Source organism: Erpetoichthys calabaricus, chromosome 11 (assembly GCF_900747795.2).
Source record: "Erpetoichthys calabaricus chromosome 11, fErpCal1.3, whole genome shotgun sequence".
Taxonomy (NCBI): Eukaryota; Metazoa; Chordata; class Cladistia; order Polypteriformes; family Polypteridae; genus Erpetoichthys; species Erpetoichthys calabaricus.
The window spans coordinates 22,428,426-22,716,783 of NC_041404.2; the positions used below are offsets into that span (position 1 = coordinate 22,428,426).

General features: G+C 40.2%; 3 protein-coding genes across 5 annotated transcripts in view; 1 reads left to right on the top strand and 2 right to left on the bottom strand.

The window, feature by feature from the left end:
- Positions 1–4,949, top strand: part of LOC127529561 (uncharacterized) — a 315,715-nt gene extending 310,766 nt beyond the window's left edge. Inside the window, exon 2 of the mRNA XM_051933475.1 lies at positions 4,259–4,949. Within this exon, the coding sequence (XP_051789435.1) occupies positions 4,259–4,901 (643 nt within the window). The 3' untranslated portion in view covers positions 4,902–4,949. The remainder of the gene's footprint in view (positions 1–4,258) is intronic.
- Positions 4,950–76,286: 71,337 nt separating this feature from the next.
- Positions 76,287–120,551, bottom strand: LOC114660239 (prolyl 4-hydroxylase subunit alpha-2-like). The gene is made up of 14 exons (XM_028812795.2): positions 120,323–120,551; positions 106,721–106,817; positions 104,350–104,501; positions 94,885–95,022; positions 89,570–89,809; positions 89,306–89,487; positions 87,523–87,699; positions 87,042–87,112; positions 86,615–86,714; positions 86,472–86,525; positions 84,692–84,754; positions 79,668–79,736; positions 76,678–76,774; positions 76,287–76,582 (listed from the first exon to the last, which is right to left on the bottom strand). Exons 1-14 carry the CDS (start codon positions 120,489–120,491, stop codon positions 76,512–76,514), a joined length of 1,680 nt encoding a protein of 559 aa, XP_028668628.1. The 5' UTR covers positions 120,492–120,551; the 3' UTR covers positions 76,287–76,511.
- A 27,315-nt stretch (positions 120,552–147,866) lies between these two features.
- LOC114660240 (prolyl 4-hydroxylase subunit alpha-2-like) lies at positions 147,867–214,975 on the bottom strand. 3 transcript variants are annotated; one of them, XM_051933472.1, is made up of 16 exons: positions 214,875–214,975; positions 200,393–200,508; positions 198,313–198,409; positions 195,872–196,023; positions 191,679–191,816; positions 188,147–188,386; positions 185,657–185,856; positions 182,967–183,143; positions 180,084–180,154; positions 173,718–173,817; positions 171,100–171,153; positions 169,930–169,989; positions 169,792–169,857; positions 167,247–167,315; positions 151,058–151,154; positions 147,867–148,285 (listed from the first exon to the last, which is right to left on the bottom strand). In XM_051933472.1, the coding sequence occupies exons 2-16, from the start codon at positions 200,475–200,477 to the stop codon at positions 148,215–148,217; spliced, it is 1,677 nt and encodes a 558-aa protein (XP_051789432.1). In that variant the 5' UTR covers positions 200,478–200,508; positions 214,875–214,975; the 3' UTR covers positions 147,867–148,214. The 3 variants fall into 3 exon arrangements, with proteins under 3 accessions (XP_051789432.1, XP_051789431.1, XP_028668630.1); XM_051933471.1 differs by lacking the exon at positions 169,792–169,857; XM_028812797.2 differs by lacking the exon at positions 169,930–169,989 and having other exon boundaries at positions 147,872–148,285; positions 214,875–214,973.
- Between the last annotated feature and the right edge of the window lie 73,383 nt (positions 214,976–288,358).

A 288,358-nucleotide genomic window follows, 5' to 3' on the forward strand; every position in this document is an offset into this window, starting at 1 on the left:
GTCGCGGGGGCAGCAGCTTGAGCAGAGATGCCCAGACTTCCCTCTCTCCGGCCATTTCTTCTAGCTCTTCCAGGGGAATCCCAAGGCGTTCCCAGGCCAGCCGAGAGACATAGTCCCTCCAGCGTGTCCTGGGTCTTCCCTGGGCCTCCTCCCGGTTAGACGTGCCCAGAACACCTCACCAGGGAGGCGTCCAGGAGGCATCCTGATCAGATGCCCGAACCACCTCATCTGACTCCTTTCGATGCGGAGGAGCAGCGGCTCTACTCTGAGCCCCTCCCGGATGACTGAGCTTCTCACCCTATCTTTAAGGGAAAGCCCAGACACCCTGCGGAGGAAACTCATTTCAGCCGCTTGTATTCGCAATCTCGTTCTTTCGGTCACTACCCATAGCTCATGACCATAGGTGAGGGTAGGAACATAGATCGACTGGTAAATTGAGAGCTTCGCCTTGCGGCTCAGCTCCTTTTTCACCACGACAGACCGATGGAGCGCCCGCATTACTGCGGATGCCGCACCGATCCGCCTGTCGATCTCACGCTCCATTCTTCCCTCACTCATGAACAAGACCCCGAGATACTTGAACTCCTCCACTTGGGGCAGGATCTCGCTACCAACCCTGAGAGGGCACTCCACCCTTTTCCGGCTGAGGACCATGGTCTCGGATTTGGAGGTGCTGATTCTCATCCCAACCGCTTCACACTTGGCTGCGAACCGATCCAGAGAGAGCTGAAGATCACGGCCTGATGAAGCAAACAGGACAACATCATCTGCAAAAAGCAGTGACCCAATCCTGAGCCCACCAAACCAGACCCCCTCAACGCCCTTGCTGCGCCTAGAAATTATGTCCATAAAAGTTATGAACAAAATCGGTAACAAAGGGCAGCCCTGGCGGAGTCCAACTCTCACTGGAAACAGGTTCGACTTACTGCCGGCAATGCAGACCAGGCTCTGGCACCAATCGTACAGGGACCGAACAGCCCTTATCAGGGGGGCCGGTACCCCATACTCTCGGAGTACCCCCCACAGGATTCCCCGAAGGACACGGTCGAATGCCTTTTCCAAGTCCACAAAACACATGTAGACTGGTTGGGCAAACTTCCATGCACCCTCCAGGACCCTGCTAAGGGTATAGAGCTGGTCCACTGTTCCGCGACCAGGACGAAAACCACACTGTTCCTCCTGAATCCGAGGCTCGACTATCCGACGGACCCTCCTCTCCAGGACCCCTGAATAGACTTTTCCAGGGAGGCTGAGGAGTGTGATCCCTCTGTAGTTGGAACACCCCCTCCGATCCCCCTTCTTAAAGAGGGGGACCACCACCCCGGTCTGCCAATCCAGAGGCACTGTCCCTGATGTCCATGCGATGTTGCAGAGGCGTGTCAACCAAGACAGTCCTACAACATCCAGAGCCTTGAACTCCGGGTGTATCTCATCCACCCCCGGGGCCCTGCCACCAAGGAGTTTTTTGACCACCTCGGTGACCTCAGTCCCAGAGATGGGGGAGCCCACCTCTGAGTCCCCAGGCTCTGCTTCCTCATTGGAAGGCATGTTAATGGGATTGAGGAGGTCTTCGAAGTACTCCCCCCACCGACCCACAACGTCCCGAGTCGAGGTCAGCAGCGCACCATCTCCACCATATACAGTGTTGACACTGCACTGCTTCCCCCTCCTGAGATGCCGGACAGTGGACCAGAATCTCCTCGAAGCCGTCCGAAAGTCGTTCTCCATGGCCTCCCCAAACTCCTCCCACGCCCGAGTTTTTGCCTCAGCAACCACCAAAGCCGCATTCCGCTTGGCCTGCCGGTACCTATCAGCTGCCTCCAGGGTCCCACAGGACAAAAGGGTCCTGTAGGACTCCTTCTTCAGCTTGACGGCATCCTTCACCGCCGGTGTCCACCAACGGGTTCGGGGATTGCCGCCACGACAGGCACCGACCACCTTACGGCCACAGCTCCGGTCAGCTGCCTCAACAATAGAGGCACGGGACATGGCCCATTCGGACTCAATGTCCCCCACCTCCCTCGGGATGTGGTCGAAGTTCTGCTGGAGGTGGGAGTTGAAGCTACTTCTGACAGGGGGCTCTGCCAGACGTTCCCAGCAGACCCTCACAACACGTTTGGGCCTACCACGCCTGACCGGCATCCTCCCCCACCATCGAAGCCAACTCACCACCAGGAGGTGATCAGTTGACAGCTCCGCCCCTCTCTTCACCCGAGTGTCCAAGACATGTGGCCGCAAGTCCGACGACACGACCACAAAGTCGATCATCGAACTGAGGCCTAGGGTGTCCTGGTGCCAAGTGCACATATGAACACCCCTATGCTTGAACATGGTGTTCGTTATGGACAATCCGTGACGAGCACAGAAGTCCAATAACAAAACACCGCTCGGGTTCAGATCGGGGGGGCCATTCCTCCCAATCACGCCCTTCCAGGTCTCACTGTCATTGCCCACGTGAGCATTGAAGTCTCTCAGCAGAACGAGGGAGTCCCCAGAAGGTATGCCCTCTAGCACCCCCTCCAGGGACTCCAAAAAGGGTGGGTACTCCGAACTGCTGTTCGGTGCATACACACAAACAACAGTTAGGACCTGTCCCCCTACCCGAAGGCGGAGGGAGGCTACCCTCTCGTCTACCGGGGTAAACCCCAATGTACAGGCTCCAAGTCGGGGGGCAATAAGTATACCCACACCCGCTCTGCACCTCTCACCGGGGGCAACTCCAGAGTGATAGAGAGTCCAGCCCCTCTCAAGGAGATTGGTTCCAGAGTCCAAGCTGTGCGTCGAGGTGAGTCCGACTATATCTAGCCGGAACCTCTCAACTTCGCGCACTAGCTCAGGCTCCTTCCCCTACAGAGAGGTGACATTCCACGTCCCAAGAGCCAGCTTCTGTAGCCGAGGATCGGACCGCCAAGGTCCCCGCCTTCGGCCACCACCCAACTCACACTGCACCCGACCTCCTTGGCCCCTCCCATAGGTGGTGAGCCCATGGGAAGGGGGACCCACGTTGCCTCTTCGGGCTGTGCCTGGCCGAGCCCCATGGGTGCAGGCCCGGCCACCAGGCGCTCGCCATCGAGCCCCACCTCCAGGCCTGGCTCCAGAGTGGGGCCCCGGTGACCCGCGTCCGGGCAAGGGAAAACGCCGTCCAAAATTGTTTTCCATCATAGGAGGTTTGTATAACCGCTCTTTGTCTCATCCCTCACCTAGGACCAGTTTGCCTTGGGTGGCCCTACCAGGGGCATAAAGCCCCGGACAACAGAGCTCCTAGGATCATTGGGACATGCAAACCCCTCCACCACGATAAGGTGGCGGTTAAAGGAGGGGGGCAGTAAAGACAGTAAAGACCACAATAAAAATGAGTGTCCTTAACATCTGTCATTTCTACTTGAATCATTGTCAACTGTCAAGGCTGTGAGGTATGCATGAATAAACCAGCATTTAAAAATACACTAGCAGCGGATTTGTACTCTGCTTATTGGATGGCACAACATTTAAAGTACCACCAAGGTGTACCTGCATGTGATACACAAAAAGGAGTGTTGAGAATACCATGAAAATAAGAAAGCACAAAACAGTGTGTTTTAAGCAACTGACCTTTAATTAGTCAACACTAACTGATCTGTTTGATAAACAGAACTTGTTTGTAATCACAACCAGATGCAAATAAGACACAAAGGGTGAGATGCAACAATGCCAGCTTTCAAGCTTAGGAGATATTGTATAAGTCACAAGTGATTTTAAATTAACCCCTCATAATGTATAATGTTTAATTGAACTGCCCTCAGAAGTGTTTACTACTTATAGTAGGTTGTGGAAATATGGAGTTTTCTTACAGAAATAAAATTGGTTGAAATCTAAGTAATAAGGTGCCACATGAGAGGTTGGGCATCAAATTAAAAGAGGTGGGAGTTCAGGGTGATGTTTGTAGATGGGTGCAGAATTGGCTCAGACACCAGAAGCAGAGGGTGATGGTGTGAGGAACCTCATCAGAACTGGCCGATGTTAAGAGTGGTGTTCCACAGGGGTCAGTGCTAGGGCCGCTGCTATTTTTAATATATATAAATGATTTAGATAGTAATATAAGTAACAAGCTAGTTAAGTTTGTAGATGATACCAAGATAGGTGGATTAGCAGATAATTTGGAATCCGTTATATCATTACAGAAGGATCTGGATAGCATACAGGCTTGGGCAGATTTGTGGCAGATGAAATTTAATGTCAGTAAATGTAAAGTATTGCACATTGGAAGTAAAAATGTTAGGTTTGAATACACAATGGGCGGTCGGAAAATCGAGAGTACACCTTATGAGAAGGATTTAGGAGTCATAGTGGACTCTAAGCTATCGACTTCCCGACAGTGTTCAGAAGCCATTAAGAAGGCTAACAGAATGTTAGGATATATAGCACGATGTGTGGAGTACAAGTCCAAGGAGGTTCTGCTCAACCTTTATAATGCATTGGTGAGGCCTCATCTTGAGTACTGTGTGCAGTTTTTGTCTCCAGGCTACAAAAAGGACATAGCAGCGCTAGAAAAGGTCCAGAGAAGAGCGACTAGGCTGATTCCAGGGCTACAGGGGTTGAATTATGAGGAAAGATTAAAAGAGCTGAGCCTTTACAGTTTAAGCAAAAGAAGATTAAGAGGTGACATGATTGAAGTGTTTAAAATTATGAAGGGAATTAGTGCAGTGGATCGAGACTGTTATTTTAAAATGAGTTCATCAAGAACACGGGGACACAGTTGGAAACTTGTTAAGGGTAAATTTCGCACAAACATTAGGAAGTTTTTCTTTACACAAAGAACGATAGAAACTTGGAATAAGCTACCAAGTAGTGTGGTAGACAGTAAGACGTTAGGGTCTTTCAAAACTCGACTTGATGTTTTCTTGGAAGAAATAAGTGGATAGTACTGGCGAGCTTTGTTGGGCTGAATGGCCTGTTCTCGTCTAGAGTGTTCTAATGTTCTAATAAACATAGAGCTCAGCCTCAACATTTGCAGTGCAACATGAAGTACACATGTGGTATGGGATTTCTTAATAGCTGTGTTAATGTTTTTGATGCACCATCTGCTGGAAATACATTTGCAATGCATTTCATTACTAAAAATCCACTGTCTTTTGTAATAGTAATGACAGAGACCAAACAGCCCTCCTCTTCACAACGTGAGAGGCAGAGATGTGAAGTGGCTGCTGCATAGCGCACTCCGGGTTTATGGGGAGGGAGGGGGTGGGCGAGCAAAGCGAGCAGGGGGCACCCCCCTAGTATAGTGAAGATATAGATATATATATATCTTCAAGACTCACATCAGGTATAATCTGGGGTAACAGAGAGCAGGGTGACACAGCTATTAACACCTTTCCCTTATTTACTCATAGAATGGCAGACAAAATTAAGGCACACCTCTGGCAGTAATTCCTTCACAGAGTTGGAAGTTCTTCATCCTGAATGCCTGCACCACCCCAGAAGATCTTTACAAGAACAGGAGGTGTGAATTCTGCAGCTTCAATGCAAAATAAATAAATAAATGAATAAAAACAAGTTGATAACTCTTCAGAAAATATGAACTCCTTTGGTATGTTGTCTCATTCCAAAAGTGAAATGTAGCGATCATCAGAGCTGCGTTCCTGAGACAGGCTCAGACAGGTCCAATCAGACGGGCAAAGTCTCTTCACTTCAGAAGTGTGATCTGTACCTTGATTAATTTAAGAGATTTACTGAATGGTTTTACACAATCTATACTTTAAACCAGGAGCTTTTAGAGGTCAAGGATTATGATTTTCTCATTTTTTTGTGTTCAAGAATTTATCTGTTATTCTGTGATACCACCTTTGTTTCATTTGGCCCCACTGTTTTGAGGCTGTCGCTGTTGTAGCAATCCTCTCACAATTCTTGTGAGTTGTGTGCCACTTGTGACATCATCTGAGTGATGGTTTAAAGTTTGTTCTAAACATCTCCATAGTATCCAGGTTTTACAGATAGAACTTGTGCTTTAGTCTTTCGAAACCTTTCATTCCTTTTGACTTCCTTCTCTTCATTCTGTCTACTGATTTTTGATTACATTTCTAGTTTATTTGAAAGATAGCACTGATTTTCAGTTTATAACGTTAGCTTGTGACTGTACATATCTCCCAGTCATCTACATTGAAAACATTATTGTCTCACTCTGAGTAAGTATAAGAAGCAGAGACTTCTAAAGAACCTGCGGTGGACTGGCGCCCTGCCCGGGGTTTGTTTCCTGCCTTGCGCCCTGTATTGGCTGGGATTGGCTCCAGCATACCCCCGTGACCCTGTAGTTAGGATATAGCGGGTTGGATAATGGATGGATGGATGGACTTCTAAAGAAGGGTAGCACAGTGGCACAGTGGTAGCGCTGCTGCCTCGCAGTAAGGAGACCCGGGTTTGCTTCTCAGGTCCTCCCTGCGTGGACTTTGCATGTACTCCCCGTGTCTGAGTGGGTTTCCTCCCACAGTCCAAAGACATGTAGGTTTGGTGCATTGGTGATCCTAAATTGTCCTTGGTGTGTGGGTGTGCCCTGCGGTGAGCTGGCGTCCTGTCTGTGTATGTGTGAAAAGTGATGTATTTCAAGACATATTTTGTTCATCATGGTACAAGATAGTGGTGATGTGCTTGATTCGACAATCAAGTAAAAAATTCACTGTATTCTGTACTTGTGTCAATACTACGAGTACTACTACTACTGTTATCCACCATAATAAAAAGATAAATGTCTGGGTGTCTATCTGTGTGTCCGCCTGGTTGCTGTGTCTGTCATTCCAAAAGATGCCACATCAAATACATTTGTTGCAATAAAATGCATTGCAAAATGGCAAATAACAGAGATATACAGCATGCATTACATGGTGCATCACAAACATTAGTGCTAAGATCTACATTTATTATGTACATTTCAACCTATCTTAGATGGGTCGCATGCTAGTTTTTCACTAAAGAATAAGTTTTTCCTGTTTCTGAATATACAACACTAATGTGTCTATTTTGTTAAAGCTTTTTAATAAATACATTTGCAACATTTTGGGATCAACCATCTAACTTTGCATGTGATCCCATCTAAACGACAAGGGCCACAAGGCATGCAAGATCGATAAGCAATCCATGTTCTTCTTCTAAATGTTCCAAATATACCAGTCCTTAAAAAATGAAGCAACATGGACTACTCAGTTGTGAAATTCTTTTGTTGTGGAATAGCCAGGGCTTTGTTCCTGGCTTTGGTTTCTTTTTTTATATGATGTATTTCATATTTTGTGTTTCTAAGTTTGCTTTGTTTTTATTTATATTTTATTGCTTGTGTATGAATAATTATGTATTTGGTAAGAATCTCAGTTTAGTTTTTTGTATTGTGTGCCATGTGTTTTGTACTGTTGTAAGAAATGAGTAAGAGATCTCTTTTTCATGCCCATCCAGGGATACCAAATCAATGTAGGTAATGATGAGATAATATAAAAAGGAATTTATTGATCGATATTAATCAGTTAGTTGATTAATAATCAGTTTTTCTTTGGCAATGACAATAATTAATTACATAATTTGGTAAGGCTCCTAATTTATTTTCCTTACCTTTCTCTCTAGGAGGAGGTCTCTGGCTGTTAGACTTATACTTGAAGCCTGCTCATTTTAGGAAACAGACTAATACAATTTATTGATAAGCACAAACATTATAAAAACATAACTGCATATACAGGTGCTGGTCATAAAATTAGAATATCATGACAAAGTTGATTTATTTCAGTAATTCCATTCAAAAAGTGAAACTTGTATATTAGATTCATTCATTACACACAGACTGATGTATTTCAAATGTTTATTTCTTTTACTGTTGATGATTATAACTGACAACTAATGAAAGTCCCAAATTCAGTATCTCAGAAAATTAGAATATCAATTAAGACCAATGCAAAAAAAGGATTTTTAGAAATGTTGGCCAACTGAAAGGTATGAACATGAAAAGTATGAGCATGTACAGCACTCAATATTTAGTTGGGGCTCCTTTGGCCTGGATTACTGCAGCAATGAGGTATGGCATGGAGTCGATCAGTCTGTGGCACTGCTCAGGTGTTATGAGAGCCCATGTTGCTCTGATAGTGGCCTTCAGCTCTTCTGAATTGTTGGGTCTGGCGTATTGCATCTTCCTCTTCACAATACCCCATAGATTTTCTATGGGGTTAAGGTCAGGCGAGTTTGCTGGCCAATCAAGAACAGGGATACCATGGTCCTTAAACCAGGTACTGGTAGCTTTGGCACTGTGTGCAGGTGTCAGGTCCTGTTGGAAAATGAAATCTGTATCTCCATAATGTTCGTCAGCAGCAGAAAGCATGTAGTGCTCTAAAACTTCCTGGTAGACGGCTGCGTTGACCTTGGACCTCAGAAAACATAATGGACCAACACCAGCAGATGACATGGCACCCCAAACCATCACCGACTGTGGAAACTTTACATTGGACCACAAGCAACGTGGATTCTGTGCCTCTCCTCTCTTCCTCCAGACTCTGGGACCTTGATTTCCAAAGGAAATGCAAAATTTACTTTCATCAGAGAACATAACTTTGGACCACTCAGCAGCAGTCCAAAGGCGAGATGCTTCTGACGCTGTCTTTTGTTCAAGAGTGGCTTGACACAAGGAATGCGACAGCTGAAACCCATGTCTTGCATACGTCTGTGCGTGGTGGTTCTTGAAGCACTAACTCCAGCTGCAGTCCACTCTTTGTGAATCTCCCCCACATTTTTGAATGGGTTTTGTTTCACAATCCTCTCCAGGGTGCTTTTTTCTAGCACATCTTGTCCTTCCCTTCGCCTCTCTATTAATGTGCTTGGACACAGAGCTCTGTGAACAGCCAGCCTCTTTAGCAATGACCTTTTGTGTCTTGCCCTCCTTGTGCAAGGTGTCAATGGTCGTCTTTTGGACAACTGTCAAGTCAGCAGTCTTCCCCATGATTGTGTAGCCTACAGAACTCGACTGAGAGACCATTTAAAGGCTTTTGCAGGTGTTTTGAGTTAATTAGCTGATTAGAGTGTGGCACCAGGTGTCTTCAATATTGAACCTTTTCACAATATTCTAATTTTCCGAGATACTGAATTTGGGACTTTCATTAGTTGTCAGTTATAATCATCAAAATTAAAAGAAATAAACATTTGAAATACATTAGTCTGTGTGTAATGAATGAATCTAATATACAAGTTTCACTTTTTGAATGGATTTACTGAAATAAATCAACTTTGTCATGATATTCTAATTTTATGACCAGCACCTGTAGATATATATATATATATATATATACAAGGCAGGATGCAAAACAGACAAGACAGGCAAACATATAACACAGACGAAGCTGCTGTTTAATGCTGTTTAGAGTTCTAAATTAACTTGGCATAAAGAAACAGTTTTATGATACCAGGGCTTTAAGGATGACGTCCGATGCTGTGTGGAGCGGAGTGTTATTGTTGTTGCTCTGGGTTCAGGCGGAGGACTCTTCTTTCTTTGGAGTGCACTCTTGTGTTTGCTTCATGGTTCTTTGTTCATGGTGTGGCTGTTAGGCCTTCTACTGTGTACTCTACAACTTCATAGGGAAAAGTGTTACACTTTCTGGCTCAAGAGTGTAGGTGCTAAAGTTCCCTTCTTGAAGTAATGGCTGCTTATCAGCCATTTCAGACTGGGCTCAGTCGCTGGCACAGAGCTTGGGTAGAGAGATTGGATCTTAGAGCTAATTCAGGGAGTTCAGGTCCCTGAAACCTAACAGTGTGCAGCGATCTTCTAGAGAGATTGCGTCATGCAGCACTGGAATCTGGAAGTTTGACATCTGAAACTCTACGCCTTTTTAAAATTATGTCAGTTGTGTAAACAACAACTAAAAGTATTCTAAACACAATATATCAAATCTCTCATCCCCCTTGAAATAAGTATTGTTAATGAGATGAACTGTTCAGACCAGACTTTTTTCACCCCAACAGTACAGCTGTGTGTAAGTAGACGGGCCTCCATTTTCACCAGACTCTGTTAATCTTTAGTGCTGACTTCTGCTTGCACAGTGCCACCTAGTGACAAAAAAGGGATTTTTCTAGATTTATTTGCACTTCTTGCCTGCCTCATCACCTAAGACATCAAATCAACATGTACCTTGATGACAAGCCACAGATTATTTATTATCAGCAAATGTAAACCCTCAAGATTATAAGTATATAAAACAACTAATTGCTGTTATGGACAGACAGAATGTCTGAAGATTATTTTGGGCATAAAAAGAACAGAAGATGATAGAATTCCATTAAGATATTATCAACAGGAAAAACAAATGCCAAATTATCAGGAATCCAAAACAGAAAAAGCATGTTGAATAAAGTCAAAGTAAAAAAACTGAAAATCAAAACCTGTTGCTAGTACCTACTTGACTTCAGAGGGAACTGCCACTAAAGAAATTGAAAATTTGTATCCACCAAGGGATAACCTGAATGCATTATTGCTACTCTATTTATGCATAGCAACATGTGATATACCATGTGACCATGTAGTCACATGACCAGGACTAAGGCATTGCGCAAGTAATGAAAATCAGAGCTGCAAAGCATTACGACATTATTAATTACAATAAAAACACAAAATAAACATAAGAATTAGTTTCTACCTGTGAAAAACAACATACTAAATACAAAAATAATGCATAGAATTGTGTGTTAATTACAATTGCAAAAATGTTTTTTTTTTTTATCTTTCTATGCCACAGCTATGAAAATGCATTTTTATTAATTTTTACTAAATGCCTATTACTAGCTTCTAATTATTGTATAAATCTATTTCCGACAGTCTTTGTTTGATCCCATTTTTTATATAATAATGATAATAATAATACTACTACATTTTACTTAAGTAGCACCTTTCCTATGTCTGAAGCATTTCACAAATAATCAGAAGGGTCCAGTAAGTATATAACTGAAAAAAGGCTCAAAAATAACATTGGACAGAAAATAGCATCAAGGCATCAGACAACAAATAAAATATAAATATGTGATGTCCAAAGTTTTGTGTTAAAAGAAAAAATAATCAACAGGAATAATGCACAAAATCTTAGAAGACCCTGAGCAAATAACATCATCTGCGATGTGGACAGAAAGAGAGTGAACGGGGAGAAAGGAGAAAAATGTCAGGTTAAGTTAAATGCCTTCCTGAACTGAGGTCCTTGAAGTTACCTTTGAAAAGAATATATTGAGTTGGTGGGTGGAATTCTTTTAGAAAGATTGCTCCAATGTCTGGGTGCAATAACCCTATGTACAGTATTTCAGCCAGGGCAATTTTTTTGTTCATTTTTCATTATTTTGTATATGTTATTATTCTTACTTTTGTTATTTATTTGCATTATTCTTTGTTCTGTTAATTTATTTTGTGGTTGATTTCATTTCTATGTGTATGTGCATGTTCTGTTATGTTTCTTGTACCTTGTGGGTGGCTCCTTAAGAGGCGGGGCCACTTGTCTGTCTCTGACATGGGAAAGGCTGACAGAACAAGCAGTCCCTGGTGTTGGTTAGCTTGTGAGATTTTTGATTATTGGCTCTTTATTGAGGATAGACTCGATTTCCACTTGTGATTTTCAACATCTCTTTCAATTTGTGTTTTTTGGGACTTGTTCGCTACTCATTTGCATGCTTCACACAACTCCTTTGGGGCTTTTTTGTGCTCCTTGGAGAATGTATTTTTGAAAATAAATTATTTATAAAAGATTCTTTGTTTGCTCCTTTTGGCTCCAAGACGAGGATAGACTCATCGTTCCACTTGTGGGGCTTTTTGCTAGTTTTCTGAAACATTTGTGCTTAGGAACTCTAAGCTCATGACAGAATGTACTACCAGGGACTGCTTGTTTGCTTAACCTTTATAATGTTGAAGGACATCCCTTCACCGAAATGGACAGGTGGCCCTGCATTTTGGGGAACCACCCAAAAAACACAAGGTGACATTATAGAACAAACAGAGATTCAAAGAAATTAAATAATATGTAAACCTAATTAAGAACACAGAATAATGCAAATAAATAACAAAAGTAACAATAATAAATTAGAAAAAAGAATCCAAAAATATAAAACAGGAATTTGAACCCCAGCACACAGCAGTTACTTGGGTACATCAAGATTGATGACCTTTTAGAAAGGGGTTCTGATTGTCAATATTGTAACCATAAGGTTTGAAAATTCAAAACATTTTGACTTTCACAATGTTTTTATTTAACTATATGTACAAATAGCAATATGTCTCAATATGTCTATCTACAGTACAATCTATTCATTTTAAAGTCTTTTCATCTAACAATTCTATCATTCTTGATGTATTTTCCCATTGAGTATGTACTAATTTGTCATTTTATTGTATTGCTACATTTTATTAGAGCAAATAATTATAATTTGTTCTTCCAATTGAACTGATCATCAAAGATTTTGCCACAGAACAAAATACGATGTTTTAAAGGTCATGCTGATTTCAGTGATGTACTCTAATTTTTTTCTATCACCCATATTTTTTGAGTTATGTCCTTTATTAGGCAATCCATTCAGTGTATAAACTCTTATTAAGGTTGTATGGGTCTTCTAAAGTTAATTTCAGGATTAAAATGGTTGTGAACATTTTATAACTTTCCAGAACAGCATAACATAAGTTTGTTGTGCCAAAGTTTTCAGGCTGTCACACATCTGGGCACACAGCTCCACACAAGCTGGTGATCAAATGTCAAAGTGTAAACCTCAGTATGTTAGCATCTTTAAAAATGTCTTTCTTAGAATCTCATCTAGACTTTTTTGCTGGAAATCTCAGAGCGGTCAGTGACAAATATCGCAAACAGTTTCATCAAGACATTTCTAAAATGCAAAAGTGATACCAAGGCAAGTGCAGTCCCAGTAACGCTTGCTGACTACTGCTGGACCCGTGCAAGTGAGTCTAATTACAACAGAAAAGTGTACACGTCTACCCTTTTGGTGAGATGTTCCCGGCATATTATATATATACATTGGAACCTCGGTTTGCGAGTAACTTGGTTTACGAGTGTTTTGCAAGACGAGCAAAAATTTTTAATAAATTTTCACTTGATAAACGAGCGAGGTCTTGCAGTACAAGTAGTTTTTCTGCTGAGCGTCATGTGATCACAACTGAGCTGATGGTTCTTCTCTCTCTCTCACTGCGGGATTGTGGGCAATCGTCTCCTATTCTCCGTCTGAGTCGGCGTGCCTCACTCATATAGTCAATGAGCGTATAGTGTTTACTACAGCATTAGCATTGTGACTGTGTGTGCACGCGCGCGCTCGTGTGTGTGTGTGTATGTGTGCTCGCTCGCGCGTGCGTGTGTGCTGTGACGTGCGAGTCCCCGTCTTGCACCCTAAAACATGAAGCTGAGTCTTAGTACTTTAGCAACACAAGCTTTATTCAGCTTGAAACAGCAACAGCCCGGTTATTTATACACAGACACAGCAGTCAGGCAGGGCCCTGCACATTTATAATGTTCCTTGTTCCTTGTATCACCCATTGATGGCAGGCGCTTATAGCATGTCCACGATCTTTTCGGATTCGCTTTTACGGAGAACTGCTACAACACTGGGAGACTGCGATTGCTTTGGGATGCTCTTCCGCGTGTCATCCTGTTGGATGCACTCCCACAAGAGTTTAGAAACTCACTCACACCAGCCATGATTCTTTTCAAAGGTAAAGTGCAAGTTAATTTGATTTATGTATTTTTACTTTATATTTTGTATTAATCATTTTTATATGAATAGTTTTGGGTTGTGGAACAAATCATCTGAGTTTCCATTATTTCTTATGGGGAAATTCACTTTGATATACGAGTGCTTTGGACTACGAGCACGTTTCCGGAACGAATTATGCTCGCAAACCGAGGTTCTACTGTATATGTATATATATATATATTGTGATGGACGGCCGGCTACAGACTCCGGTCGCCACCCCCAGGCCGCCAGGAGGAGCCCTCCAGACAGCATGATCGTGCCCCGAGTTCCAGCAGGGCCTCATGGACTTTGTAGTTTGTATACACAGCCCTGCTGGATACCTTGGGGGCCACCGGGAGTCGCTGTAGGGGGGCTAGTGGGCTCTTATGTGCCCTATAATCCAGGAGTGCATCATCATCACGTGACAGGAAGGAACGACGTGCTCCCAGGCTGAAGAAAAGGACTGGTTACCCTGACCCGGAGGAAATAAGGACTTGTGGGTTTGGCCGGGAACCACTTCCGGGTCAGGGGATATAAAAGGACTGTGGGAAAGCCCAGACACTGAGCTGACCTGGGAGGTAGGAGGGCGAAGTGTCTGGGCGAGGAGGAGTGGTTAGAGAGAGAGAGAGAATTGTTTATGAATAGTGTGGAGTGGAGGGTGCTTGGTGCACTGCGTTATAGTAAAATAAATAATTATTATACATTCACCTGGTGTTCAGAGTGGTACCTGAGGGTTCAAGAGGTGGACCACGCCTCTATCTGTTACAATATATTATATATACAGTATATATATATATATATATATATATATATACACAGTATATATATACAGTGGAACCTCGGGTCATGACCGAAATTCATTCCAAAACCCGATTTGGTCGTGACTCGAAGTAATTTCCCCCATAGGATTGTATGTAAATAAAATTAATCCGTTCCAGACCGTACGAACTGTATGTAAATATTTTTTTTAAACATTTTTAAGCACAAAAATAGTTAATTATACCATAGAATGCACAGCGTAATAGTAAACTAAATGTAAAAACACTGAATAACACAGAAAATCTTGAACAGAGAAAAGTAACATTGCACAATTCACGCTATAGCCTTACGAACCGCTCAGCTGTAAACACTTTATTTAATGAGTTTTAAGCACAGGGAAAAAATGAACATTTGAAAAATCCGTAATTTAATAAACAACCAAGAAAAGTAACATTGCAACAATTCACGCTATGAACCAAAAAATGAACATTTGAAAAATCCGTAATACAAAAACTAACCATAAACTAACCTTGCATGAGTTGAGTTCTGGCATGAAGTAAGTGAGGAGGAACTGGGTGGAGAGGAGATTACAGTTTTGAGGTAAAGTCTGTGACGATGCGGGTTCGCTGCATGCTCCCATCTCGCTTCCGGGAGCCCTTAAACCTCTCACCGTCGGTAATGTTACCGATGAGCACGACAGTGAGGCACTACACTGGAGCAAACGGATGATGCAAAAAGTGCCAAGTGCTTTTATTAAAAACAACAAAACAACAATCAAAAACAAAGTCCAAATTAAATAAAGTGTAGTGCTTTCAGAATCCTTCAATAAATAAATGATCCCATAAAAACAGAAATGAAGTGGAGGTTAAAATCCAAAGAAAAAAGTCTTCATTAAATACAACGAGTTTAAAACAATGCTGAAAGCAGTCTCTTTAAAAACAAGCATTATTTAACTGCCTTCTCAGCCTTACGCGGCAAGCCGTCTCTCTCGCACTCTCTCTCGCTCACTCTCTCTCTCTCTCTCACTCGCTGCACAGGGAATGTATAGGGAGAGACTGAACACATGCGGAAATCATTGGTAGGGAACCGGTAGGGAAACTGGCTTGCTCGTCACCCGAGTGTGTGGTCGTGAACAGATGCAAAAGTTTGGCGAACTTTTTGGTCGCATCCCGATTTGTACGGGGTCCAAGACGTTCGTGACCCGAGGTTCCACTGTGTATATATATATATAGTATATCCATCCATCCATCCATTTTCCAACCCGCTGAATCCGAACACAGGGTCACGGGGGTCTGCTGGAGCCAATCCCAGCCAACACAAGGCACAAAGCAGGGAACCAATCCTGGGCAGGGTGCCAACCCACCGCAGGACACACACAAACACACCCACACACCAAGCACACACTAGGGCCAATTTAGAATCGCCAATCCACCTAACCTGCATGTCTTTGGACTGTGGGAGGAAACCGGAGCGCCCGGAGGAAACCCACGCAGACACGGGGAGAACATGCAAACTCCACGCAGGGAGGACCCGGGAAGCGAACCCAGGTCCCCAGATCTCCCAACTGCGAGGCAGCAGCGCTACCCACTGCGCCACCGTGCCGCCTATATAGTATATATATTTATATATTGTCACAGAAGGCTGGGGGTGGTACCGAGCTGGGATGCCCAGGAGGACCGGAGGAGGACTTACACCTGCCCCAGACCACGTGGGGGCGTGGTGGGTTTGGGGACCACAGGAACAGAGCTTTGAAGCTCAACCCTATAGGGGCCCTGGTCACCACCAGAGGATGCTCCAATGCCTATGGAGCCCTGGCCCTCAGCACTTCCGCCACACCCGGGACACAACCACGGACACCCGGAGTGCTTCTGGGTGCACAGCCAGTACTTCTGCCACACTGGGGAGTGCCGGCAGAAGCTAATCGGGAGGCACCTGGAGCACATCTGGGTGTGTATAAAAGGAGGCCGCCTCCCTCCATTCGAGGGCTGGAGGCGGGAGGATGAGAGACGAAGTCTTAAAGGAGAGGAGTGGAGGCGGACCAGAGAAAGAGAGGCATTGTGGGGCCTGGACTTTGGGGGAGTTTTGGGGGTTGTGTGCACGTGTGTAAATATTAGTAATGTATAATAAACGTGTGGTGGGTGATTATACGATGTCTGCCTTTCTGTGTCCAGGCCATACTCCACAATATATATATATATATATATATATATATATTAGTGCAAAGATATGTTTATTGTATTTTTACTTGTGTGTCCTTGCATAATAGGAAAAGTCTGAATAGATGTTTGAATTCAACATGAAAAATACTGTAAGATTCCCATACATTAATCCTTGTGAAAACAAAAAATGTTGCTCTTGTTATTATAGGTCTGGTGTTATTAGGCTGCAGAATGTTTTATTTTCATTTTTTATATCTTTTCTAAATTTTCTGAAAGAAATCCTGTTTGCATACAACAGCGGTTCTGAAACTGTGGAAGTAACAAAAAAAGGGGGCACGAATGTTGCCATATGTGGCGTAATTTCGCTATTCGTAGGGAAATTTTAAACTTGTAACGGTGTATCGGCAGCTAAAAATATAGGAATAAATTTTATTAGGGTGTCAAAAAACATTAGGGGGGCGCGATTAAAACTGTTATGAAAACTCGGGTCGCAAATACTTAAAGGCTGGCATACAAGATATTTTGATATTACCCCGATGGGAGTACTTTGTAGGAACAAGTTTATCTTTAAAGCACTTACTACCTCAAATTTATTTTGTAATTAAATTTATGATTTGGCTTAATCAATTATGTGACACGCACTTACTTCGTGCTATGCACGTATCATAGGCATGGGTTCAGTGTTTTCATTTTTTTACGCTTTGTTTTCATTGTCAGAAATTAATACCTTTATGTAGGGTTCAGCAAATATGCTTAATAATAAGTACATCACTGTATTTTAATTGCTTATGCAAACATCCATATGATTTTACTATATTTGTAAATTTTACAGATTTACCAGGCAGTTTTTTTTCTCATTTTACTAAACGGGTAGTGTACTGTGCCAATTAATAATATATCAACAAAGTGATATGAAGGCAGAATCTACATTACTATGCTGCTGTTATCTATGGTGTCTTCGGGGTTTAACATCTGAGTGCTGTCTTGTTGGAAGTCATCATGCCATCCAACCTCTGGACTTTTTCCCCATACTAGGCAACTTGGACATACCTGTGTGCTGGCCAAAGAAAATGGCATTAGTTCCTTTTGAACCATAAATTGTTACTTGATTATGTTAATATGCTATGTTCATAGTTTTGTTTCACTACGTTAAACAAACGTTAATAGTTACTGTAAGATAAGCGCCTTTGTTTTCCTAATATTTATATGTTTGCCCTCCGCCATATGTTTTGAGGTGTGTGTGGGTGTTTGTAGGCTAGCATTAAGCTTTACATAAAAGAACCTAAATTTCTGCTAAATACACTTAATTATATAAAGGATACACGTAAACTGTAAATTGAAACAGAAGTTGCATTTGATGCAGACATATATGCCTGTTCTCTCCTCCCCTATCTCAGCTGTGATCCCACTGCTGCCACCTGTCTGTCTGGAGGTCCGTGAGCCTCATTCTTCTTGGTAAGAGGGTCAGGCATACTTACCTATTTGCAATGAGTAGTAGCAGCACCAAATTCCAGAACATTTCATTTTTCACAAGTAGGCTTAATGTTACTGCTATTATTGTTAACTATACAATGTTTTTAAAAATACGTTATTTTAAAAATCCACTCATACCTACACACGTGGGACATGATAGCTTTTGTGGTGGTGTGCAATTTGATTGCGTTTTGTTCACTCTAACTTCAGTCCATTTGCATGAAAACAAAGTGACCGTCTACTTTTTCATAATCTTCACTTGCTCTTCTGGACTCCGAATCCTGGAGTGATTCTGCCCTCAATTACATTATCCCCTAAATGCCTGTTTACATGGGTTACTTCATTCGTGGCATTGCTTTTAAAGAGAAGAAAAGAGCAGAAACGAAGAACTGGCATACTCTACATTCTATAAATAAATCTTATCAAGTTAATTAACTTTACCCAAGACCACCGCTCAATCCCTGAGGATTCAAGTGTGATAGAGAGAGGACGTTGGCAGATGAGCCATGACGTACAGCAGGTAATCATCCCTGATGTGTTTGGGACAGGGAGAAGGTGAGGTGAAACACATCTCGTCTGGGTGTTTTTGTATTATTTACATTGTTTTTATGTTTTATTTTTAGTTTTATGTTTTGTTTTATTGTTTATTGTTTAGGTTGCATTCCTCGATGCCTTATAACTGGCCATGGACTGCCTCGAAGTTTATTTTCTTAAGGGATGCTACTGACTGACATTTTTGTTTTATTCTCTTCCATTATCATCTGGCCATTGTTTAACAATTCATTAATGGACAGTTAGTGCTGGGCTCCGTTTATGTCAATCATTTTCAAACTACTTTGTTTTCCTGTCTGCTTACATAAATCTGTGCCTTTATGTGCACTCATTATGTAATTAATAAAGTTTGTATTTGTAGCTACTGGTGAACTTGCAATCAGAGAAAAGTGCTATACAAAAACAAGGTGATTGAAAGCTGAAATAAAACTAAACACTATTAACTGCATTGAAAACATAACAGCATCCAAAGGTTCAATACATCATCTGCTCTCAAGTTTGCTCACTCCTTTTGAAAAGCAGGAGCTGTTCATCTTTGATTTGATGGATCATTCAGTATTTTTGATACTGGCAGGTCTTCATCCACCTACTCATTGAACCTTTTTATTCAGAGACAGAGGATGCAGACGCATTGAATGTAAGATGGGACTGTCATGAGCCCTCATGCGTGGAGCCACACTCACTTATGTGGGCTGATTTAGAAATACTAACCTAAGTGTACGTCTTTGCAAGATAGGAACAAAAATTGAAGGCCTTCAGGAAACACCATGCATCACTAATCATAATCCAAAAGTAATGGACAATTCATCTTGTTACTTATGTCAATGTATAAAAAAAGTGAACACCCCACCAGGTTGCAGATAGAATAAACGGATTGCTACCTCCAGTCTTCTAAAAATCAATCATGGCCAATCTGGGCCATCCCTTCTGTACATAAATTATCAATGCAGACCTCATGCAGGCAAGGAGCTTTATATTGTAAGTAAATGACATTTCTGAGGACTTCTATACCAATAATATAAGCTTGTTTCCGGATGACATATAAGCACCAGATGACCATGAAGAAGCCTTCAGGAATGAGTTACAAGTGGAATGGAAATTCTGTTTGCTGTCAAGCTTGGTAGAGCTGCGGCGATGATTTGGGACCCTTTACCAGCTGACATCAAACGCAGATCGGCATCATGAAGGGAACATAAATTGAGCTTTGTAGTAGAGAATTTAGCAGGGCAGTGTCAGAGCATCTGTCAGGCAGCTGACTCGCTCCAAAATCTACAAGCCTGGTCACAACAACTAAACGGCAGATCAAAGTGCATAAGGAAAGTGTGACAGGATTTGAAATGAGCAGTTGAGGCCAGAAAGCCTTAAAGAGATTGTGAGCGAAATGGCCAGAGCTCTGCCATGTTTGATAACAAAAACTGCAGGAACTACTGAGTTACAGTTAAAGGTGAGCAACGTAGATTCGGATTCTAAGGATTCATTTTATTTACCAAGTGGGGAATAATGAATTTCAGTGTGTGGTCAAACCCAATGAATCGAATTCGGGATTGCTGTGCTCTGAAGCATATCCTGAATCATCTGGGGTAAAGCAGGGAACAGCCCCGGATTGGACAGCAGTCTGTTAGAAGGTAAATTTACAATCTACATTTGAAATAAAATGCAAGTTTTTGAGAGAAATAAACACACAGACACAGATGGTAACCAGGCAGAGACTGAGTCCCAGGCTAACAGAGATGTGAGGCAGAAGGCTAAACACAAAGCTACCATATAGCCTAGTCCAAAACACTGGACTGTCATTTGCTGTTTTTATGTCACATTTCCCAGTAACACCATCAAGACAAATGTCATGTTTCTTTAAAAAAGGAGACTAAAAGGTATTTTACACCTTGCTCATTTGACAATGTAACTCTTAGCCTAACTGGTAGTGAATGAACATGAAAGAAGGATAAAAATGAGGAATCGGTTGTTACCTTTTTTCTGTTATTACGATATGGATCAATAGCTGTCAGGATTACATATGAAAAAATGAATACACAAAGGACACAAACATTTTCATTGTGGTGTCATGGCTAAGGCATTGAACTGTAAACCCGAAAGTTGACTATTTAATTCCAGCCTGAGTCATTTAACTTGTCTTTGTGGGAGCTGCAAGAAAAATACTAGTAAACACTTACAATGTGCTGTGATCTTTTAGATTTCCATGGTAAAAGTTAACTGTAAGTAAGCTGATAAATCCCAGTTGCTACCCTTAGAGGGCAGTCTTATTCAATGGTATACAGTGCCCTCTATAATGTTTGTGAGAAAGACACATTTTTCCTTGATTTACCCCTCTGCTCCACAGTTTAAAATTACAAATCAAACAAATCAGATGTGATTAAATTGCACACTGCAGACTTTCGTTTAAGGGTATTTGCATACATGTAGAAATTACACTTTTTATAAATGGCATTTCAGGGCACCATAGTGTTTGGGACACAAAAATGGCAGGTCTAACAAAGCAGTCATATTTAGGACTTTGTCTCATATCCCTTGCATTCAATGACTGCTTGAAGTCTGCGATTCATAAACATCACCAGGTACTGAAGATCTTCTCTGTTGATGCACTACCAAGCCTTTAATGCCACCATCTTGAGTTCCTGCTTGTTTCAAGGTCTTGACCCCTTAACTTTTCTCTTCAGTATATGGAAGGCCTGCTCAGGAGGATTTAAATCAAGTGACTGGCTTGGCCATTCAAGAATTTTCCATGTTTTAGCTTTGACAGACTCCTATGTTTCCTTAGCAGCATGTTTCAGCTCATCATCTTGTAGGATGAAACACTATCCAATGTGTTTGGAGGCATTTAGTGGAACATGAGCAGATCAGAATTCATTGTGCCACTGTCATCAGCAGTTCCATCATCAATGAAGAGAAGTGTGCCAGGACCTGTGGCAGCCATACATCCCCGAGCCATAACACCCCCAGCACCATGTTTAACAGATGAGGTAGTATGCTATGGACCTTGGGCACTTCCTTTCCATCTCCACACATTGCTCTTGCCACCACTCTGCTGCAGGTTCATCTTTGTCTTGTCTGTCCACAAAACCTTTTTTCCAGAATTCTGAAGGCTCTTTTAAAGACTATTTTGCAAACTGTAATCTGGCCATCATAGTTTTGTGGTTAACAAGCGGCTAACAAGTGTTTTGCATTTTGCAGTGTGGCTTCTGTATTTCTGTTCATGAAGTCTTCTGCAGATTGTCATCTCCGACACATCCACATCTTCCTACTGAAGACTGTTTCTGATCTGAAAGGCATTTGGGCATTTTCTTTACCATAATGAGGATTCTTCTGTCATCAACAGTGGAGGTCTTCCTTGGCCTACCAGTCATTTTGCGATTATTGAGCTCACCAGTGTGTTCTTTCTTCTCAATGATGTTGGTAATCCTAAGGTTTTATCAATGCCTCAAGTGGTTTTATTCTTGCTTCTCAGCCTCAAAATGGCTTCTTGACTTTCACTGGCACAGCTTTTGTCCTCATTTTGAACAATGGCAACCACAGAATCCAAAGGTAATCTGTAGGTAGAAAAAAGCCTAGGCAAACTTATGGCTGCATTAATGAAGCAGTGAAACACACCTGAGTAGTCACAAACACCTGTGACGCCAACATCCCAAACATTATGGTGCCCTGAAATGTATAAAAAAGTACTGCCATTTTTATGTGGTGTCACCAAAATGTGTGCAAAACCCCTTAAATTAAAATTTGTAACATGTGTTTGATTTGTAATTTTAAACTGTGGAGTAGATGGGTAAATCAAGGAAAAAAGTGTCTTTCTCACAAACATTATGGAGGGCACAGTATATTCAATATCAAAAGAAAAAAAAATCAGCTAGCATTTCTTTTTTTCATCACAAGCTTATAAACAATTAAACAAAAGTAAGTACGATTTTAGTAATAATTGAAGATGTGCATTCCAAAATCTGCTAATTACACCTTTTGGTAAAATTTAGTGAACACGTGATTCTGACTTTTCATGCAGTTGGTCATGCGCCGAAAATATGTTTGAGCTTCAAAACCTGCTAATTGCAACAGTGTAGCGCTATAGTTTTAGGGATTTAGTTTCAAAATCTGCTTACGGACCCAGATTTTCCTATTTGTCTCCAGTACTAGGGTGTTGTACCGTGTTAGCCATTATGAATGTAGAGAAAAGCCAAGCAAAATGACACCTTTTATTGGCTAACTAAAAGATTATCTTTTTAGTTAGCCAATAAAAGTTGTCATTTTGCTTGGCTTTTCTCTCTATTTATCTCCAAAATTTATCTTTTGTACTTAGCTGATTTTGGAACTGAGCTCTTCAATTAAGAAAAGAACAGAAAGAAAATGAATAAAGAAAAATATATGTATGAAATAAACAAAGACAACTAAATCCTGTAGCTGAAGTGGGAGCTGTTTATGATATTTTTTAAAAGTCTGGTGGAGACAAAGAATGAGCTTATTGCTTAGCTAACCAAACAAGTCTGAATGATTGAATAGTTGCCTGGTATTTTTATAAAAGTGTGAATATTTTATAATCTTTAAAGCAGTATTCTGTTGGGGTCCTCTTTTTTGCCTGGAAGCATAACAAATGTATACAGTAAAGAGAAAACAGCAATCAATCTCAATTGAAATAAATATAATTAAAAACAAAAAGACACTGACATCCCTACCCACGTTGGTCCTTGTCTTGCACGCATTATGGCTGAAGTAGCCTGTGCCTCTCTTTACTAGAACAAGCCAGTTCTGAATTAATTGTAAAGATAAAAGGAAAATCCAAACATGACATGTGAGTCACACTGGGCCTTCTTAGTGTTTTATTCATACTTGCCAGCAGGCAGCGCTAGCTGACCTTTTACCTCACACATCTTCTTCTACTTCCTTAGCTATTCCACACATCTGAAGCTCTTTTTATCTCATGTAGGACTCTAAGATGAGCAAATAATTTAAAAAGTACTTCTTCTGTCATAAGATTATCAAACTCAAATTTTCATTCAAAATGAAAACTGTTTAGTCTTTCCAAAATGGGCATTCAAATTCCTAAAGTGAGAAGTTTCATGGTTAAATCCAGAAAATCTAAAGCAAACATAACATTCTTAAACCTGTTTAATCCAATTTAGGATCACGGTGGCAGGGGTCAGGCACAGCCTATTACAGCAGCATTGGGCAGAAGGCATGGACAAACTGGATCGGTGTCACTCAATCAATTAGAACTGGCAATAAATCTAAAACATACATCTATAATCTGTGAGGGATCTGAAGAAAAAAGTCATTCGGACACAGCCAGGCTTAGGGTTTGGACTCAAGGTGCTGGATCTGTAAGTTGACAGCCCTAAACCACAACAGCACTCTAGCATAAAATAACACTCTTTTCCTAACAAAAGATTTAAATCCAATCACCTTTTCCTCACCTAAGTTGCCCTTAAACCCAAAATTTTCTTTGCTTTCTTAATACACATTTTTCCAAATGCTTTTCGGATTATTCATTGTCTTCTAAACACCAAAAATATTCTTTTCTTTTCATCAGCAGTATTGATTTTTTCTTCCTTTGTTTCTGGTTTTATAACCCATGATTCTTCTTCTTTCTTAACATAAATTTGTCATTGGCTTAGAGCCTTGCCTTGTTTTCTTTGACCAAAGATCTGATGAGGAGGCTCCATTCACCAGATACTTAATAAAAGAATGGTGCCCAAGATGTGACCCAAGCCCATGTCACATTAGACAACTTTCTAGTGATTTTCAGACCTAGTCTTCATTTACATAATGTTAGCGAGTCGGAGATGGCTGATCATGCACTCACTCCAATGCATTTGCCTAGTGTGACAAAACCCAGTGACTCCCTCCAGCCAGACTACGACTCAATCTGATAAAATTAAACAGGTTTGATTTTATCTTTAGTTGTAGGGGTGGGCTGTGCGTACAGGAGAGCTGACAGCCAATGAATGCTAACCCTGAAGGACAAGGCATAAAATTTAGTGATAAGGAACAAGGAATCTTACAAACAGAAGACCCATAATACACATCTCATCTTTTATGTACTAAAATAAAATGGAAAAAAGATTATGTCTGAATGTTGCTGTATCTCTTCACAAAGCGCTGGATTCATCAAGGAGAACATTATTGGCTGTCACAAAAAGCATTGAGTACAGCTGTGCCAGAAGGTCAGTACACAGTCATCAATTGTGACATGGGCAGTGATTTTTATTCATGTAAATTGATGTCAAAGTCAAAAGTCAAAGTCAAAGCAAACTTTATTGTCATCTCAACCGTATACAAGTATACAGATAGACGAAATTGCGAAGCTTACCAGACCTGGTCTAGTGACAAGATCAGCAAATGTGGTCAGCAAATCTGGCATTACCCCATGACTAGTAGATAGATAGATAGATAGATAGATAGATAGATAGATAGATAGATAGATAGATAGATAGATAGATAGATAGATAGATAGATAGATAGATAGATAGATAGATAGATAGATAGATAGATAGATAGATAGATAGATAGATAGATAGATAGATACTTTATTAATTCCAAGGGGAAATTCACATATTAATTCATAGTAGTTGTGTAATGTGACATCAGCTTTAGCAACAATGCACTCCTGGGGACATTATCAACTTAAAAATACATCAATTGAAAAAAATTAACAAAAGAAAAAATAAATAAAAGAAACTGCTCAAAAAAATTAAAGGAACACTTTGAAAACACATCAGATCTCAAAGGGAAAAAACATCCTGCTGGATATCTATACTGGTATGGACTGGGTAATGTGTTAGGAACGAAAGGATGCCACATCGTTTGATGGAAATGAAAATTATCAACCTACCGAGGGCTGAATTCAAAGACACCCCGAAAATCAAAGTGAAAAAATCATGTGACAGGCTAGTCCATAGTGCTGAAATTTCAATGCAGCAACTCAAAATCTTACTCAGTAGTTTGTATAGCCCCCATGTGCTTATATGTATGCCTGACAATGTTTTTTTTTTTTTGGGGGGGGGGGGCATGCTCCTAATGAGACAACAGAAGGTGTCCTGGAGGATCTCCTCCCAGATCTGGAGCAGGGCATCACTGAGCTCCTGGATAGTCTGAGGTGCAACTTGGTGGAGTCAGATGGACTGAAACATAATGTCCAAGAGGTGTTCTATTGGATTTAGGTCAGGTGAGCGTGGGGGCTAGTCAATGGTATAAATTCCTTCATCCTCCAGGAACAGCCTGTATACTCTCACCACATGAGGCCAGACATTGTTGTGCACCAGGAGGAACCCATGACCCACTGTACCAGCATAGGTTCTGACAATGGGTCCAAGGACTTCATCCCGATACCTAATGGAAGTCAAGGTGCCATTGACTAGGCTGTAGATGGCTCCCCAGACCACTACTGACCCACCACCAAACCGGTCATGCTGAATGATGTTAGAAGCAGCATAACATTCTCCACGGCTTCTCCAGACCCTTTCACGTCTGTCGCATGTGCTCAGGGTGAACCTGCTCTCATCTGTGAAAAGCACAGGTGCCAGTGGTGGACCTAGCAATCGAGCTCCACTATGCCAGGCGGTGAGCACAGGGCCCACTAGAGGACATCGGGCCCTCAGGCCACGCTCATGAAGTCTGTTTCTGATTGTTTGGTCAGAGACATTCACACTAGTGGCCTGCTGGAGGTTATTTTGTAGGGCTCTGGCAGTCCTCATCCTGTTCCTCCTTGCCCAGAGGAGCAGATACCAGTCCTGCTGATGGGTTAAGGACCTTTCTACGAGGGGCCCTGTCCAGCTCTCCTAGAGTAACTGCCTGTCTGCTGGAATCTCCTCCATGCCCTTCAGACTATGCTGGGAGACACAGCAAACCTTCTGGCAATGGTACGTATTGATGTGCCATCCTGGAGAAGTTGGACTGCCTGTGCAATCTCTGTAGGGTCCAGGTATCGCCTCATGCTACCAGTAGTGACACTGACCGTAGCCAAATGAAAAACTAGTGAAAAAACAGTCTGAAAAGATGAGGAGAGAAAAATGTCAGTGGCCTCCACCTGTTAAACCATTCCTGTTTTGGGGGTCGTCTCATTGTTACCCCTCTAGTGCACTGGTTGTTAATTTCATTAACACCAAAGCGGCTGAAACTGATTAACAACCCCCACTACTACTTAACTGACCAGATCAGTATCCAAGAAGTTTCATTGACTTGATGTTATACTCTGATTAAAAAGTGTTCCTTTAATTTTTTTGAGCAGTATATATTCACTCACAAAGAGACAAAAGGACGACCCATAGCCCGTGACATAATGTATCTTTTTCTGCTTCTATCCAGTTAGTAGCTTCAGATTACTGATCTGAAAATTCAGTCGTACATCTTTTCATTTACATGTAGTGGTTGTCTTGATGCTGCAATCAGGAATTATTTAATCTCTAGTATTTTGACAGTGCTTACACCATCACTCAATATCAGCACCTGGTTCTGCAGCAATGGTTTAATAGATTCATTCGCTTTTTTAGCTTGTTCATCTAGCTCTGGGTCATTGGGTGAGGCATTTAGCTTGGCAGCATAGGACAAAAGGTGGGAACGAACTCATTAATTCATAATTGGGTCATTTATTAGGTTGTGAAGGGGCAACCTGAGGGCCTTGAGGAAAACCTTCACAGTCAAAGTTTCTTTGTCAGTGACACTGTGCATTCTATAAAGACACTTGTCTCAACCACTTTTTGAAATCTGTAAGTAGCTCTGATACCCTGTTAGTGCTGCATTTTATGTGAGGCATATGAAATGATTTGTAACCTAGATAATGCTCTAAGTTTTCACCAGAATATACCCATAGATATCTATGGATGCGTGTTAGTATCAGTGAAAACATCAGTTTGTGTAAAAGTAACTTTGATAAATTCTGCCTGCTAGTACTAATGGAGAAGCCAATCGCAGGACATGTTAATAGCACTTAAAAGTTTGAGTTCCGAAGGAGCACTGTCACAGATAATGATGACATTGCAGTTGCAAGATTACACATGGGGTGTAAATTAAAATCAATAAAGAAATGATCATTTCAGGAGTAACTGTGGTGATTGTGTTATCATTTATGTTTTTCTTTAATTTTTTTGTGGTTTTCTACTGTTTTATTAAGACAAATTACATGTCAAAGCAGGGGGATTTTTTTATTCTCAGGAATATAATTCTGACATTTACTTCCCTCTTAAAATGCTTTCCAAGAAACTGAATATTATTTCATGTTATTCCGCAAAGCCATTTTGTTTTTTCGTGGGCACCACTATTTTCTGGTGTTAGCATAGTCTTCCACTGTGGTGACATTACCAAGAGTGGTCCAGAGTGGCATGTGTGTCATACTATCAGAGATATTCCAACAGATTATGATCCTTGATAAAATGTGAGATTAAAGCAGAGTTCAATACACATGTAAAAATCCCCTGTATTGGTATATGAGAACTCATCATGAAAATGAGTGTAAGAGGTTTTGTCATAAACATTTTAGGATCCATTTTGTACATATATATTATACAGGATAAATGTAATTTAGTTCAACTTCCTAGCCCCCTTAATATAATACTAGGTTTGACATTATTTCAGCAGTTATGAAGAGGATTGTTTTATAAATCACTTCCCCTGGATTTTTCACCACAGTTGATAGACTTTGGTCCATAAAATCCCTTTTCAAGTTCATCCTGACTATTTAAATGGACCTCCTGCAGGGACACTAACTGTTGCCTTTAAATAACTAAGATGTTATGTGAAAGTGCGAAAACATCTGCATTAGTGTGGAAGTTCACCTGATTGTTATTTTGGTTCATCTATGCCACACACTTTAGCTAACTATAGACTGTGAATATATATACACAGTCATAAGAAAAAGTAAGTATACCCCACAAAGGGGTTTTCTTTTTAAACAGTATAGGAGACAGCTGGCAGCTCAGCCCGGCCGGGATGCCCCTAAAGTGGAAGGATGGGGGAAGGCAGCTGCTTTAGGACACTGCCTACCCCAAGATGCTAGTTGGTAGCTTCCCTGCAGCATAGTGGTGTCCCGGATCCCCGCAGGGCACCATGGGATCTGGAGTCGGCTTCACAGCCCTGCTGGATGCCATGGGTGCCGCCAGGAGACGCTGCAGGGAGACTGGGGAGTTCCTACTGTATGCATAGCCTGGAAGTACTCCAAAGTCACAGGGACGGAAGCACAGAAGTACTTCCAGGCTGAAGAAAAAACAAGTTCTCCGTCTGACCCAGAAGTGCCAAAAAGTCAGATGAGAAGGATAGTAGAAGCACTTCCGGGTTAAGGACTATATAAAGGACTGTTGGGGACCCAGCAAGCAAGCCGGAGTTGGGAGGTAGTAGGACAGAGCTTGCTGGGAGGAGTGGAGGAGATTATTGTGTTTATTTGTTGTGCTTATTGTGGCTGTGGTGCTTTGGAGGCACTAGTACAGAAGAAGAAAAAAGACGAAAAGTCTTCTGAGTGCTTTTAACCTGTGTCCTGCATCTGTCTGTTGGGAAAAAGGTGGGCAACAGTGTCACCAAGCGTCCATTTACTTACAGTGACTATATAAAATGCACAATAATATAACAAACATCATTCCACATATACATTTCTTGGCCAATTGTATAATACTGTATAAATAATCATAAAGGCAAATTTTGCATGTGGAAAATGTAAGTGCACCCCATATTTTCACTCAGCTACCTAAAACTAGAATCAAGTGCAACAGATCAGGTGCACATGGTTAAAATATGATTGGAGAGGGTCTTGGCAGAACTTGGCTTAATTAAATCTCAAAAATTTAAATTTGGTTTTCTCTTTGTTGTTAAAGGATGTGGTATTACCATACCTAGGTCAAAAGAACTTCAGAAAGAAGATTACAGACGTCAATGAGTCTGGGAAGGGACCTGAAAAGATCTCCAAACAATTATAAATCGACCATTCCACTGTCCTGAAGATCATATACAAGTGGAAAGATTTCAAACAGCTGTCAACTTGTCCAGGCTGGGCTGTTCCAGCAAGTTCAGCCTGAGAGCAGAACGATAGATGCTGAAAGAAGTCGTTTAGCACAAGGCCTACAGGTGGCTCTTGCCAGTGTTGATGTCAAAGTGCAGTAGTCTACCCTAGAAAGAGGATTCACAAATTAGATCTACATGAGATGTGTGCCAGGAGAAAACATTTGCTGTCCAGTAAGAACATCAGAGCAGGACTAAAGTTTGTCCATGAACACTTAGGCAAACACCTCATGTACTTTGCACAGATGAGGCAAAGACAGAGTTAATTGACTACCAGCCAACGCCCACCATAGCATACGGTGGTGTAAGAATAGCAATGGAAAACGGTGAGAAAGGAATTCAGAAATCAAGAAGAAATACTGTAAATACTTCTTGAAAGACGCAGTGTGCATGTAGAATTTCCGGCCAAGCAGGATTACATGTGAAAGTGATAAATAAATCAGGCTTTCCGAATTTACGTACTATGGCCATGGCATCCTAATAGTTTTGTTGCATATATCTTGGACTTCCTGGAAATGTGGACGGTAATATGGTCATTTTGCCTACACGTACGTTGTCATTTGCAGCGTTTGCTTGCAGTGCGTCTTTGTAGTTCCACGCGCAGATCTTGTTGATGTAATCTGAGATAGATGAGACGAGCACCCTCTGTTTTAACATACGCATCTACGACGTACTGTTGGAATAGTTTCCCGCTGGAGTGCAAAATACTAAATGTATTCCTCATTGCTAATCTGTACGCGTAAAATTGCCATTGAGTAAGCCTTATTCACTTGGCGGTTCTTTTATCGGGAACATGTTGTAAATCTTTGTGCCAGCCAATGTTCTCCGTAAGGGAAAAAAAGTGGGTAAACCATAGGATCGCAATTCATATTGAGCGTGGAAATCTGTTTACAGGAGTTGCCTATGGGATAGATGCAAATGTCCCTTTCGGCAGGCGGTTCACCATCTTATCAGATGAAAATCGCTGCAACATCGGTGTGACATGTCGGGGCATTGTATCATCGTAAATCCTGCCTAGGGTTTTCCTTGAAAAACATTTGTACAGATGCTGTTGGATTGGACTGAGCGATTTCATGCATGTGTTTGTATGATTTAGCGAAGGGGTTGATGGTTCTGAGCATGGAATCTAACTGGAGAAGTACATTTTCGCTGCATGTAGAGTTTGCTTTATTTTGTAAATGTACTTCAGTAGCTTGCGCTGTGTCAGAAACATGCAACTGTCCATATCCTGGAGAGGCAGAAGTGTTAACACATAGTGGTGAGATTTGGTGATAAATTTGCCAGTGTATTTTAAAACAGTATGGTCCATGGCCAGGAGGTTGAGTTATCTGTGCACCCATGGAAGCAAACGCTAGAGAAGACTTGTATTCTTGAATGTGTTCACGATCATTTTTAGCTTCTGATGTTTGCTGTGTAAGAAGCTGTTGTAAAGACACAGGTGGTTCCCGCAAAGGTGGCAAAGCTACTTTACCGCTGTGGCAGCACCTCGAGTACTTGTTGGCTGTATTACGCTCAGCAGGCCAGTATACTGCATGACATGGAAGAGGACGAATAGGAATCGAGAAATGCCACGTCGGCTGCGTGTGGGTGGGACCGGTTTTGAAGTGGAAGCAGGACGAACCAGAAGAGAAATATTTGGCATACTTGTTTGGCAAAAACCAAAGACAGCATTGGAGAAGAAGAACTACAAGGTATGGTGTTGGAAATGTTATGGTTTGTGACTGCTTTGTTCATGCAGTCCCCACTGCTGAGCACTGCAACTTGTGTCTGCCAAACAGAAGTGTGAGCACAGAATAACGGATTTGATGATCTTGGTCTAGCTCCAGAACTAATTACTGAGATTTCTCAGACTGATGAAGGTTATGGGAGATTGCCAAATTCTATGCTAGATAAAAACAAACATGTCATTTCAAAATAAATGAATCTATTGACCACAGCAATTAAGTCATGCTACTCTTACTGCAAACATGAAGGCTAATAAGATTTTAGTTTAACAAATACATGAAAGGGATGTTCAGAACACAATTAAAGAGAGTGGTAATGCAGTCGAAACTAAAGTTAGAAAACAAATGGAAATAACTTACATATTTAAGGAATATTATAAAACTTTGTACATTGTGTTCATTAGAGGGTACTCTCAAGTCAAATCCCTCACTTAAAATGACCCACAGACACCTCACAGTCTAGTCATGAGGGTTTTTGTTTATAGAAAGAACAGTCCCAGGGAGGTGCACAGTGTACAGCTTACATAGAACAAACACCAATTTCCACTTTAGAGCCAATAGTGTGTCCCTGGCCTATTCTTCTCCCCCTCTCTCCTGTCTCCCCAAGGATATTGGTGGATTTATCTAGTCTTTCTTAACTTTCTTGCTAGGTGAGCAGCTGCCTCCACTTCACTCCCAACTCTGAGCTTACCTGTTTAAGAGAAGGAGGCTTCTTTTAAAGTGTACTCCTTGACTACTTCCATGGTCACGGCCTATTAGATGACCAATTGTTAGTGGTCATTCCTGGTGCTTCGGGAAGTATGCCTCCATCTATTTAAATGGACAGGTGCACCTATATGTGGCTGCAACATGGGATTAGCTTCCTGCTGCTCCCTCATGACTGGGAGGACTATAAGGTGCTCTTATCCTTTGCTCACCTTCATTACTTTGTCTGTGACATCACAGCAGGACTAAAATTTGTCCATGAGCACTTAGGCAAACACCTCCTATACAATGGACAGATGAGGCAAAGATAGATAGATAGATAGATAGATAGATAGATAGATAGATAGATAGATAGATAGATAGATAGATAGATAGATAGATAGATAGATAGATAGATAGATAGATAGATAGATAGATAGATAGATACTTTATTAATCCCAGGGGGAAAGTCACATACTCCAGCAGCAAAAAATATTAAATTAAAGAGTAATAAAAAATGCAGGTAAAAAACAGACAATAACTTGTGGAATTGAAGAGTCGCATAGTCTGGGGGAGGAATGATCTTCTCAGTCTGTCAGTGGAGCAGGACGGTGACAGCAGTCTGTCGCTGAAACAGCTCCTCTGTCTGGAGATGACACTGTTTAATGGATGTAGTGGATTCTCCATAATTGATAGGAGCCTGCTGAGTGCCCGTTGCTCTGCTACGGATGTCAAACCGTCCAGCTCTATGCCAACAATATAGCCTGCCTTCCTCACCAGTTTGTCCAGGCGTGAGGCATCCTTCTTCTTAATGCTGCCTCCCCAGCACACCACTGCGTAGAAGAGAGCACTCGCCACAACCATCTGATAGAACATCTGCAGCATCTTACTGCAGATGTTGAAGGATGCCAGTCTTCTAAGGAAGTACAGGCGGCTCCGTCCTTTCTTGTACAGAGTATCAGTATTGGCAGTCCAGTCCAATTTATCGTCCAGCTGCACTCCCAGGTATTTATAGGTCTGCACTCTCTGCACACAGTCACCTCTGATGATCACGGGGTCCATGAGGGGCCTGGGTCTCCTAACATCCACCACCAGTTCCTTGGTTTTGCTGGTGTTCAGTTGTAGGTGGTTTAAGTCGCACCATTTAACAAAGTCCTTGATTAGGTTTCTATACTCCTCCTCCTGCCCACTCCTGATGCAGCCCACGATAGCAGTGTCATCAGCAAACTTTTGCACGTGGCAGGACTCCGAGTTATATTGGAAGTCTGATGTATATAGGCTGAACAGGACCGGAGAAAGTACAGTCCCCTGCGGCGCTCCTGTGTTGCTGACCACAATGTCAGATCTGCAATTCCCGAGACGCACATACTGAGGTCTGTTTGTAAGATAGTCCACGATCCATGCCACTAGGTATGAATCTACTCCCATCTCTGTCATCTTGTCCCTAAGGAGCAGAGGTTGGATGGTGTTGAAGGCTATAGTACCAGAAGAACATGTCTGGCAAAAACCAAAGAGAGCATTTGAGAAGAAGTACAAGGCATAATGTTGGAAATGTTATGGTTTATGGCTGCTTTGTTCACGCAGGGCTTGGGCAGCTCATCATCACAGAATCCATTATCAATTCTTTATTATACCAGAGGGTGAGTGAAGATAGTATGAAACCATCCCCATCAGAGGATTGAAACTCAACTGAAAGTGGACCTTGCAACATGACAATGACCCTAAGTATACAAATAAATCCATCAAGGAAAGACTGAAAAGAAAGAAATACAGGTTTCTGGATTGGCCAAGTCAATCCGTGGAACTGAATCCCATCAAGCTGCTGTGAGGGGATTTGAAGCAGGCTGTGCAAGCAATATACCTCTCAAACATCACACAGCTGAAAGAATTCTGCATGGAGGAGTACGAAAAAATGTTCTTTCAGTCAATGTCAGAGACTGATAGACTTAAGTAAGAAACACCAACTTGAGGTGGCAACACCAGCTATTAGAGCCAAGGGTGGACTCACATATTTCATAGATGGACATGACGTAACTTTATTTTTCATGGAACAAATTACTGCAAAGTCAAATTTTCATTTTTTTTCATATACATCACTTGCTCTAAAGACACCTGAAGATAAAATATAGATATATGCAAATTTGTTTAAAAAATTGTGTATTAAAAATTAGTTTGAATATAAAATCTGTGCTAGTCATGGATTGTCCATAACGAACACCATGTTCGAGCATAAGGGGCCAGGATGCCCAAGGTCGCAGCTCGATGATCGACTTTGTAATCGTGTCATCAGATCTGTGACCTTATGTCTTGGACACTCGGGTGAAGAGAGGGGCTGAGCTGTCAACTGATCACCACCTGGTGGTAAGTTGGATCAGATAGAGGGAGAGGCTGCCGGACAGACCAGGCAGACCCAAACGAATAATGAGGGTCTGCTGGGAACGTCTGGCAGAGGAACTGATCAGAAAGATCTTTAACTGCCACCTCCGGCAGAACTTCAACCTCATTCCGAGGGAGGCGAAGGACATTGAGTCTGAATGGGCCATGTTCGAGCCTCCATTGTCAAAGCAGCAGAACAAGGTTGTCGGTGCTTCTCGTGGCGGCAATCCACGAACCCGGTGGTGGACACCTAAGGTTCAAGAGGCCGTCAAGCTGAAGAAAGAGTCCTATCGGGTCTGGTTGACCAGTGGGACTCCAGAGGCAACTGAGGGATACCGGCGGGCCAAGCGTGTGGCGGCATTGGCTGTTGCAGAGGCAAAAACTCGTGCATGGGAAGAGTTTGGGGAAGCCATGGAAAACGACTTTTGGTCGGCACCAAGAAGGTTCTGGCAAACCGTCAGGCGCCTCAGGAGGGGAAAGCGGTGCTCCACCAACACTGTGTACAGTGGAGATGGGGACCTGCTGACTTCAACTGTAGACATTATTGACCGGTGGAAGGAATACTTCGAGGATCTTCTCAATCCCACCAGCATGTCTTCCTTAGAGGAAGCAGAGCTGGAGGACTCCAGGGGGGGCCTGTCCATAACAGGGGCTGAGGTCGCTGAGGTACTTAAAAAGCTCCGAGGTGGCAGGGCCCCTGGAGTGGACGAGGTTCACCCTGGGTTCCTCAAGGCTCTGGGTGTTGTGGGGCTGTCCAGTGCCTCTGGATTGGCAAACCGGGGTGGTGGTTCCCCTTTTTAAGAAGGATGACCGGAGGATGTGCTCCAAACATAGGAGGATCACACTCCTCAGCCTCCCCGGTAAGGTCTATTGAGGGGTGCTGGAGAAGAGACTTTGGTTGATGGTCGAATCTCGGATTCAAGAGGAACAATGCGGATTCCGTCCCAGTCTAGGAACACTGGACCAGCTCTACACCCTGGCCAGGATCCTGGAGGGGGCATGGGAGTTTGCCCAACCAGTCCACATGTGTTTTGTGGATATGGAGAAGGCATTTGACTGTGTCCCTCGAAGCATCCTGTGGGGTGTGCTCCAAGAGTACGGGGTACAAGGCTCGTTGTTACAAGCCATTCAGTCCCTGTACAGGAGGAGCAGGAGCTTGGTCCGCATTGCGGGTAATAAGTCGATTTCGTTTCCTGTTGAGGTTGGACTCTGCCAGGGCTGCCCTTTGTCACCGATTCTGTTCAGAAGTTATATGGACAGAATTTCTAGGAGCAGCCAAGGAGTGGAGGGGGTCTTGTTCGGTGACCTCAGAATCTCGTCTCTGCTATTTGCGGATGACGTGGTTCTGTTGGCCTCATCGGACAGTGACCTCCAGCTGTCACTGGAGCGGTTCGCAGCTGAGTGTGAAGCAGCGGGGATTAGAGTCAGCACCTCTAAATCCGAGGCCATAGTTCTCAGCCGGAAAAGGGTGGAATGCTCTCTCCGGGTTGGGAACACATTACTGCCTCAAGGGGAGGATTTCAAGTATCTCGGAATCTTGTTCACGAGTGAGGGAAGAATGGAGTGGGAGGTTGACAGACGGATCGGTGCGGCATCCGCAGTAATGCGGGCTCTGCAACGGTCCGTCGTGGTGAAGAGAGAGCTGAGCCAAAAGGCGAGGCTGTCGATTTACCAGTCAATCTACGTTCCTACCCTCACCTATGGCCACGAACTTTGGGTAGTGACCGAAAGAGCAAGATCACGGATACAAGCGGCCAAAATGAGTTTTCTCCGCAGGGTGGCTGGACTTTCCCTTAGAGATAGGGTGAGGAGTTCAGTTATCTGGGAGAGACTCGGAGTAGAGTCGCTGCTCCTCCGCATTGAGAGGAGTCAGTTGAGGTGGTTCGGGCATCTGGTTAGGATGTCCCCTGGACGCCTCCCTGGGGGGGTGTAACGGGGAAGCTCCACTGGGAGAAGGCCACGGGGCAGACCCAGGACATGCTGGAGGGATTATATCTCCCGGCTGGCCCTGGAACGCCTCAGGCTCTTCCCAGAGGAGCTGGAGGAGGTGGCCGGGGAGAGGGAGGTCTGGGCTTCCCTGCTTAGGCTGCTGCCCCCGCGACCCGACCTCGGATAAGCGGTGGATAATGGATGGATGGATGGATAAAATGGGAAGTCTGAAAATTGAAAGTAAACCTCATGAAAACCTCATGATTTACTGTAGATGTTATAGTGGACTCATCACTATCTATTGCCATAAAATATACAGAAACCATTTAGAAGGTTAACAGACTGTTAGGCTAAATATGTGGAGTTCAATTCCAAGGAGGTTATACTGAAGCTTTAGAACACACTGGTGAAGCCTCATCTGGAGTACTGTGTGCAGTTTTGGTCTCCAGGATACAAACAGGACATAGCAGCGCTAGAAAAGGTCCATCGAAGGGCGACTAGACTGATTCCAGGGCTACAAAGGATACATTATGAAGAAAGATTAAAAGTGTTGAGTCTTTTCAGTTTATACTAAAGGAGATTAAGAGGAGAAATGATGGAAATGTTTAAAATTATGAAAGGAATTAGCACAGTGGATCAAGACTGTTGTTTTAAAATGAGTTCATCAAGAACACAGGGCCATAGTTGGAAACTTAAGGGTAGACTTCGCACAAACATCAGGATGTTTTTCTTTATACAGGGAACCATAGACACTTGGAATACGCTACAAAGAAGTATGGTAGACTTTGGGGACTTTTGAAATTCAACTTGATGTTGTTTTAGAAGAACTAAGTGAATGGGACTGGCGAGCTTTGTTGGGCTGAATGGCCTATTCTTGTCTAGATTGTTCTAATGTTTAATGTAAAAAAAAGCAAAAAAAAAAAAACATGGGTGTCTTTACTTTTCAATATGACTGAATGTGTGTGTGTGAATGTGAGTTATATCTGCTTTACAGTGCCCCAAATATACAGCTTTACCCATACCTGGACAACTGTTATAAACAAATTAAAACTTCAGTGTAGCTGCTTTATAGCACCATACAGCTCTATACACATCTGGACCACTGCCTTATAGCACCCATTGTGTGAGGCTTCACCGACATGTGAACAGCAGCCTCAGGAATAGAAATGTACTGGCTTAGCACGAGAGAGTTGTCTCTCTTAAGCACACTTATCATTGTAAATAATGGTTTATGTGTATTCTGGCAAACAACATCAGATGTCGCTGCTCCACCAATTGACTCTGCTTGTGGTGAAAAATTAATTGCCCTTTAGGCATCAGATTCAAGGATGCGGATTGCCTAAATTTATGTTGCTATGTGGAAATTTTTTATCAGCGATTGGCTGCTCTGCTGCAATAACTGGGCGATTTTTCTAGTGCCTACAGTGGGCCAGATGAGATATTGAGATAGAGGAGATGAATATGAAGTGAATTTCTCCCAAACATAATTAACTATTATTTATATATTAACACGATATTGCTCATTTTAAACACACATATTCTTAAAATTTGTTATTTATTATTTATTTTAAAAATGCATATTTTAGAAACAAAACTCAATAACACTTTCCAGCAAGGAGGGCAAGGAGGTAAAAAAGCAAAATGTATGAAAGACAGTTAAAAAGACAGCATCAAAAGCAGATATATTAAAAAGCATGCATCCCAAGGTTAACAGCTTCTCCCTACATGGAGTTCACAACGATTACATAAATGATTGATAATCTTAAAACCATTGTCAAATGTACATGATAAAACTGTGTTTTTGCATTTTCCCCCTCAGACTGATTAATAAGGACATTTTGAAGTAAAAGATCCAAAGTTCAAATCAACAACTATTCAAAGTTTAAATCAATACCTAGGAGTTTGCACTACTATCACGTAGCTAAGAGATTGTTAAATGTAACTTGTTCGAGTTTGAGCAAACAGTTTTCATTATGGCTGCTCTGTGAACTTACAGTATCGCAGTTCAATAGGTTTGCTTGATAAGCATCAGTGCAGCTTGTCTTATTAGAAGTAGTTAATCAGTTTGCACTTCAGGTATGACTTGTATGAGAATTTATCACAGTGCTGCAGTTTGGTTATCAGTCTTCTTCACTCTGTTAAAGTTCTCATTTTATGGTATTTTTAATTAGGAGTTCAGAAGAGCAGGTTTGCACATTTAATAAAACAGTCTCTAGTATGGCTTGTTTCCATCACTATGCAGCAGCTTCTTCATCTTCTTAGTTTCATGATTAAAATGTTTAATGTTCAGCTTACAAGATTAAATTATATGTGTTTTGCATTTAGGGTTACATTTTCAAAATTGAAACAGAAAATATGTATGTTTAGATTCTACATGTATTCTCCTCCTTAAGTATTTCTTTAGAGTTTCTACTGCCGAGCCCTGCAACCTGTGGTGAGACCAGCAATGTCCGCCAAACAGAAGTGTGAGCACAGAATAACGGATGTGATGAACTTGGTCTCGCTCCACAACTAATTACTGAGATTTCTCAGACTGATGAAGGATATGGGAGATTGCCAAATTCTATGCTAGATAAAAACAAACATGTCATTTCAAAATAAATGAATCTACTGACCATAGCAACTAATGTTTTAAGTCATGCCACTCTTACAGCAAACATGAAGAAAAAGCTAATAAGATTTTAGTTTAATGGATACATGAAAAGGATGTTCAGAACACAATTAAAGAGAGTGGTAATGCAGTTGAAACTAAAGTTAGCAAATAAATGGAAATAACTTATGTATTTAAGGAATACTATACTATACATTGTGTTCATTAGAGGATGCTCTCAAGTGAAATCCCTCACTTAAAATGACACACAGACACCTCACAGTCTATTCATGAGGGTTTTTGTTTATAGAAAGAAGAGTCCCATGGAGGTGCACAGTGTACAGCTTACAGAGAGCAACAACCGATTTCCACTGTAGAGCCAATAGTGTGTCCCTGGCCTATTCTTCTCCCCCTCTCTCCTGTCTCCCCAAGGATACTAGTGGATTTCTCTCGTCTTTCTTAACTTCCTTGCTAGGTGAGCAGTTGCCTCCACTTCATTCCCAACTCTGAGCTTACCTGTCTAAGAGAAGGAGGCTTCTTTTAAAGTGTACTCCTTGACAACTTCCATAGTCACAGCCTATTAGATGACCAATGGGTAGTGGTCATTCCTGGTGCTTCGGGAAGTATGCCTCTATCTATTTAAAGGGCGAGGTGCACTTATTTTGTCTGCAACATGGGATTAACTTCCTGCTGCTCTCTCATGACTGGGAGGACTATTAGGTGCTCTCTAATTATTATTTGCCCACCTTCATTACTTTGTCTGTGACTGGATATCCAAATCCCAGATCTCTCTATTGTGTCCCACCCAAGCACTGGTCCCAACCAGCTCCCAGATAGCACATAAGTTTCCAACCAGCTCATGGATAGTCCAAAAAAAATCCCTACATTGTGATTCTGCATCCGGCTGACCTTCACAACATATTGGAGTGTAATGAATGTGAGACTCTGATCAATGATTTATTTAATACAAACAATCTCCAAAATTCAAGATTCAATGTGTCCCCGTCAAAGCGGAAAAGCCATCTGTCTAGATGGCTCTCCACAAGAATTTTTAAAAAACAGCTCCATTTTAAAATAACTTCATTAGTGTTTGCTTTGTTTAATGAAAGCAGAGATAACATTTTTTCCAAAAACGCAATGCTTGGAACGAATTAGTTTTTTTGAAAAAATAATAAATACTCCAATGAATGTGCATCCTACAGATTGATCTCACTTCTGAACAACAATATTAAGATCCTGGCATTGTAAGAGGCAAAGAATATATAAAGTGCTCCCTTTTATTGTATCAAAAGGAAATTCTCATCTTTGGCCTTAGTTTTGGCTGGCCACTGGTAGACAGAGCATCAGGATTCTGGATTTCCACCACTGGTCCGTCACGTCAATGTGCAAAGGGGTAAGGACAACATTGGTCTTTCTGAAGCTGACAGTCATCTCTTTCGTCTTGTGTATGTGAAGAGACAGACTGCCACATTTGCACCAGTGTGTCAATCATCATATCTTGATTCTGTAAATGGACTCATACGTATTGCTAATGAGATTCAGCATCATTATGGCCTCAGCACACTTAAAGATGGTGTCAGATCTGCAAGCAGCTGTAGCGTCATGGGTCAGCAGAGTGAAAAGAAACGTAAATTGATGAGTGAGAGTGAGTGTGCGTTCTAATGGATCAACAATCTGTCCAGGGTTGATTCCTGTTGAGGCCTCAGTAAACTCTGGATCCTAAGACCCTAAACTGAGCTAAACAGGTTCCACAATGGACAGATTACCCTGTAGTGCATTTTTCCTTTTGCTTTATTGTGCAATCATATGTCAATTTTGCTTGAGAAGCTTCTAATTTTTCATTCTATTATGGAAGTGAAAGCTCCATTTGTTTTGTTGATTCATTGGTTTGAGAAGACGCTGTTAACATAACTACAAAGATGAAGAAAACATTTCCTGCTGAGTCATGCTGAGAAGCTGCTTTACGGAAGAAATACATTCTCTATGGTGGGAAGAAAATAATTTTGTACTTGTAATAATACATAAAGCTAAAAATCAGTGGAAATTTGAATAAATTGATTTCAAGTTAGAACCACATAAGTATTAAAATTCATATCCATTCAAAGAGTTGTGTTTCTTACAGTTTTTGGAAGATTTTAAAACAAAGCAACACCAAATCCAATTTTATGGAGGGTCTATTCAGGCATCATCTGTTGGAAGGCAGGAACCAACATGGAAAGGGTGCCACACAGTCACTCTTGTATGAGGCTAATTTAGAGTTGATAGTTTACTGGACACGCACATCTGTGGAATCTGGGAGTAAAATCAAGCTACCCAGAAACACATGCAGGGGAATCAAGTTAAAGAAAAAGAATAAAGACAAATTTAGCCAGAGGAGAATGTTGTTAATAGGCCACGGATACAAGGAAAAGTTTCTTTCCATGATTTAGTACCGGGAGAACAGCCACCGTAGTCCAACTTGTATAAGCACGGCAGGTAAATTACATAATGGAATCCATTATAAAAGACAAAATGAAAAAGCAGCACTACAGTGCCAGTGTGAAACTATTGCCATAGGTTTACACAGAAAGCAGTCTATTTTACTCATGTGCTGTGGTTGTTTGAGGTATCAATTAAAACATCTGATAGAATTTTATCGTGTTATGTTCCATGACATACAAAAGGCTTTTCATAACGAAGCCCACAACAGACAACAGGAGTGTGAGGATCAGAAAGCAGCATGCAGAAGGGCACAGAACTAATCTGAGCTCAGGCAACAGTAAGCTGTAGTGTGCAAAACCTCCTACAGATGAGGTGATGGCAGAAAATGGGACCCTCAATAACCAGTTACGTAGATAAAAATACACTAGAAAATGAAGCTGCACAAAATTCACGTCAAAACAACACTATGTTGTGCAAATGTACATTCTAAATGATTAAAGGTGCCAGAAGTGGTTCTGCACAGCATTGTCATAAGGGAACCCTAGAGCAGTGGTTCTTAATGTTCTGTCCTTGGGGACCCCCTGTGGCTGCAGGTTTTTGTCCCGTACCCCCCACTTCTCTTAAATTGGACTCCAACCTTAATTAAACCATCAGTTATTTTCCAGTTTCTGTTTCCAGAAATTACAGACTGGTTATGCTATATTTTTACTGAATGAGGCAGGAATTTAGTGTTCTTTTTTCTTTTAAATAATTTTGCTTTTTTTTTTTTAAAGTTCTTGTTTTTTAGACAATTATTTACTACTAGCTGTCCCCTGCGACTTCCGCCACATAGTAGTGAAACAGGACAGTGAGGAGGGCCCTGACCGGCTCCCTACTTCTAACGCCATGCTTCCCCCTCCCCTCGGCCCACAGCCTCTGTCTCAGATTAGTGCAAATATATCGCTCCTGTAAGCGAACTCTGATTTTTTAGTTTGATAAGAGAATTCGCAAAATCAACCAGAATGTTCAAGCAAATTCTAGAAAAAAGCCTGACTTAAATCCGCTAAGTAGTTCTCTTGTTCACTAGCTAAGCGAATGTAAGATATGCCCCGAGGCTTGCGCGAGAGTGAGTGAGGAGAGCCTTTATTTAGATCCATAACAGGCTTCATACATAACCATGAATAGATGACAACAGATTTGACGCTCATGACTTTAAAGGGAATCTTGCTGCATACAATAACTCCGGCTAGATTCAGGCTTTTGTGGGATGTTGAATCCTAATAGGAGGGCTGTTATACATTAATGATTTTGTCCACACATTAGCAAGCATTTCAAAGCCTGAAAAACAAACTTCATATGCAAAGAACTCTTCATAGAATTAAACAGTTCTTTATCAAACAAGGGTTCCACAAGGATCCACACAACCCAGTGCCATTTTAGAAACATTATTTTTAAGAGTGGAGTATAATGTATTGTTTTAAATATAAAAAGCAAAATTACACATAAAAAAAACCCTAATTGTCCCGATGGGCTCCTCATAGTCCACCAAAATTGTACCCCAAAATGGACATAGGTGGGAGCTGCATCCTGTCACAATCTACAAAAAAATTAAAAAGAACCTACACTTCCTATACTCTAAAATTATCGCAAAATTGGTTATGTGATATACCTTTGTATATTTCTATATTCCTACTGCAAACAATTTCACAAAAATTAACCAAACCAAACTGGACAGTGTTCAGATTTACTTCCAAAGACTGAGGAACTATTCAGCTTTAACTTACAAGAATGACATAAAAGGAAGCCCAGAGTGGAGTTATTAGACTCATATCATGATCTTTAATCTTTAAGGTTTAAGTAAAAGGAGATTAAGAAGAACAGCTGAACATCAAGGGCCTCATGTATAACGCCGTGTGTAGAATTCATACTAAAGTATGGCGTACGGGCAAAAGTGAAAATGTGCATACACACAAAAAAATTCAGATGCACAAAATCTTGCGTAAGCCAAGTTCCATGCACTTCAGCTCTATAAATCCTGGTCAGCATGAAAAGTAACACATGTGCCCCTTTGAATATGTTTATCAATATAAATAGCCCATTACGTGCAGCATTTTGTGAAAGATAATGGCAAAAGCACAGAGAAAATAAAAACACCTTCAGCAAATGTGAAGTGGAGGCAAAGAAAAACGGACTATTTGTTGGCTTAAGCAGTGTTATAAGCAACAAAATGAAAGTGATGGAGTGATACAGTGTGGAGGAGACACTCAAAAGTTCAAGTTCAGAAAGTCACACAGTGCCTGAAATAAAAAAGAAAAGTGATCATATGTCAAAGTCGAGGTCAAAAGGCAAGTCATAGCCCACTGTCAGAGTGTCTTACTGAAGTGTATTAGGGCACAGAGAAAAGAAAAAAAAGGTAGAAATGTAGACTTTAATCTCAAAATTTGCACTTTAATCTCGTAGTTTATTTTGTCATTTAGGTAGAACGTTGTAAACTTCATCTTAACATCGATGTTTAATTTACTAGACTTTCGCAAATCTCATTGTAACTAAAGTAACATGCGTTCCCCGACCCAGTCATTAATCACTACAAGCTTCTTAAACAGGCTTTCTCTTATGCCGACAGGAGTTCGCAGGCACAGATCTCCATACAGAATATATTATATTCACGATATTACAGCTTTCTAAACATTTTAGAATAGTAAGATGTATACATGATATCACTTTCATGATGAAACACTTTGAAGCATGTATTAAACATGTGGCAGCACGGTGGCACAGCAGTAGTGATGAGCTGGCAACCCGTCCAGGGATTGTTCCTGCCTTCTGCAAGATGCTTGCTGGGACACAGCGCAACCCTGAATGGAATGATTTATTACCGCAGTACTGTCTCTGTCAAATGTACCAACCCCCAATTCCTGCCTTTCTGTTTTCTTTCTCCACATAACCAATCACCACCCAATAAGCTCCGTAATAAATGTAAAGCCAGTTGTAAGCTTAGAACGCCAATTCTTCAAAACTTTTATGGAACATTGAAAAATCTTTGTTATACATGTTTAATTATTCCATCCATCCAGAGTTGCACCAGTCCCAGCAAGTGTGAGGCAGGAACAAGTTCAAATAGACTGTGGCATGGCTGAGTGAAAGTCATAGAGATGCTGGTGACTTTCTTTAGGCAGCATGTGCTATAAATGTCCTCCAGGGTCGGAAGCTGTATCTCGATAATCCTCTGCGCTCTCGACACAGGCTGCCGTAGAGCTTTCCGATCAGCTGCTGTGCAGCTATGATAACCATACACACATACAATAGGTTGAATTACTCTGAGTGGTGTACTGAGAGTAACAACGCTAAAGTAGCTATAGCATTTGGAACAGTTTGTTCATTCCATGCACCATTATAATGTTACAGAATGATTACAATCAAGTGGATTCAATTTGTAACTGATATGCAGTTAATTTTGATATATTTGATAAATCCCACATCACTGATGCAAATCTGGAAAAAGGGAGACCACAGAGAAACAGTAGCACTGAGAGGGAAAAAACTATTTAAAAATTAGTTCAGGGCATTAGCTTTTTCTACATCCCCTTCAAGCACCTCAGGCCTGGATTGCTTGAGCCCAGTGATTATGCCCAGTCCTTTCCAAACATCTTTCATGTTATTCTGAGTGAGTTTATTTTCTATTTTAGAATTTTGCTTTTTCTTCACTCAGCATGTTCTTTAACCACTTTGCTGTGTGTTCTTCAGAGCCTCTTTGTCTGGTTTGGTAACAGACACATAGATGAATGGTGTTCAACCACCCTCAAAAGGTGATCTTCAAAACATGATTACAGTACAAGCCCACATGTTATTAAAACACAAATGGCATCAACACAGAGGCCTAAAAAATACAAAAGAGAAATTTTCTCAGTTAGGAGTCAACTGACACAAGTGTGTGGTCAGCAGGAGGTCATTTAGGCTGATGGGGCCGTTTGATAGTGTTAGGAACTAGTGGAGGATGAAGCATTCAGCTCATCCAGAGTCTTTCATATAATGAAGTGACCCAAAGTGGACCCATTTTTTAAAAATAATTCACACTAGCAGATGTCATGCATGTGTGTCTGAGGATCACCTTGCTGGCCCTGTTCAGGTATGCAGTACCACCCCAGAGCAAGAGGGGAGACTGTGGCTAACTGTCTTGTCTCTTCCCTCTGCAGTTCCGAGAAGATGACCCAGGACACCGATCGACCATGCCCCATCATGACCCATAAGTCCAGCCTTTTCTGGGCTGAAGCATATAAAAGTGCCCATCCCTAGAAGAAGGTCTTTCTTTTGTGACTCAAACTCTCAGCTGGACAGAGCTCCTAATCAGACATGGAGAAGATAGAGAAATGCTGCCCAAGCACTTACGTTATACTTTACCGTCATTGTGAGCCTGTTTATTTTCTTGCTTTCTGTTTGCTATGTAAAGAAAGTCAATTAAATGGGGTGGCACCTCAATTATTTTTTTTGGACTCCGTCCTTCTTTTTATACCACACAGAATATACAATTTTTAAATACATTATCAGTTATGTAAGCTATGTATTTAATTTCACCTCTAAAACTCTTCTGTGTTCATGCTTCACACATAAATTTAAAAGCAAATTGGTCTAGGGTAACCACTTGCTTTCTACCCAGTTATCCTTAGATAAATCCCAGTCAGAAGCAGCCCTAGACCAGGTGCCCATCTGTCCCACTCATACCCACTTGCTCACACTTCACACAGACAGCGACCAGTCTGGGATTAAAATTGACTCCCCTGAAGCTGTTAGGCAGCAGTTCTAGCCAATGCACCACCCTGTGCCCGATGCTACTATGAGGGGTTATAACTTTCCTGCCACATCAAAGACAGATTATGCAAGTTCAGTAAATGGATGATTGGGTATTAGATCCTGGACACAGCTTTCTTGGCAGCATTTAATATGTGGGCCTCATATAAGGTCAGTGTTTATGACTGCATGAGCAGGAAGACAGTAGGCAAAAAAGTGGTGGTCCATGGTGGTGAAGGCAAACATTACTGCTCCCCTAAGTAGAATATAAACGCTTGTCTGAAGATTGTTAAGATGCATCTGGATGATCCTTGGGATTTCAGGAACAGTATTTTAAGGGGTGCTCATTTTATTGACATCATCATCATCAGGGCCAAACATAAAATAGACCACCCAAAATGGTATCAAAATAAGTGGTAAAATATGGTACATTAAAAAAATCTTGAATCTATTAAAATTTTCTCATATGTAGTGTAATAAGGAGAAAGCAAAGAAAATAAAGAGTCAACGCACCTTTGTGAATCCCGTATAATTGAAAAAAAATGAAAGCAATAAAAAAAAATTAGACAATATATGTGGAGATGTCTTGTTCAGAGACTGTGAGACTGGAGTTGAAAATGGCAGTGGATCCAGTTTTTTGGAAAATGAGGTGGAAGAGGTGGGATCAGGAGGCCAGTGGTTTGCCCATCAATCATCTGCTTTACAGGAGGAGGAAGAGAAAAGGCATTAAGTAGCAATTCCAACCCCTGGCTAGGAGTGAAGTTACCATGAGACGAGCCCCGAAGTTGTCTCAGTTTCGCACGTGTGTGGCAGTAGACATATCCTCAAGTTGAGGTACTTACATTTAACACCGTAAAACTTTACAAGACCTCACTGTGTCAGACACTTTGGAAGTTATTTCCTGTAAAGAAGACATAAGCAGTAATTGATTTTAATGGGGGGGGGGGGGGGGGGGGGACAATTACTTTTATACATTAAGCATTCTTTGTTGGACAGTTCAGACCCACCAATTCATGTAAGGCACACATCTTTCTCTAATATTAGGTTAGGGTTGATAATTTGATTCTATTAACTGTGCAAACTGTACAGAATTTAAGGTGGGGGCCAGCACTACACTTTGGGTGCATTTGAATTTTTGCTGTCGGTTAGGATGGCAGAGTCACATAAAAAATATGTTGTAATGTTACAACATACTGCTTTTACCAAAAAAGGTATAAGGCTAAAACAAAACAACAAAAAAAAAACACACACCGGAAACCCTCCAGTTCCTTTCCATCAAGGTGAACACTAAGATTCAGTCATAGATTGTAGGAATTTTTGTCAGTCATACAGCAAAGAAAATCTCTAACAAATTCAAAAATGAAAAGTAGATCACAGATAACTTTAAATCGATAAGTTGAGATTCAATTTCAAGTTTAAGTGCATAGTCAGCATTTTTTAATCTTTTGACCTTCAGGAAATTTAATATCAGCTTCCTGTGACAGCACGGATGTAACATCTTAGAACGTATTTCAGAATTTACTATTCTAATATTAAGGTGCATTACATCACTAATAAGGGATTACAGTAATGACTCACAGTAAGTGAAAGCGTATTATTCAGTATCTTTTTGTCTCTCTAGCAAATACGTTTTTAAGACAAATATTTATGAATATCTACCCTAATTACTATACTGCTCAAAAAAATTTAAGGAACACTTTTTAATCCGAGTATAGAATCAAGTCAATGAACCCTCTGGGCTATTGATCTGATCAGTTAAGTAGCAGAGGGGCTTGTTAATCAGTTTCAGCTGTTTTGGTGTTAATGAATTTAATAACCGGTGCACTAGAGGGGCAACAATAAGACGACCCCCAAAACAGGAATGGTTTAACAGGTGGAGGCTACTGACATTTTTCCCTCCTCATCTTTTCTGACTGTTTTTTCACTAGTTTTGCATTTGGCTACGGTCAGTGTCACTACTGGTAGCATGAGGCGATACCTGGACCCTACAGAGGTTGCACAGGTAGTCCAACTTCTCCAGGATGGCACGTCAATATGTGCCATTGCCAGAAGGTTTGCTGTGTCTCCCAGCAGAGTCTTAAGGGCATGGAGGAGATTCCAGGAGACAGGCAGTTACTCTAGGAGAGCTGGACAGGGCCGGAGAAGGTCCTTAACCCATCAGCAGGACCGGTATCTGCTCCTTTGGACAAGGAGGAACAGGATGAGCACTGCCAGAGCCCTTCAAAATAACCTCCAGCAGGCCACTGGTGTGAATGTCTCTGACCAGACAATCAGAAACAGACTTCATGAGGGTGGCCTGAGGGCTCAACATCCTCTAGTAGGCACTGTGCTCACAGCCTGGCACCGTGGAGGTCGACTGGCATTTGCCATAGAATACCAGAATTGGCAGGTCCACCACTGGAGCCTGTGCTTTTCACAGATGACAGCAGGTTCACCCTGAGCACATGTGACAGACGTGAAAGGGTCTGGAGAAGCTGTGGAGAATGTTATGCTGCCTGTAACATCGTTCAGCATGACCGGATTGGTGGTGGGTCAGTGATGGTCTGGGGAGGCATATTTCCCATTGGGATTAATAAAGTATCTATCTATCTATCTATCTATCTATCTATCTATCTATCTATCTATCTATCTATCTATCTATCTATCTATCTATCTATCCATGGAGGGACACACAGACCTCTACAGGTTAGACAACGGCAACTTGACTGCCATTAGGTATCGGGATGAAACCCTTGGACCCATTGTCAGACCCTATGCTGGTGCAGTGGGTCCTGGGTTCCTCCTGGTGCACGACAATGCCCAGCCTCATGTAGCGAGGGTCTGGAGGCATTTCCTGGAAGATGAAGGAATTGATACCATTGACTGGCCCCCATGCTTGCCTGACCTAAATCCAATAGAACACCTCTGGGACATTCTGTTTCGGTCCATCCGACACCGCCAGGTTGAACCTCAAACTGTCTAGGAGCTCAGTGATGCCCTGGGCCATATCTGGGAGGAGATCCCCCAGGACACCATCCGTCGTCTCATTAGGAGCACATGGGGGCCATTCAAACTACTGAGTACGATTTTGAGTTGCTGCAATGAAATTGCCACATCATTTTTTCACTTTGATTTTCAGGGTGTCTTTGAATTCAGCCCTCTGTATGTTGATAATTCTCATTTCCATCAAACGATGTGGCATCCTTTCGTTCTAAACACATTACCCAGTCCATACCAGTATAGATATCCAGCAGGATTTTTTTTTCCCATTGATATCTGATATGTTTTCAAAGTGATCCTTTAATTTTTTTGAGCAGTTTATATATAGAAAATACCTTTTAAATTACTTATTCCTTTTAACTTAGTATCTAGGGCAGTATCATGTTAAGAAAATTAACTTTTTAAAACAATTTTGACTTTAGTATATTAAGAAAAGATGAAGCAGAGGTTAGAACTACTAGCTCAAGGATTCTGCATTTTGGGCTCAAATGTTTGGATGTTGCCTGTGTGGAGTTTGCCCACTCTCCCAGTGTCCATGGGGGCTTTTCTCCAAGTACTCCAGCTATCCTACCAAATCAAGGCCAAGTGTGGGTATTGTGGCTATGTGTGCCAAGCAACAGACTAGCATCCTTTCTGGGACTTGGACCTGCCTTGCAACTGATGCTGTTGGGATAGGACACCATCCTCCATTGCCCGATTTGAAATGTTATGATATGTTATGTTACTCACTAAACAATTTTTTGACTCCACGCTTTCAAAGCTTGCATTTACAAGTAAACGTAGGGTCCAAGTGTATATGTAAGCTTTTTCATTAAGTCATGTAGTTTTATTGTACACAATTATATTTTTTATGTATTTTAATAGTTGTGTAGCGCAAGGATGAAGAACTTTGTACATTGCTTGTATGAACATTTGATTGATGATCAAACTTGAGTTATAAGGGATTTGAAAGGGTACTCATTTTAGGCAGTTAAAGACCCTGAGGTTGTGGGTTTAAATCCCACAACTGTGTGACCTCGAGCAAGTCACGTCATCTCCCTGGTTACCAATTGAAAAAACAGAAAGAAATGTAACCAGTTGTATCTTAAATGTTGTAAGTTGCTTTGGATAAAGGTATCAGCCAAATAAGTAAGATAATGATAACATCTTACCGCAGAGACCTGGCTTCTTCATTGCCTTTGATAATAATTCCCAAATCATTGACTAAAGGATAAAAAGCCAGTGCCAGGGCTTCTGGATTACCTCTCAGTTTATTCATACATTTGGTATGGCTGGTATCTGCCAGCCACACACTGAATTCCATCTTTCTTTGGTGAAAGGATCATATTGAGTGAAGGCGGTGTGAACCCAGACGTTCTCCCAAGCTGTGGCTGTTGATTTCCAAGAACACATCCAGGTCTTCTCAGAGTCCGATCTGGACAATGTGGCTTTGAGGGCAGCCTTTCACCTCCATCTGCTTTTTCAGCTACTCCAGGACCAGTCTGTATTATAGCCTGTGACAGTATGTCTATAATAAATAGCTTGACAGGTTGAAAGGTTCAAAATTAACAGTAGACCTTTGCAAGGCTTACTAGAAAATCATACTTGTAAATTTAGGACAAGTGGATTATTACCAGGATATCATTTCAAGGTAGAAAAGCACTTAACCGTTCCTCCTATACATGATTTCTTTTGTTATTTGATATACTTTGTTAATCCCCAAGGGGAAATTGTGTTTTTGCATGACTTTTTGTGGCTTACAGAATGCATGATAATCACCTTTACCAACCTTTTATACATACTAGGGTTTAAGACACTTGGTGATCCTTATATTGACAATGTAGTTGTGTCTTCTGAACAAGTACGCTCTAATTGTAACTTTTCACTTACCACTTTTTTTCCTATATGCAAATCAGAACTTTTGTTAAAAGAAAACTACCAAACTTTCCACATCTTGCACCCATATAAACCCCAGAGGCCATACCAGTTAGTCTGGATGGTCTACGACTCGGACAGCATTTCAATAACATATAAAGATATTCTGAAGACTCTACCCGTCAAAGATCTTATGAAACAGTGGGAAAGTCACCTTATAATTAGCATCTCAGAAAAGGAGTGGAACTTCATCCATAGACTACACTTGAATTCTGTATGTGCCAAGCATTCCATAATTCAACCAAAGGTATTTCATGGATCAAATTTATCTCAATTAAATTTGTACAAAAATGTACCAAGGGCAAGACCCAGTCTATGAGCATTTGCCATCTTGGTCCAGCTTCACTAGGCCAAATGTTCTGAGAATGCACCAAATTAACATCATTTTGGACAAAAATCTTTTCATACTTCTCAGAGAGCCTCACCCCTAATCCATTAAAGCAATGTATGGTGTGCTCTCAGATGGCATTAAAGTGCATAGGGAGAAATCTATTATACCACACTCCTAGCACGCAGACTTATTTAGCTCAAATGGAAGAATCCTAATCCATCCGCTACATACAGCTCAGTGGGTAAGTGACATCTTGTAAGAATTCAGTTCTCTTAGTTTGATGTTTAATTTTTTTTTTTGCCTTTCTACTCAAGTCTCTTCTTTTTCTCTTGGGTGGAAGTTGACTTTTGTTTTGCTTTTCCCCTTCTGTATTCAAATGTGTCTATGTTATTTTCTATAATCAATTAGTTTCAGTATTTTAAGAGGGTTCTCTGTTCTAAAATCTTCTGTCATTCTGAGGCATGCTATCAGCTTTAACACAAATCTCCCTTTAACAGTTAAAAGTTAATAACATTTTTTGGTTTATAGAGGTATTATTACCTGCCATTTATCACCTCTGAAGTTAAATCATTGCACTACAATATAATCTGGAAACAAACATGTCAGAGGTCAATCATAAGGTGTTCACTGTCTAGTTATTTACCCCAGTTACATCTAAAGCTGGATTTTCATCTGTCATGAAAGCCGATCCTGTTCAACTACAAAATTCTGCATGCTTTGTGGTGGCGACTGTTGTGAAAGATGCTGCGTGAAATAAAACAGGCATCCTGGCAAAGATGGCACACATAATTTATACACCCTGGGGAATCCTAGGGGCACCCAGAAGATAAGAAAATAAGAAAAGTTCTAAGGAGAAGAACCCAATTAAGGGAATTATAGCTGGACAGTTCCTATAATTACCCTCAACAATGCTGAGTCAAAAGTGACAGACCCTAATGTGGTAATTTCCATTATAATTTCTGGGAAACTTCTTTAATGGACCTGCAGTTATTTGTGTGAAATATATTTCTAACATTTCTATAGTAGTAGGGTATTGTACCGTGTTAGCCATTATGAATGTAGTAAAAGGTCATGCAAAATGACACCTTTTATTGGCTAACTAAAAAGATTACAATATGCAAGCTTTCGAGGCAACTCAAGCCCCTTCTTCAGGCAAGATGTAATCAATCTTCAGACACCTTGCCTGAAGAAGGGGCCTGAGTTGCCTCAAAAGCTTGCATATTGTAATCTTTTTAGTTAACATTTCTATTAAATTTCCACTTAATCTTACCCTCCTGGTGAAAATTTGATTTACAAAACTTGCATATACTTTTTGTAAATTAAAACACTTTTTATGATGTCTTCTCTTAATGTCTGCTCAGTTAGCCTAGAAATATTTGACTGAATGTCTCTGGACGGAAACCCTGGGAGGACAGAACACATGGCACAGAAGGCAACTCCAGCAGGGGCTCCAATGATGACAGGTGAAATTTCTACCATCAGCATCACTGTGTTGTTCATCTGGGCTATTGATGTATTATATAGCTCCTTTTCTATCTATTCTATAGCACCACTATCTATCTATCTATCTAATATTTGAATATGGAGTTGCTGGAGTTTTGAAAGTGTTACAGAATTGAAGTTAGTTTTCACTTTCCAGTTTAAAAGCAAGTCTCTTTTTATGGGTCATACTTTTGGTGTTTTATTTTTTATAATATATTACAAAACTATGGTGTTTTTTGTTAACATGTATATATATTTTTAATTAAAATGTCTTTAAACATTTAGCTTTAATCCCACACACACACACACACACACGCACACACAAACCAGAAAACCCCAGCACTTACGTTCTCTGATGGACTTGATAAGACAGCCTTTAAGAGGTCTTGCGCTGATCCTGGCTCCATCGGTACACAAGAAGGATATCACCATGCAAACACAAATCAAGCTTCTCTTTTTCCTTTTTGCTGTTTGTGCATGCAGAAGTTCAAGACCAATAAGAAATGAAATAATCCATGATTTAAATAAAATGAATTGTAATGAAGAGCTGGAGAGAGCAATCCATGGCAACTTCACAAAGGTAAGAAGCTAAATTACCAGATAGAAAAAGCATCTTTAAAATGTTTAATTTTATGATAGGAAAAATGTGAAGATGTTTAGGGTGGTCCTATTTATTTTATTTCATTTGTCTCTTTACATTGTGTACTATTTGTCTTCAATGTTGTTAAAAATGTTAGAATATACAGGTCTTGATAAGGTGGCTCACTATGACTGGCATTGTATAAGTTGATTGGCGGCTAGTGCTCTTTTAAGAGAGTAGAGTGTGTAACATTACAAGGCAATTGTTTTTATTTTTGTAACAATTAAATTAATCAGATGCTTGTCCTTTATTATATCCTCAGGATATGAATTGCACCTTTGAAAATTTCCACACTATCATCAATCATGCTAAAATGAACTGCACCTCTCTAATCAGAACTAGTAAAAACTTAGAAGAACTGAACAGCAATGAAACTATGGGTGATGTAAGTATTCTCTTTTAATCTAATATTTATTTTTACCAAACACCACAACGTCTGAAACAGATAACTGCAAAAATGTACAATATGAGAAACTAGACAGAGAAACAGAGCAGAGTGGCTTGTTATGGTGGCCCAACCTGGAGAGTGTAGCGTCCAAATGATTTCTATGCCCAGGCCTATAATACAGAACTCTGGCTCTTGACCAGAAGATTTGTAATTTTCCTTAATTATCCTCAATGTTTTAGTTTGCTAGTGAATGGCATCTGCTGTCAAGCTACAGACTCTTTCCCTTGTGCAGCTCCTGGCAGCTGCAATGAGTTCCATCCAAACTATTGACTCCTTCAATGTGATTAAGAAGCATGTGAAGACCCTCTTGTTCTGTGAATATCTAACTGATAATGGTTTTGATAGGGTTAGGTTTAGAGGAAAAGCAGAGTTCCCATAGGGTGTATTGAAGGAAAACAAATCAACTGGTCTTGTGTTGATCTGTTTGGTTTAAAGCTGTACAATTGTGATTGTCACTTTTGTCCCTAAACAGTCCCTCATGCTGATGTTTACTTGATTATGTTGAGATCTTTTATTAAGTCACTTTGGATAAAAGTATCTGTCAAGTGAATTCATATAAACGAAAGTGTTATATCTAGGAAATCCATCCATCATCGAATACAAAAAACTTAGTACAGGATCCTGATGAAATGGTATTGCTGGACACCATGCAAGGACACAACCCTGGACTGGACTCCAGTCTGTTGAGTCTGGTGCTGCACACCCAGGTCTGGGCCCCCACCACACTATCACAAGACAGACAGAGAGACCGATCAATACTGCAATTCAAAAAATGTTTCTTTTGTTTTCCAGTATTAGCTCTAAAGGAAATATTTCATTGTTTCTTCTTTTTTGTATTTTAGATACCCTGCACACTTAATGGGACTGCAGAAGCATTCAAGGACAACTTGAAACAGCTGTTACAAAGAGCAAACGCTGGGCACTGGTTGCTCACTAAAATCAAATCTACTTCGTCCGCACCATGGAGGCATTAATTTTGAAGAATTAGGGTTAATGTTATTTATCAATATTGTGGCCTTTAGTGTGTTTATTTATTTTCTGTATTTTATTTAAATAATTTATTGCATTTTTTTAAATATAGTAGATATTTAAACATATAAAATATTTTTATTTATTAATTTAATGCTTCTATAATTTAATATATGTTTAGCTTTGTCAAATTTTTAATGCTACTAATAAAAATATATAGTTTGAATTATGCATGTTGCCAGTCTATCGTTTTATTGAACAAATACAGAGCATTCAGAAAGTATTTAGACCCTTTCACAATTTATCATGTTGTAGATATAATTTTGAATACATAAATTTGCCATTTTTTCTCCAACATTTTACACTCAATATCCCATATTAACAAAATGAAAGCAACGTTTCAGAAAGGTTTGCAAATTTATCAAAAATGAAAAAACTGAAGTCTGTCACTCATATGAGTATTTAGACCCTTAATTGAGTATTTTGTAGACACCCCCTTAGCAGTAATTACAGCTTTGAGTTTGCTAGGCAAGCTTTGCACACCTCTGTTTGGGCTGTTTATCCTTTTATTCCTGACAGATCCTCTCAAGCTCCATTAGATTGGATGGGCAGGGTCTGTAAACTGCCATCTTCAGGTCTCTCCACAGATGTTCTATGTGGTTCAAGTCTGGGCTTTGGCTGGGCCACTTGATGACACTCAGAGGTTTTGACCTGAAGCCACTCCAGTGCTGTCTTGGCTGTATGCTTCAGGTCATTGTTGTGCAGTCTCACACCCCACTCTGAGGTTTCGTACACTCTGGAGCAGGTTCTCTTCAAGGACCTCTCTGTATTTGGCTACATTTGTCCTTCCCTCAATTCTGACCAGTCTCCCTGTCCATGCCACTGCCACTGAGAAATACGCCCATAGCATACCACCATGGTTCACCAGATTGATGACATAAGGAAGGTGATGAGCAGTGCCTGGTCTTCGCTAGATATACTGTAGTGCTCAGAGTTCTGCCTGAACAGTTCAGTTTTGTCTTATCAGTTCTTTTCCTCATGCTATCAGAGTCCTTTATATTGTCATATGCCTTTTACTCAAGAGAGGTTCCATCTAACCACTCTGTCATAAATGCCTGATTGATGGAGTGCTGCTGAAATCATTGTCTTTCCAAGAGGTTCTCACATCTCCACAGAGGACATCTGAAATTCTGTTGACCTTTGGGTTCTTGGTCACCTCTTTGACCAAGGCTTATCTTGCACATTTACTCAGTTTGGCCAGCCAGACAACTCTAGGAAGAGTCCCGATGACTCCATAATTCCATTTCATAAATATTAAGGCCACTATACTCTTGGAAACATTAGGAATGTTTTCATCCCCTTGCCCCCATCTATGCCTCACCATAAATTGATGATGGAGGTCTACAGAGGTCCTTGGACTTCATGGCTTGACTTTTGTTCTGACATGCAGTGTGAATTGTGCTACCTTCTAAAAACAGGCATGTGGATTATAAAAGCGAACAGGATGCTCCTGATCACAGTATGGAGTGCCACAGAAAAAGGGTCTGAATATTTCTGTGAATGAGAGATTTCAGTTTTTAATTTTTCATAAATTTGTAATCCTATCTGAAAACATGTTTTCACTTCGCCATTATGGGTTACTGCATATAGCTTGTTGATTAAAAATGGCAAATGTATCCATTTATAAGTAAACCTACAACACAAAAAAGCGTACACAAAATGAAGGGGTCTGAATTCTTTCTGAATCCACTGTACTGATCCAGTACAACATCCTGGGCCCACCTGTCCTCACAGGCTTTCTGTAGGGCGGCACTGAACAGGTTCAGCTCAAGACAAAAGGCAGAAAGATGGAGAAATCTCGAAGGGCAATGCGAGAGCATTACTATACCTTAGTGTGGGATAGTAGGCATTGAAGTAAAGCATTCAGAAAGAGAAAAAGATAGACTTGGGGTATGGGTCATGGAGGGCTAGCAGGAGATGTACTGTAAGGTACTTCAAGGTGTCCAGACAGAAAAGTTGAGATACTGTTGCTTTCGTGAGGGTGAGGAGTCCACTGCTTAACCACTAAGGTGTTATATTGTAGGTCATGTTCCTTGACTGCAGCTGTGCAACTATGTTGACCCCTTAAGACCGCAGACTGTTAAAGGCTACCAAGCAGTCAGAGGTGCAACAGGCAGCTGTTATAAGGAGATCTTGCTTAGAGGCTCTTTAGCAAATGACAGCTACTTCTGATGCTACAAGTGATTTCAGGGCTTGTACTTCCTTGCAGATAGATGACTGTGGGAGATTTCATAACAAAAGTTCACTGATAAATGTAAGACAGACCAAGGTCTAAAAAGAATGGGGAATCAGTACAGTGCTTTATCTGTAATTTGGAATGAAAACAGTAAGAAAGAAAGGCTGAATAGTAGGCTGGGGCAGACAGAGCAGGATTCCACCTGATGAATGATATGCTGTCGAAGTCCATCTGTAATGGTTCAAAGCATTCTAGAATATCTTTCAATACACCATGTTTAGTATCATGGTGCATCATCTGCAAACTTAACCAGTTTGTTACTTATATTCCTATCCAAATCATTTACAAGTATTTTAAAAATAGTAGCAGCCCCCAGCACCGAGTTTCCATCACACTTCACTTACACTTTGATTTTTTTTTCCTTTTAACTTCTTCGCCTTTGTTCTTCAAACAGCAATCTGTTTCATTAAATTTGAGTTGTGATTTACTTCATTTATTTTTTCCCCCATTTGCCAAAATGAACATTAAATGTGTATTTTTTATATTATTGATATATACACTTTTCAGAGAAGTTCAAGTATCCTTTAAGAATGAATATATTATAACTAGCTGTGTAAGCCCGGGCTGTAAAAAGCCAAGAGTCCTAGAAACTATTGAAATCGTCAGAAAAAAAACTGAAATGTAGAGATGTCAGGTAATTGAATGGAACTACTCTGGGCATCTCTCTCCTAAGAGGACTCATTTTGCCGATGTGCTCTCATCGCTTGTGTTATAAGCGAGTTTACTGTTTCCTCGGAAGTGGAGCCCTTACCTCAACTCCACCTCTCACTTCCAGGCCGGACAGACACACACACTTCCACGCATAGACATTTATATATAAGATATGTGGCAACATACTGTAACAGATCTTATAGAAAAGACGTGGCACCCTGTCCAGGGTTTGTTCCCTGCCTTGTGCCCTATGCTAGCTGAGATAGGCCTCAGCAGACCCTTGTGACTCCGTTCTGAACATAGCAGGTTAGAAACTGACTAACTGACTGACAGAAAAGACATTTAGTAATACATTTTTCAAAAGTAAATACATCCATACATCCATTATCCAACCCGCTATATCCTAGCTACAGGGTCATGGGGTCTGTCATTACCAGTATGTTGCTTAGTTTCTAATTTGTAATGAAAAGCAGTCCATTTCTAAATATTCCGATCCAAAGCCTCTCGTCAACATTACAATCCTTAAGACATATGCTCAGCATTGCTATTTTATTTAGGTTATTAATGAAATAATATGTGTTTGTGTGTTCATCCAGTTGCTATGTCTCTATCATTCCAACAGAAGGCACATCACAAACATTCTTAGTAATAAATGCTAACACTGCTTTTACAGATGCCATACCAAATGGCATACAGCAGAGACACTGCAAACATTAATGTGGAGGTCCATGTTGATTACTTAGATTACAACCCATCTGATATGGGTAGCACAGCTAGCCCACCTTAGTAAAAGGATGCCATATATACTTGCGTATAAGTCAGGTCTTGAAACCCGAAAAATCAATCATAAAATCAGACCCCGACTTATACACCCGTTCAAAAATACGACACTTACATTGTTAATTTTTTTTTTTTAACATCTTCTTGCTTCCTCCAATCTCGCATCAGTTTCTCAGACACATCAAATTTTGTTGCAGCAGCGCAGTTACCAGTTTCTTGCGCCACTTCTACGCCTTTTAAGTTAAAACCAGTTTCATATTTTCTTCTGATCGAACACTCGTAGATAAGGTGTATGAGGGTGTGAGATACAAAAAACACAAATCAGTGCAAACGTTGCTTCAGAATAGTCCAGGTATTACCGTGTGGTCATGTAGGTACAATTCACAGAAAAAAAGGCAATGTGTTCTGTGGTTACTCTCTCAGGTGGGCATTAGCATATCGTAATCTTTTGGACCAATAGTGCAAGTTTTCCAAATTTGACTTATACAACCGACATTATAAAATACTGGAAATTATACAATAAAATCAAGACTTATCTGCAGGAGAACTTAAACGTGAGTATATACGGTAAGTACTGTATCTGTTTGTAAGTCTCCGATTACTATGTCTCTGTCATTCCAAAAGACTGCACATCACAGACATTTTTAGTAATAAAATGCATTGCATTTTTCATTCCAACTGAGGGCGCATCACAAACATTAACACTGCTTTTGCAAACCCCATACCAAATGGAGTACAACAGAGAAAAATGCATTACATGGTGCACAATGAATATTAACGCTGAGGTCTAGGTTGAAATCTGAGTAATCAACATGTCTTAGATGGATAGCACAGCTAGTTATATAAAAGCATTAGAACTTATGTACTTTTACACATAAAGTCTATATGGTAGGATGCTTTGGTAAACTTTAAAAAATAAACAGCCTTACACGCATAGAAAAAAAAAATTAAACTGATAACAAATAGACATCTGTATCTCTCCAAATTGTATCAAGAGCTTATTAATTTTTTTAACATTCTTGCTTTTCACAGCAAGCTTTGTCAACATGTTACAAATCAGTTTGTTGCTTTGTATTTTTATATACTATATGTTCTCTAGTAACTGATTCCAGTGTCAGTGGGATCTGGTGAAAAAAATTGGGGTAGGGCACAGTTTTTTTTTTGTGGGGGGCAAACTGAAGCAGCACTTCATAACTCAGGAGAATAGAAAAGAAAAGAAAAGAAAAGAAAAAAACACACACATGTAAACTGTGCTGACCTGTATCACTACTTGAATATAAACTTTGCCCCTCTTTCCTTCAGGCCTGAAAATTTCTCAGTAACTTTCTGATTAAATTGAGTCATTTCTGTCACCAGTCTCTTTTCCATTGACAGCATGGCCAATGCATTCAGTCTCTCCTGAGTCATGGTGTTTCAGAGAAAGCTTTTAGGTACTTTGAAAAACTTTCTAATATTTAGAAAACTACCTAAATCTTTAATGTTTGATAGGCTGCAGCAGTGGCATAGCTAGGGGCAGGTGAAGGGGGCGGCATTATTGGCCAAAAGGCTCAGTACAATTTGTGTGTAAGCAGCAGAGTTCGGGAAAATATCACTCATGAATGAAAAAAAGTCAAATTCTCTGATTCTTATCCACAAATGTTTCAAAAATAATTTCCAGGCTGTCCTTCTATGACGGCATCAGACACAGCAGTTGAAATTTATGAGGCAATAACAAAAATAAACATTACACCGATAATAACTTCTAGGAAGATAAAGAACTAATTTACAATTCATAATTTTGTTTCGCTATCAATCCAAATCCATTCTTGCGTTGCGCAGAAAACGTCCCCACCTATCACTTGTACATTACACTGGTTCAGATTTTTGCAGCGTAATTATATTAAACTTATAATTAGAACACGGCTTAACGTCTATGCTATATTCTTGTCTAGTTGATGCTTATAAATAATTATATGTGAAAAATTATTGCTGTTTCTCTATATATGAATACATCTATGCAAATATATCTTTATTTTTCTCTATACGTCATTTTAATTTTCTATTTAAATTAGTTAACATATTGAGATATGGTGGAGGGCGGCAAACTGAAGCACCGCCCCGCCCTGCCCTGCCCCGAGCGGCACGAACTCGAGCTACGCCGCTGAGCTGCACGACACAAACAGGTAAGGAGTTTGAATTTTAGGCTTCTTAAAGAGTGGCAGACGAACCATTAAAAACAAACAAAATGCGTATATTTGGAGTCACATCAGACAATGAACAGATTTACTTCCTATCACGTTGCATAAATGTTTCATAATACTGTATAAAGTTAATATACACCAAATCTCACTTAAAACAACATGTTTTGAATTTCTGAAAAGTTACACAAGTTCCATTAAGGATATTGAAATGACACTTTTTTTGGTTTACTTATTGTACTTGTGGCAAAATCAACACCTTCTTAGTTTTTTTAAGTAAGTAAAAATATTTATAAAGCGCCTGTCACAGACAAAAGTAACAAAGCGCCGAACAGTAAAACACCGAATAAAATTAAATATTTAAACAAAATACAGAGCAATCTATTTATGTAAAAGTCAACGTATCTGTGTGTATGGGTGTATGTTCCAGCATCACTTCGGAACGACTGGAGCGATTTTCATGAAACTTGGTATACATGTTCCTCATTGGTCGACTAAAAATATTGTAGAGTGAAATCAACCCTAACCCACCCCCTTCTGGGTAGGATGAGGGTGATCTTGCGCTCTAGTATGCATGTTATCATCCAGTTGACATTCAGAACGACCACCAGAGGGCGAACTGGAGGTGACTGCCAGCATTCTTTATGGTTGAGCACAACCGCGCCCCTGTTGCTTTTGAGATTAAATAGAATTGGCCGGTTCCGAGCGTCACCTGGTTGATAACATGCTGTAGCGACCTCCGCGTCAGACTCGAAAAGAGAAGAAGTTAAAAAAAAAAGACAGACGTACTAAAGTCTCACAAAAGTTTTACTTGAACGATCAAGAAAAAGAACGCCGACTTCGTAACCCTAAACACAACCTTCTAGCACCCTCTCCAACCCCTCCTCCCGTCCCGGGTCCCGCCCCATAAATTCCCCCACATCAATCAATACCCCCCTGTAAGTGTTCCGTGCTGTACTCCGCCTTCCCTCAATAGGACCTAACAGTCACTCAAAAAAAGGCTTCAACCTGGCTGGGACGCTACAATACAAAATAGACCACAAGATAAATACATTAGCAAGTCTTAATTGTTTGTTAATTTATTTTTATTTTTAAAGTTGTGCATTTTTTTAAATATGTTTTTCTCAAACAATTAAAAAAAACACTTTATTTTCCTCCCGGAAAACGCTGAGTATTTCAGCTAGTGACAATATAAAAAACAACAGATGACAGCGCTACCCAAATGTGATTTTTTTTAAATTAACTTAGAAAATGCATGCACGGCCCCAAGTGTTCTGGGGAGTCCGAAAGCTCTTTCTTTATGGTAGTTGAAGTTCTCTTAAATACAGTGGCGGGCATTCTCAAGGTGCTCTTTCAACACTCCATCGCGAGAGGCAACAAAATCAATCAACCAACCCACGGGAAATCCCAGCCTTACTGGAGATCCCACTCTCATCATGGCCACGCAAAACCTATCCAAATGCTCCACAAAAAGATGACACATTCTATTAATCTGGACAGGATATGTCGATTTGTGGTGATTTCTTCGTTGTGAGTTCTAATGCAGATTCCTGTAGCCTTCATCTAGCTGTTCAGCAATAATATGCCTGCCAAAAAAGGAGTTTAAATTTCGTCTAGAAGACTGGCTACTTTCATGATGCCTACATTTTTCAGAAAGATGTTTTAGGTCCCGTACCATCCCCCATCGCTGTCCACAACACCTCAGGAATAACACTTTGAAACAGCAGACAGGCAAAAAAAAGGCATTACTTACACTACAGTACATCCAGTTAGCCAACTCCATTTGTCATAACAAGAGCAGGAAAAAGTCCGTGTGTAAGCTAGTCCTCCATCAGGATTTATGAAGGGGTGTTTCATTAAAGACATAACCAATTTTTTTTTTTATTTCTGAAGCTCCACTTGAAGTTGCCATTGCTGTAAAGTCGCATACCCTCATCTGTAGTTGGTTCTATTCAATAAGGGCGCGCACAAAAAGGCGACCTTCAAAAGGGCGACCTCAATTGGGCGCGGAGAATAAAAGCGCACATAAATAAAAGCGATCTTCAAAAGGGCGACGTCAATTGAGCGCCGAATAAAGGCGCGCGTAAATAAAGGCGAGCTTCTAAAGCAGGGGTAGGCAACGTCGGTCCTGGAGTGCCACAGTATGTGCAGGTTTTTGTTCCAACCCAGTTCCTTAACGAGAACTCACTTATTGCTGATGAAGCACATATTGCTTAAGTGACATTTTAATGCTTCATTTTAGTGGTCTCGCTTGTTAAGGTTCTCCAACCTTAATTGCTTATTTCAATCTTAAACTGCTGCATTCAGTGTTTTAATTGCTCCTTATTAGCAATAAGATATAAAAGACAAAGCAGCCAGCAGTTCTCCAGCTAGCTTTTTTCCAATTACATCTGTGTGTGTTCATCATGCACGGTTTGATTTAATAAAACACTTAATAGAAAAATGTGACAGACTGAAAATGATCTGTTTTAGGCTTCAAATCATTTGGATGATATCCTTGGAAAGGAAAAAAATCTACGATATAAAAGCCTTACATTGCACAGACTAACAAGCCATAAAATTAAATAAGGTCTGAGATTGGCAATGACTGGTTTCTAATTAAGCAATTGGGTTGAATGAAAACCTGTAGCCACTGCGGCTCACCAGGACCAACATTGCCTACCCCTGTTTTACATCTTATTGCTAATAAGGAGCAATTAAAACACTGAATGCAGCAGTTTAAGATTGAAATAAGCAATTAAGGTTGGAGAACCTTAACAAGCGAGACCACTAAAATGAAGCATTAAAATGTCACTTAAGCAATATGTGCTTCATCAGCAATAATTGAGTTCTCGTTAAGGAACTGGGTTGGAACAAAAACCTGCACATACTGTGGCACTCCAGGACCGACGTTGCCTACCCCTGTTCTAAAGGACGACCTCAATTGAGCGCCGAATAAATGCGCGTGCAAATAAAGGAGCGCTTCAGAAGGATGACCTTCGGAGCGAATTAAATTAATTGTCCTTGATTATGCTAATAGACCGCATCTCGAATATCTACGTGGCATTGCACATAATCTACAGCTTCAAGTGTAACTTGCTTTCACCTTTTTATACATTCAGTCATTGCCTTAATCTAATTTTCTGTAATTTTGAAAACAACGAAATATAGAGAGCTTTAGAAATAGTTCGTTAGAAGTAGTTCGTTAGAAGTTCATGCATTAATTAATTGGATGTTTTAATTTTCTTGCTTTCACCTTTTTATATGTTCAATCATTGCCTTTATCTAATAAATTTTCTGTAATAATTTTGTTGCGTTTGCCTTTATTCGCTGCGCCCAATTGACGTCACCCTTTTGAAGCACTCCTTTATTTATGTGCGCAGTTATTCGGCGCTCAATTGAGGTCATCCTTTTGAAGCACTCCTTTACTTACGCGTGCCTTTATTCGGCGCTCAATTGAGGTCGCCCTTTTGAAGCTCGCTTTTATGTGCGCGCCCTTATTGACGGATACCATCTGTAGTTACGTTAATGGCGGTTGTGATCTGTGAACTTGACATAGTACATCGACAATTGTCCTATAACATTAGATTAAAAAACCTAAAACAATACTAATTCGCTGCCAAAACATGTGGGCGTGTCCAGGGCGCAAGGAACTGAATCCCCGGGAAAAATCTGAAAGCAACCAATTAAAGGACAGCCTCAGGTCACCTGCTTCCCAAAAGATCAAGGACTTGCATCGACTGTCATTTTGCCGGCGCCCTTATAGGTATTCACACAAAAAGTACAAGTCGGAACCAATTTTGAGTGGATGTTGATAGGCACTGACATAATGATTATTTTGCATTACCTAATTGAGTGGAGTTTTTAAAATATTTTGGGGTGGTGATGCAGTGCCCTAGCGCGCAGCATTACAAACAGCCATTGTTAAAATTCGCATTCTGCAAATTACATATTGTCTAGTAAAATTTTGCACAAATTGTAACTTCTGGATTGCATGTATTTATCCTAATTATTTAATTTTGCGCCATCAACTACTTGCATGTATAGGTAGATGTGCTGAAGTGATGGCAATTCCAAATCCAACAGGAGAAGGTCATTGTTCAGTTTTACTGCCTAATTTTAGTACCTCAAGCAGCTACTTGTACAATTTGTAGTGAATTTCTGGGGGTTCAAATTAAAGTGCAATTATGGGAAAGACTCAGTTTAACTTTTACCAGATAAATATAAAGGTACGCTAAACAAGTGAATGATGTGTTAGAAACAAAGTACTATATACTGCCTATACATATTATATTTGGAAATGTATTTGAAAATAAATGTAATTATATTGTATTTTAATATAATATTTTAAATACATGTGTCTGAACAAAATATATTTTACATTATACTGAAAGATATGCCTTCATATTTTTCTATTGTAATATATTTCGTTTTTCGCAAGGGCGTAAGCATAAAAATGAAAAAGAAAAATTTCTCGAGTCAATCAAAGATCTGTTTAGCATCCTCACCAACCACATTTGTGACCACCCCCTCAAAAATATCAACATTTCTTGAAGCTGTCCATGTGATTTACTCAAAGCAGACTTGTGTGGTTTATCAATCTTCTCAATAACCCTAGTCTTTGTAGCCTGTAAGTGGCAGGAACCTGAAAGTTTACCTTTTACTGGTAACATTTATCTTTTCCATTAGGTTTGCCAGTCTCTGGTGCCATCTCATGCCTCTGCCTTTATCTGATGCAGTGTTCCAGTTTTGGCTTTAAATAGGCCAGGCTGAACTCCTCTTCAGTTTAGCCAAATAACAGTTATCATGAGGTAATGGAATAAGCAGTAATAATGAAAGAATCACAGCATTGTTGAAAAAAGAAAAAGAAATTGATTAGGTAGCTCTCCCAATGAAAAACAAGAAAAAAAGAACAACAGGTCCTGTGTCATTTATCGTCGGCTACTGACTCGCCGTGTGTATCTGTTGTGTTGCTTTTTTGTGTTGTTTTTTCTGTTATTTTGTATTGCTTGATTGTTATGAGTCGATGGGTAAGTTGTTGGACTTCATTTGTCATGTCCTGTAGCAAGTCCATTATCACCTCCAGTATACAGAGTGTGCATTTCTTGTTGCTGTTACGATGAGTGTGATGGATTCCGGTGCCTATGCAAAATATTCAGGCCCCATCAGATTTTTAAACATTTTGTTAGGTTGCAGTCTTACACTAAATCATTTAAATTATTTTTCCTAAACCAACCAACACTCAGAATAGCATAATTTTAGATTTTTTTGTGAATTTGTTAAAAATAAACAACTAAAATATTTCATTGACTCAATTACTCAGGCCCTTAACTTAGTAGAAGGACCTTTGACAGCCTGGAATCTTCTCGGGTATAAAGTGACACCTGGATTTTGAAATATTCTGACATTTTTTCCACAGATCCTCTCAAGCTTTGTCAGGTTGGATGGAGACCGTCAGTGAACAGATATTTTCAGGTCTCTCCAGAGATGTTCGATTGGGTTGAAGCCTGGGCTCTGGCTGGGCCACTCAAGGACATCCACACAGTTGACCCTAAGCCACTCCTGTGTTGTCTTTGCCTTGTGTTTAGGGTTACTGTCTTGTTGGAAGGCCACCCTTTGCCCAGTCTGAGGTTCAGAGAACTCTGGAGCAGGTTTTCATTAAGGATATCTCAGGACATTGTTTCTCTCTGCCCTGTCTAGTCTCCCAGTCCTTGCTGCTGAAAACCAACTCCATAGAATGATACTGCCACCACAATGCTGCACTGTTGGAAAGGTGTTGCCTGGTTTCCTCCATATGTGATTGATGCTTAGAATTGAGGCCAAACAGTCAAACCTTTGGTTCATCAGACCAGAAGAGCTTGTTTTTTTTCACAGACTGAGAGTATTTTAGGTGCCTTTCTGCAAACTCCAAGTGGGCTTTCATGTGTCGTCTGGCTACTCTATAGTAATAGAGTGGTTGACTGTTGCAGTACAGGTTGTCCATCTGAAAGTTTCTCCCATACAGGTTTTCTGGAACTCAGCCAGAGTTATTGGTCATCTCACTTATTAGGATCCTTCTCCCCTAATTTGCACAGTTTAGTCAGGTGGCCAGCCATAGGAAGAGTCATGGTTGTTCCAAACCTCTTCCATTTAAGAATTATGGAAGTCACTGTGCTCTTGAGAATGTTTAATGCCACAGGAATTGTTGTGTAGCCTTCCCCATCACTGTGCTTTGACACAATTCTGTGTTTAAGCTCTGCAGGCTATTCCTTCAACCACATGGCTTGGTTTTTGCTCTGACAAACATTGTCAACTGTGGGACTTTCTATGGGCAGGTATGTGCCTTTCCTAATCTTGTGCAATTGATTGAATTGACCACAGGTGGATTCCAAACAAGGTGAGGAAACATTTAAATGATGACCAATAGAATATGATGCACATGAGGCAACCTTCAAATATCATAGCAGAGGGTCTGAATACGTTTTGAAGGCACTGGATTTCTTCCCTCTTCCCCTTGCTTTGTGCAATTTGCTGTTGTCTGGAAGTTTCCATGTCTGCTATATGTGTGATAGTGGCCTTTCCAATATGTTCATCTGTTGCTGCTAATTTTGTTAATACTCTAGTGTGAAAGAAAAATGAACTTCTTGCAAGCTACTTAGGATTAATAGCTGACAAAGCCTTTTTGCTATAACGGCAGGTTATCCATACAGGCGTCTGTCATAAGACAGGGTGCAAGCTGACATAGGACAATTTCCATTTTGTTTAGGAATGTGTCTATTTGACACAGGAAAGATGATCTTTCCTTCTTTAGGGTCTATCTGACAAGTAAAAAAAACATAAGAACAGATGGCCCATTAGCGTAATAAAATGAAATGCTTAAGTAAACAATATTATATTTTTTTCGATAAATAAGGGGAAGGGGGAGGAAGGAGAAATTATAAAAAGCCAATCAAAGAATGGAACTTTGCTCTTCTGCCTTGCAACGTAGTATCCATGTACTTATCTGTCACTAAATAAAAATCTAATTGATTAAACTATTCTTGTCTTCATCTGGAGGTTTCTTCCACACTAGTTATTAAGGATCTTCCTAGGCAACCCTTTTGGACACAATCGACCTGTTCTCTTTAAATGTCATGAGTCTTTTATTAATAATCACTACTATCTGTGAGACCCTCCCCAACGCCAAAACGTGGATGACATTTCCGTCAAAGGTTTCTTGTCTGCTGTGGAGGCAATAGCAGGTGAGTGGCACAACTGATGCAACTACTGTACAAGTTCACAACATTGCCATCAACCGAATGCTGATGCGGGGAACACTGTCCTGGCCCGCTCTTTTCTGTCTTTGTCCGTTCCAGAATGACTCGAGCCCCTTGATGAACTTCCGCTGGCACTTCCTGGTGTTGCAGAAGTGCTGGCTTCCAGGGCTCTAGGATCCACCGGGCACCCCCTGACAGTGGCCACGGACCCCTATAGGGTTGAGCTTCCCAGCTCGGTTCCCGTGACCCCCATAGCAAGTAGGGCGGCTGTCCTCTCGTGGCCCGGAGGAGGTATAATCCCTCTCCCAGTCCTTCTAGGTGTCCCGGCTGGGTATGGCGCCCAGCTGCCCACCATAAGTGTTTTTGCTTAACGGTCACAACTGTTCAGGTGGGTATCAGAAATGAATTTTTGTTATTTTTGTAAAGCCTTAATTTGCAAGTAAACTCTAATATGTATTATATAAATCTCATTATTCTTTTGGTTTAATAATGACAAATATGTTCTGAAATATTTCAGTTAGGGAGACAGAATCTTTGAGGCTGTTAAACTCAATAATTGTGTCGCCACGTATTGCATGTTGATTAGCACATCAAGTAAGAACTTCATTGTATTCTGTACTTTTTTTGTCCTAATTCAATTTTATTTCATATCTCATTAAAACCAATATGAATTTAAAATCTCGTTAGCACTTTTTTTTTTTTTCGGCTTTCTTTCTTCACTCCGAGTACAGTCCCTCGAGCAACATTAAGGTATGCCGATTATATATAAAGTAATTCCCATTTTTTTTTTAACAACTTTAAAAACATGACTATTGAGGCTTATCCTACCTTTTAGGTTTTCTTATTGTTCGGGTTGTCCTTTTCATAAAACGATATATTTTCTGTTACCATCTGTATTGATTTCTGTAAGGAAAACACTTTTTGCTTATTGGTGAATTCACACCTAGCCCTCCATAATACCCCTTTTATTATACTTATTCTACCCCAGTCTTTTCCCCCTACTTCTCTTTTCCCAGATCTGCCAAAGACCACTACAGTATATCCTTATCTAGTTTGGCTTTAATTAATGCATCCTGCTTTGCTTTTTTCCATACTTTGTTGGCTATGGGGCACTCCCACAAAACATGACTTACTGCCTCATTCTTGTTGCATCCTTCTCTAGGGCATATAGGGTCTCTGATCCTTTTCCTTTTATTTAAATTTAAATTAGTCTCTAAAGCCTCGTGGGCAGCTAGCCAAGCTAAATCTGCTAACTTTGAGGTTGGAAATTTTTTCCCAAACCTTTCCCAAATCTTTCTTGATTCTTTTCTGGTTTTTCCTGAAATTGTTATGGGTCTCTGTTTGTCCTTTATCTCTTTTACTAGATCTTTCCACCTTTTCCACACTTCCTTTTCTCCCTTCAAAAAATCACACTCCTTAATACAAGCCAACATTCTCCTATATATTTTTGGAATTCTGAATTCATATGGGCTATTGTTGTTAGTTTTATAAAGACCAAACTTCCTTACATGCCCTCCCATCATATATCTGGCCATTTCTGCCCTTCCTTTCCCGTTTTGCATTAGTGCTATATACACTGCTGTATATTTCATTCTTAATAATACCCTTAAATCTGGAAAATCTTTTCCCCCTTTCTTTTTTGGTTTCTTCATCTTCTCCCTTCCTATTCTTTTGTATGTCGACCCCCAAAAGAAATAGAAACATTGCCTCTCAGTCCTTTTTAAAATGTTCTTCGTAGGTAAAAAGACTGTCGCCAAAAAAAACAGCCTTGGCAAAATCACTGCCTTAATCAGCAAGATCCTGCCTTCATACGTTAGGTCCCTTAGCTTCCAAAGACTTGTTAGTTGTCATACTTTCTTTTCCATTTGTTTCCAATCACTTTTCCCTTCCTTATCTTCCCCGAATTTTATTCCCAAGATTTTTATTGGGCCTCTTTGCACCTTTATATCGTGCCCAAAATCCTCTGTCCATCTGCCCTGCAGATGGGACTCCGTTTTCCTCTTGTTTAATTTAACTCCCGCTGCTCCAGAGAATGCCTCTACTTCGTTCATCGCGTTTCTTATGGATGTGCAATTCCTACAGATCAATGTGATATCATCCATATACAAAGTACATTTAGGCGATTTCCCTCCACTTCCTGGTATTTCGACTCCTTGGATGTTTGGATCATCTCTTATCCTTCTTGCTAATTGCTCTATACATAGCACAAAAAGAATGGCAGAGAGGGGGCATCCCTGTCTAATTCCCCTTTCTATTTGTATTTCTTTAGACAGATGTCCATTTAGAAGAATCCTTCCTGTTGCACCAAAATAGCACTTCCTAATAGCCGCTCTTAATGATTCAGGGGTGTTCACCACTTCTAGCACTCTCCACATAAAATCGTGATTAATTGAGTCATATGCTTTTTCCAAATCAATGTTTATCAATCCGATCGCCATCCCTCTACTCTTTACATATTCGCATATGTCTCTAATTAATATATGATGTTGTGCTATCAATCTTCCTGGCACAGCATACACCTGCTCTGTTCCAATGAGGTTTCCAATTACTCCTTTCATCCTATTTGCTATTATTTTACCCCATAATTTGTAGTCTTGACACAGGAGGGTTATTGGCCTCCAGTCTGAGATGTCTTCCGACTCCTTTTTCTTTGGAATTAAGGTGATGATTCCCTTTTTCCATGTCTCAGGTACTTCTCCTCCCTCCATTACTTCTTGAAATAATTCCACTACTTCTTCTTTCATTAACTCAAAGAAGGCTTCATAGAATTCCAGGAGCAATCCATCCATTCCTGGTGTCCTTCCTTTATTGCCCTGCTTTATAGCCTGCTTAATTTCTGTTACTTTAATATTCTCCTCCAATTCTTTTTGTTCTTCCCTTAATTCTTCTTTTGTCCCCTTCAAAACTTATTGTTTAGCTGGGTTAGTGCTTTGTCTCTTGTTCATTGTATTCTGTACATGTGACAACAATAAACCTCTAAACCTATAAATGACTTCTCCTGCCCACAACTCCTACTGGACTGACTTTATAACTTCTCCTCTGCTTACTGGTGTGCTTATTCTCAAGGACCACCTCTTTTCTCTGCTAAAACTGAACGTTGTACATGCTACTGTATGCATGACGAAATGTCAGCCATAAGAAATGCATGCAATATAGAGAAATGGCTAATGATGTGGCCCCTAAACCACAAGGAGAGAGAGGGGTTGGGAGCATGCACTGATACAGCACGTTGCCACACCCACCACACGATGGACCACTTGGATTGGGACCACAACTGGAACAGAGTGAGGTTTTTTACAGTGGCTGGAGTGCCAATCCTGTCACCAACCCTCAAGTTTTCCCTGTAAGTTGGAGGACCTGCTTGTAAGGGCTGGATGCAGATTAATGTCATACCCAGGATGGAGCAATAGCAGGTTAAGGGCCTTGCTCAAGAGCCCAGTAAAGTAGAGTCACTTCTGGCGTTTATGAGAATCGATTGCCAACGCAGATGAACTTGCCTCAGAGCCACCACAAGGCTGTTGCTTTAACTTACACTTCTGACTCACTGTGTGACTCTGAGCAAGTCATTGAACCTACCAGAGGTTCAAATTGTTAAAAAGATTTGTAAGAGTTGTATTAAGTATATGTACTTGAAAAGTTCTTTAAGTTGTTCTTTGCCATTGGAGGATGATGTAAAAAATAAAGCTGTTTTGTTTCGACAAAACCAAGACAGAAAATGTAAAAGTCAAAGAAATGAAAAAAGTATTTAAAATGGATGGTTTCTCTTGTTACTCCACTTTTTCCCACCCAAGTCCCGCAGATGTGCACATTAAGTTGTGTGAAATGTAAATTTGGGTGTGTTTGGGGGGCTTCTCTTTCCGGGTTGTGGCTGCCTTGCATCTGATCCTATCCTATCCAGGCCTCCCATCATCTCGCTTTGAAAGGGACACGTTTAAAAAATGGATGACTGGTACCAGGATTGTGTTTACATTTTATGCCGCTTGTGTGAGTGGCATTTTGCAAAATGTTTGTCTAATCTGGGATTTGAAGGGTTCATTCTTTAACTTACAATAGGAGCATTTTAAAACATATTGAGAGAGCAGGAGATTCAAATGTGTTGTATGATTATATCCAATACTAATATATTTATATTTAATTTTGAAGTATTACACACTTGTTTATTTAAATGTTAACTGAAAGTGTTCATTTCAGGTATTTGTGTCTACTGTATCATTCTAGCATGCACTGTGTTGTTCTTTCATGCTGCTGAGGCATGAGATTAAATACAACTGCTTTCTTAATTAACTGTAGTGAGAGGTCAAGCAAAACGACACCTAATAAGATTATAATATGCAAGCTTTCAAGGCAACTCAGGCCCCTTCTTCAGGCATAGATGTAATCAATTACAATCAATCTTGCCTGAAGAAGGGGCCTGAGTTGCCTTGAAAGCTTGCATATTATAATCTTATTAGGTGTCGTTTTGCTTGACTTGTCACTATATTTATAATGGCTAACACAGTACAACACCCTAGTACTACTGTACTAAATTAATTGTACTATAAGGTTTAAAAAAAAATATATTGAGCAGATGTTTAAATATAAAACAGTTGAGGGTGTGTGGTGTTACTTCATCATCCATTGTCTTCATTTAAATTGTGCTGACATACAGTAGAGGTTTGAATTATACTTTTTTAAAGTGCATACACATTTTGCATACCTGACAGTGTCATTTATTGTCTCTTGACTGGTTGTACATTCTGTGTCTGCTTATTTCATACAAAAGTCTTAGAAATGGACTTTCACTTACCTTCTGATCAGATTTTCACTTAGATTCCACGAAGTAGTTTTAAGTGATGGCTGCCATGTTTAACTCCATTTATATACTGTGTTTCTTGTGCCTGATTTCTTTCTGTTACAGAGATGCTGTAATCTGCAGCGCTTTCTGGCAGCATCTAAAGTGAGAGACGAAAAAGCCCTGGATGGAGCACCCAAATGGCAGGACACACTCCCACACACCTCCATATCCACTCAGAAGGATCAAAAAAATGCACATTTTAGAAAGTCATTTTCTAATCCGCTTAATCAATACCAAGCTCATGGTTGGTGCTGGAGTCTAACCCAGCTAGCATAGTGCACAAGGCAGGAGCAAACCCTGGATAGGGTGCCAGTCCATCGCAGTGCAAGCACACAACACACACATACATACTGGGGCCAGTTTAACAGAGCCAGTCCACATAACCTGTATGTCTTTGGACAGTGGGAGGAAACACACATACACATGGGGAGAACAAGCAAACTCTATGCTGAGAGGATCCAGTACTTGAACCCTGGTCTCCTGCCACTGTGCCACCCCTTTTAATAGACACACCAAATACCAAGAAAAAATTCAAACCGATACACAGAAAACATGTGAGCTTCAGAGAAACAATGGCTGATCTGAGATTTGATTTTCAGAGCTCTCACACCAGTGATCTGCCCCAAAATCCTCCCATGCAAAAATATTGGTGTACTTCACAGATTTAGGTGTGCTGAATCCATTTCTGCAAGCTGGAATTTCTCTGCTACGAAATGTTTTCATGAAATATCAGATTCAGAGAAACAATATGTTGGTTTTATTTATTATTATTATTTTATTGTTATTTTATTATTATTTACCAGACTTTATATTAACTTCACCTGTTTGTTGTCTGGTACAAATCTTGTAATCGATATTTAACCCTCTTCCTATTGTCCAAATGACTTGAAAATTTGCACACTTACTCACTTCCGATGACAATGCATGAATCAATAATCAGTTTCACTAATTGATCAATTAATCCATGTTAATTAAGAAATGAAATTTTCATATGAAGAATAGTTCAAGATTACACCAATAGATGGCACTAGTAACAGATAGAACTAAAACAAACCTAAGACTAAAAAGTTGAAAATAATATATATATAAAAAAATATTTTTTAAAAACCATACTTATATTAAGTTAAAAAGTGTACTAAAAAGTAAAAGATAAGTGTCTCATATATCACTCGTAAAATAAAAGCATGGGCGCTTTTCATCAATCAACATTCAAAAACACTTCTTGAAAAATTTTGGCAAAAGCGCCTCACCTTTTATTTTATGAGTGATGTATGAGAGACTTATTTTTTACTTTTTAGTTAACTTAATATAAGCGTGGTTTTTAATTTTTTTTTTAATAAGTTATATATGTTTGATGGGATAAGAATTTTTCATGCTCAGACACATTATTTGAAATATACTTTGAGCTCACAGTCTTTTTCTTCTCTTACATTAGTTGTGGTGGAAACAACCCATAATTAAGTATTTGCTTTACATTTTGTTTTGCTTTCAATCAGCATTTTTTTCTCTTCACTTATTCCATAGCCAGGAATCTACATTTGGAAGGTTAGAATGATGTCTTAATTTTCCAGAAGAGAAAAAGTTGTTGTTTAAATGGTTATTACAGAGATAGTATGCAAAGTCGGGTTGATCCATCCATTGTCTTACCCAGGTAGCAGGTAATCAAATGGTAAAAGAGAACACGGGAGCAGACTCTGATGAACACAGGGAGAAGACTTCCACCAGGGCATCGCTCAAGTGGAGAGACATTACGGTGAAAGGTGGCGTGTTAGCCGACTTCTGTTGGTCATTCCACTGTGAAACACCTTCAGTGGATTATAACTGGAAACAACTACCAAAGGACTGCTTTTTGTAAGTAATAATTATTCTTAAAACAAATATTTGTGCAATTTATCATTTTTTCAAGTTGAAAAATGTCTGAATTAGCGTAAGCCAATCTAATTAGGGTTTTATAAGAATTGTAATGATTTACTTAATGAGGTGGAAGTACATAATAAACAAGAATACTTCCACCAGAGATTTGAAATGTTAAAAATGTGTGCTTCAATTTAAATATTTAATAATGTTAGAAATTTGTAATTTGTTTCAGCCCTCTGATAGAGGTCCATAGGTGGCTAGATCCCTATTAAAGGATCAAAAATAATGTGATATTCATAATCACTAACATTGAAATAGTATAAAATGAAATCCCACATGCCTATGTTTGAAATTCGCCATTTGTAACCTTCTGGGAGTGGCCCTTAGAGGGCTAGGTGCAGCGGTAAAGAATTAAATATCAAAAATATTATAATTGTCATGATTGACAACCTCGAAATAGCATTAAATGATAGTCCACATGCCTATATAACTGAAAAGGAGTAACTTTGGCCTCTCATATCCCATTAGGGGGTCGATTGATGACCTACACATCTTCAAGTCCTTCTGATCATTTTTCTGAAGACAATTATTAGTTTCCTATTGACATTTTATATAACTAGGCAAGTTTTTTCTTCATAAATCATTTTTATAATCTTGCCACTTAAAGCCATTATTTATGGTATTATTCTTAATACAAAAGAGTCAAGATGATGTTAAAAACTCTAAGGCTTTAACAGAATCAAAATTGAGTCTAAATCCTGCAAGGATACTAATAAAGAGGCCTTAGTGTTTCTAAGATGACTTGAACTGCATATGAACATCCATCAACAAATCAGCGTAGTACAGCTGAGGATCATGGAGCCTGTTGGTGTGGCATCAGGGAGAAGGCTGAAATCAACCCTGGAGGGTGCGTCACCCAGTCAAAGTGCACTCCTGTGCTCTCACCCACACAGGACATCATTCAAACCTGCCTTCTGGGGTCTGTATTTATACAGCACCGTAGTTTTAATAAGACATTATCAAACCAGATACTGCACCCAATTTTTTTTTTATATGTTACTTATCCCGTGTGGTTTGTATTGAAGGTGGAGAAGCATTTTTAATCTCATATTTTCATGGAGAACAGAGATAGTGAAGTTTCTCGTAGAATAGAAGCCAATGGTGTACACTGCTGGACCACAATGGAAAGGGGAGGCAAGACTGAATCCAGACTGCATGGAGCCCATCTGCCCTGGGTGATGAGCTCATGCAATGGAAGACAATGGATACAGACAGATGTGAAGGACTTCCACAAAACACAATAAAGATCAAAGCTGCGTCCAAATTTGTGAGATATAAGGAATAAAATGTGGTTGATGTTTCATTGACTTTTTCAAACTTTACCTTTACATTTTTTCATATTTTTTCTGTGAATAGGATAATATTTCTTTAGGTGCTTCTTATTTTTGTAGTCACATTTTGCAAAATTATAAAACCACTGACTCAAGCACAAAACATCGCGCTCCTCTTTTTAGAAACAGTGCACAGTTTATCTGTCCCGTGTCTTCTCCACTCTGCACCATTCATACACAAATACTAACCAGTGGTAGAACATGGTCACTTTTACCAGTCCCTTACATCAAGACACTCAATTAATAAGCTGAGACGTTTTTATTGATTTCATCACCAGCAGACTACTTTCATTTCAGTGTACTAATTTACTGATTTCTCGATTTTTAAATGGACTCCTCCAACCACAAGGAGGAGAGACAGATGTCACTAGTAAACTGAAGAGAATGGACACCGCATCAGCACTCCTAAATTTCACAACCTGTTGTAAACATCTCATTCCGTTTCTGATAAACCACATGGTCTTCTGAATTCTTGTCCCCGGACTCGGATCCATTTGTTAGAAACTGTTAATGGAAATCTGAGAGTCAATATATCATGTCCAAATAAGAGTTCTAATTTCTGAGCCATACATTATCTCCAATGGATTGAATAAACTTACCCCACTTACTTCCCACCAGAACAGGACAAGCACCATGCAGTGTACTGTAATCATCCTCGCCATTTTTCAGCACATTGTACCAGAATACAGCTGTGCCCTTCAAGAAAATTATTTGGGGATAAAAAAAGCCTTAATCTGGAACACTTAAAACTCCAAAGATATCTTTCATTGTAACAAAGCCTTAAAAAAGACATGACCTTACATTAAACAAGGAATCAATACATTGTCATACTTTACAAAGTTTATAAAGTATAGGATGACACTGAGGTTTGCACTGCTGCTAATCAGTTGTGGTTTGGCCCACTCACTGGCTCTGTATAGTTTGTGTCCTAAAGATGGGCCTACACTTACCGTTTAATTTAAAACTGGCCCAATTAGCTATGCATGTTTCTGTGCATGTTGATTTTCTTCCCTCATTTTAAAAGGAACACATTCGGTTAAATAGCAAGTATAAACTGGCCAGTGTGAGCATATGCGAATGAGTGTGGCCTCCCATAACTTACAGCATCTATAAAACATATTCACCCCTTGGAAGTTTTCACATTTTATTATTATATAACATTGAATCACAATGGATTTAATTTGACTTTCTTGATATTAATCAACAGAAAGGGACTCTTTAGTGTCAAAGTGAAAGCAGATCTTTAAAAAGTGGACTAAATTAATTACAAATATAAAAACGCAAAATAGTATTCACCCTTCTTAATATGGCATACCTAAATCATCACTGGAAAATCCATTTGGCTTTAGAAGTTCCATAATTAGTTCAATGGAGATCACCAGCCTGGGGATTGCATTGATTGTAGTTTAAATGCATTTTATGTGGGAGCACCAGCTTGTGACGAGTTAGTATGGTGGCCTAACCTATACAATGAAGACAAAAGAACAATCCAAGCAACTCGGTGAAAAGGTAATTGAAAAACTCAAGTCAGGGGATGGAGATAAGAAAATATCCAAGTCATTGAATATCCCTTGAAGTCCTGTTGTATCAGTCATTAAGAAATGGAAAGAATATGTAACCGATACAAATCCACAAAAACTGAGTGATAATGTTGGAAGGAGACTAACGAGGGAGGCCACCAAGAGGCTTATGAGAACTCTGAAGCAGTTACAAGCTACAGCGGCCTAGATTGGAGAGACTATACAGACAACAACTGTTGTTGTGCTTCACTAATCTCAACTTTGTGGAAGAGCGGCAAAGAGAAAAAACTAATTTGATATCTCAGCTAGAGATTGCCTGAAGGCACATGGGAGGCTGTGAAGTTGGTAGAAGGTTCTGTGGCTTAATGAGACCAAATTTGAGCTTTTTGCCCATCAGACTAAACACGATGATATTCTGCACATTATCAAAAACACAGCATCCCCAACATGAAGGATGGTGGTGGTAGCATCATGCTGTGAGAATTCTCTTCTGAAAATAGGTTCTGGAGGGTTTGTGAAGGAAGAAGAAAAAATTTAGACATGGGCATCAGTAGGGTTTGTGCCCTAGGAACCAAGCTACCCGAACTGTTCTGTAACATTTCAGTAATTATTTGCCACTATGATGCTGATCTTTCTGATCATAAAATGGGTCATTATGATAGCAGTTGACGAGAAGAATTCATATTTAATTACAGACTTACAGTATTTGAGGGTTCCTCTAGAGTGACTCTTTCTCTTGCACGACTTGGCTCAAAAAATAATCAGCACATCGTCATCTCATAAAAGGCTTAAGTTCTGAGTTTGGTATTTTTCATCCAGCTGTTTCAGCTGTAGACCATCCTCAAGAAACTGTGACACACAGGCACACACAACAGACAGACAGACACACACCTATCATTGAGATATCAGTGTTTTTGGGATCAGGGGACTCTAAAACATTGAGATCCATCGCAAACTGGAGATCACATTTTTTGATGAATCTAAAGCTTTCGCTCCTTCTCCATATATGATAGGTTATGGTGGGGTAGGGCACAAAGTAAAAATGAATGAAGCAAATGCCTGGGAAATCTCAAGGAAAACCTGATGCAGTCTGAAAGAGTCCTGCAGCTTGAAAGAAGATTTGTTTTAAAGCAAGACAACAAAATCAAGAATAAAGCCAAATTTACTCAGTAATGGGTTCAAAACAACACACAGGTGCCCTACGTGTTCTGACAGTTTTGCAAAGACGAATGGGGAGAAATTACAGTGTGCAGATGTGCAAATCGAACAGAGGCCTGAGCACACGGGATCAAGGCTGTCATGGCTGTTGAAGGCATCTATTGCAGTACTGTAAATACTGACTGGAAGGAGGTTAATACCTATGTGATTGATTGTTTTGTGTCTTATATTTGTAACTCATTTCACCCACTCTGCAGAGATCTGTTTTTTGTTTTTTGACATTGAAGAGTATTTTCCTGCTGATCAGCATAAAAATGTCAACATAAACCCACGGTGATTCAATGTAGTGTAAGGGGTGAATGCTTTAATAAGCACTGAAACTTAAACTCAAGGCTAGGCCACTAGGCTAGCCACTCTGGATTAGGTAAGTGGGTTAGAAAATTGATGGAAATTTATCTGTGTAAAGTGAAACCGATCTGAACCTTAAAGTGGAAATCCTAACTTCTCCACTTCAAATTAATTGTCAAATGTATTAAATATAGTGAGATTATTACTTTCATGTCCAACCAATTTTCTGGTTACTATCAATGTTTTTATGGATTTCCTTTCTCATGAAGGCAGTATTCTTCAATAACATCCAACTGCAGAGCCACAGCACCACACATTACCGCAAATTTACACAAGCATTTTCATGGCCAAAGTTATGGTTAGGGCTTAGTGCGGTTATCATGAAGTATAAATGGTTAAGATAGGGGTTAGTGTCACTAGTTTATAGTACAGACCTACGGTGACGTCACTTCAGCCATGAAACATCTGGTGTAGACTTGCATTGCCATTCTGCAGTTGGATGCTTCTCATAATATTTGTAAAATTAAGCATAAAGGGTAAAGCACTTCTGTTTTTAAATTTACCTTTATTGGCTGAAGAGCCGCTCCAACATCTGGAAAGACAGTTGCTCCTCCAGCTTCAACATCACTCATCTGTAGGCAGGAAGAAACAACTGAATTATAAAACACAAAATGTCAGGTGTGAACAGGTGGCTAAAACATTGGGTTGTAAATCCAATGGAGGCTGACTCACTGTATGACCCAGGACACGTCACTTGATCTTCTACTGCTCAGTGCTGTACAAATTTAGGAAACGGTTGTTTGTAGGTCATTTTCAGGACAGCTTTGTCTTTACATAAACTAATATAAAGAGCTTTGTGACAATGAAAAAGATGTTAGTAGCTAAGTCCCATTAATGTCATTTTATAGAAATAGTTACATCTGACCATTAGGAAAAATTGGCCGACATATTGTATTCAGCACATGCTGGCCTTGGGTAACCTACTGTTCTGTGAATTCACATTTATAGAACATACCATTGTTAAATCCCCTTAATCCAATTCACAGGTGGTGGGCACAAGGGGGAACAAAGTCAGACATGGTGCACAAGCCCATCACAGTTCATATGCGCGTGCACACACATCCACGTATCCAGTTTAGAGCTGCTAAGCAACCAAATCTGCACTGTTGTTGGGGTGGTGGAAACATCTGAGTAGCCCAAGGAAAGCCCAAACAGAGAAGGAGAGAATGTGCTTACTATACAGACAACGCCTGGCCATGGGATTTGAACTGTGAAGAAGCACCAGCATACCATGTGGTATTTACTGCATATAATCCCATGAAATAACAAAACATTGTGAAGCCCTTACAGTAGAGCCTTTAGAAACACCAAAACATCAATCCATCTGTACAGTTCTTTATTGAGCCCACTTATTCCAGTTGCAGGATTACAAGAAGCCATCCTGGCAGCACTTTACACAACACAGAGCAGAAATCAGCCCTGGGTGGGATTCCAGTCCAATGCAATACAGTACATTAGAAACAATAAAAACTGTTGTGGGAGGAGAAGACAATAAAATGATTACCACTTCAGGAGACAAACTGAGCAGTTTTCAAAAGCCAAGTTAAGAAGCAGTGGCCTATATCTCATACCTGAGTATATATCCTCAAGGTTCTCGACACCCTAGTTTGGTGTCATTTTACATCCTGCCTGTTCAGGCCTGTGCAGGCACCTTGGTGCTGAGTCATCTTTTACGCAGTCACAGCAAATGGGTTTTGCCAGTAAAGATTGTATCAAGTTAGAAATGTTATAGAAGAATTCGTCCTGATCTGGGCATGAAATCCCCCACCACTATCAGGTGACCGATGGTTGTAAATGTCACATTTAAAAAACAGTTATCCCTACAAATAGAATTTCACAAACAAAATCAGATTTTTATTTATTAACAGTAACACAGGGGTTTGTGCTTCTATCTCAAGGGGAATGATTTTCAGTTTGGTCATAATCTGTGTGGTGATCGCTTGTTCTTTACATATGTGGGTTTTCACTGAATAATTCTGTTTTCCTTCTTTTCTTTGACAACCAGTAGAATCAGCAGATTGGTTTAATGCACCATTATATTCTTCTAAAATTCCCAATAAAATGTTGTAGCGCCACCTATGGAACATGTCTCTATTAGGGCTGGATTATTGGACACTACGCTTTCATTTCCCCATCTCGCGCCACCTTCCCCTATCATAACAATATAATACATTTATGCTTTGTTAACTTCTAATTAAATTTGAAGACAGGACCTTCGTATTATAATTATGATTAAAACATAAAATTCAACGGATAAATAGGGAGCAAACTAAAAAAATGTCCATAGAGTGGATGTCCAATAGTGTCTCTTGAGATGATCGTTTTCCTTTCATCATGGCCAGATGATCAAACTAACTTAACCTTCACAACATCTTTGAGTGCTGACTCCATGCTGTACCTTCATTCTGACACCCCTTTGTAAGTGTCATGGATGTCAGTTTTTTCATCTCAAACCTATTTTATATTGATTGACCATCTTAACTGGTAGTAGTGATGACCCAATGTTTTATAATATGACATTTAAGTGGTTTTTATGAAATGTAAACAAACAAAAAACCTTAAATGCAGCTAAAATCAATTAAAGGACATGGCAGAGTTCAAAATGAGTAGCCCATGTACAAAAATGTGACTTTAACTTTTTGCAAAATTGGGTCACTTTGCTAAAAGTCTTAACATCTCTCAGGCTGATAAGACACCATTTATGTGTTTTTTGGTGGGTTGTGAACGAACACACTACCCTAAATGTAGTGGATAATTTATTAAAGTCAAAAATGGGTCAAAATTAACCTGAAAAACATGGCAAGGTAAGCATTTCTTAGAAGCATTATGGAAAATTCTACTTTTTTGTAGTAGTCATTTTAAAAGTCAAAAAGTTTCTTCCTCAATCGATAAAACTTAGGGTGATTTTGCAGAGGGCAGCACGGTGGTGCAGTGGTAGCGCTGCTGCCTCGCAGTAAGGAGACCTGGGTTCGCTTCCCGGGTCCTCCCTGCGTGGAGTTTGCATGTTCTCCCCGTGTCTGCATGGGTTTCCTCCCACAGTCCAAAGACATACAGGTTAGGTGCATTGGCGATTCTACATTGACCCTAGTGTGTGTGTGTGCCCTGCAGTGGGCTGGCACCCCACCCAGAATTTGTTCTTTCCTTGCGCCCTGTGCTGGCTGGGATTGGCTCCAGCAGACCCCCGTGACCCTGTTTTAGGATATAGCGGGTTGGAAAATGACTGACTGGCTGACAATGACTAACAATAACTGACTGATTTTGCAGATTTCAAGCATAAAAACAGGACAAATGTGACCCAAAGACATTCCAAAATTCCAAAAGCAAAATAGGTCATATAAATAGGCAGATTTAATTTGGTCAGTTAACATCAACATGCTGAAAGCCTCCTAAAATCTAATTACCTCACATACAGTATATAACAAATATATACATCCACAACATTCAACAATCTGTTGTTTTAATATATCACAGAAGGAATTATTAATAAGATGGTTTTCTTGTGCCTATCCATTTCTCATTTGGACCAACTTTTCACTTACTGATGTTGCTAGAATAGGTTGTAATTGAAAAGGTGGGTTCAAGAAATGGATGGATGGTTAATGAAAAAGACGGCACAATAGCCAAATAGTTTAAGGTTGCCTTTTTTAAGAACACAGTGATCTTAAATGAGTTTGTTCAATTCATATTCAAAATGTAACTTTTAGGAGTTATATTCATTCTGTCTTGTGTACAAATAAACATCAGTTGTTCTAAGACAACATAATCCACCTTAATAGAAGGACAAATGCCCGTGTGTCTGTCAGCGTGCCCACACAGTTGCTGTGTCTCTGCTATCCAACAGATGGTGCATCAAAAACATCAGTAGGCCTACTGCTTTTATAAATCCTCTACCAATTGGTATGTAACAGAGGCACAGAAACTGACTGGACACACTGTTCTGTAAACCTGTCTTCAAAGGTCTGCCCATAGGAATGAAAAATCCAAAAAAGAGATCTCCTTAATATCTTTTGGTGTCTCCTAGAACAGGGGTCGCCAACTCCGGTCCTGGAGAACCACCGTGGGTGCAGGTTTTCATTCTAACCCTTTTCCTAATTAGTGACCTGTTTTTGCTGCTAATTAACTACATTTGAATTCATTTTATTTGACTTGCTCTTGAAGACTCAGACCCCTTAATTGTTTCATTTTCCTTAATTAGCAGCCAAACAATAATGAGATACAAAATGAGCCAAAATATGACCAGCAAACTGTTTCCATTATACAATATCTGAGAATATAGAAAGAGGAAGGTCTCAGGAATGCTGATCTGCTCAGGTCCACAAAACATTTTAACAGAAAAGAGAAAATCAAGAATTTCAGAAATGTCTGCTAATGCACCACGAGAGCAGCCACAAGCCATGGAATTAAAGAACTGGTTTAATTAACAACAACAATAGGCACCTCATTAAGCAGCTGGTTGGAGTGAAATTGGTTAGCATTTGAGGCCCTGACTTAGTTGGTCTTCTGTTAGCTCACTCACTTCACATTTCATTTCTGTTTGGGTGCCATTTAAAGAAAGAAATGAAGAAATTCAGAAGAACAAGGAAGAAATTCAGGGGAACAAATCTGAAAAAACAATTCAATTAAAATGAATTCACAAGAAGTTAATTGGCAAAACAAACAGGTCACTAATTAAGAAAAGGCTTAGAATGAAAACCTGCAGCCACGGTGGTCCTCCAGGACCGGACTTGGCAACCCCTGTCAGCAATGAGATCAGAAAGAATTAAACTGGAGAGATTTTCTTTTATCTCATACTTATGCTGAGAAAAAACAAACAGGTATTCTCATAAGTGTCTCTTCTTGAGTTTCAGCAGGGAATCTCAGCAAAGTCACACAATGGCCTCAGATTTTCCAAGTAGTGTCTTGACGTTATATGCTCAGTAGTATCTGGTGAAATGTATGTTCAGTTGTATGCAGTAATAAAACACTTTACTATGATTACAAAACTGTAGTCCTTGTTTCTGAATAATACTCTAATTTATATTGTTGTGCTCCAATTAGATCATACTCGTTCTGGAAGAAAATGGAGGCTAGTGGATAAGACTTTGGACTTTAGTCCCTACGGTTATGACCCTACTACTGACATGACCCTTAATGTATGACCCTTCACATCTCGTATTCCAACTGGAAAAACAAAAGAAACGTAACTAATCATATTTGAAATATTGTAAATCACCTTGGATAAAGGCATCCATCCAATAATAAGGAAAAAAATGAAAAAGGCTTCAAAGAGCTTAATACAAGACTAGAAAAGGAATCTCACAAAATACAACCTGTTTACAAACCAAATTCTCAATTTTTGTCTTCTTTTTGTCTAAAGTTATATCTCCTAAGGAATTTTAGGAGATTCGTCTGTGACAAAGTTGATTTGTAAATGAAACATAAATGAGAATCTCTTTTAAATCTCATGAGTCACCAAAGATCAACCTTTGCAATGGGTGCGTTGATTATTTGGATTACAACCTGTCTTAGATGCACTGCTAGTACTCACATAAATTAACAGAGTGGCTATTCGGCTTCCATTTAGCTTGAAAACAGTGTCGTTCACATGTATCTGAGAACAAACCAAAAACAAAATACAGCTTCAGTTTATTTTTAGAAATTAGTAGTTTAACTTTTAAGCACAAATGACAATAGTTGTTTGAGTTATGTAACACAAGACTGACTCGATTACAACTTTAAATTCTTTCTCAAAGAATTCACTGAAGCCTGGCTTCATATTTGTGAAATTAGATCAAAGCAAAGGTAAAAGAGAGAGTGACCGTGTAGATGAAGACATTTTGCATGTGTGCAGTGTTTTTCAAGACTCTTAAAGCACTTTACATGGAGACAGTAGAGCCATTTCCACCACCACCAATTTGTAGCATTCACCTGGATGATGTGATGGCCGCCATTTTGTGCCAGTATGCCCACCACTCATTAGTTATTAGGTGGTGAAGTGGTGAGAGAGATAGTTATCCAATTAGAGACATGGGATGATTAGGGGGCCAGAATGACCAGACCACGATGGCCAATTTAGCCAAGTGGCAGGTCTAGTGCAAAGCCAGCGTTTCTCAACCTTTAAGTATTTGCGACCCGAGTTTTTATAACAGTTTTAATCACGCCCACCTAACGTTCTTTTGAAACCCTAATAAAATGTATTCATTTATTTTTTGCTGCCAATACACCGCTACAAGTTTAAAATTTTCCTACGAATAGCGAAATTACGCCACATATGGCAACATTCGCGCCCCCATTTTTGTTACAGTTTGAGAACTGCTGTGCTAGGCTACATCCACATTTCTACGTTGGTGTTTTTAAAGGAATACTAAATCCAAAAATATATATTTTTAAATGTTACTTACCCCACGTAGTTTATAGTAATGGCCAAGACACTATACATGGCCAAACAATGTGAAAAAAGTCCACGAAAAAAGAAATTCTTACTGAACTTGTGTCACATAATTCACAGGTCCGACATGCTTTTGTAAATGCATTGTGTGCATTTTTTGCTTAAATATTATTAAGTTACTTCCAGAGAAGCCAGCTTTAAATATAAACAAGCAAGATGTCATTTCCATAATGTGGTGCATTTATTAATGTAGAGACCTGTCTTAAATTCATTTACTATTGTCGGAAAGTTCTGTTGTGCCTAACAGCAACTCCAGCAGATAGGCTGCCTGTACTGCTTGTGCAAAGTGACACCAGTTTTTTAGGAAGAATGGAATCAGAAGATGACATGGTCATAACCAGGAGGATAATAATTAAATACTAAAACCCAGGATTTGGAGCCAGAATCTTAGTCAAAGAGCAAAGCAGCAAATTCTAAGTCAAAAAGCGTAGACGTAGCCAGAGCCAAGACACACACAAGACATAAATTGTAATCAGAGGGCAGAAAAAAATGTAAAACAGTAAATTCAAAACTAACAATACAAAATAATGCAAAGGTTTTTTCTTTCATGAATTCAGCCCTAAATGATTAGGTACACGTAGCACCAATGTTTAAAATGTCTTGATAGTGACATCTTTACTCAAAATCTCTGGGGTGTCTATCATGTGCTAAGAACCAGTCTACAATGTGGTGCCATCCATAAGCAAAAACAGGACAGCACTGCTGAAGAATGTGAATCATAAAAACAGAAGGAAGCAAAATGATTAATACAACCACTAGATTCATTGTTCTCAGAAGCACCAAAAACTCAAATCATTTTGAAAAGCCAAAAAACAGCTGGCAAAAATAAAACATTAAATTCCTTTACTGTACATTCTTAGAAATCTTTTTTAACCCTTACCCTTGGAAAGTCATAGTGGGGTTCGTATTGACCACCGACACCATAATTTGCCACCTGTGTGTTGACATATGAAGATGAAAGAAAAGTGAATTTCTGCACAAACACCTCACTGACTCCATTCCTCCTTTTCTCCCTTGTGGTACCTGGAGTGGCTCAGCAGACTCCATGGACAGGCCTGTGACATCTGCGATTCGTTGATTGAGTCGAAACACAACCAGGTGATCTTCTTCTCTTAGCCAAGCACTTGGATTGAAACAACAGATATAAAAAAAGTTTTTAAATTATTTTAAAGCTACGATTTATGTTTTTTAGAATTAGATTCATTTTGATCAATTTGCTGTCCTGTAGGCTACCACCTTCTGCTATACTTTCAACAGCACTTTCAGTCCTCTCTTGAACAATGCAGCAAAAATGAAATGAGATTATTAGTGAGCAGTCTGGGTTGGTGCAAAGTGTAGTCAGTAGGATTAACAAGATGGAAGAGCATGTAAGAATGTGTGGGAATAGGTTGACTTGGATCTCTAGTCTGTAGCTTAAGTAAAAGAAAGACCAGTTTTAGAGCTACTGCACCTTTTAGATACTCTGTATTCAGCTATAAACTGTCCGCCAGTTTTCCGATCTGACACACCAGCTCTTGCAAGCTTAAGAAAACATAAGCAGAATTACTTATTTGAACCATTGAAAAAAAAACTTCTGTCTCTTACAAAAAAAATTGTACATATTAGTTCCCTTATTAAAATCAAAAACGTCAAAAAATGTTAATATGCTGGTTTAATTCTAGAATTATTAAATATCCATCCAAGCATAAATCAATTCTCAAAGTTATAGAATCCCAGTTGGACGCTCATTAAATGTTTTTTGATTGAAATGGGTTGGAGGAAGACACTCCAAGTGGAATCCAAAGCATTGCACAGGTCTAACATAAGGAGTCCATGATAATTTAGAATCACTGTTTGATTTGACAGGCCAGTTCTAAAAGTATCTTTCCATAAAACTATCGTTCCATAGGTAGTACATTTCATCTCCTTTAAAAAAATGATAACTTACTAACCTTTGGTTGAGAAAGAAACTTTATTGTTTTGATCTCGTCATCAGACATAAAGTCGTGGTATCTGAGGATAAGTGGACGGTCCCATTCTTCTTCCTCTTTAATAGGTGCCAAAAGTAGCCTTGGATTGAAGTTCCCATTGTTAAACCGACACACCAAGTTCTTCTCCTTCTTTGGTGTCTGGAATTCACAAGACAATAAAAAAAAGACAGGTTGTGAAGTAGACACCTTATAATTTAAAAAATGTTTTTGACAGTTTTTGGATTTATAGTCCTCACAACACAAAGAAAGTTCTTGATATAATCAGTTTCTCAAAAGACATTCAAATCTGTGTAATCTGCTCATTTCTTGTTCTCACTTATAGAGTAAAGGAATAACAGTAAAAGTAACCGTTTCTTTCTAACAACAGGCCAGGTATGCATGACAATGAGCTGCTTCATTAAGTATAATAAATGTGAAGGATTATCAGACTTGATTTTGATACCAGAGATATGAATCACCTCATTTGCCTACTTCTGTTTTCTCTAAATACTTGATCCTATTAATCATATAAAGTATATATCTTGTTAAGGGTGTGATTATTCAGACATGTTGTAGGTGCCAGGAAGAAAGGACAGGTACCCTGGAGTGAACAAAGCTGAGGGTGGGGGTGTGACTGCTGCCACATCAGAAACCCCCTCTTCAAGAGTTTTTCAATGGAAAAGAAACACACTCTTTCAGTACCTCTTCGCGGAATCAGTTGTCGGCTTGCCGCTCAACATGCTCCTCACGCAGGGCTACGAACATTGAAAAGATCGTGCCGCAGCCATCCTGAGCTCTCTCACTCTCCTGTCTTTTTTTCCCCAGACTCCATCCACTCCAGCCGTTGCTGCCGGACGTCTGAATCTCCTTGATGAACACTTTGTGTTCTTTTGACCAGGATTTTGGTCCAATGCGTCACATTTGACAGCTGTTCCTTGTGAGGCCAGATCGCCTCTGTAAGAGACTTGTGTTTGTAACTGGTAGAACAGCAATAAAGTTTCTACTCCTTGAACTCTCCTGTGCAACTTTGAGACCCAAGCTTGGGATAGAGTAAGGATTCATTCCTGGCAAGAATGGGTTCATCCCCCTGTACGGCAGGTGGCAGTGATTCCCAGAGTTAAACCCAATCAGGGCACCCAAAGGGTGGCATGGGAGTTGGAATCTGGAGATGCAGCCCTGTTAGGGTCTTTGGGGACCAGCAGAGGGCCCTCCTAGGGAAGGTTTGCCCTGGTTTCCACATGACCCAGTAATGCTGCAGACGACCTGGTCAGGAGACTGGAAGCAGTTCCCGGGTTAACTTTAAAAAGAAGAGGTTTGGGGATCAGTGGTGACCCTTGGTGGTTAGAATACCCAACAGGACTGAGCACATGCAAGCCCAAGAGTGGATTGTAAAGGATGGAGAAGGACTCTGTCTGCTACATCCAAAACTACAAAGTCATAGACCCCATGGAAGATGCTTGAAACAGAACTTCATAATGAGTACTAAACATTAACATCACCAAAGCATGTCTCTGTGTCTGTTTTATGATTTAATCAAAATTGTGGCCACTAGTCTACACCACAACACCTTGTAGAATGCCTGAAGGGAAATTAATTGGACAGCTAGATAACTACAGAGATTGATTTTTTTGGCATCTGTGGAGACTGAAAATTTCTATTAAAATTAGGTTGAGTATTGCTCACGTGGCTTCGTATACAGACACAGAGTGAGATAGCAGCCCAGGACAATGGAGCTCAGCTAGGAGACAGTAAGGACCTTATTTACCATTCTGATTCTCTCTCCCCGGCACAGAGCCTCATAGTTATCCTTGTCTTGAATGATGTTAGGTGGTTTCTGGAACAGCTCCAGGTTGGCACCTTTTACTTTGTTCTCACTTTGCTGTTTTACACTGTTTGCCAGCTTTTCAAAATAATCCAGTAGGCTAGCAGTCTTGACATCACCAGGGTCTAGAGACAAAAAAAAAAAGGAAAATCAATTGTTGACCTGCAGTCTACTTAGCAGCTTTTAAACAAAATGTATGCTTCTCACCCAAGGTGTTCAGCTGCCTGGTGAGCTCCAATGCCCACGCCAGGTCACCCACTTGAAACACCAAAGAACACAGCGAGTTGAGGACTTCTGTTTTCTGGACGACTGCCTCCTGACCTTCATCCAGCTGCTTCAGTGTATGCTGCATCCAGAGTAGGGCAGACTTCAGATTGTTCTCCTTAAGAGCAATCTTGGCAATAAAGTAACTGTCATCAGGTGACAGAGTTTCAAGATATTTGACCCCTACACCGTAAAGAGAATGGTTACAAGAGTTAAGTTCTGTCAAGTGTTTGCTGCTCTGTGTCTCCAGACAAGATGCACTTTGTTTCACGTCTCTTGCACTCCGACACTTTTCTAAGAACCTGATACACACACCTTCTGTCTGATCTGGGTCAATTTGTCATAGTAATGGTCATCTTAAAAAGGAGACAGGCAGCTCAGTGGCTTGAGTCAAGCAGCTCATGATTATTTGTTTTTAAAATCCAAATTACACCTGGAAATCCAATTTTCATTCTTGTATTTTAATTCATCTCTGTCCGTAAATAATAACTAGTTCTTCATCTACCTACTTTATGGATTCAGTCCAAGACAAGTCAACTTTTTTTTCTTATTTGCATGTCTCCACAGAACAGTTGACAAAAAATACATAAAAAAGTATACATCCATTTTCCACACCCATGTACCCAGAGCAGTGGCGCGGGGCAACTGGAGCTTATTCCATCAAAGCATTGAGTGGGTGGCATAAACAAATCCTGGACATGGCACCTGCTCATCACAAGGTGAACACACACACAAAGCAGGGGCCAGTTTAGCAACCATCTAACCTGCCTGTTTTTGGACTGTAACAGGAAACCAGATTACTTGGGAGGTGCTGATGCAGACATGGTGAGAATGAGCAAACTTTATTCTCATAGGATTAGAATCCCAGTCTTCTTATGATCAACTGTTCAGCAAGGTTAGCAGGAGGAGGAGGGGGGCAATGTGGGTGTGCAGGATGAAGAAATGTCTTTAATTATACTGTTTGTCTTTCTATGAGAACATGTGTTACATATGTCCTGAACAGAAAAGAGCTGGGTGCTGCTCATATTCTAACCCATCTTCAAAACACTTGACGATCTTGAGTCACACTGGTGCTATACCAGGACGTGATGCAGTCAGTGAATTTTGATCCATTGTTTCCTGTAGATGTTCATGAGAACAGCTGGATAAATATAAGATGTTCTGAGATGTTTCAGAAAGTACAGTGTTTCCCCGAAAATAAGACGTACCCCAAAAATAAGCCCTAGTCAAGAAGTAAGGTGCCTAAGGCCAGGTTTGTACTTCACGCTATGTGATGCGTGTGCCTGAAACATCCATTAAATTCTGAGGACACCTTGCCACAATATCTCTGAAAAGGATGTTTAATGATTACATCCATCAATTTGGGGATGCACCCTTTCCAGCAGCATCGGCACAAGACAGAAACAAAATCTCTGGATGGGGCACCAGCTCATCACAAGGTGAACACAAGCACACACATACACTGGCATCATTGTAGCTTCACCAAATTCCCAAACCTTCATGTCTTTGGATGGAAAACTGAGCACACTGTGGACACCCACCAGGAAAACATGCAAACTCCAGGCAGGGATCACAAGGGATGTGACTCCCTGTGAGACAGCAGCTCTGCCGCCGTGCCACCCCATATGTGTAACTATTAGCAGTATTCATTATTTAAACAAAGTTAATGATTTATCTGAAAAATGTAACATACATATTTTTAATGTATTTCATCATGAAAGTGATATCAAGTATAAATCTAAGAATTCTAAATGTGCAGAGAGCTGGAATATTATAAATTTAATGTGTTCTGTGTGGCAATCTATTGCTGCTTGCCGCTGCTGTCAGGTCAGCAGGAAGCCCCAGAAGTGCGTAGCGATTTAACAACTGGGTCAGTTTTAAGATGACGTTTGCAACAGTCTGCTTTAATGACAAAGTAAACTACGAGGTTAAAGAGGACATTTCAAGTTTAAAGCTGAAATTTGCCACTTTAATCACAAAATAAACATTTTCATTATGTCTTTATTTTTTTTTTCTATGTGGCTCAAATACACCGCCATACATTCTGATGGTATTGTAAAGGTGAAAAAAAAAAAAGACGGCACAGAAGATGGTATGTGAGACTTTTAAAATGTATCGTGTCATTACTTTGGGGAATATGCGATGCTTGAATATCAAAGCACCACGAATGCATTTGTATGTTGGCATTTTGCTTGACCACATTGAACCATTCATCAAACATCGAAGCACACACATCGGGAGGATCCTAAAAGCAGCTGGAGTAGCAAGAAATTCAGGCTGAAATTCAGGGTTTAAATGTGGAGAGTTATGATAATATTCCAGAAGAAGATGACATGACTGTATTTGGATAAATGTATATTGTTGTACATGAATAAATATAAGATATCCCCTGAAAATAAGCCCTAGTGCATCTTTTGGAGCACAAATTTATATAAGACCCTGTCTTATTTTCAGGGAAACATGGTAGAAGGGCTGGTGAGCCTTTTGCTTCACTTCCGTTCATTAGTGATGGTCACTCCAAGAAATGTAAAACTCCTTACCCTTTTGCCACCATCCCCTACTGATGTAAGTAGAAGTGTTGTCTGCCTTCTACTTACTGAAATATATGACCATCTCCTTGGTTTTGCCTTATTAAGGGTGATATTGTTGACCTGGCACCACCGAGTCAACAGACCTCTTCTCTGTTAGCTGTTGCAAGTGATTGGGCCTATGATGGTGGCGTCATCAGAAAATGTAATGATGGAGTTGGAGCTGTGTCCATCAACTCCTAAATACATTCAGTTCTGCAGTACATTGATGGGCGGTGCTATGCAAGCCTCTACTCTGATGGATACATGTGTACAGTCTTGTTTATTTTTTCTTAGATAATATGGACATTGAACAGAAGCTTAAGCAGGTGATAAAGAAATGGCCACAGCTGGTATCTAATGAGGATGAGGAAATCAGTCAGATAACATCAGAAAAGTCTCGCATAAATTTAGGGTGTCACCATTAGGGCGTATTTTCACTTTCATAGCGGGTTGGATAATGGATGGATGGATTAGTAAAAGCAGCAGTAGCAGCAGCAGTAGTAGTCATACTGTCACATGTACAGAGTACAGTTACTTGCATGACTGAGCAACATGAAAATCGTCACCAATCCCCGTCATGATAAATTCATTTAAATTTATTTTGTTTAATAGTTTACCTGATGTTAGTATGCCAAACAGAAAAATAATTAAGTATTTGAACTTGTCATGGTGCCCTGTGCCAGTTGTGAAGTAGGGAATCAGCCCCACCATTCAGTGTATATCCACTTGTTGAGCTGTCTTCTGGTGTCCTGTTTTGGGGAGAGAGCCATCCCTGTCACCATGGCACCTAATTAATTTTGTTAATTTTATTAATTTATTGTTTTACATTATTGAATGTTTCTGTTTTCTACTTTTTTGTGTTGTTTTATATACTAACTAGCTTAAACTATCTAACACTGCCCGGGCTTCTTATATCTAGAACATATGCATTTATGGAAATGTGAAAATGAAACAATAACATATTCAGAAAAATTCAGTGATATTTAATGTACAAGTTCATATAGTGTATCATTTTGTTCTTCAGTACTACAGTAAGTACATACATGTATTACTGTAGTATGGCTAATTAATTAACCTAGTCCAACATTTCCCAACCTGCACACCCCATTCACCACTCTGACTCATAGCCACAGCAGGCATTTCACAGCCAATTCTGAACAACCTCCCTAACTCCTGCTCCAGAGATCGTGATGGATTTACCAAGTAGGAATAGAATTGACAATTGCTCTTGATTCATGAAACGTTCTGATGACCACCCCACCCCTGCTTTGACAACTGTGCTAAATTCATGAATGGCCCCCCTTCCCCAACCTTCTTTTAGTTGGGTTAAATTCACTGAGCCATCATCCCTTCTGTTTTGCACTAAATTCACAAAGATGGAACCGTCCTCCAGAGGGTCATGGATAAAATATACAATATTTTTGGTTTTCCCCTCTGGCCTCTGAGCACCCCAAAGTTTTCAGCCTGTGTCAAGTGTTGGGTGGACGCACCCAGAAGCATTAAAGAGAGAAGCATCAATGACCTCAATGTTGCCTACATCCATATGTTAACAATCAGTACTGAAGTGAACCTTTGGATGTGTTGTAAACGACGGTGCAAAGTGGATGGTTTAGGGAAGAGACCCTAAAGACAAGTAAAACACATTTTTAACATTTTTTTGGGGTGATGTGAAAGTGAAAATGAAAGATTCTGTTCATTGAAATGGTGGTCAAATCTAAAAAATAAAAAATAAATAATGACCCTTTGCATAGTACATATATTTTTCATGTGGAAAGATTTTGGTAAGCCATATTAGATCCACCATGGACAGCCATTTTGGATCCACCATCTTGAACTTGTAATAAGAGACCAAGAAAACCAAAAAAAAAACCTAGTTGCCAGTTTTAGTCGAAGTTGGTTATTAAAAAAACAGTACCTACACTTCTCATATGTCCAGGGGATGAAATCATGGTTAGGGGGTGGGGTGTCCAGGTTTCATGATAGCTTGTATTTTCCTAAAGAGTAACTGTGCAAAATTTGGGCCAGATTTGTCAAAGGGTTTAAGATTGTACAGGGAACATACAGGCAGGCATTTTATTTCATATAGTGTAAATGTTAATGTCATTAGTTATTGTCCTTGTCTTTTGTATATTCAACCCAAGGGGCCAGGGCCTCACAACACTACAGCAGTGGGGACCACCCTTGGCCTGTATAAAGGCCTGAAAGGTTGTAGCCTTTGTACTGAGGACGTGGCTTCTGCTCACGTTGTTTGGCTCCCCTTTTCTGGATTCTCTCTTGTTATTTGTAAGTTTTGCTTTGATTATTTGGTTTTTGAACATTCAGTCTCTGTTTCTGGTGTTCAATAATAACTTTTTTGCACTTTGGTTTTAATTGTTTCAAGACCTCTTTAGATGTAACATTTATTAATTACTTAGTGCATTTTTAATTATTTTCATTTTCTTTTTTAATCTTTTGTTAAATAAACTTTATATTAAAGATTGTTTTTGCTAATTTTTGCCAAGAGATTTATGGTTCTCCTGTGCCACTCTGGGTTTTAAATTCTTGGCCTTGTTTAAATGTGCAGGCACATATGCCTGTTTTTGAGCTTCAGAGTTAAGATGTTTCTGTATATTGAAGCCAGCTGGAGTTTTTCATGGAGTCTGAATTCAACCACCAGGCTACTGTATGGGTCAAAAGGAACCTGCTCACCTGGTAATCTGCCTTCTGCGATGGTTTCGGGAAGCAGCTGGTATGTCTCCTGAAGCCGAATCAGTCCCATGGCAATGCCTTCAATCTCATTGTTGGCCGGCAAAAACTGAGATTTCATAGTCAGATTATCAAGAAACCCTGTCAATAAGTTCAAAAAACTGATTTAATCTTTAAGTTGGTACTTTTATCATAAGCAATTTACAAATGACTAGTCCATCCATGCGTTACTGAACCAGACTATTCTCATCACTTTAGCAACAGATTGTCCAGTAAGAAACTATAGAAACTATGGACTGAGCTTAATTACTAGACTCAAGAAATCCAGAGCTGAAGTGCTAGAAGGGTATAAGGACAAAGCTCATATCAATTTTATAATAGATATTCCCTCCCACTGTCATCTTCTCCTAACAACCAGTCTCCCCACACCACCCCTACTATATCAATAATTCCTACTACTTCAACTGGACTCAGCAAGTAATGAGTCCACCTATGACCATCAGTATGAGCTGTCTATAACTAAAGACCAAGTGAGGAGAAAACTGAGGAATCCACATACAGGAAAATTCTCAGGACCAGATGGAGTCAGTCCTTGAGATCTTGAGGCCTGTGCTGACCAACATTGTGGTATCCTCTGTCACCCATTCTGTCTGTCCGTAAGGATCCAGAAAGTAATGATGCTATGGAAAACATCGTGTATTGATCCTGTTCAAATGAAGGCAGTCACCTCTTCATCTAATGACTATAGACCAGTGGCACATACATTTCACATCCCAAAGATCTTTGAGAAGCCTGTCTTGGACTATATGACTCTTCATGTGGTAGACCCACTGTAATTTGCCTATTGGACAAAGACTGGAGTGGAGGATGTAATGATTTATCTGCTCCAGAAGGCTTATTCCCATCTGGAGAACCTGGCAGCAATGTGAGGATTCTGTTTTTCTTTATTTCTCCAGTGTCTTCAATACCATCTAGCCATTCCAGTCAACAGGGGTAAACTTAGAGATATAAAGGTGGATGAGCCTATGGTGTCCTGGATAATGGACTATCTGTCAGGAAACGCCGCAGTTTGTGAGACTCAAGGACTGTGTTTCTGATACGGATGACAGCAACACTGGAGTACCACATGGGATCAGTCTTGTCTCCTTTTCTCTGTACACCTCAGACCATAAATATTGTAAACATTAAAATTATACAAAGTTATTGTCTGTCTGTTATACCTGCATTGTTATCACTCTTTAATTTAATATTGTTCTTTATCAGTATGCTGCTGCTGGAGTATGTGAATTTCCCCTTGGGATTAGTAAAGTATCTACAGTATCTATTGAATATCCATCCATCCATCCATTGTCTCCCGCTTATCCGAGGTCGGGTCGCAGGGGCAGCAGCTTGAGCAGAGATGCCCAGACTTCCCTCTCCCCGGCCACTTCTTCTAGCTCTTCCGGGAGAATCCCAAGGCGTTCCCAGGCCAGTCGAGAGACATAGTCCCTCCAGCGTGTCCTGGGTCTTCCCCGGGGCCTCCTCCCGGTTAGACGTGCCCAGAACACCTCACCAGGGAGGCGTCCAGGAGGCATCCTGATCAGATGCCCGAGCCACCTCATCTGACTCCTCTCGATGCGGAGGAGCAGCGGCTCTACTCTGAGCCCCTCCCGGATGACTGAGCTTCTCACCCTATCTTTAAGGGAAAGCCCAGACACCCTACGGAGGAAACTCATTTCAGCTGCTTGTATTCGCGATCTCGTTCTTTCGGTCACTACCCATAGCTCATGACCATAGGTGAGGGTAGGAACATAGATCGACTGGTAAATTGAGTGCTTTGCCTTGTGGCTCAGCTCCTTTTTCACCACGACAGACCGATGCAGAGCCCGCATTACTGCGGATGCCGCACCGATCCGCCTGTCGATCTCACGCTCCACTCTTCCCTCACTCGTGAACAAGACCCTGAGATACTTGAACTCCTCCACTTGGGGCAGGATCTCGCTACCAACCCTGAGAGGGCACTCCACCCTTTTCCGGCTGAGGACCATGGTCTCGGATTTGGAGGTGCTGATTCTCATCCCAGCCGCTTCACACTCGGCTGTGAACCGATCCAGAGAGAGCTGAAGATCACGGCCTGATGAAGCAAACAGGACAACATCATCTGCAAAAAGCAGTGACCCAATCCTGAGCCCACCAAACCGGACCCCCTCAACGCCCTGGCTGCGCCTAGAAATTCTGTCCATAAAAGTTATGACAAAGGGCAGCCCTGGCGAAGTCCAACTCTCACTGGAAACGGGTTCGACTTACTGCCGGCAATGCGGACCAAGCTCTGGCACCGATCGTACAGGGACCGAACAGCCCTTATCAGGGGGGCCGGTACCCCATACTTTCGGAGTACCCCCACAGGATTCCCCGAGGGACACGGTCGAATGCCTTTTCCAAGTCCACAAAACAAATGTAGACTGGTTGGGCAAACTCCCATGCACCCTCCAGGACCCTGCTAAGGGTACAGAGCTGGTCCACTGTTCCACGACCAGGACGAAAACCACACTGTTCCTCCTGAATCCGAGGCTCGACTATCCAACGGACCCTCCTCTCCAGGACCCCTGAATAGACTTTTCCAGGGAGGCTGAGGAGTGTGATCCCTCTGAAGTTGGAACACACCCTCCGATCCCCCTTCTTAAAGAGGGGGACCACCACCCCGGTCTGCCAATCTAGAGGCACTGTCCCTGATGTCCATGCGATGTTGCAGAGGCCTGTCAACCAAGACAGTCCTACAACATCCAGAGCCTTGAGGAACTCTGGGCGTATCTCATCCACCCCCGGGGCCCTGCCACCAAGGAGTTTTTTGACCACCTCGGTGACCTCAGTCCCAGAGATGGGGGAGCCCACCTCTGAGTCCCCAGGCTCTGCTTCCTCATTGGAAGGCATGTTAATGGGATTGAGGAGGTCTTCGAAGTACTCCCCCCACCGACCCACAACGTCCCGAGTCGAGGTCAGCAGCGCACCATCCCCACCATATACAGTGTTGACACTGCACTGCTTCCCCTTCCTGAGACGCCGGATGGTGGACCAGAATCTCCTCGAAGCCGTCCGAAAGTCGTTCTCCATGGCCTCCCCAAACTCCTCCCACGCCCGAGTTTTTGCCTCAGCAACCACCAAAGCCGCATTCCGCTTGGCCTGCCGGTACCTATCAGCTGCCTCCAGGGTCCCACAGGACAAAAGGGTCCTGTAGGACTCCTTCTTCAGCTTGACGGCATCCTTCACCGCCGGTGTCCACCAACGGGTTCGGGGATTGCCGCCATGACAGGCACCGACCACCTTACGGCCACAGCTCTGGTCAGCTGCCTCAACAATAGAGGCACGGAACATGGCCCATTCGGACTCAATGTCCCCCACCTCCCTCAGGATGTGGTCGAAGTTCTGCCGGAGGTGGGAGTTGAAGCTACTTCTGACAGGGGGCTCTGCCAGACGTTCCCAGCAGACCCTCACAACACGTTTGGGCCTACCACGCCTGACCGGCATCCTCCCCCACCATCGAAGCCAACTCACCACCAGGTGGTGATCAGTTGACAGCTCCGCCCCTCTCTTCACCCGAGTGTCCAAGACATGTGGCCGCAAGTCCGACGACACGACCACAAAGTCGATCATCGAACTGAGGCCTAGGGTGTCCTGGTGCCAAGTGCACATATGAACACCCCTATGCTTGAACATGGTGTTCGTTATGGACAATCCGTGACGAGCACAGAAGTCCAATAACAAAACACCACTCGGGTTCAGATCGGGGGGGCCTTTCCTCCCAATCACGCCCTTCCAGGTCTCACTGTCATTGCCCACGTAGGATTGAAGTCTCCCAGCAGAACGAGGGAGTCCCCAGATGGTATGCCCTCTAGCACCCCCTCCAGGGACTCCAAAAAGGGTGGGTACTCCGAACTGCTGTTCGGTGCATACGCACAAACAACAGTTAGGACCCGTCCCCCCACCCGAAGGCGAAGGGAGGCTACCCTCTCGTCCACCGGGGTAAACCCCAATGTACAGGCTCCAAGTCGGGGGGCAATAAGTATACCCACACCCGCTCGGCACCTCTCACCGGGGGCAACTCCAGAGTGGTACAGAGTCCAGCCCCTCTCAAGGAGATTGGTTCCAGAGTCCAAGCTGTGCGTCGAGGTGAGTCCGACTATATCTAGCCGGAACCTCTCAACTTCACGCACTAGCTCAGGCTCCTTCCCCTTCAGAGAGGTGACATTCCACGTCCCAAGAGCCAGCTTCTGTAGCCGAGGATCGGACCGCCAAGGTACCCGCCTTCGGCCACTACCCAACTCACACTGCACCCGACCTCCTTTGCCCCTCCCATAGGTGGTGAGCCCATGGGAAGGGGGACCCACATTGCCTCTTCGGGCTGCGCCCGGCCGAGCCCCATGGGTGCAGGCCCGGCCACCAGGCGCTCGCCATCGAGCCCCACCTCCAGGCCTGGCTCCAGAGTGGGGCCCCGGTGACCCGCTTCCGGGCAAGGGAAAACGCCGTCCAAAATTGTTTTTCATCATAGGAGGTTTGTTTAACCGCTTTTTGTCTCATCCCTCACCTAGGACCAGTTTTCCTTGGGTGGCCCTACCAGGGGCATAAAGCCCCGGAAAACAGAGCTCCTAGGATCATTGGGACACGCAAACCCCTCCACCACGATAAGGTGGTGGTTAAAGGAGGGGCTATTGAATATTTTATTATTGGAAATATGTTTGGTTTTCTTATGAGTTATATTTCAAATATTATTTTTTAGTGATTATGTATTAGGTATATGTTATACTTAATTTTATGTCATTGTCTTAATGTTTAGCTATGCACCCTGCCCCCTTAAGACAGAGTATCAGGGGACCAACATGACTTTCAGCTGGAGGACCACACTCTGCAGAAAGGGAGAAAGTCGGGCCCTCCAGAACAGCACTGAGCTCTATGAAGTTTGAATAATTAAATGAGTAATGGTGGATTTTCCAGTTTCTGAATGTTTTACTTTAAGTTCAGATTTCTTGCTCTGGGACTTTTTTTTATTATGTTTTATTCCCTTTTTTCCCCACCTGTCATGTTTTGTAATTGTCTTTCCTTTTTTTTGATAAATCTTACAATTTAAGGAATTTTTTTCTCCTGAAGACTAGAGGATTACGGTAATCCTCTCTGATGAAGGGTCAATTTTGTAATATTTTGAACTTGAAAACCTATGCCTTTATTTTGGATCTCTGCAGACTGAAGCCCTTCTTTTAAGTTTGGACTCTGGCTGCCTGGGGTGAGGCTTGCTGTTGGATTCAAGACCAGGGGAGTACAGGTCTAGTTTAGGATATTTTATGGCCTGCACCTATGTTGCAAAGTTTTGTGGGCAACTTCATGAAGTCAATCAAATCATTCATTCCTTTATTAGTTTGTTCATCTATTTAAAAAGCAAAATTTCCCCCATTGGAACAAATAAAATACAGTCCATCTATTTATCTATCTATGTATTGGAGCATTGACCTAACTATTCATCTATCAACACACCTATATATTCCTCATCATGTCCATTTTTTATATTTCTGTTTGTTTGCCCATCCAGCAATCTGTCTGTACACCCAAATGTTCAACCATTATTTGTCCCTCATTCATTCACTTACCCAGTTGTCTATCTATCTATCTATCTATCTATCTATCTATCTATCTATCTATCTATCTATCTGCTTGGCTCTCTGGTTCTCTATCCATCCATTATTGTGTCTGATCTCCCTTTCTGCACTCTCTTAGCCCCTCTCTAAATCAATGAATGAATGGCCTGTGGGTAGACACTTTTGCACTGCCTGAATAAGCATATGACGAATGAGCAATGGAAGAGGCAACAAACTGAAGTCTATGGCCAGAAATACAGATGAAAAAGCTGGAATGAAATCTGTTGCCAAAGCCTATACATTAACTAAATTCAAAGTTACAACAGGATTTCCAAAGGCTTAACTAAAATGCCATGCACAACAGCTTTTAGATTTTCATAATCTGAAGAGACAGCCTTTGAATTATAATTTAAGTGTCATTGTAATGACTTCAGATGCCGTGATTTCCAAGACCATGCCCCCTAATAACTGAGTGCTGTCTCCTGGTAATGGGAGTCTCAGATTGGTGGTGCCTATCACAACAACAATATGGCATAATACTAAATGGTGAAACAAAAATAACCAAATAAATAAAACTGTAAATATTTCAAGTAAAACAAGCAACGATGAAACCAAAATTTCTTAAGTTGAATAATAGTAGTGAAGGGTTTATAAAAAAATGTATTTTCAGGCATTTCTTAAGCATAACAGCTTTTGCCGCAGTGCTTTTCTCATATGAGGCTGTGCCAGATAGTTAAACTTCTAGGAAGGGTGGCAGAGGCATTTTAGGCCAACTGGCATGATTTTTATCAACGGCACCCAGTGCTTCATTTAGATGTGACACAGGAGCAAAGCTGATGCAAAGCTCAGGTTTAATAAATAATTTACATGTGTGATAAAGATTTGCTATCATTGGTTGAGGCAACTTGAAACTATACTGTACTTTACATGTGTAGTTTATCGCAGCTTCTGTTTTTTACTTTGCCAGTAGACTAGTGAAATACTGTGTGATAATATTTTTAAAGAATATTGAAATCCAGTAGTTTTTAAAATGCCAAAAGTTGAGCCACCGTTCTGTAGAAATCAGTCAGAAGGATTCTGCGGCAGACTTCTCTACATTGCATACAGTATTTATTAGACTGTAAAGATATACAAACCCAGTTGGTTTGCTGTTGTAGTTTTAAATTATGACTTCTTTACATTGCCAGACATCAAAGAACGACAGAGCTAATGGATGAGAAGCTCGTCTTCAAACTATTCATCAAGTTCACTTTTTTTCTATTCTCTCATTCATTTTCTTAACCAGGACATCTTTGGGATATGGGAAGAAAAATGGAGCACTTGGAGTGTTAACACACAGTAATCAAACCCACAAGATGAAAGGCAGAATTTGGCAGCCAGGCTTTAACCTTTGGCCCCTTCGAATAGCTTTATGATTGAAAAATGAAGAAGAGATATGAGAAGGGCGTTCTCTTTGTCAAAATTCTGCTTATTAACAATTGTTTACAATGATCTGCTTTGCCATAGTAACATTTCACTGATAAAGCAGGAAATTACAGGTTGATCCTGGAAGATAAAATCCTCCTCCGCAAAATCTGACTCATACAGTTATGTTTTTATCACAGGGTAGCTGGAAGGTGAGCCATATGCTGCCACAAACTGCACTGTATGTGGTGCCAGTTCATGCCCACTCATGCCAAGTCAACTCAGAGTCACCAGCTGAGTCCTTGGAGAAAGCCCACAATATTATGTGACCAGTCAGGACTTGAACTCAGGTCCTTGAGGCTGTGGGGCAGGGGAGTTGATCACTGATCACTGCACCATGCAAATCAGGCCCTTAGATAGATGGGAAAGTTAACACGTTTTTCCAATTAATGTGGCCTGTTTAACGTGTTAAAAATATTGTCGCATCCAGGGTTTGGCCAGGAGGCAAATGCTCAGGCGGCGGTTTGGTCAGGGTGGCCTTTTCATGTTTTTTTTTTTTAACATCACGGAACAATAGTCGAAAAAAGTTGTACCTAAAAAAATTATGTGCACATCCAGTACCATATTTATACTCTACCTTTAGTGTGCCAGGAGCAAAGGTGTAGGTAGAGCAGTGTTTACCAACAATTGTTCTGTGGTGGCACTTTTTTGTAACCCAGAAAATCCCAGGGCACACCACAATATTCTACCAACCACTAAAGAATGAAATCTCTTAGACGTGTTGAACTGTCTGAAGTGGGGGGACAGGGGGTAGTAAAAAAAGCAGCTCAGAGACACAGCATTTGTGTATAACTTTGAATCATTGATAGTGATAAATAATTGAGGATAGTATTTGCTGAGTTTTAACACAAGTTTTAATGTATGTCTATTTAGGAGATACATGTTCTTTCAGAGTTAAATCCGTCATCAGTGGTGCATTTAAAGTCAACAGTCGTTTTGACCGTTCAGTTTTTACTTTGATACGTCTGTGTCTCATATGCTATGCCAATTTGAGAATTAATACATTGTCCTCGTTCTCTTATTGCCTTCTTTTCAACTTGCCTTTTAGGAAGGCATTCAAATTCAGGTTATACTTGCTCAAGTTGTATTTTGTTAAAAGTTCGGGTTTAAGGTTATTGTTTAGTTTAAATTACGCCATTAATTTTTCTTAATTCCTTTGTGTTGATTCTACATTAATTTTGTGATTCAGTATGTATTTACTTCATGATTTATGTATTAATTGTATAATTACATGCTTTTATGTTAGATATGATTAATTGTGATTAATTACATTACATTTATGTAATTAATTAGTTCTTCGTCTTCTTCTTTCAGCTCCTTCCGTTAGGGGTTGCCACAGCCGATCATCTTCTTTCATATCTTCCTGTCTTCTACATCTGCTCTGTTACACCCATCACCTACATGTCCTCTCTCACCACATCCATAAACCTTCTCTTAGGTCTTCCTCTTTTTCTTTTGCCTGGCAGCTCTATCCTTAGCATCCTTCTCCCAATATACTCAGCATCTCTTCTCTGCACATGTCCAAACCAACGCAATCTCGCCTCTCTGACTTTGTCTCCCAACCATCCAACCTGAGCTGACCCTCTGATGTACTCGTTTCTAATTCCTAACTCTGCCACCTCTAGCTCTGTCTTCATCTTTCTGGTCAGTGCCAACGTCTCCAACCAAATTAACATAGCTGGTCTCACTACCATCCTGTAGACCTTCCCTTTCACTCTTGCTGATATCTGTCTGTCACAAATTACTCCTGACACTCTTCTCCACCCATTCCACCCTGCCTGCACTCTCTTTTTCACCTTTTTTATTGTTGTCCACATGATGATCTGGCAAAATTTTACACTGGATGCCATTTCTGACGTAACCCTCCCCATTTATCTCAGTTTGGGACCAGCATGAAGAAACATATTGGTTTGTGCATCTCCTTTGGCTGGGTTTGTGATTAAATAGTTAATTTATTTTAATTGATTCAAAGTAGGGATCACAGAACAGTTAACTGGAATTGTAGAAAAAAATCATTACAGGATTTTAAGAGCAAAAACAAAAAACGTCTTCCTCCTCAAACCCTCTAGAAAGATGGAAAAAAAAATCTAAATAAAAATCCTGCCTCCATCCCCTTCATTCAGGGTACCACCCCCTTTCCTCCCTTTTTTCTGTCAATCATACCCTCTCTATAAGTTTTCCAAAGCCGTTCTCCACCCTCCCTCAACTGATTTAACAGTCACTTTATAAAGAGTGCTAATGAAGTTATAGTACATCAGAGAGCTTATAATCATCTCCATTGAGATACAAACTGAACCATTACTCTCCTCAAAACCTTTAATAAAGACCAAAGAACGAAAGACGGCCTTTTGTGGATGCACTGAATTTCTTTATGTCAAGTGCCATCCCCGCTCAGTATTACCATGAGAAGGGTCCTGTCTGACAAGCTGTTCCATAGCCATCCAGTCCCACTTGACCCTCTTGACCAGCTTGAAGGCAGCCACTGGATTGCTGACATGGCCCTCAGGGTCCTGAGCTAAAAACTCAGACATCTCTTGAAGAATCTGAACATAACTGTGGAAAAGATCAAGGACAGGGAGCAAGTTAGTAGTCTTACTGTTCATTACATACTGTATGTAGTATGTGTTATCCAGAAAGTTATTATTTTAACTAATTGACACTCAATATGAGGCTGAAAACAGAAACAGAACAAGTGTAGCCTTGTTTTGGATATAACTGAGGGTTCATGAGTCTTTCATTAGTTATCAGTCTAGTGTCACCCAGCCTTTATCCAATCACAGGAGGACCGGACCCTATTTCATGTACATTCACCGCAAAGCAGGGACCAACCTTGGACAAGGCTCCACAATATATACAGTTATGTGCTATGTAAAATGAACAATGGATGTCCTACCAGTCCATAAAGGCTAGCATTTTACACTATGCTGTGGTCTTCTGGTAGACTAACATAAACTAAGATCATAGGTTGTTAAACTATGGGTCATGACTCATTTTGGGTGGCGTGTTGTTTGCTTTTGGGTCACACAGAGTCGTGAATCACAATAGTACTGAGTGGGAAAGGGTCATGAATGGTTTATGCAATTTCATGCAATGGGGCGTCGTGAGCAGCTAAAGGCGATACTCCAATGGGAAACCCCCTCCCCACCCGGGATGACAGTTGGCGAGAATTTTCAAATATAAATGGATGATGCTACACAGTGATTGTGGGTCACAAAAAACACACAGAAAAAAAAAAACAACAATTTTAGGTTGCAAGGAAAAAAAACTGTAAGAATCAATGACTTAGGGAGTTCCAAACACCTAAAGAAACTGATCAGGAAGACCAAATGCATTGCAGGGCAAACGCCACAAGACCTTAGAGGAAAAGAAAATGTTGCTTAAGATTACAGACCATCAAGAGCAATGTTGCCCATCCTCTCCATGATATGTTATTCTGGAGCACCATTACCCACTATGGTGTGTAAAGAATCGTCACTGAGGCTCTTTTATGCTGCAGCAATCACACCTGTTTTCCCTCTTGCCAGCTGTCGTACACTTTGGTGTAGAAAATTATTAAACCACTACTATTATTATATTGTGTCACGCATGTGTGGCAGAGGGTGGCTCACTTTAGGTATGTGGTACATCCCAGAATGAGAGGGGGCACTGTCGCTAACAGCCTTGTCTGCTTTTTCACTCACGGTGCTGAGAAAGCGCCTCTGGATGGCAGCAGAGCTAGAGAAGCCCCTTCTGGTCCAGCTGATATAAAAGTTAGGGGTTGCCACAGCGGCTCATCTTCTTTCATATCTTCCTGTCTTCTACATCTGCTCTGTTACACCATCACCTACATGTCCTCTCTCACCACATCCATAAACCTTCTCTTAGGCCTTCCTCTTCTCCTCTTGCTTGGCAGCTCTATCCTTAGCATCCTTCTCCCAATATACTCAGCATCTCTCCTCTGCACATGTCCAAACCAACGCAATCTCGCCTCTCTGACTTTGTCTCCCAACTGTCCAACTTGAGCTGACCCTCTAATGTACTTGTTTCTAATCCTGTCCATCCTCGTCACACCCAGTGCAAATCTTAGCATCTTTAACTCTGCGACCTCCAGCTCTGTCTCCTTCTTTCTGGTCAGTGCCACCGTCTCCAACCCATATAACATAGCTGGTCTAACTACCATCCTGTAGACCTTCCCTTTCACTCTTGCTGATAACCGTCTGTCACAGATAAATTTAGTAGTATCTAACATGTAAAGTTACACTTATAGATAGATTTCATTTTTACTTTTGTACCCCATCCACAATTGACTTCAGCTACCCTAACCATAAAAAATGAGTTTAATCATTATTGCAAAGATGACTGAGTTAGTGCCACCGTTAGCTCTCAGCATGGGGCACCATTAGATGATGATATACGCTATGAAGACTTTAAGAGTAAAACAGTGGGTGATAATTACCAAGATGATAAAGTGGGTTGCTGGACAGTTATGTACGATTTGTGGGCTCTTCGACCCATCCACAGCCCACTGGCACATTTTTATGGCCAGGAAATGCATAAGCACTTGGTGCTAGAGGGCCCTTCTCAGGGCTGGTACCAGACTTTCTCTGTGATCCATGCACGTAGCTGAAAGTTCACCAAGGTCAAGGCTTATTGAGCCTAGAAAAGGTATTTGCCAACTTGGACATTTTCACTTTTTATCACAGTGAATTTTCTCGCTCACTAATCATATATGACATCAAAGTAAGTAATTATATATTTTTTTAAGAAGATAGTGAAATATTCCAAAATCTTACTGTTGCAGTCTTTCAATGTGTAACTGTTCTTCTCTTATATAGTCCTTCAAAGATAAGAGCAGGCTCCTCTCCAAATAAATCAAGTCTGTCATTTGTCCTGGGAGGCATTTAAAAATATATATTTACAAATGTGACAGAAGAAACAAATAATGGTTAAACTAGGAAAATAAATTATAACATAATATAACCTCTACTTTTTAAACCCAATTAATTCAAATGATGAAAGCTTAATCCAAGAGTATCCTTCTGAAGGGTCAGTCAGTCAGTCATTGTCCAACCCGCTATATCCCAACACAGGGTCACGGAGGTCTGCTGGAGCCAATCCCAGCCAACACAGGGCGCAAGGCAGGAACAAATCCCGGGCAGGGCACCAGCCCACCGCAGGGCACACACACCCACACACCAAGCCACACATTAGGGACAATTTAGGATCACCAATGCACCTAACCTGCATGTCTTTGGGCTGTGGGAGGAAACCGGAGCACCCGGAGGCAGACACAGGGAGACATGCAAACTCTACACGAACCCAGGTCTCCTTACTGCGAGGCAGCAGAGCTCCGACTGCGCCACTGTACCCCCCCCTTCTGTAGGTTGAGAGGTCAAAATAACGATTTGCATTTATGCTTTGTTTTGGGTGAAGCTTTTGACAAGGTTAAAGTTTGTATCTCTACCGCACTGCTAGTCCTGTAAGACTAGGCCATGCTGCTGGGTAGAAATGGTAAAAAAGTGACTATTAATGCCCCCCCCCCACCTTCACCACTGTGATTGTGTCCCTTTAAAGGTGTGCAACAGCTCCACTCAGCATTGTGATGACCAAATTGCCCACAGCCTTGGCACCTTCTTGAACCTGGGTCATGATGAACTACTGCAATGAGGCCCCAAACAAGCAAAGGCTGGTGCAAACAGTTCTCAGTGCCTTTATTCAGTGCCCAACAATAAAGTAGTGTGGTGCAGTTCAATCGGTGTCAGTGTGCAGGTTAAACTCCATCAATGAAATCAACCCAAAACCAGATTAAAATCTAGAATAAAATCCCATCCAGGATCAGTTCATTAAAAACCACAAGTACCCACCTCAGTACATCATTCCTCAGCCTCCTCTCTCTGGCTTACCCTTTGGGTTCTGCCCAGCACAATGGCAAGCACAGTCAACCCTCTTCAGCTCAGGTCCCCCCCCACCATCCCTCACTATTCGTGGGGACCTACCAAACCCTGCTCTCTTGTCCCTTTGCCATCCCGTGGCATCTGTGGGACCTCATAAGGGTGATTGGCCACTCCTGCTCCTTTCCATTGCTCAGCAGGAGTGACCCTACGCTTAGAGTGATTGTCTACTTTCTGCCACATCAGCTCTGACGTGATTCTGACACTTTCTCGATTCTACCTCCAGTCTTTCGTTTCATTTCAATCTCCATTCTGTCCTGCTCATGCTCCTTTTTTACTCTCGAGGGTGCAGGTGCCTTGATTATAACACGGAGAATCAATGCGAAACAGCTAAGCTGATCGCACCCGCACATTAACAAGCAATCAGCTCACCTCCACACTTAACACCCACAGCATCACAGCAGCGCACACCCTCACCCGCTGAGTTTTTATTTGAAAATCCGACACCTGCACAGAGCCCTAACCTGCTTCACCACAACTGAAACTCACAGTAGAAAGAGCTGACTAAATGGCAAAGGTTCACTGGTGTAAAGGTGGCACTAGGATGACATAGGTGAGGAGGAAGGAGTTCAGGAAAGTGGAGGAGTCAACCTAGACTAATAAAGGGTGAGCCGCTTTACAAACCTATGGGATCAATAGGGACAACTCAGGGCAATAAATCCTGTCAGGCTGGAATGTCAGAAGAAGGCAACAAAACTGGAGGCCTGTACAGGCAGGCCTCCCGTCTGAGACAATAAAGACAACAGGGAGCCCCCAAGTTATCAGGGGAGCCTATTCAGATTAGACCTTATGGGTGCAGTGGACACATAGGTTGCCAGAGGGCACAGTCGGGTTGGTGGCACAGAGCTACTATAAATATGAGGAACCCTGAGAGGAGTAGCAGCGCCAGGATTTCACAAAATGCTGGGCCTAAATTTCTCAATGTCATTTTTAATTACTTTGAAATATACGGTGTCACACGCGTGAGCATGGGAGGCAGCTAAAGGCCTCGAAAGAAGGTCATTCCCAGTCGGGTCAGAGCAGAGAGCACTGACCCTTTCTTTTTTTATCCTTGCAGACCAAATGCAGGAAATTCCACCTGGGCCCTTTAACGTCACTTCCGGTTCCACCCCAGAAGACGTCACTTCCTCCTTATGCCTTTAAAACCCACCCTGTCTGTACCAAACCTCAGTTTGGTTTTTGTCTGTAAAGATCACTACTTTGCAACCTCTTTCTTCAATTTTGCAGCCATTTCCAAGTATACGGGAGGCTGCCCTAAACCTCTTTTTGTGTCAAGGCCTGGTTATTTATCACAACGGTCATCTTACAAAGCACTTTAGAAATCCAGTCATAACCAATGTAAATAGTGTCTTCATTTTGTCTTATTTGCACATTTCTTCTGAATTATTTTTGTTAATTCAAATTTAAATCCACTTACAAATGTTGAAGATAAAACTGACTGCCTAGTTTTTGATGATACAGGCACACATGTCATCAATAATATTCATTATTTGACCAGTAGCATTATATAACAGCAAACAGTCAGGTTCCTGTTTTGCCATTCCTTATAATTTGCATTTGTCTGCCTGATGTGTGTGTTTCCAGTCTCTGAATACATGAGTGAATCTGTCCACAATTCGATTATTACAATAATGTCAAAATCACATCTTTTGACATTCTGTATTCCACCCACAGATTGGTTATCTGTCGTGTCAATAACCCTTAAAACTGAACACCTCACCAGCTGTAATAGCAGCTGGAAACAAGGAAGTGTGTGATGACAAGAGAGACCACTGCCGTATTGGTAGGTGGGAAAGTGAGACATCCTTCCAATCATTTAGATAGGAGCAAGGGCCTTTGGAAAGTAGGCCCTAACATAACATCAGGAAAGAACAGAAGGCCAGAGTACAGCAGCTTTAACTGTGCTCAAAAGGAGCCAAACACAACATCTGATAATGATAAAGCACGTCTGTTGGCAGCTGAATTAGATATGTCCCTTTGTGATTGATTCAGCCTAGAATAGCTATAATGAACATATTTTGCTCTAACACAGTATATTGGCCATCTCACAACTCGAGTCTTGGACCCTGGTGTGATTCCCAGCTGGGATACCTCATGTGTTGAGGTATGTGTTTCTACCCTACTGTTCTCGTTTCTCCTCTTGTCTTCAAACTAAATCTTTTCTTCCAGATCAGGTCTGTTTCACGTTAACGTTTTGTTTTTTTTGATTGGAGTGAAAACAGTTTTCCAAACTCAGGTGTCAATTACAGAACCAAAATGAAGCCCATCCAAAAACAAGGATCTGGAGTGTGGTTCATGTGAACTCCAGTAGAGTCTAACTGATACTAACTCTGTATATTTTGGTTGACACTGCAGTATGTGTCATGTTACGAGAAGTGTCACTGGTAACTTGTGAGTGGTGCACCTTTCTGTGTATTATATCTGTGGCAGACAATCCACCTGTGGTATGTCCAGTTTTACAAAGGAAAAAAATATTTACAAAATTTCAAATTCCAAACCTCTAATGAATGAAATGAATCTTGAAGCTCTGCAGCACTTGGAGAGTACATGTCCTCTGAAGAAATCAAGAAATAGTTGATATGAATGCAGAAAACAAATTAAAGTGTAGGATACGGTGTGGAAAACATGAAGCATGTCACATTTTAAAAATACGTGCAGTAAAACCTCGATTATCCATCACTTGATTTACTGTAATCTCCATTAACCATCAGGGCAAAACAAAAAAAACACTGCACACGCCAGTGTCTACCTATTACTACTGCCACACGCTACACTGCGAGCTGTGCACATTGGAACAACTCTCCCTTTTGCTAGTGCGTAGTGTTCTTCCTCAGCACTACATGCCATGCCGTATTTTGAAATCACAATGTTGGTTACTTACCATCGGCTTTAATAGCATTTCATAGCTTTTCTCTTTTGTTATAATAAATCTACTATACATTGTTATGGCCGATAAACATATGGGTGTGGTGCTGGAATATTCACAAAAAACTGAAATTATTAAACGTTTGGAAATGGCAAAAGCGCTTCAAGTATTGCTTCTATTTACAGAGTAGGAAGAACAACAGTGAATGATTTAAAGTGTGATGCCGACAAAATTGAAAAACGTGTCGAAAATGTAAACCACTGATGGTAATGTTATTCTGTATTAATGTTAATGTTCTTCTGTATTGTAAGCTTCTTTTAAAATTCTGATATATTACGTTTTGTTAATATATTGTGACGTGCAGGCAGCTTGTGATGCGCTGTGTGGGAGCAGAACGGGTGGAATGAATGCTGTAAGTGAGTGGACTGGGTGAAGGGCTTCTGCTCTGTAAGGGGAGGACACGACTCTTAGAAGAAGAGTGACAGGAGAAAAACGAAGGTGCGGTGGAAGGAAGTTTTGAATAGAGAATCAGGAGACAATAAAGCAATATAGAGAAAGAAGGAATGTGAGTGGCAGGAGAACAACTGATTGGTAGGGAAAGCTTTCTTTTATTATTTTGGAAATGTGCTGTGTAACCCATGAAGGAAGGGCACTGTTTGTCCAAGTAAAATGTAGAAAACTCCAGTACCTCTGAGTTGCATTTTCTTATTACACTGGTCATTACAATATTATATAGTGAATATTAAAATTAATATAAACATAATATTAATTTTTTATATAAGACAAAACAAATTTTGTTAATACTATATTATATTTTGCTAATATAGTTTTTTTCTTTTTTGTAAATAATAAAGCCTCGGTTCACAAACGTCTTGGAACACGTACAAATCGATTTATGACCAAAAAGTTCATCAAACTTTTGCATCTGTTCACGACCACACACTTGGTATACGAACAAACTAGTTTCCCTTTCGGTTTGTGCGCGCTGATGATTTCCGCACGTGTTCAGTCTCTCCCTGTGCATTTCCTGTGCAGTGAGCAAGAGAGAGAGACACACACACACACACACATGAGAGAGACACACACACGCGAGAGAGAGAGATGCACACATGCGCGAGAGACGCACACACACACATGCGCGCGTGTGAGAGAGAGAGAGAGGGGGCTGGCCGCATAAGGGCTTGTTTTTAAAGAGACAGACAGCATTGTTTTAACCTTGTTGTATTTAATGAAGACTTTTTTCTATTGGATTTTAACCTGCACTTCACTTCTGTTTACAGCTATCGGTTCATTGCGTGCATTGTTGCAATGTTACTTTTCTTGGTGGTTTATTAAATTACAGATTTTTCAAATGTTCATTTTTTCCCTGTGCTTAAAACTCATTAAAAAAAGTGTGTTTAGCCAGCGGTTGGTAGCGCTATAGCGCAAACTCTTGCAGTGTTAATTTTCTCTGTTCAAGGTTTTCTCAGTGTTATTCAATGTTTTTACATTTAGTTTACTATTACGCTGTACATTCTATGGTATTATTAACTATATTTGTGCTTAAAAATCTTTTAAAAAATATATTTACATACAGTTCGTACGGTCTGGAACGGATTAATTGTATTTACATACAATCCTATGGGGGAAATTACTTTGGTTCACGACCAAATTGGGTTACGACCAGAGTTTTAGAACGAATTATGGTCGTGAACCGAGGTTTCACTGTACAACTATTTGCTAAACTAATCTACTGTATATTATTTTTAAAGTAGCTGTTCTGTTATCCGTCTTTTCTCATATCTGTCAAGGCCTCGGTCCCGACCTCTGACTGATAACCAAGGTTTTACTGTACTGCATTCCTTCACAGAGGTGTGAATGAGAGGCAGAAATTGAATTGTCCTTACTGGCAACTGAGAGATTACAACAAGGTAAATAGGGGAGTGAGAATTAGGCTTTACAGAGCAGTATATCATGTTTCTCAAAAAAACATTAAAACCTGTAAAAAAAAACTCAAGTAGTTTTGCATTTCGTAATGGTGAAATCCCCTGCAAAACAAATTTTTATGTTTAGTGAATTGAAACAGGTGAGATTTGATCATCAATATTTACAATTGTGGCACCCAGATGGGGCTCATGCCCAGTCGGGACACCCAGGAAGACAGGAGGAGGGCTAATTCCTCCTCCAGACCGCGAGGGGGCATCTGCCCTGGTTCTATTGGAGGCCACTGGTACAGAGCTTGGAAGCTCCACCCTGTAGGGGCCCGATGCCTTGGGAGCACTGGACCTCAGCACTTCCGCCACACCCGGAAGTGCTGGGGGGAAGAGGATTGGGGACACCCGGAGGACTTCCAGGTGCACAGCCAGAGCTTCCGCCACACAGGGGTGTGTCAATGGAGGCTCCTCGGGAAGCACCTAGAATCCATCCGGGGGTGTATAAAGGGGGCCGCCTCCCTTCATTCAATGGCAAGAGTCGGGTGGAAGAGGACGAAGCTCGGTGGAGAGGAGTGGAGGCGGTCCAGAGACTGAGAAGGCATTGTGTTGTGTGGCCAGGACTGAAGGGGTGATTGGTGCTGCGGCACTGGGTTTGTGCACTGCGATACTTGTAAATACAGTGATACCTTGAGATACGAGTTTAATTCGTTCCGTGACCGAGCTCTTAAGTCAAAATGCTTGTATCTCAAATTAATTTTCCCCATTGAAATTAATTGAAATGAGATTAATTCGTGCAAGCCCCCAAAAAACCACCCCAATTTTTTGTTAAATGTTTTCAAAATAAGAAAAATGTATTTATAATGAACAAATATTGTATACAAACAAAATAAAACTTAATACATAAAAGAGAATCTAAAGAAATAAACAGACGTTGGCAAAGCCGATTAGCGTATTGTAATGTTTTTCTTTCACTTCACTTTTGCTTAACTTAATTTTCTTTTTCACTAGTTTTTTTCTTTTTTGACACGCTTTCATCACTTTCATTCGCATGGCGTTTCAATAGAAACCTGTCCAAGGAGCTTTGTTTAGTCCTCCCCTTTAGAATGTTTCTGAAATGAGTTAGGCAAGTGTCATTGAAAAGCGGCGCTGCAAGTTTAGTTTCTTTTCAATAAAGTCAGGCGTTAGGCAAGTGTCATTGAATAGCGGCGCTGCAAGTTTAGTTTCTTTTCAATAAAGTCAGGCGTTAGGCAAGTGTCATTGAATAGCGGCGCTGCAAGTTTAGTTTCTTTTCAATAAAGTCAGGCGTTAGGCAAGTGTCATTGAATAGCGGCGCTGCAAGTTTAGTTTCTTTTCAATAAAGTCAGGCGTTAGGCAAGTGTCATTGAATAGCGGCACTGCAAGTTTAGTTTCTTTTCAGTAAAGTCAGGCGTTAGGCAAGTGTCATTGAATAGCGGCGCTGCAAGTTTAGTTTCTTTTCAGTAAAGTCAGGCGTTAGGCAAGTGTCATCGAATAGCGGCACTGCAAGTTTAGTTTCTTTTCAGTAAAGTCAGGCGTTAGGCAAGTGTCATTGAATAGCGGCGCTGCAAGTTTAGTTTTTTTCAATAAAGTCAGGCGTTAGGCAAGTGTCATTGAATAGCGGCGCTGCAAGTTTAGTTTCTTGTCAATAAAGTCAGACGTTAGGCAAGTGTCATTGAATAGCGGCGCTGCAAGTTTAGTTTCTTTTCAGTAAAGTCAGGCGTTAGGCAAGTGTCATTGAATAGCGACACTGCAAGTTTAGTTTCTTGTCAATAAAGTCAGGCGTTAGGCAAGTGTCATCGAATAGCGGCACTGCAAGTTTAGTTTCTTTTCAATAAAGTCAGGCGTTAGGCAAGTGTCATTGAATAGCGGCGCTGCAAGTTTAGTTTCTTGTCAATAAAGTCAGGCGTTAGGCAAGTGTCATTGAATAGCGGCGCTGCAAGTTTAGTTTCTTTTCAGTAAAGTCAGGCGTTAGGCAAGTGTCATTGAATAGCGGCGCTGCAAGTTTAGTTTCTTTTCAGTAAAGTCAGGCGTTAGGCAAGTGTCATTGAATAGCGGCGCTGCAAGTTTAGTTTCTTTTCAGTAAAGTCAGGCGTTAGGCAAGTGTCATTGAATAGCGGCGCTGCAAGTTTAGTTTCTTGTCAATAAAGTCAGGCGTTAGGCAAGTGTCATTAAATAGTGCCACTGTATGATCAGTTGTAATTTTTTCAGGGTGTTTCTTTTCTTTAAAGTTCGAAACTTTTTCCCACATTGCAAACACTTCCTTTATCTCACTTTAAGAGATAAACTCCTCCGCGATACAGATCTCCTGCAGAACCTCCATATGTTGCTGTGTATATAGTTCCGTCAACTCCTCTGTCGTCAGTTCCTCGGAATGTGCGGGGACAAGCTCTTTGATGGCTCGTATTTCGAATTTTGGCTCGAAACTCAAGACAAAAAATCGACCTAGTGACGGCTCGTATCTCAAAAAACTCGTACATTGGGGCACTCGTATCTCAAGGTATCACTGTATTGTAAATAAACGTGTGTGTGGTGAAACCATCATATCTACCTGTCTGTGTCCGGGCTGTTCCCCACACAATGTAAATTATGACCAACATTCACTGATATTCCAGTAAGTTTTTCTAAGTGACAAACATATCTCACTATGTCCTTCACAAATGTTCACTGTGGGCATACAGTAGCTGACGTGTTTTAGTCATTTCTAATGTTATTAATATGGTTCATACTTCAACTTGTTAATAATTACTTTTGGCATTATCCCATCTTTGTAGCGTTTAATTTTTTCGTGTTTTATTTTAATGCTGATTTTTATAGCATGGGGAGCAAGTACCAAATCAGACTTATAGTGGTTACTAAGATTGCACAGTCCACCTGCAGCAGGGTGGAGGGCGTATTTCATTTGTTTACCTTTCCACATTTTCAGCCCTACATAATCCAGTCCAAGAACATGAAGGAAACACTGAGTGCATAGCAGGATGAGGTGCCTGTCTGTCATAGAACACATTTGTACATTCACCCAAACCTACTGTATATACTTGCGGATAAGTTCTCCCGCGGATAAGTGGGGACTTGATTTTACAGTATAATTTCTGGTATTTTATAATGTCGGTCGTATAAGTTGAACGCAGGAAACTCACGCTATTGGTACAAGGGATTATGATATGCTAACACTTACCTGAGAGAGTAGCCACGGAGCACACTGCCTTTTTTTTCTATGTGGGTGCAGCAATGCACTGTATCTGCGGGTGCTCCTAACCACTCTCTCTCACTCTCTCTATTGTGCCTACGTGAATATCTGAACTACTCCAAAGCAACGTTTTCACTGATTTTTGTTTTTTTGTATCTCACACCCTCATACACCTTTATGGTAAGAGCATCCCTTATTTTAGATGGAGCGTTCAACCAGAAGAAAATATGAAGCTGGTTTTAAATTAAGCCTTGTTGAAGTAGCGAAAGGAATTGGTAACTGCGCTACTGCAACAAAATTCAATGCGTCTGAAACACTGATGCGAGATTGGAGGAGGCAAGAAGATGTAAAAAAAAAAAATGTAAGTGTCGCATTTTTGAATGGGCGTATAAGTCGGGGTGTGATTTTATGATCGATTTTTCAGGTTTCAAGACCTGACTTATACTTGAGTATATACAGTACATGGAAGCAATTTTCTTTGGAGTGTTTAAATCGATGGTTCCCATCTTTTTCTGTGCCTCATACCACTAGAAAATGTTTGATTTATGTTCGCAATTTCTAATTTTTGAACCACAAATTGAACCACAAACAGTACTGCAGGTGAACAAACTAAACTCAAAAAAATATAAATGGAGCAGTTTACCTCTATAAATCTCAATAATCTTGTAAATGTGTCCCCCGTGAAGCTTAGACACATGATTGACGTTCTGGGTTTTGGGGTATCCCACGAAACATCATGCACCTCAAGGAAATGACACATGATCAACGATTGAGGGATTTGGTGGGATTAGTGACCTCTGTGAAGCAACAGGAGCCGGCACAGCACTATGCACAGTTGATGAGCTTTGTCCCCCAATATTACCGCCCATGTGCTACATTGTTAAAATTTCTGCACTAGAAATAAGTACCAGACCTTGAACTTCTCTATGGGTCATTGCAAGGTCAAAATTCCATTCTCTTAAAAAATTTTGCTCACTATTATGAATACAGCAAGGAACCCGTTAGATCGGACATTTCTGTGGCTCATTCATTGGTGACAATTGCATGTGTGATGCTTGACTTTTTTTATACCATAGAACAGGAACAGTAACTGATAAATGACCTACAAATGACGGCCCACTGCAAGACACCGATTGCAACTCACTCATGCAGTCTTTCTATTTATCACACCCCCCCTAAATTCCATCTCGCACCGCCTGGGAGCGAGGACACCCCAGGTTGGAAACCCCTTGTCTAAATGAATATAAATCAACGTATTTATCTGTCTCAAGCAGGGGTTTTACTTGACACACAAAGACCCCTAAGCTGTAGGGTTCATGTGTGCGCAGTTTTTTTCAGAGATATATGCCTTTTAACAATATTTATCTGACTTTTTGAAAGTCACACCTGGGCCATTATGTATTCATTATAAATTGCTGATTCTTGTAGCTATTGGAGTAAGCAGGTTTACAGAACAAACATTTCGTCTTTCAATTCCCTCTATTATGAAGAGTAAGAATTAATATTATACATTAAGAAAACCCCCACATTCATCTATTTGATCTCATATTTGGTACAGTAAGCAATTTACACTAAGGCGAATTATTGTAGGAAATGCAAGGTACTTTTTATGAGTAAGTAAAAAAAAAAAGAGTCGATGCTTTTTAGGAGTTAATTTGTAACCAAAACTCAATGTAATGTGTCAAGCTTTCAAACTACTGTGCCTGCACTTGGGGGCGCTGGGGCTCTAAAGTTTCTCAAACAAATCCCACAGAGAGGAAAGCCAAAGATCTCAGAAATAAAAGTCTATAAGGTGTAGCAGTAGATGCTCGTGTCCACCTCTCGAACCCTCAGGTACCACTCTGATGACCAGGTGAATGTATAATAATATTTTATTATAATACTATACTGTGCACAAAGCACCCTCCACTCCACACTCATTAACCAATACACAATTCTCTATAATACTCTCCTCCTCTCCCAGACACGTCGCCACCCTACCTCCCAGCTCAGCTCAAATGTCTGGGCTCACCCAGAGTCCTTTTAAAGCCCCTGACCCGGAAGTGGCTCCAAGCCAAACCCACAAGTCCGTTTTCCTTCCGGGTCAGGGCAAAGTCCTTTTCTTCATCCCGGGAGCACATCGCTTCTTCCAGTCACGTGACTGGAATGCACTCCCGGGTTATAGGGCATGCCAGAGCCCACTAGCCCCCCTACAGCGCCCCCAAGGTATCCAGCAGGGCTGTGTCAAAACACTACAAAGTCCATGAGGCCCTGCTGGAACTCGGGGCACAAATATGCTGTCCGGAGGGCTCCTCCTAGCGGCCTGGGGGTGACGACCGGAGTCCATAGCCGGTCGTCTGTCACAATGGACACAAGAGAACATGCAAACTGCACATAGACAGCGTCTGGCAGGAATTCAGCCTTGTAACTCTTGAGATGCACGCTTGCAATACATGGCACCAGTGTCTCCAGACTTGCCTTTGTGTTAATGATAAATATAACTTCCCAAACTGACCAGCATTTTTAAAGTAAATTTTAAATTTCCATTTAAATTGCATTTTACATTTTATACATTTGTAATTCTAGTTTTGTTTTTTTATCTTACTTATAGCTAACACTTACACTAGGTGTAGACATTTTTGGTTTATCATAATAGAAGTCATCATCCATGCACAGTATTGCAGCATACAGTGGCAAAAAATGATGTCCCCATGGACTATGGTGGAACATATACATAAATACAGAACAAGTGCTAGACAGGTAAAGAGCTATATATACAGTATATATATAAACAAATAATAGGTGAATGAATAACAATTTGAAAGAGACAGTGATAAATAATAAAAACAACTAATACTAAAAGACCACTTAAGAAAAAAGTGTAACAAATGCAATGCATATAAATAAGCTACTAGGATACTAGGAGCAGATCTGAGGGCTGGGGAGCAGCAGAGTTCAGAGTCAGGAGAGCCAGCAGTTGAAGCTGTGGCAGAACCTGACTGAACTGATTTGGATGCTATGGTACCTTCTGTCTTGTGGAAGTAGAAAAAAGAGACCATGGAAAGGGTGGGAGCGGTCCTTCACTATGCTTTGGACTTTATGGATGCAACATGTGATAAAGATCTATCTAAAAACCATTAACGGCACACTGCACAATAATGTGCAGTGAATATGCTTGACTTGAGCCTTCATAGTTTTCATCCTCTTTCTCTGTACGTTTAGCATTTGTTTGCTCAGAGGTTGATGCTCTTGCTGCTTCCTGAGCAGCTCTTCTTTTCTCCACCCTAGTGGCCCACTTCTTCTCTTCTTTCATCGGCATCTTTTCATGTTAAAACTGATTAAGTCAGTGCTTGTGTTGCAATTACTTAGTACTTTTTTGCTTAATTTTTCACTTAAGATGGCACTTAAGTCTTCAATCTGTCTCAAGAATGATTTAAGATATGAAGAGGTAGGAGAAGTGACGGCAAAGATGGTAGGGATAAGAATGGCGCCCATACGCATGCGCTACAAGGCCACCCTGCTGGCCACTGAGTTGATTCTAGAATAAAATAAAAAATAAAAAGAGGACTAACCTTGGAGGTCACTCATTACCCCGAAAGCGGATAGTAGACGTCACGTAGTATATGTGTACCAAATTTCAGATCAATAGCTCAAACGGTTTGTGAGCTACAGGTGATTTAAAATCCTGGACAGACAAATGAACAGCCACGGTAGCGTATTATATAAGAAAATATGAGTACATTCAAAATCCAAAAGATGACACTTTACAATTTTAGATTTTAATTAATTACATTTTTGTATTAGTCACAGTTAATAAATATTTGACCACAAAACAAAGAATATGTTGATCCTTTATACCAGTGACAATATGCTTTTACAGTGCCTCCCTGACTGTGACTGCTCCTGTTACCTTTAGCTGTAAAAAGCTAAATTTCCCCCTTGGAACAAATAAAGTTCTTCCTATATCTCTATCTTTCTGTTATCTATTATACAGTGTATTTCATATCTATCTATCTATCTATCTATCTAAAAATTATTTTTTTAGATAATTACTTTTACACTGAAAATTGCCTGACATTATTCTGACCGTTAAACATGCTAGCTGAAGTAGAATGAAACACACACACAGCGTGCAGAAGCTCTCATCCTAAAACACTCGACAGGTTTCCCAGAAGCAGAAGCTGAAGTGTGGTCTATTACACTCACCCTTTACATGGTTAAATGTGAGAATTTTACTCCTTGTTTTTTACTTCAGTGCAATATATTTAGGATCATAATGAAATGATAAAGATGATCTAAATTGAGTTTATTTGCTTACATAAATGTGACAGTCATAAGTGCATTAAGATCTGAATTTCTTACTAGCTGATCTGCCTGACTCTAATGACAGAGTGTACAACTATGTTACACTCGTTCCCACCTGTGCCCACTGATAGGACCCTATTGTAACACTGCTAATAACTGATTACTTTAATGCTTACCTATTGAGGAGTAAAACTCAGTCTGAGTAGAGGTGACAAGCCAGCAAGTAGCTGCCATCCAACAAAGCGCACTGCAAAGCATCATGTCCCAAGTGTAAAGTCCTGAGAGACGTCTTCTTGGTTTACAAACACAGGGTACATAATAAAAATCTAAGAGGAGCACAAGCATGCAATTATGCCAGCGAAAGACATCCTCCTGGTGTATTGATTCTGTCAAGACAAAATAAGGAATAAGCAACAATCCAAACCACTAAATAGACCAATTAAGGGCAGCAGTTAAGGGTTAAGCAATCGTCAGGCAGGGCAAGCTGCAGCAAGCAGACACAGACTGGATCGTCTTCCAGCTCTGACAGCAATGACATGAAAAACAAATTTATAGGAGTATATCTTGAGGATTTAGATATCTGTGGCTGTTCAGAGTGAGCCGTCATACTTAATGGTAAGAAATTACAGTATGCAGCAAAGACAAATGAAGAATTTGATTCTAAGGGATAGATAGATAGATAGATAGATAGATAGATAGATAGATAGATAGATAGATAGATAGATAGATAGATAGATAGATAGATAGATAGATAGATAGATAGATAGATAGATAGATAGATAGATGTCTTCAGTGCTGTGTTGTTCTGATCTCCCAGAGTTCCCTTCCAGAGACAATGACTCAAATATTTCTAGCCTAATTAAATGGACATTAAGAAGAGACATCATAAAAGTAATTTAGTTTATTTACAAGAAGGGTAAGTAAGGTAAGAAAGGTTTAAAGATAAAGTCTTCATTAAGAGGTCTCCAATTAAGTGAAAATTTAATAGAAATGTTGAATATATTTTATATGAATATATATTTATATTTTATATGAATATATTTTATACAAACAACCGCAGATGCATTAAACAAGCTACCTAGAATTAAAATGGACATGAGCACACTGGGGACTGTCACCTTTTGGGATAATTACAGGAGTTAGGCAACTATCTGGCCATGTTCACTTAAATGGTTTCCTCTCCTCAAAACCATTTCTTACGTTCTTATCTTCTAAGACAGTTTGGCGTCTCTTAAGATGCCTGAGGGTGTATGAATGATGTTTGCCACCTGTACCAGTATGCCTCATTTAGGTCACATAGTGTCTTTCACAGCGATCATCGTCACAAAGCATTAGGCTGTGGCACACAGTATTCTGTAGATGAACAGGATCAGTGTTTATGAAAATGACAGATAAAACAGACAGCTTTAAATGTACGTGAGTAAATTGGCAGGTAGTGAGCACCTTATAATTGTTATCTGACATTTATGTGATTGGGGTTTTTGAGGCTGACGATTTATTTCTACATTATAGTGTAGGGATTAATAAAGTATCTATCTATCTATCTATCTATCTATCTATCTATCTAGTGTGATTATTTTACTTAAGAGGTGATAAATGGCAGGTAATAACACCTCTAGAAACCAAAAGATGTCATTAACTTGTAACTGTTAAAGGGGGCTTTGTGTTAAAAGCTGACAGCTACACCACCAGCGCCTCCACGCCATCCTGTCATAAAGGAAGGAATTCACATTCCAGTTTTGAAAGAAAAGAGACTCTCCTGGACTTTGCAGCACTTGAACTGAACTAGAAAATGTATTAACTGAAACACATAGCTTACCTGCTTCAGTGTATAAATAAGTTAGGAAATTGTAAGGGGAAAATATGGAGTGCTTATTTTCAATATTTAAAATATCTTGGTTATGTGACTGTCCATGTTTTGTTTGCTCCTCTCCGTGGTATAAGATGTTGGTCAGGTGGCCCAGCCTGTAGTAGTGAAGTACCCTGAGTTTCCATTCTGGACTGTGTTTTGAGTGATTGGGCCGTCTGTTCCACCTACACGGCCACATCGTTTACTCACTTCTGGGGCTCCAAAAGAAATCCACAAGTGCGTACCTGATGCCAGTTTCCACTGCTCTAAAATTCGGTTTCATTAATTGCCACAATTGTCTGCTGAATCAAGTTCATCGATGCCTTAAAGACTTTTGACGGCCTGCATTAGTCTCTATGCAGTCTTCTCTGCTCAGAACTAAAAATGCTTAATTCTCTGAGTCTGTCTGCCATGCTGCTTGAATCCTGAGGCACTCAGCCTCCTCTCTGCTCAGTTTCTAGTCCTCCTTTCTTGTTTTCATATCAAGACATCCAGAGATCTCCAGATGTGGTCTCAACAGGTCATTAGATGGTCTGACTGCAACACCCCTTGATTTATGTTCAAGTTTCTGCAATATAACTTACCTGACACTGTCAGTCCAGTAATTCATTTTGAACTGTGGTCAGTTGACAACTGATGAGAATAAAAACTCCAATCAGTGGCATCCATGGAGAAAATAAACCCCCGGGAGCTCCACGGTCTAAAGAGAGAATCAGACATTAACACAGATCTGGAGACCTCAGCCCCCTGGGCCATCTAATCTGACAACAAATTCTTTCTATCCATTGATTCCAAGGCTGCCAGTATCGCAGGTGTCTTTCCATGGACGTTTCAGTTGGCAGCAGAATACTAAGAATAGAAACAGAACAGAGCAGGGTTAGTAATGGTTTATAAAGAGCATAATACTTCTGTTTTTGTACAAATGACTAACAAGCTTTAGAGCTAATCAGCAGCTCTAGTCAGGGTATACCAGGCTAAAGTATTGAGTCTTCAGCCAGGATTTAACTGCTGAGACCGAAGGGGCCTCTCTTATACAAGCAGGCAGAACGTTCCACAGCTTCAGGGTCTTGTAACTTATTATTTATTATTGATTTTAATTAGAAACAGATAACATTCCATACAGTCAAGTCAACTTTAACAAATCAAAGCAAAATTCGACCCTACCCAAGAGAAAGAGAGAGGAGCCAGCAACCAAAGCTATTCTATAAAAGGAGCAAGAAAAGAAGGGTATCCTTTTCCCTGAAACGGAAGCTTATTCTAAAATGTTATTGATTAGATCCTGCCATATTAAAAAAAAAAGTTTTGAACAGATCCTCTAAGTGAGAATTTGATTTTTTTCAGTTTTAAGTAGTACAGAACATTGGTCACCCACTGAATTAAGAGTGGTTGGGTGGGATTCTTCTAGCTGAGCAAACAGGCAGATCATTCCACAGCTTCAGGGTCCTGCAACTAAAAGCTCAGGAGAACACGTCATGGTGACAATGAATAGCATCCATCATAATAAGCTCTAATTTTGCCAGCCTCTTCTCTCTATCCTTTGTTCCAGGGTCCAGGGGTCCATCCTTCAAAACAGCTATCATTCCTAATCAGTTTATTCAGACCTCTGACACCCCCTGGACTGGTATTACTTTCCCAGCTGACCACAGTGTAGGACAATGCACTAGCCACTATGGCCTGGTAGAACGTCCCCAACTGCTTGTCACAGACATAAAGGATCTGAATCAGGCCTAAAAGAAGATCCTGCTCTCAGCTATTCTGTGGATCTGCCCATTTTTGAGTCTTTGTATTGGGCTTTATTTGCTTAAGGCTGTTTTCTGCATTGAAACCATCTGTCTGGTCAGTCCAGAGGTCAGGACAGCGTCTAGAGTTTAATTGTGCTATTCGGTTTCTTGACATCATTTCAAATCAACAGCACCAAAGGCAGACCTACGTGTTTTTATTATCTATTATTGCAAGAGATATTTCTGTAACCACAATGCCTGATGCTACACGTTTCTGCTTTTCTCTAAATACTTTAGTCTGAATGTAGAAAGATAATCATGAAGGGTAAAGCAGGGACCAGAGGACAATTTGACAGGACTGCGTTCTTGGGGAACTGCACTTTATCAGGTGACACAGCATTTAAAGCTACCACCTCACAGCCTCAGCATCCTGGGGTCAAGGCCTGTATGGAGGAAAAAAGTTCTTCTCATATCTGTGTAGAGTTTTCTCTAGGCACTCAAGTTTTCCAGCACTCTCCATATTATGGAGTGTAGCTGTGCTTTGTGATGCTTCTTTGCCAACATGTTCCTAAATAAGGCACAGAATGCTTCTGACTATTTACATCTACAGTATTCATAGTATAATCCTAAACCATGCAGCATTTATATACTGTGGAAGATCAGCCCAACTTCAGACAGACACCAGGACACACAATGTTCAAAAGCACATACTTTTATTTTCTTTTTCTTCTACATACAACGCAGACACCAAACAGCCACAATAGCTCAGTTCCTTTATACTTTACTTTTACTTTTCTTTCTCCTTCTCTTCTTGTTCTTGTTCTTCTTCTGCCGCCTCTATTCCTCTCCTCGCAAGCTCCATCCTCTGCCTCCTGACTCCAGCTCACTGAGTGGAATGAGGCGGCCTCTTTTATACTGCACCTGGAAGTGCTCCAGGTGCTCCCTGATCAACTTCTGGCAGCACTTCCGGGTATAGGGAAAGTGCCGTATTCCAAGGCTCCAGAGCTGTCCAGGCACCCCCTGTAGGTGGCCACGGGTCCCAGCAGGATTGAGCTTCTAAGCACCAAGCCTTTAGCCCCATTGCAACCCAGGGGGGCTGCCCTCTAGTGTCTGTTGACATGTTCTCTCCCCCAGTTCTCTAATCAAAAGGGCATCCTGACCGGGCAAGGACCCCGGCCGTCTGTCACAATACATAAACACACAAAATACATCAAACCCACCTGGAAACTGAAATAAAAGTGACAATAACATTAGAACTGAGAAATGGCCGATGCTGGTGGGACTCCTATGTCCCTAAAATTGGTTTAAATGGGTTTGTAATATTAATGGAGGTATACTGTGAAAGTGACCACTACACCCACCACTCCTAGTTCAGGTGGATTCCCAGAAAGCAGAGTAGAAGGACTTGAGATGAGGATGTTGTGGGGTGGTCTAAGTAGATAGATAGATAGATAGATAGATAGATAGATAGATAGATAGATAGATAGATAGATAGATAGATAGATAGATAGATAGATAGATAGATAGATAGATAGATAGATAGATAGACAGACAGACAGACAGACAGACAGACAGACAGACAGACAGACAGACAGACAGACAGACAGACAGACAGATAGATAGATAGATAGATAGATAGATAGATAGATAGATAGATAGATAGATAGATACATACTTTATTAATCCCAAGGGGAAATTCACATACTCCAGCAGCAGCATACTGATACAAAAAAACAATATTAAATTAAAGAGTAATAAAAATGTAGGTAAAACAGACAGTAACTTTATATAATGTTAACGTTTACCCCCCCCCCCCCCCGGGTGAAGATTCGTATAGTGTGGGGGAGGAACGATCTTCTCAGTCTGTTAGTGGAGCAGGACAGTGACAGCAGTCTGTCACTGAAGTTGCTCCTCTGTAGATGACACTGTTTAGTGGATGCAGTGGATTCTCCATGATTGACAGGAGCCTGCTCAGTGCCCGTCGCTCTGCCACAGATGTCAAACTGTCCAGCTCCGTGCCTACAATATAGCCTGCCTTCCTCACCAGTTTGTCCAGGCACGAGGCGTTCCATTTCTTTATGCTGCCTCCCCAGCACACCACCGCGTAGAAGAGGGCACTCGCCACAACTGTCTGATAGAACACCTGCAACATCTTATTGCAGATGTTGAAGGACGCCAGCCTTCTAAGGAAGTATAGTCAGCTCTGTCCTCTCTTGCACAGAGCATCAGTATTGGCAGTCCAGTCCAATTTATCATCCAGCTGCACTCCCAGGTATTTATAGGTTTACACCCTCTGCACACAGTCACCTCTGATGATCACGGGGTCCATGAGGGGCCTGGTCTTCCTAAAATTCACCACCAGCTCCTTGATTTTGCTGGTGTTTAGTTGTAGGTGATTTGAGTCACACCATTTAACAAAGTCTTTGATTAGGTTCCTATACTCCTCCTCCTGCCCACTCCTGATGCAGCCCACGATAGCAGTGTCGTCAGCGAACTTTTACACGTGGCAGGACTCTAAGTTGTATTGGAAGTCCGATGTATATAGGCTGAACAGGACCAGAGAAAGTACAGTCCCCTGCAGCGCTCCTGTGTTGCTGACCACAATGTCAGACCCGCAGTTCCCCAGACGCACATACTGAGGTCTGTCTGTAAGATAGTCCACGATCCATGCTACCAGGTATGAATCTACTCTCATCTCTGTCAGCTTGACCCTAAGGAGCAGAGGTTGGATGGTGTTGAAGGCACTAGAGAAGTCCAGAAACATAAGTCTTACAGCACCACTGCCTCTGTCCAAGTGGGAGAGGGATCGGTGTAGCATATAGATAGCATCATCTGCTCCCACCTTCTCCTGGTATGCAAACTGCAGAGGGTTGAGGGCGTGGTGGACCTGTGGCTTCAGGTGGTGGAGCAGCAACCGCTCCATGGTCTTCATCACATGTGACATCAGAGCGACAGGCCGGAAGTCATTCAGCTCACTAGGACGTGATACCTTTAGGACTGGGATGATGCAAGATGTTTTGCAAAGCCTCGGGACTCTCCCCTGTTCCAGGCTCAGGTTAAAGATGCGCTGTAGAGGACTCCCCAGCTCCAGGGCACAGACCTTCAGCAGTTGTGGTGATACTCCATCTGGACCCACTGCTTTGCTGGCATGAAGTCTCCTCAGCTCTGCTTACCTGGCCTGCTGTAATTGTGGGTGGGGGGAAACTCTCTCCTATGCTGGTATCAGCAGAAGGATGGGTGGAGGGTGCAGTACTCTAAGGTGAGAGTGGGTTAGGGAGGTCAAACCTGTTAAAGAAGTTGTTCATCTGGTTTGCTCTCTCCATGTCTCTCTCGATGGTGGCACCCCGCTTCGAGCTGCAGCCAGTGATGATCTTCATCCCATCCCACACTTCCTTCATGCTGTTGTTCTGCAACTTCTGCTCCAGCTTTCTCCTGTACTGCTCCTTCGCTGCCCTGAGCTGGACTTGGAGTTCCTTCTGCACGCGCTTAAGCTCATGCTCATTACTGCCTTTAAAAGCCCTTTTCTTCTGGTTCAAAAGGCTCTTGATGTCACTTGTAATCCATGGCTTGTTGTTAGCATAGCAGCGTACTGTTCTTACTGGAACTACAATGTCCATACAGAATGATGTAGTCAGTAGTACAGTCAACAACCTCCTCAATGTTCTCCCTATGTGATCCCTGCAGGATATCCCAGTCCGTAGTTCCAAAGCAGTCTCTCAGAGCCTGCTCTGCCTCAGGGGACCACTTCCTGAATGAGCGTGTGGTTGTAGGTAGCTCCCTCACTCTTGGTTTGTAGTGAGGCTGAAGCAGAACCAAGTTATGATCTGCTTTCCCAAGCATAGGCAGCGGGGTGGCGCTGTATGCGTCTTTAACGTTTGCATACAGTAGGTCAATAGTCCTGTTTCCCCAGGTGTTACAGTCCACATGCTGTGAGAAAGCAGGTAATGTTTTGTCCAGCGTCACATGGTTAAAGTCTCCAGCTATTAGCATAAGCGCAGACTTATGAACAACAGTTCGATGTCCATTATGCCAATATCCAAGTAAAATATCCAAGTATGCCCATTCATCTGATGTTTACCAGTCCCACCTCATTTCCTTCCACCATGCCAGCATGTTTAAAAGCTCTGGCCTCCAAAGATGGCCATATTAGACTCCAGTGGTCTTAAATGAACTTTATAAAAATATGTACAAGGTACTGGTAAAGTTAGTAAAGGCTTTATTGGGCTGTGAACTTCAGCACACATTGGGACGGTTTGTGACCGAGTGTGAAGCGGCAAGTATGAGGATCAGCTCCTCCAAATCTGAGGTCATGGTCCTCAGTAGGAAAAAAGGTGGACTGTCCTCTGAGTTACTGCTTGAAGTGGAGGGATTTAAATATCTTGGGGTCTTGTTCACGAGTGAGGTGAAAATGGAAGTTGAGATCGACAGAAGGTTTGAGGTGGCGAGTGAAGTTATGCAGTTGCTATACCCATCTGTAGTGCTGAAGAAGGAGCTGCGTCAGAAGGCAAAGCTCTTGATTTACCAGTCGATCTACGTCCCTGCCCTCACCCATGGTCATGAGCTTTGGGTTATGACCAATAGAATGAGATTGCAGGTACAAACAGCTGAAATGAGCTTTCTCTGCAGAGTGATTGGGATCTCACTTTGAGATTGGGTGAGAAGTGACAACATCTGGGAGAAGCTTGGAGTAGAGCCGCTTCCAGAAGAGCCATTTGAGGGGGTTGGGGCATCTGATACGGATGCCTCCAGGACGCAGGAGGTTTTAAAGGCACGGTCAGCTGGGAAGAGACCACCAGGAAGACCCCACGCTTGTTGGGAAGATTATATCTCTCAGATGGGAATGTCTTGGGATCCTACAGTATGAGCTGGCAAGTGAGGCTGGGGAAAGGGATGTATGGGCCTTACTTCTAAGACTGTAGCCCCCTGGATAAGCTATGGAAAATGGATGGATGGGTGGATACAACTAAAGTGTACTCTCACCTATTCCACACAAATTCTTTAATACTTAAAAACAGGCGCTGGGGAGAGACAAAAAGAAAACTTAAAATAGGCATTCCAAGTCTGGCAAAATAAAAGAATTCCTTTGCCAACCACACAGCACACAGCCCTAGGGCTGATGGCTAAGCAGAAGAGAGTGCGTATATCAAACCTGATTAAAACCACAAAAAGATGAGTAACGTTTCATAGTTCTGGCCAGTCAAGTGGCAGCAGACATGTACGAGCACAGGCAGGGCAGAGACGGCAGCCAGCCCAGACACACTGAAACCCAGCCTTTTACCATCTCAGTTGGTCTGTATAGCGCTCTTCAGAGACAGCAGACACAGAGGTTCTGTGACAAGTTCACAGGAACTTTAGAAATTACATAACAAGTACACAAAAAGAGAACAAAATGGTTGAAAATGGATGAACATAAATGGAGCCCAGCAATATCTATCCATAAATTGCCTGTTGACACTTCAGGAAGGCCACTGATGGCAGGGAGGGATGACAGTCACCAGAGACAAATCTGATATTGAATGTCATCCTAAAGGCGCTGGCTGAAGTGTGAACGTGCGCGTCCGATGAGCAACATGGCAGGGCTTCGTTATGCCTGCCTCAGAGTCCGAACCCTCGAGGTAGGCTTCATATCCTACATTTAAAGTCTTATAACTCCCTGCCCCGCCATTTCTTTAACAAGTCGTTTTCTCTTAATGCACAATTGTCAGGTGAATGGCTGCTGAACAACAAGGACCTTCAGAGAGTTCCCTGCAGCCTGTTGAGATCTTTTCACTGCGCTGTAATGAAACAGGCAAAGCATCTGCATGTGACAAATGCAATAAACACAAAAAATATGGAATTTTGTTAGAAAAGCCTTTTAATATCAATTTTAAAAAATAAACTTGCGACAACATGTGATCTTTTGAAAAAAGACAGAGAGATACTTAGACGTCCCACGAGACGGTCAAGTTACGTCAAACTTACAACCTTTGGAAGCAAGTCCCGTGATACACATGCAGAGCAGGTTAGAGATAATGGAAGTAGGAAGATTCGAAAGTCTCAAAAAAAGGAGAGTAAAGATCGCATTAGCGCAAACAAATGGAAAATATTACTCGGTGAAATAACGGAACAGCAAAAAGAGATCGAATAGTGTTTGAGGATGTCTGGAGAAGAGAGACGAAATGCAGATCACGCGGCACGGCAGCAATCCAGCAACTGATCGAGCAAAGAGGAGGTGAAATAAAAACTGTACTTGTTTCCCATTGTATCACCGTTTAAGCATCTCCTTGGGATGCGTTCGTCCACCCATTTCACAATGGCGTGTAGCCCTGGCGGGGGGAGGGGGGAAAGGGGTTGGCAAGCGAAGCAAGCAGGGGGCAAAGCCCCCTAGTTTAACATAATTTGACATGTAAGCTGCTTTTTATGGTTGGCACAGTTTATATCTATTGCAGGTAATACCAGTCACACAAGGTTTTATGGTGATCCACGTAATTGGCGAAGTATTAAATGGAGGAGCATGCAGTACAGATAATTGGGATTATTAGGTACGTTCATCATTCATTTAGGAAAATGCTGGGCAGACTCAGCAGCTCATTATCCTGAGGGCCTTGAAGATATCTCAAGTACTTGGAAAGAAGGCTTAAATGCTTGAGGCTTTGTGAGGAAGACTGCACAACATGCTGAAGATGATATGAGACAGGGGCTAAGGTGGAGTGGGCATGAAAATCCAGGGAATGGAATCATCATCATGGAGAGGCACAGGAGGAAAGAGCAAACTCCATGGCCACATGTGCTGGCATGAGATACAAGAGAAAGCAGACGATCAGCTCTGGATTGTCTGACTGCTAATGTCATTCTAAAGAGGGAGTATGTGATGATGTGGGGTTCTGCTCCAGGCTCCGTCTCCATTTTGGGAGCTCTTGAACCCGACACCGTCAGTAATGTCACCGGATGAGCTGGACAGTGAAGAAACAGTGCTAAAGTGTGTGGACACTTTTTGTGACTGAAGACAGAGAAGAAAATTAAAATTAGTAAAAACCTTTTATTGATACATACCAGGCAAGGGTAAAATGACAGAGAAATACAGTCCTAGGACACCGCACTTCATCTGCCTCGAGCGCAGATATCCTTGCTCTTTTATAGCTTTCTAGTTTCCTGATCGTTGACCACGTAAGCAATAAAAATAGCGTCCTGACTCATTTTGTATTATTCCAATTGGTAAAGTCTTTACCCTAAAAGTATATTTTCTTGTCACACACATCATTGAAAGAAAACTTCCAGAAAGTATATATGCTTTTTTGTCACGTACGCAAAACACAAACAAGTTTGATCATTCTGTCCTATTTTCTGTACTTACACACATACATTTTGTTCAATTACATCATTTTATGTTTTTACACTCCTCCCTTTTTGAACAAAATGATGTGGGCAATATAATTAAATTGAAATGGTTGATGAAGGGGAAGGGGGGGGGGAAGGGGATGGGGAGGAGAAAATGGAAGAAGCTATACGAGACATGTGCTCCTCATGTAGCATATATGCCCTTTCCATAGAGGCGGTAAAGTACTTAGATATTATATAGCGAAACAAAGGGATAATACAACAACCAACCAGGAGGAGGAGGCAAAATGCCACAACCAAAGAAATGAAAACAGATCTTATCCATTGTCCCCAGGATCCGAAGGAGGATGCAAACCACTGATCCCAGGGATTTGTAATGCCAGAATTAGTGGTAAGTTCATTAGAGAGAGCAGTGAGGCCTGCCAATGCACGAGTTATTGATCCATCTGGCGCGGTATTATTAGGAATATATGTACAACAAGCATCGCCAAACAGCACAGACGCCTCCCTTTTCCGCAAGTAACATGTCCAAGGCTAGACGATTTTGCCAAGTCATCAGAGAAGTACGGTCAAGCTGTTCATGTATGCCTTCAATAGCGTCTTTGGTGAAGTTAAGGAAACGTTGTTGGTTATAATAAAGGTAATTAATCCAGTCAACATTCTTATTAATAGTAATTTGGGGTATGATAGATTCAAAACCGGCAGCAACTTGATCCCTAGCTTTAAATCTGTCTGGGACACCCCTGGGGACTCCAATAGCATCTATGTATACTCCAGGGCCATGTAAGGAGATATTGGTAGGCATATGGAAAAGGGAGCGGGTATGTCGGAAATAAAAAGGAGGTGTGGAATAATATGGGGAGTGAGAGGGAGGTAAGGATAGAAGTCTAAAAGGCATTACTAATTGGACTGGAGCACAGGTACCAGACCAGTTAGGGGGAAGGGTGGCAAATAATTGGGACCTACGGCACATCCACCAAATATCTGATCTAGGAGTGGTTTGGGAGAGGAGAAAGGAAGACAGAACGGTATTCAGAGAAAAGTTGACCTGAAAAGTTTGAGAACAGAAGGAAAATGGTAATTCTCCTACCCATGTCGTTCCATTAGATTTGAAACATGTATAATTTCCTTCGTGAGTTTGAAACATAGGGGTAGTCATGTGACGGGTGGGGGGAAAAAGAATAGATAGATTAGAACACTTTGAACCAGAGAGGGGTTTCTTAGAAGTAGTGAATAAGTACAGAAGGCAGGGCAACCCCGCGGGGTCAGAAATGTTAGATAATGGGAAAGGGACTGTAGCTAAATGGGAACGGGCTGCAGCGCACGCGTAACAATGAGAACGATTAACTTGCTTAGCTGAATAGAGAACCCACTGCAACCATCTATTCTGATCCCCATAACCAGTTTCTACTGAAAAGGTGCTTGTTAAAATGGTTAGATTTAACACGCGAACTATAGGGGCCGAATCGTCAGGTAAAGGAATGGTGGTGGGGGTGGAGGTTTCAAAGGAAACGTTGGAGGGCGAAGGAAGGGGGTCCTGTACTCTAATATTAAATTTTCCTAAGGGGTCAGTTCCTGAGACATAAGCCCCAAGAATATAAGTGCCAGTATCATGAACAGTAGGGTTTTTAAGCGTAATAATTAGAGGGTTACATTGATTCTCATCACATTTAGTAACGGCATGCCCCTTAATTATAGAGAATCGGGTCTTCAAGCTGTATTGCAGGCTTTTATAAGGAGAATATCCCCAGTCATCTGACCCTGTATTTGCAAAGACTAAACCCCACCGACTGCACCAGTCTTCGTAATCCGTAGGAGCTGAAACACAAACATATTTATCAGACCAGGTCCATTGTTCTTGTCGTCCGACTCCACAGTCCACAATTGAGCAGAAATCAATTTGCACTGAAGTGGTGAGTCCCTGTGTGACTGTGATATTCGGGTATCTCTGATTCTGGTTCTGTTTTACCTTATAAAGGTAAAGATCACCACCCATCCTTGGGTAGCCCGAGAGGGTGCGGGTAACAGTCAACAGAAAAAGTATTTTTAAGATAGCCATTTCTTGCAATGCGATGCGTGGATCCAAGCAGGCAGTCCTTCAACTTTCACGGCATGTGGTGTGGATAGAAGAATTTGGAATGGTCCTCTCCACCTAGGCTGATGCCAGTGTTTCCTCCGAGTATCTCGAACCAGGATCCAGGTGCCCAAGGGAATTGGTAAATCCTTAGAAGGTGGGCTGGTCCTCCAGGCTTGATTAACCTGCTGGTGGACTTCCTTCAACGAGGTTCGGAGACCTGCAAGACTAGAGAGAAGATCATTGTCCACAGTATGCAAATTCACATTTCCTACAACCATGCCAATGGGCATGGGACGTCCGGTCAGAATCTCAAACGGCGATAGTCCCAGTTGTCGGTGTGTCCGTCCCCTTAGTCCCATTAAAGCTAAGGGTAGTGCATCCGGCTATGATAAATTAGTTTGTTCACAAATTTTTGCGAGTTTAGCTTTTAAAGTGCCATTGCATCGTTCTACGATGCCTCCGCTTTGGGGATGGTATTTACAATAATGGTGCACATTAATTTGGAGCCAGGTGGTTAATTCATTTATAACGGAGTTCACAAAATGAGTACCATTATCTGTTTGTAACTTTTGAGGGATACCCCATCTTGGAATAATCTCTTTAATTAGTGCTTTAGCTACTGTTTTGGCATCGTTGTGTTTTGAAGGGAAAGCCTCTACCCATCGGGAGAACACATCGACAATCACAAGACAATATCGGTACCCTTCAGACGGGGTTAGTTCAATGAAATCCATTTGGAGGTGTTCAAACGGACCCATTGGATTAGGGGTAACGGCGGGACTTACCTGGGTACCTTTTCCCACATTAAACTTTTGACATATTGCACAGCGTCTGCAAAATTGCTCTGCATATGTAGAGAAACCTACAGCTTCCCAATGTTTTTCAACATCTCGAACCATGGCATCTCTACCTGCGTGATCGAGGCCATGGGCGATTTTTGCCATTCCTGGGAAAGAGGCTTTTGGGAGAAAAGGTTTGTTAGTGTGTTTATGAGTCCAGACTCCATCAGAGAGGGACCCTTCTTTGGACCATTTTCTCCTTTCGATATCCGTGGCTGCACTCTGTAAAGAAATAATTTGATTATCAGGGTCCTGGTCATTTCTCTGTTGGAATAAAGAAATTGGTGTGTTATTATATGCAGCCTCTTTAGCAAAGTGGTCAGCTAATTCATTTCCTTTGCTAACAGGATCCTGTTTTCCTGTATGAGCTTGACATTTAACAATCGCTAGCTTCGATGGTTTGGTTATAGCTTCTAAAAGGGATTCGATCAATTTCTGATGTTGGATGGGTTTGCCAGTACTGGTCTTAAATCCCCTTCGTTTCCATAGTGCTCCATGATCATGGCAGACTCCAAAAGCATACCTGGAATCCGTATAAATTGTTACGATCTTCCCTTCGGACAGCTGACATGCTCGAGTGAGTGCTACGAGTTCAGCTGCTTGTGCACTCAAGCTTGATGAAATTTGATTTGCTTCCAGCAGGCGGTCCCCTTGGACCACTGCGTAACTGGTTGAGGGTGCTCCATTTTTCAATCGCAAGGAACATCCATCCACAAAAATCATTTCTCCAGTTTCTAAAGGTGTTTCCTGTAGATCTACTCTAGGTTTTACAACCTTTGCTATTTCATCATGGCAATTATGTGGTTCTCCTTCGTTGTTAATTGGGAGAAGAGTGGCTGGATTTAAAGTGGAGCATCTTTCAATTGTAACATTTGACAAAGTACAGAGTACATTCTGATAGTGTATTGCCCTAGCAGTAGTGAGATGTGAAGTTTTGGCTTGTACTAGGATAGAATGTACAGCGTGAGGCACTTTAACTGTTAGGGGGGCTCATGAGAACTACATCCGTGCTTGCTAATACAGCTTCTGTTGTTGCAGCCACAGCACGAAGACACGGAGGAAGTGCTGCGGCCACTGGATCCAGTTTTTTAGAAAAATAAGCCACCGGTCTTTGTTTATCTCCGTGTTGTTGCGTCAGTACTGCATTCATAAATCCCTGCTTTTCGTCCACGAACAAAGTGAATGGACGAGAATAATCAGGCAAACCAAGCGCGGGCGCAGATAGAAGAGCAGTTTTTAGGACACAGAGAGCCTTCTCAGCCTGTTCATTCCATTGGACCTGGCCAGAAAGGGGGATGCCAGGAGTATTAGCCAATTGTTGCAACGGCTTTGCTCTTTCAGTAAAATTTAGAACCCACTGTCTGCAGTAGCCCAGAATACCTAAAACAGACATAACCTGTTGTTTTGTGACCGGTCTAGGAAGATTTTGGATGGCTGTAATGCGATCGCTAGAGAGAGCTCTTGTTCCATACGTAATGTCATGACCTAGATATTTTACAGTTGTTTTGATTAGCTGCAGCTTAACTTTAGAAACTTTATGGCCTTTGTCCCCCAAAAACAGCAACAATTTCTGGGTATCTTTTGTACAATCTTCTTCCGTAGCGCTACATATCATTATGTCATCTACATACTGTATCAATGTACTACCTCTGTCCGGCCAAAAGCCTTCTAAATTTTGGGCAAGAGCTTGTCCATATACACAAGGGGCTTCAGTGTATCCCTGAGGCATGACAGTCCATGTCCAACGGCGGTTTTGGAAAGTAAAAGCAAACCAAAATTGAGAATCAGGGTGTACAGGGATAGAAAAGAAAGCATTAGCTAGGTCAATAACGGAGAAGTACCGAGCGGAAGGAGGGATAGTAGAGAGGATAGTGGAAGGATTAGGGACGATAGGGGCCCTAGGGAAGATGGCAGAATTTACTTGTCGCAAGTCTTGTATGAAACGCCATGAACCGTCAGCCTTTTTTACAGGTAGAATGGGGGAATTGACTGGAGAGTATTCAATTGGAATAATGGCACCGCGTTTGACGAGATCGGAATGTACGGCGGAGATGCCAGCCTCTGCTTCGGGAGACAGAGGATATTGGGCACGGTGCGGGCGGAAGGAGGATTTCGGGTGGATCACCAGAGGCTCACAATGGGCTATCCTTCCATAATCATTCTTTCCCTGGGACCATAGTGAATCAGGGAGCATAGAGAGCCAAGAAGGGAAAGTGGTTTGCAATGAACAAGCAAAAGAGGAAGGACGGCACAAAGCCCGATGTACTAAAAAAACAGTTTGAAGCACCACTTTAGTTATTAAATGGTCAGGAGTATTAAAAATACCTGGAGTAACTTGTAACCAGTCTGTTCTTTCAAGGCATTTTTCCACCCATGGTCCTATTTCCCCCCATTTAACAGTGCGTGATTTAGCTAAGGAAATATGAGGCACTGAGCCGGCAAGATAAAATATATGTTGTGAGCATGTAAGATGAACAGAAGCAGCTGCCTTTGTGGATGAAATAAAAACACAGGAGATGTGAAGGGTTTCGGGGCGAGTACCAGAAGTAAGGAAAGATTCTAGCCAGGGGGTGTCTACTTCTATAGGGAAGTATTGGGCAGTACAGTGTAAAATGTCAGGGGCCTGTAAATTGGGAAAGAGACAGGGGGAAAAAGAGTGTAGGGCTTTGAGGAGAATGGTGTGTGGGGAAATATTTAAAGTCCAAGCTGCAAAAGAGGGTTTGGGGTAAGGGGCAATTTGACACAACAACTTGGGGGTAGAACAGAAAAAACCTTTGTCAGTCATAGAAATAGAAAGAGAAAGTTTTGTCATGAGATCTCTTCCTAAAAGGTTAACTGGACAGAGCTGATTTAAAAGAAAACGATGCAGTAAGGTATGTCCGCCAGGACGTGACTGGACTTGAAGAGGTTTTGATACTTGGAGAAGGTGAGGTTGTCCAGAAGCAGTAAGCACAGTAACAGTCTCGTTCGAGGCAGGGACCTTTGCCAGCGAGAGGGTAGATCGAGTGGCACCAGTGTCAATTAAGAAAATAGTCTCAGTGCCATCAACGAACAATGTCAGTAAAGGATCAGTCTCTGAATTATGGGTGAGCAAAGGTAGTTGAAAAGAGTGGCTGGAGGTCCCTGCGTTTTCCTATGGCCAGTATTGTTGGTCAGGGGTGTCAGAAAAAACAGGTGGAATAGGGGGAGGTGGGGGCTGTTGCTGTCTGTGAGGGCACTCCCGACGAAAATGTCCAGTTTCACCACAGGCGTAGCAAGAGTAGGAATTAACATTGGGATTAAAGGGAGAGGGAATAAAAGGATTCTTATTGTGGTCAACAGGAGGAGCTCCAAAACCACCTCATCCTCTTCCTCGTCCTCGTCCCCTTCCTCTAATGCCATATCCTCGGCCTCGGTCAGGAGTATTCCTGGTATAATAGTTCATCTGTGCTGCCAATAATTTGGCATGAGAGTCCGATTCCTTCTGCTTAGTTTGTTTATCGGCATGTTCAGCATGTCGTTTGACTTCATCAAACGTGGCACTTTCCCACTCAATACAGGAAGTGCGGACCTTGTTTTGTATATCAAGGCGCAAACCGGAAACAAAAGGTGGAACTGCAGCTCGGGTGCGGTCATCAACATTTTCCAAGCCCGAGTGATTAGCCATAAGGTCTTGAATCCTATGTGCCCATTCATCAACCGTCTCGTCTCTCTTTTGTTTTGCAGCAGAAATAAGGGACCAGTCCGTTCCTTTTTTATATTTTTCTGCAATATTTTGTCTCAACGCCTCCCATTGTGGGTTAAATTCGCCTTCTCCACCAATCCCCTGTCCTCGAAAACTGTGGACACTTTTTGTGACTGAAGACAGAGAAGAAAATTAAAATTAGTAAAAACCTTTTATTGATACATACCAGGCAAGGGTAAAATGACAGAGAAATACAGTCCTAGGACACCGCACTTCATCTGCCTCAAGCGCAGATATCCTTGCTCTTTTATAGCTTTCTAGTCTCCTGATCGTTGACCACGTAAGCAATAAAAATAGCGTCCTGACTCATTTTGTATTATTCCAATTGGTAAAGTCCTTACCCTAAAGGTATATTTTCTTGTCACACACATCATTGAAAGAAAACTTCCAGAAAGTATATATGCTTTTTGTCACGTACGCAAAACACAAATAAGTTTGATCATTCTGTCCTATTTTCTGTACTTACACATATACATTTTGTTCAATTACATCATTTTATGTTTTTACAAGTGCTTTTATTAAAACAATCCAACAAAACAGTGTCCAAATAAATAGTGCAGTGCAGTGCATTCATGATCATTAACTATTTCAACAATAACAACATTTATTTATATAGCACATTTAAGGACACCAGAAGAGGAAACAGACCCCTAGGGGTTAGTACAGATTTTAGAGCCACCATGAACAGTTATTATAATGAATTGGATATACAATTTGATATTTCAGGGTGGATGTCAACTTTTGTCAAAATTCAGAGGTAGCCATTCTGTGGATCTGCCGTTTTAGTTCAACTCTCTTTGCTAGAAGGAAAGTTAGCTTTGTTGATTTGACCTCAAATACTTGTGCATGTGTGAGTAGCAAAGAGCAAACAACCTCTAAAATGGCATCGACATCTGGCGAGAGACCAAGGTGAATGTACAAAGCAAAATACTTCGTGGATGACATTTTGCGTATTACTGCTGCATCGGACTCTGATTTGTTGGACTCCGATTTTGATGCAGGTGATCTGGAGATAGAGATTGAAAACATAAGTGAGGTGCCGGCTTTAGCTGATCAGTCCCCAGCTGATTGTGGTGCCGAACACGGTTCTATAGCTGATGTGCCTACAGCAACGTTTGCCTGGGATGACCGCCACTTACAATGACAAGAGGTATAAACCAGAATGCATCGCACTGCCATGCAAAGATAGGCCAGGCAGCCAACCCTCCACGCATTCCTTTCAGCCACTGAGCTACCCCTACACAGCCACCAGAGACACTGAACAGGCGTCGACAGCAACCACAGCAACAGACGTTTTACGTTGATTTACATGGGAAAGCTTTGTTTTGTGTGATTTTCAGAAAACAGAGTTGCCTGCAAAAAATATTCAGCCCTCAAGGAGTTAAATAAATAATCCATTATAAAGGTAAAAATCCCAAAAGGTTAAAACAAGGCTAAAACACTAGAATTAAAACCTGCAGTAATCATTGGGGCTCCTTTCCAGCCTCTTCAGCTCACTCAATGTTTGCTCAGCCAATGAGACTTCAGCCGCCACCGTCCTCTCTCTACTGACCCCAGTCTTAGCTGCCTCCACCGGTGTCTGCTAGACCGCTCGGGGTCAGTTGTCCTCCCATCTTCCTTCTTGCACACGTGGTCGTTCCTCGGATCCTTAGGTCGGACTCCTCCTCGATCGTACCCACTCTCCCATTCAGTGGGCACGATCCGTCCATTTGAGCGCTGATCACTCGCTCTATCCGAGACCCCCAACCGCGCTGACCTTCCTTTTCCTCAGCTGGCACATTCTCTTGCACTACCACCAATTCTGCTCTCTTGCTCTCCAGTCTTTTACCGTCCTCCTTTTCTCCTTTCCACCTCGCGCTTCTCCTATTAATTACAGGGACGTGGCTCAGGTGCGGCGATTAGCAGCTCCCAGCTTCAATCATGGATGCACCCGGGAACCGCACCGGCCACACTATCACGCCGCCTCTTTAAGCTGCGACTATCTATTTAAAAAAAAGATGGCCTTTTCAATCTGAGATGTGGACCCGCTACACCACAGAGTAGGAAGTATCAAGCATGCACGGAGTTGGCACGCAGTGGGACATTTATAGAAATGTATTCACACTCTTGGAAGTTTTCATTGAATCACATTGGATTTAATTTGCCTTTTTTGATATTGATCAACAGAAAAGGACTCTTTTATGTCCAAAAGAAAAGTGGTCATAATTAATTACAGATATAAGACACAAAAAAATTCACTGAATAAGTATTCAGCGCCTTCAAGTCAGTATTTAGTATGGGCACCTTTGATTGGCAGCCATGACAGTCCTGAGACTGTCTGTGTCCTCAGAGCTTTGCACATCTATGCATTGCCACTTTCACTTCCTTGTCCTTCACAACACTTCTCAAGCTCTTTCAGGTTGCGTGGGGATCAAGAGTGAAAGTCTCTCACCTGGACCGAGATCTGGACCCTGACTCGGCCACTCCAGAGCACTCCACAGGTCATTCCTGTGTAGCTTTGGCTTTTATGCTTGAGATTGTTGTCTTGTTGGAATACAAATCTTCACCCAAGTCACAGCTTATCTACAGACTGTATCAGAGGTTTCTTCCACCACAAGCCTTCCAGGGCCTGCTGCCAAGACACATGCCCACAGCCCGATGCCACCACCAGCATGCTTCCCAGTGGGGATGGTGTGTTTTTGATAATATGCTGTGTAACGTGATGTTTATTCTGATGGCTAAAAAGCTCAATTTTGGTCTCATCAGACCATAGAACCTTCTTCAGCCTGACTTCAAAGTCGCCCCTTTTGCCTTCCGTCAAGACGTCATGTATGTTTTTTGTATTTGTGCAGTAGCTGTCTCTTTGCCACTCTCCCATAAAGCTGCAACTTGTGAAGCACTCGGCCACAGTTGCTGTCTGCCTACTTTCTCCAGTCACATCCACTGTAGCTTGAAACTCTTTCATCAGAGTTCTAATTGGTCTCTTGGTGGCCTCCCTCACTTGTATTCATCTCCCATGATCACTCCGTTTTTCTGTATGGCCTGCTCTGGGCAGATTTACCATTGTGCCAAACTCCTTCAATTTCTTACTGATTGATTTCACCGGACTCCAAGAGATAGTCAGTCATTTGGATAATTTCTTGTCTCCGTCTCCTGACTTGTGCTTTTCAATCTCCTTTTCACAGAGTTGTTTTGAGTGTTCTTTCACCATACTGACCCACCATAAGTTGGAATTTCCAGATAAGCTACATTTATGCTACAATTATTTGAACCCCCTAACAGGTGATCTGCATTAACTAATCCCATGACTTCCAAAGCCAATTGGATGCACCCGTGATGATTTAGGGGTGTCATATGGGGGACAGTGGCATGGTGGTGCAGTGGTAGCACTGCTACCTCACAGTAAGGAGAGCAGGGTTTATGTCCCAGGTCCTCCCAGAGTGGTGATTGCATGTTCTCATTGTGTCTGTATGGTTTTCCTCTGGGTGGTCCGGTTTCCTCCCAACTTTCAGGTGAGTTGGTGACATTAATATTTCCCTAGTGGGTGTTCGCCTGTGATGGACTGGCGCTCTGGAGTTTGTTCTTGCCTTGTGCCCCATGCTAGCCAGGGTAGACTCCGGTGACCCTGGCCTGGACTAAATGGGATAGAAAATGACATGCCATGCCATATGTAGGGGTGAATACATAAGTGATATAAATTATTTTGTGTCTGCTAGTTGTAATTAATTTAGACCAGGGGTTCCCAACTCCAGGCCTGGAAGGCCGCAGTGGCTGCAGGTTTTCATTCTAACCCTTTTCTTAATTAGTGCCCTGTTTTTGCTGCTAATTAACTTCTTTTGAAATAAATTTAATTAAATTGCTCTTGAAGACTCAGACCTCTTAAATTCTTTTCTCCTTAATTAGCAGCAAAGCAAAAATGAGATACAAAATGAGCCAACACATTACCAGCAAACTGTGTCCATCATACAATACCTGAAAATAAAGAAAGATGAAGGTCTCAGGAATGTTGATCTGCTCAGGCCCACAAAACATTTGAACAGCGCTCTTAGAGAGAAGAAAATCAACAGTTTCAGAAATGTATTCTATTGCACAATAAGAGCAGCAACAAGCCATGGAATTAAAGAACGAGTTTAATTAACAACAAGAATCAGAGCCTAATTAAGCAACTGGTTGGAGTTTGAGGCCCTGACTTAGTTGGTCTCCTGTTGGCTCAGTCTCTTCACATCTCATTTCCGTTTTAGGTGCCATTTAAGGAAAGAAATGAAGCAATTCAGAGGAACGGTGAAGAAATTCAAGAGAACAAATCTTTAAAAAAAAACAAGTCAATTAAAATGAAAGGAGTTAATTAGCAGCAAAAACAGGTCACCAATTAAGAAAAGAGTTAGAATGAAAACTTGCAGCCACTGCGGCCCTCCAGGACTGGAGTTTGAGACCATGTTTTAGAGTGACGGCACTAAGGTTTGGGATTGAAAAGGTTTCTTCCTGGGATTTTAACCTTGTTTTAATAGTTTGTTTTAATTTATTGATTATTTAACCTTTGCATCACTGGATTTTATGGATTATTACTTAATTTTTTTATCACAAAGAACACTTTACTGTTCTGCACTTTGTTTTAGTAAAATCACCTAATCACTTTTACACCAACCCCTTGCTGACTGTGTATGTCCTCATTTGCCTGGCTCATCCTCGGTTTTGTTATCAACGTTACTGGGTTCAAGCTGCCAGGGATCACGAAGCCAACTCGGGCCGTCACAGGCAAGCCACCTATAAAAAGGCAAAAACCACAACACACCTGAACTTTAGCTTCCTTACTTCCTAAATGTCTTCTCAATTGAAAATCCAGATAAGTAAACATTCAGATTTATCATTTTAAGGAATCTCCAGTTCAACACTTCTGCTGCACAAGTCTGGAGATAAGAGCCAATAAAACCACACAAAGGCCCCTAGTGTCTGTATCTTCATAAAGAAAATGTCTCTTATTTATTGCAGGTCTATGATAGAAAGTATTCTTTGCTTTTTTCGGTTTTTAAGGACTGCAGAAGTAAAAGAGTAGAAGGCCCTGGAGTTGTAGCATAGGGAAACCGGGTAAAATGCCAAATGAGAGCAGTCCATCCAGTCAGTCTGGCTTTCACTTCATTACTAGTACACTCAGCCACAGTTGATCATAGCTTACATGTCTTTGGAAGGTGGGAAGAAAATGGGTTCATCTGGAGAAAAAACATAGACATGCGGTATACATCTAAAGAATGGCCAATGAGATTGACCCAGGCATCTTCACTCCCATTAGTCAACTGTAAACCTCCAAAAATGTTTTCATTAGGTGAGCACGTCACACCCATGCCACACACACGTCAATGACAATTCTCTGGTTTCCCATTCCCTTCACAAAATGGTTTGGCCCCAAAAAACGCTCCTCATCAAACCTCCTTTAATCCACAATTTTCAACAGCAATCCATTTTGGCATTGGGCCGGACCCATTATAGGTTTGAAATTCCTTAGTTTGAAAATGTTTGTAACCTGCACTCCACTTGCACAGCACAAGGCTGTTGCTCATTGCTCTCCTCTCCTCACCACAGACGATGAGACAGTGTGACGATCACATCCCAGCCTAGAGTGGACCTTTCCTTTCATGTCAAATGTGTGTTCACACGTCTGTGTGTAGTAAGTATGCTAAAGCCGTCACCCCAGTCTGAGGTTGCATGTGCTCTGGTGCAGGTTTCCTTCATGGACCTCTCTGCATTTGGCTGTCTTCATCCTCCCCTCACTTATCTGTCCCAGCCACTCAGCAGCACAGCTTGACACTGCCACCACCATGCATAACCATAGGGATGGAATTATGCAGGCGAGGAGCAGTGCCTGCTCTTCACCAGACATAGTGTTTGAAATCTGAAGAGTCCATTTTTTGTCTCCTCCGACCAGAGAACCTTTTCCTTCATACTCTCAGAGTCCATTAAATGCTAACTCCATGCAGACTATCATATGCCTTTTCCTTGCGAGTGGCTTCCCTCTTGTCCATTTACCATAAAACGACTGACTAATGCGAATGCTGCTGAGATGGTCATCATTAAAACAGGTTCTACCATCTCAGTAGAGGATTTCTAAAGTTCTGTTTTTTGGTCACCTCCCTGACAACCAGAGTCCTTTTAGTTTGGTCGGGCAATCAACTGTAGGTAGAGTTTTGGTACTTCTGGAAGATCACTCTGCTCCTGAAAACACTCAAAGCTTCAGAGATGATTTTATACCCTTACACTGATCTATGCCTCACCACAATTTCATCACATGGGTCTTCAGAGAGTTCCTTGAACTTCATTACTTTGCTTTTCTCCTGACATGCATTGTGAATTGCTGAACCTTCTACAGTGGCACCCTTGCTTAAAATGTCTGTTATTGTGAATAGTTAATTGAGCAGAAGATGAACTGATCACCAAAAGGCATAAAGTTAAAGTTGACACATTTCTTTTCAGCATTTTATGCAAGATTAGTGTATTGTTTTTGTTTTGTACAATTGTACAGTGAAACAAGGAGAAGTTTGGGCACCACAAGATATCTGAGGTTTGAGAAAAAGTTTCCTAGGGTCTCAAACGTTAATTAGCACATTAGGGCTATGGCTTGGTCAAAGTCATTGTCAGGAAACCCCAGGTGATGTACAATGCAAAGCTGTATAAATTCTCCGACAACTCAAACCTTGTCCCGATAATCAGCAGTCATGGGCTCCTCTAAGAAGGTGCCAGCACTCAACAACAAATAAAATAATTGATGCTTACAAAGTAGGAGAAGGCTACAAGAAGATACTGAAGTGTTTTCAGGAAGCTGTTTCTTCCATTTGTAATTTTACTAAGAAATGCCAGTTAAAAGGAACAGTGGAGGTCAAGCTGAGGTCTGGAAGACCAAGAAAACTTTCTGAAAGAACTGCTTGTTGGACTGCTGGAAAGGCAAATAAACAATTTAACTGGAAAAGACCTCCAGGAAGATTCAGCAGAGTCTGGAGGGATAAACAAATACGATCTTCATTGTAGTCAGCAGAAGAAAATCTTTTCTGCATCCTGGCCACAAAATTCAGCACCTGACGTTTGCAAATGTACATCTAAACAAACCTAATGAATTTTGGAAACAATTCCTGTGGACAGATAAAGTCAAAATAGAACTTTCTGGTCACAACGTGCAAAGGTGAATTCCAGAAAAAGAACACCTCACTAACTATTAAACATGGGGGTGGATCAATCAAGCTATGGGCTTGTGTTGTAAGCAGTGGCACAGAGAACATGTCAATGGCAGAGGGAAGAATGGGTTCAAATAAATATAGGCAAATTCTGGAAGCAAACATCTCACCATTCATAAAAAGGTTGAAGTTAAAAAGAGTATGAGTTCTACAACAAGATAATGATCCAAAACACTCATCAAAATCTACAATGGAATACTTCAAGAGACACAAGCTGATGTTTTTTGCCATTTCCCGTACAGTCCCCAAATCTAAACATCATTGAAAATCTGTGGATAGATCTCAAAAAAAGCAGTGCATGCAAGACAACCCAAGAATCTTGAAGTATTAAAAGTCTTGTACAAGGATGAAAATACCCCAAGTAAGAAATGAAAGACTCCTAGCTGGCTGCAAAAGGTGTTAACAAGCTGTGAGACTCGCCAAAGGAGGTGTTTACTAAGTACTGATCCTGTTGGGTGCCCAAACTTTTGCTTCAGGTCCTATTTATTTTTTTTAGTATTTTGTACCGGTCAATGATAGAAATAAAAATATAATCTTTCTTAATATATTAAACAAATGTGTCATTTTTAACTTTATGCCTTTTGGTGATCAGTTCAGCTTCTGCCCACTTAACTATTTGCAGTAACAGACATTTAAAACAAGGGTGCCCAAACTTTTGCATGCTACTGTATACACAGGGGTGTGCCTTCCTAAACGATGTCCAATCAATTCAGTTTGCCACAATTGACTCCATTTTTGTTCTAGACACATCTTAAAAGAGAATTAAAGCAAACAGGATGCACCAGACCACGATTTGGAGTGCAGCAGCAAATGATCTGAATATTTACTGTATATGAATGAGAGATTTATGTTTTTGAATTTTAATAAATTAGCAAAACTTTATAAAAATAGGTTTTCACTTTGTAATTATGAGTTGTTGAGTATAGATTGAGGAGGAAAATGGCAAATTTATCCATCTGAAATTAAATACACAACAATTATTGTGTGTGGAATCTGAAGCAGTCTAAATCCACTGTACCTGCATATTGTGAAATGTGACAATAAATAAAAACAATGATATGTTAGCATAAATAATTAAACGTTTTTTGTGTTGCATATTTTTTATGTATTTAATGATTTTTTCATTTATTTATTTCAGTGAAATTGCACACTACATTAAATGAAACTTAAATTAAAGCTGTCATTTTCACTTGTCAAAGTCAAGTCGGTGGGCTCTAACAAGTACTGCAGTTTGATTGGTGAATCGTCAGTACAGCATGCATACATCTTCGCCATCAAGTACTACATTTATAAGCAGATACTTCAGATGTAGACTGCTGATAATGAATTCAAGGCTTTTTGAATTAAAGCAACTGCTTTGTGCAGTAATTCTGGGCAATTTTTTTTCTGTCCTCGCGTCTGGTATAGACACGCACAATCACAACATTAAGAGTGTGTTTTGCTTGTCTTGGGAATCTTGTGGCTCTTATGCACGTGCAAAGATGAGTCTGTGAGAGAATTCTCTACAGATGATTCACCAATCACAACACAGTACTCATTAGAGACCACCCTCTTGACTATGATGGGTGAAATGACAGGTTTAATTTCAAGCTGTATTGCATGCGACTTCACTGTAATAAACAGAATTAAAGCAATAAGCAATAAAAACATTTCATCACATTATACATTTAATCATTTATTCTCGCATATCTTTCATTTTATTTCAATGCCACATTTCACATTATATTTATTTGTGTATTTATTTAATTATTTACTTAATTTTTCCCAAAATAATTCAGTATGTACATTGTTTAACAGTGCTTGCTTATAGATCCAAAATCCCAAATCTGAATCCCACACTTTGGCGTTTTTCCTGTGGAGTTCACACATTATTTAATGGATACATCCCACATCACCAAAGACATGCAGGTTAAGTTAATTGGGGCTTCTAAATTGACCCAGTGTTAGTATGGGTGTGCACAGAAGTGGGTGTTGTGATGGACAGTCGTGCTTTCTGACCGGCGTGTAATGCTGTTCAGAGTGCCCCACGCAGCTCCATGAGACCCTTAATTTGAAAAAGGCAGGTTTGAAAATATTATTTAAATTCAAGTTTTTCTGACCATGTAGCCAGGTTTAACTTCCATGGTGTATACTATGAAGCACTGATAACCAGTCTGTGCCTCATAAAACTATGACTTTGGTAAAGAACAAACGTCAGTGTTTACTTCTTAAAGAAAAATTACAGTAATTTAGCATACCATGTCAAATTCTCCATTATTTACCACTGTATAATTAATAGTGTCCTGAATGGTGCTTCATAGCTTGGTTTTGTAACTGTCCTGCCTTTAAATCTGAATGCCCTGCAACATGCCTAGTTTTACTGTTTAACTTACTGCATAGCATTTCTTATGTTCTCTCTCATATTACTTAATATGATGTATTGTCAGGATTGATTCTGAAAGCAAACATTTCTTTCTACTGTGTACACATTTATATTCTGTGCATAGGCCCAATTAAACTAAATGGAGGAGGGTATGGTGGATAAGTCTGCTGCCTCACTGCTACAGAGTCGTGGGTTCAGACCTGTGAACTGTCTCCATGGAGTTTGTATGTTCTCCCTGGGGATATGTGGGTTTCCTCCAAGCACTCCAGTTTTCTTCTACAAATCTAAGGCAGACAGATCTGGTTAACTCGCGATCGTAAATTAGCATTGTGTGAGTGTGTCTATCTGTGTGTCCTGTGATGGACGGGCTACTCTTCTACAGTTGAATCCCCCCTTGTCCTGAGTGTTCCTGGGAAAGCTGATGTCCCTCTGTGACCTCAGAATAGAATAGGCAGGTTAGAAAATGGACAGATAAACTAAATGCTTAAGCATATGTAGTGTCTTTTGTTTTGAACTCCATCTTGTTTTGATTCATTAAATATATAAATACATATATATAAATGTTAAGTAAATATGTAATACTGTACATGATAAATATAGAATGAAATAAAAATTATTTGGATTCCTCAGTTTCTGATTCTTTGAGACCTCTGCCCAGAGCCTGAAGGTGCACAGATGTTACACATTCACCATTATATATATTTTGTTGTTTTATCTAGAAACATTGAAACATTTTAAAACATCTGTATTAAAAATACATTACTTATTCAAACACAGTAAAAATACAAATTTGGAAGTGAAAAAAATGAAAAATACTAAAAAGTTGTTGAAAGAGCAAAAATCCAGAAGTGAAAGGGAAAAAATCAATCAGATGACACTGGATTAAAAAAAAATTCCAGAGCTGCTCCGGATCTTGTTAATGTCATTGTTGTTTTCAACACTTTTCTAGTAAAATGCACACTGAAGATCACAAATAACTTTTAGTCAACCTCAGTCAGTCCACAGGGTCTTCTGAATTCTTGCCCTCGCTCATGGAACCATTTATTTGAAACTGTGAACATACAAAAGGTATAGAAGAAATTATTCTTTACATGCATACATGTAAACTTCTTCCTTAGCACTTCAGAGTCTGTATCATATGCAAGCTGAAGCAAACTGGTTGTAACTCGTTGTTTATTCCAATAATGTGTGTCTAAACTGGCCCAATGCAAGTTAGTATGCTGGTGATGGTCAGGCCCCTGTTCCCTACCTTTTGCCTGATACTGTCAGAATAGGCTATGGATGGAAACCCATCCCCCCCACGCCCCCCCAGCCCCCCAATTACCCTGAAGAAGTCTGCTGTAAAGTTGGATGGATAGGTTAAAAATGGATGTCTCGTTTTAATTTTACATGTGACATTTGCAGATGATATCTTGGAGCGAAAGTCCTAAACACACCAATCAGTACATCGTTAGTATATATTCCATAAATTGTATTGTGTGTGGTTTTGTTTTCCTATATTCTGTTTTGGTTGAATTTTCCATTTTTATTTACTTCTCTGTTTATTTGTTACTCCACAGACCACTACCTCTTACACACAGACATTGCTTCGGTGAAGATTGTGAGGCAAAAGTTGACAGTTTAGTGGCTGGAGAAAAAGTGAAGAAGTCGACAGTCTTCCAACTGTTACAGGGTCTATTATGGAGGTACTTAGCATTTTGTAAATTGTAGAGACAGAGGGGCTGCTTTGATTAAGAAGACATGAATCAAATCACTAGGACCAAAAAGTATTTAACCTAGAGTGCTTAGGAGGTTAGTGTGCACATTCTGTATCTGGAGTACTGTGTGCAGCTCTGGCTACCATATATAACAAAAGACATAGCAGTGCAAAAAGAAAGTCCAGATAAGAACATCTACGCTAATTCTGGGACTGTGAGATAAGAGTTATGATGAAAGATCCAATAAGCTGAACCTTTCCAGTTTATGCAAACGGTAACATGACAAGTGTTCAAAATTATGAAGAGAACTATACTGTCATTTTAAAACAAGGTCTTCAACATGAACATGGAGAAACAGATGGAAACTTCTTAAGGACATATTTTTGTGTAAACATTAGATCATTTTTGTTCACATTGAAAACCACCGGTACATGTAATAAGTTACTAAGTAGTGTGTTGGGTAGTACAACTTTGGGGACCTTCAAAACATCAGTTGATATTATTTTGAAGGAATTAAGGGAATAGGATTGAAAAGCTTTGTTGAGCAGAATGGCCAATTGTAAAAACTGTTCTAACATAAAACTTAAAATTAGCAAGTCTTAGACAAGGGAAACATGCATTTCCTATTTCAAAACGGCTTTACAGTTCTGAAACCTAATTTTTTATTTTTCTTAATAGCTACTATAATTTTGGGTATGCAGTAAATACACTGGTACAGTGGAACCTCGGGTCACGACCGTAATTCGTTACAAAACTCTGGTCGCAACCCAATATGGTTGTGACCCGAACTAATTGTAAATACAATTAATCCGTTCCGGACAGTACGAACTGTATGTAAATACATATTTGTTTTCAAGATTTTTAAGCACAAAAATAGTTAATTATACCATAGAATGCACAGTGTAATAGTAAACTAAATGTAAAAACATTGAATAACACTGAGATAACATTGCAAGTTCACGCTACAGCCTTACGAACCGCTCACTGTAAACACTTTTTTTTTTAATGAGTTTTAAGCAAAGGGAAAAAAAAAAAAATTTGAAAAATCCTTAATTTATACATAAACTAACCAAAAACAACCAAGAAAACTAACCTTGCATGAGTCGAGTTCTGGCATGAAGGAAGTGAGGAGGAAGAACTAGCCACTCGGAGAATGTTAGTTTTGCAACAAATCGCTATGAATCTTCCAGGCTTTCTCGCAAAACATCGCCTTGCTTACGCTATCCCCTGCAAGTTGCTTCTCGTTCAGCCACACTAGCAACAGTTTTTCCACCTCTTCCAGCACTTGAGGCCCCTGCTTGGTTAACACTGTAACTCCTTTTGCAACATCGGCAGCTTTAATAGACTCTTTCTGCTTTAGAATAGTCAAAATCGTAGATTTTGACTTCTTGTACTCGCCGGTAAGATCAGTAACACGAACGCCACACTCATACTTTTCAATAATTTCTTTCTTTAATTCGATTTCAATTTTCTTTGAACCTTTCTTCTCACCAACACTACCACTCTTCACTTGCTTAGAGGCCATGGTTAATTGCAAAATTAATGCAAAAGCATACGAAATAGAGCACAAAGAGTTCATAGCGAATGCACGGCTGACTGAGAACAATGCACAGGAGGAGACTGAACAGGTGCGGAAATCATCAGCGTGTACAAACCGGAAGGGAAACTGGCTTGTTCGTCACCCGAGTGTGTGGTCGTGAACAGATGCAAAAGTTTGGTGAACTTTTTGGTTGTAACCCGATTTGTACGTGGTCCGATACGTTCATGAACCGAGGTTCCACTGTATTGAGAATTCGAGAGTTTTTACGCTGGATACTTTTTCACTCAAATTTCAAAGAAAACTTATGGGTTAAGACTTTAATATACAGGTACTGTAGTTTTCATCAAGAAATCATTAAGGAAAAAAGTAACTGGTGGCATACACTTCATGATCTTGTCTTCACTGCAGCTAAATCACTACACGGCATTATCTACCATGCGAATGAATATACAATAAACCACACATGTGATATTATGTAGCATTGCTGAAATGATACTATAATTGTTCATGTCCAGTATGAAATTTTCAAAAGAGTACTATAAAAAAATCCTTTTTTTAAATTTTTTTTAAATTTTTCAACACTCACCCCATTTGCTTCCTACTAACACTGGGCAGGCTGCGTGCCTTGTTCGGTAGTCTCCTTCTCCACTTCTGAACAGATTATACCAAAATACTGATGTCCCCTATAAAAGAATTAAATTAAGACCAAATTAGATTAAATCCTGGTAGAAACAGTGTTGCTTTACTCTGCTATTGAACATTGTAGGATTTTTAGATTCTCATCTCCTATTCACACATCTTTTTTTCACATATTTGATTAAACACATTCTGTTTCCCACGCAAAGAAAAAGCACAGCACAATGCAGGCTGGTACTGCAACTTTCCTTCAGTTGGCAGATCCAGGTGGCATGTGGTTGTCCAACATTTAAATTCCTACTAATGGGAATGCCTGAAGCTTGACAGATACTTCTTAAGATGGTGAATTTGAGAATCGCCATACACATAATTTACAAAAACTGACATTTCTTTAAGAGCTGTAAAGGCTAGATCACATTACATCAGTCACACTTTTATATGAACTCGGGCAGTGCAAGTGTTTATGTATTTTGAAATGTGAATACATTAATGTGCTAAATATTGCTTTCTAAAGATCAGTTGGCAATACATCATTATTATTTAGCTGATGCCTCTACCCAAAAGATTACAAAAAACTATATGTATTAAATATATTTGATCGATTAACTAACTGCCTACTCATTAGCACATATACAATACTCACTGCTTAGAAAGGCAAACAGTGAAATTAAAGACCTCTGCCATCCTACACAACTACTTTTCTCACTCCTCAATTCCGGAAAATGGTACAGGGCCACTGGCACTCACACCAGTAGATTCACAGACAGCTTCTCATAACTCATAACCTGTAAGGCTGTGGAACAGGCAATAAGAATTCAAAACAATTTATATAAATACTGTATATAATACAGTAAATGCAAGTACATATTATATACTGTATATGTTGCATAGTGAAGAATACTTTTTATTTATTTTGTATTGCATTTTTGTCAACATTTCTCAGGAGGCATGCAGGTATGAATTTCACTGTACTATGTACACATGACAATGAACTTGACTTAAATTTCTTCCAGTGGAATTTGCTGACCTAATTCTAAACTAAGAATGACAAAAAATTACAGATGTCACAAAAGGGCTAATGACACTGAAAGGCTGCATCTACTTATAGCTAACATGCCTATTAGTATAAAATGGTTTAAATAATCAAAACACCAGGAAAACCAGAGTGTACATTGTGATAATGATGATGGAAATCTTAAAATAAATAAATAAAATAAAAACATACCAAATTTTGTAATCCCTGTTTTGTAATTTATGAGTTGACACCAAAAAGGAAGAATTAAAGAATAACAGTTAATGAAGGCAGAGGTTCATGTAAAAGCAGAAGTTATTTGGAATGAAAACATGAAGCCACAAGTAGGCCACCAACACTAAACTTAGATGGTGAGCTGCTGGTTACTTTGTCCTTGTTAACTGGGAGTTGGTTTGGGAAACAAGAAGTATTGAAAAACAACAAGCGTAGTTGTTTAATACTATAAGAAGCAATTAGGAGTTTGGGAAGCATAACAAATGCATTAATTACAATGAAGCCAAAAATGTTGCCTAAGCAGTAATAGCTCCGCTGGCAATAATTTGCTTTGAATTAAGAAACTGCTTTGGAATAAAAATCTGCAGCCACAGCACTCCTACAAGAATGCATTTGAGGACCCCTACTTTAGTATATGACGTGCATACTTACTACCAGCAGCATAGAGATGTACGATATATTAAAAGAATTATACTATTGCACAATTGTGTTGAAATTGCGGGCTGGCACCTGTAGATAAACAGCGGTGCAGATAGCATTTAGAGTATAATATTTTTCCTTTTGTTCATTAATAAAGTTCTCACAGTGAATCTTCTTGATTTGCCAAACGTGGCATAGTTAATGATGTTTTAGTTATCCTGACCACAAAAGTCAGATAGTGTGCTGCATAGTCAAAGTTGTAGATCTGTTCCTCATAGATCTAAATTCCTTGCATCTGGAGGGTGTAGGAGCGGCATTCTGATTGTTTTACATAAATACATGTACCAATATAATGGACTGACATAACTTTACTCCAGCATGAGGAATGTCACCCTGTTGACCAACTGACTCATGTTTGTGGATCACAGGTGATCTGCAGATAACACTTTGCTAACGTAAATTAACTTATTTATAGTGAGATTAAACATTAATCACCGTATGCAGAATATCTTTTTTGCTCTCCTTAACATAAAAAAAAAAAAAAAAAAAATCAGCAGCGCTTGAGCTACTGTGAGGGAAAGCTTATGGAGCCTTGCAATACAGTCGAGATATTTCACCAACATGAATTTCTATCTCAAGTCGATGTAACATCCATGTCACAATGGTTTCACTTTAAACAGTTGCACAATGAAATGTTCCATTTTGTGAAATGACAGCATTGTGAAAGCAAAACAGGAAAATGTGGTTAAAGAAAAAGAAAAAAAAATGGTATGAGATGGAATCAGGGTGTCAAAGATGACTTTTACTGTTATAGTGATAGCAATGTCAGGGTATTTTCTGCCCTTGATCTTGTACTTAAGGAGAAAAAATCTACAGGCACAGGCAGATCTAATGATCTGCACAGATGGCAAGGGACGAGCGGGCAATATTTTAGAAGCAGGATCGCAAGTGGCGAGGGGAGAGGCGTGGGACGGGATGTTGCCAATCACTCGATGCTAAAGCTAATAGCGGGGACGAGGCGGAGTGGAGTTCACAAACAAAGAGTATGGGGAGGTGGGCTTTCGAGAGGAGGCTGTACATGGTAATAGCAGGGGCAGAGCAGCTTAATATAGTAGCAAGGAGAATGGAGAGGTGGGCGGGCGAGAGGGGGCTGTACATGCTAATAGCGGGAGCGGAGCAGCAGTTCACAAGCAAAGAGGACGTGGAGGTGGGCGGGCGAGAGGAGGACTGATAAAATAAAAAAAGACTAGTGGAACCAGCCTGTCAGATATCAGAATAAGGGCATCAGGAAGTGACGTCTCTGTTCTCATTGTCAGTGCAGTCTGTGTAGTGCTGCTAAGCATACAGCTGCTCTCTTCTTCTTCAGTACATTGCAAACCAATATACAGTGCATCCGGAAAGTATTCACAGCGCATCACTTTTTCCACATTTTGTTATGTTACAGCCTTATTCCAAAATGGATTGAATTCATTTTTTTCCTCAGAATTCTACACACAACACCCCATAATGACAACATGAAAAAAGTTTACTTGAGGTTTTTGCAAATTTATTAAAAATAAAAAAATTGAGAAAGCACATGTACATAAGTATTCACAGCCTTTGCCGTGAAGCTCGAAATTGAGCTCAGGTGCATCCTGTTTCCCCTGATCATCCTTGAGATGTTTTTGCAGCTTAATTGGAGTCCACCTGTGGTAAATTCAGTTGATTGGACAGGATTTGGAAAGGCACACATCTGTCTATATAAGGTCCCACAGTTGACAGTTCATGTCAGAGCACAAACCAAGCATGAAGTTAAAGGAATTGTCTATAGACCTCCGAGACAGGATTGTCTCAAGGCACATATCTGGGGAAGGTTACAGAAAAATTTCTGCTGCTTTGAAGGTCCCAGTGAGCACAGTGGCATCCATCATCCGTAAGTGGAAGAAGTTCGAAACCACCAGGACTCTTCCTAGAGCTGGCCGGCCATCTAAACTGAGCGATCAGGAGAGAAGGGACTTAGTCAGGGAGGTGACCAAAAACCCGATGGTCACTCTGTCAGAGCTCCAGAGGTCCTCTGTGGAGAGAGGAGAACCTTCCAGAAGGACAACCATCTCTGCAGCAATCCACCAATCAGGCCTGTATGGTAGAGTGGCCAGACAGAAGCCACTCCTTAGTAAAAGGCACATGGCAGCCCACCTGGAGTTTGCCAAAAGGCACCTGAAGGACTCTCAGACCATGAGAAAGAAAATTCTCTGGTCTGATGAGACAAAGATTGAACTCTTTGGTGTGAATGCCAGGCATCACGTTTGGAAGAAACCAGGCACCGCTCATCACCAGGCCAATACCATCCCTACACTGAAGCATGGTGGTGGCAGCACCATGCTGTGGGGATGTTTTTCAGCGGCAGGGACTGGGAGACTAGTCAGGATAAAGGGAAAGATGACTGCAGCAATGTACAGAGACATCCTGGATGAAAACCTGCTCCAGAGCGCTCTTGACCTCAGACTGGGGCGACAGTTCATCTTTCAGCAGGACAAAGACCCTAAGCACACAGCCAAGATATCAAAGGAGTGGCTTCAGGACAACTCTGTGAATGTCCTTGAGTGGCCCAGCCAGAGCCCAGACTTCAATCCGATTGAACATCTCTGGAGAGATCTTAAAATGGCTGTGCACCGACGCTTCCCATCCAACCTGATGGAGCTTGAGTGGTGCTGCAAAGAGGAATGGGCGAAACTGGCCAAGGATAGGTGTGCCAAGCTTGTGGCATCATATTCAAAAAGACTTGAGGCTGTAATTGCTGCCAAAGGTGCATCGACAAAGTATTGAGCAAAGGCTAAGAATACTTATGTACATGGGATTTCTCAGTTTTTTTATTTTTAATAAATTTGCAAAAACCTCAAGTAAACTTTTTTCACGTTGTCATTATGGGGTGTTGTGTGTAGAATTCTGAGGAAAAAAATGAATTTAATCCATTTTGGAATAAGGCTGTAACATAACAAAAGGTGGAAAAAGTGATGCGCTGTGAATACTTTCTGGATGCACTGTATATACAGTTGTTTAAGCATTAGGTGTGTTCTGTGTGCAAAAATCTTTGTAGCACTCACCGTGGTTCCTGTTCAAGTGACTCCCTCTGCCGTATTTATATCTGCTCATACTGAGGTTTTTGTTAAAGTGACTCCATCTGCCGTTCTTACATTTGCTCATATTTGGACCTGCGTCCATATTGCACAAAGTGTGTAGAAACCCTTGCAGCACACACTGCGTCGTCCTAAGCCAAAGTTTTGTCACTGAATTGCTGAGGGTTTTGTTAAAGTGACCCATCTGCCATTCCTTTTTTGTTCATATCTTGCCCTGCCGTAGTGCAAATGTGCATTGAACATCCAATAGGCTCTCACTTTCCCACTCAAAAGTCTTATTCATAGGTACTTTTAATTTTTTCCAAACGTTTTACCAACAAGTGTTCAGAAAACAACACAGCTCAGTTATTTCAGAAAAGAGACGCCACAAACTAATGAAGGTGCGGCGTCAACTCCTGATGTGGCAATTTCAGACAAAGACACTGCAGAGGCTGGTCCATCAGGGGAAATCTCTTCAGCACACACTCTGCCAATTGATAAATCTAAGCACCGCTTATCCGGAATAAACAAACAATGGTTTAAAGATTTTGACTGGCTAATGGTCAAAAAAAAATGGTATGTGGTGCTCATTGTGCATGAAATATTCAAACAAACACCCCCCCCCCCCCAATGATGGATGGGGACAATGGGTAAATGTGCCATGCACAAGAATTCGAAAAGAAAGCTTGCTGGACCATGAAAAAAGTAAAACGCACATTGAGTATTCTGCTGACCTGTTAGGAAAGCGTGTACTTGAGCAAACTGGAATCGGTCAAATTGAAAGATCTGTATCTGTGTTAAATAACTTGCAGAGAGATGTCTTTGTGGGAGCTTTAAGATCCATGCATTGGTTGGCAAAAACTGAGTTGCCACATACAACGCTGTTTGAAAAGCTGTTGGAACACTGTAAAGAAATGGGTTGAAACCACAGACATCTCAGCTGTAAAACAATTAATTATTTACATTAAATATGTTTGCCAGCTCACTAAAGAGGTCAGAATTAGTTTTATATCAACCTGCAATATGATTGATGGCAAAGCGGAGACTACAACCAACACACTGAGAGACTATGGACACTCTGGGCTTGAAATCTGCTAATCTGGTTGGATTAGGGTCAGATGGAGCAGTTGTTATGATTGGGAAACAGAAAGATGTGGCAAAACTGCTTAAAGATAAAACATCTGGACTCTTGGTCAACTGCCACTGTATAAACCACCAATTGGCCCTTGCAAGTGCTCAAGCAGCAGCTGCTGTACCTTATTTAACAAAACTGAACGACATCTTAAGGCAGCTATTCTATTTCTTCCAAAATTCTTCAGTTAGGATGGCTAGTTTAATGGAAATTCAAAATATTCTGAACATTCCCCAGATTAAGCTGAAAATGGCCAGTGACACTAGATGCTTGTCTCATGACTTTGCATTACAGTCACTACGACAGTGTATGATGAGTGGCATAACTGCGCTGGAAAGAGAGGCCACTGAACAAAATGGAATCACAGCTGAAGGATTAAGCAGATGTATTAAAACGTACAATTTTGTTTCCTCTCTGATGATGCTTTCAGACGTATCACCTTTCTTGTCCAACTTATCTAAGGCTTGGCAAAGGGCAAGATGTCAATCTTACCGAAATTCAGCCAATTTTTACTCGCCACAAAATTGTCCATCATGGAGTTGAAAGACACTCCTAGATATTTTCAAAGCCTTCATCATTGTCTGGCAGAAGAATGGTCAGATCTCCGCATTGTTTATACACAGAGTGATGTAATGTCATTCAAAACTGCAATATATGATAAATACCTAGAGACAGCTGTCAAGCACCTAGATGCAAGATTCCCTGACATGCCAATTATTTCCAGCTTTTCAAAAGTTTTCAATGCAGAAACTCACGATTCTAGTGAGTCTGCTGAAATTCTTTTCGATCATTACTCCAAAAATGGTAGCCCTCCAATTTTAAAATATGAAAGTAGCAGGCAAGAATGGACAGTGGCGTCAAAAATGATCAGAAGTCAATCATACAAAGACAACAGTCCAAAACAGATTTTTACTAAAAATGGCAACGACATCAGAGCTGAAAGAGTCGTTTCCAAATTTAGCCAAACTAGTTCATGTTGGGCTAGTGAGCACAGCTGAATGTGAAAGGGAGTTTTCTGCCCTTAAAAGGATCAAGACATGTTTGAGAAATCGCATGAATCAAAGCACGCTAAATAATCTCATGCTGATCTCCTTGGAGAGCCCAGATCCTGAGGACTTTGATTATGGGAAAGCTGCAGACAACTGGGCCTCTTGGAAGAAAAGAAGAATAAATATTTAACTGAAGACACCTTCTATATATAGGTTTCCCATACTTATTTTCATTGTTTTCACTTTTCTTCCCGACAGTGACAATACTTGTGCCTCTTGGTTTATGTCATAACAATTGTTATTTAAATTTTTTGTTAGGGTTGCAGGATCCTGAATTGGATACTTCTTAAATTTAATAAAAATATTCTGGCACAAGTGTCAAACCTTAAAAAAGGAAGTCATCTTGACCATTGGAAAATAATTAATAATTAACTAATAAAAAAAGTGCACATATAATTTTCCCCACCACCAAATTTCCCCGTCCCGTCCCACCCGGCTACTTTTTCATGCCACCTGGCTGGAAAAAATTTCTGGGGAGAACACTGTTAACCTATGTGTCATCAGCATAACAATGAAAAGAAACATTAAACTTCCAAAAAATAGCTCCTATAGGATGAAGATACAATGCAAAATGGAACCCTAAGGAACACCACATTTAACAGAAGTAGAAAAAAAAGAGAAATTAAGGGTCACTGAAAAATGTCTACCAGTAAGATATGACCTGAATCAGTCAAGAGCAGCCCCTTCAAGCTCCACTAGATGTCCAAGTCGCTACAACAAGATCTTATGATCAATAGTGTCAAAAGTTGCTGAAAGATCTAGGAGGACAAGGACTGTCACCGCACTAGTCGGTAATAAGCGAAATGTCATTCAATACTTTCATTAGGGCAGCCTCAACCTCATGATAACGCCTAAAGCCAGATAGGTAGATCTCATATAAATTTTTAAAGTTAAGATAATTAGTTACGATCAATTGGTCAATTATTTCTAATATTTTAGCCAGAAATGGCAATTGAGTAATTGAGCGAAAATTAGGTAACACTCCAGGATCTAACTCTGCCTTTTAAAGACAAGATCGCACCACTACACGTTTAAAAAATTAGGGCACAACACCCTTACTAATAGAACCAATTATAATTGCCAACAATAGTGGGTCCAGGATATCAAATGCCTCCAATAAAAGTCATGGTGGAACAACATCAACTGGACAAAAAGTAGGTCTAAGTAGGTCAATAATACTTTTCAGCTGTGAAAGTGAAACAACATCAAAAGAGTCCAAAACAATAGCACAATTGACAACAGGAAGTATATAGACAGTTGGTGCAAGGCCAGAGAGGATAGTATCGATTTTGCTGACAAAAAATGAAAAAAACTGCTCAGATAAATGAACAGTATTTTACTTAAGGCAAGTGTGCTGACTGCATGAGATGGCAGGAGCTTTTAGAGGAACCAGAATCAACAATACAACAAAGTCAAAACTTTCATGCCAAGTGTGAGAACCAAAAGGACTAATAGTTAAGCCAGCAGTGCTCAGGATGTCTTTCATGAATTGTAGTTAAGAAATAGTGCAGGAAAATCGGTTAACCAAAACATAAAAAGCAACATGTGACCAGACCCAAAATCATAAACCATAATATGCAGTCAAAAAGCAATCAGTCAATAATTGTAACCAGGAGTTCAAAAACAACAAAGAATGAACACAAAGGTCTACTGGAAAAATTCAATCAAGGACAACTAGGAAGTGCACAACACAGCCTTTACACTCTTGACCCAGAACTGTTACACGTGGCACAATTCTGGTACACATTGCCTAGCAATTGCATATCAACCATCCACAAATACTCCTCAAAATGGTGATGCCCATAAGGGAAACAAAAAGGCATCGTGAGAGAACATTACTTATTTTCAACATTATTAAAAAAAAGCATCAAGCACCAAAATACATGTGACCATAAGATTCTTTAACCTCTGAAACAAGATCATATAAATTTTTACAGGTCAAGGAGAACTTATCAAAAACTCAAAAACAAAACATCTGATAACGACAGCAAGTTAATGATCTTCTACTTCAATGCCAAGTGTCACTAAGCTGAACTCTCTTTAGTCTATTTCTGGACTACCTTTAATTTTATGAGGCTGAGACTACAGTAAACAAATTCTTAATAAAAATTTTAAAATGACAGAAGAGTGAATCCTTCAAAAATCCAAACATATAATGTAATGTTTGTGTCACCGATGTGTGGCCAAATGTGCAAATGATGCAGGTTTGTATCCAAAATCCACTATGGTCACAAAAAATAAGAATATTCAATCAACTCTCCCTTAGTTGTCTTTTTGTATAGTGTCCATGATGGATAATACTACTTTCAAAGGTCTTTTCGGGACAAAAAAAAAAATCACGTTACTTGCTTTGTGTCCCATCAGTGAGTCAACAGTGGGATTCAAAACTAAGCTACTGTTATATTTTTTGAGGCAGACAGTTAATCAACACTCATTCTTCTTCATACTGTGGAACCTCGGTTCACGAACGTCTTGGAACATGTACAAATCGGTTTACAACCAAAAAGTTTGCCAAACTTTTGCATCTGTTCACGACCACACACTCGGTATACGAACAAACCAGTTTCCCTTTCGGTTTGTGCGCACTGATGATTTCTACACGTGTTCAGTCTCTCCCTGTACTGTACATTGTTCTCGGTGCATTATGCAGAGGGACTCTCCCTCAAAACTGTAACTTCTTCTCAACCCAGCTTCCTCCTGTGGTATAGCGGGGTCTACAGCTCCTGTCACAAAGGCCAGTTTTAATAAATAACTAAAAAAATAAAGTAGGTGCAGGCTCGTGTGCAGCTGAGAGAGAGAGAGAGAAAGAGAAAGAGAAAGAGAGAGAGAGCGCGTGCAGCTGAGAGCGAGCGAGCCTGCGGATGCGGCTGAGCAGGGAGCCTGGGTGTTTGTCTCAGTATTATTCAATGTTTTTACATTAGTTTACTATTACACTGTGCATTCTATGGTATAATTAACTATTTTTGTGCTTAAAAATCTTTAAAGAAAATATATTTACATACAGGTCATACGGTCTGAAACGGATTGTGTTTACATACAATCCTATGGGGGAAATTACTTCGGGTCACGACCAAATCGGTTACGACCAGAGTTTTGGAACGAATTATGGTCGTGAACCGAGGTTCCACTGTATTTGTTTCAAAAAATGTTGGGAGACAAAAGCTCACATAAAACACCATATGTATTTCTAAATAAGAAAAATTGTCACACAATATCAGTGGTGGCCAACTACGATCCTGGAGAGCTGCAATGGCTGCAGGTTTTTATTCTAAACCAGTTGCTTAATTAGAAGCCAATCCTCACTAATAACAAATCGTATTTAATTTCATGGCTTGTTAGTGTATTAAATCTACCATGTCAGTTCATTCTTAAATCATAGATTTTGTTATCTTTCTATTTATACATGCATCATACAAGTGATTTGAAGCCTAAAATGGATGAGTAATTGTCAGTTCTTCACTTTCTCGTTAGTTTCCTTTCGAGTACTTCACTGAACCAAATATTAAAAGATGTACAGTATATGCACGGGTGGAAATGGAGACAAGTTAGATGCAGAACTGCTGGTTCCTTTGTCATTTGCATATTATTGCTAATAAGGAGCAGTTAAAACAATTAATACAGCTTTTTAAGGCTAAAATAAGCAATTACGGGTTCAAAATCTTAATAAGCAGGACAACTAAAATGATGCAGACAAATGTCACTTGAGAAATAAGTACTTCATCAGTCATTAATTAGTAGAAAAAAACTAGGCAATAATTAAGAAAATAGAACAAAAACCTGCAGCCACTGTGGCTCTCCAGGATTGGAGTTCACCACCCCTGCACAATGTCAAACTAACATTTATGCCAAATGAATTTTAAATTTGATTTTTTTCACAGGCCTAGATCACACTGAAGTCAAATCCCAGTGCTTACAGTATTAAAAAATAATATGCTTTTAATTGCAACGCACACTGGCTACATATGGTGTAACACAGGTAACAGAGCAATTACCAATTTTACTTCATTTACACGGTCAATGCTTCGTCATTATTTGTATTACACATTTCCTGCTATGCCTGTATGTGTGATCTGAAGGTTTTTTGGTTTTCACTCATGTCTCAAATTAGCCCAGTGGGAGGGGGCACAAATGTGAAAAGTAGATGGACATACGCAAAATGAATACTGAGCATTAGTGCTGGGTAGTATGACTAAGATTCTAGATCACTGTATTTTTCAAAATTATACCAGTTTCACGGTACTGGACAGTATTTTTTCCCCATGCATGAGTGGATGTTAACCACATTTCTACTGCAATTACTGGCTAAGAATGACCTATTCCACTGTCATGAGAATTGTACATTGTACAAAAAAACATTTTAATGTGCACACAAATATTAATACAGGTTTGCATGGCCCCATAAAGTGATAGTTTTCAAGGGGGTGGCACTAATGAAGAGAAGGAATCACATTGTGACAGATGCAGTCAAAATATAGAGCCTTTTTATTGAACAATATTTGCATACAACTTAAACTAAAATTTTGACAACATATTTTCAACCATCCAAAGAGGCATTTAGACTTAGTAAAATATCCAGAGGTGCTTGTCAAAAGTTGTATTGCACTGAACATGTCTTAGAAAAGGCAACAATAGTAAATATTTTTTGTAAACCAACTACACTTTGTTAATGTTAACAATCTCTGTCCACTGACATATTAAAGTGACTTTTTAAACAACTTCACCATCATTAAACTGCATAATATTTAAACTAATAAATAATAACAAAATAAATAATAGTGTATCTTCCAGTAAATAATACTATTACTTAAAGACTTCAAGCCCAGGTGCATTACACAGTATTCACCAAATAAAAATAAAATAAAACAAGTGCAACTTGGTGATGACATCTTTACCAACTGAACCATCATTAAGGCAAATTGCATTAATATGGACCTTGCTAAGCTATATACATAAATAATAAAACTGCAACTTGCATTTATAATGCTATTTTTGGTATAGCCCTACGGAAGCGTATCAGGGCTACAGTGAAGAAAAAAAATACGGACACAGTGAAATAAAAAAAAAAAAAACTATATGTCGAGATTAAAGTCAACATTTCCACTTTATTCTCGTAGTTTATTTTGTCATTAAAGTAGAATGTCGTAAACTAAACTTCATCCTAAAATTAATGTTTAATTCTCTAGATTTTCTCAAACCCCGTCATTAGTTATGTAGCACATTAAATGCTTTGTTAAGTGTTCCCCGACCCAGTTGTTAATCGCTACGCTCTTCTTAAACTGACTTCCTCTTGCACAAAGAGGCAGCGATCGCCGCACAGAATTCATTCACTTCATGATATTCCTGCTCTCTGAAAATGTAGAATGCTAAGATCATTTTCATGATGAAATGCATTAAAACAGGTATTAAACATGCATGGTAGTGTGGTGGTAGTGCTGTTCCCTCACAGTAAAAGGTCCCTAGGTGTACGTTCAGTGTAGAGAACTTTATGGCAGGTGTGACAAGGCTCCAAAAAACTGGATGTATGAATGGGTATCGCACAGGTTTAACTTAAATATTGTGTGAATGCTGGGTTTGTGATCTGGTGGTCGGAGACACGAACACAGAATTCAATGGATGTTCTTCTGAGCGTGCCGTCTCTTTCTGACGTATTAAACCCCAGTTCCTATCCATCCTTTTTCTTTCTCCACATAACAAATCGCCACATGATAAACGTCCTTGTGAAAAAAAATCTTCGTTATACATGTTTAATTATGCCGTCCTTTCAGGGTTGCGCCCATCCCAGCAAACATTGTGTGCAAGGCAGGAGGAAATCCTGAACATGGCGCCAGCACATCGCAGGGTGAATACAAGCAATACATACACTAGCAGGGTTAATACAGCATAACAAAACCCGCCATCCTACATGACTTTGAAAGGAAACTGAAGCACGCCAAGTAAACCCACCAGAAAAAACATGCAAATTCAAAGCAGGGAACTCCCAGGACCCAATTGCTGCGAGGCAGCAGTGCAACCTCCATGCCACCGTGCCCCCACATGATTAATACATGTTTTAACTCTTTTAGGGCGGATGTCGACTTTTGTCGACAGGCGGGGTTGAAGGCGAATGTCGACATCCAGGGATAGAGGGCGACAATCAGCTGTTAATGGCGACAAATCTCACTGTCACGTCACAGGCATTCCCTCTGTGCTTGGAGGAATGCTAGACTCGTTGACTCGGCAAATAAACATTGCGTGTGCGTGAGTTGCGAAATGTAAACAAAGGCAAGATGGCACCGACATGTGAAAAGGCAGCGAAGCAAGTGCAGAAAAGAAAACACTTGGCAGACGTTGTTTTGCGCATTATCGCGGAGTCGGACTCTTGATTTTTCAGAATCGGACTTTATTGGCAGTGATCAGGAGATCGAGCAAGAGAGTTAGAAGCAGGCATCAGCTGATCAGACACCAGCCGATGCCGCGCCAGCGGATCTGCTGCCAGTTGAGTGCCTTCGCGCAGCCGATGCATCTACGGCAAGGTTCGCATGGGATAAATACACAGACATTGATCCGTTGAGAGCCGATCTGGCTACCGGAGTTTACAAGACGGCATGGCTTGCTTTTGGACATGACAGATCACCAGCTGCTGTACTTCAGGCTGCTCTCTCCTGATGCTGCTTTTCAGCTACTGTCAGACGAGACAAACAGGTAGGCAGAGATTTTTTTTGAATCGCGGGCTGCGTTTGCATCGCATTCTCGTTTTTCAAAGTGGAAACCCACAACGAAAGACGAGATGAAGCGCGCTGTGGCATTACAAATAGAGATGGGACAGAACTGGTGATATAACTTCAGGGAGCATTGGTCCAAACGTGTTTTGTCCCCTGGTGGCTTAGGTACGTGCTGCTGCAAAGTTTTTTTCACTTCTGTAATAAACAGAAGCAAATCCCATGGGGTGAGCCAGGCTATAATGCCATACATAAAGTTCATAAAGTTTCAGAAGATGAAAAGAGTTGACAATATGGTTTTCATGCAGGCAGAAAACTTGGTGGCAGTGGCATGGCATGATGGCAAATGGGTGACTTGTCTCTCTACAGTACACACTAACAATATATGTTAGAAAATACAGCAACAGACAATTGAAAAATAGGCATCAAAACAACACATTGTAAGGAGTGCAATGTGGCAATGACTGAAATTGGCTGCTTTGAGCGAGATCAGACTTTGCTGTGTAAAATGTATGTGAAATCAGAGTATGCAGGCTCATACAACATGCAAGACAGTAACATTTGTCAAAAGGAAATATTTTTTGTTGATTTGATATGTTAAACAATTGCTTTGTGTTCTTTTTTAAAAAATGTTAGTTTTTGGAAAAATATTCAGTCCTGGGAGAAAAGAAACAAAAAAAAAAATTAGCCCTAAAAGAGTTAATGCATTTCATCATGAAAATTATATCAAGTATTTATCTTAGCATTCTAAATGTTCAGGGAGCAGGAATATCATGAAATGAATGTATTCTGTGTGCTGCCTGCACCTCCTCTTAGAGCAAGAGGAAGTCAGTTTAAGAAGCACATAGCGATTAACATGGCCCCGGGAACACAACACAAAGCATTTAATGTGCTACATAACTTACGACAGGGTTTGAAAAAATCTAGTAAATTAAATATTCATTTTAAGATGAAGTGTAGTTTACGATGTTCTACTTTAATAACAAATTACGAGAATAAAGTCAACATGTCGACTTTAATCTCGTCAAACGGCGAGAATAAAGTAGAAATGTCAACTTTATTCTCGTCATAAGTGTCGAGATTAAAGTGGAAATGTCGAGAATAAAGTCAACATGTTGTCACACTATTACACAGTACCCAGGTACATTACACAGTATTGAAAAAAATACAACTTGGCTTGCAGTATTATCCAGTAGTATAGAAACAGTATTCACACATTTGAACATAATGTTCCACATCCGACCTTTTAAATCCAAAGTATCTCCAGACAACAGATGTGACTCCTTTTTCCAGCAACAGTTCTTCTGTGTTATCATGTTCAATTTTATCGTCTGCTACAGCTTCAGTTTCGGAGTGTTCTCTGTCCATTTTCACCACACAAAACCTCCACTAACGCATGTACTCAGTTGTATGCTTGTTTAGCGGTGTAGCAGTGAAAAAGAGCCCCCCACTCAACACCTCTGCGGCATGTGTTTAGCGGTGTAGCAGTGAAAAAGGTCCCCCTTAAACAGTTTCCCACTGTGCCACGTTCCGAACATTGTTTAGGCAATTTAAACCGGTGTTGCGGTATAAGAAAAATCCATATCATAATAAAAATAAAAAATGGTTTTCGGTATGACACGGTATACCACCCAGCACTACTAAGCATACAATAAAGACATGATGGTGATTTCTGAAAAAGGCCAAAGCCTGTATATGGCAAATGCTAAGGTGATGGCAAGGCAAAAGGTCAGAAAAGGACAGATAGAAAATTGCAAGTAATAAAGATCAGGAAAGTACACTCTATCAGCATCATCTTTTCTTGATGGTGAAAGATCAAGGTAAAATCAGCAGCTTTGCATTGCATTCATCTGTTCTACAGATCAAATATTTTCCTGATATTTTTTGCATGTAATTTTGATAGGGTAACAATTCCATGACATCACATATAAATGACAAAGAGTTTTCTAGCAGCAATCCTTGATATCACCAAAAATGTGAAGAAGATACACATTAAGTATTTTGGTGCTGTTTGTTGTGCACATTACTTCCTTTCTTACCTAAAATACAAATCTTTTGTACGTGGGATAAAAGCAGAGTTTACAAAGACCTTCCAGTGGATCTGGGGAAATTAAACAGTCTTTATATAGACAGTAATAACTGCGTATAGATAGATAGATAGATAGATAGATAGATAGATAGATAGATAGATAGATAGATAGATAGATAGATAGATAGATAGATAGATAGATAGATAGATAGATAGATAGATAGATAGATAGATAGATAGATAGATAGATAGATAGATAGATAGATAGACAGACAGATGTTCAGAAGCAAAAAGAAAAACAGTGAGAACAGTTTGTGTAATATATGCTTTGAAACTACAGTGTATTAAAAAAACAGTTTGTACTTCAGTACACCCTTATTCTGTGTAGTAGATTACCAGATCACGACAAGCATTAATTTGTTAAATATAATTGTTAATCAAGCAAAACACTGAATGTGTATTATACTTGCCTTTCTAGGCCAGATGGCTGCACCAAAGTCTGGAAATACTGTGGCACCTCCAGCTTCAACGTCACTCATCTGCAATAACAGAACAATAAAGAAATTTATATTAGCTTCTACTTAAATGAAGTAAAATCTACAATAATTAAATGATGCCTTAAAGATATACATTAAATGTATGTTTAGATTAATGTAGTTCTGTTAGTTAAGTAGCCTACCCTCTACTTATTTACAAATATTAATATTATCTAACTTTTACCGCAATGTATATAAACCTATAAACCAATACACTTTATCCTTGCCATTATTAGCATTATTAAAAAGCTGTATCATTTCAACTAATAAATTTTTTCTTAGACTTTGAGAAATTTTTATTAACTCTTTAGTTTCATATACTGTAAATATCTTTTACATAAATTCCCTTCAGATTTATCCTCTCCAGAAGTGCTGTTAACTGAAGTTGATGTTTTCTTCTCCTTTGTTGTCAAGTAGTCATGTTTCATTTATAATCTAATACTGATTTGTTTTTCAGTTTCTTTCCTTTGATTGCTTTTCTTAAAATTCTTATTACCTTGTTACTATCTTATTAGTAGCAGTAGTAGTATTAGTACTAGTATATTCTTATTATTATTATCTTATTACCTTGTTTTATTTAAGTAGTATTATTAGTGACATTCCTCATCAATTAAATCAAGAAAGGCATAATAAAAAGAGGCTTTATGATAATAATAAGAATAGCAGTAAGCTAATTTATGTAAATGAATCTATGGAAAAGCTAAAGAAGATTTAACACATATATTTTCAATCTTAGTTTCATAAATAAGTTTGCATAACAGAATCAAAGGATTATATTCAGACATGACAAGATCTTATAACTTTATACCAAAAAACACATCTAATCTAAAATCTGCAATATCAATTGATCAACAAAACCAGAAATGATCACCTGAGCAAGTGAAAGATTGAATTAGAACTGTAGTTGTAAAGTTTCTTAAACATAATAAAAATAAAAATAGTAAAATTCATCCCACAGTAAATTTCAGGCATCCAAGGCTCATTATATTTTGAAATATACTGTTCATAACTTTTATGGACAGAATTTCTAGGCGCAGCCAGGGTGTTGAGGGGGTCCGGTTTGGTGGACTCAGGATTGGGTCACTGCTTTTTGCAGATGATATTGTCCTGTTTGCTTCATCAGGCTGTGATCATCAGCTCTCTCTGGATTGGTTCGCAGCTGAGTGTGAAGCGGTTGGGATGGGAATCAGCACCTCCAAATCCGAGACCATGGTCCTCAGCCGGAAAAGGGTGGCGTGCCCTCTCAGGGTTGGTAGCGAGATCCTGCCCCAAGTGGAGGAGTTCAAGTATCTCGGGACCTTGTTCACAAGTGAGGGAAGAATGGAGCGTGAGATCGACAGGCGGATCGGTGCGGCATCCGCAGTAATGCGGGCTCTGCATTGGTCTGTTGTGGTGAAAAAGGAGCTGAGCCATAAGGCAAAGCTCTCAATTTACCAGTCAATCTATGTTCCTACCCTCACCTATGGTCATGAGCTATGAGTAGTGACCGAAAGATCGAGATCACGAATATATGTGGCTGAAATTAGTTTCCTCTGCAGGGTGTCTGGGCCCTCCCTTAAAGATAGGGTGAGAAGCTCAGTCATCCGGGAGGGGCTCAGAGTAGAGCCGCTGCTCCTCCGCATCGAAAGGAGTCAGATGAGGTGGTTCGGGCATCTGATCAGGATGCCTCCTGGACGCCTCCCTGGTGAGGTGTTCTGGGCACGTCTAACCGGGAGGAGGCCCAGGGAAGACCCAGGACACGCTGGAGGGACTATGTCTCTCGGCTGGCCTGGGAACGCCTTGGGATTCCCCTGGAAGAGCTAGAAGAAATGGCCGGAGAGAGGGAAGTCTGGGCATCTCTGCTCAAGCTGCTGCCCCCGCGACCCGATCTCGGATAAGCGGAAAAGGATGGATGGATATTTTGAAATCTTTGCCCCATTTGGTAATGGCACAACTTTAAGGTCTTGTCAATTAAACAGTGAAAACTACCAGGTCTCACCTAAACTGATCTTAGGAAAATCTAATTATAAACATCTTATAAACAAATTAAACAGGGCTAATTGAATACATTCACATTTTTTTTTTAAAAAAAAAGGCCACCAACAAACAGGCATTTAGTATTAACATGCAAACTGAGAACCAGAAAGGCTGAATGGTTGACATTATTAACCTGTTGGGACATCCAAATTGAAAAGATTGAAGGAGCTAATTGATACTGATAACATTCATATTTTAAGAAGTGAAAAGCTGGTGTGAATTCTCTTTCTGCAATTCTTCATGTGAATTTAGTTTACAAGTCAATTCAAATTTTCCACTTTGTCATATTAAATGAATAAAAGTTTTGCATTAGTCTTCTTGATTTTTGTATTTAACTTACAATTAATTTGCAGATTAAACAAGATTATGTGGTAAGCAGCATGTTACCGTCTAAAAGCCTTACCTTTGGGACCTTAAATTACTGAACATGGGCCTTTAGGTTTAAGTCACACCAGATACTTACATAATTTAAATAAGTAGCCACGCGATTTCCAGTGCCTAATCTTTTGAAAGCATCAGGTTCATCTTTCTATAAAAATAAAATTTGAGAGGAAGGTGACAGTAAGCCAGGAAGCAGACACTGCACACATGGGGTACTTACATAGTTCAGAAAGGTAGCTAGCCTATTCCCATCCTTCTTGAGACTGCTGTCGAAAGGGCGCTGCAACAGATGGTCACAACTTTAACCCACATTTACAGTTTGACAAGCTCACCCAGTTTGTTAGGAAAAGCAAAAATGAATATTAAATCAACCAAACATAGTCTGTGTAAAGCTTTAGTGTATTTTCAACCAATTACAATAATATTTATGGAATCAGCACAACATATCTGACAAGATGTTGAGGCAAACCAAGAAAAAATTTGGAGCTAAACAAGGTAGTGAGAGCTCATCATTCGTGCAACTTCTAAACTGATAAGGAGACTGTAATAACGTATGTGATGAAAAACAACAAAAAATGACAAGCAGGGACCATTTCCCAACCCACATCTCAAGTTCAGTTCTTTTCATCATGAATTAGAACAGAACAGAAAATGATCAAGATCCATGATGGCCTATTGGAGTGCTCATCACTGCAAAAGGAACTCAAAATGGCTGAAAAATATACCAAACTGGTATTCAATGAAAAAAAGATTACTGCAATATTTTATTTGTTGTATACATTTTTACAGTAAATTATTGAAATCATTATTTTAATTTTACACAATACCAGATCCCAAATTGCTTTACTAGTGTATCTACTTGTAAGGCAACTCTTGTAAGTTCTGTTAGCCCAACAGTGCATAGTCTTCCCGCACATACACAAATAAAACAACTTTAAATGTAATCACTGCATTGTTACATTAGCTCTTCCCTCAAAATGCACATATTACCACATATTAATGCCTCCATAGTTAAAATATTTATGAATACTTTGTGCCTTTTAAAATGAAATTAGACAGATTCTGAAAATCACTTCAAAACGGCATCATGGTTTATTTTAATCTTGTTAACACATCACACAGAATTCAACGTCAACCAAATGAGCAACAAATGTGTTGATAAGGGAATTGGCAGCACAGGATGCTCTGTCATTATGCACAGGGTCAATACACTGCCATCCACTAATAAACAACTGCATAACTGTGTCAGCCTATTTCAGCAGTTCAAAGTGCCAAAATGTCATCTTATATGGGTGCAAGAAAAGCCATTTGTGAAGTTTAAAAAAATACAATGTTAAATAAATCAATGTACATGTTGTGAGAGATTAAAATAAAAAATAAATTTACTTACCCTGGAAAAATCAAAATGAGGCTCATACTGACCACCTACTCCATAGTTAGCAACCTTTATTTAAAAAGAGACAGTTTATACATAAATATCTGTAACTATAATTGTATCAAAGAATGGCATAAAATTTTACTGTAGAGAGTAAATAAGGAACTTGTCTAGGCCAACTGAAAATACTAGTGGCTAAAGGGGTGACACGGTGGCGCAGTGGTAGTGCTGCTGCCTTGTCCCACGTCCTCTCTATGTGGAGTTATCCCCATATCTGCGTGGGTTTCCTCTCACACTCCAAAGATGTGCAGCCTAGGTGAATTGGCAATCCTAAATTGGCCCTAGTGTGTGGCTGGGGTTGATGTGTGCATGTGTGTGTGTGTGTTTCACCTGTGATGGACTGGCACCCTGTCCAGGGTTTGTTCCTGCCTTGCACCCTATACTAGTTGGAATAGGCTCCAGCAGACCACTGCAAACCTGTTCAGGACTGAGCGGGTTAGAAAATAACTGACCGACATTCTGAAAACTTGCTTGCCTTACATATCCAGTTTGCTTTGACCTCTAATAATCTCTCACTCCTACAGCATATAGGTTGCTTTCATCATCACTGATATGCTTTGTTACCACAAGTTTAGGGTTAATATTATGCAAAATAACACATCAGGATGTTAAATTGCTATCTACAGTTTCACAACGTTTGTGCAGCACCAAGCTGCTTTAGGCTTTGGCTGCAGCTTTCAGTTTAGTAGTATGTACACTGGTTCTACAAATGCACTAGACAAGGGATACTGTCTGGCATTCATATTTTACAATTGGGTAAGAGATGCTTTTATCAAAATTGATTAACAATTTGCAAATGCATAAAGTGTCAAGATAGCCATCCCAGTCCTAAAGTACAGTATCAACATGATTACACGTTAATTAGGAATGTCTTATTCTACATTTAGCAAAATTACAGGAAAAACAAATGAAGTGCCTACTGCAAAAAATGTATAATAAATTACCTCAGATACAATAACTGGTGGGCGGCACGGTGGCGCAGTGGGTAGCGCTGCTGCCTCGCAGTTAGGAGACCTGGGGACCCGGGTTCGCTTCCCGGATCCTCCCTGCGTGGAGTTTGCATGTTCTCCCCGTGTCTGCATGGGTTTCCTCCGGGCGCCCCGGTTTCCTCCCACAGTCCAAAGACATGCAGGTTAGGTGGATTGGCGATTCTAAATTGGCCCTAGTGTGTGCTTGGTGTGTGGGTGTGTTTGTGTGTGTCCTGCGGTGGGTTGGCACCCTGCCCAGGATTGTTTCCTGCCTTGTGCCCTGTGTTGGCTGGGATTGGCTCCAGCAGACCCCCGTGACCCTGTGTTCAGATTCAGCGGGTTGGAAAATGGATGGATGGATGGATGGACAATAACTGGTAAAAAGATTAAAAAGGTTAAATGCAAACACAGAGTTGAAAGGGCTCAGGTCTTAAAATGTAAAACAGATGACCTTCAACAATTTTAACAAAACAGATCAACTACGAGTTATTAGGGGGCAGATTCTATCTCTAAACAAAAATGCTGAAGCAGACAGCAACGGATTTGCTGTCACTTAGCAATTTCACATTTAAACCTTCTGTGGGGCCTAACAATAGGTGTGTGGCTGGTGTATAATGTGAAAGAATGTTTTGAATGTGCACCTGGGCTATCTCCACTGACAGTCCAGTAAGAAAGAACTGTAAATTGATCTGAGTGCTATAATATGTTACCATGAAGAAATGTTACATCCAGATACAATGAAGTAGTTTTTATTTGAATTAATGCCTTTATGTTAGTTGATATGCTTGTGCAGTGACATCGCAGGACCAGTCACAGTCTGTACTTTCTCCAGGTGGGTTTTACTCTGGGTGCTCTACTTTTCCCCCACATCCCAAAAAAGTGGCAATTTGTTGCATGTTGGTTGTACATGCAAGAAGGAATTTCACTGTATTGTGTGCACATCACAATAATTTATAAAGCAACTAAGTCCACAATATACAGTATTTGGAAAAAAAGTGAATCAGAAGTTTTGTTTCTAGCTTGTTCATAATGTGGTTATGTCCTTAAATCTTGCTTCACTTTCTAAAGTACACACTCTAGAGCATCCTAAAAAATAATGTTCCTGAATTTAACTTCTGAAATAACTTTAAATTGAAACAAAAGTAGCTGTAATATGAAATAATCTGCAATCTGTGATGGTACATTTTGCTCAAAGGTTAAACTACAAGCAACAAAATGCACAAAGCAGGTTGTGTAAAGAGAAAAAATACTACTGAAATGTATGCTGCTACAATTTATTAGTCAAAAGTTCAACACTCTGGCTGCACCTCTGTAATTATTTACAACAAAAACATTGCCCTTGCTTCACATTAGTTGACCAATGTGCTGTGCTGAGCTAAGAAGTAACTCTGATGACCATCAGATTGAGACTTAGGAAAAGGTCTACTATTATAAATTATTTTATAAAACTAAGAAAATGCTACAAAATAGAGCTAAGCAGCCACATTTCAAAGCCCACTCCACTCAATGTGAGGGTGATGGTGACTTGATAATTTATATGCTTTGAGGGACTCTCTGACTGGATTGAAAGAAGAAGAAGAGTGGCTAAAGAGCCATAATGCATACCTGAAGAAGCTCTGCAGTTTCCACTGCCAGACCTGTTATATCCTCCATTCTTTGGTTCACACGGGCAATCATGGGGTCATCTTCTCCCTCTAGCCAGGCACTAAATAAAACAAAATAGACACAGGCACATTAAAGACTCTTTCGTGGAAAAAGGAGGAGATATTTTCTCATAACCTTTGAAAAAAGGGCTATATTTCCTGTAAATAACCATTGAAAATGCTAAATGACATTTTTATAAATCAACACAGTAAGAACAATAATGATACACACTAACAACATTATAACAGTTATAAATGCACAGTAACAACACAAATTTCATTCTTCTTCCTTACATTCATCTTCCTTACTGCAAGATTCCATGCATGCTGAGAGAAGAACTCAAGTACATGTCTCTTAATCAGGATATGCCCAGAAAGTGTCTTTTAGGGGGCATTTTGTGCCAGCGTTCAAACACCAGAGTTATCTGTTATCACCCGGAAAAAACACAGACAAGACATAAGGGGTGAATCCATCACTTTGGATTACCACTTATAAGAAACTTGCTTTTAGACATGTTCATCTGAATCTTCATAAGTGACTTAAGTTACACAATTGCCAAAAGCAAAAAATGACAGTGACACTTTCTAAGATACATTAATCTGTTTCTTTAAATAGTCATCAAAAACCTTTTTCTCCCTAAAACATGGCAAAAGTCTTTGTAATATCTGCAATCTGACCTACTTTAAAGTTAGATCATAATCTCTTTTATTACCTGCATTATATGATGCTTAAAGTAACGTAATTTCAAAATTATACATTGTGAAACTTGAACAAATTCCAAAGGCACCTAAAGCAAACGGATAACTCAGAAAGGCCTGATAATCTCTGTAACCGCTTCCTTTTTATCTCATTCACTCAACAGGTTTATTATATATAGGAAATGCTAAAAAATGATTAATGATACATAATCAGGGAAGGAAAAATTAAAGCAGCAGCAGAATTAGCATGAGTGAGCTGCTATGTGCTGCTGTGTTCATTCTTTGAGTCATAGGTTATGTTTAAAAGTATTTTTGTAATTTTTTGTTTTGTTCTTTAAATACAAAATAGCATCTGCTCATCTGTAACATGCATGTTCAGAGGTCATGTTATAAACAGAACTTTATTTGTCCTGGGGCAAAGAAATTTGGCTGTTTACAGAAGCTCTTTACATTACTAAATACAAAAATAGGTACATGAATAAAACAAAATAAATATATATATATATATACTGTATATATATATATATATATATATATATATATTATACACACACACATTATTGTCATGATACTACCAAAAGCAAAGTAAAAGAAGAACAAATGGATGAAAGCAATAAAAGATAAAATAATGCAACATTCTCAGACTTGCTTAATCCAATTCAGGGTAACGAAGGGTCAGACAGCACTGGGTGGAAGGCAGAAACCGGCAACAGATGAGGGGCCAGACTCTTACAGTTCTCGTTATTGAGAGACAGATAGCTCTCCATTTTTACACATCAATGGACAGGCTGTGCACATAGTGGAGAACTTCACGTCTTTGAGCAGCATCATTTCCAACAGTTTAACATAACAGATTAACACATTTATTACTTTCATGAAAGTTCAACACAGGCTTCCAAAATTGATCCGTCTCCATAAGTCTGTTGTTGGAAAGGCTACGGCCTTCTCTGTCAATGTGTGATACAGCAGTATCTAATCCCAGAAAATTATAAAATCTAAGCATGCCGATTTATTTTCAAGTCACACTAAACTTTTGCAGACTAAAACGTCTAGTCTTAAAGATCTTACTTAACCTGTCAATTCCTAAAATCATCACTTCAATATCTTTCTACCTGGTGAAATAGCTTACATATAATGCAGGACAGGTACATACTTAAATTTGGAATTAATAGGAAATTAAAAAAAAACAAAACACAAGATTCTGCAGTGGGTTAATAAAGAGTTGAAAGAGAAGTTGCAAAGGAAGCAATTAAGTGGATAGGAATGGCGATCTCTGTTGGGTTGAGTGGCCTGCCCTCGTCTAGAATGTTCTAATGTATATTAAAATTATTGCATCTGTTTAAAGAATATGTATAAATGTTTTGTAGCGCTGGTCGTTTAGGAGGTTGTGGAGAATGATCAATACTGTTCCCATTTTATGCATCTGATGTATTATTAACGGGCAGCACGGTGGCGCAGTGGTAGCGCTGCTGCCTTGCAGTAAGGAGGAGACCTGGGTTCGCTTCCTGGGTCCTTCCTGCATGGAGGAGTTTGCATGTTCTCCCCGTGTCTGTGTGGGTTTCCTCCGGGTGCTCCGGTTTCCTCCCACAGTCCAAAGACATGCAGGTTAGGTGCATTGGCAATCCTAAATTGTCCCTAGTGTGTGTGTGCTTGGTGTGTGCCCTGCGGTGGGCTGGCGCCCTGCCCAGGATTTGTTCCTGCCTTGCGTCCTGTGCTGGCTGGGATTGGCTCCAGCAGACCCCTGTGACTCTGTGTTAGGATATAGCGGGTTGGACAATGACTGACTGACTGACTGTATTATTAACATAAATATCAACTAATCAGATTCCAGGAACAAAGTAAACTAAACAGAATGACTTGACAGAATTTGAAACAATTCTGATTTGACTAGTGATAACTGGGTGAATGTCTAACTGAGGCTTTCAAAATTCTCTTGTTTATTGTAAACTAAATCTAGCATAATTTACTCATACATTGGAAAAGGTTCAGAGAAGAGTGACTAGGCTCCCAGGGATACAGGGAAAGAATTATGAGGAAAGATTAAAAGAGCCGATCCTTTTCAGTTTAAGCAAAAGAAGATTAAGATGGGGAATGACTGAAGTGTTTAAAATTATGAATGGAATTAGTACAGTGGATCAACATTTTTTAAAGATCATTTTAAAATGAGTTTGTCAAGAATGGGTGGATAAAGATGGAAACTGGTTAAGGGTAAATTTCTCACAAACATTATGAAGGTTTTCTTTACACTGAGAACCACAGATACTGAACATGGAATAAGCTGTCAAGTAGTGTGGTAGACAGTAGGACCAAGTAGAACTGGTATTATTTTCAGAAGGATTAGGTGGATACATTCAAGACAGAAATGAAATGCACATTTCAGTACAGTGGAGAGTGAAAGAGGATATCTACTTATTATTTAAGTATAACTGGATAAGAATTTTGGGCAATTTAGCAGTTAGTTAATAAAATGAGCTAAATGGAATGCAAGGTCTGTAGTCTACATTCAGAAATCCAGTCCACCTCAACTGTGTACTAAAGTACACTACCTCAAGTACACACTCTTGTCACATTCCAGAGGAAAACACTGTTCTCATTACTGTTTCTGTACTTATGGCATATGACCTTATTATTGAATTTATCTTTAGACACTGTGGCGGATGGCCGGGGCTGGGACACCCCTTTGACACTGGATCTGGGGGAGCAGCCATGGGATGCACATTACATCCCCGGAACACTTGGTGGCAGCCCCTCTGTGTTGCATCGGGGGCACAATCGTGTTACACCGGAGCCCATCCCTGTCGGGCTCCGTGGCCACCACCAGGGGGAGCTGAACAGCTTCCTGAGCCCGTGTGGGTCGTTCGTCCGCCACACCCGGAAGTGCAGCTGGAAATCCATCATCAAACACCTGGTGCACTTCCGGATAGACTATAAAGGGAGCCAGCAGGCACCACTCCGGGAGTCAGAGAAATAGAAGAAATAGAAATAAAACATTAGCTTGTTTTATCAGTGTGCCTCCCGTGTTTGTCTGTGTCGAGTTAGGCACCAATATAGTGCCTTTTGTTACAACACTTAAAAGCAGATTCTATATATAAGGACTTTACTTCTCTATTAATTATATAACTATCTTACATAAGTGTGCATTATTTGTTTTGTACATTATATATTCATTATTGGGCGGCACGGTGGCGCAGTGGGTAGCACTGCTGCCTCGCAGTTGGGTGATCTGGGGACCTGGGTTCGCTTCCCGGGTCCTCCCTGCGTGGGGTTTGCATGTTCTCCCCGTGTCTGCGTGGGTTTCCTCCTGGCGCTCCGGTTTCCTCCCACAGTCCAAAGACATGCAGGTTAGGTGGATTGGCGATTCTAAATTGGCCCTAGTGTGTGCTTGGTGTGTGGGTGTGTTTGTATGTGTCCTGCGGTGGGTTGGCACCCTGCCCAGGATTGTTTCCTGCCTTGTGCCCTGTGTTGGCTGGGATTGGCTCCGGCAGACCCCCGTGACCCTGTGTTCGGATTCAGCGGGTTGGAAAATGGATGGATGGATGGGATATTCATTATTATTCTTATCTAATTTTATCTTGCTTTTCTTTGTTTATTATTTATTCTTTGACATCTTGTAAAGCTCTTTGTGCTACAGTACTCCTGTACATGAAAATGTGCTATAGAAAAATGTTATCATCAACAGCTATTCAAACAGGAATATCACTACCAGTCAGATTTCCATGAGAAGCACTGGAAGTGCAACACACAAGGCAAAGCCCACAGAAGGATAAATAAAAGTATAAACATTGTAAAGAGGAGAATTAGAAATCAAGGATCAGTGTTGCAGCAATGAAAGCCAACCAGACAACTCTGGACCAGTTGTACTGCAGACTGTCACTTCTCAAAGGTGGAGCTATGTAATAGGTTTAATCCATGCTACTGAAAGTTCTAGAAGAACTAAATTAAACAATAATGAAGCTTTCCAGAGAATAAAGAAGGAAAAATGTATGGATTTCTAGTAAGAGGCCAACAATGATTTTGAAGAAGAATGGGAGACGTGGTTCCAATTCTCTGTGCATGTAGGCTGGATCAACATCACCTACAACTGTAATATCATATAAAAAGACCTCAATGGACATCTATACACATGTAGAAATGTCAGCAGAACTAGAATTAAGTGCTACGAACATTTTAAACATAGAAGACAGATTAATGCAGAATTCTCAATTCAAAAGTAAGGATGCAATAAAACAAGTAGTAATAAACAAAAGGGAAAAGTGAAATTATGACAAAATACACCCATGGTCTGGCAGCAAAGTGGATTTCAGAAAATAGGCCATTGAATGAGAAATAAAAATATCGTTAATCCTACAGTGAGAGGGGTGGAGTAGGGAGAAGAATAAGAACACCACGGCAGAGGGATTTAGCAGCTGAAAGCAGCCAAATGAATTCAGATCAGTAAAAAATTTATAAAGCAAGTGAATCAAATGTGGAATGTGCTGGCAGAGGAGGACTACAAACTTGTTAAGCATAGGATTTATGAAGGCATTTACAACAGACATATAACCAGCACTCCCACCACAAGAAGGTTCAATCAGAACCTAGGGACTGAAGCAGCCTAAATAGTCCTCAGTAGAGGAAATAGTGCACACTTATTTTCTTTGCTGCTTCTGCAGTTTTTGCTGTATAGTTGTTGCATGCTGCCATAGTTATGTGGCAGACTTCAAACCTTTACCTTCATTTTGTACATTTTTTCCTCCTTACAGAATCAAAGTGTAATTAAGAAATGTTAGAATCAGAGGTTTTGGATAGGTTTGAGTTGTGCTTTAAGGTACACATAGTATTCTAAGTCACCACTCCATCACAGGAGCAAAGTCACACAAGGAAAGGAATATGACTGACTAAGCAGTACGCAAAGACAGAGAAGCTAGCACATAGTGAAACCAAGTGAACTAGGCTTAAAGAAGTGGTTAATTTTGCATTTGTGCTGTTATTTAGTTTCTATAGTTTTTGTTTTGTCTTGTCTTTAGATACATTTCATTATTTTTACTCCATTCTTGAAAATGTACAAGCACTGTCAAAAACAAAACTTTTTGTACTTGCCACATTAAAAACCAACTGCTGGTCATAAAATCAGAGGCCATAAATATTGTGACTGATCAGGATGGTCCTCTGACACAAGGTCATGAAAATAACCCAGGCCAGGATTCCAATTTCGGTCCACTGTGTTAACAATCTGCAACATTCACCATTTCACTGCCATGTTGCCAATGTTTGTGAATGTTTTCCCAAAACAGTAAGGGAAGAAATATATTTTATTGTCTCTCTTGTTGGTTTTACCTATTAAGGTTAATAGGACATACTAAATAGATAAGCTCTCGGGCAAATACAGAAATAATTCCTAACTTGTGCCTTTAGTTATTGTGACCTCGCTTGGTATGAAATGTATGCAGGAAATTAAAAAGGTTCATGTATAAGCCAGTTTGCCAAAAAAATTGAAAACCAGAACAGTTTCACAGCCTGTAAGTGTACATGTTGACACTTACATATATGGTAACTGTACAAATGCAGAAATTACAGAAATATTTTAAAGAAATTTACAGATGTTAATGATGTTGTATACAGTGGCTTCATAATGTCACTTAAATCATACCTCTTGGATACTCTGTAATTAGCCACAGTAAGCACACCGGAAACAGGGTCTCGTACTGTTGCTCGTGCCAACTGTGTGAGAAAAGATACAGGAGTAAATTTAGAATAAAATAACACACTTTTGTGCTCAGTAAATTCCCCAACTCACTATACACTTAACAGCAGTATTTTCTAAACCCTTAATTTATAATTCCTGCTATTTGCCTTTTAAAATCAAGTAGTGTATGGGCAGCATCATGATTTTCTTAATTTTGTAATACCAAACAGCATTCTCTTCTTACAACCAAGTTAAATACATGGCTGAATTTGAAAAGGAGTCTTGTACGAACTCAAGCATGAAATACTGAACCGCTACCACTTTAACCACAAGCTCAATAAAATGGAAGAGCAGGCACACTGTCACAGGTACTTTTAGACTCCTCTCTATCTGTTCAGAAATGTACTCGCACATAATTATTACTAATACATCTAATTCACTCTGTATCTTTTTAGAATTTGGGGAAGCCAACTGTCTTATGGCTTTCATTCCAAACAAGGTGACCCCTGTGAGCCATTACCTATGTAAAATTTGATGACAGTTTTCTTACATCTTTTAGTAAAATAACGGGTAACATAACAAATCCCAATAGTATACACATCAGTGTTTGTTTACCAAAAATTGAAATTAATTTTAACATGGTGCACACAAAAGTAACTATGAATATCAAAAATGGATCCTAGAAATATAAATGGGATAATCAAAACTTTAGACTGTCCCTGAATACAATGAAGTAAACTGGATTGAACTGCAAGTCCTGACTTTTATTTTGTCCTCATTCAGTTCTTAAGTGAGTGCTTTCATTAATTCCATCATTTATTGAATTCAGACTGTAGAGTTTATTATATGTGGAAGCGTATGGTGTACTAAAATTGTGATGTCGTGTGTCAGCATTCGCATATAGGAAACTCATAAGACATTTTATCCACTTTTCTTGTAAAAGTTTGCTCGTGTTGGTTAAAATGTTATACTTAAAGCAATATGTGACCCCTTCCAGTGTAAGAACCTAAAACAAATCCTAATGAAGTAGAAGCTAAAAAGTAGTTACCCATGAAAGGTACTGACACAGTGGATAAGATGCTGGACATCAAATCACAATGTACAAGCCTTTCCCCTGGATCACTATGTGATGCTCAACCTGATAGTATTTCAGGTGTACAAATATAGAAACCCCTTAATTGTTAACAATAAATGGTTTGTAAGTTGTCTAACATTAAATTTTGGCTAAAGCAGTAAGTGTATGAATAATTTAAATAATAAAAAACTAACTACCATGTATAGATTTGACTATACTCTGCAGTAGGGAGCCCGAGATTCCCGGACATTTTTCATTTCCGCATTCCCGGGAATGAAACTGCTGTAATTCCTGGGAAAACGGGAACGGCCAAGCTCGCATATATAGCATGTAAATATCGATCAAGAAATAACAGAGTTATAGTTGAAAATAATTAAGGTGGCGCCATTGCTGCTGCTTGCACTTCATCAGACAACAGCTTTGAACAGCAACTTGAAATTTCAATGCGTCAGTCTGTTGCAGCCGCATTATCTGTACTAAGAAACTTGCCATCACAGAATGATGACAAGAAACTGGATGCATGAGTAAAAGCTGAAATGGTGCTGTTTCAGAGCAATGGTAAGTGCAGGCGTTGTTTAGAACAAGTGTATCAGTATCTGATGACTGTGCCGCCTACTTCAGTGGATGCAGAGCGTGCTTCTCAGCGGCTGGCGTACTTCTGCACGAAGATGCACTCTAGCATAGACGACCACACGCTGGACACGTTAATAATAAAAATAATAATGACTCATTATATTTATATAGCGCGTTTCTCAGTACTCAAAGCACTATCCACACAGGGAGGAACCGGGAAGTGAACCCGCAATCTTCCATAGTCTCCTTAATGCAAAGCAGCAGTAGTACCACTGCGCCACCTGTGAGGACGCTGTGCTTTTTACGCTCTTATTACCACAACTAAAGATACATGTACTTATATGACAGCATGAACTGCTTGTAGATAGGGTTAATCTTTTATTTGTATCAACATATAGCAGTAGTTTTATTAAAAATAAGTGTCAGTCATTCTAAAACCATTCACATGTGAGATGCCCGTGCACTGTGTCATCCCGGGCGCCCAGGATTCCAGGGAATGAAATGCGGGATTCCCGAATTCCCGGGAATGGATAAACCCGTCCGGGAATGGATTCCCTACTCTGCAGTCATCCAAGCTACCAAAAATGGAGCCTGCCCACTTTCAAACTGGATCAAAGCACACTACATTTTCACCCTTTTTCTCTCACCCTAACACACTGCTCTCTCTCTCTTTAGAGAGCTGTTCTTTTTTTGTCAGACAACTTAACACTCAAACATCTCAAACAAAGGGCACTGATAATACATACTTCCTTCTGTGGATGCCCTACAAAGACTTGTGTTGGTGCTGCAATACATTTAGGCAGCCATTTCTGACAGTAGTACAACACGACTTCACAACACATCTGTTTCACCTCTAATTTTTTCCTACAAAGGGAAAATTATCCGATAATCCTGCTAAAAGTCTTAGGACTCCCTAAGCAAACACAGGCTTGATTATAATGTGAATCAATTTATACACACGTTCCTTACAGTAGGAGTGAATTTTGGAACCACTTCAAAAAAGCACAGTAAAACTCTTAATATTTAACTTTACACAAATTACAGCTGAAATCATCCTAAATGCTTATAATTCCATGCATTCTTCATGGCCTGCATTAACCACCAGGTTTAATAATTAACTGGATCTTTGCTACAAGAATGTAAATGGCCAGCTAATTGCATTTTATAAAGAATAAGGCTAGCTTGTAATGAAAACCTACCTTGGGTTTAGCCATCTCCTTAATTTTTTCAATCTCCTTGTCTGACAACACGTCCAGGTATCGGACAATATGAGGACTGTCCCACTCATCTTCCTCTTTAATTGGAGACAGGATCAGTCTGGGGTTTTTGTTACCATTGTGATACCTGCAGAAAAGATTCTTGCGTTTCTTTTCAGTCTGTAAAAGAGGGAAAAAAGACCTAAGTGTATCAGAGCCATCTGAATAATGGTTATTAAAAACTTTCAATCATTTCAATTGGACTTTTTATTTATTTACAGCTAATGATGTTGTAAATGTGCCGCCAACAGCTAGGTACTTTTCACTCACAGAATCTTTCAACTTCTGCTTTTGTTAGGTTGATAAGATGGAAGGCTACCAAATCAAAAATGTTCAGTCAACTTACTCAGAAGCTTCAGAAAATTACTACTTTTCTGCTTTTACATAACTCAGTTAATAAAGCCACTTCTTGGCACAGAGTAGCTTAGCACTGGCTTGTGGGCCACTGTGTCAGTCATGCTTATGTACGGAGTCAGTGTTGAAGAGGGTAACCCCCAATTACTACATGTTTTTTTTCTGTACTATGTCTACATATTTTTTGTAATAAAAAAAAGTTTTAAAAATGGCTTATTTCCAAGTAAAATAAGTAAAAGTAAGCCAGCCAAGCATTTTTTAATGAATGAAAAAAAAATAAAACAATTTTTTGAGGTTATAATTAAGAGATTTTGGGAGGTACAGAACTAGTTTCTACACATATTTTGTAGTTTTGATTTCACTTTGAAAATTTTTTTATTGTTGTATTTTGTCATTGTTACACTATTATTTTGTGTAATGAATGCCCTTTTATTTATAATAACAGCTTCTCGTTGCTACCTCATGACAACCAAAAGAGGCTATTTGTCACGTCATCATTGTGACATTATAAAGGTTGTTGCCAAGGTATTCCTTCTGTTAAAGATTCTGGATTCACTAAACAAACTTTTTCACAGGTTTAGCTACAGCAATAATTTATTTAGGAAGTCAGGACTTTGCATGCTTTTCAACTATAAATTGAGGTTGCCTTTTAATTTGCATTCATTTTTTTGCCATGGGGCACAAGTGAAGTGCGGTCCATGGCACTAGGCGGCTTTAATAAATAAATAAATAATGGACGCACTCGCGCTGGTGAGTGGAGCGGGTGCAAGCGATCGTCTGCGAAGAAGGCTTCTCTCCAGGTTGGTGTGAGGTAGTCAGTCAGTCGACCATGCATTGCCTTGTCATCACAAGCGGGCGGTCTGATTGTTTTATCGGCCCGGGACAGCAATTAGCTGATCACACCTGCAACTCTGCAGTGTATAAAAGGGGAGCACAGGATTGGAAGAGGGAATGAAAAAAAGAGAACACAAACAGCATTGGGGTGGAGAGAGAGAATGAACCAGTCAGCTAGTATGGGGAAAGGCAGCATGGTGATTGGTCCCACGACCGAGCAGAGGATTGGCATTCTAGGGAAGGATCATTCCACTAATTGTTCAGAGGAGTGGATGCGATTGAGGTTGCGTCCTCTCCAGGGATCAGAGGTACGCCGGAGTGAGCGAGAAGGAAGACAAGAGCACAACCGACCCCAAGCAGTCTGGCCAATGCTGCTCGAGGTAGCCAAGACTGGGGTCGGGTTGGAGAAGACCGTGGCTGTTGAAGTCTCCACCAGCTGAGGGAGCAATGGGTGAGCTGGGGAGATTAAGAGGGAGTTGTGCTCATCCAGGAGTGAAAGCAACACTGACCCAAAGACAGTGACGGGATTTTTATTATCGTTTTAAGTCTTGCTTTTACATCTCATGGATTTCCACTCTTTAATTGAATTATTTATTTATTGAAATTTGAAAGCACTGTACTTTTGATCACTGTTTTGGACTAATTTTAATAAAAGCACTAGAGCTCTTTTGCGCATACCCATTGCTTTGTGCGTATTTGTCCTCATGTGCCAAGCTCATCCCCTTCATGACTATTGACAGTGTCCAATTCAAAAGGCTCCCAGAGGGAACCAGTAGCGTGGAGCCGACCCACACCGTCACAGGGGCTCTTTGTGCTTTTTGACAACACGATGCCTATTCGTCTCTTGATAATTTTTTCACACTTTTTCCTGCCATTTCTACTCTGGCATAACATTAAGTCAGACATTTTAGGTATGCTTTCCCTCACTAACCAAACCTAGTAGCAATTATTACCCCCCCCCCCCCCCCCCATTTAACACACTTTTACCTTTCATCTCTCTCCCAATAGCAATAGTGTTAGATTAAACAAAAAATGATAATGAAGAGACATGATGCCAATTATAAACTAAATGAAATAAATACAGCAAGCTGTAATGAAAAAATGAGAAATTGCTAACTACCTATGGAAGAACTGAATGTAGCCTCTTGAAATGGTCAATAATGTAAGATGAATAAAAAATAGGCAAATTAATCATCAGTCTAATGTTTCTGTTATTTCCTTGCCAAATACCATACTTTACTGACTTTTTGCTTTGACAAAGGTAATATAAGCACTTGTTCATTGGCCTCTGACATTTAAATGCTTGAGAGCTGCTGGGACCAAGTCATCTCATATAATACATTTATTTGTGAGGTGTTAAAAAAATATGCATTTCTAAACAAGATAGTTTTTTTTTTTTTTTTTTAAATCAATATGCCATCCCTCTCCCTGTCCTGTTTACTTACCATTTTCACTCCCTCGCCTCTGCACAGCGCTTCATATGTGTCTCTTTCTGGTAGGTAGTCAGCAGGCCTTGTATAAGTCCCCACATCAATGGGTGCCTCTGTCACTGGAGGTTGCTCGGTGTTAGCTACCTGTCCCATTTGCTTTGCCAGAAGTCTCTCAAAATATCTCAGGTTTTTACCAGCTCTCTGGTGTGTGGGATCTAAAAACGAGGCAGAAGTATTGGTGGTTCTTCATCACAATACAATACAATCTAAAGAATAGTAAATGGAATAACTAACTCAAAATAATAAGTCATGTATATAAGACAGAAAATAATACAAAAAATTCAAAACACAGCCAAGGAGAGCTATTCTCAAAATGACATACTTCTTACTCCTTATTGAAAGAACATTGCACATACTTGTCAGGCAGTGTGGTGTAACAGTTAAGGCTTTGGACCTAGGACTTCAAATCCTGAGACTGTAGGTTCAAATCCTGCTACTGACACTGCATGACCATGAGCAAGTCACTTCACCTGTATGTACTCCAACTGAAAAAAAACCAAACAAAATGTAACCAATTGTATCTCGAATGTTGTAAGTCCCTTGGAGAAAGGCTTCAGTCAAAAAATAAGTAATAAAATAAGTACGACTAAAACTGAGGTAAGCCAGGTCAGCTCTACAGATATAATTAAGTAAACATCTTTGATATATGTTATAGACTGCACTGTCCCCTTGTGGTAGTTTCTATACTAAGTGACAAGGCAGCAATATTAAAGTTTACTAGACTAGCTATTATCCATCCATCCATCCATCCAGTTTCCAACCCGCTGAATCCGAACACAGGGTCACGGGGGTCTGCTGGAGCCAATCCAAGCCAACACAGGGCACAAGGCAGGGAACCAATCCTGGGCAGGGTGCCAACACACCGCAGGACACACACAAACACACCCACACACCAAGCACACACTAGGGCCAATTTAGAATCACCAATCCACCTAACCTGCATGTCTTTGGACTGTGGGAGGAAACCGGAGCGCCCGGAGGAAACCCATGCAGACACGGGGAGAACATGCAAACTCCACACAGGGAGGACCCGGGAAGCGAACCCAGGTCCCCAGATCTCCCAACTGCGAGGCAGCAGCGCTACCCACTGCGCCACCGTGCCGCCCCACTAGCTATTATATGTAGTTATTAACATATACTGTAAATATTAAAAAGAAATCAAATACTGTCATACAAATATTTAAACTAAAGGAATTAATTCTCGAGTTTCAACACATAGTTAAGTTTCATTTTCATATATAAAAACTTTGGTTTTCCTATTGATAGATGAAAACTGGGATTGTGCTTTTTCTATCTTGTTGATCATTAACCTCACTATGCTGTATTACTCTGTTCTGAATTAGCATACAGAACAGAAAGTTACACCTTAAATGAAAATTCAACTATCCAAAAGAAAACTGACAGCATACCCTAAAAATGTAATGTATAAACATAAAGAAGTGAGTAAAAAACAGATTAAAAGTAAATAAAAAGCTAAATAAATTTTCCTTGACATATGCTGCACTGAACAAGGAGGGTAGTTAAACTCCTCGTACCTGTGCAGGAAGAAGACAAACACATCTGAAAGTTGTCTGTCTATTGTTGTGAACAAAGAACACACACTTAAACATTTTTTTTCATTACTTCTAATGGTGAAGAAAGAGAACATCAAGTGCTTAGAAGGAAACAAATGTACCAAAATGTGCATCAGTCACACTAAAAGAATCGTCTTACGATTAACTTTCTACAAATAAATCTTAAAACAAGCAACGACGGTGTCTCTTTTGAAATTATAAAGACATCTGTGGCTAAAATTGGGATTTGTAACAAAACGAAGCAGTGACAGTTTAGCATTGCCAGTTGACCTGAGCTGCTAGTTGATCTTTGGAAAGAAAGGGGAAAACTGCAGCATCCAAATAAAATAACTTACTAAAATATGTAGAACATGCAAAATGCAGACAGACGGTGACTGTCTCAGAATTCAAAACAAGTTGAGATTTGAACTAAAGCAGCTGCTACTGAAGCTACCCAGTGCTGCTTGTTTTTATTTTAAGTTAATATTGTTATACTCACTTTCAAATGAAGGAGGATATGGAAGACTTACATAACTTGTCAATGGGAGGCTTTCAGTATTATTATTAAACTGGAGGTGCCTGCCCACCTTAAAGAATAATGAATGTTTCATTCATAATATTGTGAAACAGACACTAACAATTACACCTACATTCATTCGTCGATCTAGCCATCCATTATGGTATTTTGCTTACTCAGGGCAGGGTCGAGTTATTCAATATCCTTTTTGAAAAATGGTAAATTCTGGCTGTAAGTTTGAAGTCTACACAATATATCACTAGTAATAGCAGCTGTAGTATTTTCTTGTGTACAAAGTACATACTTTGAAAAGGATAGAAAATAGTCAACTCATGGTAACAAACACAAAAAATCCATGGCAGGCACAAAACTTACCAACTGCAACCAAGCGCCTCGTCAGTTCTAATGCCCGTGCCAGGTCACCCATCTGGTAAACAGAGTAGCTGAGGTAATCAAGTATGTCAGATTTAGAGACTGAGGACTTCTCGCCTTCATCAATCTGTCTGAGAGCCTGTTGCATCCAAAGCACACTGTGATAATAATCTTCCTCTCCATAAGCCGTTTTTCCCATGTCAAAACAGTCATTGACTGTGAGAACAGCACTGAACTTCACACCTAAATAAAGAATTAGCTTTCATTGTGTGAGTTTGTACGGGCAAATGTGGAACAGAGAAAACAAAGTGATAGCAGTATAACGGCTATGCCTTGTTCATTATTAACAGCTAAACTTTATTCAGGCAAAAGTTGAATATCCATAAGCATACCTAGTAATGACAAAAGTACACTTGTTTACTGCTTTGAATATTTATTGTTTATGTTTATTAATAATACATATTGTACCACAATAAAATTTGGTTTGGTATGCAATTAAATCTTCAAAATTCTGAAGATTTAAAAATGAATAAAAAAAAAATATACAATGACATAAACAATTTTAAATTGCCATTTTTATATCTGTTTCAAAACCCTAATTTAGGTCCGAGTTCCAACAGCAAGAGGTGTAAGCCAGTAGTGTTGTCAAAAATACTGAAATATCGAGAAAGAACACTTTTAATATTTTTAAATTACTATAAATACAAACTTTTTAATGGTATTGATACTGCAACTGCATTACTTATGCACTTCCAGTTCATCATGGCTGGAGTTGCAACCCCATTTCCACACATTCATAAGTGTTAAGATGTAAACTTTAGCAGCTTCGGTGTACTTCTGTGTCTGAAGTGTGTGTTCAGTACTATGCAGTACTATGAGACATCAAGAAGTTGGGGATGGTTCCCCTCGGTATCTGAGGCACAAACCCCTTAACTTACCTAAATGGCGCCCACTTTCATTGCCTAATGGGTTGACCGGCTCTGCTTGAAGAACTGACATGCAATACAAAGAATTTCAACAGGTATCTATTTCTAAATTATAGAAACATTAACAAGTATAAACCTTTAAACTGTTGCATTTGAAAGAAGCAATGTTCATTTTTTTCTACATGTTAAATCATTTTTTGTAGTCAGTTAAACATTTAACACATTAAGGCAGAGGTCTGCAATTAGTTTTACTTATGGGCCAGGACAGAAAGATATGGAAAAAGATGATCCGTTGTGGCAACCCCTAACGGGAGCAGCCGAAAGAAGAAGAACAGTATTTAGTACTAGTACTTTTTAAAATTATATTTCATCACATTTACTATAACATTTAATGCACTAAAACTTTTCAATGCCCAACTGCAAAAAATGTTGCACGACATACATCTAACAGTGCTTAGAATATTTATTATGTCAGGGCACATTTGCAGCCCAACAAAAAGGATGCCTGATGGAAGGGCACATTGACATGCTAGTCTTCCTTGAAAAAAAATTGAAAATTACGAAGACATTGTAGTTTATTTACACAAAAATGCAACGTAGAGTGTTTGCATTTATGCAAAGCCTTTAAATATGCTACAGGTACGTTTGTGTTGCTTTCTGAACAATTGTTTACAAAAGGTCCCATTAACGTTCTTTTTACTTAGACAGACAGACAGACAGACAGACAGACAGACAGACAGACAGACAGACAGACAGACAGATAGACAGATAGATAGATAGATAGATAGATAGATAGATAGATAGATAGATAGATAGATAGATAGATAGATACTTTATTAATCCCAGGGGGAAATTCACATATTCCAGCAGCAAAAAATATTAAATTAAAGAGTAATAAAAAATGCAGGTAAAAAAAGACAATAACTTGAATGTTTACTTAATAATTGTTTTAAAATGTTCATGTATATTGTTTAGAAAAGATTGCAATGCTTATTTAATGACATTTGTAATAATTCATTGTACTACCTCATTAACAGTATTTGTTTTCAACATTGTAAAAAAAAAAAACACTTCTAAACTTCTTTACTTTTTACTGTTTTCAAAACTTTACTCTTACCTTTCACAAAAGATTGCACTACATTAAGTATTACATTTAATGACTACAATTTCTATTATTTGTTTTGATCAACATAAAGATTTTAATGCATACAAAATTATAATTTATTTAGTTTTTTTATTGAGGTACATAACATAATGTATAGGTTATTGAATTTCAAAACATTTCTTAGTATCGCATTGAAGTTTGAAATTTTGGCATTACGATAAATACCAAAACCCAGTAATATAAACTGGATGGCCAGGTCCAAGAGGGTTACACAGAAATACTACAACTATCACTAGATACATCATGCAAAAACACAAAGTGAATGTCAGCCTAGAATGTAAACATTTATTCAATTGTACCTCTGTGCTATATTTACTAATAAATACACCCATTTATTTCATGAATTTGCCTTTTTTCATTATGGCATTGCAGGGAACAGGTAGATGTGCCTTAGCATAGTCATATGGTACGAACCAGTACTGAATGCAAAACAAATTGATCAATGGAATTCACATATGTCCATAGCCACACAAATTATGAGAAAATGTACAATCTGTTATTAACATAATATGGACAGTTAATAGCTGTATCAGTGAGGAGTAAATCACAGTACCCAGAAAAAAAAACCCCCCATGTGTATAAGAGAAGAATTTGAAAACTCTGTACTGACAGAGAAAAAAGGTCATAAAATCAAATTCAGGTCACAGCTGCTTTCAGCATGCAGTGCTAACCACTGGTCACAGGCTGAAACAAAAACATGCAACAATCAAACTATATATATATATATTATATATTTTTTTTTTATATATATATATATTTTTTTTTTTTTTTTGTGACAGATGGCCGGGACACCCCATCACCATATATACCGGGGGAACCCAGTATCTCCCCCTGGACGCTAGATGGCAGCCTCCCTGGGTTGCAGCAGTGCCTCGGACTCCCCCAGGGCTTCATGGGGATGGGAGTTCTGTGCAGCCCTGTTGGGTTCCACAGGTTCTGCCAGGAGGTGCTGCAGCAGGAGCTGCTGGTCCCTTTTGGACATTCGCCTCGCCACACTCGGAAGTGCAGCCGGGTGTCAGCAATCAAGCACCTGTAGCCCTTCCAGGTACCCAATAAAGGGAATCAGCGACCACCACTCAGCGGCCAGAATCGGGAGGAAGAGGACGAGGTTGCCAGGGAGGAGTGGTGGAGGAAGATAAAGTGTGTTGACTTGTGGCGATTTGCTTAAAGTACTGTGCTTGAGACTGTGTTGTGGCTGGAGGGATTATGGGGAAGACGTGCCCTCCAGCTGAAGAAAAATAAATAGTTTATTTTATTATACCCGTGCCTCCCGTGTGAATCTATGTTGGGTCGGGCGCAATATAGCACCATATCTTACAATATATATATATATATATATATATATAATATATATATATATATATATATATATATATATATATATATATACACATACACACAACCAAGGAAGCAGACATAATTTTGGTGAGGCATGAATGTGTACCTGGTAGCTGGCCTTTAGAGATTTTCTCTGGATCCAGGCGGTAAGTATCTTGAAGTCGCATCAGAGCCTTAGCTGCTCCTTTTTCATCCTCATCATCGGGAAAAAATTGTCGTTGCAAGGATATATTAGATATAAACCCTAAAAACAAGATAAATTTTAAATGTAAACTCTTCCTTTTTTGTATCTTCAGGTATTTTAAGAAGCCTAACAAAATTCAAACTAAACACATTTTTTTTTTATTATTTTTGCTTTTAAATTTTATTGATTTTATTGTCATCATTCCATACAAATAGATCAATTTTTACAAAAAACAGGATTGAAAACAAATTGACCCCCACCCCTGAGAAAGAGAACATGGCCAACGGAGTAAAACTTAAAGCTAGTAAAAATAAATAAATTGATGAGTTTAATAGGCAGATAAAGATATATGGAGAAGAAAAAGAAATGTGAAGAGAATCTACTTCCTCAGTGCTTTAAGAGCTTATTCTAAAATATTATTGATTAGATCCTGCCAGGTTTTGAAAAAGTTCTGCACAGATCCTCCAAGAGTGAATTAGATTTTTTTCCAATTTCAAATAGTATACAACATCAGTTACCCAATGACTTAAAAGAGGAGAGTTAGGATTCTTCCAGTTTAGCAAAATAAGTCTGTGTGCCAATAATGTAGTGAAGGCAATCACAATTTGTTTGTCCTTCTCCACTTTAAGCCCATCTGGAAGAACACCAAACAGCTGTTAATGGGTTAGGGGGTTAGGGGGGGTTGTGACTCCAAGGTTGTCTGAAAGGCTCTTAACAATTTTTGTCCAGAATGATGTTAATTTGGTGCAGGCCCAAAACATGTGACCCAGTGAGGCTGGAACTTGATTGCAGCGTTCGCAGGTTGGATCTTGCCCTGGAAACATTTTGGACAGTTTTAAGCGAGACAGATGAGCTTGATGTATAATTTTGAGTTGAATAATTATATGCTTTGCACATATGGAGCTCGAGTGAATTCTCTGCATTGCTCCCTTCCACTCCATTTCTAATATGTTGAGTGAGAGATCCTTTTCCTATTGTCCTCTTGGATCTTTGAAAGGGAGGAACTGTAAAATGGTTTTATATATTGCAGAAATGCTGTCTGAGTCCTCATAGCTGAGCAATATTTTTTCCAGAATAGAGGAAGGTACGAGATGAGGAAAATCGGGCAGGTTCTGTTTAACTGCTGTATGTAATATTTAATCTATGAATTAATATTTACTTAAAAAAAACATAGTTCAAGTATTTAGTTAAACCATTCACATTATTTTAACAAGTACACAATAGTTAAAAAATAACTTGGTTAACACAGAATGTGTTGTGATTAATCAATGTGTTAAGTGCTTTTTTTTAAAGTTTGGTCAACTAAAGGTACAACTACAGTGTTTTCAATGACAATGCCAAACATTTACCATAAAATATAGACTTGAAATTCGTCTTCTACTGCTCTAATAACAACTATGTTCTGATATTTTTCAGTTAAAGATAAAAGATTTGACATAAGGGAGTTCTGCTCCCTAGTTATACTAATACTGGTTAGGGCCTCCTTTTGCTCTCAAAGTAATCTCAAGTGTTTGTGACATGCATTCCACAACATGTTGCAAACGTTCCTTTGATATTCAGGTCCATGTTGACATGATCACATTATGTAATTTCTTCACATTTGTCAGCTTCACATTTGGATTCAGATCTGTAAAGACCACTGAAGAACAATAAACTCATATATCATGTTCACAAAAAACAGTTTGAGATGATTATGAAGTGTCCTGTTGCATTATCATGTGGGAAGTGGGGATTAGAGGATGATAACATTGTGGCCGTGAAGCAATGATTAATTGGTACTAGTGGACCCAAAGTGTGCCAAGAAAATATTCCCCACACTTTTACACCACCATATCCAGCCTGGACTGTTTACACAAGGTAGGTGTTGGCAACAAATTCTGAACCCACCATCTGTGTGCTTCAGCAGAAATCAAGATTCATCAGAGCAGGGTACATTATTCCAGTCTTTTAACTGTCCAGTACTGGTATGCATGTGCTTACATGGTATTCTGTTATTGTAGCTGCTACCTTAAGTTGCTGTCTGTGGGGAGATGGCAAGTTCCTCTTGTGACTATGCCAGTTATCCTCCAGGTAGTCCCATTTTGCTGCCACATCCACAAAGACATGCATGTTAGGTTTACTTAAAATTCCAAACTGTCCAGAGTATGAAAGTGAAAGTAAGAAGATTCCGAGATTAACTGCCAGTCACTCTTGATTTGCTTCATGCCTCTTGCAAGCCTGAACTGAATTATGCAGGTTTGAGAATATTATGTCATGTTTTGAGCCCATAAATAAAAGTGTGCTGTATTTATATTAATTAAATTGAGCTGAAAAAAAACTGATTATGAATCTATAAATTTGGAAATAACTATTGTTTCACCTATACTAATATTTACAGTATGTTCTATTCAAGATCTTGACCCTAATACTTAAAACAAACAACTCAGGCCAAATGTCTTTTTGACATTCTTATAGTATTACTATATTACTTTTTTTGGCACAGTTCAAATAAGACATGTCACAAATCTTCTCAACAGCAACAGTTGTAGGAGTTGCATGTAAGTAGCACTGTACTTGCACACAGTTGAGAAACTTTACAAGAGACCCTTGTGCATGAAGTTAAATGACACAGAAATGACTCAACTCTAAATCTACACTACATAGCTAGACTGAGTCACTTCCCACCTACTAAAAATGTTAAAAATTTGATTTATTTTGACAATTCTACGTTGCACTGTCCTTTAATATCTTAATTCCACAATGCTGATTTGCTCTGATTTATTTACTTTGCGTGTACGCGTCTGTGCTCAGCATTAAAAAGTACATTTAGTAAAGTGGTAGTAGTACTACTCACAGTAGCATCTGAGATACAAAGCAGACTAGTGACAGTTCAAATACTGTTGGAATGATCTCAATGACACGAAATCTGTTTCTCTAATGGAACAGACGCAAGTCACATATTAAATGGTGAACATATTATGACTTATAACCTGACCAAATTGTTCCTAAATAGTCAGGGTTTATCTATAGATATTAAAATTTGAATTGCAACTATTCATTTTTATATATAAAAAAAAAATTGTAATCTCTGCTCTTTGTAGAGCCAGAAAACAGAGGGAACAGGAGATAGGGGAGCAGAACAACATAATAATAATAATAATAATAATTCATTACATTTATATAGCGCTTTTCTCAGTACTCAAAGCGCTATCCACACAGGGAGGAACCGGGAAGCGAACCCACAATCTTCCACAGTCTCCTTACTGCAAAGCAGCAGCACTACCACTGCGCCACCTGTGAGGACATGGTGCTAAGCTGGAACAACCACCTCCCAACAAGTTAGGAGACTGTATATTTTGGGAATATCCTGTATTGTCTTCCATGATGTCCAGTAATATCCTTGTGTCAAAATCATATCCCTTAGACCAATGCATTTCAGAACAACGCATTTCTCAGGGCCAGACAAATATACAGTATTTTATACCAATGAATCAGAATGCACTGCTAACATAAAATACCATTATTATAATTTCTTGCTTACACTAAACCCTTATCTCTCAGATTTGAAAAGTAGCTTAATAATTAATTCTGAAAATGTAATCCAGTCCCACTGATCTGCACAGGTGCCACTCTTTTTCTCTGGTTTATAAATGTGTATTATGCATTTTACTTGTCTTTTGGAATAAATATGTTTTAGAAAGTGTAAATGTATCTTGCTTAGTCATTAGAAACAATTTGTTGAAATTACTGAGAAATCAAATATGTTGTCTATTGTATTCTTTTCAGATTATATTACCATACCGTACTATCAAGTTGTTGAATGGATCATTCTAGAATGCCCTCAAAATAGGTAGGCAAAGTATTGCACACATTAAATATAATGTAACATTGCTGAAAGTCAAGATTAACACTAGTTTCTTTACTGTATATTACATATATACTGTAGCAATCTTGTGAAAAGTAGTCATTAACACCCAGTTCAGGATTACTTAGCACAAAGGTTTGAGAGCAAGAATTTCTTCTGAAATACACTGTAATCCTGAGAATAATGATACAATATAGACTGAACAAACCTTACAATTATTCCTTATTGAATATTCTTCATTTGAAGCAACTGTATTCTTTTTATGTCTTACCATCAGAAGGGTTTTGCAAAACCAAATTCTCCAGCTCTGCCCATTCACTGTTGAGACGCTTCACTAATTTGTATGCATTTACAGGATGAGCTAAGAATCCTTCTGGATCTGAAGTGGAAGAGCGTGTCAGAACATCTAACCTGCTTGCCCAACTAAAAGTAAAATCAAGAAAAAAATAAGACCAAAAAAATCAATCATTGGCCAAACATATTACACAGGGAAAACACAAGTATATCTTAAAGGTTTTTAAACTTTTCCCACTGCAACTGTTTTTGTTTGATTACTAACTACAACAGAAAGGGAGATCATGATCCACCTAATAGATTCCACAAATAAAGTAAGCAAGCTTGCCTTACTGCTTCTGCATACACTCAAGGATCTAATCTAAACCGGGTTGTGTCTCCTTAATATACTGTATATTAAGGCTCTGACCTAGATAACCTGTTCAGCATATACTGTGTATGTATGTGTATATATACACCCAGTATAGCTATATATTGTAAGTGTTGCGCTAGACTTTTTCTCAGATGGGACACCGTAATGGAAGGACATTATGGAAGGAGGCATACCCAGCCATGATAGATTGTGGATAATAAGGTGGGGCTGGGATATCCAGAGCAGTTCCTCCCCTAGTATAATAGATGACAATGCTCCGCTGGTGTGGACCCAGTAAGGACGCATGCAGGTATTTTTGAGAAATAATGTTTATTTTGCAACCGGAACTGGTTTGGTGTGGTGTGTTTGGGGTTTTGGGGCACCCCCTTTTATTTTTTTTATTTTTCTTTTACTTTTATATATATATATATATATATACACATGGAAGCGAAGGTCTGTGATACGGTTTGCATATTTGTAGCTAGAGATCCACAAAAAGAGAAAATGAATCACGTATCATAAAGTAGTTTTTATTCCTGATATATATGTTAATCAGGTTATTTAGCTTCTCCAAGTGCCAATGCATTTAATCAACTCACAAAAATAGTTGGTTGTATGGGAAGAAAGAGGGCTCCTGAAGGAGGTACTCGGTAGCACTGAAGTAGTTATGAAGTACAGATGAGATCAGGGAGATTATGGGCTATTAAATGTACTGTACACGTTGTCTCAGTGATTTAGGGATATATAGAGGCAGCAAAGGGAGCTCTAGTTAGATGCTCTCAGAACTTTCTTACTCCTGAAGTAACCTCAGGTATATGACATAAAGCAACCTCAGCTTAAGTGGCACACCAAGCTTGGAGTTAGCATGTGAGTTTGGGCAAAGATTCAACTAATATAGATGTAGTGCAGCCAACATTATCGAGAGAGAGAGACAAGAATTGCAAGGTTTGGTAAGAAAGTGCAAGTGTTATTTGGTGTTTGTTGCACAGTATTGCAAAAAGTGCACAAGCCATACCACTAGATAGACTTAAAACCTATAGAGACCAAGAGAGGCAGTAAGGTATAATTTTTTGTTTGTTATGTTCATAATTTGCATTCTCCACTTGACCATTCCTTCCTTTAATCTTGTAAAATAAAACAGTTTTGTTCCTGGCTCACAGAGATGCCCCACTCACAATACTCTACATTGCAAAAGGATTACAGTTAGTAATCCAGTTTATAGGTATCAGATGAATTTATGGCCCTACAAGGCCCTGAACAGTCTAAGAATATAATGGGGGAACTTCTATCAATATTTTTGCAGTCCTCCCAAATCCCTAGACTGTAATGTGTAACCCCACTGCTACACGTTTAGGCTCATTTGAGCTATTGTGGAGAATAGCCTGTCTGGGCTCCAGCTCGTTCTGTCTAGGGTGGACAAGGAACGGAATTGTGAGAAGTCCTGAAACTGCCAGAAGGATCTCTAAGCATATGGTCCTAGGGCTTGTATACAGCATCCGAGGCTTCAGATGTGATTTCTGGGACACTGCCATAAGTATTTACTAGCCAGAACCCTTTCCAACCATATGGCAGTCAGTCTGGATTTAGAAGACACGTTATTAGCAAGGAAACGAATGGTGGGGAGAAGAAAGAACAGGGTACTAAGGAGCAGATATGGTTAGTTTTAAAGCACACATAGTTAGTTTCATATATTTGACATCTTTGATTGTTATTTGGGTTTGACGACTTGTTCAGGAAGTCCCCCTGTAGTTCACAATATGAGTAAAGTGGTGCAACATCTGTATTATATTATTCGTGAAAACAAAAACATGTTTCTATTGTAGCCAAATGGTAAAATATTACAATTTATAAATCTGCTTATATTCTGACAGTTAACAATACGGACACTCTCAAGTCAAACACAGTGTTGGGGCAAAGAACAAAAATATCACCTAGAATAAGAACAACAGATTTGATAAACTACACGGTATTTTTAAGTATTTCTGAAGAAATATGTCATAACAGTCTTTTCATAAACCTGATCAGGGGAATCCTTTCTGAGTAAAGATTATTCTTTTTACTGATACCTTTTGATTTTCTCTAATTTAGATTCTTCAGCCCGAATGTATTCTTTTAAAGAATGGACAAGTTCCTTTTCTGTGAAGATCAAGTCAGTCATCTGACCTGCAAAAAAGGAAAGTAATAATAGTTTTAATCAGATTATAAATTCAAACTCTGCCTCTCTGTAATACAGTATGCATTAGACTAACTTCACATGTGCATTATTCCTTGTCAATTCAAGAAACTGTACATTTTCCTTTAAAACTTTTTTTAATACAGTACTTGAGGTGCATTTGCCTTGCCTTTCCACAAAAACTAAAGTTAAACATATAATTAGCCTTTCGTTTACTTTATTTTAGGGATATTAATGGCAACAGTAATTGAAGCTTTCGGTAACAAGAATTCTGTATTGAAATGAATGATGCAATGAAGTGCAATGTAGAATTCTGTCTGATGCAGTGTTTTAGTTAGGCCTTAATTCACTAAATTCTGTATTTTAGTAGATCTATCGTTGTAAGATAAATGCTTACATTTAAATGTCAATATTGCATGTACTGCAAAATATACAACAGAAATTAGTCTTCAGTGGGATATGTGGTCCATTACACTATATACTATCCCACTCTGTACCAGTTCAGAATTTGTAATGACTAATACTTGCTTTGTCTTTGGATTGTAGGAAGAAGCACAAAGAAATATAAACAGAATGAAGGAAAAAAAGGACAGGAATAATTTACTTGGAGGTCAACTGTTGAAAGGTGGAAAATCTATCTGCTGTGCCACCTTGCTATCACAAAGGAAATGTTCAATGAGCAATAATGTTATTAAGTGGATCATAGTTGGGATACACCATCGGTTCCAAGTTATCTGGGTCTGAAAAATGGTTGTATCTGAACACACATAAATTTGTTGAATTGTGCAAGGAGCTGCATTAATGCTGTATACTAAGCAAGGTCAAGCCAGTGTTAAAAATCAGACTCTTCAGACGTGAATGCAGGCTGATTCTGACAACCCCAGATTAATGCTGCTCTGCAAAATATTTTGTTCTCCACTAATTCAGGCATGAAACTCTTCCAAGCAAACATGGAACAACTGCCAAAATGGAGTTTGCTCACGTCGTATGTAATCATTGTTTTGGAACTTTTTTCCAACTGTTAATCCTCACTCTTTTAACTCCCCTAATACATGTTCTTTTCTATCAGCCAATGTAAGTAAAGCACTAAAACTATCAAGAATTAATGTGAAATTTCCAGAAAATCTGTGCAGAGTTGTTGCAGCCTTGGTAGCACATGTCAACAAAAGAGCAACTTTACCTCATCTTTATAACACAGTAATCACGTAAAATGCATTTTGTGAAGACTATGATTCTGTTTATTTAAACTGACAAGAATTGATGTATTTATAATACCACATAGTGTAGATCTACCACTTTAAATGCACACATTATTGCATATTATTTCAAAAGGAAAATGGCATGCAATTCAGTACCTGACTAGGCTTATTACGATTGTGAACACAAACATAAAAAGTCCCTGCAATTGTTTTTGTCCACTCTGTGAAGATGTGGGCAAAACCAAACTCTGAAACAATTGATGCATACTCAAGCACACTGTTCTTAAAATAATTAAGAGTAGTTATTAGTCAGGAGATGAGTGGCTATAGTAGTAGTACAGTATATGTAAAGGGTACATTCAAATTCATACTTGCATATCTAGCCAAATGTAACACATAGCCTTTGACTTAAAAAAAGAGCTCATCTAAAGGTGACACTCATGTTGTTTACGTCAAACATGTTTAAGGTTGGACTCACTTGAAGGCGACGTTCACAGCAAAGTTCTAAGGCCTTCAGAGTCACAATTATCATGCTATTCTTTTAGATTTCTTTGATGCTTATGTCAATCTAGTTAAATTTCTGTTTAAATTGGTATAAATATATACAAGTCATATTACTCTCTGACTGTGTAGTTTCCAAATTATGTTTCATTATGTATTTAATTGTAATTTTAATAAATCTATACGAAGACAATCTAAGTAATTTATAACATTTACCACTGCAAAACTCTTTGTAATGGCATCTTAGAAGGACCATTATAGGAATTCACTTACCTATTGAGGTGAAGACCTCAGCATCTGCAAACCATGTGCAACAGAACTGAAAAGTAAGAAGAACTAATACACCTTTCGTCTTCATCTTATTTATTCTGGAAAAATCTGAAAAAGATCTAAAGACATAATATAGATCAGTTAGGCACCTTTTAATATAAACTCAGTATCAAAAATTATATTCATATAACTTACATGATCACTTATGATCTAGTTTATACAACTACACTGGAACAAATCTGCTTTGGGACTGACAACTAGATAGATAAACAATTATACTTCTAATAAAACATATGGAGCAGCACAATGTTGCTGCTGCCTCTCAAAAAGGAGACTGGAGTTTACATCCCGAGTGCTCCCTACATTTAGTTTGTACGTTCCCCCCATGTCCATGTGAATTTCTTCCTTATAAGATTATATATTGTCATTAAATTATATTATAACTGTCTGACTGATAAAATGGAAAGTTAGGAAACTGATGGCCTATGAGGAGTTACACTTGCAACGTAGATCACTCAAATAGCATGCTTAAAACTGCTTTAACAAGCAAGGTTTATTGTTTTCAGCTGTTTTATATTTGAGATAATGAAATAAGGTCAAATGTTGAATGGCTCATAGTACCGGCTCTCAGTTACCTCTCTCTTCCTTTCCCTTGGTGTGTGTTGTATGGGTTGCACCTCTCCCACTGACTTGCTCTGGCATCATTATCTGTTGTTCTTAGTTACTGCTATACAGGGCTGGGTGAAACATCGGGGTGACAGGAACACTCTGGAGGCAATAGGGTTTTTTTTTATATTGTTTCACAAAATTCATTTGTAACTGCTGAACTCAATTTAGGACTTACTTGTTATTTGATGTTTGTTGATGTGTTTTAATTAACGTGATCACAAAAAATAGATCCACAAGCACGCTAAACAGCAGGAAAACAAATACACGCACCAAGTTTCTTTTAATAAATTTCAGAACATGAACCGGAGAGCAGCCTAATTAATAATAATACTAATAGTTTATTTTGGACAAATTACTGAGTTGCCTCGAAAGCTTGCATATTGTAATCTTTTTAGTTAGCCAATAAAAGGTGTCATTTTGCTTGACTTTTCACTACATTCATAATGGCTAACACGGTACAACACCCTAGTACTAACATATAAAAAAAACATTTTTGTTAAAGGTTGGTAAATAAATTTTAAGTAATGTTCAAATGCAGGGCAGTATAGCAGTGAAATTGTTAGTGCTCTGGAACTGGACTGATTTTGTCTTTACCCTTTATGAAGTTTGCTCATGCTGTTTGTGTTTCCATGGCCTTTTTCTGTCTCATGATTTACTCACATAATTTCATATAAGTCAAAAGAAGTGTTAATTTAACTGTCTTTTTTTTAAAAAAAATGGCCCAGTATAGCTTTGTGTGTGAGTGCGTGTATGTAAGTGAGAACTACTATGAACTAATAATGCTCTGTCCAGGGCTGGGCTACACTTTGCATCCAATGCTGCTAGGATAAACTTCGGTTCTATGTAACCCATCCTCTGATAATTTCCTGATGGTTTCAAATTTTCTGAATTTATAGATTCAAAAAGACAGCTTTGAAATTATTTGTCTTTACACTGAAACCCTGTAAATAGAGGATGTTTAGGCTTGCATTCTATAAATGCACTTCCATTAAGGATTCCCTTTCACTTGCATCACCCAGTGCCAACAGACATCAATCATACTCCACTCTGACCAGCATGACAGCCAAATATAATCATCCACACTGCCATTGAACATTACTACTTTATTTAATGGCAAGTGGCTTTGTCAGAAAGTACATATGAATGATCGCACTACTGCTTAATTTTGATGATAAATATGAAAAATCATTTGAATCAATGTGTAAAACTGAACATAATCTGTTTGTGGTATAGCTTCATTCTACAGCCAACTCCAAACAAAAGTATTAAGAAAGTATGGAAAATTATTGACTTGTGTTATTTCTTTATGTACAGTGGACTCTGAAAGTATTCAAACCCTTCACATTCTGTACACTTTGTGTTGTAGAATGTTGAATGGATAAATGTGCCATTTTTGTCATTTTTATCTGAATACTTTATGAATCCACTGTCTATATACAATATACTTTACATAATAATCATACAGAATGTACGGTGCCATAGTGGTTTAATTACGCAATTGTTAAAAAATTCTACAAATGCTATTTTAACTGACAGTTCTAAACCGGCCGCATTTTTGTGTGGTTGTGGGAGTGTGAATAAATTAGGTCCTGTGATGGACTGATACCCTATCCAGGTTTAGTTCCTGCTTTCTACCCAGTGTTGCCTAGATAGACACCAGGCCCACTTCTTCTCCCACTATGACCCTAAATTGCACAAAGCTGGTTTGAGATTGTTATGCAGCCATTTACTAAACTCTTTTAGTGTAGTTTTAAGGTTGTGGGAAGCCAGAGCCTATTTTGGTCACAGAAAGTGTACTGCAGGAACCAGTCTGTCACTAGACACACTCAAATGCACACTCATACAGTATACTACTCTGTGAAGTTGTGCTGTGGATTGGAACAGCTTTATTTCTCTGCTGAAGCAGCATAGCTTTCTAATTTTGCTACTAGGCCACAAAAACCTTGGCTTGTAAAAGAAAAAAGGTAATAAAACAAAAAACAAATACTCTTAACTTAAAAAAATTAAGAGGAATGCCAAGTACCACACAATGCGTCTTTTCAGAGTATTAACATGAAACTTTTTCGACATTGAAAACTAAATATGTTTTCAAAACCCTTTTGATTGTTTAAGACACCAAAATCTGATGAAAAAAATAAAATTTTAATAAATACTTAAATGACAAAACTATATAAATTGCTTCATTGTTAACGTAATACACATATACAGTATAAACATGTAACCACCACTAAAATGTTAAACAAGTCATTTTCTAATTTTTTGATGATTAAATATAACCAGTACAAATGAAAGCATTATCATGTGATTCAATTCAACTTTGTTTATTTTTGTATAGTCTTCTTCACTGAGTGCAAGCTCAGACAATTACAACACAACTTTTCCAAACCCATCTTATTTGTACAGGTTTGCCGATGGCTAAAGTCTATCCCAGGGGACATCAGCTAGGAAGCATTAACCACGTACTGGATATGGTACCAGCATATCACCAGGCCTTTTTGCACACATTCACTGGGTCCGATTTACAGTTACCAATTAATCTAACACAGGAAAAATGCTGGGAGTCCCCACAAAAATCAATTGCCACATGATCAATTTTATTATATTAACTTATATCATATTACATTATTTTATATGGCCCCAGGTAGGTAAGACATATGCTAGAAATTATACCCTGTAGAAACATAATCATTTCAAGCCACACAGTGGAACTCTGGGCTCAGTCACCAATTTTCATTCCATAATAACTGCTGCACAGTTTCTGGGTCTGAAGCCTACAGACTGACGCATAAGACAATTGATTCATGTCTGGGATTTTTAGGTTTACAGTCAAGAAGAGTTTTGGAAGAAGTATACCAGTTATAGCATGTACTCAGTTTTGTTTTTTAAATTAAGGTGGAAGAATATTGTGTCTAGCAATCAGAGCCTGACAACATTAGCTGTACTCCAGAAGCTATTCCATATCCTGGGTGATGCAGATAGTTAAATGTATCAGAAAAAATGCTTCTAAAAATATCAATTTCTGTAGGTAAACTATAGATAGTAATATATCTTACTCTGCTTCTTCAGAGCAGAACTTTTATACAACTTTGGTCAAGTGGCATTAATAACCACAATTTACTTAGGGAACCTGAGTCTCAAAACAATTCTGAATTTTACAGTTTATAGGTCATAGCTTCTAAAGATGACTTGTTATGGTATTATTTCCACTTAAATCCTAGAGTAACCAAATCCTATTAAATTTAAGGCGGGTTTACAGAGAAACAAAGTGTTTTATTTGTTTCCAAAGTAGAGAGAAAGGTACAGTGGAACCTCGGACAGAACGTCTCGGTACACGTACAAATTGGTTTACGACCAAAAAGTTTGCCAAACTTTTACCTCGGTTCACGACCACACACTCAGTATACGAACAAGCCAGTTTCCCTTTCGGTTTGTGCGCGCCGATGATTTCTGCACTTGTTGCATTGTTCTCGGTCAGACGTGCATGCTTGCACGTGCGTGTGTGCTTTTGCTGTGTACTCTTTGTGCTCTATTTCATTTCCCTTCCGGTTCATACGCGCCGATTACTGTATAAGCACGTGTTCAGCCTCTCCCTGTTCATTGTTCTCAGTCAGATGTGCGTGCTTTACCTGTGAACTCTTTGTGCTCTACAGTATTTCATGTGCTTTTGCAGTTAACCATGGCTTCTAAGCAAGTGAAGAGTGGTGAGAAGAAAGTTTTGCAGAAAATTGAAATCGAAGTAAAGAAAGAAATTATTGAAAAGTATGAGCATGGTGTTCGTGTTACTGATCTTGCCGCCAAGTACAAGAAGTCAAAATCTACGATTTTGACTATTCTAAAGCAGAAAGAGTCTATTAAAGCAGCTGATGTTGCAAAAGGAGTTACAGTGTTAACCAGGCAGAGGCCTCAAGTGCTGGAAGAGGTGGAAAAATTGTTGCTAGTGTGCCTGAACGAGAAGCAACTTGCAGGGGATGGCGTAAGCGAGGCGATGTTATGCGAAAAAGTCAGGAAGATTCATGGTGATTTGCTGCAAAACTATCCTTCTATGAGTGGCAAAAGTGAGGAATTTAAAGCCAGTAGAGGATGGTTTGAAAAGTTTCGCAAGAGAAGTGGCATTCATAGTGTGGTAAGGCATGGAGAGGCTGCTAGTTCCGACACTGAAGCTGATAAAGAATTCGTGAAAAATTTCGCAAAATTAGTGGAGGATGAAGGCTACATCCCGCAACAAGTCTTCAACTGACAAGACCGGATTGTTCTCCACCCAGTTCCTCCTCACTTCATACCAGAACTCGACTCATGCAAGGTTAGTTTTCTTGGTGGTTTATGGTTAGTTTTTGTATTACGGATTTTTCAAATGTTCATTTTTCGGTTCGTAGCGTGAATTGTTGCAATGTTACTTTTCTCTATTTTCAAATGTTCATTTTTTTCCCTGTGCTTAAAACTCATTAAAAAAAAAGTGTTTACAGCGAGTGGTTCGTAGCGTGATTTGTTGCAATGTTACTTTTCTTGCTGGTTTATTAAATTACAGATTTTTCAAATGTTCCTTTTTATCCCCTGTGCTTAAAACTCATTTAAAAAGAGTGTTTACAGCGATCGGGTTGTAAGGCTATTAGCGTGAACTCCTGCAATGTTACTTTCTTGGTTGCTTATGGTTGGCTTTTAAATAAAGTTCAGATTTGTTCAAATGTTCCTTTTTTCCCCTGTGCTTAAAACTCATTTAAAAAGAGTGTTTACAGCGATCGGGTCATAAGGCTACAGTATAGCGCGAACTCTTGCAATGTTAGTTTTCTCTGTTGTTCAATGTTTTTACATTTAGTTTACTATTACGCTGTGCATTCTATGGTTTAATTAACCATATTTGTGCTTAAAACCTTAAAAAAATATATTTACATACAGTTTGTATGGTCTGGAACGGATTAATTGTATTTACATACAATCCTATGGGGGAAATTGCTTCGGTACACGACCAAATCGGTTTATGACCAGAGTTTTGAAACGAATTATGGTCGTGAACCGAGGTTCCACTGTATATCAGAAGTTTAGTGATTAAAGTTTTAATTCAAGTAAGTGGACTATATGTCAAGCTTAAAGACAAACAGCCTGGAAAGCTACTGGTGCTACAAAAAAATGCAGGGAACCCCATGAATGAAATTTCACAGCTCTCTAAAGGAATCTATTAAAAAGTGAGTTGGTCAAATTACAAGTTTTGGATTTCCTGACTGTTTCCAAACACAAAACTTTTATCTTCCCAGCAGCTGGAGAAAGCATAGTCTCTGTTACATGCCTAGAGGTAATAATCATTTCAAGTGCAAAAGCATTCCATGTCTTTTATGTTGATTATTTTAAACACATGCAATTAAAAGGTTTCCATTGACTATAAAGGGTATAAATTAATCTAAAAAATTGCAAGTAATTTTATACACTGTTAATCTCAGCCCACCAAACTAAAAATCAAAACATAAATGATACTTTAAGCAATAAATCCAGTTTTGTACACTCCATTTGTAGTTGTACCCATTCACAAATAACATTTCCAAACAGTAAAAGGAACAAGTTCAGCATTAGCTGAAAAATGAGGGTTGTACATTTTTATAGTTACTGAGCAGGCAGTTAAAGTCACATTCTCAAGGTCATGCAGGAAGCAATGATGGGTAGAGCCTGCAACTTTTGAAATGTAATCCAGCTCTACCAGCCTTGCCAACTATCTCTGGAAAATGTTACTTTTGTATTAAAAAAAACAAAAAAACAGAAACATTACAGCATCCTCATTTTGGAAACTGAAGGGAAATCCAACACTTAAATTTAACACAAGGAGGGCTTTCAAACTGTGTGTGGGGAGTGATAGTGTGTTAGCGGTGTCAAAATCCTCCCCAGTATAAAAAATGCACTGGGATATTCATTTTTAATATCACGTTTTTTCTGATGTTTACAGTAGTTAATAAAATTTTGACTAGAAAGTGATCAGACAGTCTTTCAATTGATTTCTTATTTCTGCTGTTTAACTTAAAATAAATATTTCTTTAACTTTGCATGTAGAGATTTCTGTCCATCCATCCATTATCCAACCCACTATATCCTAACAAAGGGTCACGATTTCTATTCAATGTATAGTAAAATATGCTGAGTAAAATAAGTATTTTAATTTTTTTTTTATTCATATTGTACTTTTTTATCCCCCTCAGAGGACAATTTTCTGCAGCTTTAACATAGTTGAGCAGTTAACATAAGGAAATAAGTGTGTATGTTGTTAATTAGTTAGTCATTATCCAACCCTCCACATCCTAACACAGGGTCACAGGGATTGTTAATTAAAGAAATGTAATTTTTACTTAAAATATAGTTAACATGTTCTTAGCTTAGATGGCAAAGTGCTGCAGATTGGTCAGCACTGCCACTTTACAGATGCAGCATACTAGGATCAAATCCAGCACGTGATTAGTGTGGAGTTTTCATGTTCTCCCCGAGTCCCTGTGCTTTTCTTCTGGGCATTCCAGTTTTCCCACTCTCAAAGCCTTGTGCATTTGGTTAAATGGTTCCAGTGTGCGCATGGGTATGTGCCATGAGTGAACCTTGTGATGGGCTCAGCGGTACACTGCCCAAGCTATTTACCTGCACTGTGCCCAGAACTTCCAGGATAGGCTCCCTATTCCTTTGAGTTGGATTAAGCAGGTTTGAGAAAGCCTGTGAGCATGAACTGTTGTCAAAACCAAAGCACATTTTAAAAAAAACATAAAAGAACGTAAAGTTGAATTGTGGTACCATAGGGAAAGGCGTTCTACAAAGTTTCATTTTTCTACTGAAATATCTTTCTTTTTAGAGATAGAGAAGTAGCTGTCTTAGCCATGGGTATATCACCAGCTGATTTTCTTAAACGTTGAGCATTGTTCATCTTTTCGCATGTCACTGATTTTCCTTTTCAGATTCATGTTTAATGGTAGTCAGTCCACCACAAACATTTTAAAGAAATAACAATCACAACTGTCAAATAAAAGTTCATCAAATAAAAAGGAGCAAAACTAAATACAAACTAACTGATCAATTCAATTCAGTTTGCTCAATTTTTGTAATGATTTGAGCATAAGACTATAGAGAAGTTTAAACACTGGGCAACAACACAAGAAGGAATAAAAATAGCAGCTCTAATAATTTTGGGACAGTCATTTGAGGTAATTTCTCAGTGTTCATGTACACGTGTTCACTGGTGACTTTTTTTGTTTTGAGTCTGTATTGTTTGTTTAGTAATTAAACACAGCTTCATTTTACATCAGTTATGGATATTTCACGTATAGTGTGGTTTTTTTTTGCATTAATATTTATAAATACTGTTGCCACTGTGACCTTAGGAAAGACGCAGGTGACAATCTGTAAGGGGTGGAACTGTGGGTACTAAAGTGGCATAAAAGGATTGCATTGGGAAAAGAACAAGAGAGAAGGACTGGCATGGCAAGAAGAGTGCACAAAGAAGGCAATTCTCCTGACAAGGCTTAGGTGTTTTACTGGGTGTCTGCTGAGGCTTACAGTGAGAGCTTGACCAGGTGGCCATCAGAAGAGAACTAATAAATCGCACTTCCAGGAGCCATTAATTACACGTCAGCTTTTTCTAATATACTGAATCTGTTGATGAAGGCAAATACTGGAGGAAGTGAAACAAATTACTTGTTATTTGATTACAGGCTATTAATAGCATCATGAAATATAAAAAGAGTCGGACTAATTTTATTACAGTATATCAAATTTTAGTATGTATACACAAAATAACTGATTAAGTATTCATCCCCTTCAAGTCAGCATTTAGTAGAAGCACATTTGGCAGCCATGACAGCCTTAAGTCTGAGCACAGATCTCTATCATCTTTGCTCATTTGGACACGGTCATTTTTCCCCATTCTTCTTTGCATAAGCTATATATGAGTACAGTATATTTCTGCATACATACTGTGTTTATTGACCACCATTTTAGGTTTCTGTTGCATGCACTTTTGAGTTGCACATACTGTAACTGGTATTTTTAATAGTATATAATATGTTGGGCTTATAAGTGGAAGTACATGTTATAAGAAAGAATTGAAATTAATACATTTAGAGACCAGCAGTGACATTATGAAGGTGTGTTTGGAGTGGAAACACAGATAATAGAAACACCAAAGTCTAAAACTGATCAGTTACAAAAAGGTCAAGTTTAAAAAAAATCGGACTAAAAGCACCGTCTTGACAATGGAGCTAAATAATACATGGCAAAATGATTGTGTTTTTTAAAATGAATTAAAAAAATCACAATGTTGCTTGATAACCATGCCTGGAACTTACATGAAAAAAGTCTTAATGAAATTTTAAGAAAAAGTTTTCCGATATTTAAAACAGTCTTCAGCAAAGATCTGTTAGAAATGTGGAAGCTGTGCTTTGTTTCACCATTACAGGTCATTTCGAGTATAAACACCACAGTGTTTTAGGTATGGACATCAGTGGAGTAGGCCAATAGTAAGAAAAGAAAAAAAATAAAGTGTCACTTGCACATATGTTTCACAACAAGCAATGGAACAGCTGATCCTTCTCAGGAACTGGTTGTGTTTATTTAACACTATGTTTAATCTGTGAACAGACAAGCAACTCAGCCACAAAGAACAGAAACAAAGAAAAATAAACAAATTCAAAGATTTGCAGCAATTCAAATGTAAATGAGAACTGTGATTCATTTACTGTAGGTGAGTGAGCCCAGGTACCTGACTGTAGCCTCTTAAAAAATGGAAGATTGAAGCTGAACCCAGATTTCACATTCTATGTACAAACTAAATTACATGTTGCCCGAGTTGATCATATCTCTGAGAAATGTTGCCGAGTTTGTTTCAGAAGTGTGCCTCAAAGAGGTTTCTGGTGAATCTGAATTAAGCATCAGCCCCGGAAGCTTGGCTGTCAGAGTAGTAAAATTTAGTTCACCGAGTTCTATTTAGGAAACATTCCTCTGGGTTCACACTTTCAGCATACATTCCCCAAAGACATGCTGTCCAAGAAGAGATTCAGCCCTAGGCTAACTGTTTGGAGAATTCTCTCTGGCTTTCTTATTATCTTGAATAGAAACAAACCCATTGATTTTGCAAAGTACATGCAAAAAAAATAACTTTCTTTTATCATTTGGAATACAGCATACATTGATCTCAATTTCTAATTAATGAGCATGCAGAAAGAATCACAAACGCCTATGGGCTGGACCTGCCCATCTGCTCATTGAATTCATAAACATGACCTAGCCTGCTTTTGATGGATTACACCATGTCTATGCAAAATATTTTCTTTTTTTCTGCAATTCATTGATATTCTGGTCTAGAGTTGCTTTGCCTTTCTCTTTAATAACTTCATGTTGAATAGTGCATCTGCTACTATTCCTATTTTTTGTAGGGCACCTAAATATCAATTAGGTTTTCCAATTCTTCAGCTAAAAAAGAAAACAAGTGAGCATTATACAGTATCTGTTCAAATTATGCCCCAGCTTAAACAGAATTGTCTTCTTACCAATGTTAACCATCACCTCATTTGTGGTGTTTCTGAAAGTGAAATTCTGACAAAAAAACTACAACTGCTCTGATAGTTTACATTGGCAGTTGGTAAACACACACATTTTCAATCTTCTCCCTAGCTGATTCACAAAAGTGTGTACCATATGGCAGGCAGACACACCCTAAAATAATTCTTACTGCTTGGAGGCCTCCTCAAATTTAGCAATCATACATCAAAGGTGTATTTATTCATATGTTGGCATTTTGTTCACTACATAAGATAACCCGAAGCAAAGACCAAACCATCCATTTTGTGAATCATTGTATTACAGTATGTACAGGTCCACAGGGTGCTACAGCCTAGGTAAGCAATATGAGGAGCAAGGCTGGGCCCAGAACTAGATGATGCCCCTACACATAAAGACTCAAATTTACAGCTGGTACAGTGTTGTTCACAGAGATTTAGTTTGACCAGAGTTCTCTTCCTGCATCTTGTTACAAGCCCAGAAAATCATTCTTACAATATGCACAAGTGAGCTAGCCAGCAAATTTAAAGACGTACATCTGTAAACTGTGCAAAGAACATGCCATCCATTAGGGATTTGGGGGGCGCTGTTACTTTCATCAATAGATATGCACATTGTCAAGTTGATGATCAAAGTAAAGGACATTCACATTTTTTTAAACCACTGCAAACAAGATTAATTATGCTCTTGGTGCACACTGTGGCCTCAATTCCACACTTCATCTCAATTGATCCCCAGCATCTCTGGCACAGGAAATGGGCTCTTGGTTCAGATCCTGCTTTGGACTCCATCCAGGTGGCATTGGCGCTTCATTCCAGAATTAATGTTAGCTGACCACAGTTTCTTCCCAAAGTGAGGCCAGGTTGAGTGGTGGGACTGAAATACCCATGATAAGGGACCGTGTTTGCGTGTCACCTATGTTCAACAAGCATATACTGTAAGACACTTGCCTTTTGCCAAGACGGGCTTAGAAAAGGAAAGAAAAAAGTTTATTTTAGTTTTTGAATTGTTAATGTGATGCAGGGACCTTACCAGGCTCTTCAATATTCTCCAATGTTTTGATAAAGCTGATCCAGAATAAATCGGAGTTAAAAAAAATGAATCACTATGGGACATAGTGTTACATAAGCACACTACTTTTTAAAGTAACGAGTATCATAACGCAATGTTTATTTTACTGAAGTACAAATACCTGTGTTACTTAAAAAAAGAGATATGCATTGCTACTGAAACTTATTTCCTACCTACATACATAAAAAAATCACTGTTATTTCACAGAAGTGTTGTTTTTATTCAGTAACATTGGGCATGCGCGTGATCCGGCCACCTGGTGACAGTGTGTGAGTAAGAGGTTAAGCACGTTTGCGGCATGCAATCAAATGAAAGGAACTGAACAAAAGTTCCAAGTGTACATTTCATCCTTCATGTGCAAAGGATTCCTTCTGGGGTAGTAAACACTGCCTTGACCTTGAGAGGTAAATTTAATTAGCCTGGTTTAGGGTCACAGGGAGTCAGTGACTATCACAACACTACAGGGCGTATGGCAAGAAGCAAAGATGGTAGATGCCAGTCACTTTCAGGGCACAACCATAAAGCCCAGCAGAAAACAGTGTTTTGCATGCATTCCAGTAACAGACACCTATAAAGTTAGCAGCTATTTGTTTTAGATATGTTGTAACTGTGTGATATGGTAGTGTAAAGTTCATTCTGCAAACCTTTGGGGGCTCGCTTTGTGGATCGAAAAAGGAGATGGATGTTATTAACTTCACAGCACATGAAGGAGTAAACATATTTAATAATCCATAGAAAATGATCAAATTTGGCTATGTTTCTGTTCAGTTTCATGAAGGTTCATATATAGTCTTAGGATTTAATAACAAATGCAGGGTAATGAAATGTACAGTTTTACATACACAAGGAAGAAAGTAACACTTCTTGTAATGCATTACATTTTATAATAAGAACCTATGTAAATACATCGTTACATTACTCACTACTGACAAAAAAGTAACTAAGTAACATTTAAAAATAATATTTCCCAACATTGTCACGACAATGGTGGAAATTACATGAGATCATATTCACATAAACCAAAAAGCACTTCTACACACAAAAAGGGTTTTTAGATTGCAGATCAAACTCTGTTGGGAGACCCTAATGACTTAAAAAACAACCTAGATATCTAGTTATGGATAACTAAAAGAACTAAGGACTAATTTTTATACTGGAAAATTTCTTCCAAAGTTGCTAATAATAATAATAATTACATTTATATAGTGCTAGCTACTCAAAGCAATTTATATAAACAGTGGGGAACTACTTCAACCACAACAAATGTTCAGCATCCACATGGTAGTCATTTTGTGCCTGTGCGCTCACCACACACTAGCTATTAGGTAGTGAGGGGATAACAAAGACAGCCAATTAGAGACAGGGCGATGATTGGGGGGCAGAATGGTCGAAGCTGTAATGGGCAATTTAGCCAGAACTTTGGGGTACACCCTACACTTTTTGAAGGCTGCCCAGGAATCTTTTATGACACACAGAGAGTCAGGGCCTTTGTTTTAGGTCTCGTGCAAAGAAAGGAACCAATTTTTTTTTTTCAGCAGGTGCCTGTCACTGCTGGCCTCACCAAAATTGCACTTGTTGTTCGTGAAAGGTGTGACAGACAAAAAAAATAAGAATACAAATATGCGTGATATGCTTTTATTCTGACGGCACAGTGGGTAGCGCTGCTGCCTCACAGTTGGGAGACCTGGGGACCTGGGTTCGCTTCCCGGGTCCTCCCTGCGTGGAGTTTGCATGTTCTCCCCGTGTCTGTGTGGGTTTCCTCCCACAGTCCAAAGACATGAAGGTTAGGTGGATTGGCGATTCTATATTTGCCCTAGTGTGTGGTGGGTGTGTTTGTGTGTGTCCTGCGGTGGGTTGCACATGGTTCCTGCCTTGTGCCCTGTGTTGGCTGGGATTGGCTCCAGCAGACCCCCGTGACCCTGTGTTCGGATTCAGCGGGTTGGAAAATGGATGGATGGATGGATGAATGCTTTTATTCCGTCCTTTGGTTCAAAACAAATATATTGTATGGTAAGAATGGAATACTATAAAACTGCTTAATACATAGCATAAACTTGTGCAATTATTTATATGGATTGAAACACTCCAAAGAACATGGTTCATTTTGCAAATGAGTCACTCTCTTTTCTGAAACATTTTCAAGTCTGCTTAATTCGATTCAAGGTCATTGGGACCTGATCTTAACTTATTAGCACTGGGCGCAAGACAGGAGCCAAACCTTGGAAGAGCACTAGTTAGATTATAATCTGAACAAAAATGACGCGAGGAGGTACCTACATTAAAATAAAAGGTTACACTCTGTGAACATGTTAATCAATAAACCTTAAGTGTATTTACCCAGAAACTGAAAAGAACATAACCTTACATGCATGTTAGCCAACGCCTGTCCCGACAGCATCGATAGCACGGTTGGCACCAGCCCTTCACGAGGCCCACTCAAGCACATACCGATGCCCACACTTCACCTCTGGAGTCCACCTAACCTGCATATCCATAGCGGGCGCAAAATTTAAGCCAAAGACGAAAGAGGCAGTAAGTGCTTACCTCCTCCACGATACCTGCCCCTAATTACAAACTAACAAGTACAACTCCAAATATCTGCACAGATATGACGTGTCTAAGTTTACGACACAGAGAAATGTTGATTTTTCTACAAATGTTGCAAAGTGAACACTGAAGGCGACAACGAAAAGAATCGAGAAAGGCGAGGATACGATTCATGCAACAAGTTAAGTCAGTCTGTTCGTACGCAAGGTGGCCGCCTACTTAGGACATTTCTAGAAGGCTGGAGCGTATCCGGGACTTGCGCGAGTACCATCAGTAACGGGCAGTCGACCAAATCTGCCAGGTTTCCAGCGAACAGTGGGTAAACGACGGTCAGGCGATGAGTCATAAAAACTGCGCTTTAAAACTATGAATGCCAGATTAAAACATGCTCACTCCACTTTGGTGAAATGCATTCCTTTCGTGGAGGTACTGTCGGTTCCTCATACCAAATAGGAATATTTTCTGCGCAATTTAAATGTATTCATTGAAACGCAACCTTGTTACTAGGAATGGTCGATGTATTGTTAGTAGTAGCTCGTGGGTACAAAACATAACAGTGCACGGGGCGTAGCGGTGAAGCTTGACACCATAACGGCTCCATAATGGAGTACGTTATCTTAATATCAGTTTCATGCAACTGCACCGCTTTCCTCTTCTCGTCACGAAGCATAACACTGTTACTTACCCAGCCTTGCGTACCTCTCGAGCTCCCAGCTTGAGTTCTTTTGCACTTTCTAGAAATTCTCAGCTTTTTTGGCAGTCGCTGCCACGTCGGGAGAGACACCTCCCCCAAACGCCAACAGGGACCCCCTTGCCGTACTTGCTAGAAGTGAAGCGCAATCGCTTTCGCGTGTCACTGACGTCACCTCTAACTCGAGCTGAACTGAGCACATAGCATATTCATAGCCTTTGGCGGAGAAACATTGCCACGTTTTGCTTCTTAAGCAGGCTGCATGCAAATGATTATGTAAAGTACATCTCTGGAAATGTTAACCAGCACGTAGGAAAAACTGAGCAGTTGATATTTACTTCATGTAGCGCCCTTAGAACAAATGGCATTGCAGTAGAGTATTCAAACTAAACAACAATGTAACACAACTGAGCACACCCCATGTCAAGATCACTAACATTTAAGTACTTACAAATCCTGTGCTATTGCTACATTTTTATTTGTTTGTAGACAAAGCTGAAGAAGAATGAAGACAATTCATTGTAAAAATTGAAATATGCGACTAATTAAACAATAATGAAAGGTCCGTATTTCAAAACCAGTTGCAACAAAAGTCAATCCACCCTTCATTATTGAGATTTCATTTTTCACTTTTTTTTTTGCAATTTTGTACATCTGCATTTATTTTTCAAGATAGATTCAATACTCCTGGCCATGGATGAGATCAGTCTTGTTCAGATCTCTGGAGAGATTTTCCGCTGTTCTTCGCAGATGATTCTTTTCAGCTGTTTTTTTGCTGGAGGGGTTTTGATGCTCTACCTTCCACTTTAAAATCCCCCAAAGGTGTTCTGTTGGATTCAAGTCAGGCCACATACTTGGCCAGGTCAGAGTTTTCCGTTTTTTTCCTTTTTAAAAACTTCTGTGGTTATTGGAGTGTGTTTTGGGATCATTGTCATTTTGGAAAATTCCTCTTCTTGAGACTGTGAGTCATCTTTTCATTCAGTATTTGGGTAGACAAACTGGCATTTATGGTGCCACCTGTAAATGTCATCTCCCCTACACCTTTTGCACTCATGCAACCGCACGTTAGCATGCACATTCCTGTGTTTCAAGGTTGGCACTATGTAGTCACTGTAGGCCAAACATACTGAACCCCATCTGAACTAAACAAATTTATTGTAGTTTCATCTGACCAAAGAATGTGCTTCCAATATTGACCAGGCTTGTTTTCATGTTGTTTGGCAAAGTTTCATATTTTAATTTTGTACCGCATTGTGAGCAATGTTTTTGTTCTTGGATGCTGTTGATAATGTTCTTCACTCTGTCAACACAGCCACTGAAACATCCATTTCTACAGCTAATCATTGGGCCAAGTCAGAAGCCCTTGCCTGTCTGTTTTTCAATGCAAGGCTGTGTAAATAGTAAATTGTTTGTGGCCTCATTTTTTGAGGACAGCCATTGCACCTTCTGTTATTGGTAGTATGATTTTCCCCATACCTCCTAATGACTGCAGCAGCTGTGTTTCAGCTTATGCTCACTAGCCTACTGATGATCTTGTACCTCTCACATCATTTTTAAGTCTGTATTCTTATTTGTCCATGCAATTGCTTATCCGGTGGAGCCATGCTGCATTAGACAGGACCCGGGCCAAATCTGACGAAGTTGTGATGTCCATCCATCCATTATCCAACCCGCTATATCCTAACTACAGGGTCACGGGGGTCTGCTGGAGCCAATCCCAGCCAACACAGGGCACAAGGCAGGAAACAAACCGCGGGCAGGGCGCCAGCCCAAAGTTGTGATGTTCACAAGTTATTTTTTTCATACAATTAGCCTTAACTGTAAACCTCAGGTGCACTAACGTTTCTTGTATTGAGTTTATACTTTGGGTCCCACACTTTCAATATAGTCTATGTCAGGTATGTCAAACTCACTACCATTGGTGGGCTGCTTCGACTGCCATACATGCGTCAGCGGGCTGCACTGTAACAAATACTATTATGCAAAGTTACTGTAGCTTTCTTTCCAATACTGAAAAGTTTAAAGAAAAGCAATTTATTTCCATACAATCTCCGTACAACAGCACACAATTAGACTCTTAGTCTCTTAGTTAGGTCCTTATATTACTATATTATATTCATTGCTTATATAGGAGTCTTACAGTGTGATTTTCTTTTCAGTGTGAGTTTCTTTTGTCCCGACACTTGGCATCTCTTGTTAGTAACCAGTTCGTCAATATCAGGCTTGAAATCTTGTGCAGCTGCAACTTTTATGAGGGATGAAAGGTGCTCGACAGTAAGTCTTGAGCGATGTGGGGTTTTGGTAGCTTTCATTAACGAAAACAATTGCTCATAAAGGTAAGTGCTTCCGCACATAGGCAATACTCTCGATGCCAACTTAAGGATCTACACATACGAGGATGGCAGGTAAGCATACAAGCCTGGCACACCAACTTCATTGTATTTTGCCTTCAGAATAGAATCTGACTGCAGTTCAATTAATTCCATTTGGATATTCTCAGGCACATTCTCAACGTTGTAAGAGTATGGTGATGTAAACAGCGGAAAGTCCTGTTCGTGTGAACTGAAATCACGAAAACGCTCACTGAATTCATTGCTCAATAATTCAAGTTGGAAAACAAATCCTCCAAAAATCTAATTTTACTTTACTAAGTTTACTTCAAAGTTTATATAGTAAAAAAAGCTGATATGCAAAAAAACCCCTGACCTCAAAATCACAAAAATTTGTTAATAAACAACTCAACAAATTCTCACGTCCACTTCAGATCTTCAGCTGTAGTCTGCACTAACTGTTCGTTACAATACTAGCTCAAAATTACATAAAACTAGAGCAAAAAAACGTGAAAATATGCGAGCTATTACTACACGTGATGGTCAGTTCTGCCCAGTGGCCAGTCTCAGCAGCCCAGGGCAGAGAAAGAATCAGTGTACCTTCACCCGTCCGTTGCGGACACTGCATAGCCGCCTTGTGCTCATGACACACTTCTATATGCGCGTGTCCGTAACTTGAAAACCAAGTGAAGGCCCATGATATTCTTATTACGGCAGAACGTTATAATACTACATATAGCTTACTTCTCTGACTCAAGCGATACTAGTAAATACAGCGTACTAATTAACAAGAAACACAATGTTTTTCGGCCACATTGCCGTCAGCTGTGTCATTATTTTCTCTTTCTGTTTTATATTCAATATATATTGGCGTGGCGGCCCTGTGCAGGTGCACAGTTTGCACATGCCTAAGGCCGCCCTTGCTGCCAGGCTGCTGCAGCCTAGCACTTCAGTTGCGATGTCACGGCTCATTAACTTTGGACAAGGCTCGTTGTTATACAGTAATCCCTCCTCCATCACGGGGGTTGCGTTCCAGACCCCAACCGCGAAAGGTGAAAATCCGTGAAGTAGAAACCATATGTTTATATGGTTATTTTTATATTGTCATGCTTGGGTCACCGATTTGCACAGAAACACAGGAGGTTGTAGAGAGACAGGAATGTTATTCAAACACTGCAAACAAACATTTGTCTCTTTTTCAAAAGTTTAAACTGTGCTCCATGACAAGACAGAGATGACAGTTCCGTCTCACAATTAAAAGAATGCAAACATATCTTCCTCTTCAAAGGAGTGCGCGTCAGAGAGAGAGAGAGAGAGAAAAAAAAGCAAACAGTCAAAAATCAATAGGGCTGTTTGGCTTTTAAGTATGCGAAGCACCGCCGGACAAATTAGCTGCAAAGAAGGGAGCAAGCATTTTTCAGCATTTTTTAGAGGAGCGTCCGTATCCTCTAGGCCAGTATGCGAACAGCCCCTCTGCTCACACCCCCTCCGTCAGAGCGAGAGAGAGAGGAAAGCAAAAATCAAAAATCAATACGTGCTGTTTGATCTTTTAAGTATGCGAAGCACCATGCGGGAAGCATATCGCTTGCAAAGCAGCCACATGTAAGCCCTGCAAAGAAGGGAGCACTGTGAAGGTAATCTTTCAGCATTTTTTGAGGAGCAGCTGTGTCCTCTAGGGGTGCAAACAGCCCCCGTGCTCACAATATATTTGAGGAGTTTTATTTAATACATAATACGCGCTGTGGTTGGGTAGCTTCTCAGCCATCTGCCAATAGCGTCCCTTGTATGAAATCAACTGGACAAACCAACTGAGGAAGCGTGTACCAGAAATTAAAAGACCCATTGTCCGCAGAAATCCGTGAACCAGCAATAAATCCGCAATATATATTTAAATATGCTTACATATAAAATCCGCGATAGAGTGAAGCCGCGAAAGTCGAAGCGCGATATAGCGAGGGATTACTGTACTAGCAGATGATGTTTCCAGTACCATAATGCCATAGGAAAATGCGCTTTTGTCAGAAGGCAGAAGTAAGAAAAGTCAATAAGTAACACCGAAGATGCAGAATGATTCAATCACAAACGATAGTAATCATTTTGTACAAGTTTAGTGCTAACTAGGATCTGTCATGCGGGCCGCACAGATTTCTGTTGCGGGCCGCTTGTTTGACATGCCTGGTCTATGTAACCTGTTTGTTTTAATTATACATAAATCAAATACTCAACACTTTAACTTAAAAATAATCCAGTTATTGAAAGATTACACACATTTTAAACAGTTCAGTGATATTGACCAAGGATGTACAGTACTCAGTTTTGTTATATTCTCTGTGTAAGTGGAGTAAAATTAAAGGTGCATCATCACAAAGAGACAAGAGCAGAGTATTAGCAAGAAGAGCTTGGAAAAGACAGGACATAAAGAACTGAGAATGAGACACTGTGTGAAGAAGTCACATTAATCAAGTAAAACTGAAGACCTAAAGGTATCTGAACCAGGCCATATGGGGAACATGCAGCGACTGGGTGAGATGGGGTGTTTGGGGATGGGTCCTAAAAAGGAAACTTCACTGTTTCTTTATGGGATTTGATTTCCACAGTACATTAGCACAGATTTCCCACCAGTTCCAAAAAAAAAAAAAAACCAGGAAGACCAACTAGTTTAAAGTGTTTCTTCCAAGTCACACAGAATGCTAAAGGAGCAACCTAAACATCTAATGTAAGTGACACATATTTACAATATATTCTTACCCATATTAAAAACATGGAGGATTTTTTCTTTTTTTATTATATTAATTTTATTTCAAGAAAATAACATTTTATTTAATAAAGCAGATAAAAGTTTTAGAACTTTACAACAAATACAGACTGGAAAAAACACCAAAGAATTAAAAAAAAAGAATGAAAACAAACAAAAAATAAACTAACAAAACAAGAATTCAACCCCCACCTGAGAGAAAGACAAAGAGAGAGGCAAAAAACTTTCCCCCTATAAATGAATTTTTATTCTGTTTTGTTTTAATTAAGTCTTGTCATGTTTTTTTAAAAAAAAGCCATGGGCAGATCCTCTAAAGGAGAATAAGATTTTTTCAAATTTCAAATAATATTGCATTAGTTACCGACTAAGGTATAAAACGGTGGGTTAGTGTTCTTCAAGTTAAGTGAGATACATACATGCTAATAGTGTAGTATCGGCTACTGCACTTTATTCAGTGGCCTCAAACTCCAGTCCTGGGGGGCTGCAGTGGCTGCAGGTTTTCATTCTAACCCTTTTCTTAATTGGTGACCAGTTATTGCTGCTGATTAACTTCTTTTCCTTTCATTTTAATGGACTCGTTTTAAAAGGTTTGTTCTCCTGAATGTCTTCATCATAATTTTGAATTGCTTCATTTCCTTCTTTAAATGGCACCCAAACAGAAATGAGATGTGAAGTGACTGAGCCAACAGAAGACCAACTAAGTCAGGGCCTCAGACTCCAACCAGTTGCTTAATTAGCCTCTGATTCTTGTTGTTAATTAAACCAGTTCATTAATTCCATGGCTTGTTGCTGCTCTCGTTGTGCAATAGAATACATTTCCAGAATTGCTGATTTTCCCTTTTCTGTTCAAATGTTTTGAGGACCTGAGCACATCAACATTCCCGAGACCTTCATCTTTCTTTACTTTCATACACTGTATGATGGACAAAGTTTGCTGTCCATGTTTTCGTTCATTTTGTATCATTATTGTTTGGTTGCTAATTAAGAAAAAAAACAAGGGGTCTGAGTCTTCAAGAGCAAGTCAATTAAAATGAATTCAAAAGAAGTGAATTAGCAGCAAAAACTGGTCACCAATTAAGAATGGGTTAGAATGAAAACCTGCAGCCACTGTGGCGCTCCAGGACTGAAGTTTGAGACCACTGACTTAATTTGTCCTTAAAACAGTTTAAGCCCACCCTGGAATACACTACACATCACTGCACTGGGTTAGGAGTGATTGAAACTCCAAGGCTGTCTTATAAGTATTTAAAATTTTTTGTCCACAATGATGTTAATTTAGTACATTCCCAAAACATGTGGCCCAGTGAGGCTAGTGCTAGTTGGCAATGTTGGAAAGTGAGATATTGCCCTGGACTGGACAATTTTAAATAAGATAAATGTGATCAATGAAAGATCTTAAGTTGAATTAATGCTTAGCATGTATAGATATAGAACTAGAGTGAATTCAATGCATTGCTGCCTTCCATGTCAATTGAAAGGTCCTACCAGGATCATTGGAGGGAGGGTTCTTTAAGATGTTTTTATATATTGTTGAGATGGCGCACGAGTCTTCAAGACTGACCACTATTGCCACTAAGTACAGAAAAGGGTGGGCGGTTTGGAGTATTGAGTAGGTTTCTTAATAATGAGTGTTTTCCAAAGATTAAATACCAAGCAGGTTTGAGAAGGTTGAAAAAAGTGATTATTCCGTAGAGGAGCAACAGATAAACATTTCTCTGACTTAAATACACACTAAAAAAGTTAGAAACACAATGCTTAAGGTAATCCATTATTGAATTGTAAACTTAAATTTGAGACAAGGACCACAGCCTATCCCAGCAGCATCAGATACAAAGCAGGAACAACATTTATTGATCTAAATGCTCAATTGCCAAAACAAATGTATGTCAAATGTTTTAAGTCACCATGGATAAAGGCAATAACCAATTAAATTAATAATAAACAATATTTTCAAACACTTTTGTAGTTTACATACCAGTATTTATGCCTTCTTGGCCAAATGCTTCTCATGAAAAGAGAAAGAATAACAATAATAAAAAAGTACCTAAAAAACAAAACTAGATACACTGAATAACACTAACCACTGCACAACCATATCAAGTGAGTTTAATATGAAATCTAGATTGTTTTTGTTTTGTTTAATAACGTTGTCCTTCAGGATCCGAGCGTGAGTATCATTATGAGGACATCCAGTATTCTGTGTTTTTACTTGCGCTTCAGATATTACGGTACAAATGTAGCCGAAACTACAGTCTCCAGTTCAGGCATGCGGAGCCGCACGTTTACACAGCTCGGCACCGAGTCCGGAGGAGTAAGTACAGTACTTAGTTTCGATCGTGTATTCTGTGCATTTTATGCGCGTCAGGGTCGTTTCTAACTGCTTTTCAGAGCTCGAGCACATAGTCTGAGAAAAAAAAAGATAATGAATCGTGATGTTTAATAAATTCCATATTAAACTTTTGTTTTCGGCTTGGAGATGATTCATGTAATTTTCCTTTTGTAAAGGGACGCTGAAATCACCCCTATAGCTCCGACTTGTATAAATAAATTACTGCTTATAAGTCGTCCATGCGAGACAACTGCTAAACTATATTTAACTACAATGAAAGACATTTGTCGAATGTAAAGAAAAGTTTAAAATTTTGTTGCCAATGAATAATTCTGACTCTGTTAACTGCAGTAATTTCTTCAAGAAGATGAAGTAGGACAGCTTGGTTCTGTCCTGATCCGTTCTTGTAAACATTCGGAGGTGCAGGTGCCAAGTTTTAAGGGCCGATCCAATCCCAGTGTGTTGATCGCCCGCGAGTACTTTAACATCAGGGGATCTCAAACTGTAGCTGCAGGCTTTTGTTTCAACCAGAATCATAATCAGTGACAACAACGGATAACACTGATATCATTTAATGAGCTGGGTTTTTTTGTTCTCTTATTCTACATTAAGGAAGCACAGTGGCATGATTTTTACATTTATAAGACATTTAGAAATATTTCTGCTTTTGCTATAGATTTAAATGCTTAACTCACTTTTGTTGATTTCATTATATTTTGCCCTTTCTCTGTGCAGTTTGCTCCCTTCATTGTATCTTAATAATGACAATTAAAAACGAGCAGAGTAGACACCCAGGCTAACAATACCGAATCGTGAAAGGCTGCAACTGCTTTAGTATTAGGGCAACTAATTAGAAAACAATGGATTAATTAAACTTTTAGAATACCCGGAAAAATAGAATGAAGATCAAGATGAAAGTATTGTTAAAAAGAAAAAAAAATACATTATAACTGCTTAGTAAATTTAAATATATATATACTAGACAAAGAGCCCGTTTCGACAACGTAGGATGAAACGGGTACGAGTTTGTGTCAGCAGTGTATGAAGAACAAATGATAAGTAATGAAGAAGTTGTTTTGTAATGATTGTAGTCCGCGTTACTCATTACTGTACATGCATGTACTGTTAGTTGATGAATTTTCCAGGCCTATAGTATAATATTGAATGATGAATGTTCCAGTGCAATATGGAATACAGTAGTATTAAGTATAAGCACCACAAACCTGATATAGGTGTATTGAATGAATGCGTAATTGAATCAGAATGCGTAATTAGGCCTGGAGCTGTAGTCGAAATCGCCTTTCAGGCCTCTAGAGCTTTAATCGAAGTCGCCTTTCTCTTTGAATTTTTGCGGCAGTAAATCCGCCGCGATGTTGGAGTTGGATGTCGGTCTCGTAAGGTTTTTCGGGCAGCTGCGCAGAAGGCAACTGCGAATTCGGCCTCGGACGGACGGACAGACGTACGTGAGTGAGTGAGGAGGCAGGCGAATTATGTATTAAGATATATATATATCCCCAGGACCGACGTTGAGAACTCCTGCTAATGTACTAATTTCTAATCATGTCCATCCTAATCACACCCAATGCAAATCTTAGCGTTTTAAACTCTGCCACCTCCAGCTTTATCTCCTGTTTTTTGGTCAGTGCCACCGTCTGTAACCCATAAGACATACTGTAGCTGGTCTTACTACTGTCCTGTAGACATTCCCTTTCACTCTTGCTGATACACGTCTGTCACAAATGACTCCTCTCCACACTGCCTACCGTCTCTTCTTCACCTCTCTACCACACTCCCCGTTATTCTGTACTTTTGATCCCAAGTATTTAAACTCATCCATCTTTGACAACTCTACTCCCTGCATCCTCACCATTCCTCCGAGCTCCCTCTCATTCACACACATGTATTCTGTCTTGTTCCTACTGACCTTCATTCCTCTCCTCCCTAGAGCATATCTTCACCTCTCCAGGATAAAACTGATATCATTTAATTAGCTGTTTTTTTCTCTTTCTTCTTATTCTACATTTAGAAAAGCATAGCAGCATGATTTTTACATTATAAGATATTTATAATTATTTCTGTTTTTGGTATAGGTTTAAATGCCTAGCAGTCTTTTGTTGATTTTATTATATGTTGCCCTTTCTCTGTGCAGTTTCCTCCCTTCATTGTATCTTAATACAGTAATGTCAATTAAAAACGAGCAGAGCAGCCATGCAGGCAAACAACATTGAATAATGAAAGGCTGCAACCACTTTAGTGTCAGATCCACTACTTAGTAAATAATGGATTAATTAAACAATTAAAACAACTGGAAAAGCAGAATGAAAATCAAGATGAAAATATTATTAAAAAGAAAAAAAACATTATTCCAATATAACTCCTTAGTACATTTTAATATCTTTTAACAAACAGTTTTCTGATTTCTGTATTGTTCCCAAAACACGGAATATGAGAAATAACAGTTCACTTATTTAGCCCAGGAGTCCAATTAAAAGCAGAAGCTGTCTGGAACAAAAACCTGCAGCCACAGTGGGTCCCCAGGACCGAGTTTGAGACCCCTTTCTTTATAAAAATCTGAGCAAATTGAGATGGCTGTTAGCGTATGAGGATGGCTATTTTTAGATCGTGAGGGCCCTCTTGTGGCCAATACATTTTTTTCACTAAGTTTAAATTTCTTACTTCTGACTTTTTCGCTGGGTGGCGTAGTGGAACCTCCGAATGACCCAAACGACCCAGTTCAGGACTAAGCGGGTTAGAAATTGACTGACCTGTTCCTTTATACCAATAACGTAAGGGTAAACTCCAGATTATTCAACTAAAGACAAAAACATTGATCTTTTCCGCCATTTGACACATATAACCTGGTTTGTTTGTTTGACATGATCACAGAATTTAGAAAATAGTGTATAGCAGTGTTTTCCCATCCTCGGACCTGATATGGGCACCCCTGTGACTGCGGGTTTTTGTTCCAACCAGATTCCAAATCAGTGACAACATAGCACTGATCTCATTTAATTAGCTGGTATTATTTTTCTTTTATTCTACATTCAGAAAAGCACAGCAGCATAATTTTTACATTTATAAGACATTTAGAAATATTTCAGCTTTTGCTATAGATTTAAATGCTTAACTCTCTTTTGTTGATTTCATTATATTTTGCCTTTCTCTGTGCAGTTTTTCCCCTTCTTATGTATCTTATTAATGACAATTTAAAATGAGCAGAGCAGACACGCTGGAAAACAACACGCAAGTACTTTAACATCAGACCCACTAATTAGTAAATAATGGGTTAATTAATGGCTTAGAACACCTAGAAAAGTAGAATGAAAATCAAGATGAAAATATTGTTAAAAAGAAAAAAACACATTATTCCCATATAACTGCTTGGTACATTTTAATATATACTGTATATATACAACAACAACAACATTTATTTATATAGCACATTTTCATACAAAAAGTAGCTCAAAGTGCTTTACATAATGAAGAAAAGAAAAATAACAGACAAAATACAAAATTAAAATAAGACGACATTAGTTAACATAGAAAAGGAGTAAGGTCCGATGGCCAGGGTGGACAGAAAAAAAAAAAAAAAAAACTCCAGAAGGAGAAAAAAAATAAAATCTGTAGGGGTTCCAGGCCACGAGACCACCCAGTCCCCTCTGGGCATTCTACCTAACATAAATGAAATAGTCCTCTTTGTAGTTAGGGTTCTCACTGAGTCACTTGATGCTGATGGTCATACAGACTTCTGGCTTTTAATCCATCCATCATTGTTGGAACATCATGGTGCTTTGGGTAGATGGTGGTGGCGCAAGCCACCACCAACAGGACATCGGAAAAGGAAACAGAAGAGAGAGTAGGGGTTAGTACAGATTTTGAATGAATAGTTATTATAATGAATTAGATATACACAGTGTCAGGATTAAATTACAGTGAAATTATGAGAAGGCCATGTTATAATAATGTGTTTTCAGTAGTTTTTTAAAGTGCTCCACTGTATTAGCCTGGCGAATTCCTACTGACAGGCTATTCCAGATTTTAGGTGCATAACAGCAGAAGGCCGCCTCACCACTTCTTTTAACTTTTGCTCTTGGAATTCTAAGGAGACACTCATTTGAGGATCTAAGGTTACGATTTGGAATATAGGGTGTCAGACATTCCGATATATAAGATGGAGCGAGATTATTTAAGGCTTTATAAACCATAAGCAGAATTTTAAAGTCAATTCTGAATGACACAAGTAACCAGTGTAGTGACATCAAAACTGGAGAAATGTGTTCGGATTTTCTTTTCCTGGTAAGGATTCTAGCAGCTGCATTCTGCGCTAGTTGCAAACGATTGATGTCTTTTTTGGGTATTCCTGAGAGGAGTGCGTTACAGTAATCTAGCCGACTGAAAACAAACGCATGAACTAATTTCTCTGAATCTTTTGATGATATAAGAGATCTAACTTTTGCTATGTTTCTTAGGTGAAAAAATGCTGTCCTAGTGATCTGATTAATATGCGATTTAAAATTCATATTACAATCAACGGTTACCCCTAAGCTTTTTACCTCAGTTTTGACTTTTAATCCTAATGCATCCAGTTTATTTCTAATAGCCTCATTGTATCCATTATTGCCAATCACTAAGATTTCGGTTTTCTCTTTATTTAATTTGAGAAAGTTACTATTCATCCATTCTGAAATACAGGTTAGACATTGTGTTAGCGAATCAAGAGATTCGGGGTCATCAGGCGCTATTGACAAATACAGCTGTGTGTCATCAGCATAGCTGTGGTAGTTCACGTTATGTCCCAAGATAATCTGACCTAATGGAAGCATGTAGATTGAGAAGAGCAGCGGACCCAGGATAGAGCCTTGTGGAACACCATATAGGATATCATGTGTCTTTGAGTTGTAATTACCACAACTAACAAAGAATTTTCTCCCTGCCAGGTAGGATTCAAACCAATTTAAGACATTGCCAGAGAGGCCCACCTACTGACTAAGGCGATTCTTAAGAATATTATGATCAATGGTGTCAAATGCGGCACTCAGATCTAAGAGGATGAGAACAGATAAATGGCCTCTGTCTGCATTTACCCGCAAACGTAGTTTTCTAATTTCTATATTGTTCCCAAAACACAGAACTCGGGAAATAACACATCACTTAATTAGCCCAGGAGTCCAATTAAAAACAGAATCTGCTTGGAACAGGGGGGCCACAGGACCGAGGTTGGTAAACACTGCTGTACAGTAATTTTTAAAGCAATTTTGAAAGTTCACCTATTTTAGCACTGCCAGTTAGGTAGATTGAGTTTGCACCTGAAAACGGAATCACTCAGCTTTGGTTTTTGTGACCATTTATTGGAATAAATAAGCTCAGGAAATGAATTAATTAGTGAATGAAAACACACAAATGAATTTGAAAAGCAATCGATTGAATAAAATGACTATGAATGTGAGATTTTGTAAACTTAACCAATAATATAAATGACAATAGTTTAGGACAGCTAATTGCATCACCTTTCTACACCTATGTAATCTGTACAGTATTCCGTTAATACTAGAAATATTTTACATCCAGTTTTCCAAAGGGTATTTATTAAAATGCAAAAGCAGTGCTATTGAGGACCACTAGGGGTACTCAAAGTACATGAAATAAAGTACAAACGCACTCACAACATATATTTAGTATTTACCATATATATTGCCATGCCCCCCGTAATATTGGTAGGGGTCCATTGAAGGGTATATGGGAAAGATTCAATAGTGACATAGCAGCTTACTTGTTCTCCACTTCTTCCTGTAAAGAAGAAGACATTAACCAATCAGAGGTCTGCCTCAAGCACCTCAAGCCCTGCTTCCTCTCCCCCCATTATGATGTCCACCTTAATTTAAAAAAGACGCCATCAATACTGGACCAGGCGCGCAATAAGCCATGTGAGTATCAGAGACCCTATGCTTGCTGAAACCTAAATATGAAAAAATAAAACTCAAACAATAATATAATTAAATGGCCTTTTCAAGTTTTATATGTACAAGTACCACAGCAAAGCATTTCTTGGTACTATGTATCAGCTAAGAAAGAATATCTCGATATATCATTATGTAGGGGTAAACTCCCCCACAACGGAAAAACTAAACTCCCCAGAATCTCAAAACTGCTGATTTAATTGAAATATGGTTACTTATAGAAAAAAAGACAATTAGCCAACCTGTGTTTTTTTATTTCTTAATATTTATTAATAGTATGTTGATGTACAAGATCTGTGCTGCACAGAGAGTATGCTTTATATAAGCAAATGAAGGAGCAGAGGTGATTGACAGGAAGAACGACAGCACCAACAATTTGGGTGGATGGAACGGTGAAGTGCAGTACAGTGACCTGGACAAGAAAAAGAGTCATGATCATATCTGGCATTCACAGTGAGGTCTGAAATGGAAGGAGAACATTCAATGATTGGTAAGTGCACGATAAAGCTCCGGTGTGGCTGTGAGAATAAATTTTTCTTCACTAGAAACAAAAACAGAGGGAGAGAGAAGTCTTTGGATCTAAGACAAGCCTGGACCCAGGAAGGAGATAGGGTCTTTAGATGCTTAAGTCCCTGATTTATTGCATTCACCCCTGATCTATAAACCCTTGATTATAGACATAATCAATAGCAGTAAGCCCCTGATCCTATACAATATTGTCCCAGATCAATGTATCGATGTACACCATTATCCCAGTCCATCTTGGCGGTGATCTCATCAGACCTGCCTCTACTGTAAAAAATCTTGGTGTTATTTTTGACTCCTCCTCCTCTTATTCCGCCCACATAAATCACATTAAGAAACTTTCTTACATTCACCTCCGTAACATATCCCGTGTTCGCTCCTTCCTCTCCTTCTGTAATGCTGAGAAACTTGTCCATGCTTTTATCACATCCCACATCGATTATTGTAATTCCCTACTGGCAGGTGCCCCATCCATCCATTATCCAACCCGCTGAATCCGAACACAGGGTCACGGGGGTCTGCTGTAGCCAATCCCAGCCAACACAGGGCACATGGCAGGAACCAATCCCGGGCAGGGTGCCAACCCACCGCAGGACACACACAAACACACCCACACACCAAGCACACACTAGGGCCGATTTAGAATTGCCAATCCACCTAACCTGCATGTCTTTGGACTGTGGAAGGAAACCGGAGCACCCAGAGGAAACCCACACCGACACGGGGAGAACATGCAAACTCCACGCAGGGAGGACCCGGGAAGCGAACCCGGGTCTGGCAGGTGCCCCTTCTAATCTTATATCACAGCTCCAGCTTATTCAAAACTCAGCTGCAAGAGTCCTTACTCGAACCAGCAGCAGCGGGCACATCACACCCATCCTGCTCCATCTTCACTGGCTCTCTGTGTCTTACAGAATTGAATATAAAATTCTACTAATAACCTACAAAACCTTAAATAACTTCGTGCCAAACTACATCAGTGACCTTCTCCATCACTATGTGCCTGCCCACCCACTAAGGTCCTCGGATTCTCACAATCTTATTGTAACCCACACTAATCTCCACTCCATGGCTGACAGGGCCTTCAGCTGTATAGCGCCCAGACTCTGGAATGACCTACCGAAATTAATCAGGTCAGCTGACTCCATGAATTCTTTTAAAAAACAACTCAAAACTCATCTGTTCAGGAAGGCTTTTAGCTCTACTTGACTTTATTACCCTTCTCTCAGTTTACTTCTCTGTCAAGATGCTCATGTAACCTGTGTGTGTGTGTGCTAGACCATCAATTATGTTGTCTGTTAGGCTTTTTCTCTGAATTCACTGTCATAATCTTCTTTATTTATTTATCTGGTTTGTACAATGCTATTGTGCCTTGAGCATGGGAAAGGCGCTATATAAATAAAATGTATTATTATATATATATATCCATTCTCCAACCCACCATATCCTAACTACAGGGTCACAGGAGCCAATCCCAGCCAACACAGGACGCAAGGCAGGAAACAAACTGCGGGCAGGGCGCCAGCCCACCGCAGGGTACATACACCCATACACCAAGCACACACTAGGGACAATTTAGGATCGCCAATGCACCTAACCTGAATGTCTTTGGGAGGAAACCCTCGCAGACACGGAGAGAACATGCAAACTCCATGAATGGGAGGACCCGGGAAGCGAACCCAGGTCTGCTAACTGCGAGGCAGCAGTGCTACCGGTGCGCCATCGTGCCACCCATATATATAGTGGTAGATAGCCGGGACACCCCTTTGGCACTGAATCCGGGAGAGCAGACATGGGCTGCACACTACATCCCGCAGAACTCTTGGTGGCAGCGCCCCTGGGTTGCATCAGGACCACAATCATGGAACACTGGTGCTCAGTCCTGTTGGGCTCCGTGGTCACCACAAGGGGGAGCTGCATGGCTTTCTGAGTCCATGTGGGCTATGATGCAGTCACACCTGGAAGTGCAGCCTGAAGTAGGCCAATGAGCACCTGGAGCACTTCCGGGGTTGCTATAAGAGAAGCCTGCAGCCACTACTCTAAGCGCCAGAGTCGGGAGGTGGAGGAGGACAAAGCAGCCTGGGAGAAGTGGAGGAGGAAGAAGAAGAAGAAGAAGAAGAAGAAGAGTGTGTTTTTTGGGTGTTTTTCTTTTGGTGTGTTTTGAGGACTGTGTAGGGCCTGTGGGACATGGGGAAGATGCGACCCACGGCTGAAGACAAAGATAAAACCTTTTTGTTCATTTTTATACATGCCTCTACTGTCAGTCTGTGTCGGGTTGACGCCTACATAGAGCTTTACCACACTGGTGTAGTCGGCAGGATTCCTGATTGTCCTGAAGGCAGGGACCTGCATATTTTTTTGTGTGGCGACCCGGTACAGCAGCGTGAGGCACACTCACTACATGGCTGCACAGAGAGCGCAACCCCATGACACCACAGAAGTGCGCTCCCGCGGCAGGAAGGCCGCAACACTCAAGACTCCCTCATCATCCCCACCTCATGGGAAGGAAGAAGAAGGCCAAGCGCAGCCTAAAGACAGCAGGCATGCTGAAAGAGCCCGTTGTCTGTAAAAGGATTGGCAGGCCTGAGGAAGCAGCCAGGCCTTGGAAGCTGCCTCCAGAAGACACAATCCAGGAGGTAGGTACTGGACCCAGGGAGGGTTTGCCCTGAGAGTGGTGTTGCTCTTTTCCGCGTCCCTACCTCATAGGGGGAGACCGTCCGGAGGAATTTGGCTGGCCGAAGGATGCTGATTCCAGAGCCGATGGCGGGACAAGGTCCTGAAGGACGAGGGCCCGCTGTTCGAAAAGGAACCGCAGCTGGCGGAAGAGAGCCTGGGGTTGCAGCCCAGGAGAAGTAACCCTGTGGAACTGGGGGTGGTGGAAGAGCAAAGAAACCTCCCCATAGCAGGTAAGGGGGTGGAGGATGTGTGTCGGCCACCCGCCGATAAAAGTTTACAGGCGGGGGCAACGAACCTCCACCCCGACTCCAAGAATCACCCAAGGGCGCCTGCATGGAAGGAGCAGGGCCTCAATGGCTCACAGTCAGCAGGGTGGGACAAGGTAAGTCTAAATCCAACACAGACTGACGAATTTAACCTGCTTTATGGGAGCTGGAGGGTGTCCTCCTACCCGTGCAGTCTTTATTCCAGGTTTTGGGACTGCACCAAGAGACAATGGAGAGGCTGGAGAAGAAGGTTGGTGCGCCATCCTTGGTTGGCTGAAGCGGCATGACGTTGGATTCTCCAGCCCATGCATTGTGGCGGTATAGGTAAGTGATGTCTGTACTGTAAAACAAGTAATAGAAGTGCAGTGCGAAAAGGAAGCGGTACACATCCGTTCCACTTGCCAAGTAGCCGCACCTCCTACAACGGACACAGCTGTGTTGATTGATCGCGTGGCAGAAGTGTGTGTAAGGAGGCGGCTGGTAAAAGCTGATTGCCAAACAACCTTGCCCCGACTTCTGGCGTCAGTCTCGCTGGCGTCTACCAGGGTGCAGACAGCAAGGGTTCTCTTTTCTTCCCATATGGGGACCCAGACCGTTTAAATAACTTTGCGGATTCAGGATAGATATCAAATTACATCTATGTCGGATTTGAATCACTTGCAATATTTATTTGAACAGTCAAAAAAAAAATATATATATATCTATATATACAGTATGAACCAGAACTCAAAACTTGCTGACCTTTCTCTCCAGTCTTAATGTAGCCTTATTAACCTGTACCAACACATAGACTCCAGCGCAAGAGGTGTGAACTTTTCAATCCATTTTTATCCTTACAACTTTTTTGCTCATAGATCGAAGATTGGGAGAGGGGAAGTTGGAGAGGATCAGATGCCACTTTGATCTGCCATAGACAGATGGCGCCACTTTGTAGAGACATTCTTAAACCACAAACACAACACATTTTCTGTATAGCCTTATTTGCACTCTTGTGTACAATGTGTAATGCTCTGCTCATTGTCAATCCCTCACAAAAAGTCTGAAGAAGGGCATCTGTATCAGTGATGACTGTGGTCGGCAGCGATGAAGACAAACATGGCCTAATTTAGAAGCAGTTGGCAAGTTATCACAACACACAAAGAGTAAAGTTTGTAATGGTTTTGCATGGATGCAGGTGAACCTGTTGCCGTTTGTGTGAGGGTGCATTACATGTACTGTTCTGCAGAACGGCTGTCCCAGGTAAATAAACAAATTTCATGGTGCACCAGTTGGAAGACATTTTGCAGGCGTCCCGGCAAACATGAACTTTAATATCTGACAGAAAACATATGTCTACATAATTAGTCTCATACAAATGATTTAATTTGTAAATTGTTATGGTTATATACATTCATGAACACAACAAAAAATGCAAGATTAGAATGTTTCCATCAAGTCACATTTAAGTAGTAAATTGAAAAGAATTGAATTAAAATATAACAAATTCTGTACATTTTAATGTACAGAATATTCTTCTAAATCCATTTATCATGAAAGTATATTTGGTCAACCTAATATTTTTAAATGTTTTTGTAAAGAAAAGGACAACATAAACTAATTGGCTTACATCCAACTTCTGTAGTTTTTGTCCCTTCTTAGTTGTCTTGATACCAAAGTTGCCCACTTTTTCTGGCGCAGACATGTGAATCATCCAGCAGCAGTTCCCCATCACAATGTCCTTAGTACCTTCTTCCCATTTCTGTGATATCCTGATGGAATTTTTCACCTTACCCTTCACTCACCGCTGCAAGATTTTCAGGAAATTATTCCAAATGCAAACCCAAAAATTGAACTTTGACAGTCGTGTAGCAACCCAAATCCTCACACTTAACAAAACATTTTTTACCATTTCGTTCTCATTTGGATATTCATTGTGACCTAAAGACCTTGAAATGACTTCTTTGAATGATACCCAAGCCTCTGTTTCCAGGGTTGTTCATCAGATTTAGCATCATAAAACAGTTTTCTAATATCAGGTTCGGTAAATATGCTCTCTTTGAATTCAGAACAAAACCAGAAACTTCAGGCACAAACACATCAGACAGGTCCCGTCTTTTGAAAGTGCTGTCACAAACTCCTCTGAAACCACCAAATCAACGTCACTTTTGTTTCCATTTATTCTAATTTTGTTTTATTTCATGTTTGATTTAAAACATATAAATCTAAAATCTACTTTGAATTGTTCTTTCTATTTTCTTGATTCCTTTGTGTATACAGTAAGGGGAAAAGGCACACAATGGATGAATTAGACACACTTGTCAGATAGGGTTCAACCAATGAGTTTCCACAATGTTACTCCACATGAGTAGTCAGCTTAATATAAAGGAAACTGAAGAGGCCTCAGTGACTACCTGCTACCCTATGTAGCACCATGGAGGCAAGTGGGGTGGGGATCATAGACAGAACATGAGGAAGGGCTCTTTGAAGGCGATAAGCAGTGGGAAATGAGATGCTGGCACACTAGTTGGCCATGTCATCAACCATGACCTGAACATGAGAGAAGCAGGTCAACGTGTGTGGCCCTATGTGCCACATTTCACAGTGGCTGGTATAATGTAATGTTTTGAAAATTAAAACGGGGACAGTAACGGTAGAGCAAAACATCAGGTAAATGTAGATTGAGATATGGCACATTTCATAAGAAATGCAATAAGATGACTAAATGTAAGTATTTTCAGAATTGCAAAAAGACCCTGAAAGAGGGAGAGGCAGCCTGTCTTTGCTGCTGACCAACAGCTTCCAATAGTAAATATGGTACTGGCCAACAATGCCACTGCACACTGAAACAGCAAAATGGATTGCAGTGTTTATCATTTATCCTATCAGTGTGCAGTTGATGTTTAGGACAAGCAAGTCATGTGATGGTTTGTGTGTACAGTTCTGATGCAAAAATAACTTTTTTGTTGGAAGAGAATGGTTTTGAATGTAGTGTGTACCTTGTTGTTGGGTGTGTGACATGATTGGGTTGTGTGAGTGTTTGTGGCTCTCGTGTATAGAGTTTGTATAAGATGAGCTGTAGTTTCAGAAAATATATGTAAAAAGTGAGAAAGAACTGTAAACGAAAGTGAATGGAGCCATACTGCAGAATAACGCATAGACAAACTGTACTGTATGTATTATCACACACATGCATTTCATCCTGGAAACTGTATCAATTCAAGTGCAAGTCTGAGCTTTTTAAATATTGAGAAAACGTAATGACATGAGTTTAATAGACCCTGTCTGGTGACCACTGTCCTCCATCTTTGATCGGCTCAAGAGGTTTCTAGTTTATAGAACTCTTAGTGAGAGATGTTATAGAGTATGTGTTTTATTAGCCTCTCACTTTGAATAGCAAGAGTTTAGTCTTTAGTGAAATAAATAAAATCACTTTGTTGTTGACTCAAGTAAAGCATATGCAGCAAAGTGTGCATCATTGAAAACCTGACGAGCAGTAGTGTACAATATTGACAACTATATTCAATTTTTTGTTTATTTTTCTTAGAGAAAATATTTAAGGTCATCAACGGGAATTGAACTCAGGTCGCTTGGTTGATGGGTATGTATGCTATCCACTACGCTACCTCCAAACCTGGTCAGTTGGTCTTTCTCAGTTGATACTGTACATCATACTGTATGAGTGGATCAAAGATCAAGGGATTGAGGTGGAAAATCAATGTAGAAGAGGACCTCATATGGAGTAACTTTAGAAACTGTGGTGTAGTGGTTAGGAAATCTGGCCATTGAATGAAAAACAAAGGGTTCAATTAATGTCAAAGATAGTAAGGTATTTTTTAATATTTTTGAAATAATCTTCTTTATCTGTATTGTATTTACATATTGTACTTGAAAAGCAAGTATAAGGTGGAAGTAGAAAAACAATCTGTTTTGCACCCATCTTCTTTTTGAAGCGTGAGAGATGTTATAGAGAATGTATTTTTTAGCCTCTCACTTTGAATAGCAAGAGTTTAGATATAAATGTCGAATATTTAAGTCTTAAGTGAAATAATTAGAAGCACTTTGTTGTTGACACAAGTAAAGCATATGCAGCAAAGTGTGCATCATTGAAAACCTGATGAGCAGTAGCGTACAATTTTGACAAATACATAATTTATTTTTTTTATTTTTCTTAGAGAAAACATTTAAGGTCATAGATGGGAATTGAACTCAGGCCTCTTGGTTAATGGACATGTATGCTATGCACTATGCTACCACCAAACATCTTTCTCAGTTGATACTGTACATCATACTGTATCATTTGAACAAGATCAAGGGATTGTGGCGGAAGATAAATGTAAAAAAAAATGTAAAAGTGGACCTCATATGTGGAATAACTTTACAAACTATGGTATAATTTTATTTTGCCCAGTGTGTAACTCTGAAGAAATAGAAAGGTGTGATATTTTTTCCAAAAAAAATAATAAGAATTGGTGGTGTAGTGGTTAGCATATCTGCCCTTATAGGAGAAGTTGTGGGTTCAGTTCCTGGGCATGATGTATGTATATTCTATTTTGTTTTTGAATTATCTATCAGTTTCTATAGTAAATTTGTATTGATTCTTTGTTATTAGGCATTGCCTATTATTCTAGCGTGAGCATCTAAAAGGTGTTTGTTTGGAAAAAACAAGAGACAAAGTAAAATATTGAGGTATATATTAACATTTGGAATGTAATCAGGTTTGGGTGTGATCCTGGGTTGTAAAAAAATGAAAAATGTGTGAAATGGAATATGTCCATTGATGTAAAGTGTACTTGTACTGAAATTTACAGTACAATACCATGAGTGATCTGTAGAAAAACTGAAAAATTATTTGGATTTGCAACACCAACTCAGATGGTGTAGAGGTAAGTGCAAGATGACTCTCAATAAATCATGTAATCTCATTGACTTAGTTCCTGAGGAACAAGAAGAATGAGCAAGGAGGAGGTGACAATAAGAAGAAGAGGAATAAACAGGAAGTGCCAAGAGGTGGAGGAGGAGGAAGAGGAGGAGGAAGAAGAAAAAGAAAAGTAAAACAACAACAACAAGTGAGAGGAGTGGTAAGAACTTCCGGGTTTACTCCCGATGATGTCACTTCCGGTCCGACCCCCGATGACACCACCTCTGGGTTTCAACCCCAATGATGTCACTTCCGGGTCCACCTCAATGACGTAATTTCTGGTTTTAATATGATAACGCCATTTATGGTTTTAACCCTGATGACGTCACTTCCAGTTTAAGCCTGATGCCATCACTTCTTGGTTTTACTCCGATGACGTCACTTCCGGGTTTCACTGCGATGACATCACTTCTGATTTAACCCAATGATGTCACTTCCTGGTTGTACTCCGGTGACATCACTGCCGGTTTAACCCAATGATGTCACTTCCATTTTCAGCCTGAAAGTGTCACTTCCGGTTTTACGCAATGACACCACTTCCGGCCCCCCGATGATGCCACTTCCGATTTGGAAACAACAACATCATTTCCAGGTTTACCTGATGATGCCACTTCCGGTTTTCTGCTCGATGATGTCACTTCCGGTTTTAACCCTCGACATCACTTCTGGTTTTACACAAATTACACCACTTTCCAGTACCCCCGATGACGTCACTTCCGGTTTGAACCCAATGATGCTGTTTCTGGGGTTATCCGATGATGCCACTTCCGTTTTTTTGAACATGTTGATGTCACTTCCGGTTTTAACACTGATCATGTCACTTCCTGTCTGACCCGCGATGATGGATTGTGTCCATTGATGTACAGTGTACTTATACTGAAATTTACAGTACACTATAGTGAGTGATCTGTAAAAAAACTGAAAAATCATTTCAAACTGAAAAATCACCAACTCAGATGGTGTAGAGGTAAGTGCAAGATGAATCTGAATAAATCATGTAATCTCATTGTACAGGGATTACATTCCAAATGTTATTATATACCTCAATATTTTACTTTGTCTCTTGGCATTCCTATTTTTTCCAAACAAGCATCTGTTAGATATTCACGCTACAATAATAGGTAATACGTGATCACTAAGAACAATACAAATTTACTATAGAAATTGATAGATACTTTAAACACAAAATAGAAATACATACATCTTGCCCAGGAACCTAACCCACAACTTCTCCTTTAACAGCAGATATGCTAACCACTACACCACCACTTATTGCAATTTTTTTGGACATAATTTTAAGTGCTTAGTCTGGTGATCACTGTTTGCCAACTTCTGTGGGTACAAGAGGTGTCCAACTTAATGAACTCTTAGTGACTGCTGATTGGGTGGAGGAGTGTGGAAATAATGAAAGAGCATGTCACTTTTGTAACAATTGGATTTTGGAATCGATTCAGTGGTGAGATTCACGTAATGAGTGCACCCTTTGTGCAGTATCCATGTTTCCCTGTGTTGGTTTTCTCCATGTGGTCTGGTTTCCTCTCACAGTCCACAGATGAGCATGTTACTTGGATTGTTGATGCTAAATTTTCCCTTGATGTATGTGTAGTTGGTGCCCTTTCCAGGGATGATTTCTTGTTCAAGACTTTCTGAGATGGACTCCAGTTTCTCTGCATTTCTATTCTGGATAAGCAGGGTTAAGGACTGAATTCAGGAAACACTTGTAAGTTAATGACTTACCTAAAGATTACATTCATGAGGTATGGATAGTGGCAGAAGAAGTGTACTGGTACCGATTTTTAAGAATAAGGGGAATGTGCAGAGCTGTAGTAAATACAAGGAGATAAAATTGATGAGCCACGGCATGAAGTTATGGGAAAGAGTAGTAGAAGCTCGGTTAAGAAGGGAGATGATGATTAGTGAGCAGCAGTATGGCTTCATGCCAGGATAGAGCACCACAGATGTGATATTTGCTCTGAGGGTGTTGATGGAGAAGTATAGAGGAGGCCAGAAGGATTTGCATTGCGTCTTTGTGGACCTGGAGAAAGCATATGACAGGGTGCCTCGAGAGGAGCTCTGGTATTATATGAGGAAGTCGGGAGTGGCAGAGCAGTATGTAAGAGTTGTACAGGATATGTACGAGGGAAGTGTGACAGTGGTGAGGTCTGTGGTAGGAGTTATAGATGCATTCAACGTGGAGGTGGGATTACATCAGGGATCGGCTCTGAGCCCTTTCTTATTTGCAATGGTGATGGACAGGTTGACAGACGAGATTAGACAGGAGTCCCCGTGGACTATGATGTTTGCTGATGACATTGTGATTTGTAGAGAGAGTAGGGAGCAGGTTGAGGAGACCCTGGAGAGGTGGAGATATGCTCTGGCGAAGAGAGGAATGAAGGTCAGTAGGAACAAGACAGAATATATGTGTGTAAATGAGAGGGAGGTCAGTGGAATGGTGAGGATGCAGGGAGTAGAGTTGGTGAAGGTGGATGAGTTTAAATACTTGGGATCAACAGTACAGAGTAATGGGGATTGTGGAAGAGAGGTGAACAAGAGAGTGCAGGCAGGGTGGAATGGGTGGAAAAGAGTGTCAGGAGTAATTTGTGACAGACGGATATCAACAAGAGTAAAAGGGAAGGTCTACAGGACGGCAGCGAGACCAGCTATGTTATATGGGTTGGAGACAGTGGCACTGACCAGAAAGCAGGAGACAGAGCTGGAGGTGGCAGAGTTAAAGATGATAAGATTTGCATTGCGTGTGACGAGATTGGATAGGATTAGAAATGAGTACATTAGAGGGTCTGCTCAGGTTGGACAGTTAGGAGACAAAATCAGAGAGGTGAGATTGCATTGGTTTGGACATGTGCAGAGGAGAGATGCTGGGTATATTGGGCATATTGGGAGAATGATGTTAAGGATAGGGCTGCCAGGCAAAAGGAAATGAAGACGGCCTAACAGAAAGTTTCTGGATGTGGTGAGAGAGGACATGCTGGTAATGATGTAACAGAGCAAGATGCAGAAGACAAGAAGATATGAAAAAGAATGATCCGCTGTTGCAACCCCTAATGGGGGCAACCAAAAGAAGAAGATGGTATGGATGGTGGCAGAGCATGGGGTCATCCAACAAGAAGCAGACTGTACAGCTGTAGAAGTGACCAGAGAGAAGAGTGCATGAGAGGAAAGGCCAGAAAAGAGCAACATGTGAAATTGTATTCTCTATTGAATTTGGATGGAAATCTTACTTTATTACAATCTTAATAAGAAACATAAAAAGCTACTGTGTTTGTCAAATGTGTGTGTATAATGCAAGGACTGAACCCTGGCCCCCAAATTAACAACTGTGCTCCCTTTCCACTATGGTATTTAAACTGGTTTGTTTGTGAACATTGAGTTGTTAAAGTAATCACTGAAGAAGTCAAAATCATGCAGAGGAGGATGGAAGATGATTATAAGAATACCATTTCTTGATCAAGTGCTGAAATATTGTCTTCTAATATATGACAATTAAATAAAGCTGTAACGTTTACCAAGTTGTACTGTAATACAACATGGATTCCAGCAGCTTGACACTTTAACATCACAGGTGTTTCATCTGAACATATTGCACTTTGCTGTGCTTTTTGAACTGTGAGAGATGTTGGTGATGATTTGTTCTTGTGGCTTCTCAATGTGAATATCAGGAGTGTACACATACAGTGGTGTGAAAAACTATTTGCCCCCTTCCTGATTTCTTATTCTTTTGCATGTTTGTCACACAAAATGTTTCTGATCATCAAACACATTTAACCATTAGTCAAATGTAACACAAGTAAACACAAAATGCAGTTTTTAAATGATGGTTTTTATTATTTAGGGAGAAAAAAAATCCAAACCTACATGGCCCTGTGTGAAAAAAGTAATTGCCCCCTTGTTAAAAAATAACCTAACTGTGGTGTATCACACCTGAGTTCAATTTCCGTAGCCACCCCCAGGCCTGATTACTGCCACACCTGTTTCAATCAAGAAATCACTTAAATAGGAGCTGCCTGACACAGAGAAGTAGACCAAAAGCACCTCAAAAGCTAGACATCATGCCAAGATCCAAAGAAATTCAGGAACAAATGAGAACAGAAGTAATTGAGATCTATCAGTCTGGTAAAGGTTATAAAGCCATTTCTAAGCTTTGGGACTCCAGCGAACCACAGTGAGAGCCATTATCCACAAATGGCAAAAACATGGAACAGTGGTGAACCTTCCCAGGAATGGCCGGCCGACCAAAATTACCCCAAGAGCGCAGAGACGACTCATCCGAGAGGTCACAAAAGACCCCAGGACAACGTCTAAAGAACTGCAGGCCTCACTTGCCTCAATTAAGGTCAGTGTTTACGACTCCACCATAAGAAAGAGACTGGGCAAAAACGGCCTGCATGGCAGATGTCCAAGACGCAAACCACTGTTAAGCAAAAAGAACATTAGGGCTCGTCTCAATTTTGCTAAGAAACATCTCAATGATTGCCAAGACTTTTGGGAAAATACCTTGTGGACTGATGAGACAAAAGTTGAACTTTTTGGAAGGCAAATGTCCCGTTACATCTGGCGTAAAAGGAACACAGCATTTCAGAAAAAGAACATCATACCAACAGTAAAATATGGTGGTGGTAGTGTGATGGTCTGGGGTTGTTTTGCTGCTTCAGGACCTGGAAGGCTTGCTGTGATAGATGGAACCATGAATTCTACTGTCTACCAAAAAATCCTGAAGGAGAATGTCCGGCCATCTGTTCGTCAACTCAAGCTGAAGCGATCTTGGGTGCTGCAACAGGACAATGACCCAAAACACACCAGCAAATCCACCTCTGAATGGCTGAAGAAAAACAAAATGAAGACTTTGGAGTGGCCTAGTCAAAGTCCTGACCTGAATCCAATTGAGATGCTATGGCATGACCTTAAAAAGGCGGTTCATGCTAGAAAACCCTCAAATAAAGCTGAATTACAACAATTTTGCAAAGATGAGTGGGCCAAAATTCCTCCAGAGCGCTGTAATAGACTCATTGCAAGTTATCGCAAACGCTTGATTGCAGTTATTGCTGCTAAGGGTGGCCCAACCAGTTATTAGGTTCAGGGGGCAATTACTTTTTCACACAGGGCCATGTAGGTTTGGATTTTTTTTTCTCCCTAAATAATAAAAACCACCATTTACAAACTGCATTTTGTGTTTACTTGTGTTATATTTGACTAATGGTTAAATGTGTTTGATGATCAGAAACATTTTGTGTGACAAACATGCAAAAGAATAAGAAATCAGGAAGGGGGCAAATAGTTTTTCACACCACTGTAAATGTGGATTGGTGAAGCCTTTAATGAGGTAATGAAGAACATATTCTGTGTGTGGAATTGAGCCTTGACTAGAAAACAAAGCATAATCAAATGAGACACAGAAAATCTAAAAAGGAGTGTCATGGAGGAATGGCAAATGTGGATGAGGTTGTTTATTTATTTTGTTTAATTTAAGGAAAGAAATCGATGTTGGTCATCTGTGGGAATTGAACTGAGAATTGTAGGTTCATAGATGTGTATCTTATCCACTATGCCACCGTTAAAACTGGTCAGTACCTCTTTCTCAGGTGATTCTGTACATTATACTGTATAATTAGAACAAAAGCATTACACTGAGATGGAAGGTAATAATGTAATGTTACCTTATATATCTATAATAAGTTTTAAAAACCACTTTTCATTATTTTTTGGGACCAGGTGGAGGGCACCATGTGATTGTCAATAAAAAGTAAAGTTTTATCTGTGCCAAAAGTTTGCCACCAATTTGTGGTGCAGTGGTTAGCATATCCGCCCTTAAATGAAAAGCTATGTGGTCAAATCCTGCCCACGAAGGATTTTAATTTCAAAATTTGTCATTGGTTGTTTTGTGTGTGGGTGGGGTCTTAGTTTCTCAGGCATTACCTAAAGTTACTTGGGAAGCAGGTACAAGGTGGCAGTATGAAAAAATGTCTTTTTGCACTCATGTACTTTTGAAGTATTAGGAAATTACTCATGTCACTTCTTATTGTCAATATCGTGAGTGTACACATCAATGTGGAATACTTAAGTTGTTAGTTAGGGAATGAGAAACACTTTGTGCTTGTGGATCTGAATGAGCCTTGAGTGGAAAATGTTGCTGAATCAAAGGAGGTATGTGAAAGGTAAGTGTGCATCATTGAAAAGCTGACGAGCAGTGGCAAGCAATAATGACAGGTATATGGAAATAATTGTTGATCATTAAAGGAAAAAGTATAGGTCACACATGGGAATTGAACTACTGTATAACTATTGGGTTGAGAGGCACACATGCTAACCACTACACCACCAGCAAGCCTGCTCTATAGCTCTTTCTCAGTTGGTACTGTAAATCAGGCTGTATTATCTGAACAAAGAGCAAGAGATAAAGGTGAAAGGAAATAATGGAACTGTGTCTCATATATGGATTGAGTTCTAAAACTTCTCTTTTGCTCTGTTTTGGAGGCAGGAGGAGGACATTGTTTGACTTAGAATAATTAGAAAGGTGTGCCAGGTTTCAAAAGAAGTTGTGGTGTAGTGGTTAGCATAATTGCCCTGAAAAGGAAAGTTTTGGGATCAAATCCCGGCCATGATGTATTCATTTTTATCATTATGAAATATTCCATAATTCATTATTGAATAATTTTATTTTCTCAGGTATTGCCCATTGCTATTTGGGGAGCAGCTACAAGGTGTCAGCATGAAAACATTTCAATATCCTGGTGACAAGGTAAATATAGAGTAATGTGTTGAAAACTGGATTTTCAACAGATGTCGTTGTGATTCTGGGCCTTAAAAATTCGAAATGTTGAAAATGGTACGTGTCAATTGCTCTATGGTGTGTTTCTGTGAATATGACAAGGACCAGTAACTGTGGGAGAAATATGGAAAATTCACTTGGGGTTGCCACAGATGGCGTAGTGGTTAGTGGAAGTTGTGTGTTAATAACTTATGTGATGTCACCCTATGGGTTCCTGAGTCATGGACAAAACATGGGAAAAATAAAAATCTTTTTTTTTTCTGCATAGGTAAGAAAGAGTGATAGACTCCAGTTTCTCTACATTTCTATTCTGGATAAGCAGGGTTAAGGATTGATTTCAGGAAACACTTGTAAATTAATGACTTACCTAAAGATTACATTCATGAAGTACAGTAACATAGCGGGTCTCACTACCGTCCTGTAGACCTTCCCTTTCACTCTTGCTGATATCCGTCTGTCACAAATCACTCCTGACACTCTTCTCCACCCATTCCACCCTGCCTGCACTCACTTTTTCACCTCTCTTCCACAATCCCCATTACTCTGTACTGTTGATCCCAAGTATTTAAACTCATCCACCTTCACCAACTCTACTCCTTGCATCCTCACCATTCCACGGACCTCCCTGTCATTTACACACATGTATTCTGTCTTGTTCCTACTGACCTTCATTCCTCTCCTCTCTAGAGCATATCTCCACCTCTCCAGTGTCTCCTCAACCTGCTCCCTACTCTCACTACAAATCACAATGTCACCAGCAAACATCATAGTCCACGGGGACTCCTGTCTAATCTCGTCTGTCAACCTGTCCATCACCATTGCAAATAAGAAAGGGCTCAGAGCCAATCCCTGATGTAATCCCACCTCCACCTCCACCTTGAATGCATCTGTCACTCCTACCGCAGACCTCACCACTGTCACACTTCCCTCGTAAATATCCTGTACAACTCTTACGTACTTCTCTGCCACTCCTGACTTCCTCATACAATACCACATCTCCTCTCAAGGCACCCTGTCATATGCTTTCTCCAGGTCCACAAAGACACAATGCAACTCCTTCTGCCCTTGTCTAAACTTTTCCATCAACACCCTCAGAGTAAACATTGCATCTGTGGTGCTTTCTTGGCATTAAACCATACTGCTGCTCACTAATCATCACCTCACTTCTTAACCTAGCTTCCACTACTCTTTCCCATAACTTTATGCTGTGGCTCATCAATTTTATTCCCCTGTAGTTACTGCAGTCCTGCACATCCCCCTTATTCTTAAATATCGGCACCAGTACACTTCTTCTCCACTCCTCAGGCATCCTCTCACTTTCCAAGATTCCATTAAACAATCTGGTTAAAAACTCCACTGCCATCTCTCCTAAACACCTCCATGCTTTCACAGGTATGTCATCTGGACCAACGGCCTTTCCATTTTTCATCCTCTTCATAGCTGTCCTTACTTCCTTCTTGCACTAATCCGTTGCACTTCCTGATTCACTATCTCCACAACATCCAACCTCTTCTCTTTCTCGTTCTCTTCATTCATAAGCCACTCAAAGTACTCTTTCCATCTGCTCAACACACTGTCCTCGCTTGTGAGTACGTTTCCATCTTTATCCTTTATTACGCTAACCTGCTGCACATCTTTCCCAGCTCGGTCCCTCTGTCTAGCCAATGGGTACAGGTCCTTTTCTCCCTCCTTAGTGTCCAACCTCTCATACAACTCATCATACGCCTTTTCTTTAGCCTTCGCCACCTCTCTCTTCACCTTGCGCCTTATCTCCTTGTACTCTTGTCTACTTTCTGCTTCTCTCTGACTATCCCACTTCTTCTTTGCCATCCTCTTCCTCTGTGTACTCTCCTGTACTTCCCCATTCCACCATCAGGTTTCCTTTTCCTCCTTCCTCTTTCCAGATGTCACGCCAAGCACCCTTCTTGCTGTCACCCTTACTACATCTGCTGTAGTTTCCCAACTGTCTGGTAATTCCTCACTGCCACCCAGTGCCTGTCTCACCTCCTCCCTAAATTCAACCTTACAGTCTTCCTTTTTCAAATTCCACCATTTGATCCTTGGCTCTGCCCTCACTCTCTCCCTCTTCTTCATCTCCAATGTCATCCTACAGACCACCATGCTATGCTGCTTAACTACACTTTCCCCTGCCACCACTTTGCAGTCTTCAATCTCCTTCAGATCAACTCTTCTGCATAGGATGTAATCTATCTGTGTGCATCTTCCTCCACTCTTGTACGTTGCCCTATGTTCCTCCCTCTTCTTAAAATATGTATTCACCACAGCCATGTCCATCCTTTTGGCAAAATCCACTATCCTCTGACCTTCTTCATTCCACTCCTTGACACCATACCTACCCATCACCTCCTCGTCTCCACTGTTCCCTTCACCAACATGCCCATTGAAATCCGCTCCAATCACCACTTTCTGTCCCTTGGGTACACTGTTCATCACTTCATCCAACTCACTCCAAAAATCTTCTTTCTCATCCATTGCACACCCAACTTGCGGTGCATATGCACTACAGTAACAGCATTCATCATCACACCTGCAATTTCCAGCTTCATAATCATTACTTTGTCTGACACTCTTTTCACCTCCAAAACACTCTTGGCATACTGTTCCTTCAGAATAACTCCTACCCCATTTCTCCTCCCAGTCACACCAAGATAGAACAATTTGAACCCACCTCCGATCCACCTGGCCTTACTCCCCTTCCATTTAGTCTCTTGCACGCACAATATATCAACCTTCCTTCTCTCCGTCATACTGTATCTGCTAACTCTCTCCCCTTACCAGTCATACTGCCAACATTCAAAGTTCCTACCCTCAGTTCCACTCTCTTTACTTTCCTCCTCTCCTCCTGACATGTCGCCCCCCTCTTCTTCTCCTTCTTCTTCTTCGGCCAACAGTAGCCCAATTTTCGCCAGTACCCTGTTGGCTAACAGTACTGGTGGTGGTCGTTGTAAACCCGGGGCTCGACCGATCTAGTATGGAAATTTGTATTGTTGTCCGCATATTGATTTGGCAAAATTTTACACCAGATGCTCTTCCTGACGTAACCCTCCCCATTTATCTGGGCTTGGGACCAGCACGAAGAAACACACTGGTTTGTGCATACCCTGTGGCTGGGTTGATATCCATCCATCCATCCATTTTCCAACCTGCTGAATCCGAACACAGGGTCACGGGGGTCTGCTGGAGCCAATCCCAGCCAACACAGGGCACAAGGCAGGGAACCAATCCCGGGCAGGGTGCCAACCCACCGCAGGACACACACAAACACCAAGCACACACTAGGGCCAATTTAGAATCACCAATCCACCTAACCAACATGTCTTTGGACTGTGGGAGGAAACCAGAGCGCCCGGAGGAAACCCACGCAGACACGGGGAGAACATGCAAACTCCCGGGAAGCGAACCCGGGTCTCCTAACTGCGAGGCAGCTGCACTACCACTGCGCCGATATCCATCCATCCATCCATTTTCCAACCCGCTGAATCCGAACACAGGGTCACGGGGGTCTGCTGGAGCCAATCCCAGCCAACACAGGGCACAAGGCAGGGAACCAATCCAGGGCAGGGTGCCAACCCACCGCAGGACACACACAAACACACCCACACACCAAGCACACACTAGGGCCAATTTAGAATCGCCAATCCACCTAACCTGCATGTCTTTGGACTGTGGGAGGAAACCGGAGCGCCCGGAGGAAACCCACGCAGACACGGGGAGAACATGCAAACTCCCGGGAAGCGAACCCGGGTCTCCTAACTGCGAGGCAGCTGCGCTACCACTGCGCCGATATGCTTGAAGAAAATAAATCTTTATTTTACCAATTTATCTCGCTTCCACTAGATGGTGTTGACATCACATGCTATTCAAATCCTAGCAATAACTTCCATCTTAAAAAACTTTCCCCAAACTGCAGCCGCAACTGCTTAGATTTCTACCTGTAGCTTAATCACTGATGACGCTAAACATGTGCAGGTTTTTCTTCTGGTTAAAGCCTTAGCATCTTTTCTTAAGAGGCATTAAAATGTAACCTTGTGTAGAACAAAGAATTGTAATTAGCACATTAAAAAATTAAGTTTCCAGTTTCCAGTACTTCCTGTAATAGACTATATTGCGGTAACCGGAGTCATCCCAGGTGTGAAAAAAGCCTAATATAGCAGGAGGCGGAAAAAGAAAAAGAAAAAGACGGGGGCAGCAACGTATTTTGCTGAAACGTTAAGAATGTCAAATTGTGATAAACTCTCGCGTGTTTCATGTCGCAAACTAAAGTGCAGTTTAAAGTGCCAATCATGCACACCCGCACTCACTTAAAGTCACCAGTCAGCTTAACCTGCAGATTTATGGCATGTACAAGCAAATTGGCGGTGGTGCAATAAGGAAACCTGGGTTTGCATCCCAGGTCCTCCCTGCGTGGAGTTCGCATGTTCTCCCCGTGTCTGCTTGGGTTTCCTCCGGGTGTTCCAGTTTCCTCCCAAAGTCCAAAGACATGCAGATTAGGTGTATTGGCGATCCTACATTGTCGTGGGTGTGTGTATATACCCTGTGGTGGGCTGGCGCCCTGCCCGGGATTTATTCCTGCCTTGAGCCCTGTGTTGGCAGCGGCTCCAGCAGACCCCCGTGACCCTGTGTTAGGATATAGCAGGTTGGATAATGGATGGATGCAAGCAAGTTGGTATGCAAGGATAAACATTTTAAAAAGCACAAAGGCGGCTCCCGAGTGAATATCTGATGCTGATTACGTCAGCTCATGCCCATCCAGACCGATTTTTGGGGACTGGTGCCGAGAGACAATGCTAGCAACCGTGCGACATTACCGCCTATTCTAGTTATCTGAGATCCTTAACAAGTAAATTAAAAATTGCGTTATTCTTAACAAGCAGAAGTACCCGGCGTTGCCGGGGTTTATTTGAATAATGGGTTATGTTAAGAAAGCAAATATATCTGTGTTTTATCAGATGGTGTCCCTTTTGTCAGTACTGACTGAAATGCCAGTGTTGCACTGGTCACTATCTGTCCATGAATCGAGAAGTTGTTCTTTTTGTGTATGATTAGAGTCCATAACTGCCATAACTCCTTGCTGGGTTGGCTCACAAATGTTTATATCTCCTGCTTTACTGTGCTTTCACAGACAGATATTTAATCCCAAATTAATAAACAGGGTGGCTTGTTGAACAACTGAATCTTTGATAAGGCATGGAAACAGAGTTTTTTTGTGTTCCTCTTATTCAACTACTGTTCACGATGAAACTTAATAAACTCCAGATGTTAAATTCGGCTAATAGTAATATACATTGAAAATGTTATGAACATCCCTGCAAGTGTTTTGGATTAATGCAGCGTTTCCCAACCTTTAAGTATTTGCGACCCGAGTTTTCATAACAGTTTTAATCGCGCCCCCCTAACATTTTTTTGAAAGGAGTCCACTAATACCAATTTGTTCATTTTTAATTAATGATATATCATAGATGCATATTTTATTATACCTACTTAACTTTTATCAACATTTATCTAACTCTCTATTTATTTTTCTAGTATCAAAAAGTAGTTAATTTGTTTTGGTTTCAATAGATGTATTTTTCATATTTTCGATTCTTGTTTTCTTTTTTTCACATCTTCACGCCCCCCTAGGGGGGCCCGCCCCACAGTTTGACACCCATTGGATTAACGTGTGTTTTTTGTGGTGTTGACCCACCCATTGCGACTAATGACTCGTTTATACTTCACCCACAGAACGCGCATGCGCCTGTTTCATGGCTGCCACGCATTCCCAGCGTTCATTTCACGCGTCCTCTGAGCAGGTCCTCAGAAATTAACACGACGCGTGCGCGAGTTGCAGTACCAGCAAAAAGTCGGGGAGCTCAGTGTGCTAAAAGTTGGAATGTGACGTCAGAGTCTCTGTTTACTATCTACGTGTGACAGAAAGCCGCTGTGCGGATCCTAGGAGATCGAATGTGCGCACTCCGATGTTTGATGAATGGTTCGATGTGGTGAAGCAAAATGCCAGCATACAAATACATTCGTGGTGCTTTTATATTCAAGCATCACATATTCCCGATCGTAATGACACGATACATTTTAAAAGTCTCACATACCGTCTTTTTTTTGCAACTTCACAACAGCAACATAATGTACAGCGCTGTATTTGAACCACAGAGATAAAAAATAAGGACATGGTGAAAATGTGTATTTTGTGATTAAAGTGGAAATTTTGGCTTTAATTTTGAACTGTCCACATTAACCCCGTAGTTTACTTTATCATTAAAATAGGACCGTCGTAAACGTCATCGCAGTTTTTAATCGCTACGAGCTTCTTGGACCTGACAGCAGCAGCAAGCAGCAATAGATCACCACACAGAACACATTAAATGTATGTTATCGCCAATATACTAATAACCCAATTGTGCTTCACTCACTCAGAATATGGAACCAATGTAGAAAGCATTTTAAGATAGAGAAGCTTTTATCTGTGGCACCTCTGTATGAGAACCACTTTTTTCCACCCTGGCAAACATATGCAGTTTTTAATATCTGGAAAAGATTTGGAATTAAATTGCTCAGAGATCTTTATATAGACAACATTTTTGCATCCTATGAACAATTACATTCCAAATTTAAATTTCCAGCAACACATTCCTTTCACTATCTTTAAATTAAGAACTTTGTTAAACAGAACCTGCCCGATTTTCCTCATCTCCCACCTTCCTCTATGCTGGAAAAAATATTGCTCAGTTTCGAGGACTCAGACAGCATTTCTGCAATATATAAAATTTTTTTACAGTCCCTCCCTTTAAAAGATCCAAGAGGACAATGGGAAAAAGATCTTTCACTCAACATATCAGAAAAGGAGTGGAAGGTAGCAATGCAGAGAATTCATTCGAGCTCCATATGCACAAAGCATAGAATTATTCAACTCAAAATTATATATTGGGCACATCTGTCTCGCTTGAAATTGTCCAAAATGTTTCCAGGGCAAGATCCAACCTGCGAACGCTGCAATCAAGTTCCAGCCTCACTGGGTCACATGTTTTGGGCCTGCACCAAATTAACATCATTTTGGACCAAAATCTTTAAATGCCTTTCAGACAGCCTTGGTGTCCCAATCCCTCCTAACCCATTAACAGCTGTGCTTGGTGTCCTTCCAGATGGGCTTAAAGTGGAGAAGGACAAACAAACTGTGATTGCTTTCACTAAACTATTGGCACACAGACTTATTTTGCTAAACTGGAAGAATCCTAACTCTCCTCTTTTAAGTCAGTGGATAACTGGTGTTGTATATTACTGTATTTGATATTTGAAAAAATCAAATTCTCAGTTAGAGGATCTGTGCAGAACTTTTTCAAAACCTGGCAGGATCTAATCAATAATATTTTAAAACTAGCCGACGCCCGCCATAGGATACGGCGGTGTAAGAATAGGAATGGAAAACGGTGAGAAAGGAATTCAGAAATCAAGAAGAAATAAGTAAATGACAATGGTAGCATGGAGCTTGAATTTCAGCTTCACCACCATAAACTCCAGATGTTGCCATGTATTGATAGTACTCCTGACTTCTTGTGATAACTCGACTTGCGTTGGAAAGAATAACAGGAAGAACGTCTCCAAATCTGTCCCAATGTGATGCAACGAAATCTACTGCCCTATGTCGTAGTGAGAGTGCATTGCCTTCGTTAACCGTTTGTGTCAAGAAATAACCCACTGATAGGAACAGGCAGTTGCCGGATCCCGGAATAGAGATGATGTTGTACAAAAACCCGTCGACAGAGAAGATACTGTCGTTTATTTTATAACAAAGGCTTAGGAAACAACTGTTGCAGTAAAACGAAAATACGAAGGAGCGAAACCAATAGCAAGGAGTGAAACCAATGCCAATGGTCGACAGAGTACCTTTCTGTAGCAGGCTACGGAAAAGACTCCCAGACGCGTTACATGGCTGAAGTGAAAGGTCACGCGGTCAGGCTAGATATAGGGCGGTGACGTGATACCAATGGGGTCGTGAGAGAGGAGCGGGGAACACTGTAGTCCGAAGGAGGAATAGGAATCGAGAAAAGTGGCTCGGGGGTATATGGGAGGCCTCAGGCAGCGTGGAGAAGGGTTTGGAAGAGCAGGAATAGGAATCTAGAAATGCCGTGTCGGCTGCGTGTGGGTGGGACCGCTTTTGAAGAGGAAGTAGGACGAACCAGAAGAGAAATATATATAAGAGATAAGCTGTTAAAGCACTGAGGAAGTAGATTCTCTTCCCATTTCTTTTTCTTCTCCATTTATCTTTATCTGCCTATTAAACTCATCAATTTATTTATTTTTACTAGCTTTAAGTTTTACTCTGTTGGCCATGCTCTCTTTCTCAGGGGAGGGGTTTTGATTTGTTTTCAATCCTATTTTTTGTAAAAATTGACTATTTGTATGGAATGATGACAATAAAACCAATAAAATTAAAAAAAAAGTATGATATTCCAACTCTCTGCACATTTAGAATCTTTAGATTTATACTCGATATCACTTTCATGATGAAATGCATTAAATTATGTATGTTACATTTTACAGATAAATCGTTACCTTCATTTAAATAATGAATACTGTTAATAATTACACACATGGGGGTGACACGGTGGCAGAGCGGTAGCAATGCTGTCTCGCAGGCAGTCGCGTCGCTGGTATTCTCTGCCTGGAGTTTGCATGTTTTCCTGCTGGGTTTCCACAGTGTGCTCTGGTTTCCTTCCAAAGATATGCAGATTTGGTGACACTAAAATGACACCAGTGTGTATGTGAGTGCTTGTATTCACCTTGTGATGAGCTGATGCCTGTCCGAGGCCTGTCCAGCCTCGTGCCCAATGCTAGCTGGAATGGACACATCCCTAGATTGATGGATTTAATCATTAAACATCCTTTTCAAAGATATTGCGGTAAGGTGTCATTGGAATTTAATGGACGTTCCAGGCAATTCACAACACAGCGAAGCCGAACCTGTTCTCACTGTGATAATTTCTCGCACTGCCACCTGGTGGTTTCCTCCAGATTTCTGTAAAGTATGCGCGTAAGTTTAAACAGTACAATTGCAGGAGCGTCCGCTGCAGCATGCGTCACGTCACGTGAAGAATAAACCTGGCCTTACAGTCAAATTGTGGAAACTCCATGAAGTTCATATTTTAAACTGCATGAGCAAAAATATACATAAAAAAATTCATGAAAGTTGACATAGCCATTGCTGCCATAGCTGATCCCCTATCACAGTTCACCAACCCATTCCTGCCATTTTTTCCATTGAGTCACTTACATGGAATGTAGCCAGGGCCAGCTCTAGTTTTTTGCTGCTGTAGGCGATGGTGAAAATGGCAAACCCAAACCACAGAGGTCTGAAGGCAATTGATGTACACAAGAAGCGTGGAGGGTGATATATTGGATGGGGGTCCACCTTTTAGTTGAAAATGTGATGTTACATAGATGTTATATTGAAGAGTGAGTTTCAAGTGTGAAGTTACACAGATGTTATGACAATAGTGGGGGGGGGTTCTCCCTTATATATATTTATATATAGGGGAAAACCTCAATAATATGCCAAATTCATTACCATTAGCATAACCAGTTTGGTATAATAACGTGATTTTGGTCCAATTTTTCATTTAGACTTTTAAAAAGGCCTTAACAATTAAATTTTAAGTTGTATCAATAGTAATATGCATGCAGTATTTTGTGAACTTCTACTTAATTATTTTGGATTGCTGCATTTTTTACCCCCCCCCCCCCCCCCCCCCCAATTACAACCATATAAGCTATATTTAAAGTTGGATCAACAACAACCTACATGCAAAAATATCCGTTCAGCTGTTTCAGCGTGACTGGTTAAAAAGAAAATTAATGTAAAAAAAAAATACTATCTGAGAGTTGAAATGAAGTCCTTAGTGTGCAGAATAGGTCAATAACATCAAACAAAGCTGTACAAATTGTAAAGACAGATGGAGGGCATTATGATTTTATTTATATTGATTAGATTTGATTAGAAAAACCAATGAACTAAAATGAATTTGCGTATTGGAGTTCAAATCATTCTATCTATCTATCTATCATTAGAAGATTTTTGATGTGAACAGCCCTTTCAGCCCCACCAGCTTGTGAATCCTATCCATCCAATTGCTCTAAATCAATGACACCCTTATCTCTATGTACCAATCTCTCACGTTTGTACCTTTCCTGCTTCAAACACATTTGACTCTGGGATAACATACAGTTAGGTCCATAAATATTTGGACAGAGACAACTTTTTTCTAATTTTGGTTCTGTACATTACCACAATGAATTTTAAATGAAACAACTCAGATGCAGTTGAAGTGCAGACTTTCAGCTTTAATTCAATGGGGTGAACAAAACGATTGGATAAAAATGTGAGGCAACTAAAGCATTTTTAACACAATCCCTTCATTTCAGGGGCTCAAAAGTAATTGGACAAATGAAATAACTGGAAATAAAATGTTCATTTCTAATACTTGGTTGAAAACCCTTTGCTGGCAATGACAGCCTGAAGTCTTGAACTCATGGACATCACCAGATGCTGGGTTTCCTCCTTTTAATGCTCTGCCAGGCCTTTACTGCAGCGGCTTTCAGTTGCTGTTTGTTTGTGGGCCTTTCTGTCTGAAGTTTAGTCTTCAACAAGTGAAATGCATGCTCAATTGGGTTAAGATCAGGTGACTGACTTGGCCATTCAAGAATGTTCCACTTCTTTGCTTTAATAAACTCCTGGGTTGCTTTGGCTGTATGTTTTGGGTCATTGTCCATCTGTATCATGAAACGCCGCCCAATCAATTTGACTGCATTGAGCTGGATTTGAGCAGACAGTATGTCTCTGAACACCTCAGAATTCATTCGGCTGCTTCTGTCCTGTGTCACATCATCAATAAACACTAGTGTCCCAGTGCCACTGGCAGCAATGCACGCCCAAGCCATCACACTGCCTCCAACGTGTTTTACAGATGATGTGGTATGCTTTGGAAAATGAGCTGTTCCACACCTTCTCCATACTTTTTTCTTGCCATCATTCTGGTAGAGGTTGATCTTGGCTTCATCTGTCCAAAGAATGTTTTTCCAGAACTGTGCTGGGTTTTTAGATGTTCTTTAGCAAAGTCCAATCTAGCCTTTCTATTCTTGAGGCTTATGAGTGGCTTGCACCTTGCAGTGCACCCTCTGTATTTACTTTCATGCAGTCTTCTCTTTATGGTAGACTTGGATATCGATACGCCTACCCCCTGGAGAGTGTTGTTCACTTGGTTGGTTGTTGTGAAGGGGTTTCTCTTCACCATGGAAATGATTCTGCGATCATCCACCACTGTTATCTTCCGTGGACATCCAGGTCTCTTTGCGTTGCTGAGTTCACCAGTGTTTGCTTTCTTTCTCAGGATGTACCAAACTGTAGATTTTGCCACTCATAATATTGTAGCAATTTCTCGGATGGGTTTTCTCTGTTTTCGCAGCTTAAGGATGGCTTCTTTCACCTGCATGGAGAGCTCCTTTGTCCGCATGTTGTCTGTTCACAGCAAAATCTTCCACATGCAAGCACCACACCTCAAATCAAATCCAGGCCTTTTATCTGCTTAACTGATAATGACATAACGACGGACTTGCCCACACCTGCCCATGAAATAGCCTTTGAGTCAATTGTCCAATTACTTTTGAAATGAAGGGATTGTGTTAAAAAATGCTTTAGTTGCCTCACATTTTTATGCAATCGTTTTGTTCACCCCACTGAATTAAAGCTGAAAGTCTGCACTTCAACTGCATCTGAGTTGTTTCATTTAAAATTCATTGTGGTAAAGTACAGAACCAAAATTAGAAAACAGTTGTCTCTGTCCAAATATTTATGGACCTAACTGTAAGCTTACCTGTACCTACTCTTATATTCAGAACTCTAGAAAGGCTTCCCTTTGCATCAGTTGAATAAGACGGTTGTTTTCTGCCCTCTGCATTGAGACAGTCATATTATTCTGAAGTTGTACCCCGAAATTACCAAGGACTGAGGGTGTGACAAGCAGCTTACTGTGAAGGGCGAGACTGTTACAAGGTGGGTGGGAGTCAAGCGAGGCTCACAAGAAATATGTCCGTTAATAAGAATAGTCATCCTCACAGTGAGAAGCCTGAGTAAAGTCACTGGTGTTCCTTCTTTTGGAGTTTACACCCAGGGTGGTCTTGTTCTGACATTACACCCTACTTATCGAGTTCAATGTCAGCGCATGCGCTCTTTTAATTTCTGTGCAAGTGTGACTATACTGGTATACGAAAAAAAATAAAAAGCTTGGTTCTCTCATGATAAAACTACATTTTTCATATTTTTATACATTATTTTTAGGTCTAAAATTTCCTTTCAAAAAAATTATTTTTGTTAGCATAAATCTAACAACCTGATTAAACACCTCAAAAATGGCCTGTTCTGATTGAGCAAAGACAACCTGAATATTATTATTATTATTTATTTAGTAGATACCTTTATACAAGGTGATTTGCAAAGCAAGTTATAATACATACAAGAAGGATTAGAAGGTGCAAGCATCAAAAACAACAGAGAACAAGATTAAAAAACAAGTAATAGGGTAGAGTACTACTACTGTGTAATTAAACTGCAATCAGATATTGTAATAAAAGAGACCAAAGAGACAGATTAAGGGTTGGGGAACCGTCCCCATATACAGTCGATGAACCAGAGTAATTGCTGCTTTTTTACAGATTACAAGAACTATCGTACACATTCGGCAAAAACATTGGAAAGGTGGGTGATTTTTATGGTGGAAGGACCAGAAATTGGAGTAGAGGTGAAATGATGTGGATGGAATGGGACGGAGATAATGTCATCAGAGGGCAACCGGGTTGAAGGGTCACGTGGAGACAGCTAGAATGCGGAAGGTCTTCCTTGTTTGTGCTCGTTTTTTAGCGGAGACTTCACGTATCAGGATTCGTCTGCTCTTCGGTCTTTCTGATGAAAAAAGGAGAGAAGCGTTAATATGCTATCTTATATCACCATCAGGTGAGTTTTCGTGCTCCTTTGGACCTTTTGGCTGCCCCCTAATCGTGCGTGTGTGACAAAATATACAAGCATCGGTATCCTAAACTCTTTGCAGCAGCTATTCTGTAGAAGAGAAACTAAGTAGTTTCAAAATATTTAATGAAATGGCGCATCATCAAAAGACACCTAAATTGAGTAAACTGACTGTAGTTCAAATAGACCATGGGAAATCACTCCACAGTTTTGGAACAAGAATGCTGAAGTATTGTCCAGTTTTGGCACATCTGGTGTGAGGAGGGAGCAGTCAGCATGCAGTCAAAGTAATACCTTCAGGAAGTCTTTGGTGTAAAAGACTAGAGATACTGACGAGCAGAACCATTCAGAGAACTGTGTGTCAAGACAAGAGGTTTTAAGCAGAGGAGTAGTAGGGGAGAAATGAGGTACAGAGAACAGCACTCAAGAAACTGTATTCTGGAAGAGCTGGTGAGGTCCGATGGCAGTTGAGGGAAGCCCTGCCAAGAGAGAGTTGCAATAGTCAGTGTCAAGAGAGAGCCAGTGCCTGAATAAGGAATTGCACAGCATAATGAATGACGAAGGACTGAGTCCTGTGAATAACCTGATTGGGTCTCTGAAGAAATTTATTTGATAAATGAAAGTCCAGAGTCTTGCCAAGATTCCTGACCGTGACTGATGGAGAAAAGGTGACATCTTCAGGAGCTTTGAGACAAATCTGAAGGAGGAGAATCAGAAGGCAATTAAAAGATATTAGATTAGATTAAACTAGGGGGCTCCGCCCCCTGCTCGCTTCGCTCGCCAACCCCTGGTGTTGGGAATGACAAAGAGCGTGATTATGAATGAGATATAGAATAGTGTGAAGGTGTAGATGATGCAAATAGAAAGCAAACAATAAAGTGTGTGGCACAGTGTAAAGGTTTATTGGAAAATTTCTTTGTACACGCCGTTTAAGTGTAAAAGGTAATTCCAGCTCAGAACTTGTAAGGTCATTTAAGATGGTTATTGTTGTGATCAGAGTCAAGTTTGTCAGAGCTTAGAAAGAGTTGTGTCTCTCCAGGAAGTAATGGAATGACTTGGGTATTAATGTTTTCCATATTAATATTTTTTGGACATAATATAGTGCGTTGTGTTAAAAGGGGCATTTGGTCTAATGAGATTGCTGTTCCAAATGTCTCTGTAACTAAGTTGTCGCAGATAAAGGCTTGAGGAATTGTAATAATATGTGCCTGAAGTCCAGCTGTATTGGTGAGTGTACCATCTCTCAGTTGTAATAAGCAATTGTTATGATCTGGTTCTGGACATCGTATCTTTTTTACTAACTGTATCTTTTGAAAGCAATGCCAATTGTCTGCGTATTTTAAGGTGCACTGAACAATAGCTGAGTGCATGGCATCTGGAAGAATAGCTAATCACTGTCTAAAATCTCCTCCTCATAAAAGTACCTTTCCTTCAAATCGAATATTATTATTCATAAACGTTTGTAGAAGTTTATGAATGGTGTTGAGTAAGTGACTTCATGCCATTGTACATTCATCAATAAACAACATTTTTTCAAGACGGATGTCACGTGCAGTGCCACCGTTAATGTTCATAGTGGATACCGATTTGTAGGATCTAATGTAGTTGATAAAGATTTCACTTTCAGGTACATCGTCAGTTATAAGCCTCTGTAGATATTCAGTATATGAATGTAAAGAAGGCAGTCTAATTTGACCCTTTTGACAACAACGTCTAAATGTATTACTTGTATTGCCAGTTGTTTCTTCAGGGAAGTGAACTGAATGACAATGATTGCAAATGACATTCATTAATCCGAATGAATTTTCCTGGTGTATGTTTTTCTTGTGCCGTTTGAGAGGCGCGTTGTTGCATGTGTAGTATTTGGGACGTGTTGTTTTGGAGCTGTAATCGATTTGCCTGTGCTGTGTGAGAAGCCCGTTGTAGCCTTCGCTGCCATTAACGTATGTCTGAGACGGGAGGTGTTTCGTTTTGAATCCGTGCCTGTTGCGATGCAGCACTTTGATTGATAGATTGCGTCATGTGGATCTAGGATGTAGATTTGTGCATATTTGCGTTGTTGATTTGTTTCAGGGTGCACTGTTCCAATGCGATGCAGTATTTGTGCACATATGCGAAAGTAGTATGGGCCATTGCCTTTTGGTGGCCTGATATTTACTCCGGTATATGCAAAAGCAAATGAACCATTGTAGGATCTAATGCAGTTCATAAAGTTTTTACTTTTAGGTACATCGTTAGTTCGAAGCTTTAGTTGAGCTTTGCGTTTTTGGAGTCGAGACATTTTTTCTTTTAGAAATATGGATAAGTAATAAGGAGTATTGCACTCACTGTTAATATGGAGCCTTTTCTGCGGTTGAACGGTTAATAGTGCCTTATTGTAATGAGATCCACCTATGCTGCATAGCCGTCTATTTTGTTGTTTCTTTCGTGTTCGTGTGTTTGTTCCTGTTATCCTTTCCTTTTCGTTTTGTACCCGTGACCGTGTATTCATGACTTGTTTCTTTCTCAGCATGCGAAATATGGATAAGTAATAAGAAGGATCGCAGTCACTGTTAATATGTTTCTTTTTCTGCAGTTGAACGGTTAATAGTGCTTTATTGTAAGGAGATCCACCAATGCTGACACCTATGCTGTCTAGTGTGAAGGTGTTGATGTTCACTTTAGAATATGTGGCTTTGGGTGTCACTTCTTATGGATGTGTGTGTGTGTGTGTGTGTGTGTGTGTGTGGGGGGGGGGGGGGGTTGAGGATTGTTGTCGCGCGAGCGTCTTTTTTCTTTTTGTGTTCCTGTGTCTTGTTGAATCCCCCTCTTTGTGTGTGTCCCGTCCCTTGCTTGTAGGGTCTGTGGGGTGGTTTTGTGTTCTTTTTTTTTGTGTTCCATGGGCTTGTTGAATCCCCCTCTTGGTGTGTGTCCCGTCCGGTGCCTGTAGGGGGGGGGGTGCCTTGCTGTTGTGCACGAGCCTCTTTTTTTTTTTTTTTGGGTCTAGTTTCGTGTGCAATGTGTTTCGTGCTTTGCTTGCGTTTGAATACTTTTTTATGTGCCGTTTCCTTTTTTCGGTGCTCTTTGCGCCTCATTTCTCAATTTTTCCTGTGCTCACTCCTTTTTTCTGTGGTCTTGTCCGCCTCTCGCGGCCCCTCATCCGCCTCTCTCGCCCTCTTCTATCCGCCTTTCTCGGCTCCTCAGCCGACCCTCGCGGACTCTTTTTGCACCTGCGCAGTACGTCTTTTTGCAGCTACGGCCCATTGCCGGATGTGCCTGCGTCCATCATCCGGTTTAGCATTCTCGGTTAGTAATATGGATTAGATTAGATAAACTGTGCTAATCCCATAAGGAAATTCTAATGCATACAGCAGTAGAAACACAAAAACAAGAATATAGACTCGCAGGACAGATATTACATCCAATCAATCAATCAATCAATAAAAATAAACTTAATGAGTACATTGGGTGGAAGCATCTAACTTTCTAAGTTTAAGTTCAAGGTAATGATCATTCGTTCAGGTTGAGATAGCAGAGAGACAGCTAAAGAGCTGTGCTGAAACCGGCGGGTTGTAAAAGGGAAATGAGAGGAAGATCTGTACATCATCAGCATAGAGGTGGAAGGAGACACCAAGAGAAGAAATAACATTGTCTAAGGAATGAAAGGAGAGGGATATGAGAAGTGGATCCATCACTGATACCTGAGGCATGCTTGCAGAGAGTTTCTGTGGAGAAGACAATGTGGTAGACCAAGTGACGAAAAGAGATTGGTCAGACACTTAGGACTTAAATCAGTCCAAAGCAGAACTACTGATGCCAAGCTTATACAGAGAAGAGATAAAGCAAGGAGTGATTAACAGTAGTTCGCTTCCCGGGTCCTCCCTCCATGGTGTTTGCATGTTCTCCCCATGTCTACGTGGGTTTCCTCTGGGTGATCCGGTTTCCTCCCACACTCCAAAGACATGCAGGTTAGGTGCATTGGCGATTCTAAATTGGCCATAGTGTGTGTGCTTGGTGTGTGGGTGTGTGTGTGTTGCGCGCCCTGAGGTGAGCTGGCAACCTGCCTGGGGTTTGTTTCCTTCCTTGCACCCTGTGTTGGCTGGGATTGGCTCCAGCAGACCCCTGTGACCCTGTAGTTAGGATTTAGCAGGTTGGATAATGGATGGATGGATGATTAACAGTATCAAAAGATGATGAAAGGCTGAGAAGGATAAGGACAGAAGATAGAGAATCAGCTTGTGTAAATCTAGAGGTATTTGTGACTGAAAGCAGTGCAGTCTTGTTAGAGGGACTCATGAATCATACGACAATGAATAAAACAACAGGAACAAAACAGCGACCTACATAAGTGGAGGGTATGCCATGGATATCCAAGTTTTCCATCATTATTTAAACCTATGTTTCCACTGGTCATACTGCCTAACTTTGTCATGGCATGCTTTCACCAAAAAAAAGAAAGAAAAGAAAAGAAAGAAACCCCAACTGGAGACAATACTCCACCATTTTATAGTATTATCTCGGTTATGAAGGTTAAAAAAGGTGACCACCGATGACCTGTTAAGACTGCAGCTTTATGATTACTGAAATGTGTTCCGGAACCTTTTATCATTCTGTTCCTAACGTAGGCTGAAACAATAATACTGCAAATAGGGAATCCTTACCAAAACAATAGGCTTCCCCAGCCAGCTCTGTGCAAAAACTATGCTAGTTATTTCCTGTTGACTGATGCTCCTGTGTTGACTTCATGAAGGCCATATTTTTCATACCACATGTACGCTGTAATTATAATCCACTCTGTGATCTGAAGTGCATTAAATTTGAAAATGCTTTTAAAAAGTGCATTAAAATTATTGTTATAATATGTAAACCATGTTTTCAATCCATTTTCTGAAACCACATTTTCCATTTTGGGGTTAGTGAAAGCTGAGACCTTTACTAATGACAGCCTAGATAAACTGCCACACCACTGCAGGGCACACTCATGCACACCTCATTTATACTGGGCCAATTCATCTCACATATCTATCACATGACATTCTGTATCTATCATATCAACACGGGGAGAACATGCAAACCATATCAGGCCAGGAATCAAACCTGGGTCCCTGTAGCTGTGAGGCAGCAGCTTTATAGATCACCCTAAGACAGGGGTCTCCAACCTTTTTTCCCCTGAGAGCTACTTTTATAAAATGAAAATGGCTACTCGTGTTTTCTAACATCTATTCTCGTAGCTTATTTCAACCCAGACAAACTGAATAAGCTTGTTTTGCCTGAGCATTTACAAAATGTTGGTGTCCACAACTCACATTTTGCATTAAAACATCAGAAAAAAATATTTAGTTCACCTGCAAGTGTATTTTGTATGTCTGTATGCATTTTCTAGTGTATCTCACCCTACTGAATTAAAACATGAATGCTGTCAAAACAAAACAATGCAGTTACAAAAGCACAGATGTGACTTATTCATTTGTCATTTTGTTCCATGTCACAAGAGTACTCACATGTCCATTTGCATGTGTGATGTGATTTTAGTTAGTGAGATGACTGGCACTGCATGGAGTCAACAAGAGAGGCAGGTGTTTGGTGGAGTGGAGCCACTGAGGTTCACTCTTATGGAGTCATTTAAATGTTCAGCTGTCAGTCTTGTTCTGAACTTTGATTTCATGACATTCACGTCAGAAAAGGCCGACTCACAGAGGTATGTAGACCCAAACAAAGCAGACATTTTCAGCTCTGCTAAGCTCCAGAAATGTTGAGAATGCTGTTGAGACTTTAACTGCACATTATTTGGAAGGATTACTAATATATAATATATAAAATCCAACGTCTCTCTCTGTATGTCTGTCTGCTTTTCACGAGAGAACTACTTAATGGATTTAGATCAGGTTTTTTTTCTATAATTTGCTTGAACATTCTGGTTGATTTTGCAACTTCTCTCATTCTCTCAGTTTTATAGCTCGCTTGCGGTACCGATTTATGTGCGCGAATCCAAGAGAGACGCAGCAGGCCAAGGGGAGGGGGGTTTTCGGGGCATGTTCCTTAACTAGTGAACAAGAGAACAATTGAATTCAACTTTGTTTGATATTTAAAATAAAGTGTTACTTAGGTCTTGATGAGTTTGAGTCCGGATATTCTCTTAAGTGTATGCCACATTGAAAGGATAGATTGCAATTCAGATTGTGGATCGTGATTTTGTGTTAAAAGGATCGTGATATGATTTTTTGGAAAGATCGCCCATCCCTAATTTGACTAATCAAGTTTTCAAATGGCGGCACGGTGGCGCAGTGGGTAGCGCTGCTGCCTCGCAGTTGGGAGATCTGGGGACCTGGGTTCACTTCCCGGGTCCTCCCTGTGTGGAGTTTGCATGTTCTCCCCGTGTCTGCGTGGGTTTCCTCCCACAGTCCAAAGACATGCAGGTTAGGTGAATTGGCGATTCTAAATTGGCCTTAGTGTGTGCTTGGTGTGTGGGTGTGTTTGTGTGTGTCCTGCGGTGGATTGGCACCCTGCCCGGGATTGGTTCCCTGCCTTGTGCCCTGTGTTGGCTGGGATTGGCTCCAGCAGACCCCCGTGACCCTGTGTTCAGATTCAGCGGGTTGGAAAATGGATGGATGGAAGTTTTCAAATTTATGTAGGATTCATTAACCCTTTGGCAAGCTACTTGGAAAGGGGTTGCGAGCTACCGGTAGCTCGCGAACGATGTGTTGGAGACCCCTGCCCTAAGATAACATTATCCATTATCCAACCCGCTATATCCTAACTACAGGGTCACGAGGGTCTGCTGGAGCCAATCCCAGCCAACACAGGGCACAAGGCAGGAACAAACCCTGGGCAGGGTGCCAGCCCACCACAGGGCACACACACACACACACACACACACACACACACACACTAGGGACAATTTAGGATTGCCAATGCACCTAACCTGCATGTCTTTGGACTGTGGGAGGAAACCGGAGCACCCGGAGGAAACCCACGCAGACACGGGGAGAACATGCAAACTCCACACAGGGAGGACCAAAGAAGGGAACCCAGGTCTCTTTACTGCGAGGCAGCAGTGCTACCCACTGTGCCACCGTGCCACCCAAGATAACACTATATATACTTTCAATTATATTTTTAAATGTATCAGTTCCTAGCCTATTCTAGTCAATAGTTAAATGAACAGAAATTGTCAAGCTGTATTATGCTGAATGGCTTGTTCTCATCTTAATTGTTAAAACATTCAACAAAATAAACTGTGCTATTGCTGGATTTTGCAAAAACAGGAATCTCTAAAAGCAACTTTTGCAGATAATCAACACCTTTACAACCGCCCCCCCCCCCCCACCCACCCTTTCTGCTTTCAGTTTATTGATTAAAGGGTCTGCATTCTGAAGCAATCCATGGACATGACCCCAGTCATGGAAAGGTCGTCCCAAATTACAGGCTGTCTGCAAATGCACATTTCTAAATAAAGTGACAAGAATAATTATCAGGCTGGCTTGACATATAATTGAGTGAAACCAGCTACCTTTTAAAAACAGATGTGAAAATCTAGTGGCTGTGCTCTACGAAGAAAACAAAGATGAATTTTTCTGATTTTAAGTTTATATCTTGTGTATAATTCATACCAGTGTTTATCAGCTTAGAAATTTGTGTGCCCCAGTGGGCTATTTGGAAAATGTCCAAACAGTAGTTTCAAACTGTGCATGTTATCATTATTATTTTTGTTACAAACACATTGAAGGAGGTTATGAACTTTTCCAATGAGTAATTGCAGAGCTCTTTATATTCATCACAGCTTAGTACGAACTCAAGTAAATATTTGACGCCAATGTCTTTTCTTAACTAGAAAGTGCGAGTGTAGGGGTGAGGAGACAGTTCTTTGCCTGGCTTGGCTTTTTGTAAAGGGATCCCCAAACGAAAACACTTTGGGAAGCCTAAAGTGTTCTTTAATACACATGAGTAAATGAAGTTCCCAGTTCCTTTCAGACAATTTCCCAAATATATTCTGTTTCAAGTCAAAAACTGTTTTGTGTCCAAACAGATTATTTTAGACTCTGTCGGTGGTCTAAATATTTGAGGGCGGATTTTAAATATTTAATGTAAGTCAGCTTACATCAAAGGCTTTGGCTTTCCTAGGTGTCTAAAGACACACACACTTCTCTATAGTGGTTACAGTATGTTAAAGATGGAGGTCCATAGTAGTCAATTTCCAGGACTCAGTATTGGGGCATAAGGGAACTATATGCTACTCCATACCAGTACACATAGTACGGTACTTTTTATACTAAATACATTATACATGTCTACAGTAACATTCACTGATAAATTATTATGAGCTCATGTACACCTGCTTATCTATGCAATTATCAAATCAGCCAATCATGTGGCAGTAGCACAATGTATAAAATCACAAGGTACAGGACAGGAGTTTCAGTTAATGCTCACATCTAACACCAGAATGGGTAAATAAAATGTGATCTCGGGAATTTTGACCGTGACAGGATTGTTGGTGCCAGAAAAGGCTGGTCTGAGTATTTCTGAAACTGCTGATCTGCTGGAATTTTCATGCATGACAGCCACTAGAGTTTACTCAGAACAGTGTGTACCAGATGGCCGGGACCCATGCCCGGTTGGGATGCCCCTTTGACACTGGATCCGGGGGAGCTGTCAAGGGATGCACACTACATCCCCCGGAACACTTGTTGGCAGCACCCCTGGGTTGCATTGGGGCCAATAATTTGGAACACCAGAGCTCATTCCTGTTGGGCTCCGTGGGCACCGCCAGGGGGCGCTGCATGGCTTAACAAGCCCATCGGGGCGGGAACAGAGGTGCAGCCAGAAGTAGTTCAACGAGCACCTGCAGTACTTCCGGGTGGGCTATAAAAGGAGCTGACAGTCACCATTCCGGGTGCCAGAATCGGGAGAAAGACGATTCATAACTTGAATGCCTGACCTATCTGAGTATTGCTGCTGGCCATGTTCATACCTTCCTGGCCACACTTTAACCATCTTCTAATGGCTACTTCCAGCATAATAATGCACCATATCACAAAGCAAAACTCATCTCACACTGGTGTCATGAACATGACAATGAGTTCAGTGTTCTTCAATGGCCTTCCATGTCATCGGGTCTGAATTCAATAGCACAGGAGATTCGCAATGTGAATGTGCAGGAGACAAATGTACAGAGATTGGCTGACGCAATCATGACATCATGGACCAGAATCTGAAAAAAATGTTTCCAACATCTTGTGGAATCCATGCCACAAAAAATTGGGCCATTTTGAGATCAAAAGAAGGCCCTACATTGTATTAATATAGGGCTCCTATTAACTATTATTACTCTGATTGTATATAATACAAATCCTGCTTGCTTGTTCTTTATGCCACAGGCTTGAGATTTGTTAGTCCTCATCATAAGTCAGGTGTTTGACATGTAACTTTCAGCCTCGCCGCTGCAGCGTCAGGGCAAGTGGCAAGAAATTCTATAGTGTGGCCTATCGACAGATCATTAGAGCCATGAAGGTTATTATGGTGCTGTGATGGTCGGCTTTCAATCAAGAAAAAAATTGCTAAACTGACAAAAATTACATTTGACTTTTACTTTAAAATCAAGAATATTGTATATGAAGCTTTGAATACTAAAACTATAGTTTTAAATGCAACACATTTGAGGGGATAAAGTTTGGTAATATATAATCAATCAGTAATTACTTTCTACCTTTTCACTTTCTCACTTGGGCAAGCCAGGTATCTCAACTATCCATTGTAGCAGTAGAGGCCCATTGTCCACCTCTTGAACCCTCAGGTACCACTCCAAACACCAGATGAAAGTACAATAACTATTTATTTTGTACTCACGTGCACAAAGCACCCTCCACTCCACACTACTCATATACTGTACTTAATCAAACACTAATCACAAACCAATCCTCCTCGCCCAGACACTTCGCCACCCTACCTCCCAGCTCAGCTCAGTGTCTGGGCTTTCCCACAGTCCTTTTATACACCCTGACCCGGAGGTGTTCCTGCCCAACAGTCCACAGTTCCTTATTCCTTCCGGGTCAGGGTAAACAGTCCTTTTCTTCACCCCGGGAGCACGTCGTTTCTTCCTGTCATGTGACCATGACGTACTCCCGGGTTATAGGGCACATAAGAGCCCACGAGCCCCCCTACAGCGACTCCCAGTGGCCCCCAAGGTATCCAGCAGGGCTGTGTGTAGAAACTACAAAGTCCATGAGGCCCTGCTGGAACTCGGGGCACGTTCGTGCTGTCCGGAGAGCTCCTCCTGGCGGCCGGAATCTGCGGCCGGCAGTCCATCACACCATACATCCATCCATTTTCCAACCCGCTGAATCCAAACACAGGGTCACGGGGGTCTGCTGGAGTCAATCCCAGCCAACACAGGGCACAAGGCAGGAACCAATCCCAGGCAGGGTGCCAACCCACCACAGGTATCTCAACTAGCCTATGTATAAAGAAGAAGCCTCCCAAATCTAAAAACACAGGACATACATGTATGTTGGAAATACTACTACTCAAGCAAACCGAATGGAAGAATCTGAACATTGCAGTAAATTAGACTGAATCTCAACTGAAAAGAGGAGAATCGTCACAGGCTGAGGCCGAAACCAAGCCTGGATCATTATGTAATGACCGAAAATTAAAAAATTGCATTTAATGTCCAGTTTTTCATAACAAAATTACTCTTCCAGTTGAGATCAGACTTTAAGCCTTGAATTGAAATAAAGTACTTTATGGATAAAAAGCAGAATTGCTGATTCATACACCTTTTTACACATTTCAGTTCAGAGCAGCGGGAAACCCAAAGTTGTCCTGGTACAAATGGACATGAAAACTCCATGCCAGGTGATTGTCTTTACGCCCATTTTCTTTACAAGACTGAGGAATTGCTTTAGCCTGTCCTTACAACACTAAAATGAGTCAACAATGAAGGGGATGACAGGCTATAGGTGGGCACACTCACTTATACGGATTTCATTTAGTAATGCCAATGAACCCAACAGGAACATGTTTGAGATTTAGGAAGACACCAAGAACAGCAGGGCACAGGAAAACTATCAATTCTACACATTGAGGACTAGGATTTAAGCCCAGGTCTCGTATGCAGTGTGGCAGCAGCATTAACCACTACACCACACTATGCACACTTGTAGCCAAGACATTTGCTATTATTGTGAATATTTATTCAACACATTGATTAGCACTCAGCCTAGGGCTGGTTGCTGCCTAATCTGTGAAGATGCTGGAATAATCCCTAACTCTGTGACCATGACATGGATCAAATGGGTTAAACACTGTTATGATATGTTATGTTTACGCAGTAATGTAAAACATTGCACAACAACTGGGTGGGGCATTTCCAGGTCAAAAATGACATTAGGACAATACAGAGATTAGTTCATACCATAATAAAGCACATGGGCGGCACGGTGGCGCAGTGGTAGTGCTGCTACCTCGCAGTTAGGAGACCTGGGTTCACTTCCTGGGTCCTCCCTGCGTGGAGTTTGCATGTTCTCCCCGTGTCTGTGTGGGTTTCCTCCGGGCGCTCCGGTTTCCTCCCACAGTCCAAAGACATGCAGGTTAGGTGGATTGGCGATTCTAAATTGGCCCTAGTGTGTGCTTGGTGTGTGGGTGTGTTTGTGTGTGTCCTGCGGTGGGTTGGCACCCTGCCCGGGATTGATTCCTGCCTTGTGCCCTGTGTTGGCTGGGATTGGCTCCAGTAGATCCCCATGACCATGTGTTCAGATTCAGCAGGTTAGAAAATGGATGGATGGATAATAAAGCACCTGTCATTATGGCACTGCTCTTAACTAATGGAGCCTGCTCTAACATACGCCTTCACTGGGTTAATGCTCATCACTAAATTGTAATCCTCCTCCTTTTTTGAAGGCTTGCAGAATATATGCTGTATGTCATCTTTGTCTACAGTGTTTCTAACTGTAGGTGATTTGAAATCTGCCTGTTATAAATACCATATTGGGCATGATGAATAAAACATTGGAAGTGAGAGAAGTTAAATTTGATCAGAGATTACCCAGATAATGTAACTGTTAGCCACGTAAGACAGCAATCCAACAAATCTTGCTGTATGGTTGCAAAACCTGGGCCAACAGAAAGAAGGAGAAACAGAACAGAAATAAAGATAAGTAAATGAGGTGGTCTGCAACATGGCTGGGGTCAGGCGTATTATGGAGTAAGTCTGGAGTGGAAAATGATAGTTATTGGTGGAAGGAAGAAGATCAAGAAGAAGGCAAAAGCTCAGGAGGAGAGAGCCATTTGAAGCTGGTGGAACTAAGGACATGTATAAACAGAGACAGGATCTGGATGGCTAACGTGTAATAGTTTCAACTAAAGTAATTTCAAGTAAAAGTAGGAGAAGACAGAACATTGGAATTGATTTCATAATGTGGTGTGGACAGAAAAATCTATTACAGATTTTATTAATGTAATTTAGACTGAACATTCAATCAAATTAATGAATCGCTCCATGTTAATTTTGAATCACAACTTTCACAGAGACGACAGCTTTATAAAATATGCTACAGTACAGTCAGGTCAAAAAGTAAGTGCACCCTATGAAATACCTTTTTTCTTTTTTAACATATGTGGACTTATCAATATCTGATCTTCATTTAAATAGTATCATATTACATTTTACATTTTGTAATCCATTGCATAATTTGAATAAACATAAATGCAAATTTTGATAGTGGAAAAAGTAAGTACACCCCTATACTGTCACTACCTCAAATACCAAAAATTAAAATCAAGTGCACCAGATCAGGTGAAAATGTTTAGAACATTGTTAGAGAGGATCTTGGAGCAACCTGTCATATTTAAATGTTGAGACCTTTAGATTGGTTTGCTCTCTGTTGTTGAAGCTTGTGTTATCAACATGTCTAGTTTAAAAGAGCTCTTTCTGGCCTTCAGAAGGAAGATTATTGAAGCCTATGAGTCTGGGAAGAGATCATAATGTTTGGGTGTGCCATTAGAAAGAGGCTGCACAAATTAGATCTACAAGGGAGGTGTGCCAGGAGGAAAATTTTGCTCTACAGAAGGAACTTCAGGGCAAGACGACTGTTAACCATGAACACCTATGCAAAGACCAGGATTTCTGGAACAATGTGCTCTGGAAAGGTAAGGCAAAGATAACAGCTATTTGACCAGAGTACCAGAAGACATGTTTGGCAAAAACCAAAGACAGCATTTGGCCAGAAGGAAATCATCAGATCATCTGTGACTATTTTCTTTTACTTCCCACATCCTGAAGAGATGCTTAGTAGATCCATTTGTGAAACTAAACTGTCTCTGTATGAGTGAGTGTCAGTGTTTGTGAGTGAATCTGACCTCTTAATGGACCTCTGACCCACCCATGGTTGGCTCCTGCTTTGCAGCCAATGCGTCAGGACACACCTCAGCCCTCTATGTTGTAGAATGGATGGCTGGATGTATGAATGGATATACTAGATCATTTTAAATGTCCTCTATTTTGTTTGTGTGCACAAACCTGAATATTCCAAACTGAATTGTCAAAGATTTTGCCTTCATATAGAAATGCAGCACTTGACTGTAGGCTGAAATTTCAGCTTATAACAATAAAAATGAGAATAACAGGAAAACTGAAAATTATCAGAAAAACAATCAACTGTGAATATTAAAAGCAGTCATCCTGCATTCCTTCAGTATCTTGTGTGATCTCCTCTTGAAGCCTCAACAGCTTAATACTTCTAGCACAGATAGCCAATGATCCTCTGTGTCTGAAGTTACTGTATATGATGTTATCCCATTACTGAAGAAAGGTCTAATAAAGTTGCTGGTCATGAGTAGGCAGATAGTCACCTCTTCAGAAGTTGCAATCCAAGACATCCCAGAGATGTTCTATGACGCAATGGTCTGGAGAGAAGGCAGGCCAAGGCTGCACCTGAACAGCAGCATTCATTCCTCAGTACAGTTGAGACTAAAATGGGCTGGCATTGTCTTGCTGAAATTTCAGCTGCCTAGGAGGTCTTCTCAAAGGCCGCCTTACTCAAAGTACGGCACCACAGAAGTCACAGCTGTAGTCACTGTGTCAGCTGGCACTTTCTGCAGCAGTAAGTGTGAACAGATCTGAAAAAGTCTCTCATATGGATCAGTCCTGCTCTGGTGTGGTCAATTGAGGGCTAGCAGATCTCGGAAGCTTATCTAGGTCTGCTGAAAACTTGCTAAAAGTAGGAATACAATGAAGAAGCCATTTATTCCATACTGCCTATCAACACTAGCATATAACATGCCTGTCTCCAGTATGCCAATGGACTTCTCTGTTGTTTCTGGTGACATTCAATGCACTGAAAACTGAGCATGTATGGTCTCTATTGCTGTTACCCAAGCTTTGATATTTTTAAAACAGTGTTCCAAAAAGACCATGCCATATAAATGTGCAAAAGCTATATAGCTTTTTTCAGAGAACATAAACAAGTAGACAACTTTATTTTAAGTAAAGAAAATAATGTTCTTCTTTTTCTATCTATCTATCTATCTATCTATCTATCTATCTATCTTAGTAGTTGAAAATGAGAAACAGACTGTGCAAACCACTGTAGAGAATGTTGAGGCACTACCCTGGCAAAACACTGTTTAATGATCCAAAAGAAAAGAAGTGTGCGATGGCACAACAGAAAACTTGGCTAGTCCATCTTTGTTAGTCATCAGGTCGGAAAAGGATGTCTCCTTCCTGTCAGTCGTCTGGCTTTATAGTGTTGGGTCTGAAAGGGGCGGGGCTTTCTCAGGAAGTTTTATAAGATTGGTCCAGTCCTGTTTTTCCTCCACATCCCTAACATTCACATTGAAATGAAAAGCAACACTAAATTGTCCTAGGAAGACGGTGTAGAAATGTAAATATACAAGCATGCCCTGACACTACATCCAGGTGTAGATCTGTGCCTCATGCAGACAAGATAGTCTTTGGCTCCCCAAAATCCCGGAACCAGCCACCATTAGCATGAAAGTCATCATAGAGCACATTTGGGCACATAACGACATTCAGTTACACAGGGCCAATTAACATTTCCAAGTCTACCTTTGTTCAACTTTGATTTTGAGGGAGTTGGGACAGAAGGATGAAGTACCCAGAGAAAGCTGAAATGGACATTGCACAAATGCACAAGCTTTACACAGTTGGGCCCTTCGCTGAAAATGTAATTCAGATCCTGGACTTATTAGGGAACTGTGGTAGCCACAATGTCACTGAATGGCTCTAACTGCTGAAAACTAAGAAATATAACAAATGAAAAATGGTGTCAGCATAGTTGAAATGTTCTGAGCAATTTATATATTTAGAAGGCATCTTTTTCCCAACTGACTTACAAATAATAAACATTAAAGTTAATAGAGTCATAAAAGTGTAAACTTCAAGCTGTGTACAAAGCTAAGAGTTATAGATTTAAAAGTTCAGAAAAAAGGACAGCATGAGGAAGAAGGAGAGAACTTGCCACAAATGAACATGAGACCCTATCTATATTTTTGTATATCTGTTATGACATAAACACATTTTATTCCATACAAAATGTGTGCCTTGGTGGGAGCCTCATGGTGTTCTTTCTCTAGTATGCTCAATTAACACCAGAACCTACTTTTTAGATGAGGAAACCCCCTTTGACATATTTGGGATAAATAAATGTGCACAGATGCACAGCATGCTCATTATGGGGTCAGCAAAGCACATGGCTACATTGAACTTTGATGTGTCCTTGATATTCTCCATGCTGCCCTTTGACTTTACACAGGATCATTTTTGTGTAAACAAATACCAGCACATAACAGGTTCCACATGTATAGACTGAGGAAACTTGGATTAATAGTAACCATAATTCTTCCGAAGGAAAAGAAAACACATCAAGCCTCTCATCCATAGCTCAAATGTTAGAATATACACAGTGTTTGAAAGTTTCTTTTCTCAAACAATGAAACATGTACGGTATAATAAGTGAAAGTTATGGGGTAATTATTCACAATGTCAAGGTTTAAGCGACCTCACTTCCTAAAGATAAATTAAGAGTTTAATCTGAAATCAATAGTATGCCCTTGGAAAGAGGAACCAGAGCCTGCATCTTTGTTTCTAAACCGCTTAATTGTGTAGGCACTTGAGTTCACTTAAGGCTCTCAGTCAGAAATGTCAGTTCCATTAGGGCATTTCCTGACGGAGGCAACGGCTTCATTCATTAGGGTGTGTTTCTTAAAATTAGACTGCAAGGGAAAAAGTCTGCTTTCCTCAAAGTGTGATACTGTTGTAGAGCAAGGCGGAATTTAAGCGCCCAAGGTCACATAATCATTTTTCAAAAAAGTGAACCTCATGTTCCACCATCACCAAGATAAACAAAAAGACAGAACAACTGCTCCTCTCTAGAAAAAAAAAGTCCGATTTTTTCCAACTCATTTTAGAATTCCATTATACTAAAGGGGCCAGGGGTATAAATAATTTTGCTTTATACATTTCTCTAAAACGTTTTTTTTACTTCTGAGCTTTTTAATGAATTTGATTTCCATCTTTTTCTGTTCTTAAGACAGTAAGGTGTTCTGCCAAATAAAATAAAGCTGTAAGTATTTTCATATTAATTTTTGGCACTCTGTTACCATGAAATATAATGTGCAAGTATAAATATGAGGTCCCAGTTTCCATTTTTAATAATAAAGTATAAATTTGAAGTGCAGCATTTGAAAGTGAGCTTCCCGAATGTAATCGCACTAATGCTGATTTGACTCTACTCTGTATCATCTTACAATGAACTGACTACGCACATTCAGTATATTATGTTATATTAAGCTGTATAATATTTCAAGACTTTGCCCACAAAATCCATTTTTCTTGTAAATCAAATTATAAATTTGTTTCATTTTGTCCCAGCTTCATTTTGTCATTTTTACAACTAAATTCAACCATTCATTTACTGAACTCACCAAAATCAGTATTTCAGTTAGGGTGATCCATTCCCATTTTGTGAGAGCCCTCCAAAGAAGGAGCAGCAGGATTACTTTTGTCTGAATTGTATAGCACAGTTTAGGTTTGCAATCACATAGTGTTGTGCACATATAGAAACAAAATATATGTAAAACACATATAAACTTCCAGAAATATAGTACATGCTGTTTAATTGTACAGTATACACTGATCAGCCACAACATTAAAACCACTGACAGGGGAAGTGAATAACATTACTTACCTCATGACAATGGCACCTGTCAAGGGATGGGATATATTAGGAAGCAAGTGAACGGTCAGTTCTTGAAGGTGATGTGTTGAAAGCTGGGAAAAATGGGCAAGTGTGACAAGGGCCGAATTGTGATGGCTAGACAACTGGGTCAGAGCATCTCCAAAATGGGAGGTCTTATGGGGTGTTCCCAGTATACAGTGGTTAGTACCTGCCAAAAGTGATCCATAGCTGGTGACAGATTCATGGGTGTCCAAGGCTCATGGATTCCCATGGGGAGAAAAAGCTAGCCTGTCCGGTCCAATCCCATAGAATAGCTACTGTAGCATACTCAAAATTCTTATAGTTAGGTAAAGTAATCTATACTTATGCGTAGGACCTTTTTTGTTCTTGTTATTTTGACCTCAATTTTTTTAATGTCGTTTTGTTCTTGTCAGTTTCTAAAAGCCTTTTCTGATGTTGTGAATCATGTACATTTTTGAAAGTAAAAATGATGTAAGGTCTCCAAAAGAGCCATAAAACAGGTCAGGACCCTCCCTAGCCTGGCCAGAAAAGGCCCCACCTAAGGCAGCCATACAGTTGACTTTGGCCCCCAATTCTTAAAAGGGGTTTTCGCCTCTAAAGTTTGACATCTTTAATGTCTCACAAATGCACATAAATGTCCGTCTAGTAAAAGAAACCTAATACAACACAAGGAACACAGGAGAACACATAATGGACACATGTAAACCAATACACAGAGTAATAACAACAAGATACATAAATATGATAAACATCCAAAAATAATAAGTCAGGGAACAGACTTTGGTTTAAACATGACCACTGCCTTCTGTCTGACAAACATCTCTTCTTCCTAAAGTTTCTTGAAGGTTTCCTCATCTCCTGGTTTTAGCACTGTTACATTTCTTAGAATTTGGCCACTATAAATACATAGAGATATCTAGTTATTTGGTTTTGGACAAATTGGAAGTTTCATTTTTTTCTCCTTTTTTTGGAAATCAGCAATTATATGGCTACATGTAAATGCATTGATATTCTTATCCACATTCTTATACCATCCACTTACATTTACTGAACCTGTTGAAACACAACTTATGATTGTGCAAAGCTGGATTCTAGCAGAACTAAGCTTGAAGCAGAAGCCATCCTTAGATGAAGTGCCAGTCTGTTCCTGGTCACACTCGCACACACACAACCATTACGTTTAACAGGCACAGCTTTGGGAAGTACAAGAAAATTAAGTTAATTAATACATAGGTTTATACTGTATTTATTCTTACACCATCCATCCATTTTTTAACTTACTTTTTCCAGTTGTGGGTCATAAAAAGACAGGCTGTGTCTCAGCAGTGGTGATGGAATTAGCCCATTTATGCATTCATACACTAGTCCAAGAAATCCATTATGAGTCTGTGCATCATTGTTTTACACCATACTCCACATTCTCCTGCGAGTAACAACTGGGTGATGGGTGTCTCTCCACTTTCATATAAACATGTTAAGTGCAGTAACCCTATAAAGTATTTAACTATCAAGTAGAAGAATTTGTGAGTTCACTGAATAAAAGTCTCATGTCCTGGCATTTTTTTTTTTATCATTTTGTTTATCGAGGTTCTCCTTATTGCGTGTTTTGTTTTTCCATCTTCTTCTTTGCCTGGGCCTTTTGTTTGCCCTTGCTTGTGAACTGACCTTCGCCTGTTCCAGCCACGCCTTTGTTGATTCCTGAACTACCCATCTCCTGTCTACTGATCCACTTTAAAATCATTACTGCCAATTCTCAGCACTTTCATTATTATTTAACTGAGTTAATTGTGAAGAATGTAAACATTGAATTTGCACAGGGCAGCAATTCAGGGCCCGCAGCTTGTCCTGACAACAGTGGGTGTAAAAATAGGAAACCTCTGGGTGAAAGTTCCGCCCAACTTTTTATTTTTTTTACACTTATTTACAGTATTTCTTTCCTGAGCGTTTCTGTCCAGATCACAAGTATATAATATAATAATTTCCATATTTCTACATCTGGAGTTACTGGCAGGTTGAGTGAGTCATTCAGTGTCACAAAATGAATCATTAATGGGAATTAAACCAACAACACTGCTTTACGGTCTATTAACTTTACCCATCAGCCACAGCATCTGATTAACCTTATCATATATATTAAAAAAATAGCAATGTACTTAAAAAGGACAATTATTTAAATATTTTTACAAGCTAGGCACTGGCAGGTTAGGTGTCTAGCTCAGGCCCATGCAGCGGGTCAGTGGTGGGTAATGAAATGGCCACTTTCTGTTTAGAGCCGGTCACCTGGAAAACTGGTCACACTGACTACATTTCCTGAATCTGCTTATACTTGTCTAAGGCCCAGTAAGACAGTGTCTCTGATACATAAATGTCTTATACAACCCTTGAAATCTACTTTAGAAATATTCAATGAAAACAGGACCTCTATATTCTTCAATGAAGATGTACTCCAGTAGTATAGGTAATTGGGTTTATTTTCTTTATAAAACTTGAAAGGTGAAGCAAAATTAAAACAGAAAGGGGACTGAGCTTATATTTTATTACACAAAACTAAAGTAGCATGTATCATAAGATTTTCAAAGCCACCTACATCAATTCAGGGTTGTGAAAGTCTAAATCCTGTTGAGTGAAGCACATGGACCAGCGTTGAATGGGATGCCAGTTCATTTTCAGGGCAAGGCTAATGGACTCACCCATAAAGGGTTAATTTAGAGTCACCAATTAATCTTAAAAACACAGGATAAAAAATGGATTATACAGAGAAAATCCCTGTCAGACTCAGGGAGAGTGTGCAAACTCCAAGCAGACAATAAACCTAGAATGTTGAAATTATAAGAAAGCATTGTTAACTACTGCCACATTCCAAGCAATTTTCATCTAAAATCAATCGTGCTTAGGCATAGAGCTTTCAAAACTGACAGAACTTTAGCATTACGGTGCACTACCCATAATCCATCTGTGTTTTCCACTTGTCAGCTGGGATGTTCAGACTGAATGAGAGAGAGGTAGCAAGTGAAGTCAAATGATTCCCTCTTCAGAAGAAGAGGTGATGAGAAATGTTGAGGGACCAATTGAAAGGAGATATTTCCTGTAACATCTGCTGAAGCCATTAAGTGCTCCTTAAACAAACGATGGCACTTTAAACCACACATTGATTAAGATTCCAGATGGCTCAACCTGTATTTGGCTACAGAAAATCAAAGTTTACTTTCATCACACATAAAACATACTTTCTGTGTCATTTCAGTACTGTCATCACTCCAAACATTCTATGATCAGAAGAACTTGCATACAGGCAGGAAGCAGTTTTATGGGTGTACTGTCACTTTTGTACTGTTACTACACAATTACAATTTTTTTTAAATCAGAAATGATATTCTACTGTATGGTATGTTAAATATATAAAATGGCTATATGTTTCTTATCAAAATGTAACACTGTCCTTTTACCTAAAAATGCAATGATTCCTTGTTTAAGAACATTATTTTAGACTAGCCAACCGGTGGCGTAGCATATGCCACATAATTATGTATTGATGGGTGAACACTTCCTGAAAGACACAGTTGTCCAAATGGGGTGGGTTTGAGGATACGACTGTAGGTGAATGAAAAGATGTAACTCTGGAGAGGGCAACATACAATTGTCCGTGACTGACAATTGGAGGACTGCCGTCGCACGCTCATTTAGCGATTCACATGCGTGACAAACTGTTTTACATGCTGCATACAGCGATTCACATCCACGACAAACATGATTTGTCTTAGATGGTCCTGTCGTGTCCACCCTCGCACTCGAAGCATACACACTGCCTGGTCATGTGCCCGGTCGCAAGAGCAACTGACGGAGACTCGCCCACCAACTCTAAGACTATGGGATACCTCTCGCAAACTGTTTTACATGCTGCATACAGTGATTCACATCCGCGACAAACAAACCGTTTTACACGCTGCATACAGTGATTCACATCCGCGACAAACAAACCGTTTTACACGCTGCATACAGTGATTCACATCCGCAACAAACAAACTGTTTTACACGCTGCATACAGTGTTCACATCCGCAACAAACAAACTGTTTTACACACTGCATACAGCAATTCACATCCGCGACAAACAAACTGTTTTACACGCTGCATACAGTGATTCACATCCGCAACAAACAAACTGTTTTACACGCTGCATACAGTGATTCACATCCGCAACAAACAAACTGTTTTACACGCTGCATACAGTGATTCACATCTGCAATAAACAAACTGTTTTACACGCTGCATACAGCGATTCACATCCGCGACAAACATGCCTCTTCTTAGATGGTCCTGCCGCATCCACCCTTGTTCTCGAAGCATACACACCGCCTGGTCATGTGCCTGCTCACAAGAGCAACTGACGGAGACTCGCCCACCAACTCTAAGACCATGGCGTGTAAAACAGTTTGCGATGGTGGACGTGGTCGTGCGTCGTAACCGAAAAGAATAATGAAAAGTCAACATGGCTCAGAGGTGCATGTGGAGTGTAGCAGAGATGAACGCGAATGACACCCTGTTTTTGTGAGTTGCTGCGTCCGAGTTGGTGGGCGTGGCTCTGCGAGTTGTCGTCGTATTCAATGACGCCGTGTTTTGTGAATTGCTGCATCCGAGTTGGTGGGTGTGGCTCTGCGAGTTGTTGTCGTATCTAAAGGTCTTAGAGTTGGTGGGCGTGGCTCTGTCCTGCATGCTCCATGGGTGTCTTGCTCGCTGGCGGCTTAGTGAGTTACATATATAGATTATTAGAAACATTTTAGAAGACAACAGGCCATTCAGCCCAACAAAGCTTGCTGGTCCAATCTATTTAATTCCTTCAAAATAACAGAAAGTTGAGTTTTGAAGGTCCTTAAAGTCCTACTGTCTAATCATTACTTGGTAGCTTATTCCATGTATCTATGGTTCTCTATTTAAAAAAAAATATCCTAATGTTTGTGCGAAATTTACCCTTAACAAGTTTTCAACTGTGTCCCCGTGTTCTTGCTGACTAATAGTCTCAATCCACTGTACTAATTTCCCTTATAATTTGAAACACTTCAATCCTAATATCCTTTTTCTTAAACTGAAAAGGCTCAGATGTTTTAATCTTTCCTCATAACTTATCCCCCACAGGCCTGGAATTAGCATAGTCACTCTTCTTTGGACTTTTCTAGCATTTCTATGTCTTTTTTTGTAGCCTGGAAACCAAAACTACACACATTTCTCTAGATAAGGCCTCACCAGTGTGTTATAAAGCTTTAGCAGAACCTCCTGTGACGTGTAGTCTGTACATCAAGGCACTATATAACCTGACATTCTGTTAGCCTTCTTAATGGCTTCTAAACACTGTCTGGAAGTTGATAGTGTCAACTACCACTCTCATAAGAAATCCTTCTCATAAGGTGCTCTTTCAATTTTCCAACCATCCATTGTGTATTCAAATCTAACATTTCTACTTCCTATGTGTCATACTTTACATTTAGTTACATTAAATTTCATCTGCATCAAATCTGCCCAAGCCATAATTCTGTCTTAGTCTCTATCTTATGCTTCAACAGATGTTAGATTACCTGAAAATCATGCAAGCTTGGCATCATCTGAAAACATATCCAGCTCTTTGTTCATATTTCTATCCAAATCATTTATATATATTAAGAATAGCACTAGCCCTAGCACTGACCCCTGTGTGAACACCACTCTTAACTTCATCTGATTCTGACAGAGTTCCTTGCACCATAACCCTCTGCTTCCTGCATTTTAGCCAGTTCAGCACCCATCTCTACACCATGAACTCCCACTTTGTTAGTTTGTCGCCCAGCCTCACATGTGGCACCTTATCAAATGCTTTCTGGTTGCATCCTTTTCTTGCTTCCTTGTAGAATTCCAACATTTTAGTAAATGTTGCCAAATGTTGCTCAATCTTATCTTTAATAATTCCTTCCATTAATTTACCTGTGATGCATGTTAAACTTATTGGCCTATAGTTACTTGGAATCTGGACTCTGCCCAGTCACTATTTTTACATAATGGGATAATAAATAATATGTATTCTAATGTTCTAACATTTACTTGTTTACAAGAAAGGAGTTACATAAATAACCCAAAAGTAATAATAGCACTTACACAGGAAACAGATCTGGGCATTATCTTCACTTTTTTTTAATCTCTCTCACTCCCTCTGCTTGGCCAGCACCATTTCTCTTGCAAAAGAGCTGTGTTCTTCTGCCCTCTGAATATGAGCTTCTAGTATGTTGGTAAGGACTGTTGACTTACAATGCCACATTACTTTGAACTTTGGAGGTCCACACTAACTACAGTACAGATGTTAAATTACAAGGCCCAGTATCTGGCCACAGATCTTCAATACCCTCATTCTATGGGTCTCTGCCAAGTAACAAAGAAGAAAGTGTAGGGATGACCCCTAGTCAGGTACAGGCACCTTAAATGCATTTGAATTCTGCTGTAGGTGATAAGAATTTGAGTCCCTGCTTCCAGTCCACCAAGTATCTTCCAGGCTCCAAAAACATTCATTTCAATGTAACTCCCCATATTTCAGACCATTTGCTAAACTTCGCATTTACGACTATAAAATGCTGCTCTGCTGTGTCTTTTGCATGGCATTCTCCAGTCTGAGCAACTCATATTTGTGACCCATTCTGTCAACCTAATATAACCAACAAGTGGTGGTTTTGGGATAGATGCCTTCAACTACATAAAAAATATATACTTGTAATACAGAAGTTGAGACTATGGTTGACAAATTAAATGACAACAACTAGTCATTCATTTCAAAAATTACGAAGCTAACAAAACCACAGAAGAACAGCCTATTCAACCTTACCTCTCTATTATAAAAGAAAATGAGACAAGATGAGACTATTTCCAAGAGATTTTTTCAAGTCCCACCCTCCTCTCAACCATTTACGGTTAACGGCCAATGCCCACGGTCCTCTCACCTCTCATTCTTGTGAATGCTTTTGTCAGACACAGTTCCTGCGCTCTCAGCTCTTAGAAATTTTTACGTTTTCCTCACTTTAATTTCCCAATAAAAGAAGAATTATTATGTCCAAATTTTAATGAAGAATTTCATCCTGAAGGGTTATAAACAGAAGAAATGAGTACACGGGCAATCCTAGCACTGAGAAATGATGAAGTCAAACTAATTAATGCGAAAACTTTCGATCGGTTACACAGCAAATTGGTTAAATGCGTATCAATAGACTATGCTGAAACAGTTGGTGGTGATGGTGCAGAAGATGAAAACATCAACTTACAATATTCTGTAGAATATCTACAACCATTAACACCATCCGCTCTTCCACCGGCTGAATTACTGTTGAAGGAGGGATGTATTGAAATGTTATTGCGTAATTTATGTCTGAGTGATGGGCTATGCAATAGGACAAGATTAGTTGTATTCAAAATTGGTCAAACAATTCTAACATGTAAAATTTTAACAGGCGATAACAGGCGACAAGAAAGGTAATGTAGTACATCTTCCACGGAAAAACATTAGACACCAAAGGAGATATTGATATGCCATTCGTATTAAAACATTTATAGTTTCCCGTTAGAATAGCTTTTGCTATGGCAATTAACAAATCACAGGGACAAACATTCAAAAAAGTCAGCTTACTTATTAGAGAGAAAGAAATGATATTCACTCACGGGCAGTTATACGTTGCGTTGTCATGATGTAACTCCAAACATGGAATCAAAATTCAAAGCGATATTGACGAAAAGTTAATTCCAAATATCATTTTTACTGAAGTTTTACAGTAAAAGTGTAAGTTTAAAAAGTATTTGCGTGTTAATTTCAAAGCCAAACAGAACAAATACCTATAACACAATGAATACATCTAACGTAACAAACTTAAACGTTTTGCTATTTTTTACTATGGTTAATTACTCACTGTAATATAAAATAGTTAGATCTATTATGCATATGTAATAATTCCAATAAAAATAACAATCTGTTTAAATTGTACATCTGCTTCCCCATACGTGAGCGGCAGAACCGCAAAGTGGCCAGTGTGTAGCGTCCGCACAGGGGTTGGCGAGTGAAGCAAGCAGGGGGCATAGCCCCCTAGTAAATGTTAGATTAAAATCAAACTAATAATCCCACATCTTTCTGTCACAAGTTTACTATAGTATAAAATGTAGCTGTGGTTATGGCTGTAATGCTAGTGGGACTAGCAAAACATTTTTGAGCAAAACCAGGAGATACGTAATCAGAAGGCAGATAAAGGGTTGAAACCAAGACAATGTAAAATTAAGCATCAGAACAGAAATGTGAGACAGAAATCAATTAAAAACAGCTTGCAAAGGTTCAGTATCAAAAATGACTATGGTGTAATTAGTTTAGAAAATAAATTTGGTTAGTAAATAGGGTTTTGCATCCACAAAGTCGGATGAGGACATGCTCAAAAAGAATGACCTTTAAACTCATTGCGTCATAATCAGAAAGTCACAACCTTCAAGGAAATGTCACTAACGATGCAGGTTGCTGACCTAATGGTGGATATTAAAAAAAAACAAAATGGTGCCAAAGGCACCGCAAAATAATTCACAACCCAAAAAGTAAGCGATGATTCAATAAACTGACCTCAAAATTTGATTAATAAAAGGAGTGCAAGAACATAAAATTTAATACACGCACACCCATAAATATTTCAAATAACCCAATTTAAGACATAGGCTAGGTTAGATTTACTGTAGTTAATAAGGTTATGGCTAGGTTAGTACTAGTCAGTAAAGTTACAGTCTTTGATTATGCAGGGTCTGAGTGTTGTAAAGTATATTTTGGGACATTTAAAGAAAATCTTGTTGCACAGCTTTTCATCATGCATCAGCAATGCTTTTCTTGGATATGGTAAACTTTAGTTGGTACTGGATGTCTGATCTTCACACAAACATGTATGGTGTGGCCACCAGGGGGAACACCAGCCACCCAACCCTGGCACAAACAGACGCCAGGAACAAGTCTCTGCAAAACACAGGCTATTATTCAGTTGGAAACGCTTCCCAAATCGTTGCCACCAGTTCAGCACCAAGCACAGCACAAAAGAACCATAACAAATATATGCACACAGCATTTTGTTTTTGCATTCTTTCTCTTCTTCTCTCTTTGTCCTTCTGCCTCCACTCCTCCTGACAGGCTTCTTCCTCTCCATCTCGACTCTGGCCTATCGAATGAAGTGAGGCGGTCCCTTTTATGCTGTACAGTGGAACCTCGGGTCACGAACGTCTCGGACCACGTACAAATCAGGTTATGACTGAAAAGTTCGCCAAACTTTTGCATCTGTTCACGACCACACACTCAGGTGACGAACAAGCCATGTTCCCCTCCAGTTCATACGCGCCAATGATTTCCGCACCTGTTCAGTCTCTCCCTGTGCATTCCCTGTGCAGAGAGAGAGAGATAGAGAGAGAGCGAGAGCGCAAGCGAGCGAGTGAGAGAAAGAAAGAGAGCGCGAGTGAGCGAGCAAGAGAGAGAGCCCAAGCAGGGGTGTTTTGGTCAACACTCGGTGGGGGAGAAGGAAGCAGTCGCTCCAAAGAGCTGGAGCGACCAGAAGTAGTAAGTAAACATTTAGTTTACTATTACACTGTGCATTCTATGGTATAATGAACTATTTTTGTGCTTAAAAATCTTTAAAAAATATCTATTTACATACAGCTTGTACGGTCCGGAACGGATTAATTGTATTTACATACAATCCTATGGGCGAAATTATTTCGGGTCACGACCAAATCGGGTTGCGACCAGAGTTTTGGAACGAATTATGGTCATGACTCGAGGTTCCACTGTACCTGGGAGCACTTCAGATGGCCCATCAGCACTATCTAGAAGTACTCCCAGGTGTGGTGGAAGCCCACAGTAGTGCTCTGCAACTCCTCCTGGTGGCCCCCACGGAACCCAACAGGTCTGTGCCACACTCCAATTCCCAAGGAGCCTGTGGGTGTCCAAAGCGCCTCTACAACCCAGGGGGGCTGCCATCGAGCGCTGTGGGAGAGTCAGTGCCCTGTGCACATCAACTCCCCTGGTCCTCCCAGCCGGGAAAGGGCCATGGCCATCTATCACAATAGTAATTTCATTTCTAGTGCCTGGTGTGAGTGTGGTGTGAAGTTCAATTAATATTTAATGCAGCGCTGTGATCTGAGTATTTAATAAGTGTTTCACCCATATACATAATCTGCTTATGAAACATTATTTTTTTATATGTAATACACTGCATTTTGTAAATTATACAGAAAATGTTACAATAACAACAGTAATAATAATAATAATGTTACATTGCTTGCTTATCATTTCTCTTATATTCTATTTCTATTATATATTCTTGCTTTTTGCTTCCAGTACTAGTCAGTCAGTCATTATCCAACCCGCTATATCCTAACACAGGGTCACAGAGGTCTTCTGGAGCCAATCCCAGCCAACACAGGGCGCAAGGCAGGAAACAAACCCCAGGCAGGACACATGCCCACACACTAAGCACACACTAGGGACAATTTGTCTTTGGACTGTGGGAGGAAACCAGAGGAAACCCACGCAGACACGGGGAGAACATGCAAACTCCACGCAGGGAGGACCCGGGAAGCGAACCTGCAGGTCTCCTTACTGCTACCACTGCGCCACCGTGCCACCCATCTTAAAGTTATATAAAGCATTATCTAACCATGACAGTTAAAAACCCCTCAGCTGTTGACCTGTTCAACCCTGTGACTTCTGAATTGCAGTTCTGCATGCTGTACATTTCCACCATTCAAACGTCTGGCCGACATGACAGCACCAAGTAAAGTCAATGACAGGATCACTGAAAGCACCTCAGCTAACAGATAACACAGACAGAAAGAGAGAGAAGAAAGAGCATCATAATCATACCTATTCGGCAGATTTCCAAATTGGGTTTTTCTGGCAGAGCCTGATGTAGATTCTATGCTGAATGATCATTTAATAGAATCTGAGTATATAATTCATTATTATTTGCACTGTAATTTGTTGTTGTTGTTATTACAGTTGTTATGAATTGGGCCAGTTGGTTCATTTTTTTTTTCACATTATTTTTTTTCTGTGCTCTGTTGTGGTTCCTTAGAAGCTTTATACATCAAGGAATATTAATACACCAGTAATGGCGCACTGCACAAATACATTTGACTTGAGCATTCATTTTTCATCCTCTTTCTCTGTACGTTTAGCATTCGTTTGCTCAGAGGTTGATGCGTTTGCTGCTTCCTGAGCAGCTCTTCTTTTCTCCACCCTAGTGGCCCACTTCTTCTCTTCACCTTTTCACATTAAAACTGATTAAGTCAGTGTTTGTGTTGCAATTACTTAGTACATTTTCTTTAATTTTTCATTTAAGCTATTTAAGTTGGCACTTAAGTCTTCAATCTGCCTCAAGAATGCTTTAAGATATGAAGAGGTAGGAGAAGTGATGGTGAAGGTGGTAGGGAATGTGACGCACAGCCGCCCTGCTGGCCACTGTTGAGTGTTGATTCTACAATAAAATAAAATAAAAATAAAAAGAGGAATAACCTTGGAGGTCAATCATTACCCCAAAAGCAGATAGTAGACATCATGTAGTATATGTATACCAAATTTCAGGTCAATAGGTCAAACAGTTTGTGAGCTACAGGTGATTTAAAATCCTGGACAGACAAATGGACAGCCACGGTAGCATATTATATATAAAGATGGGTGTTCTGAATTAATAATTTAATTGTAAGTAAAAAAGAATGGCAGTGAAGTAGCTGATGAACTAGTCAACTGTGTCATAGGGAGACCATGTGAGGTTTACGGGGAGAGTAACTTCAACAGACCTTGTGAAGGTGACTCTCTAGGGGAAGAACACCCCCAAATCAATGTCTGTGGTCCTCCAGATTGGAGGCTGAGCACAGGGCCGACAACTTGGTCTCGGAAACAATTTAACGTAGCCAAGCCAAATAATGAAAAATGCCCAATGGAATATCAGAAACGAACTATGTTTGTTAAAGATACGCAAGATTGTTTTTCGCATCATGGCATTTGAGAAACCTCTACAAACCAGGAGCAATAAGAAACGTAAAGGCTGAATTGAATAAATATAAAGTGGATACAACTGCATTGTAGGAAATCAGAAAGAAAGAAATCAACATGCAAAAGAATACACTGTGTTTTAGAGTGGGCACGGACAGAGCACTTTTGGCACAGGATTTGCAGTTTGGAAGGACTCGAAATGAGAAGTAATTGAATTCCAAGCAATTAATTAACGATATGTACAATAAAAATAAAGTCGTCGATGTTTGACATTAATTTGTGTATATACACCAACTGAAGAAATAAATACAGAAAAAAAATCTTTTAAGTAAAATTAGAAGAAACATTTAGGAAACTAGGGGCAGCACGGGCGGCAGTGGGTAGCGCTGCTGCCTCGCAGTTGGGAGACCTGGGGACCTGGGTTCGCTTCCCGGGTCCTCCCTGCGTGGAGTTTGCATGTTCTCCCCGTGTCTGCGTGGGTTTCCTCCGGGCGCTCCGGTTTCCTCCCACAGTCCAAAGACATGCAGGTTAGGTGGATTGGCGATTCTCAATTGGCCCTAGTGTGTGCTTGGTGTGTGGGTGTGTTTGTGTGTGTCCTGCGGTGGGTTGGCACCCTGCCCAGGATTGGTTCCCTGCCTTGTGCCCAGTGTTGGCTGGGATTGGCTCCAGCAGACCCCCGTGACCCTGTGTTCGGATTCAGCAGGTTGGAAAATGGATGGATGGATGGATTTAGGAAACTGCTGAAATATGATGTAAAAATCCTTTCAGGAAATACGAATGCACAGGTTGCTAAGGAAAAAATGTATAGGCCTATGATCTATATTACTAAACCACAGTTAATTTATGCACGGCAGATGCACCGAGGCGCATGCGCACTGTGGCCTTGGCTCCCGCCCCAGAGTCCAGAGTCAAACGCAGCGGCTTTCCAAAACGCGGCGGCTTCCCAGAGTCAGTAGGTGGCGCCCGAACAACACAACCTCTGAGCGCCCAAACAACACAACCTGTACAGTCAAGCGCGGCGGCTTCCCAAAATGCGGCAGATTCCCAGAGTCAGTAGGTGGCTCCCAAATAACACAACGTAATGCGCCGTGGCACCCGCCCCAGAGTCAAATGCAGCAGCTTCCCAAAACGCAGCGGCTTCCCAGAGTCAGTAGGTGGCGCCCAAACAACACAACCTGTGAGCTACACTTGCTCTAATCCACTGTGCCAGTAATATAGATCACATAACGGTCACAGACTCTAACCCAGTGGCTTCCCACACTCAGTGGCTGGCACACGAACACCACAACCTGTAAACTAAACTTGCTGTGCTCCACTCTGCCAGCAGTTGGTGTCAGCAAAGGCAACGGAATCACTTCTCCACAAAACGAAACCGCTTTAGTACAGATATGCTTATGTAATTAAATGACATTTCCACTGATGCACCCATCTTCCATGATATGTCATCCACCCAGATATCGGACGGAACAGAAACTGATTGCCATTCTTGGATTTCCAATTCGCTAGCGAATCGCGGGCTTACTTGTTAGAACAGAAAGCATTCATGAAGTAACCAATGGCACTTGGCAGACTGATTTTGCTATGGGAATGAATATGACAGTGAGTAGCACTTAATTTTCTAATAAGACAATTCATAAAGTAACAAGGAGATCACTTGGTTTAGAGACATGAGCAAATGCCACAAGAATGGAAGGTGGGCATCAAGTGCCCAGTTCACAGAAATAAAGATAAAGCAGAGTGTAGTAACTACAGAGAAATAACATTATTGAATGCTGCATGCAACGCTTTCTCCAAGATATTAGCTAGGAAGCTGGAGAAATATGTAGAAGAAAATGCTACAGGCTATCAAGCTGGATTCAGGAAGGGTAGGTCCACCAGTGATCACATTTTCATATTAAGAGCTATACGTGAAAAAGCCATCAATAGAATACAACTTTGCATCAACTATTTGTAGATTATAAACAGGCCTTTTAGTTATTAAGCTACAAGATACAAATTGTAAAGTAAGGGTAAAAGGTTAGCTGTAGAATGATTTTCATAATAATCAAGGATTTAGGCAAAGAGATGTTCCACAGTGATGTTTACTCTACACTTAGAGATGCAGTGGGGAAGCTAAATATAAATTCATGTGGTCGTATTTATAATAGCATGACACAGTGTTTAGTCAATACCAATGATGATGTTCTGGTTGCTAGAAACCAAAATAGCATGACAGAGAAAGAGAGAGAACTTTATAAAAAATGTAAGAGAATAATAGGTCTGCAAATCGATTAGGACAAAACAACCATCGAGAGAGACGTGAAGAGAGCAAACCAAATGAACAACTTCTTTAACAAGTTTGACCACCCTAACCCACTCTCACCTCAGAGTACTGCATCCTCCACCCATCCTTCTGCTGATACCAGCATAGGAGAGACATCAAACACCCCCCCCCCCCCCCCCCCAAATTACAACAGCGCAGGTGAGCAGAAAGCTGAGGAGACTTCGTGCCAGCAAAGCAGCAGGTCCAGATGGTGTATCGACACGACTGCTGAAGGCCTGTGCATTGGAGCTGGGGAGTCCTCTACAGCACATCTTCAACCTGAGCCTGGAACAGGGGAGAGTCTTGAGGCTTTGGAAAACATCTTGCATCACCCCAGTCCCAAAGGTATCATGCCCTAGTGAGCTGAATGACTTCTGGCCTGTTGCTCTGATGCATTTTGCATACCAGGAGAAGATGGGAG

Coding starts and splice junctions, on each gene's coding strand:
- LOC114660240 (XM_051933472.1), bottom strand. CDS start 200,477: ATGAAGACGAAAGGTGTATTAGTTCTTCTTACTTTTCAGTTCTGTTGC. Junction 173,818..180,083: donor AATTACAGAGTATCCAAGAG/GTATGATTTAAG, acceptor TGTTTTATTTAG/TGCCTGGCTAGAGGGAGAAG. Junction 148,286..151,057: donor GTTAGTAGGAAGCAAATGGG/GTGAGTGTTGAA, acceptor GTATGTTCACAG/TTTCAAATAAATGGTTCCAT.
- LOC114660239 (XM_028812795.2), bottom strand. CDS start 120,491: ATGCTTGTGCTCCTCTTAGATTTTTATTATGTACCCTGTGTTTGTAAA. Junction 106,818..120,322: donor TGAGTTTTACTCCTCAATAG/GTAAGCATTAAA, acceptor AATGCCTCCCAG/GACAAATGACAGACTTGATT. Junction 104,502..106,720: donor CACATTGAAAGACTGCAACA/GTAAGATTTTGG, acceptor TCTTTTCCACAG/TTATGTTCAGATTCTTCAAG.